Below are 288,358 nucleotides of genomic sequence, written 5' to 3'. Positions count from 1 at the left end.
CCTCTCTCTCCTCACCCTTTTTGGGCTCCAACTCCTCACGCAGGGCTGCCCTCCCAGTAGGGCACATAGACCTGGGCACACTGACTTTCGATTTTTCACTTATTTTTAGGGCCACACCTGCAGCATATGGAGGTTCCCAGGCTAGGGATCAAATTGGAGCTACAGCTGCCTGCCTACACCACAGCTACAGCAACTCAGGATCCAAGCTGTACCTGCAACCTAAACCACAGCTCATGGCAACACTGGATCCTTAACCCACTGAGCAAGGCCAGGGATCGAACCCACATCCTCATGGATACTAGTGAGGTTCCTTAACCACAGAGCCACAGTGGAAACTCCCTCAATTGTCTCTTTGTGTATTTGTCTTTCTACTGGGCTCAGCAACTCTTCGGAGCTTGGAAAGTGTAATTCTATATATACTGTTACTTGGTACATAGAAGGCACTCAATAAATGCTTGCTGGGTGCACGAAGGAAGGACAACATGGGTCGAGGCAGAGGCATGATGGAGGGAGGAAGTGATAGAGCAGAGCCAGGAGCAGGCGGTGGGGAAGGAGGCCAAGGTCAGACCACAGAGAGCTCAGGACTTCGTGGAAAGGAGCCATTTCCGGGCTCTAGGGCATCAGAGAGGTAACGGGCATCTTTGGGCCTGAAGGGGACAGGTCAGCCCCGTGCCCTGGAAGCAGCCCTCCACCTGCCCCATGGAGGACAGGAAAGCAAGGAAAACCCCAGGCCTCAGAGTGGCCTGGCAGTGAGGCCACTGCCACGGTCCACCCCGACTTTCAGTCCTATACTTTTGCGAATGGAAATGCAGCCTCTCTCAGATGTGGTGTTTCTGCTGTTCTCATGTATAAATGCATTAAAAAGAGCTTCTTTTCATACTTCATCTACTTTCTTGTCAGTCTCAACTTCATTTCCAATTCCCTCCGTCAGTGTCCTCATTTCCTCCTTGATGGATCGTTTGATTCCACGCCGGCTCACTCGGCTGCTGAAGGCAGGCTCATCGGGGCTGGGCTTTCTCCTTTCTCAGTTCTAGAAGCAGCCAGGGCATGTGGTAGTGGGCAGTGAAGGTAGGCCCCGGACCCTACGCAGCGTCCTGCCCGGCCTGGGTCGGGTCTGACTGTGGACGCTTGAGGCTCAGAGGCGGGATGGAGGGTGGCCGAGGGCTACATCCTATCGCCAATGTCTCCGTTCTGATAAAGCCGCGTGCTTTCTCCCGCAGAGAAACAGTCACCACGGACCTGGCTGTTTTCCACTTGTGCCTCCATGTGCAGGCGGCTCGGGCTGCCATTCTTTCACATACAGACACTCTCTTCCTTTCACAGCCCAGGACACAACTTAAGGAAGCCACCAAGGACCCGGGTCCTTCCCTTCTTTCTACTCTGACTCCTCAGTGCATCATCAAGTCCTCCAGGTCACAGGACGGCAGACCTCCATAACTAAGCAAAAGCCCAGACTGGAAAGAGACAGGGCTGAGGCTGTGTGTGTCTGTATCTTATCAGAGAGGAACTGTCCCCAGAGATGGCAACAGGCCCACCCTCCCCTCTCATTGGCTAGCATCACTCACGTGACCACTCTTAGCTGCAGGGGAGTCTGAGAACAAGGACCAGCCTTTCCAGCCTCTCATGGGAAGGCAGGGTTTCTTGGTCAAGGAGGCAGGAGGGAAAGTGAGCCAGTAGGGGCAAGCCGTCTGTGTCCCGGTGTTGCTGGCCAGCCCCACTTCCACCCACCTCGGGAAGGGCTCTCCGCAGCAATACACTTGTGGGGCTGGATGACACACTCCTCTCACTGGGCTCCCTCTCCCTGGAGTGTAAGCCCCTGAGTGGCCTCCCAGGTGCTGCAGGCATTCTCTAGCATGCAGTAGGTGCTCAATACGTGTTTAAGACATGAACAAAACTGGGGCTGAAAACGACACCTAAAACCCTCAGCTGCAAACATTGCCAGGAAAGTGCTTTTTTTTTTTTTTTTTTTTTTTTTTGCGCTTTTTAGGGCCCCACCTGCAGCTTATGGAGGCTCCCAGGCTAGGGGTCAAACTGGAGGTGTAGCTGCCAGCCTACGCCACAGCCACATCAGATCCCAGACGCATCCATGACCTGCACCACAGCTCATGGCAATGCCAGATCCTTAACCAACTGATGTGGCCAGGGATTGAACCTGTGTCCTCAAGGATGCTAGTCATATTCGTTTCCTCTGAGCCATGATGGGAACTCCGAAAGTGCCCTTCGTAATGGGCTTCTGGGGAGAAATGTGCCAGAAGGTCCAGTTCAGATACCCAGATCAACCAGATAACTGGGGATTTGGGACTTTATCAAAGCCTCCCCGGAACCCATGGAAGGAGGGGATTGGTGGGGTGCAGCTGGGCAAAGTGGAGGGGCTTCCCACCTGAGAGCGTGAGGGACTCTGGCACCCATGGGAATCTGCGTCTAATGTATGTGACGTGGTGGCCAACAGTCAGGGCTGGGGTCACACTTGGTTCGTTGTCTACCTGTGCAACCCTGGACAAGACACTTACCCTCTCTGATCATATTACTCATCAACAGAAACATGGGAATAACCACAGCCTGCCCTTCTGGGAGATCTCGGAATGGATAGGAGAGCTCTAGAAAGTTCCCAGTACATGGTAATTACTCAATAAATGTTAATGACAGTAATAACAAGGAATAATAATAGCTATTATTCTTGTCCTTAAAAAGCCAACTTGCATTTAATGTGTTCAATACGTTATTCCGGTTTAATTTCCTTTTGACGCGGAAGCGTCAAAGAGAAGGCCTTGGCTGCAGACAAGACGCCTCCCTCAACCAACTCCATGCTCAAGTGTCAGTAAGGGCAGGGAAAACGCATTTCTTTGCCTCATGTTTTTATGATCTCATCATCTGCTGTGGTTTGGAGATGGGAAAATGTGATTGTCAATTAAGAATCTGAAAGAGTTCCCTTTATTAAACACACACAGACAACAGAGGCACCATATTTCATGCGGTATCGGAGCTGCTGCCGGCTCCCTGAAATTTACCGCCTCGTGTCCCAGCAGAGAGGAGTTGTGGCTGGATTAATGCCCTTTTCTCTGGTAGTAAATCAATTTCATACACTGGGCCATATTTTCACCCAAGTGACAGGCAGCGATGGCCGCTATTCTGTAGTCACCCGAGGCAAGCCTGGGTGAGTCCCAAGGCATTGGGAGCCTCCTTCGTGAGGAGCGTAGAATCACAATTTTCTCAGGGGGAGGCATTTTAGAAAGCTCAGTCCCGTCCTTCTGCAGATGGGAAACCTGAAGAGGGGCCTCACTAAGCCCTTAACCTCTCCACCCCTATGTGGCCTCTGAGGATGCAGAGAGCCTCCTGGGACCACCCTCTTCTGCATCCACGTCCTGGGGGCCCTGGACTTCTCAGGGCCTCGTGCACTCGCTCTGGTCTCTGGCCTGTCTTCCTAACATTAGAGGCGTCCTCATCCCCGAGGCCAGAGCCCGTTGTGCACTGTCATCGCCCAGAAGGTCCCCAGCGGGGCACTGACGGTGGAGTCGATCATTGCAGAATCCATCACTTGATGTTTACAAGCACCTGCCCTCCCTTCTAGCATCTTCCTTGAGGAGCCTGGGCTCCATGGGACCAGCACCCCAACCCCCACCCTGGGTCCAGAGCACCTGTGGGTCCTTGTGGATGAGTGAGTGACAGCTGAATGAGTGAACGAAGGCGCATGTATGGGGACGCACCAGCAGCATGGGGTGGGGGGGGTGTAAAGTAGCTCCCCGTGTTGGGTGGAAGGTTCTCGAGGCACGTGGAGGGGTGTTGGACAAGGAGGGAGGTGGGTGGGCTAAGAACACTTTCAGGTCATGGGAAGGGCCTTTGATGGGGTGTGTGGCTTGGTTGGGTTACAACAGAGCTTCTCACACCTTATTGTACGTAGGACTCCCCAGGGGACAGCTTGAAAAATTCAGTGTCCTGCGGGGCCATGGTGGGGCCTGAGGGTCTGTTTCTGACAAGCACCCAGGTACGGCCATTGCCTCCAGGGCCACAGTTTCAGAATCTTCCCCCCTGGCAGCTGGTAGAGCAGGGCCTGGAGGGCAGGAAAGAGGGAGGCAGGGACACCAGGCAGGAGGCAGCGAGATGGTCCAGGGCCAAACGGAGGCAGAGCCCAGGGGGTGGAAGAGGGCTGAGTCCCCAGGCTTGGAGGGCGGGCCGGAGGGACTCGGCGACCATCTGGAGAAGGGAGGGGCCATTCTTGTGTTGCTCAAAAGATCAGTGTGTGTGGCACTAGTCACTTCTCAGTGCTTGTAAGTAGCTTATTTTAAAATGGAAAGAAAACATAAAATGGAAAGAATTCCATTTTGTTGAAGAGAGTAAAGCCATGCTGCTCTCCACACCCTGGCCCCGGTGCCCACGGAGCTGGCCTTGCCCACCCCATGCCGGGCAGACAACAGGAGTCATTCACGGTTCCTTGCACCATTCAGGACCCCAGCTGTGGGGCTGGAACCCTGACCCCAAAGCCAGCACCTCAGATTGGGACCTGGCCTCCCAGACCCCTTTCCTCTTGGTCCCCATTTTTAATGGGATGGGCCAGCCAGCGGCAAGAGAGTCCCACCTCCTCCAGAGCCCGCAGCTCAGACCCCCTGGAGTCCTCACTGGCCATGGGCAGCCCAGAGGCTTGGTCCCTCCTGGCATGATGTTACAGTTGCTGGGGCAGAAGCTGCCTGTGGCAGAGTCTGCGGGTCACCTACCCACGTCTGTCCTGCCCTTCCCTCCCTGCTGACAAAACCTCACTTTGTTAGAGGGAGCCTTGACCTGCTGAGAGGTCATTTCTCACCCTCCCTGCACTTGGTTTGTCTATGGGACTGAGTTCAAGCAATGAGATACAAGCAGAAGTTGCTGGACTGGCTTCTAGATGTGCTCCTCACTTTCCTCCATGCCGCCCGGAATGAGCATGTAGTAGCCGGAACCTGGCAGCCAGGTTGTATATCGAGCAAGTGATTCATGACCGGCTACCAGCTGCAGTGCTGTCCCCTTAATTTTTGGCATCACTAGCTGCCCATGCAGGTTTCTCAGAGTCAGTCTTTTCTGGGGTTTTCCGTGAGAGTGCCTCACTTCTCTCTCCATAGGATCCTTGGTTCTGAACCTGCCTGAGCAACTCTGGCTCCTCAATTCCCTGCCCCGCTTTGCTCTGGGAATACACAGCCCCAGTGCTCCCCACTGCCTAGACGGCTGCCTCCTGTCTCAGCTGGGAGAAGGAGCAGGCCCAGGTGTGCCAGGCCCTGTGCTAAAATTCTCACCTATTTTGGGCCAATCGTTAAACAGCTCCTAGGGGTTAAGAAATAGTTGCGTGTCTTTACTGATGAGAAAGTGCCTCCAAGAGATTATATAACGTCCAACATCCTTCATTTGCTCAATTTGGGGAGCTCCCGTAACATGCCAGACACAACGACATGCCATTTTGAGATGGAGGAGACGGCTGAGGGACGAGCTCGGTCATGCGACATGAGTCACATTAGGACAACCAAGGAGGAGCCTGGTCACCCAGGGGTCGCCCGGCAAAGCCATGACAGCATCAGGAGTGGAGCCCAGCTCTTCTCCCCGTGGTGAGGCCCTGGGGGATCCGACTGGGCTTCTGGGGCAGCCAGAGAGAGAAAAAGACCCCTTCAGGCAGGTCTGGCTCAACTTGAAAATAAACAAGTTTCCTAAGGGGCAAAAGGCAAATGCTTTGCAACCATTTAAAATAAAAGATCTTAATCTAATTCTGTGTTCTCCTGACAGCTGTGGTGACTGTCTCAACAGCGGCCACACTGTCCAAACAGGGCAGTTTTCTCTCTCCGTTCAGAACAAGAAGGTGCCTGGGGCACCGTGAGCTTGGCCGCGGAGCTGGTTTCTATAGCCCGCTCTGGGCTTAATGGCCCGGCATTGATTGGAGCGATCGACCTCTTGGTTTCAAATAACTGACACGGTTTCCAATGGATCCAGATAATTAAGACTTTTCAAATGGTGGCCAATCGTGTGTCATGCGGCACGGGCAACCCACGCGGGTGGGCGTGAGAGCAGAGGCTCGTGGTGGTCATCTGATCCTCGCTAATGGAGCCTCGCAAAAAATCATTTCGCCTTCCTGACCCATCTTCCAATTTATCAAGTGACCTAGGGGAGCGGTTTCCATTTATTGGAACACAGTTGGGACTGGCTCAGAGCATTAGGGAGTGCGGTCTGTTTCTCCCATTCATCCTTGGCTCACTCGCAGGGGTCAGGCCTGGAATTCCCAGAGGCTCTATTCTAAGAGGTCTTTCTGCTTCAAGCCCCTGCCTCCTAAGGCCTCCTTCACTCTGTAACCACTATGACCTTCCTGGGGGCGTCAGTCCTCGGCTTTCACATCTCCACTGTGTTCAGAATGAATTCAAGGCCAGGTCCTGAAATGCGCCCCAATTCTTTGCATCCCCACATTCTCCATCCACGGCCCGCTTAACCTATGGGAGGCAGGGACAGCACATCCCTACACCTGGACTTGGCCTTGGCTGCGTGAATTTCTTTAGCCAATGGGATGCTAGTGCTAGAGCCCTGAATGGAGGCTTGAAACGTGCATGGTTGGACTTGCCTCTCGAGTGTGGCTCTGCCAGGAAGAGCATGGTGACTGCTGGTCCAGCAGGAGGAGACGTGGGGCAGCCAAGCCAAGAGTGGATGAGCTAATCCAACAGCACTGCAGGCCAAGCTGCAGGACTGTGCCGTGAGAACAGATGCTGGTTGCGGTCAGCCCCCGTGTTTAGGGAGTGCTTGTTACGCAGCACTCTCAGGTCCGTAGCTGAGAGGGGGTGACCCCGCCACATCGTGGTTAGTTATGAGTCTGCTTCCCCTCCGAGATGGGGATGTTGATGGCAAGGACCACACTCTCCCTCACCCTCAGTACAGCTCAGGCTCTGCTATAAAACGGAGCTCAGAATCTGTAGACCTGAAATAACCGTGAGGAGCAAAGGAGAGAAATGCCTGGAGCGGGAGTGCATTGTTCCTATCACATGTGTGACAATGACAAGAGTATCTATTGGATGCCAGCTGTGTGTTTGGCGGTGTTCTAATGCTTTCAGATCTATCTTCTCGTTTAACCATCATTATTCCCGTTTGCTTTGTCGGTGAGGAAACGGAGGCTGAGGTTAAGGGGTTTGCCTGCAGCAAGTGACCACCAAGGGGAACGCCTTGCAGCTCCCAGCTGAGTGCGCCTCCGTCCCTGTGGGGTAAGGGCGGCCCCCCCACCCTCTGGGTAAAACCCATTTCCAGTTGATGTGGTAGCCCCCAACTCACACAGGGGGAAACAGGATTTGAGCTGGTTTCTTCTCAAAACCCTGCTGAGGAGCTCCCTGATGGCACAGCAGTTTAAGGATCTGGCATTTTCACTGCACTGCAGCAGCTCGGTCAGTGCTTTGGCATGGGTTCAATCCCTGGCCCAGGAACTTCAAAGCCTTCTAGGAGCAGAATGAGGGTGAGAGGAGGTGCAGAGTGTGGAACAGAGGGTGGGGTGAGGCTGTGCTGGATGGAGCAGCAGCAGCAGGCAGGGGGCAGGGTGCTGGGGAGATGGCAGGGAGAAGCTGGGTTTTATTCCATCTCCTCTGGGTAGGTGAAGTCTCTGCCTCGGAATGTGCTTAGACAGGAGTGAAACTCGAGCCTCATTGTCAGCTCATCCTCTGAACCCACTCCATCCCGAGGACGGGTCCCGGGCTGACCCGATTTTCCGGTCTCTTATCACAGCTCCTGTAACCGGCTGAGATCCATCTTTGTTTATGAGCCGGCCTCCCGGGATTTGTCTGGTTCACTCATGGGTATCCAGAGCCCAGTGCCCGCCCATCGCACAGGAGTGGACAGTTACAAAGCACATGCAAGGTGTCTACAAGCCATTCTTCTCCATTCAGTTCAGCCTTGTGGTGACTCCAGAGGTAGGAGCTATCAATCAACCCCACTTTACAGAGGAGAAACCCAGTCCCAGAGGTCAGCACTTGTCAAAGTCATGGAGATAGGAGGTGGTGGGGCCAGGATTTGGACCCAGGCAGGGTGACCACAGAGCCTAGGTTTTCAACCTGCAAGCCATAATTGTCAAATGAATGCAGGACTCTTCTCCCCACCTTGGGCACCCAGCTACCCATAAGGATGGCTTTTCATGACTCAGGGAAAGGTGCCTGTTTTTTGGTCTTTGTCTTTTTAGGGCCACACCTGTGGGATAAGGAGGTTCTCGGGCTAGGGGTCAAGTTGGAGCTACAGTTGCTGGCCGCAGCCACACCAATGCGGGATCCGAGCTGCGTCTGTGACCTACACCACAGGTCAGAGCAACACCAGATCCTTAACCCACTGAGCGAGGTCAAGGATGGAACCTGCAACTCACAGATGCTAGTCAGATTCATTAACCACTGAGCCAGGATGGAAACTCCAGGTGCCCTTCCTGTTGGGCAGATGGAGCCCCACCACATGGTGCATGTGGCTTGGCGGGTGGAGAGCCGCCTGGTTTCAGCTTCCTTCTAACTCTCCCTCAGGGCACCTTACCCGCCTCTGCCCTGCTATTATCAGCTGATGACCCTCTGGTTTGGGGTCTCAAGCATGACTCTCCTCCAAGCTCCCCCTAAGTGGCTGATACTGACATGCATGTTGTAGCCCCATCCCTGGTTGGGGGGTGGTGGCAGGAGGACCCAGATCTTTCTCCCCAGTCCCAGAAATCCAGGCTGCAGCACAAGGGTGGCCCTACCTGGGGACAGTGGGGAATGGGGCAGGGAAGCCTTTATGTTGAGATTCTACACCAATAGATTTGAGTCAATTTAACTCTTATACAGCCTTTCTGCTAAAACCTTTTAAGAATTAAGAAATGTTGCCTGTTCAAGACTTCACCGCTCTCTGCTGAAAAGGTGTCCCACCCCACCAAACTGTGATTAAAAATGGCATCCCTAGAGCCTAGAGCTGTGCAGTGCACAGCTTGTGCAACTGTATATGGCAGCTCTGACCTGGACAAGTCTATGTCGGTGCCTCATTATCTTCACCCGTAAAATTGGGTATGATGGGCCAGTGAAATCAGTTAATAAGTGCCAAATGTTATTTTCATTATTATTATTAGGTTTCAATTCTGATAAAAATGATTTAAGATGTTACCGATACCGGTATTTAGAGGATTTATGCTTTTCCAATGGGGTTCCAAGTTTTCTAATTGTCTGGTGGCATCACGAAGCAGTCACTATCTCCACTGAGCAGGTCAGAATGTTGACCCACACATTGTTCCAGGACTTAGGATAAGGCAACCGTGAAAATCAAAACATTCCAACTTGCCTGGTTCTCAGCTTCCCATAGCAGCCCTCTGGAAGCAGTGGGGACAGTGGGAGGTGGTGTGTGTTCTTGATCAAAATGTACCTTTGCTGGAAAGTCTCATTAAGTTGCCTTCTGTCATCATTCCAGATTTATTGTTTTAATTTGTTTTGGCTTTTACACACAGGAGCTGCATTTTCCCTCTGTTCCACCTCAGGTTCAACCTGCCTAGAGGGTATTAAAGATATGTTTTTATATTTCACTGCCTGTAGCTTCTTCTGTGCTGACCAGTGTTAAGAAAGTGACTCAGGACGTGTGGGTCAGCAGACTATGAAGTCACCTGCAACTGCAGTGCTAAGTATTTGTGCGTAAAATCACAAGGACCTGAGACCAGACTATGAAAGCCCACTGGAATCCTGATGGATGAGGCAGACTTTCGGGGGAGTCTCTCTTGCCTACGTGACTTTCGTCTCAGTCTAGGTCGCCTCACATGGCAGGGTCCCCCCCTCATGTGCTGCTCCGTCCCCAGGTGGGTCTCGGGGCCCCTGCAGAGCCCTCTGGTTGGGCGAAGTCTGGACACCACCCCCTTCCTCTCCTTTGTGGAGGCTGCCTGGCAACCAACTCTGGAAAAGCAGACACGGTACTCCGCCCAATGGACTCTTGGAAACTTTTATGAAGCAGGCAAGTAATTTTATGGGGGAAAGTCACCAGGGGAAGGAGGGAGGGAGAAAGGCAGGGACCAGAGCCCGAGGATCTGAGCTTTGAGAAACGAATCCGGATTCCTGTTCTTCCCTTTCATCTCTTCTGCAGACGTGTGGACTCTGCCCCTCTGGCTCAGTCTTGCACATCAGGGAGCCAGAGAGGAAGGCGGGATGGTTCAAGGCTGCGGCCAGCAGTCAAGGTCAAGACAATGGCTGGTCACCAGGGCTCTAGCCCGAGGCATGCCTCCTTCCACCTTCCTCTTCCCTCTGCCCCGTAGTCCTCCCACCAGCCAAGGCTACCTTGTCTCCAGGCACCGTGGGATCTCAGTCGGGGTTCTCCGGAGAAACAGAACCAACTGGTGGGACACAAGCGCACACACTTAAGGGGCTGTGCCATGTGATCACAGAGCCTGAGAAGCCCCTTGACCTGCCAGCTGGAAACACAGGAAGCTAGTGGTGTAATTCAGTCGTAGTCTTAAAGGCCTGAGAACCAGGGGAGCCGGCGGTGAAATGAGACTCAGGGCGGGAGGAGCCTCAATGAGACGTCCCAGGTCAGAGAGCAAAGCAGAAGCAAGGGGAGGATCCCTCCTTCCCCCACCTGGTTCTATCCCAGCCTCTGAGGGATTGGAGGAAGTCCGGCCGCAACGGGGTGGAGGAGGCCTACTGCTCTCCCAATTCAAATGCTAAGCGTATCTGGAAACATCCAGACACACCTAGAAATAATGCCCAAACTGGGCACCTGCAGCCGCTCTGGTTGGCCTCCTAAAGTCAACCACCACTCCTGGGGAGCAGCAGGTGATAAGGTCTGAGGGACCAAAAGCCCCTTGGTGCTGGTCCACACCTCTCCAGGGACAGCGGGGCCCAGCTCCCGGCAGCCCTTGGAGACTGATCCCAGCATGCATCTTGGCGTCTTCCCGTGGTGGGGGGGTCTCCAAGCAGGTGGAATAAACCATAACACAGAACAAAACCAACGCCTCGACCCACGGGGAACTGGTATATCCCTTCTGACACTGGAGAGCCTGGGTGGCTCTCGCTTGCCTCTCATCCCCCCACACCACGGCTGGAACACCCTGGAGAACTCAGGGCCTTCCACTGGTCTGGGCCGCATCGGGTTGGAAGCGAAACAGCCCCACCTGGGCTGGAGGGGTGTCTGCTCTTCAACTGGCCCTGCAAAGCCCCTTCTGTGAGGGGCCAGGTGGTAATAACTTCAGACTTGTGAGCTGGGCCATGAGGTCTCCTTTGCAACGACTCAGCTCAGCCATCAGAGCAAGGAAGCAACCACCACCCATGAGCTAATAATGGAAGTGGCTGTGTCCCAATAAAACTTTAAGAGTGAGCAGATCTGGCTCACGGGCTGGAACCTTCAGCCGCCTGTTCTAGAGTCATCGCTGTGCTCCCACCCCTGGCCTTCTGACGGTGGGCAGGGGTTCCCTGTGCCACGGGACGCGGTCACCCACAGCCACGGGAGGGCTGGCCTCTGAGCTGAGCTTGGGCAGCGGATCCTTCTGAAGAGCCCCCGGAACTTGCCTAGATGCCTGGCCCTGCCCCCTCTGCCTCAGACACCAGCCCTGTGAGTGCAGGACCCTGCCCCATGGGCTGCAGGTTCTGGTCCTAGCTCTCCACTTGTGGCTGTGCGCCTTTGGTCAGGGGCCTCAGCCTCCCAGAGCTGGGCCCCTCTGCCAGTGGGCAGTGCGAAGAGGCACCCAGACCGGCAGGGGGTGGGGGGGCGCACTGAGCTCACGCTGAGGGGCTGGTGGATGCGTGTGAACACAGAGGGAGTGCCATGGGCAGAGGTTGGAGGCACAAGCTTTTCCAGAGCCGGTCTCATTGGACATCAAAAAGCAAACAAAAGCACCTCCTGCATGGATACTGGCTCCCTGGGGCTTGCCCACCTCAAGGTACTGGCGAGGCCCCATCAAGGCGAAGCATGTGCCCCTGGGATCTGGGGTGAGTAGGCAGCAGCAGGGAGCCAGCCTCTGTCTGTGTTCCTGAGTCTGAGTTCTGAGCCCTTCAAGAATTTGTTGGAGCCAATTCGCCTGGAGTGGGGGGTTGGTGGAGGTTTCTGCCCCGAGGCCTGGGCTGGGGGCCAAGAAGGCACCAAGGTCTCTGCTCCCAGCAAGGACCAGGCTGGGTCCTGCGACATGGGGGTGGGCCTGGCCTTTCTTCACAGGCTCCAGAAGGGCCTGGGGACGGGGTGCAAGGCTTGCCACCCAGACAGAGGGGGTAGGGGAGGTGGCCTTGCTCTGGGTCCTGCTCTCACACCTGCAGCAGGGCCTGGCCCAGGCCTGGACCCCTGGCCCGCAGAGAACATGACCGAGAGTGTCGGCTCCTGCGTCCCCGGGCGACACCCCTGCAGCCCCCGCCATGGAGGGGAGATGGGGGACAAGGAGCCAGTGAAATTTATCGCGAGAGGCTCAAAGGGCCTCATTCGTCCTCTGACTGCTGCCCAGGGAAACCCGTGAGAAGGCAGCTACACATCAGGGAGCTCCGAGGCTCCGGCCCTTTGGTGGGTTGTAACAAACGACCACAGAGTTGGGGGCTCAGAACAGAAATTCATGCTCAGTCCTGGAAGCCTGTGGTCTGAGATCAAGGTGCCCGCAGCCTTGGTTCCTTCTGGAGGCTCTGAGGTTCACGCCAGGCCTCTACCAGGTGGCTGCTGGTTTCTTTGCTGTCCCTCAGCTTGTAGCTACACCACTTCCACCATGGCCTTGGCCTTCATGTGGATTCTTTGTCTTAGAAGGTATCAGTCACTGGATTTAGGGCCCACCATTTTTCTTCTTTTTGTCTTTTTTTTTTTTTTTTTCCTTTTCTAGGGCCGCTCCCGCGGCATATGGAGGTTCCCAGGCTAGGGGTTGAATCGGAGCTGTAGCCACCGGCCTACGCCAGAGCCACAGCAACGCGGGATCCGAGCCGCGTCTGCAACCTACACCACAGCTCACAGCAACACCGGATCCTTAACCCACTGAGCAAGGCCAGGGATTGAACCCGCAACCTCATGGTTCCTAGTCAGATTCGTTAACCACTGCGCCAACATGGGAACTCCTAGGGCCCACCTTCTAAGCCAGGATCATCTCAGAGTTTCACTTCTACAGAGACCCTATTTTCAAATAAGGTGAACGCACAGTAACCAGGAGTTGGGACTCGGGCTGCTCTTTTGGGGACACAGTTGCACCCACTACTGTAGGTGTGTCATCACGAAGACACCCTCTCCCCCACAGCTCCCCTCCTCCCCTGCACCCCCCTGAGGGCTCCTCAGGGTGTTCCCCCCTCCCAATCAGCACCCCAGGCCTGACGCCAGTCCTCCCCTCAGTACTTCTTTGGGGGCCTTCCTGTTCCCACTGGAAAACACATCCCAGTAGTCTGGAAGCCGCAGCACAGCGTCCCAGCGCTGGCCTGAGTGTTTCCTGAGCTTGGGGACTAGGAGGCTGGCTGTGGGGCCAGCCAGGCAGGCCGATGAGATCAGACTCCATCACCTCCTTGCAATTCTCTTGTTCTAAGGAAAGACTTCTGGGGACTGGGGGGTTTTCCAGAAAAAGATTTAAAAACAAAACAAAAAAACCCAGCCTAAAAGCTCTTCTCAGAAACCACACCTAAAAACAGAAGCCTTTCCTCTAGCCATCCCGACTCCTGGCAAATGGGAAAAAACTAAAGACAAAGGAAAGGAGCATAAACAGAGAAGGAAACACTGAAGCCAGAGGGTTGAGTCTAACTGCTGGATTCAAGAAGCCAGGGAGGCAGGGCGACTTCTCTCCCTTTTCGTCTGAACTGGTTTGATTTTTCTTCTCTACTTCTTTAAAGAGAGGGGGAGTGTTGTTAACATTAGGATCTAGATACCCGCCACTCGGGGCAAGTTTGTAGTCCCCCTGGGCTCAGTCTCCTCTCCCAGAGAATGGGTGTAATAAACACTACTTGCTCTGCAGGATGGTCCAGAGAGTAAATGAGACCGCAAGAGGGCCCAGCAGAGTGCCCGGCACACAAGTGCTCAGCTGTATGTATTTGCAACCTCTCAACGACATGCGAGCCAGAGGAAATGATTCGTTTTTCTAGAGCTGAAGGCCCAGCAAGCATTTCGCCTTCCTAAGCTCGCCCAGCGGGGCAGGAGAGCCCCTTGGTCCACCCCCGTGCTCGCCAAATCTACTTTTCTGTAAAGTCAGGGTTCATACTCGGGATTGGAGCAGGGATGGGACAGAGGTGGTGGGAAGAAGGCACTAAGACTCAGGATTCTGGAGTCGAAGCCCAGACTCTGTGTGGAGGGGGACCTGGGCAATGCCTCCCGGTCTGGCCACCTCTTGGGCTGCAGTGAGGTCATGCAGGGGGTGAAAGACCCTACCCCACGCAGACCACCCTGGGTGAGGCACAGAACCTGTTTGCCTGCCCCATTTCAAGCCCAGCTGTCATCAATACGCCTTGCCTCTCACTAGGAAGCTGGGAACAGCCCCCACCTGCAGACTGTTGTCTAAATGCTCTTCATTCCTGACGCAGCACTCCGGGCTTTCTAGACAAGGTCTAATGCCAGTTTTTCTCCTACGCTTCCCTTCTTTCCCCCCCATGTCAACATCTGAGTTTCTTTGAAGTTACTTAACTTTTCCAAAGGCAAAGATTTCCCCAGCCAAAGTGCATTCATGCCGCTGCTGGGCCTTTGCACGCACGTTCCCGCGGCCTGGAGCACCCCTCCCCCGCATTTCACTTAAGTCCTACCAGACCCTCAACCTCTAGGCTCCAGTCCCTTTCTGCTGCGCCCTGGTGGACTCGGGCCTCTCTGCCTCTCTCACGTGCTGGAGGCTTTTTTTTCCTGGCTGCCCTAGGTCTCTCAACCCATCTGTATCCTTGTGATGGGGAAACTCCCTCCAGGGGGCCCATGACTGTGTTCAGGCCCCACCACCTGGCTAGCCGAGGGACGGAGGCAACGTTGCCCACTCGCCGCTGGCTCCAGACAGCCCGAGAACCAGCCACCAAAGATCAGAAATGCAAATCAAATGTGCCTGCTTTAAATTAAGCCCATATTCTGGTCTAGTGGGGGCAGAGCAGTTTCTTAGCCAATAAATATTAATAAGAAAAATAAACCCATCTTTTAGGCTTCTTCCCCTCCGCTGCCACCCCAGGGTTATAAATTATGTACTGCCTGAGCCTGTTTTGACAGTTGTGATAAAGTGGGCCTCAGACTGAGAGAGCGTTTCTCCTTAAAGATCGCAGCGTTGTGCGTTTCCCACAGAATCCCCCCGCCCGCTTTTCCTCCTCGGAGGAAGATTTGACTACGGCTTCTCTACTCCGGCGCCTTCTCTATCACCTTTGGGCAAAAAAAAATTTTTTCCTTTTAAAGAGTTTTTGGCCTTTATCACCAAAGCCCTGGGAAGATTCTATCGGGTGAAAAAACACCCTGACAGCAGCAGGCCTGGGCTCGCTCCCACCAAGGGACCCTGGTGCAAGTCTTCATTCTCGGAACCAGTTCTCCCGTCCAACCCCCAGCCCCCTTTCCAAGGACCAAGCCTAGTTCTTTCCGCCTTGGTTTGCCCTTTTCCCTCCCCTCTTCTTTCGCCCAGGCAAACGCTTCCAGTTAAGACTAAGAAACTCTTCTCTCTTCCTGCTCGCTTTCTAACTGGCTCCCAGACTCGCTTTTCCCACTGGTAAGAACCAGGTTAACTTTGCCCCGCGCATCAGCGACCAAAAAAACGCCCAGACGCTGAGACCTGCAGCAAAAAGCACCCCGAAACCCGTAGGCAAACGAGAAAGCCGGGCAGCAACGCCAGGGCGAGGCGCGGCGGATATTTATGGGACGAGGAATAAAGCGGCAGCTGGGTCCGTGGGGTGGGGGGCGAGGCAGGCGTGGGCGCGGGCACCTGATTAGAGCGCAGCACGGTGATTGGAGAAAGGTGACCCCCGCCCCCCGTAATCCTTTTCTGCGCAGGCGTGATAAGGCACGCGCCTCTGCAAGTTCAAAAATGGCGTCTCGGACACGAGCTGAGGGTGGGGGTTCCCGCCAGACATTGGCCACTCGCGCATGCCCAGTTGGAGAGTGGGTGGTCCCATCCACTCTTAACCAGCTCAGCTCCAACCAGTGCAGGTGATTCCGAGTTCCTGCGACCAGCTCAGGTAAGCGTCCTCGTGTTTAGGCTACGTGCCTTGGAGGACAGGCATGTCTGTCTTTGGTGGAGGACCTCGATTGGTGAAGGCAGGGGAAGTGTATTTGCTAATGATTCTCCACGTGTCACCATGCCCCTCCCCTCCTTCCCCGCCGCAGCCCACCCCCGTCGCACCCTCAGCCTGGGTTTCTTTCTCCTTCGCTGTGGGGTTACTTGCGTGCAGCAAAGTGCACAGGCTCCAGCCGTTTCCTCCATGAATTTTCACATATGTCTACACCTGTGCAACCACCAGGTCAAGATACAGATCTCCAGCACCCCAGCAGCTCCCTTATGCCGTCCTTTTGGAAACCAGAGGCTCGGTTACCTTTATCATTTTCATCAAGGTTACTTTCACCTGTTCTTGAACTGCTTCTAAATGGAACCATATAAAATGCATTTTTTTGGTGTCTAGCTTTTTTCTCTTCTCACCATTATGTCTGAGAGATAAATCCTGTTTATTGTATTGAGAAGTAGGTCTTTTCTTGAAGTAACTGTCTTTTTCCTTTTCGATTGCTTTAACAAAATACCATAGACCCAGGCGCCTGGGAGACAACAGAAATGGATTTGTCACAGTTCTTGGGAGTGGGAAGTCCAAGATCAAGGTACCAGCAAACTCAGTGCCTGCTGAAGGGCAGCTTCCTGATTCATAGCTGTCTTTTTGCTGTAACCTCACATGGTGGAAGAGGCAAGGGTCACTTTTCAAAAGGGTTCTAATGCTATTTATGGGACCTCACCTTCATTTCCTAATCACCCCTTCAAAAGACCTTACCTGCTACCATCATATTGGGGTTTAGATTTCAACATATGAATTCCAGAGGATACTGTCTGTCGCATCTTCTAAGGAAAGAACAAAACAATCTATGTTGATATCTTTATATCACAAATGATTTATCCTTTCTATTCTTAATGGATATTTTGTAATTTCCAGCTGTGTGTTTTTATGACAAATACTGTGAATATTCTTGCTCTTGTCTTTTGGTGGAAGGAAGTTTTCCTTTCTCTTAGGGACAGAGCCAAGAGAAGAGTTTTCAGGTCATAGGACATCTGTGTTTAATTTTATTCGATTTTGCTAAATTGTTGTCTAAAGTAGTTGAACCAACTTATACTCCCACCAGCAGTGCAGGAAAGTTGAAGTTATTCTGTATCTTCAACACATTGTTGTTGCCTTTTGTTTTTTGTTTTTTCTGTTTTTGCTTTTTAGTGTCACACCTGTGGCAAATAGAAGTTCCCAGGCTAGGCTAGGGGAGTCTAATCAGAGCTACAGCTGCCGGCCCCACGCCACAGCATGGCGGGATCCAGGCTGTGTCTGCATCCTACACCACAGATCATGGCACTGCCAGATCCTTAACCCACTGAGCGAGGCCAGGGATCAAACGCAGATCCTCATGGATATTAGTTGGGTCTGTAACCAGCTGAGCCCCAACGGGAACTTCCTGTTTTTGCCTTTAGAAGTGTGCATGCATATGTAAATTTGGTCCATTTTTAAACATTGAGTTTTCAGTCTCTGTTTTGTAGGAACTATTTATATTTTCTGGATATGAGTCCTTTTTAAGATACATGTGCAGCAAATACCTTTTTGCAGTTCATGGCTTGTTTTTATCAGTCTCTTAATAGTGTCTTTTGACAAACAAGTTCATTTTAATGAAGTCCAGTTTATCACTTTTAAAAATGGCTAGTGCTTTTTTTGGTGGCACATTTAAGAAGTCTTTGCCTACCCAAAGGTCATGAAGAAATTCTCCTATGTTTTCTTCTAGAAGCTTTATTGCTTTACCTTTCACCTTTAAGTTTATGAACCATGTCGGATTAACTTTTATGTACCATGTGAGGTTCGCCTTGACTTTTGAAATAGCCTTTTGCTTGGTACCCACCCCAGCTGCCCATTACGAATTATCCCACTTTTTTGCCGCAGGCCTGTTGTCCCTTCTAAAGCCAGGTCTGATCACATGACTTTTCTGCTTAATCATTTTGTGTTGCTTTGACTATCAAGTCTGAAGTCCTTAGCATGGCATGGCATGGCATGCCTTTCAGAATCAGATACGTACCTTTCTAGCTTTGTCTCCTGTCACTTAATGAATGACGATTATACTCCAGCCACAAAAAATCTGAATATCTACTTGATGTTGGGGGTTGAGTTGGTCCACCCCCACCCTCCAAAATAATGAAGCTCTAACCCTCAGTCCCTCAGAATGTGACCTACTCCAGGGCAGAAGATAAGTAGTTTGTGGGTGTGGTCTTTCTCCAGTTTCAGGTCTCTAATACTGAATAACAAACTACCCCCAAAGTTAGTAACTTGAAATGATACTTTATTACAATCTCTCTAAGTTCTGTGGGTTCTCAGGTCTTGGCAGAGTGGGTCTTGCTTGGTTTTCCACATAGTTGAAGTCAGATAGCAGCCGGGGGTGGAGTCATTTGGAGAGTCTGCTGGGCGGGACAACCACATCTGCACTTTTCCGGTGCCCTCCTGATGGCAGCTCAGGACTTCGAGTATCAGAACTTGGCCATGTTCAGCTGGTACCAGGCTCATCTGGGAGCCTGGGAGGGGAAGTGAATGGATTCAGGACTAGAGGTGGCCCACGGTCAGGAATAAAACTGACCAGATGTTCAAAGAGGTCCAGAGGGCATGGAGACCTCAGCCACCTATGGCTGGGGCTGGCATCTGAGCAGACCCAGGATGGGGATTGGATCAGTTAGCTTGAATGCACAACTAACCCCGCCCGCACTCAGCATGCTAAAGCAGTAAGCACTCATTGCTGATGGGGGACTTAGAGCCCCCCTCTATTTCTCCTCTGGTTTCAGTTGGGCTTGTACACACAACTCTGCCGAGCTCTGCTGGGCTACTTGGGCAGCTGCTGTTGGTTGGTCTCAGATGGCCTTTGTGTAGGGCTCTCCTCCCCACAGTTCCCTCACCTCCCACCAGGCCTGCCTCTTGGGGCCTGGGCACTGGTTATTTTTGCTGCATTCCATTGACCAAAGCAAGGCACAAGGCCAGCCTGAGTTTGAGAGGTGGGATAAAGACTCCACCTCTTGATAGGAAGGATGCCCTGTTGCACAGTAAAGGGGCGGAGACAGGAAGACTGGCAGGACCAGGCCATTCTTGCCATGGGTTGCCCACAGGGCTGGGAGATTCACTCCATTTGGAGCCCGACCCTAATCAGAGGCTGGAAATGTGGGGCTCAAGATTAAGCCCCAGGACCTTCCAGATGCTCCAGCCTCACCCACCGGGGCTGGGATGCAGGACAGGCTAGAGTTCAAGCAGGGCAGGAAGCAAGAGTTCACTTCATCCACGGGTCAGTATGGCTGCAGCCACTGGGTGGCCCAGACCCGCGGCCTGCACGGTGGGCTGCAGCAGCTCGGTGACTCCCCTCCCAGATGGAACTAATGGTGGGATGTCTGGTACCCTTCTCTCCCTGCCTAAAACGGACTCAGGCGGTCTGCTAGGGAGAGGTCACACTTGCACTAAGGGTACCGACTGGCAAGCAGGCCTGGGGGAATAACACCTGTTTCTTAAAGCTGTTTGTGGGTTCAATGCAGGACTTGAGAGACTAGTAGAGTGCCTTGCACTGGGAAGGCTGGCCTGGGCCAGGTCAGCCAGGGCCTGGGATGCAGGCTGATGGGTTTGGGCTATTTTGTCACTGCTGGGGTGCAGTGAAAGGCTTCCTGTCTTGGTTGTTGTAAATTCCCCAGTTTCTGTGACCCATTGGTTGGGGAGAAAGGCCAAGAAGTTGGCCTGTCTCAAAGGGAGAGAAAAGGGAGAATGAAGTTTTAAGAAGGGAAAATTGAAATGAACAGCCAAGATGGTCATGATCCCAAGTTCATTTCCTACACCCTTGTTTTTATTTTTATTTTTATTGTCTTTTTAGGGCCTCACCTGTGGCATATGGAAGTTTCCAGGCAAGGGGTCGAATTGAAGCTGCAGCTTTCAGCCTGCACCACAGCCACCGCAGTGTGGGATCTGAGCCGTGTCTGCGACCTACCCCACGGCTCATGGGAATGCAGGATCCTTAACCCAAGGAGTGGGGCCAGGGATCCAGCCTGCATCCTGATGGATTCTAGTTGGACTTGTTGCTGCTGAGCCATGATGAGAACGCCTACACCCGTCTTGTTTATTAAACATTCTTATTGACTTAAGAGTTTCAGGACTCTGTACCAGATGGTACTAAATCCCAGTGACTGAATATCTTGTCTCATTGCTGGGTGGCAATTTGAGGGCCGATTGTGCTGGAGGAAATCCTTTGCTCAGGCCAGCTCCCTGCACAGCCTGTTTCCAAACACCATGCCATGATTTTTTCAGATAAGCCTCCGTGTTGGGAGGAAATGGGGCAGCAGAGTCCCACTTCCTGTGTATTCCCAGTGCTTTCGATCTGACTTTGTGCATTTGTTGATTATCACGTACCAGGCCCCCGTGCTCAGCGTTGAGAAAAGAAGGATGGCTAACGAGAGATGCCTCGGACCTTCCAGGACATTTAACATATGGTTGAGTGGGAGGGAGATAGAGTATTTTTATACAAAACCCTGTTAAGGAGTTCCCATGCAATGGTTAACAAACCCCACTGGGATCTGTGAAGACGCGGGTTCGATCCCTGGCCTCGCTCAGTGGGTTAAGGATCCGGCGCTGCTGTGAGCTATGGTAGGCCGGCAGCTATAGCTCTGATTTGACCCCTAGCCTGGGAACCTCCATATGCCGCTGGTGTGGCCCTAAAAAGACAAACAACAACAACGAAAACCTTGTTAAGAGTTATCACCACTTATTGAACATCGGCGTGGCGTAGCCATTCTGCTGGGTCCTGCACCTGCATTTTCTCCCAGCATCCCCACAGCGACCTGGAAGGAGTCTCAGTCCCCTTGTGCAAAGGAGGAAATTAAGGTCCCAAAGTGCTGGACTGACTGGTTCAAAATGTTGCAGATGCTTTGTGTTTCCTACTTGATATCTATTCTCTTTGTTCCCCTCATGACAGAAGCCCTGAATATATTACTGGATGTGTCAGTGTGTCAAAATATAAAAGTATGTTTTCCATTCTCTTGCTGACCAGTGAGATGTGGGAGGAAGTTGTTGAGGCTTTGGGAGGAAACTCTTTAAAAGGAGATAATTTGGCTCAAAGCTGCATCCTTTTCTTCTTTTACTTCTTCCTTCTCTCTTGGGACCAGGATGTGATAGCTGGAGCACTTACAGACTTCTTGCACCATGAGGTGAACTTGAATATGGAAATCACAAATGAAGAATGATGGGGAAAATGATAGTTAGAAGTCTGAGCCCTTGGTTACCATGAAGCCACCAGCCTAGCTGGAGAGTGCCTGCCCCAGACTTATTTTAATGAGAAAAAATTGCTGCTGTCATATTTACTTTGCCATTTTGGTTTTCTGTCCTGCGCAGCCAAGATGATTTCCTAAGACCACACTGCTGATGAGTGGTAGAGCTGGGATTTGAAGTGAGGTCTTTCTTAGTTGAAAACTCATTTCATTAACCACTGTGCTGCTTATTCACTCAGAAAACATTACATGCCGGCCATGTGCTGAGTCCTAAAGACACCAAATAAGACCACATGCTGTTGGAGTGACAACATATACTGGAGACACGTGATAGAATGGCCGACTCCCTGAGTCACAAAAGGAAACCGCAGAGTGAGCCATATTAGCAAAGATTTTAAATGTGTGAGTTCATTAGCAAAGAGGAGGAAAAAGGCTTTTAAGTCAGAGGGGCTAGCATATTCGAAACAGCTCGATGACTCAGGATTATGTTCAGAGTTGGTAGAAGGCAGAACTCTAAATATTATAGCTGGGTGTCATTTGGATGGGCTGCTTTGTCAGGGTGTCAGTTAGCCTTTGCTGTGTAACAAACCAGCCCATAATATAATGATTGGAAACAACCAATACGTCCTTTGCTTATATTCCCGCAGGTCAGCAGTTGTGGCTGGGAGCAGCAGGGTGGTTCTTCTGGTCTTGTCAGGTGCTTCAGGGTCCTAAATGATGAGATAAAGATCTTGATATTGTGCCTGTAGTACAGTGTTTTCTGGGGGTCTTTGTATTCAAAAACATAGTTTATTATTGTATTTTCTTGTTAACCAGCTCTGAGAAGTCATTTTGTCTTTTTCTTGTTTGTTTGTTTATTATTTTTTAGTCTTTGTATAGCTGAACACATGGCATATGGAGGTTCCCAGGCTAGGGGTCGAATTGGAGCTGCAGCGGCCAGCCTACACCACAGCCACAGACAGCAATGCCAGATCTGAGCCACATCTGTGACCTCCACTGCAGCTCACAGCAATGGTGGATCCGTAACCCACTGAGGCGGCCAGGGACTGAACCTGCATCCTCATGGGTACTACTCAGGTTCATTGCCACTGAGCCACAATAGAAACTCCCATCTTTTTCTTATTTTTCCATTGACCTACACCTAACATTTGTCATAACATGTGTAGGTTATTGATTGCAAATTATTAGGGAAGGAGGGAGATTCTGAAGAATGGAGAAATGGGAGAGGCATTTTGTAAGGTATTGAAGTTTCCTAATGGCTCAACATTTTTACCCAAAATTCACATCTTCACTAATGCTGCTCACTCAGGCCTTGTTTTGTATATGAGATAGTATTATTGCTCTTAACATTTTGTGAGGCCTGAGGATTACACAACTGTGGGGGCCATTTTTAAGAAACACAACACAGGTTGTGAACAGAAAATCAAATTTAAAATAAATATTTATTTAGAATTAGAAAATAAGCTATACAGATTGTCGGAGTTCCTGTTGTGCCTCAGTGGTGACGAACCTGACTAGTATCCATGAGGATGTGGGTTCGATCTCTGGCCCTGCTCAGTGGGTTAAGGATCTGTCATTGCCATGAGCTGCAGTGTGTGTGTCACAGATGCAGTGTGTGTCGGATTCTGCGTGGCTGTGGCTGTGGCGTAGGCCAGCAACTGCAGCTCTGATTGGATCCCTAGCTGGGGAACTTCCATATGCCATGGGTGTGGCCCTAAAAATAAAAACAGAGTTAGATTGTTTTGAATTTTATAGATTTCCAATCTCACAAAATCTAACCTAAATCTTTTTAAAAAAGTAACTGCCAGGCACACCTCTCTAACAGATTTTTCCAAGACTTTGGATGTACACTCTTTTATTATCTCTTCACAGGGTGACAGTTTCACACTAATTTTTAATGAGAGAATAGAAAGCTTATGCCATCTTTCTTCTAGCCTGGTAAATTAAAATAGTTTTTACTCATAGTTTAGGAAATTTCTTTTCAGTATCCGAATCCACTGCTGGTCATGTCATGTAAGTTTTTAGGATTTTACCAACTCTAGCAAAAACTTTATTCAGCTTCTTCTCTACCTGAGCTATAATATACAAGGGCATTTCAAGGTTCCTTGCGTAGCAACTAAATCATCTTTGAATTACTGCGATTCAGTAGTCAACTTGTCAATGATTTTCTCTTGTCGTAGTATATATTTTGAGTTTGCATTTTGTTTCATATCAGCCAGACATCTGAATATCTTTCCAGTATATTCAGAAGATCTGTTCCTTTAGATCAAAATACCACGGAGTTCCCTTGGGGCACAGCAGGTTAAGGAGCCTGTGTTGTCACTGCTGTGGCTTGGGTTCCATCCCTAGCCTGGGAATTTCCATATTCTGTGGGCACAGCCAAAAAAAAAAACCCAAAAAACAAAAAAACAATCCAAGAGCCTATGCGTTATTTCTATAAGGAAAGTTACTCTCTCCCTTCTAACCAATAACCACATTTAGTGAGATCTAAACATTTTTTTTTTTTTTGTTATAATTCAGGCCAAAATGTCAGGTTAATTTCTATTGCTTTTCCCCTCCCTCATTTTTTTCATTTTGTTTCCATTAATTTTTCATTAAATTTCTTCTCATCTCCTTAACAAATAAATTTAAAGATGATAAAAGAGGGGACTCGTAGAGTTCCTGCTGTGACGCAGTGGGGGACTGGTCCAGCTTCTCTGTTTGATCCCGGGCCCAGCACAGGGGGTTAAGGATCCTCAGCTGTGGCCTCGGTCGCAGCTGTGGCTCAGATTCCATCTCTGGCCTGTGGGTGCGGCTGAAAAAGAAAAAAAAAAAAAAGAGATTCCTCTTAAACATTCAATACAGGAGCCTGTAGTTTCTTATTTGTCTTATTGAAAGATGCCAAAACGCATACTCAAGTTTTAGTGGAAATGCTGCATTGGAGCTTTATCAACTTTTTGAATACATTCTCTTTTTTTTTAATGTTTTCTTTGTGCCCAGGATTCTCTCTGAGCTTTCAAAAATGTACGTCAGGGTCCTTTAAATGCCTTTATGTCCCTGCGCAAGACATGCATAGCTTTGTTATCGGCAGCCCAAGCTATCACCCTTAAAATCTTTAAAGAAAAATCTGGGTTGTTGTGTGTGTGTGTCAAATAACACATCTGCAATTCAAACCTGAAAAGCACACATTTAAGGTGGCAGAATACCAGCGCTCTCAACAGCTTCAGCACCGTGGACACAGCTTTCTCTCCAGTGGCTTTAAGGCCGTGAGATGCTCCCTGCACACCTTGGGCTGTTGCACAATCACGTGGCGGGCTTTGTTCTCCGGAGACTGACCGTGAAGCCCACTCAAGGGCAGGCTGCAGGCGTCCCACACTCGTTTCCCGTGGTTGACTTGAGGGTAGAGATTGATGTCAGCGGGCAAAAAAGGCAACATTTTCTCAGAGTTTTTGTTTAAAGACCAGCACAGGATACTTGCCACAGATCAGCACTGGTTACAGCCCCCCAAGAGTGGAGAGCATTGAGGGGCTGGTTTCTTTGCGGGATCTCCCCCTCCTGTGATTACTGCGTGCATGTCAGTCGAGGTAACACTGATTTCTTACATTCTGTGTTTCACGTGCACAGCCCTGTGTTTCTACCCTGGCACGTGTTCACCACCGCAAATCGAGGCTCCGTCTGTCCCCACACCGCCGACCCCCCATCCTCTGCTGCCCCCCCCAGCCCTTCCCTCGCGGGTACCCACTGCTCCGTTCTCTGTAGCTGCAGGTTCGGTTTGGTTTGTCCCTTTATTTTTGCACTCATGGGGCATGTAACAGATGAATAAACAAACACACAGAAGCAAACCATTTCCCACCTCTCTTACTGGAACGTGGTTCACAAGGGCAAGGGCCCCAGGCCACACAGGCCACACGTGTACGATGTCCGTCCTGTAGGACACCCACGACCTCAGCAGCTGGGCCATTTCTGGAACAGGTGTTTCAGCAGCATCTTTTATGTCCTTTTTTGTTCCGTCGGAGTCTTTGTATCACTTCGTTGTGGGACTCCTCAGGGTACGGTGATCCTGATCCTGAAAAGGAGGCTGTTTTTAGTTAAACGGATGCGAACGGAAGCACCTCTCATTGTGATGGGCCATCCCGAGGCGTCACAGGAGTCACCGAAGCTGAGGAATTCAGCGGAGGGGGCTGCCGTGGACCTTCATGCCGGTTCTGTCCCTTGGACAGCGTCTTAGCTCGCTTTTATTTTCACATCCCTCCTGAGTTTGTTCTTTTTGAGAATGTCCTGATTTTCATGATTTTTGTTCTCTTCAGCTGTCGTTTTATTTTGATCCCTCTGGTTACCAGGATTCTTTTCTGCTTCTTTCTGACTTTGTCCATCCGAATTGTCATTCCTATTGTGAGATAATAATAGAAGGGTTTTTTTTTTTTTTTTTTTTTTGTCCTTTTGTCTTTTAGGGCCACACCCGCAGCATATGGAGGTTCCCAGGCCTACGCCAGAGCCACAGCAACACCAGATCCAAGCCGCGTCTGCAACCTGCACCACAGCTCACGGCGACTTGGGATCCTTAACCCACTGAGAAAGGCCAGGGATCGATCCCGCAACCTCGTGGTTCCTAGTTGGATTTGTTTACCCTGTGCCATGACAGGAACTCCAAATAGAGGTTTCGATGGAAAGATTCTGCTAGGCTTGACTTGTTTAATTTTCTTTCTTCTTTTTTTTTTTTTTTACTTTTCCTAAGATACTTCCCATCAAATTTTAATTTTGCTTTGATCAATAATTCTCAAAATGTATAAAATTAGTCTGAAATTAAAGCATGTGAAAGAGCCATTCAGAGGCTTTTAAAAAGTGCCTCTTACTTTGTACTGAGCTACTTAATAGTGTAACCCAATTATTCTTTCTCCACATCCACTGCTTGCTGATGAATGTGTAGGAGAGATTGCCGCCTGTGTCTTCAGGCTGTTTTGCTGTGTCCCTGACAATTTTGCATGCTCTTTCATCTGGAACCAGCAGACTTCCTCAGGATAGGATGTGCTGGGTGTGCTAAACACAGTCCAGTGTGTTGGGATACAGAAGACACGCAGCCCCTCACACAGACGCATTTGTTCTGATTGTTGCTCGGTTTATTGTTCTGATACCGGTTCCTACTCTGCAAACAGGGATTCTGACAAATTCCATTTTGTACGCTTCCCGTCACAAGAGAAAAACGGGTACAGAGCATTTATAATTGTACCTGCTGAGATTTGGGGCCTATTGCTGACAGAACCTCTATTTTGACTAGACAAGGAGAAACTTAGAATTGTATTAGGAATGTTTTCAGCTCTTGGAAAATTCTGGTTTCCGGCTGTGTACTTTCAACCCTTGCTTCTCTCCCACTGGCCATGTAAGCCTAGTACCAGGGACTGGAGGACACATCCCATCAGGGTCGAACTCTGCCTCTTCAGGTCACTCTGCAGGGTCATTTGGCACAGAGGGAGGTGGAGGCTTCTGGAAGCTATTCCTCGACCAGGGTGGCTAGTAATAACTATAAATGGTGGTGACAGCAACTCACATAAATATATCTCAACAAATCCCCACTAAATATATCTCCAAGTCAGCCGCGCTTTAGCCAGACCTCCAAGCACTTGGGGAAGTTTATCACAGTGAAGTGATATAAGACAGACTCTGCAGAGAAAAAAGGTCCTTGGGAAAAATTCAGAGGGAACCAGGAGCAAGCTTCCAAGAGTCATTTCCCATTAGAACCACACAGGATGTGCTTAAGTCCTCCAGCAATGCATTGCGACAGTACATGATAATAGAAAATCCTAAATGCAGCTTTAGTCAACAATTCAGCACATTTGAAGAAAAAAGCGCAGCACGACTATATGGCATTTATTCCAATAGTCAATCGAGAGTGGTCTGTTACAAGGCAGTGTGTTTAATCCGTCATATTGTTGTACCTAAGCAAATCGGCTTATAGTCATCTGCATAGATGCTGAGTAGGCGTTAGTAACACTTCCATCCATTGCTAACTTTTAAAAGACTCAGTAAAAGAGGAACTCGAGGAGTTCCTGTGGTTGCTCAGTGGAAACGCATATGACTAGCATCCATGAGGATGCAGGTTCGATCCCTGGCCTCACTCAGTGGGTTAAGGATCCAGTGTTGCCATGAGCTGTGGTGTAGGTTGCATTTGCAGCTCAGATCTGGCATCGCTGTGGCTCTGGCGTAGGCCAGCAGGTGTTGCTCCGATTTGACCCCTGGCCTGGGAACTTCCATATGCCTGAGTGTGGCCCTGAAAAGAAAAAAAAAAAAAAAAAAAAAGGAACTCAGCATATCTTCCTGGCTTGGTAAATGGTAAATGATATTTCTTTTGTCCCAAAGGCATTTCCTGGGTGAATGTGAAACATTCCCACTAAATTCAGGACAAAGACATGGATGCCGTCGCTCCCATAATTTCTCATCATACCAGATGTGTTAATAAGATAAAGAAATTATATGTACAAAACTTGGGAGAAGGAGGTGAAACAGTAGTTAAATATGCTACTGTAATATATCTGAAAAAAATTCAAGGCAGTTAACCAAAAATGAATACAAGTCGTAAAATAATTGAAAAAGCTAGCATGCTTCAAAATTAATATGTGGAAATCAATAAAGTGATTGCATATATATATATATACATGCACATATGCTGTAGGTATAATAAGCTACTTATTACATTGTGAGATGTGAAGGAGGAACATTATCCGTGAAAGAAGACGAATAGTCCATTCCATGTTTTTGAGTGCATTGCTTCTGCCAGTGTCTCAGAAACCACGCCATCGGGGAGCCACAGGCCCTGTGCCTCCTGGAGGCTGATGCCCCTTGAATGCAGCCCCATGCATTCATCCTTCCGGGTGGCAGGGCTGTGGACACAGCGGTAGAACTTCTAGAATCAAGAAGAAAGCTGACCTCTGCAGCTCACGGCAACGCTGGATCCTTAACCCAGTGAGCAAGGCCAGGGATGGAGCCCTCATCCTTCTGGATGCGAGTGAGATTGGTAACCCGCTGAGCCACCACGGGAGCTCATCAAGGAGGGTGTGGAACGTCACGTGGAGACCCCGAGCGGAAGGCAGTAAAGCCCCTGAGGGAGCTGGGGGCCAGTGTGGAGGCAGAGACCCGTTCAGAGCCGCCTGCAGAAACAGTCCAGCTGAGCGCTGATGAGGGGCTCAGCTCCAGGGGTCATGGGAGATCAAGAGCAGATGGATTGAAAGAGAGTTAAGAAGTGAAACTGGCCAGTGGGTAGCTGGCTTGGCTCATGTTGGAGGGGAAAATGACACTGGTGCCATGTCTTTAAAATTCATCCTTCTGGAGTTCCCTTGGGGCCGAGTGGTGAAGGATCCAGCGTGGCCACTCTGTGGCTTGGTTCACTGCTGTGGCATGGGTTTGATCCTTGGCTGTGGAACTTCCACATGCCCTGGGTGTGGCCAACAAAGAAATAAAAATTCATCCCTTTAATATGATTATTAGCATTTTAATGATCATTTTGGCGAATTGACAGAAACCAGATGCCAATGTGTATGTCTTTATAAAAGTCCTTCACAGAACCGCCCCCCCCCCCCCGCCCAGTAAATACGCACCGTATTTTGGTAGCTTTTACTGGTATTTGTGATTCATGATAAACATCAGATCCCATCCTGATTCTTTTTCATGGGGGTTTTTTAAGTTTAAAGTCATTGATGGAATGGAAAATGAGAAGACAGAAATAAAGAGTAAATTCCTAGGTAAAAAATGAGATGGCAAGTTTGGAATGAAATGTTTAGAATTGGAGTAATTGCCACAAATTGCTCTGGAGTATTTCTAGCTCAGTTTTATCAGTTCTTTTTTTGCATGGTCTGCTGGGGTGCTTCAGAGATACCGTGCGTTTTATCATGAGCATGGGGCTATGTAAGTTATTTTCAGAAATAAGAAGAAATGGTAGGTGCATTCTCATGCTTTTTTGCACAAAAACATAAGAATGCACTTTACATTTTTCAATGATGTTTTATGAGCAATTGCCTACTCATTGACTTGTGAACTTATTTTTGCCAAATGAACCATTCAAGATGGGCACTACAATTTAGAAGAACATAGACTTTCTTCTTTAAAACCTCTTAGTACATGAGCACATTAAAATATATATATATTTTTTCATTTGGGAAGCTGACTTGCACAAAATTGGAAAATCATAACTTTTCAAAGTCCTTAGTACCCCAATCTTCTCCTTTTTTGACCTGAGTTTCACAGACAATCAACCTCAGGCTGGCAGTGTCGTTTATCACCGCTGAACTTTGCCACCTGGCTTCATTTCCCTTTCAGCTTGGCTTGGTAATAATCTCCGCCTAATGGAACCCGTCTCAGAACTTGGCCTCCTCCCTGCATGGCACAGCGGGTGAAGGTAATCGTATTTTAAAGAGACTGAGTGTTACGGTGACATGAAAAGGTTCAACTAGTCCCGGTTAGGAATACCAACCATCCGTGGCCTGGGAGAGGGGAAGGGCACAGATGCAGCTGAACGTTTGAGGGAGCACTAGGTGATGAACGGCAACGAGGGTGTTCCTGGAGGAAGATCCTGGGCTTTTTAAGGTACCACCCACCTTTCCAAGCCCGCCGCTTCTCTTTCACCGTCTCTCTGGTTGCTCAGTCTCCCGAGAAGGGAAAAGGATACTTGAGGGGATTGGGTGGAAAGTCATTCGGTTTCTTCAGCGGAGGAGGGCTGCTCCCGCTCCGCCCCGTTACCTGGCGGTGTGTGTCTCTGCAGGCCCGTTCCCAAGCATCCGGCCTCCGAACCATCAGAACCGCACCTCTGCTGCTTGATGTCACGAAGGGAGTAGCGTCTGGATGGCCAGGCAGACTGGGCAGTCCATTTATGTCTCCAGTCTCACAGACCAAGCTTGAGGGCTGGAGGAAAGAACAGGTGTCTGAGGAGTTCCCGTCGTGGCTCAGTGGTAATCGAACCCAACTAAGCATCCATGAGGACGCAGGTTTGATGCCTGGCTTCACTTAGTGGGTGAAGGATCCGGCGTTGCCGTGAGCTGTGGCGTAGGTCGAAGACGCAGCTCTGATCTGAGGTTGCTGTGGCTGGGTGTAGGCTGGAGCTCCGTTTCGACCCCTAGCCCGGGAACTTTCATATGCCATGGGTGTGGCCCTAAAAAGACAAAAGACAAAAAAGAAAGAACAGGTGTTGAAAGTCAAGGCTGGTGTCAGTCCTTCTCCACCACTGGTTGTCAGTCTGTTGGTTGTCACCGCTGGCGTCAGTCCTTCTCCACCACTGGTTGTCAGTCTGCTGGTTGTCACCGCTGGCGTCAGTCCTTCTCCACCACTGGTTGTCAGTCTGCTGGTTGTCACCGCTGGCGTCAGTCCTTCTCCACCACTGGTGGTCTGTATGAATTTCCGCGAGTGGCGTAACCTCTTTGAGCCCAGTTCCTCATCTGTAAGGAGGAGGGGTGGCATCAGAGTCTGTGAGATGGAATGAGATCTATGAGCACAGCATCTGGGCTCACGCTCCTGGCAGTGGACCTTGTCCCAGCTCTTTTCCCCCAGCTTTCCCTGTTCCCGTGGAGACCCCTTTCTAGATGAGGCTATTCATTCACTTACTCAGTGGCTATGCACTACTGACCACGGGCCGGGCGCTGGGCTACATGTTGGCGATTCAAAGATCATTGAAATGAGTGTTTTTCTTTAATTAGTACAAGTTAAGTTGATCAGAGAATGGGGAAAATTCATCTGATGATGAATCACTTTATTTTGTTTTATATTCTTGCTTCAAATAACTGTGACTAATCCTTCGGCGAGCACCTGTACTGTTTTGTATGTGATGTGTGCTTTCATTTAAGCGTTATCTTTGATTATATAACTATTCATTACGATTATAGAAGTATAAAAATGAAATTAAGGATATAGTTGAAAACAAAAATAATGGCTTTAAATTTTTCTTGCAAGAGTCACTGCCCAAAAATATCGAGTGTGAACATGTGGGTATTAACTTCCCAGAACTTTCTGAGATTTTCTCTCCGGAATTATACACATAGCTTTGTATTAATTTTGTGTGCGCGTGTGTGTATGTTATAAAATGCAAAATTTTGAAATAAAAAATGGAGTCACATATCACTAAGCTACAACATGCTTCTATCAACAGTATATTATGAATCTCTTTGTGTTCTATAATTCTTAACTGGTTGTATGTTTGTTTCAGATTTTTGTATCACAAGCAGTTCTGAAGTTTCGCACACACATCTTTTCGTAGTCAGTCAGAGGTTCCCTTATGGTTGATTCCTGACACTAGAATTCCTGGGCAACTTTTCAAATGCGGTGTTTGTACAGCTGTAGCCAGAAACAGTGTGCCATAAACACACCCACCAGCTTCCTTGACAATGTGGATTTCTCTTCAGTTTTACCCTCATTTCTATCATTCTTCCTTCATCCCTTCCAATGTCATGGTTAAGGTATTTTCTTATTTTTATTTCTCCATTTACTTGCTGGGTTGATCATTTGTGGGCCATTTATACTAACGCAGCTAATTCTTCTTTTTAAATTGAAGTAGAGCTGATTTAGAGCGTTGTGTTAATTTCTGCTGTACAGCAAAGCGATTCTATACGTATATGTATACATTCTTTTTAAAAATATTCTTTTCCATTATGGTTTCTCACAGGATATGGAATACAGTTCCCTATGCTATATGGTAGGACCTTGTTTTTTATCCTCCTCATATATAATAGTGTGTATCTGCTAACCCACCTCCCTCTCCATCCCACTCCCCTCCGCCTTGGGCACCACAAGTCACTTCTCCACGTCTGTGGCTCTTTCTGTTTCATAGTTAGAACCCAGCAGATTCTTAGTCATGTCCCACTGTTGGCACATCATCATCACTTGTGGGATGAATGATGTTATTTTTAAAGAGCAGTATGATATGGTGGGGTCATTAAGAGAGAGTTCTCTGTTTGGAGGTGGAATTTAGGAGTCCATTGCAACACGTATCAAAGAACCGCCCCCCGCCCCCCTGGGGTTCCCATCATGGCTCAGTAGTTAACGAATCCGACTAGGAACCATGAAGTTGCAGGTTCGATCCCTGGCCTTGCTCAGTGGGTTAAGGATCCGGTGTTGCCGTGAGCTGTGGTGTAGGTTGCAGATGTGGCTTGGATCCCGCATTGCTGTGGCTGTGGTGTAGGCCAGCAACTACAGCTCCAATACGACCCCTAGCCTGGGAACCTCCATATGCTGGGGGCACAGCCCTAGAAAAGACAAAAAAATAAAAAGAAAGAAACTACCCCCCAGGAATATTTTGCTGCTCTCCTTAATCAGATGCAATTTAATTAACTTTTATCAAGGTGATACTTAAACCTAGGACAGTTTATAGTAATGGAATTAGATAGTCTACCTGAGAAAGAACTCAGAGTAATGATCAGAAAGATGCCCCAAGAACTCGGGGAAAAGTATGGATGCACAGAGGGAGAGGTTGTAAGAAGTTTTGAGAGTAAATGGAATTGTACGAAGATTATCACAAAAAACAGCAGACTCATGTCCCTTCTCAAGGCCACTCTCCTTCCTTGCTTGCCAGCGGCAACTGTGTTCTTCTGGTACCATTTTCCCTATTTCTAATCAAAGTTCTTTGGAGTTCCTGTTGTGGCTCAGGGGTAGCGAGCCCGACTAGTATCCATGAGGTTGTGGTCGGATCCCTGGCCTGGCTCACTGGGGTGTTGCTGTGAGCTGGTGTGCTGGCAGCTGCAGCTCCCATTCGACCCCTAGCTTGGAAACTTCCAATGCCTTGGGTGTGGCCCTAAAAAAATAAATAAAAAGTAAACAACGTACTTTTGTTATTGTTTATTAAAGTTTCAATTGTAGGTATTGCTCATTGACTCCAAAACTGTCGCAGATGAAGATATAAACTCTTAGAATTTTTCCACTCAGGTTCCATTTCTCATCCCCCGAAAACAGGTATATCACAGTTGGAACTGAATCATTCAGTGTGGATGACATGACTATGAAAATATGGTTCAGTGCTTATTCGGAAGGATACAACCACCGTATTCCCTGTCTAATTTTTTAAAGTGTTTCCTAGTGTAAATAAATACCTTGTGTGTTGGCTGAGTTTGTTAACGAACCTGCCACTAAGTCTTACCTAAATTTTCTCAAAACATTCGAAACCGCTTCTGCACCTGGCCAGGTGCTTTGGGTAACATATTGTTCGACTTGTCCCCTTGCCCAGGCTCCTCAGAGGCCCCCGGGTCTGGGTTGCTCCTGCCCTCTGCTGTGGTGGCTCTGGGTCGGCTCCACAGTGTTCCTTGGGTGCTTCCTCTTTACCACGACATCCCTTTGCTTCTAAGAGGAGAGGCTCTGCTTCCTCATCTCTGTGAGCCTGCGGGAGCTGCCTTTTACTTCAAGTAACAGAATCTGAGGTTAGTGGCTGAAACCAGCACTCCTTCCCCAGTGCCAAGAAGTCTGAGTCCGTGGTTGTTGTGTAGTCAGTGTATCTGCAATCCTCTCCATCTTTTCCTCGGGGTTGCAGAATGGCTGTCCCAGCTCCAGTCATCACGGCTACATTCCAGGCAGAAAGAAAGGGGTAGAGGAGTATATCTTCATTTATTAAGGAAGCAAAATAATTCTCAGGACCAGCCCCAGAAGACTTCTGCCTCAGCCTCACGGACCAGCATGGGTGACATAGCCTTACTTTTCTAGGAAGGAGGCTGGGGAACCGGAGACCACAGGGCCTGAGGGCTGGGGCCAGTCATGATGTATTCCTGGATTTCTGTGTTTTGCTTTTCCAAGCCACACTGGCTGCTGCCGCCTTTTTTTTTTTTTTTTCCTGTGTCTTTTTTTTTTAAATTAATTGATTTTTTCCCCACTGTACATCATGGGGTCCAAATTACACACACATGTATACATACTTTTTCCTCCCATTGTTGTGTTGCGATATAAGTATCTAGACATAGTTCTCAATGCTACGCAGCAAGATCTCATTGTAAATCCCTTCCAAGAGCAATAGTTTGCATCCGTTAACCCCAAGCTCCCGATCCCTCCCACTCCCCCGCCCCCTGGCAGCCACAAGTCTATTCTCCAGGTCTCTGATTTTCTTTTCTGTGGAAACGTCCATTTGTGCTGTATATTAGTTTCCAGTTATAAGTGATATCATATGGTATTTTTCTTATTTCGGCTTCTTTATCAAGCAAAGAGGGGGCTGGAGTTTGTATCACCCACTAGCACAGCTTGTTTCCTGCCAGCGCCTGGCGCCCATCTGGGTGGGTTTAGGGTTACAGAGCTTGCCTTCCTCTGTTTAAAACGTGCCCCCTCTCATTTGCTGTCCTCTCCTCTCTCACCCTTCTTGTCTTCGTGGGTTTTCGTTTAGTGAATTCCTTCACTGTCATTCTTGCAGGGTTTCAGGAAGTGGCTGCTTTTAGCCACAAGGCCAGAGTATATTCTAGACTTGCCTGGGTCATCAGAGCACTACCCTGCCCTCCGTTTTTCACTGCACATTTTCCCAGAGACTACTTCACCCACCCCCGGGGTGAAGCGCAGGACGCTTCCCGCTTACCCTTCCCTCCCAGAGCCTGATGGGGGCGGGCTCACCTCAGGTGCTGAGAACAGAGCTGCTGAGTCCAGCCACTCTGGGGAAGTGAAACCTTACGTCTTATTCAGCTTCTCCAGGTGACAGCTTCCGCCTCATCGTCTCTTTTTTCTGACCTCTACAGAACCATAAAATGGCACATCCTATTTTTCAAGCGCAAGCAAGGAAATTAATAGAAGCTCCTGGGGGCAGAGTTTCTGAGTCCAGAGCCAGGCTAGGGGTCTTTTTAGTCTGAGGCTTGGGGAGCCATCAGGGAGCCAGATTGGAGCTGTAGCTGCAGGGATGGAGGGGGGGGGGCGGTGGCCCAGTATCCCGGGGCTCCTCGCAGCGTCAAAGCCACCAGAGCTCCGACTCTCCCTAGCGGGAGGGCGCTGAGCATCAGCACCTCAGGGGTGCGACCCGAGTGGGTGGGGTCCCCAGCAGGTTCACATTAAAATTGAGCAAAAGTGTAGAGAGTCCCCATATATCCCCAGCTCCCACAAACACGCATCCGTCCCCATCATCAGCATCCCACCAGGAGGTACACGGTTGAAACCCACAGATCTGCATTACCGTGCTGTCGTCGCCCAGAGTCTGTGGTTTACAAAGTTAGGGTTCACTCTGGGTTCTGGCCATCCTGTGGGTTTTGGCAGATGTAAAATGATCAGCTTCTTTGACTGCAGTATCTCACTGAAGGATCTCACTGCCTTAAAAACGCTCTGGGTTCTGTTCCTCCTCTCGTCCCGAACCCCTGGCAGCCGTTGATCCTTGAATTGTCTCTCTATTTAGCCGATCGCAGAATTTCTTACAGTTGGGCTCCTGGTGTAGGCAGCCTTGTTAGACTGGCTTCTCTCACTTAGTAACAGGCGTTTAATTTTCCTCCATGTCTTTTCATGGTTTGATAGCTCCTTTCTTTGTAGCACAGAACAAGATTCTGTTGCCTGGAACACCAGCTTATGTATCTGCTGACCTGCTGAAGGACATATTGGCTGCTTACAAGTTCTTGGCAATTGAGAATAAAGCTTCTATAAAAGTATGTGTGCAGGTTTTACGTGACGATATGTTTTTCCCCTCCTTTGGCCTAAGGAAGGAGCATGATTGCTGGATTGTATGGCTAGGGTATGTTGAGTCTAGTAAGAAACTGCTCAGCTGCCTTCAGAGTGGCGCCTGCGTTGTGCTTTCCCGCCAGCAGGGAAGGCGCCTTCACCAACATTTGCTGGTGTCGGTGTGCGGGATTTTGCCCGTTCTAATGGGTGCGTAATGGGCATCTTGCTGTTGCTCTAATTTGCAGTTCCCTAATGACATAGGATGTTGGGCATCTTTTCAGATGCTTATTTTCCATGTGTGTATCTGCCCAAATCTTTTTGCCGGTTTTTTTCATTTGGGTTTCTCATTTTTTTGTTAGTGAGTTTTAAGTATTCTTTGTATATTTTGAACAGTGGTCCTTTATCAGTTGTACCTTTGGCACGTATTTCCTCTTAGTCTGTGGCGTGTCTTCTCCTCCTCTTTGACCACTGATAGTTTTTGACAAAGACCCCGGGGATACAGCTTCTCTCATTGCTTGAGCTCGGAATCAGGTCACATAACAGGCTTTTGCAGGGAGTTGCAGACGAGGGAAGTCCTGCAGGGGGAGGGGGGCGGGGTTTTGAAGCGCTCCCCGCCCTCCAGGGCGTCTTGTTTGTCCCCTTATTGAGACTGCAAGGGCCCTGGTTTTCAAAGTCCCTTGGAGCTGAGAAGGAAGGGATGGAAATAGGGCAAGTTAAAACATCACCAAGCTACCTTTTCTTTGTTTTTTGTTTTGTTTTGTTTTTTTGCTTTTTAGGGCTGTACCCACAGCATATGGAGGTTCCCAGGCCAGGGGTCGAATCCGAACTAGAGCTTAACACCATTAACTACAGTCTTAACACCCTTCCTTGTGGGGACCCCTGGAGACCCATCCCCAGGTAACCATAGTGGTAACTGCCTCTGTGACGGAGCATGTATTACCGTTTCCTCCTCCTGCATCTCACCATTCCTTCTGTCCCGATTCTTCATCGCTTTTCTCTTTGTGCATCGGTGTCTCAGGCTCTGTTGGCAGGGAGATCCAGATGAAGACACGTGGTCTTTAGCTTAGGAAAAGCGAAATAGTTCAGCTTTATTACAGTTCTCAGAGAGTTTCATCTGCTGTTTTTTATTTTTATTTATTTATTTATTTATTTTTTTAGGGCCACACCTGCAGCATATGGAAGTTTCCAGGCTAGGGGTTGAATTAGAGCTGCAGCCGCCGGCCTACACCACAGCCACAGCAACGCCAGATCCAAGCCTTGTCTGTAACCTGCACCACAGCTCAGGGCAATGCTGGATCCCCCACCCACTGAGCAAGGTCAGGGATCAAACCCGCAACCTCATGGTTCCTAGTCGGATTCGTTTCCGCTGCGCCACGACAGGAATTCCTCATCTGCTATTTTAGATTATCATTTTCTAAGTGAGTCTTGGGCTTTCAGCCATTGAACCTTTTAAATGTTATCATCTTGAGGGCATGTGCCCCACAGAACACAAACATGCTTTGGGAGGTGTTGGTTTAATATACAATTACCAGAGTTCCCCTTGTGGTGCAGCGGAAGTGAATCTGACTAGGAACCATGAGGTTGTGGGCTCGATCCCTGGCCTCGCTCAGTGGGTTAAGGATCCAATGTTTCCATGAGCTGTGGTGTAGGCCACAGATGCAGCTCGGACCCTGTGTTGCTGTGGCTGTGATGTAGGCCAGCAGCTGTAGCTCCGATTAGACCCTTAGCCTGGGAACGTCCATGTGCCATGGGTGTGGACCTAAAAAGCAAAAAAAAAAAAAAAAAAAAAAAGTATCTGAGCTTAGGATATCCTTTCATTATTTATTGTATTATTTTTTTAGGATATCATTTTAGATGCCAGTTCACAGGCAGTGAGAATCAGCGAGTATTAAAGACACATTGTCTTCTGAGGTCCTTAGGGGTTGGGCAGAAATATCCTATCATTAAGATGTGTCAGTGTTACACACGCTTTATCACATCCAAGCTCACAGAAGCAGCCAAGGCTCACGACTGGCGAGGCTCAGTCTGAGGTAGAGGTGGTGGATCTGCCAGGAGTTAGAGTTAATACTTTGTATTTTATTTGATTTCTCCTTTGGTGAAAAATTTATGATGTCTGCTTTATAACAAAACAATGTGGTTGTGATTTAGCTGATTTTATCCATTGTGCTGTAATAAAATGTTCCACATTTTATCACTTAGAATATTCAATTTGGGGGACATCAGAGGAACGTTGTCATGTGGGCTTGTGTGCATTGGGGATGTAGTGACAACTTCTCAGCATCTCATGGTCTGGGGGACTCTCTTCCCCACGTGACCTTGGTGATGCCTCCTGCTTCTAAGTGATTAGAAGAGCCCAGGGGTTTTCAGCCAGTTGGAGACCCTTCCTGGAATTTTCCATATTGGCGATAGATGAGAAGTGGTCTTTTTCTTTGGCGTCAAGGGCTGTACACATGTAGGGCTGGGGCTGGTGAGGGCTGATTTGCCTGCCATGTGGGGAACACTTGGCTATCGGAAGAAACTACAGCCAGTCGACACAGGGGACCAGAGATGAACAGGAGTGGGCAGAAAGATGGAGTGCTGCTGTCATGATCGAGCCGTGTCCACAGCCGTGCCCGGGGCAGCTTTGTCCCAGGACCTGCTGCTCGCTTGTGTCAATACAGTCTCTTTACTGCACCTTGCTGAGATAGTTGGTCTTAGCATTCCGTCGCTTGTGACCAGAATTCTTGACTTAGTGCAAGTGGTAAATGTCTGTGCTTGGTTCTAACCCCCCACCTCCCACGCCGTCGACCCCACCCCCTGCCCCTTTTAGTGGAGAGAGGATTTGCCGTGGAGTCAGACAGACCTGCGCTTAGAATCTGGCTGTGTTTTTGTCTTTGTAGGGCCACACCCATGGCATGTGGAAGTAATCAGGCTAGGGGGTGAATCCGAGCTGCAGCTGCTGGTCTATACCACAGCCACAGCAACACAGGATCCGAGTCCCATCTGTGATCTTTGCTGCAGCTTGGTGGCAACACCCAATCCTTAACCAGCTGAGCGAGGCCAGGGAGGGAACCTGCATCCTCATGGACACTAGGTCAGTATCTTAACCTGCTGAGCCATGATGGGAACTCCTACAATCTGGTTTTATCAGATGTTTTGTCACTGTGGGAGAAGTGTGACAGTGTCAGTGCAAAAGGTATGTTTTGGGCCAATCACATCTGGGGTTAAAATCCCGGATACGTCACGTTTAATCTTTGTGCTGTTGGGCAAATTTCATAAACCCTTTGAACTATGTTCTCTCAATGTACTGTGTGAATTATACCTCTTAACTTTTGTAGTTCCTTTGATGACCAGAAATGATTTGCTTTGCAGGCTTGATAAATAATTGTTACATATTTTGAATACCTTTTTAGTTTTTCTTATTCCATGAAAGCAGTCTCGATAAAAATAAAGAAACAAATGGAGTAAAAACAAACATTCAGCCTCAGAATGTCTGTCCCTTCCTAGGGACCTTACGCCCTGGGTTCTTGACACTGTTTCTATTTTTACTCTTCCAACAGGACTAAATAGGGAGTGTTTATTCATTGACCTGTAAATTTATGATGTGAACAACTAAAATATTTGTTTTATGGGACAGTGGTATTTTTCCTCCTAAAATAACAGAAGGGAGGAAAAAAAATCTTTCTGTGCCCCTTTCTTCCCCACATTCTATGGTTAATCCTCCACAGTGTCGAAAGCAGATATAATTGCTCATTAAGAAGGGGCACATGCTTACTTGTGCATGAACCATTTGCCAGCTCTTTTACATTTCTGCTTTCTTTTAACGCATCCCTGAAGGACCCTGGGAGGTACCTAGGAGCCACCTGTCTACAGGAGCTTCCCGAGTTTCTTCCTCCAGCAAGATCTCTTCAGCGCCCCCTGTTGGCAAAGTTCTCAATGGCAAAAATATTTAAAGGGCCCATCTCCCTTTTTTTTTTTTTTTTTGGCCAGCACTGGTGCTGAAGGATTGATTTGCATTGGAGAGACAATAAGTTGATAACAGACACACTTATAAACCATCACAGGAGGCACTCAGTAAGGGAGAATAACTGATACTAAGAAAAAGACACCCGAGGAGCATTTACTTTTTGTCACAGTAAGTGGTGTAGAAAAGGGCTTTGAATGATATTTTAATTTACAGACATAAAATTCAAAATTTTGAAAGTAAGTCCATTTTACTTATAGTGAATCGCAGTTATGTTTAAAACTTTTATCAACCTTCCTGTGCCTCAGTTCACTCATCTGAAAATAAATAATGTTCAAGTAATAGAACTTACTTCGCAGGGCTGTTGTGAAAAATTAATGGTGTATTACCCATAATGGATTTAGAACTGGCATATATTAAATGATCAGTAAACAGTGGGCGTTCCCTGGTGGCTCAGTGGGTTGAGGATCCAGCATTGTCAGTGCTCTCCTTGGGTCACTGCTGTGGTGTGGGTTTGATTTCTGGCCCAGGAACTTCCACATGCTGTGGGCACAGCCAAAAAAAAAAAAAAGCTGCTGTTTTTGATTTTTAGAATGCCGCAAATGGTTAAATATTTATTTTGATTTTCAAAATCATATTATTCAGAATACATGAAATAGTTTCATTTTCTAGGTACTTATTGCTCACCTGTGTGCAGTCCTCTATATATTTGGATCAGTGGTAAAAATAGGAAAAATCTCTAATAGAGCTAGGATTCTAGCATGGATTGCATAAACACAAATGACCTGATGAGGTGTGTCTTGTCTTTGTCCTTGCTTTCCTCTCTGCCTCTTGAACAAAGAGAAAAGTGAAGATTGATCTAGAACAGATTTTGGCAGACCACAGCCAGTAAGCCACAACTAGCCCTCTGCCTATTTCTGTAAGGGCCGTGTTGTTGGAATACAGCCAAGTCCATTCATTTGTCGTTGTCCGAGGCTGTTCTCGTGTGGAGTTCAGTAGAGGTAACAGCGACCCGGTGATGCGCAGGCTGGAAAGATTTACTGTCTCGTTTTTATGGGAAAAGATTGCCAGCCCCTGGTCCAGAAGGTGGAAGACCTTTGTGGCTGGAAGGAGTTTGCAGCATTTCCCTTGCACCCCACCCACTCCAGTCCACCCACTTCCGACCGTGTCTTGACTGAGAAACATGCTCGTCTTCATGTTGAGCCTCTGAGAAGTCTCAGGCTGTTTGTTGCAATAGGTAGCTTACCTTTATTGATTTGAATTGTCCAGTTTTCCAAGGGATTCACCAGTTATACCAACAGCTCCTTTTTTTTTTTATTTAACGATTTTTATTTTTTTCCATTATAGCTGGTTTACAGTGTTCTGTCGATTTTCTGCTGTACAGCAAGGTGACCCAGTCACACACACACATTCTTTTTTCTCACCTGATCATGCTCCGTCCTAGGCGACTAGATGTAGTTCCCAGTGCTATACAGCAGGATCTCATTGCTTATCCAACAGCTACTTTTAATCCCACACTATTTATATATCTCTCTTTTGAACTGCCTATTCCGTTGGCAGATTTCGTCTTTTTAAAAAAGTTGAAGCATGGTTGAACTACAGTGTTGTGCTGGTGTCAGGTGTATGGCGCAGTGATTCAGTTATCTGTACACATTCTTTTTCAGATTCTTTTCCATTAGAGGTTTTATTATAAGACATTGACTATAGTTCCCTGCGCTGTAGAGTAAATCCTTGTTGTTTGTGTACAGCGTAGCGTTTATCCTTTTTACTTGACCGCTGTCTCTCTGATTGTCGTCTGTCAAGGGGTGTCCTCTGCCTTGAGGGTAGTTCTCCAACATGACTTCTATGCAGTTCATGGAACTCGGCATCTTTGTAAGAATTCCGGCTTCATTTGACAGATGGTTCCGTAGTATTTGTATAGCGTTTGACATGTTTGCCAGGCACGGCGTAGTCAACGAGAGCACGGAGCTGATGAGCGGTTTTCTTTTAAACACTTTATTCTGGTTATTTTTTTGTGTGAAGATCGTGTGTTTCTCTCTTCAACTTCGAAGCCATGGAGAAACGCTAAGGACTCGGATGACACTTTCTTGGAGGTGGAGAAGGTCACTGGGGGCTTTCAGGGGAGGGGACATCTCATCTCTGCTCACCTCCGGCGAGGTGAGAGGTGGCTGGCAGAGGACAAGGCGTCAGACCGGCTCTTAAGGGCGGACGTGAGCGTCTGGGGAGAGCGGGGTTAGGGTGTCGGGTGGGCGACGCAAGCAGCTGTGACCGACAGGCATCTGGGCAAGTGCTTTTCAGGTCTAGAGTGTGTGTGGGTGTGTTAAGGTCACGGCCACAGGTTGGGTGGGTGGGACATAGGGGCGAGGAGGGTATGATTGTGGGGGTCTTCAGTCAGTTTTGTTGACTTTTTTTTTTTTTTTTTACAGTAGGCTACTGTTTTTGTTTTTTCCTTCTTTTTAGGACTGCCCTGCTGCATATGGAAGTTCCCAGGATAGGCGTCTAATGGGAGCTGCCGCTGCCGGCCTACACCACAGCCACAGCAACGTGGGATCCGAGCTGCATCTGTGACCTGCACCACAGCTCACAGCAATGCCGGATTCCTGACCCACTGAGCGAGGCCAGGGATTGAACCCGTATCTGCATAGATACTAGCCGGGTTCATTACTGCTGAGCCACAATGAGAACTCCAAAAAGCTACTGGTTTTTTTTGTTGGTTGGTTGTTTTTTTGTTTTTTTGTGTGGTTTTTTTTTTTTTTTTTTTTTTTTTTTTTTTTTTGCCACACCCGCTGCATGTACAAGTTCCTGGCTAGGGATCAAACCTGTGCTGTGGTTTTAACCTACGCCACAGCACAGGAAACTTCCTGGGCTACTGGTTTTAAGTGGAAAACCTGCCATTTCAAGGTCCAAACCTCCTGTACTCTCCGTTTTTGTCCCTCAAAAGAGTCATCCGTAGGCTAACTGAGAAATTTCTAAGACCCCGTGGAGCCCATTTTGAAAAGCAGTGCAGCAGAGGCTGGAATGCCATTGAGGGCTTTGAGGCAGAGGGGTGACCTGAGGGGGTCCGTGTATCAGCAGGACTGTGCTGGTGTCGTGTGAGGCTTCATGTCGTGAAGGAGCCGGGAGGGCGTTTAGGAAGATTGTGTCTCTGTTTACTGCAACTGCCTTCAGGACTGAGAAGGATACGGGTCCCTTGTAAAGACACGTGGGTTGAAAAAAATCCATTTTAGGACTAGGTGGGACATCTGTTAGGTGAAGAGCCCTCCATCGCTGGCTGTTAATGATCAAGGCCATCAAGTTCAAGGTGAGTTTTAGAGGTGAGAGCATATGGTTGAAGGGAGGGATGTCTGCCCTCTTGGGGGCCATCTCGGTGGGAGAGTAAAAGTCTGGCTGACTCTTGGCTGGAAAGAGTAGACGATGGCATGAGCAGTGGCCTTGCCAATTCATCACGTTCTAGGAACTAGTGCCAAGTTCAAGGAGGAACAAACCAGGAGCTCAATATCTTTTACGGCACTCTGTGCAAAAGCTTGTTAATGAAATGACCTCCTCATGAGTAAGACGTACCAGTTTCAAACACATCCAGCCGGAGATTCCACTCAGGATAAAAGAAATACAGTGGAAGCACTGACAACCGATACATCTATTTGAGAGTAGCTTGTGTATCATTATCATGATAATTATCAATAATAATTGTTATTAGCTGCTGTTTACTTAGGTCTCACTGTGGACCTGGTGTTTTGCTTATGATGCCTTTAATTCTCACCGGCGCCCTGCTTGCTTTAATTGGTTCGGTCTCCAGACATCCTCCAAGCTTTGGTTCACACGCCACCTCCTCCACGAAGCCTACGCTGACCACACCTCCGTTGCTCCCAGCAGTAGCAACTCACTCTCTCATGTCTGCTTCTAAAGGCTTTCTCTTAGCCTCTTTCATCACATTTATCCCTTTGCTTAAGATTTCTGTTAATACTTGCCTCCCAGACGCTCTGTGAGGCAGAATCTGTGTTCAGCTCACCTTCTCTTCCTTTGCCATGCAGTCTTCAAGAAACACCTCCGCTTCTTCCGTTTTTTTCAAGGACATTGATAGGTATGGGAGGTACAAAGTGCATACGGCCTGGGGCCTTTGTGGAGTCAGTTTCCCGCTATTGTGGAGGAGCAGACATTTGAACATGATTTCAGTGCGGACGCACTACTCTCCAGTGTTTAGGCCGGGCATTGGGGGGCGGGGTGGTGGAAATGCAGGCACAGGTTTGGCTATGTTATGGTCAGTTGTTTGCAGTCTGCCACTGAAATTATGCCATGTTTGCATTTGACTGCAGATTACAGTTTGGATGGCTGGAGTGCAGGGCACCCGGTGGGGAGGGATGGGTGATGAGTCTAGAAAGGTAGTTTGAAAGTCATACATTGTGTCTGTGCAGGTGCAGTGCCTGCAACACAATATAAGTCCTCACATGTTTGTTGACTGTCTTGCTTTCACTTGCAACGTGACATCTCTTATAAGGCCCTTTGATACCTGCTGTGTGATAGTTCAACTCAAAACTTGGTCGAGTGTGGGGATGGAATTCTAAAGTAAGGTTGGGAAGACCTGGGTCTGGGGATTTGATTTCCTAGTCCTCTTCTGGCCTCTTCTGCTTTTGTTCCAACCCAGAAACCTTCCTTGAAGTCAGTAGAAAGTTTGGGTTCTTGGCGTGACATAAGTTCAGGCCCTTAGACATTCTATTTTTAATAGACAGGCATGGTTGAGTTTTTGTAAATGAAAAAAAAAATCAATAAGGCTTTGATATGAGGACTTTGCTTTTCATTTTTTTGGATTTTTTTTTTTTTTTGGTCAGGAGTGAAAGTCACTCTGTACCAAAGAAAAATGATGTCCACAGATGAAATATGTTTTCACTGATGTTTTTTGATCAACTCAATGCATACCAAGTGCTTTCAAGGACTCAGGATCCTGCTGAAGCTGGGGTGGGCTTGTGGAGACTGAATTTGTGCATCTCTTGGCATTTTTGTGGACTCACATCATTTTAAAGAGTCTGTTGGAAGTCGCAGCCTTTCATGGTTTATTAAATTTAGAAATAGAGCCCACCAGGTGAGTGGCAGCTCTCAGCCAGAGAGCAGGAGTTCTTCTCCCCATCCGGTCCTGGCCAATTATTCCACATGTTTGGCGTTAATCCCTGATGCCTGATTTATCACAACACTTCTTCAGAATCTCTGATAAAGTCTCCGTTGCCTGCAGGACACACACCCAGGTCCCTTCGACTGCCCCGTCGTGGAACAGTCCAGTTTGGCAGCCGTCCGAGCTCTTGGCTAGCAGTTGAGAAAGATCTAGTTGACAGGCATCAAGGCTGCGGATGGGTCATTTTGCTTGGGATGGGTCTCTGTGCCCCCTATGGATTCAGTGCCTCCGTAAAGCAGTTCGGTGGGGAAAATGATCTCTAAATTAGTTCTCTTTTAAGTCTTTGTTTTTTCCTGTGGCTGAGTAACATTCCCTTGTGTAGATGCTCCACATCTTATTAATCCACCCATCTGTTGATGGACATCTGCATTGTTTCTGTGTCCTGGCTGCTGTGAATAGTGCTGCAGTGAACGTGTACTGTTACGTTGAGAACAGCTAAGCAATGAGGTCCTTCTCTGCAGCACTTGGGACGACACCCGTCTCTTGGGATAGACCGTGATGGAGGCTAATATGAGAAAAAGAATGCATGTAATATGTTATGACTGGGGCACTGTGCTGTACAGCAGACGTTGACGCAACACTGTAAATCAACTATGCTCTAAGAAAAACAAAAGAAATTCTTCGTTTTTCTTTGAACATCCTTTGTCTGTGTCTGAAATTTTCCACCTTACCTCCTACCAGCATGTACTGGAGGTCTACCATCTACCAGAAAATCACAATACATCATGCCTTTTGCTCTTCGCATGATTATAAGAAATACTTGTGTGTTAGAGTAAAGGAAGCAGAGATGCAAGGTCGCACACCTGGAACAGGTGGAACCATGACAGAGTAGGGTTCAGGTGATCTCGGAGCCCTCTCTTGCTCTGCTCCGTGGTCTTTATTATGTCTTCCTAAGCCGCTGTCACTTCGAGTGGAGGCTAAAAGACCTCCGTGCCATAATGAGGTGAAAATTGACTCTATTGTTCATTAAAGGAGTCCAGGGAATTTGTTGTTTACTTTTTGGTTTTTTTTTTTTTTTTTTTTTTGGTCTTTTTGTCTTTTTAGGGCCACACCTGTGGCATATCGAGGTTCCCACGCTAGGGGTCTAATCGGAGCTGGAGCCGCCAGCCTACACCACAGCCACAGCAACACTGGATCCTTAACCCACTGAGCGGGGCCAGGGATCGAACCTGCATCCTCATGGTTCCTAGTCAGGTTTGTTTCCGCTGCACCACAGTGGGAACTCCTGTTGTTTACTTATTGAAGAGACACACAAATAAATGTGCAAGGAGAGTTTGGTTTGTGGAACCATCTTGTGTTGGCCGCAAAGACAGCAGTTTTGTCTGAGTTTTATGCGGCCAGTGCGTGTTGAACAAGTGAATGGACTGTTTTTAAACTAGAATTCAGAAGCCTGGGGATCATTTTTATTTCCATCGCTAATTTATTACAGTGTTTATTGCCACCTTGTAAGCTCTAGGGTGACAGATTTCTCTTTAGTACAATGAGACGGTCCGACACCAGCTGATCCTGTCTAAGTCGCAGATTCTGTGAACTAGCAGGGCACAGAGTATTAGTAAAACTTACAAATATTGGATCTGAAAGACTTAGAAATCATGCTTGATTATTTAGAGTAACTCCTTCGAGTCGGCTGGGGCTAAAGGAAACTGCCAGTTACTTCAAAGATTACCCAGCCTCCAGCTATTCAGGGAAGAGGGCTTAGGCCTTCTCATTCACTCGGACGGCTCCTAGGCCATCGTTGAAGGGCTGCTCTTATGTTTTCACATTTTCTTTCAGCCTCTTAATGGGCTTAAGTCTCTGCATCTTTGAAATAGGTTGTTTATTGAAGCCTGTGCTTTCTCTAGCGGCCTGTCTTTCCCTTGGCCGCCTCGGTCAGCCGTTCTTTGCTCTTGCTCACCCACCACTCAGCATAAAGCCTGGGATGTGCGGAGTTCAGCCCCAGCGACTTCCCCGAAGCCGCATTTCCCAGCGTCCCCAATGTTGTCTTTCTTGGTGAGTCCAGTGGACTCTCTCTGGACTTCTTCCTGCAATCAGCAATCTTACGATGAAAAGTTTTCTAAAACAGAAGTTTGGAAGACGCACAATTTAAAGATGCGTTTAGCTGGCGAGTCCCGCAGGTGGCGAAGGCCAGAGGACGGGGCGAGAAGAGTCTCAGCCGAAGTACATGGCGGTGTCTTCGTGGGTTAGGTGAAGGGTGTGTGTGCTTCGCCTCTCGGGTGTGATTGCATCACAATCAGAAGAAATGAAAGAAGGCACGGGCCATTGGTGGTTGTCCTCGTGCGCCACGAATTACACCTTTTGTGTGCAGAGTAAGCCACACAAAAGATAAAACTGCGGTGTACATCTCTCTGTAGCCTACACGATAGTGTTTTATTTTCCCCTGATTCACATCAGGATAGTGCTAGGATTTAGAAGGGGATGTAAGGAATCAGAATGATCTGTAGGCTGTTGGCAAGAACTCCTTCCTCCCTCACTCTGTCTTGCTCTGTCTCTCTCTATCCACCCATCCATCAAGCCAAGTCCCATTCTGTCTTTGACTCCTAGGTAACTGACGGATATAAAACTCGTTTTAGGACTACCCGTCGTGGCGCAGTGGAAGCGAATCCAACTAGGAACCATGGGGTTGCGGGATCAATCCCTGGCCTCGCTCAGTGGGTTAAGGATCTGGCGTGGCCGTGAGCTGTGGTGTAGGTTGCAGATGCAGCTTGGATTTGGCATTGCTGTGGCTGTGGTGTAGGCCGGTGGCTGCAGCTCCAATTCGAGCCCTAGCCTAGGAACCTCCATAGGCCTCGGGTGTGGCCCTAAAAAGACAAATATACAATTAGTTTCCTTTTGGCTTATATATCAAATTACTGTGGATTTAGTGACAACATAAAATGTGCTCTTTTCTAGTGGTGGAGGTTAGAAGCCTCTGTGACTGCAGGGCTGTGTTCCTTCTGGAAGCTCTGGCAAATAATCTGCTTGCCACTCTTCCAAGTTCTAGAGGCTGTTTCCCTCGATCGTGGCCCTTGCCTCCATCTTCAACACCAGCAGCGTAAGGTCAAATCTCTCTTTCTCTTCCTCGGTCCTCGTGTTTCCTCCTCTGCTTCCGACCGTTCTTCTTTCCTCGTTCCCTCCTAAGGACTTTTGTGAGCGTATTAGACTCATCTGGATAATCCGGCTTAATCTTTCCATCTCAAGATCCTTAACTTAATCATGCCTGCATCCAGGGAGCTTTTCAAACACACTTAGGCCCGGGCCCTGCTGCCGGGTAGCGTGTTCCGTTGGTCTGGAGCGAGACCTGGGGAATGTGTCTTTAGTGAGCTTCCTGGGTGATTCAGCTGAGGGCAGCTGCTGCCTCTCAAGCCCACATGTCCCTGGGAGGCCTCCTGTGGGGGGATTATCCGCAGAAGGAACTGTCATGTGCAAGGTGGGGCTTGTTTCAGACTCCCATGTGAGTCCCCAGGGTGGGGTCTCCCCAGCTTCCCAGGACAGGGCAGGAACCAGAGAGGTTAGGGTTACGGATGGTGCAGGAGGGAGGGAATGGATCTGGCAGGTCCAGGGAGAGATGCTGGGGTCTCCCCTGCCACGTCATGGTGTTTGGAAGCATGTCACTTGCTCCGGACTGTTGCCTGTGCTCCGGTTCATCTAAAAAGAGAAATTCTTCATAAATCTTCCGAGCTTCAGTTACGTGAACTTCCTGTGATGAGACTCTCTAAAGATTCCCTGCCAGCTTTTCCCCTGCCTCCCTCCCTCCCTGAGATAAAAACAGTGATCCCTGAATAGAGCAGTGGATACAAAGAACTGAAAAAACGCCAAGCTTCTTCCCTCCCAGCTGGAGTACACGGGGGACGCCTCTGCGGGGATGCCTTAGCAGAGGACACGAGGGGGCCCAGCAGCTTGGGTTTGTGTTCAGAGCAGGTCTCGGCTTGTGTGTTCACATCATCACGTGTTTTTGTCAAATGCACAAAATGAAGATTTCTCTGCATTCTTTTCCTTAAAGTAGTGCCCCCAGTTGTGTAAACTTTTGGTTCGGCAAAGGCTAAATTGTGCCTGATCCCACACTACCTGTTTGCCCCATTCTCTTCCTCTAGCGCTTACATACCCCCCCTGCCCCCCATGCTAGAGGTGGCCTGATGCAGCAGGTGATACAGATGCATGGGCTGGCCCCCAGGGCAGGCAGCCTGGGGCTGGGGGCGCAGAGAGGACAGGCTGGGATGTTTTTCCTGGTGTGTCCCCGTCTTGGGAGTCACCACACACCTTAGTATTTTGAGTGCTCTGAGTAGTAAAGATACCTGGACAGTTTTGTTAAAACTTGAGTTTCTGAACTTATTTAATCCAGAGTCACAAACACTTTTTCCGCCTTTGGTTGTAAAACCTGGAGCTGGTGTTTTGCAGAGTACCCAGCGAGGAGCCCCGAGCTAGGAGCGCATCTGCTCTAGCTCACCTGTCCACCTAGTGGCAGAAACGGCAGCGTTTTCATTGCTATTACTAGTGCAGTGATTAGTGTTGAGCCCAGGTATGGGTCAGACCCTAAACTGAATGCTGAGGATTCAGTGGTCAGCAGAAGTGGGTGGGGTTCCTACTTTCCAGGAGCTCATGGAAAAGATAGACGTGGCCAATAGATGCATAGTTATCGATTATGAGAAGCAGTGTAAAATCAAAGCATAGAGCACCAGGGGGGCCCTTATAAAGAGCGGGAAGGATTGGCTCCTGGAAGTCTCGGAAAGCATCCTGGAAAGAATGACAAAGTATCTGCCATCTGGAGAGTAAACAGGAGATGAGCTTAGACGGGGGAGCAGCAAGGGGAGGCCAGCGGGTGCAGTGTCCCCACAGTGGGGAAGGCATGCCCCAGTCAAGAAAATAAAGAAGCAGGTTGGGGGCTATTCTCATTCCACCCTTTGCCTCATTCTAGAGTCTGCTGGGTGTCTCCCTTTTCCAGCACCCTAAGGATTAGGTGTTGTCTCTGAATCGCCTCTGTGGACGGTTGGATAATATTCTCATGTTAATGACCTGAAGGCATCGCAGAACCTTGGAGAGACGTTTCCATGGCATGAGGTTTCCGTGCCCTGGTACCTCAGGGCAGGTACCATAGGCTCCCGCTGCTGCGTGCTTTACTCTTGACGCCTTATCTAAGGGAGAGCCCTAGTTTATTATCTGCATTTCATTGGAAGAGTACAAAATGTTTTTTTTTTTTTTTATTTTTTAAAGTTTTGTTGACATATAGTTGATTTACAACTTACTTAAAAAAATACATTACATTTAAAAAAGAGTTCCTGTTGTGGCGCAGCAGAAATGAATCCGACTAGGAACCGTGCAGTTGTGGGTTTGATCCCTGGCCTCGCTCAGTGGGTTAAGGATCTGGCATGGCTGTGAGCTGTGATGTAGGTCGCAGACACAGCTTGATCTAGTGTTGTTCTGGCGGTGGTGTAGGCCGGCAGCTGCAGCTCTCATTGGACCCCTATCCTGGGAATCCCCATATGCCGTGGGTGCAGCCCTAAAAAGCCAAAAAAAAAAAAAAAAAGAAGGTGGTAAATGAGCACTGTCTTAGGAAGGCATGCTGTGTAGGACAGAGTGTAGCTGGCACCACCCTCGGCCCAGAGAAGATGCTTGTTAAATATTGGTGGGCTGAGGTGCCTGGGGGACATTTGACTTTGAGGTGTCAGTGACCCAGAGGCTGCCAGTGCTTTGGTTACTGCATGTGCCTCATTTGACATGTCCCTGTGTCACTCTTTTTTGGGCTGTCCCCTTCCTCAGCCCTTAACTCTGCACCTGAATGCAAGAGAAACTGTCCCAGGCCAGGCTGAAGTCTTAGGTTGTGGCTGTTGCCGACGACCTCAGATGGCCGGGGCCTTGCCCTCGGGAAGGGAGGTCCCTGGAGCGAAGCTCTGGAGCAAGACCCTCGTCCAGGTCAGGGCAGGGGCCGCCCCTCCTTGGGCTCCTCCAGAAGCTGATCCTGAGATCAGAACTTAGCGCTGTTGATTTACTTACCAGATGATTCCAGAAATGCTAATGACAGAGTGAGGCAGGGAAGGAAGGCAGCCAGCAAGGTGTACGTTGTCATGAAAGTTGCTGCTGTCGCTGCGGCAACGCAGCCCCTCTGAGGGATGCTGGCAGCCCAGGGGAGACACAGGCCTCTGACTCACCCTGCTGGTCTGTGTGTGTGTGTGTGTGTGTGTGTGTGTGTGTGTGTGTGTGTGTACCACATCTTCCTAATCCGGACATTTAGGCTGTTTCCCTGTCTTGGCTATTGTGAATAGTGCCGAAGTGAATATGTGTGTCTTTATCAAGGAAAGTTTTGTCTGGATATATGCCCAAGAGTGGGATTGTTGGGTCATATGGTAATTCTATGTATAGATTTCTAAGGTACCTCCATACTGTTCTCCATAGTGGTTGTGCCAGCTTACATTCCCACCAGCAGTGCGGGGAGGGTTCCCTTTTCTCCACACCCCTCCAGCACTTGTTATTTGTGGACTTATTAATGAGGCCATTCTGACTGGTGTGAGGTGGTATCTCATGGTAATTTTGATTTGCATTTCTCTAATAATCAGGGATGTTGAGCATTTTTTTCATGTGCTTGTTGGCCATCTGTACGTCTTCTTTGGAGAAATGTCTGTTGGATTCGGCTCTTTTGCCCGTTTTTCAATTGGGTTGTTGGCTTTTTTGTTGTTGAGTTGTATAACTTGTTTGTGTATTTTAGAGATTAAGCCCTCATCAGTTGCATCATTTGAAACGATTTTTTCCCATTCTGTAAGTTGTCTTTTTGGTTTTTTATGGTTTCCTTTGCTGTGCAAAAACTTGTCAGTTTGATTAGGTCCCATTGGTTTCCTTTTGCTTTTATTTCTGTTGCCTTGGGAGACTGACCTGAGAAAACATTTGTAAGGTTGGTGTGCGAGAATGTTCTGCCTGCGTCTCTTCCAGGAGTTTGATGGTGTCTTGTCTTACGTTTAGGTCTTTAAGCCATTTTGAGTTTATTTCTGTGCATGGTGTGAGGGTGTGTTCCAGTTTCATTGATTTACACGTGGTTGTCCAGTTTTCCCAGCACCACTTGCTGAAAAGACTGCCTCATGACCATTGTTCCTGCTTTGCAAATGGGTAAACTGAGGCCTAGAAAAGTTAGTGACTCATTCTGAGTTGCAGCTAGTAAGTGGGAAATTGGAGCCTCATCGGGTTAGGGGGCTCCGGGCTCCCCATAATTGTGTTCCCTGTCCTTTCTTGCTTCTTTCTTGCCCAATGAAGGAAAGCATTTTTCCAGGCTCCTGCCCTCATGTGAAAGGTGGGGAGGATGGGGAGATTTGGGGGCCTGGAGGGGTCCCTGCAGAATAGGCCTTGGCCCGGGCTTCTATGAGAACATGGCCTTGATGGTGCTGGCAGCTGCCCTTTCCCAGTCTTGGGTGGGGCACCTTCCTCACCTTAACCCACTGAGCGGGGCCAGGGGTTGAACCCGAGTCCTCATGGATACTGGTTGGGTTTGTTACCGCTGAGCCACGATGAGAATTCCTCTGCTTCTGTCTTTGATGAGAGCTGCATTCAGGGCTGTCCAGCCTGCCTGTGTGCAGGCAGGGTCACAGGTGGCCAGGGAGAGCCTTGCCCCTGTGGAGGTGTGTAGAGGGTCCCCAAATAGTGTCTGCCACATAGATGCTTGCACATGAGCCTGGAGTTGCCAGGGGTCCTTGGAAACACAAGAGCATCCTTTGAAGTGGCAGATGTGATTGGCAGACTAGCTGTTCAAAAAAATGAAATAATAAGAAAAGGCGTTCCCTCGTGGCTTAGTGGGTAGGGGATCCGTCGTTGTCACTGCTGTGGCTCTCTGGTTACAACGGTGGTGCAGGTTCCATCCCTGACCCAGGCAGTTTTGTGTGTTGTGGGTGTGGCCAAAAAAACCCCAGCTGTGCAAGTTGGGCAGACGTCCTCCTTGGGAAGAGGGAGGCCCTTCCTGGAATAAGGCCATGACGTTCAAATGCAAGACACATCTCCACATTCCAATGCCTGGGGTGCCAGGTCACATGCCAGTGTGTGAGTTCCTTTTTATTTTTCAGGGTGATGCTACATCATTGTTTTTTTTCTTCTTCTTCTTCTTTTTTTTTATGCTAAAAACCATCAAGAAGCTATCAGAGTTCTTTTTCTTTTTTTAAAATCATATCAACCTTCTTCGACTTATTCTTGCCACTCAACAAGACCTGCAATAAGTGGGTTGGAGATGGGACAGTTGGAGAAGGGCGAATGGGGCAAGTTTCCGACAGGAGAGGCAATTTATAGCTTAATCAGAGAGGGGAACAGGCACTTTTTCCCCTAAAAACAGAAAAAAAAAAATTAAACCAGACACAGCACAGCCATGGTTGAGCTGGAGATGGAGCATGAGGTCTTCCAGATGCTGCTTTTTAGGAACGGGGTTTATTTGTTCTCATGCAGCTTTGCTGCAGATAGATTTTGGAAACTCTGGCTATTATTGTACTGGCCTTTGCCTGGACAGATACTCTGGGGTTTTCATCTAAGACGCTTGGCCACTGGTTGCTTGAGATCACTTAGAACACTGGAAGTTAGAAAAAACAGAAGCAGGGTAGAAGTGTGAGCAGGTCAACATTATTTTTCACTCCATAATATTAATAATATCTAATCTCACTTTTCTGCCAGCTTTTCCTCTGCCACCACTGATATAAGTTATTTCTGGACCAGAGGGAGCAAAAAAACAGGACACAAAAGTTGGATCAATCCGTTTTCAATGTAACCAACCCCGTCCAGAGACTTCTTTACTTTAAGGTCTGTGTAGAGACAAATGAGATGCAGAGAAGCAGATTTCCTCTGGAAACTTCCAGCCCAGTGGCGGAGATGATAAGGGATGGGGGCACTTACAAGAAAGCTGGTCACCACTGTGGGTGATGGATGGTAGGGGGAGGAGGCGGTCTGGAAGAGTCTAGACGGGAATTGCTGAAGATGTGACCCAGGCAAGAATGTGACAAGGGGCACTTGGAGCTTCAGTAGCTCGGCTCCTGGTCACTCAGCCTGGATGGATCTGATTCCTGCGTGGGCTGCTGAGAGGAAGCACACTTTGGGGTCTGGTTGGCAGGGCATGATGGGTCTGTTCCATGTTCTTTTTGCCCCCGCCCCCCAGCAGCATCCTCGCAGAGATCCGAGTTGGGAGGAGACAAGGATTTGACTGTCGGCACCATCAATTTCCATCTGTGGCAACTGGGTGGGAAGTGGTTCTTCTAATGAAGAGAGGTTTCTGTGTCCCTCCCTATAAAATGGGACTGATACCGCCTGCCATCCAAGTATTGTGGGGAATAAATGAAACAGCCTGTGAAAACCACGGCACCAAAGACAGGGTTAGGACTTCCCCCGCCTTAACCTTAGAAAAAATACTGATTATCAGATCCTGCGACGTTCTCACGCTGGTTTTCTCCATCTCATGCCAGCCCCAGCTTAACCAACTCCCTTGGCATTCTGACCTGATGCATCCTGCCTAAGTCACAGGAGAGGATGGTGTCAGTCAGACACTTACTGAGCATCTGCCGTGTGCTGTGGAGGTGCAGTGCTGGATAAATGCAGCCTGTGACAGGAACGGAGGGAGTGCCCTGGCCCCACACCGGGGAGGCTTCTTGGAGGAGTGGATAACTGAGCTTTAAGGGGTGGTTCATAGTTATCTAGGCAAAGAGGGAACATGGACCTTCCAGAGAGGAGGAAGGACACAGACAGCGTGCCAGAGGTGCTCTCAAGTGCTGGGCATTCTAGAGATTCCAGGAAGTCCGATGTGACGGGCACAGAATGCAGAGGGGGGCATCAATGAGGCTGGCATGGGGGACGGGGTGGGGACACTGGGGATATGGTTCCTGCTCGTGTCATGGGTGGCATTCTGTGCCATGCTCGGAGGCCTGGGATTTATCTTAAAGGAGCTGACCTTCTGATACTGACTCCTTGCCTGATTTGCAGATGGCTCCTGGCGTGACCCTAAACCTCAGATGAAATATTATGGTCCCTGTCTGTACTTCTGCCCCATGTGCCAGCCTGCACTCGCAGCCTGCCCCCTCTGTGCCCCCTCCCCCCATCTTTGGGTAGCTTCATAATGCCCATCTTTCTGGATTGAGTGCTTCTTTCCAGATTTCCAAACATGATATAGCCTCTCCCTTTTCTCGAAGCAAAGAGCCATTCTGGATCACTGATATTTTGTGTGGATGGTTAGAGCACATGTTAGAGCACCCTTTGGTCTCCTTATGTATACATGATATACAGGATAAATATATCGCAACAAAAACAGAACTCCCCTCCCCCTCCTTTTGATGGCCATTCTAATGCAAAGCAGATTTGACGGGGACCCACCACTTGTTAATAAAGAAACCAAACCGCGCAAGTCCAAGTACTTGTGTTGAAGATGAAGTCATGCAGGACCCCTTCCCCCAGTTTCCAGAGAAGGGAACCCATTTGCGGGAGGGACAGGGCTGGGCCCAGAGACAGCGTCTCCTCTTGCCTGGACTGGGCGCCGTCCGCAGCCTGGAAGGTGGGAGCGTGGCACCTGCGGGAGAGACACCTGCTGTCAGGGGCGTGTCCTCCACGGTGAAGTGTATGGTATCGCGAGACTTCCTGCAGCCTCGGTCGTGCTGCCCTGAATCATGTCTAATTATCTATTTCCATGGTTACGTCCAGAGGTAGTAACGAGTCCCACAGCCCTCTGAAGCTCACAAGGACTTTAGGAAGCACGTCGAAGAGAGAGCAAAACAAAACCACACAATTACCATATTCAAGTAAATAATCAGAGGCGAAATTGGCTTCGGAGGCACATTATCTCTCACTAATTACCGTGGTAAATGATGAGAAACTCAAAAGGAAGGGGCCTGTCCCCACCCCGGTGCTGCACAGAGTGCTTCTCCTTCGTCCAGCTCCAGGAACTAAGGGCCTAATTATTTCCACTTAGTAATTCAACTCCCATTTCCTTGGCTCAGATTCCCTTTGTTGCGGTCAGTGGGGGCCACGCCTCTTGCAAAAAGTGCAGTTGTGAAACACAACCCTCGCCGCCCCCCTCCCCCCCATCTCTGGCATTGAGAATGACTGTCACGAAGACCAGCCCCGTTAGCGGCCGGAGCTCGCATCCTTTCCTCTCCGGAGCCTGGCAAGAGTACCCACTCCGCCTGGAAGGGGCCGTTGCTCCAGAGGCGCCAGTCGCTGCGCGCGGGCGTCAAGGCAGGCCTGTGGGACTTCATTGGCACACCCCCTGCCCTGTGTTTCCAAAGGGAGAAACCCTGAGAACCAGGCGGCTTCTGCTGTGGCCCAGATGAGGGCAACGCTCGAGCACACCGCAGAGTGAGTTGGCTTTGTTAGGGCCACCTCTGGAAATTGGGTCTGGCTTGATAGGGAAAAGACCGAATCGTTCTGGTTGAATACTCGCGAGGGATGGGACCACGAGGACGATGCAGAGGACCTGCAAGGCTTTCAGTTCCATCCCGAATCTCTCGGCCACCTTTCTGGTGTCCTCTCTGCCTTGGCCGTGCAGGCGTTCCCTGGTGCAGTGCACCTTTGCGCCTCCACCACCACCCCGCCTTCCTGGTCTGTGTCTGTGGGATTCTGAACCATCTTTCTTTTTCTTTTTTTTTTTTTCTTTCTTTTTTGGTCTTTTTGTCTTTTAGGGCCTCACCTCACCCGCAGCATGTGGAGATTCCCAGGCTAGGGGTCCAACTGGAACTGGAGCCCCCTGCCTAGGCCACAGCCAGAGCAGTGCAGGATCCAAGCTATGTCTGAGACCTACACCATAGCTCACACCAACCAACGCTGGAGTCTTAACCCGCTGAGCAAGGCCAGGGATCGAACTCGCATCCTTAGGGATACTGGTTGGGTTCGTTAACTGCTGAGCCACGGCAGGATCTCCTGAACCATCCTTCGAGGCCTGTCAGAGGCAGCCCGCTTCAGTGGAAGGGCTGTGGACCTTGGAGAGAAATGCCGTCTTCAACATCAGCTCTGCCAGTGACCAGCCGGGGCACGTTGTTTATTCCCCCAGCGCAGTTTTTCTCGGGGACAAAGACAGGAGTCGTGACCCCAGCTTCAGAGAGCTGTTGTGAGGATTGCACACAGGGGTTCCCAAGGGGAGGCACAGGGCGGGTCCTCCTGGTTGCTAGTCCCCCCCTTTCCTGGGATCCAACTGCCTAAATTAGATTAAAGAAACATACCGGGCGCTCAGCGTCTAGCGTCTACAAGATAAGAGATTAGGTTCTAAGCCCCAAGCCAGCGGCTACGGGGAGGAATGGTGAGACCTGGAGAGTCCATTAAGATGCTGAGTGTCCACTATGGAGATAAGACCCATCATGCAGGAACCAGCCCAGAATTGGGTCCGAGTGTCTGCTTGAGCGCTGGGGGCAGAGGCGTTCACCTCTGAGCGTCCTGGGACTAGTGAGGTGCGTCTTACTGAACAAAGGTGCAGACAACGTTGTCAAATGAGTAAATGAGGACAGGATGCCTCGGCAGCGTCCACAGCACCCAGGCCACAATGTGCGCTCACTGAGTGATTGTTGTGTATCTGCACTAGTGAAGGAATGGTTTATATTCCATGCCGTAGGGCATTTCCAATTTAAAGAGGTGTGCGGGTTATTTGGGACCAGAGAGCATGGGGTTTTATCTTAAGTAGGACTCCCACTTAACTCCCCGTGTGACCTTCAGCAAGACAAACATTGACAACCCCAGGACCTGGAATAGCAGAGGCCACTAAAAGGACAGCTCGCTCGCTCTCCCTCTCCGTCTTCTCTCTTGCTCTCGGTAGCTCAGAATGGGTTTCTGATGTGCCACAGTCCCCTCTGCTCCCTGTTATGTGCCCTCCACCTGCAGATTAGATGCTTAAGTAAATTCACACAGGGCCTTTGTAGAGGAGGCCATGCTTGGGTGGGTTTCCGAGGATGAGTAGGAGTTCACCAGAAGGTGTGGGGGAGCGGGAGCCATGGTACGGAGATCACGGTTCACTCGGGAAGCAGGGAGATGTGTGCTGATAAAATGGAGAGGGTCAAGTTGGCGTTGGAAGTGCGAGTTGGAGATGCAAGGACAGTGGGCGAGGAGGGCAGAAATGAGAGGCTGAGCAGAGACGGTCTCCGAGGCACTCTCAGGGGCCTTGGTTCAAATCCGGCAAAATAAAATTACTCAGTGACGCTGTCTTGTGTTCCAGGCAGTATCCTTGTCACCAGATGGTGATGGATGAGGAAGACGTGGTCCCCATGTTTGGAGCACACTGTCCCACTGGGGACAGGCAGACAGGAACAGAAGATTGCAGTGTAACGCGGTGGATGCGGCCAGGGAGGTAAGCTCGGGAAAATTCTCACCGCTGTACGGTGATGGAGCTACCGTTATAATCACCCCATTACAGATGGAGAAACCGGGCTTTGCTGGACTCCCAGGCTTGTTCCACTGCGCAGGAGATGGCAGACAAAGCCAGTGACGTGGCTGTGTTCCAGGGTGTGCTCGGAGTGTGGAATCTATCTTATTGGCCTCAGGGCCCCAGAGCTGCAAACTCAACCCCTCCAGTCATCCTAGCCATCAGGGGAGGGGCAGAGGGTGTCCCAGGCAGGTCTCTCTGTGTCCTGCAGTGCCCAGGCCTTGGTGCCTTTTTACCTGCCAGCTCCCTTTGCCCCCTGACATGCTGCCAGGTGGTTGCTTAGCAACCTCTCCAGCCAGCTTGAGCATCCTGGCATAAATTGCTGTTAGGCACCGGGAGAGAGTTTTTTTTCCCTCCTCTCTCTCTTGTGTTTTAAGCAAAGAGACATCCTAAAATAGGGCATTTTTTTTTTCCTGTTCCTTTTTTCTGTGTGTGTGTGACAGACAACTCCTGTGTAAATGTTGAAATCTGTGTTGTCTGTCAGGAGCAGTCAATCTGAAAACTTTGCTGAAGAGAATGTATATTTAGTAACGGGTGACAAAGAGAGGAAGACATTGAGATGTCAATTATTCTGGTGAGTTAATGCAAAAGCTGGGTGTTTAAATCAAGTGGTTTAGGGAAATGAAAAGGAGGAAGAGGGCTGGGCCCTGCACAGATCCCAGTATTTTCAGCCGCGCCGGCTCTGTGTTGGTGAACCCTGTCTGTCGCCAAGGACGTCCGTGCTGTCAGCCCAACCCCGCGAGTGTCGGTGAGAGCGGCTAGGCTGCTCAGGCAGGGCTCGCTCTGTATTTCTGCAGGAAGAAGGTGCTGGATTTTAGGCAGAGAGGCTGGATTTGAGCCCCAAGCCTGTGGATTAGCACCTGGGGACCCTGATATGCTTGAGCCCATTTTTAAAATGTCTGAGTGAGATTGTCCTCTCTTACCTCCTTCCTGAGTCCCCTCCAGACCTCGTTCCCTGAGGCTCCAGGGGCCGAGGCCACCTCCCCTGCCGGGCAAGCCTCTGGGGCCAGGCCATCGCCATGGCTCTTTCACATGGTGGGAGCCCGAGCGTCCTGCTGAGGCAGTTCTGTTCAGCCCCGGCCTGGGGCCCTGGGGGAGGCGTTCTCAACCCTGGGGAGTTTGTTCCCGTCTGAGATAGCTCTGGTTGTCGCAGCCGAGGGGAGGGGGTGCCCCTGGCTTGGATGTGTGCTGCGAAATGTCCCGCAGTGCGCACAGGACCTCTCCACAACAAGAAAGATCTGGATCCAAGTAACAGGGGTTCCAAGGCTGAGGAACCCGCTCCACAGCCATCACCTGGGGCGGGGGGCGCGGGGTTGGGGGGCTGGCCGAGTCACTGAGTGTCTTAGCTAACCTCCGGGGCGTGGTTCTGCGGTCCATCCATGGTCTTGATGCCCATACGATTTTGTCTGTATCTTTCAGGTGGGTTTTCTAATTCCCAGAGTCCTCCGTTTCAACCTCAGCTCACCTTGATCTTGAGTGACCTCTGCACAGTCTGTTCTTTGTCTCATGTCTTTAAGATGCGGCAGGCTAGGGGAGTTCCCGTCGTGGCACAGAGGAAACAAATCCGACCAGGAACCATGAGGTCGAGGGTTCCATTCCTGGCTTCCCTCAGTGGGTGAAAGATCCTACGTTGCTGTGGCTGTGGTGCAGGCCGGCAGCTGTCGATTAGACAGACCCCCAGCCGGGGAACCTCCATGTGCTGTGGGTGCGGCTCTAGAAAAGGAAAAAAAAGATGTGGCAGACTAGGCCTACGAGCGTCAGCATTTCCACATCTGTACTGACTTGAAGAGCGGCCCCCCTGCCCCCTAGGATATGTCCAAGTTCTAATCCCCCAGTAGCTGTGACTGTGAGCCTATTTGATAAAAGAGTCTTTGCAGACATAATCACGTGCGGAATCTCAAGGTCTTCCTGGAGTTAGCTGGGGCCCTAAGTCCAATGACACACGGGGCCTGATAAGAGCAAGGCAGAGGGAGCTTTGGGACAGAGACACAGCAGAGAGGGATGATGGGAAGGTAGAGGCAGAGATGGGAGAGGTGTGTCTGCGAGGCACGGGGTGCCCAGGATCGCCAGGAGCCGCCAGGAACCGGGAGAGCCGGCCGTGTGGCCCAGGCTCTCCCCGTGTTATGGTTGATTTCATGTGTCGCGTTGACTGGGCTGTAGGGTTCCCAGGTAGCTGGTTAAACCTTATTTCTGGGTGTGTCTGTGAGAGGGTTTGTGAAGCGTTGACTCGGGAAAGCGGCTGGTGGGGCACCACCCACTCCATCCGGGGTCTGGGTGGAAGCGGGGGTGGCGGAGAGGAAGCCGTAGCCTTCCTCCTGACGGTCTGAGCCCTTGGACTCGCCCGCCCTGGCTCTCAGGCCTTTGGACCAGGATTGACCTACACCGCCGGCTTTCTTGGGTCTCCAGCTTTCAGACGCGAGATCATGGGCCTCTCAGCTTCCATAATTATGTGAGCGATTTTTCATAATCTGTCTCTGTCATGGACTGTATTACGGTTGACCCTTGAATGACATAGGGGTTAAGAGTGTCCAGCCCTGTGCAGTCGAACATCTGTGAATCGTGTTACAGTCAGCCCTCTGTATCGGAGATTCTGAATCAGTGGATTCAACCAACCCCTAAGAGGGTAGCACCAGAGTGCACATTTATGGGAAAAGCCTGCGTATACGGGGACCTACGCCATTCAAACCCCTGTTGTTCGATAGTCAACTGGATAGAGATATATCCTAAATAGATCGGTATTTATTTTTATGTGTAATCTCCTCTCCCCCCACTCCTTTTTTTTTTTTTTTTTTTTTTTTTTTTTTTGCTTTACAGCTGAACCCGTGGCATATGGACATTCCCAGGCTAGGGGGTGAATTGAACCTGCAGCTGCCGGCCTACACCACAGCCACAGCCACATGGGATCCGAGCCACATCTGTGACCTACACCACAGCTCACAGCAGTGCTGGATCCGTAACCCACCAAGTGAGGCCTGGGATGGAACCTGCGTCCTTATGGATGTTAGTCGGGTTCGTAACGGCTGAGCCACAACGGGAACTCTCTCCTCTCCTCTTCCCTCCCCTCTCCTCCATCCAGTTGGATGTTTCTCTGGAACACCCTAATAATCCCCCTCGAGCCTTCAGAAAGAACCAGCCCCAATGACACCTGGATTTCACCCTTCCGACCTCCAGAATTATTCGAGAATACATTTCTGTTGCTTAAAGCCACTCAGGTTGGGTAATTTGTTACCGCAGCTCTAGTGAACTAATACGTGTGCGTCCTTCCTGTTGCCCCCGGTCCCTTCTCCTCCGATGGCATCATCCACCTGCCAGTCATGCAAGCCCCAGTCTTGTCCTGACTCTTTCACTCCTGTCAGGCTGGCAGCATCAACCACCACGAGTGCGTTCTGCCAAACACCCCCCTTGGTAGCACCTTGCTCTTTCCCCTCCCCCGCTCCACTCTGCCCCCCCCCCAAGGTTGAGGTCCCGGGGTGACTGCTGATGGAGTGCGGCCCCCTCCTCTCTCCGCGCCTGGCCAGGCTGCCCTCCATCCTGCTCCCCTGAACTGCAGAGCTGACCAGATCCTGCCTAAAGCCCTGCACCGCTTCCTCCTCGCAGTCATGCTTTAGTGTACCTGTCTTGCTCCATCGGCCTCTTACTCATTTCATTTTCTGTTCCTGTTTGTGATGGATAAAGAATGTTGAGTTCATGCCTGCAGTGGACGGGGCCGTGTGTGTAGCCCTGGGCATAGGTGAATGAACACAACCAAGCGTGCGCCTGAGCTGGGGGAAAACACAGGTAGTGGTTTCATTCCAGGGGAGAGGAGTGAAGGGCACGATGTGATCTGAGTTGGGAGAGTGACTGACTGAGGGGTGGGGGTAGGGGGGGCGACTCACTTGCTAACCTCTTTTAGGGGCAGAGACGGCTTGGGGGAGGAGCTAACCTGGGAGAGGGAGAGGGGATGGACCAGGAACCCCGAGACTTGGGATGTGGGGAGCCTGGGGGAGGGGAGTGAGCCACTGGGACAGAGGCCTTGCTGGGCGAGGCAGGTGAGAAAGGCAGGAAGGGCCAGGGCACAGACTCCTGGGGGTCACAGGAGGGGACCCGGGTTTTCTTTTCAATGAAAAGAGAAGCTATGGAAGGTTTATGTGGGGAGTGAATTGGTCAGATCTGTCTTTAAAATAGCACAGGGAGTTCCTATCATGGCTCAGTGGTTAATGAACCCAACTAGGATCCATGAGGACGCAGGTTCGGTCCCTGGCCTGGCTCAGTGGGTTAAGGATCCAGTGGTGCTGTGGCTGTGGTGTAGGCCGGCAGTTACAGCTCCAGTTCGACCCCTAGCCTGGGAACTTCCGCATGCTACCAGTGCGGCCCTACAAATCAAAAAAACAAAAACAAAAACAAAAATAGTATGCAGGCTGCTCTGTGGAAGCAGAGACTGGAAAGGGGCCAGGGTTGGCTTCTGGGTACCCTGCAGGCGGCCTCTGAAGTCATGGGAGATGAAGGCACCTGGACCCAGAGTGGGCTCAGAAGTGGGACTGACCCGACCTGGTGGCAGTTGGGGGGAGGGGCTAAGGAAGCTGGCAGGGTGACTCCCGGGCTTCTGATTGAGGAACTGGGTGCTTGGCCGCATCTACTGAGACAGAGAAGACAGGAGAGGGGGCAGGTGCAGGCAGGAGGAATATGTCGTGTGTCCTTTATCTCCTGGGCCTTCCCTCCAGCTTTTTCTCATTTTCTCCAACTCTGGCTCTGGAAGCCCCCAGGCTGTCCTGCCTATAAGCCACCCCCACTGCCGGCTGCCCCTTCTGTGCGGAATCCTAGGCCCTCCTTCCCTGAAGGGCATCCTCAGAGAAGCCTCGTCTGACTGCTCCCCCCTCCGTCTGCTGTCTGCCAAGAACCCCCGCCCCCCACGCAGCATCCTCTCCCTCATCACCGCCCCCCACTCCTTGTAGAGGCCCTTCTCCAGGGTGAGCCCCCCTGCTGTCAGCCCAGGGAGCTAGGTGAGAGGAGGGGGGCCCGTCTGTGCCCAGCCCAGAGCCAGCCTGGACCCCAAGGACCTGTTAACGAGCAGGAGTGACAGGTTCTACCTCCCAGCTCGTGGCTGCACCCAGTGAAACAGTGGATGTGAAAATGGCTTATGAGCCCAAGGCACGAGTGACTTGGGAGATGTTTCATCCAGCAGCATCACATCCTAACAGTCTGGACTCTCCTCACTCCTGGAGTGCGGAGTTCGGTTCTGGAGGCTTGAGAGACCTCCTTTTATTCAGTGCGTTACCTAACTGTATCCTCGAAATCACGGAAACCAGAAACGGCGATATGGTGTGACGCCAGCAGACACGTGTTTTTAGGGCAAAGCTTCCCAAGCACTGGTCTGTAGACTGAGACTGGTCTGTAGTGAGGTTTTCACCTGTTCACGGTCAGTCTGCCAGTGTACTATGGCCAACCGACCTATTTTGGAAAGAATAATCCTTTCTTTGACATTGATGCTAGTTTTTTTTTTCTTTTTTCTCATGATCTATACTGGCAAAATAAATTGCTCTATTTTGATCATTCAGTGATTATATGTTTTAGAAATCTGAAATACACAGAGGTAGTATCCATTGTTTAGGGTGTTCCTTATTTTGGGGTTTATTTTTTTTACCTATTGATTTTTTTTTTTTTTGTCAGTACTGAAGAAACCCTAGGGAAATCAATTGAACTGAAGTTTTGGTGTGTTTGCTCAACCTCTTTATGGGGCTGGGAGAAGAGAAAGAAGCTACGAGTCGGGCTCTGATTCCACATCCTGTCTGAGAGATGCTCTGATGCCCTCAGTCATGTCCCTAAAAACTGTGGTCCACTTCCAGGGGCCACATGCTCCCTGATGCCTGAGAGGGCCGAGCCGTCTTTGAACTGTTAGAGTGATCTTCCCTAAACTGAGCCCCGGTCCATCTTTGCCTCCTTCCACACACGGATCTGGACTCCCCTCTGGAATCCCAGAGAGCATTTCAGATTTCTTCTTCCTGGGTGCTAGGCAAGTGTCAGAAGTCAGTTGTGTTACTTCTTTTCTTTTCTGCAGTCATCAGCTTGGATTCCCGGACGCACGCTTGACCGAGTCAAGTTGGTCACTGTCTCCATTTCAGTGGTTCTTTTTGTCACTGCCTGTTTCCTTCCATGTGGTCCTGGTGGCCCTGCATGCATAGATTTTCTGTGACAACAAAGCCTTAGCTCCTTGGGCCATAGATCCTTAGTGAAGGACCCACCTGGTCTGCCATGGGTCCGTTCTTCCTGTCTGGCCTGATTTCTGCCCCATCCGCCTGCCTCAGCTCAACTGGTGGTTCCTCGGGCTGACCTGGGCTCTAGTGCACTTGGACCAGACGAGGGCCGGGTGCAATAACTCCCCATCCTCGCCATCTCTGCGTGCACCTGAAATGGAACTATGGGCTTTTCATTTGGGAAGAGATATTCTGATCGGCTCCTTGTCGCACCACTGGGGAGAGAGGGATTTCCTGCCCTGAAAAGAAATGACGGTTGAACACAGGACACTGGACAGCACTTTATGCGTCATGTACACTCAGAGCCCGGGGGAGGAGGACACCTCGAGCCACTCAGGCCCACACGCAGGTTGTCCTTGGAAACAAGGCAAACCAGCTGGGGCGGTGGGAGACAGGCTTTGTAGAGACGAGAGGGTAGGGTGGCCCTGGTTCCTGTGGGAGGGTGTGGCTGGCTTGCTGGACGGATTCTGTGGGCTGGCAGGGAGGGCAAAGCTCTCAGGTTGAGGACTGGGTGGGAGCAGCTGGTCTGGCTGATGGGGTTAGCTGGGTGGAGAACCTTTCTGCGTGGAGGGGCACATGGGGGCGGGGGGGATGCAGGGGAGCTCGTGGTTACCTCTTGGGGGCTCCGTGATGCTCAACGATGTTAAGGCAGCAGGACATGGAATTTTGGACCTTAGAACTTTCCCATTGGCCGAAACAGCTGAAAGTTTGACCACACAGGCTGTGGCTGTACCATCTCCCACCTTCCCCCGGGGCTGCCGTGTGCCTGCAGTGGGGGCATCTTGGCAGCTGCTCACCCACTGCTGGCTTCAGGGAGGCCCCACACAGAGCACCACTGAATGGGTGTCTGGTGGAACACGAGGAAAGGGACAGGCAGGAGGAAGAGAGAAGAAGGGTGTGGCTGGCGTCGGATGAATTTCTCCCTGGAGTGGACAGCGTCACCAGCTGCCTGGCCTCTCCTGCCATCACGGTCAGTTAGGGAGGCCCACAGCTGGCCTTTTGCAGGGACGCAGGAAGAGAGCGAGAGGCAGTCCCCAGCCCCACCCCGCCCCCCACCACGGCAGAGGAACCATCGGCTCAGTCATTTGGGCACCAACGTCCATTTATATCAATAAAACAGTCCTGTAAGCACAATGCAAATTTCATCACGGGTACACCAAGCTGACGACCACGCTTGGACGGAGGCATCCTTAAGGAGAACGCTGTTATCAGCCTGATTTGTGGTTTCACAGCCGTGGAGGAGCGGGGCGGGGAGTCAGATTGGTTTTCTCAACAGTAGCCCAATTGGGGAAAAAAAAAAAAAGTCTCACAAAACACATCATCGTCTTGTGTATTTCTTAAAATGCAAAATATAGTATGTAAAGAAAGCTCCAATCTGCAGGAGACAAGAGACCGAAGTGAAATAAATTACACCCCGTGCCAGGAGAGCTCGTCCGGCCCCTGGTTAACGAGCTCTGCCCTGCAGATGTGTTAGGGATGCGGAATTGCTGACACAGAGGGAAAATGTGGCCTCCCAGCAGTTGACTTCGGTTTTTTTCCCCTCTGCTCCTGTTCTCCAAGATTTGCTTGGTTCTTTTTTTTTTTTTTTCCATCAATTTTATTGAGGTATATAATTGACAAATGAAATTGGAAGGTGTTTAAAGTGTATGCCATGATGATTTGATATGTGTATCCATTGTGAAAGGATTCCCTCCATCTAGTTAATTTTCCTTTTTTTTTTTTTTTTATTTTTTTAAGGGCTGCACCTGCAGCATATGGAGGTGCCCAGGCTAAGGGTAGAATTGGAGCTACAGCTGCTGGCCTACACCACAGCACAGCAATGCGGTATCTGAGCCGTGTCTGGGACCTACACCACAGCTCACAGCAACGCCAGATCCTTAACCTGCTGATCGAGCCAGGGATCGAACCCACATCCTCATGGATATTAGTTGGATTTGTTTTCCCTGTGCCACAGCGGGAACTCCCATGTAGTTAATTTTCACACCAAGCACCCCACACATGGATTTATTTACTTTATGTATTTTTTAGTGAGAACATTTCAGTTTGGCTTTCGTGGCAAATCTCAGTTATGCGATAGAGTGTTCTCGACCATAGCTCCCAGCCGCTAGATCCTCGGATTGTAGTCATCTTAGAGCTGGAAGCTGTACCCCTTTACCACCCTCTCCCTGCTCCCCCCCGCCCCTCAGTTTCCGGCAACCAACCACTCATCTACTCTCTGTTTCTATGCGTTTGATTTTTTTTTTTTTTCCTGCTTGTCTGTTTTTCATTCAGTGATTCCCATACAGTCTCCTTAGGACAATGTTGTGTGATGAGAGATTAACCTGATTTATAGACACCAAAGAACCTGGTGTGTCTGTCTGCTCTCGAAGTGGTTTACAATATAAAGAGGAGGATGGGCATAGAGATAAATTAACCCCAGTGGGGAGTGGAGACCGAGGGCCAGAGCGGAGGTGCAGATGCAGAGAGAAGGCACCTGTCTCAAGGTCCCACATGGAATCAGTCCTCAAGCTTTTGGCCTCAGCATCTCAGATTGGTATATGGGGGTTTTGGAGATCCAGTTTTTAAATTCCCTCTGGGTGGCATTGTGAGATACAGGCCTTACGCAGCAGGAGAGAAAGGTACAGACTTTTTGATCTCCTTCTAGCAGTGGAATCCTAGGGGCCATGCTTGCTCAACCTCCCGGCTCTGAGGGCAGGTTCGATGTCTTATTCTGAGTCAAAGAACCAGGAAGTACGTTAGCGCTGAGCAGATGGGTGCTTGGGGATGTAGAAGCCCTGGGGTTGAGAGTGCTTTTCGTACTATGATTCTGTCTTCCAAAACCGTTTACCTCCTCTGTGTCATCTAATAGAAGGTTCCCGATCTTGACTGTGCCCCAGAATTAGACACTCTCCAGGCTGTGCCTTTGACCAGTTGAGTCAGAACCTTTAGGGGTGGGACCAGAGTATCAGCATCCTTAAAACTCCCAGGTGCTTCCAGCATGCATCCAGGGTTTAGAACCCCTGGCCTGAGACCTCGTCTCAGCCGCAGCTCTCCTCCACGTTGCTTAGGCACCCCATCTCCATCTGGAAGGCTCAACCCTTCTGATTCCTGACTCAGGGTGACTAAAGCAGGGAGTGCAGCCCAGAGAGGGTCTCGCGGCCCCAGTCCAGTACCTGGGGCCCTCCCCGCCCCCCTCTGACGTCATCTCCCGTGACCGTCATCTCCCGCGACAGGCTCAGTGTCTTTGGTCCAGCTGGCCTTCCTTTGATTCATCCAACACACCAAGCCCATTCCCGCCTCCGGTCCTTGGCTGCTGCTTCCCTCTGCCTGGACGTTTCTTCCCTTTGACAGCTGGACGAAGGCTCCCTTCCGCTCTTCAGATCACGTTCTGACCCTTTCTCCACTGGCCTCTCTGCCCACGTCCCCTCAGTGGGCACCCGACTCATTTTCCCCACAGCACGGTTCCCCACGGAGTTGATTCGCTTGCATGGAAGGCCCCTCTCGTTCCCCAGAGTGAGTGGGGACTTGTTCTCTGGGTCCCACGCGCACTTCGGATGAGGTCACTGCCCCTTACGGCTCTTCAAAATACTGCTGGCGGGCTGATTTCTTCTGCCCGACACCCAGGCTGTCAGCCTGGCGGTATCACTCCCCCGCCTTCTTTATCCACTCCCGTCTTTCCAGGCATTCCTCTCCCCGCCCCCGTAAGGCTGTCCACACAGCAGGTGGACGTCTGCTGCTTGGGGGCATCTACAGAATCTTCAAGCACCAGCAGATGAGCCCTGAGAGTGTTAAACATGTAGAATCTTCCACTCACAGAAGCCGTGTCCCCGCAAACACATCTTCTTTCTCTCCTGCTGCATTTTCTCCAAGTTTGGGGGAAAAACGAACTTCTGGAAGAAAATGTTTCAGCTGTGAGCTGTTTGCATGCTCTGTTACATTTCCTTCCTTGAGGGGATTTATGAACTTAAAATGGAAATTCTCTCCTGGTGAAAAGCATTTAAAAGTGTTTTGAAAACATGTGGATGGCAGCATATGCAGGTCAGCTCTCTCCAGCCCCTGCCCTCGTTTCCTGGGTCCTGGGCCCTTTTGCACGGGCAGGGGGTCGGGGAAGGCACTCCCTGGAGCCCCCTGCCTGGGTTTAAAGCTCGAGTCACTTTGGTCACAGAATAGAAAGGGATCTGAGTAAAAGGAACCGGAAAAAAACTCTCAAGTCCTAAACCTGGATGGGGCCGCAGGGAACAAAGCCCGAGCCCCTTCAGCGCTGGACCAGAGAGCAGGAAATGAGATAACCACGTGTAGGATCCAGGCTCTCCCCTTCTCACACGTGCTCCACTCTGCAGAAGCAGCCCCGCACCAAACCTTTTATTTTCTGTCTCTTTTTTTTTTTTTTTTCTCTTTTAACCGCCCCGCGGCATGTGGACTTCCCAGGACAGAGATCAGATCCAAGTCACAGCTGTGACCCAAGCCGCACCAGACCCTTAACCCACTGTGCCGGGCTGGGGATTGAACCTGCGTCCCAGTGCTCCCAAGATGCCGCCGATCCCTTTGCACCGCAGCGGGAACTCCTGTTTTCCACCTTTTAGTGCCTTGGGTCATGTCCTCTCATGGCTGTTCCCTCCCATGAGAATTTGGAAGCAGGTGGATCTGATATTCTGATGGTTTCTTGCTGAGGCTTAAGAAACGAGACCTGGAGAGTCTAGGTGACCTGCCTAAAGCCCATTGGCTGTGGCTCAGATCACATCCTTGTGCGATTGAGTGCACCGGGTCCACGGGTCCCTAAGTCCTGGCAAGGACGCTGGTGAGGAACAAAGCCTGGCTTCACAGCCACGAGGTTCAGCTCCCACCTCGGAGACTCACCAGCTGGGTGGTCCCGAGCAGACACTTTGCCTTTCTCCCTGGCAGGTCTCTGGTCTGTACAGTGATGGGGTCTGAGCGGCGGGCATCACGGTTCTTGCCTCTCCTCGCCTCCTGTGTCTGTCTGACACTTTTGCATGCCGTTCCCCATTAAATCATAGAACCCTGGTGGGGTCTTATGGTTGGGGTGCCTTTTAGGAGTGGAGAGGCACTTAATATCCATACAGATGCCTAAGTTCTGACTAGTTGCTGGTAAGATTTTCCCAAAGTAAAAGACTGCTCTTTGCTGGGACTTAGGCATTGAAAACAAAACCAAGAAACAGGAGTTCCTGTTGTGGCGCAGTGGATATGAACCCGACTAGGAGCCAGGAGGTTGTGGGTTCGATCCCTGGCCTTGCTCAGTGGGTTAAGGATCTGGTGTTGCCGTGAGCTGTGGTGTAAGTCACAGATGCAGCTCGGATCCCAAGTTGCTGTGGTTGTGGTGTAGGCCAGCGGCTACAGCTCCGATTCAACCCCCAGCTTGGGAACCTCCATGTGTTGCGGGTGTGGCCCTAAAAATCCAAAAAATAAAAAATTTTAAAAAGAAAGAAAATAAACAACAACAACAAAAACAGAGAAAGTGGAATCAGAAGCAGAAGTCTTCGGTAGAGCTCCCGCCTGTCTCCACTGGCTGTGACCTCTCTGTGCTTCAGCCTTCTCGCTGTGAGTTGTGTGTGTGGCCAGTACCTGCCTCCCAGGTAAAAGGACCCAGTGTGATAGTGGACATGAAGGTGTTGGACAGCCCTTGGCCTCAGGAGGTGGAGAGAGCCAGGAAGTGACTGGTGCCAGTGAGCGGTTCCCCTGCTCTCCACAGCCGTGGGGCCCCCTCCTTGGTGGGGAGCCCTCTGCACGGGATCCCTTTGCTTCTTCCTTCCTCCATCCCAGGCACAGGAGTGACCTCTGCGACTGGAGGAGGGACAGGGTCACACTGGGCTGTCCTTTACAGAGCAGCGTGCATGTGGACGTGAGGCTGAGGCCCGGGGGGCACAGCCAGGGCCTCCACTGGCTGGTTTCCTCCTGCCTTTCATGGCACAGGCCACTTTGGCTCTTACTCCCAGGGGACATTTTTCTCTTTTCTTCTTTTTGTTTTATTAAAGTATAGTTGATTTACAGTGTTGTGCCGATTTCTGCTGCACAGCCTAGTGACCCGGTCGTACGTATATGTACATTCTTTTTCTCCTATTATCTTCCATCATGTTCTGTCCCAAGAGAGTAGGTACAGTTCCCTCCTGGCCTACTGGATTTCAACCTCCACCTGCCTGGCCATTCATCCAGTGTCTCGGTTCGTTGAGAAACTGGGTAGGAAAGCAGAGAGCCGCCATTTATCATTGCCTCTCCCCCATGGTCCCCATCCCCCTGAGACACCCCCCCAACCCCCACTGCCCTGCACCTGGCCTTGTTCTTCAGCATCGGACGTTAGGAGGCCCTTCCGCCTCCTTCCCAGGGATCTTGGAGGAGAGCAGGTGACACTTCTTCGGGGGTTTCATAACTAACCGTCGCCGACACGCTCTCCTTCGGGGGCTAACCCACATTCTGCCGCTGCCATTTATTAAGCTGCTCCCTCCAGGCCGGTGGCACTGGCCTCATTCAAGGAAAGATGAATAACTCACCCAGGTCACTCCCTCTGTCATTACAAAGTCACCTCTCTGCCTGGTGGTGTTTGTTATTTGGAGAGCTCCAGACCTGCGGCTTTTGTTACATTGTCTTTTCCAGGCACCACTGGATCTCAGCTTCATAGACCGTCAGCCTTAGAAAACTAGGATCCAGGCCCCCAATCCAGGTCTTGGTCCCCCTCTAAGGCAGCAAGGGTTTAAAGCTGCCCCTGGTCACCTCTGTTTGTCCCTTTGCCTGCCATGGCCTGGAGCACGTACAGCTGCCCCATATTTTTTTTTTTTTTCCCTTTTGACAGGCGCACCCCCAGAATATGAACGTTCTCAGGCTAGGGGTTGAATCGGAGCTGCTAGTGGCGGCTTCGGTGGCAGATGTGGCTTGGATTCAGTGTTGCCATGGCTGTGGGTAGGCTGGCACACCTGCTGAGCTAGGCCAGTGCTCGAACCCGCGTCTTCACGGAGACGTACACGGGGTCCTTAATCCACTGAGTCACAGTGGGAACTCCTGAGCTGCCCCGTATGTTAGAGACGCCCATCCCCCATCCTTCAACCCTTCCCAGATCGAACCCCAACACTGTCCGCATCACAGAATATTCTGGGTCTGGGAACTCCCAGGGAGAGAGGGTCTGTGTGGGCCCTGGAGGTATTCCACAGACCCTTGGCAGTTCTCGGGTCACTGCTTGGAGAGGTGGCCCCGCATGCAGTTCGAGGACCGTTTCGGCTCTTGGTCTGGTTCATGTCTCTTCTGACCAGAGTCCTTGGCTTCAGAATCCATGGTCCTTCCTTCCCTTGTTGCAGCTCCTCTGTCCGTCAGGACGGATGGGGTCGTGCCGCAGTAACGACAGCTCCACGACCTCAGTGCCTTAGCACGTCCATCGGCAGGGAAGGTTCTGCTCGCTGCGGTCATTCAGGGGCCAGGCTGATGGAACAGCCCGCAGCTCAGATATTGCCAGTTGCTGTGTCAGAGGGAAAAAGAGATTGGGGTGAATTGTGTGAGTCCCTGAAGCTTGTGACTAGTGGCGACACATATCATCTCTGCTCATGTCTCCTGGACCAAAGCAAGTTACATGGACAAATCTAAGTTCAGCAGGGGTGGGACTAGCAACCCCACCCCACGTCTGCAAAGGAAGAGGCGGGAACGCTTGGTAGACACACTGGTGTCCTTTTATTTATTTATTTATTTGCTGCATCTACAGCATATGCCAGTTCCCAGGCCAGGGATCAAATCCAAGCTGCAGCTGCGACCTGTGCCGCAGCTTCAGCCATGACGGTTCCTCAACGCCTTGCACCACAGTGGCAGCTCTGACACACTAGTCATTCTTCCCTTGCCAGCTTACTCTCTTTTTTCCAGAGGAGAAAAATTCTATAAACCATCTGTTAAAAAGAAGACCCTATCCAAGCCTAATTTTAATTTGCCTGATTTAAAACAAGCAAACTTTGGAGTTCTCACTGTGGTGCAGTGGAAACAAATCCGACTACTATCCATGAGGACTCAGGTTCGATCCCTGGCCTTGCTCAGTGGGTGAGATCCCCCATTGCCATGGCTGTAGTGTAGGCTGGCCCGCTGTAGCTCTGTTTTGACCCCTAGCCTGGGAACGGCCATATGCCTCAGGTGTGGGCCAAAAAAAAAAAAAAAAAAAAAAAGCAAAATAAATAGATAGATAAAAAAATAAAAGGAGCAATCTTTGACTCAATTAGGGAAAATGATTTTTCTCAAAATCATGCAGTGAGCCAATGGCATATTGTTATATAAACCTGGCCTGCTGACCTGTGTTTTGTTTTTTCTCTTTGGACCCCAGTGTCATGTGTACATGTTTGGTTGATTTATCTGTATACCCATTTGGTTTCTGAATCGATACGTCTCTTACTAATTTTAGCATGACTGGTTGGGGGTAGTGGTGCTATGGTTGACTCTCAAAAAGGGAACGATTTAATTTCATAACGCCCTCCCCACCCCAGGCTTGTAAGATAAACATTACAGTGGTTTTCTTCGTGGGAACACGCCCCTGCATCTGGACAGCAGTGCTGCCTGCATCCTCTGGCAAAATGCCCACCCTCAGAGCTCAACCCACGTAAAGAGAGCACCTCCGAATAGGCCGGCAGAACGGTAGCACTTCAGTTGGAAGTGCAGTTGGGCAGTTACCTTGGATGGTAATAGCAGTAGCATTAAACGTCTTCTCACTGCCACGTCCTGTGCTTCCCGTTTACATGCCCATTAACTGACCTAACCTCCGCCCTAACGTGGCGGGTGGGATGGAGAGTCTCAGCCTGCAGAGGAAAACACTTATGCTCACGAGGACTACAGATCTAGCCGAGCTAGAAGAACTAGCGGTTGGAGAGAACTGCCTTCATCATTATCACCGTATCCGTTTCTGGGGCAGAAAAGCCCAAGTGAGATTGCTGTGGTCCTTTACTTGCTGACTGTTTCTGATGAGTCTTCTCCAGGGGCGGCTTGTACACCTGTGCATAAGGGACCCGGTGTGTCTTCACACCACTGTATGCTTAGCTCCTAGCACAGAGCCTGCCCTGGTACAGGATTCCATAAACAGGACGTTTTAAGTAGTATTATAGGTGTGGACACCCTGGATCCCTGGCAGAGAGCTGAGTTTAAGCTTCTGCGGGGTTCAGCCCCTTGGCCTTAGAAGCTGGGTCTCACCCTCTGCCATCTCCTTTTCTCCGGGAGCCCATCCATTTCTGCAGAGTGTCTTGGGCTTTTGCACACTAAGTGTCTTAATTCTAACATTTTCCACCTCTCTTCTTGTTCTTGCCCTCTCTTCCTCTCTCCCGCCCCATCCCCTCTTTACTCTCGTGTTTGCTCTTTCTCTGTTTTAATGATCATGATGCAGAAGGGCCGACTCCAGGACTCACATCTGAGGAGTGGCTCATTGCTGGGTTGTTTAATTCTGCAACGAGAACACTCACCTCAAGCGTGTCCCTGTACCAGTCTTTGATGTGGCATCATGAGATCCCGTTTAGTGTCTCTGCTCATTAGTGCTCTGAAATCTCCTTTAATTATTTCATTCATCCAATGTCAATTTTGTAATTTAACGGTGGAAGGTAATAACCGGGCTTGGCATATCGAGGCTTGACTGGAAACAGATGCAGCCTAGAATATACGTTTGGTCTAAGTTGTCCAGAGACATCTCAATTCAGCAGCAACGCCACCAATGAGTGAGTTTGTTAAGTGTGTACTGAGTATCCGCTGAGTACCGGGCATTTTGCTGCCTATGATGAGGTAAGACACAGTGCCTTCCAGCAAAAAGCTCATAAGTTACTGGGGGAGGGGAGACCAGAAACAGACAATCATCCCGCTTTGTAGCAGAGTTAAAGGTAAAGGCATGCCTGAGGCAGTGGGCGTGCAGAGCGGATCCATAATTCAGTGTCCTTGGCTACAGCCAAGGTCGCAGACGCGGCTCGGATCCCACTTTGCTGTGACTGTGGCATAGGCCAGCAGCTACAGCTCCAGTTCGACCCCTAGCCTGGGAACCTCCATATGCCGTGGGTGTAGCCCTAGAAAATACAAACACACACACACACGCACGCACCACTCACACACGCACGCACACACAAGAATATAGCATTTATCTTGCTACCTGACTACTTTGCTGTCTTTTTTTTTTAATGGATATACTGTAGTTTATTTTGTAATTTTTTTATTAAAGTATAGTGATTTATTATGTTGTGTCAATTTCTTGTGTACAGCAAGGTGAGCCAGTTGTCCATATATATAAAGATAATATGAGAAAAAGAATATATATATATATATGTATTTGTATGCAGATGCATATATATGTATGTATATATACACATTATTTTTCTATTATCTGTATATTTATATATATATATTCTTATTTATACATATATACACACACATTCTTTTTCTTATATTATCTCCCATCATGGTCTATCCCAGAGCTTGGATACAGTTCCCTGTGCTGTTCGGTGGGACCCTTTGCTGGCTTTGATGCAGGAAGTGGCCGGTGAATTGCGCTACGGAGAGACCTGCACAGGAAGGGATCTGCCAGCAGCTGTGTCAGGGCTGGGAGGAGACCCAGCCCTGGGAGGTGCTTCCGTTGCAGCCCTTATAGGAAACACAGCCCGCTACGCCTGGGCTCCTGAGCCACAGTAGCTGTGAGACGACACCTGTGTATTGGCTTAACCCCCCAAGTTTGTGGTGGCGCCGTTACTTAGCGATGTGTAGCTAACATAGTGCTTGAGGAAAGCTTCCTGCAGGAAGGGATGCCCAAACTGTGCCTTGAGGGATGAGTAGGAGTTTAGCTGGGGGTGCAGCTCTTCCTTGATTTATGATGGGGTCACATTGCGATAAACACACTGGACGTTCCAAGTGTCACAAGTGAACATGCATTTAATAGCCTCACCTCCCCGACGGCAGAGCTCAGCCCAGCCTTCCTTAAACGTGCTTGGAAGGAACCCTTACCTTAGCCTACAGTTGGGAAAGTCGTTTAACACAAAATCCATTCCATAACACGATGTTGACTGTCTCGTGTGATGGAAGACTGAACTGGAGAGAAGAGCAGAATGGCTGTGTGGGTGCAGCGCGGTGGTCGCCCCTTGGCCATTTTCCCTCGTGACCTCAGGCGGACTGGGAGCCGTGGCTCGCAGTGCTTTGGGGAGAAGGGCCCTGGGCCCTGAACACTGGGACCCAGACAGCATTGACGGTTCGGGGCAAGAAAAGGCCTGGGTTGTAAAGGGGCGCATATGAAGTTGCTGCTGCTTGACATGTTTCGACTTGCAAAAATGCCGGTTTCCTTAGGTCTGGCCTATTCGGAGCAGCCCAGCGTTTAACTTTGAAGTAAAGGAGTTCCTGTTACCACTCGTTGACGCATCTCCTGTGGTTTTTAACTTTAAAAAATGAAGAAGGTCTGTCTTCATGCAGTCGCTCCATTTCCTGGCGTTAATGTAACATGTCAGCATTTCCCCGGGCAAGTTGGAGCTTCCCAGGGGAGTGGTTTATATCATCCGCAAGGGGAGCCTGGAAGGACCCCGGGGCGCTCCTCCACCCGGAGCCCACGGCAGGTGGGGATGTGAACATCTCCGCTTAGGGAGGCTAGTGGGCAGGGCTCGAGGTGGGACTGGAAGACCCCCGTCCCTGCCTGGGAAGGTACCTCCGTCCACCCCCGGCGCTTCCGCCCCCTGACTCGAGCCGCCTTTCCTCCTGCGCAGGCCAGCCTTTCCCCGCCACCCCGCGCCTTCTCAGCATCGCCCACCCTCACCGCCTCCCCTTCTCCCTGTCATTTTGCCTCCTCCTCACCCTTCCCTCTTAGCCTGCGAGGACGGCGAAGCAGTTCCAGTTCTGGAGCAGTGTTCTCTCCTGCCCTCCTTTCTGGCCTCTGCTTTTCATCCCCCCTCCCCGCCAACCCCGGCCTCTGGAAGGAGTGGCGAATTCTCTCTGGTTCTGTTTCCTCATCTCCCGTCTTCTCTTTGGTGCACGGAGGTCCCACAGGCTGACGACTGAGCTCCGTTCACCTCCACGGTTCTCTGGTGGCTGGAGAACTGGCCATGCCCACTGCTTCCAGCAACCTCTTTTGCCCTTTTTGCTTTCCATCAGCATCCTCCCTGGCTCTGCTCCTCTGATTGGCTCTTCCCTCTCTCTCCTCTGTCTGTCCCCTTGTTCTTCTCTTCCTGTTCTGCCCCTAAGTAAATGTTGATGCTCCTCCGAGCCTGCCCTTCCTGCCGTCTGGCCTGGGTGAAGACTCTCCTGATTGAGTCTTCCTCATAAGCGACTGAGCGTCAGATCTGTGTTTCTAGCCCTGATCTCTGTGGACCAGCTGCTGCAGCCTCATCGCCTGACACCCCCCATGCACACGAAGCTCTGCTCGTGTAGAATTGGTTTCCCACAAAAGTAGGGCACTGGCGTTCCTCCGGCCTTCGATTCATGGCGAGGCCTGGGCTGCCCTTTCCCAACCGTGCTCATCCCTCTCATTACCCTCAGGACTCAGGTCAGGTGTCGGCTCCTTGTGGAAGCCCCCGAGCCCCTGGCAGGGACCAGATAAATACCCCCTTCTCACCTGCATTCCCACCAGCAGCATTGCCTACTTGTGGCTGCCTCTTGTAGCTTCCCATGTGCCTGTAGGCTTCTGGAAGGCTCTAACCCTGTATCCCCAGAGGCTATCACTGTGCCACTCATTCAAAACTTGGTGACATGTACTGCTCTTTGCTCGGCACCCTCCTGGGCACCGGGGATCCGTGGTGAGCAGGTAGGGGGGCTACACATGAAGTTACAGCATCCTAGGATGTGAGTTTGGTCAAGCGTCTGCGCCTTTGGTTCTGATTCAGATGGTGAAAAACAGAAAGTTTCCCCAAACTGAGACGTGATGGAGGGATAAGGGGCTGCCTGTCAGTGCCCTCAGGGTAGGCAGTGAGGAGTAGGGACGTTCCAGGTAGAAGGAACAGGACTCACAGGAAAAGGGAGAGTTGCTCCAAGGCTTGGCCTGATGTTTGAAGTGGGGTCCGCAGAGAGGAAGCAGGAGAGAGGACTGCTGGCTGTGTGGGGACACAGGAACAGATTCGGGGGTGGTGGGGGGAAGGCCTAGCAAGCCTGCGAGACAGCTCTGTGGCAATTCAGGTGAGAGGTGATGTGCAGAGTGCTTCCATGTGCGCGTGTGTGTGTGCGCGTGCACATGTGCGCTTCCTAATTCGAACTGTTGATTTGTACTTGTCAGAGGTGTGGGGAGATGACAGGTGGCACAGACAGACATTGAACTCAGACCTCTAAGGCCCGGTGTCCTTCTCCTTCATAAGGTCGTGACGGAGGGCCAGCCAGCGCTCCTCCTGGCCCACTTGCATGACTAAGACACAGACACCACGTTCTGACTCAAGGCAGCCTGTGCTTTCCTTCTGCTTGGACGACGGAGCAAAGTTTGAATCCTCGATGCTGCTCTCAGGCTTCTTGTGTTTGGAATTCGCTCCTGCGCTGGTTTTGAGGGACCACACTAACTGCAGGTTTTTGCCAGCTTCAAGCGGCAGAAAGAGAACAGATGTCCCTGCTTCGTTTTTCTTGGTTTGCCTTGATCAGAAGCAATCAAGGTGATGGGGCCGCTGCTGGGATCTGTGGGGAAATCAAGCTTCCGCTGGCCTTCGTGCTGTCTAAGCCTAGAAGCATGAGCGTCACTGAAGGCAGCCCGCATCCCAGCTGGCCCAGATGCAGCCTTCCTGAGGTGGGTAATAAAGGCAGAGTCAGCAGGACAATTTAGAAGTAAATTTGTCTGTTTCTGGAAGCACAGGAAAGGACCATGAGAAATTATATTTGCGTTAGATGTTACCTTTCCCTGTGTTTTCTTTCAAAAGTCCTGAGGATTTCTTTTTGTGTGGCCGCCTGGGGATGTTATTTCCAGCCCACCTCCCGCGGCAGAATGTGGCTTTGTGGGTTGGTTGCTTGATGCAGTGGAGTGTGGAGGAGGAGACCACACGTGGAAACTGGCTTTGCTCCTTCTCTAGAAAAAATATCCTTCCAGCAGCCTCTTGCCTGTGCATATCTCTGACATAACCGCTTATCTCCCTCAATCCCCAGCCGGCTTTGCACACTTTGCCTCCCTGAGGCCTTTGCACTTGCTGTTCCTTCTGCTTGGCATGCTTTTCCTCTAGGATTTTGCAGGGAGGGCTCCCACTCCTTCTCATAGCATAGCCAGAATTGACTGTTCCTTAATTTCCTGTGTTAGCTTGGTGGGGTGTCGTACCCAGATAATGTGATAGATGTTGTCCTGGATGTTTCTGTGATGGTGTTTTTGTGGATGAGATTAACATTTAAATGGGAACTTTGAGTAAAGCCGATTGCCCTCTGTAATGGGTGGGCCTCGTCTAATCAGTTGAAGGTCTTGCTAGAATAAGGACTGACCTCCCCATGCAAGGGTGTTTTGTCAGTAGATAACCTTCGGACCTAAGCTGCAACATAGGACCTTCCTTGGCTCTTCAGCCTGCTGGCCCTCCCAGTGGATTTTGGGACTTGCCAACCATGATAGTTTCATGAAGCACCTTCTTAGAATAAATTGTCTATACACACATCGTCCTGGTCCTCTTTCTCTGGAGAACCCTGACTGATGCACTGATTCTCCTGGCTAAGATCTCACTTCTTCCTCCACCAGCTGCTCTCCTCTGTCACTGCCCTGTTTCCTCTCCAGAAGACGGGTCACCAGCTGCAGTTACCTTGTTATTTATTGCCTCTTCATTTGCTGCTTCTCTCCCCAATACAATGTACACGCCCAAAGGTCAGCACCTTACCTGCCTGTGGAAGGTTCTAACCCCCAGAACGTAGCACACGCTCTGGCACATGAACAGTTCTGAGTGAACAATTCAATGAAGTGAATGAATATCTTTTAGCTTAAAAAGAGGCATTGAAACAAAACCTTGTACACAGGTGTTCAGGGCACCGTTATTCCGAATGGCCCCAAAGTGGAAACCACCCGGAAGGTCCATCAGCTGCTGAAGGGATCAACAGCGTGTAGACTGCATACGAAGGCGTGTTGTTTAGACGTAGAAAGGGGTGAAGTCGTGCTCCGGGGTGAAGTCGTGATACATGCTACAATATGAAGGACCTTGAAAACATTCTGCTGAGTGAAAGAAGCCAGACATGAAAGGCCACGTGTTGTGTGATTACGTTTCAATGAAATATCCAGAATAGGCAAATTCATGGAGGCAGAAAGTAGATTAGCAGTTGCAGAGGGCTGGGGTGGAGGCGGGTGAAGAAAGGAGACGTGGCTGGTGAGAGGTACAAACTTTCACCCGGGATGATGAGCATGTTCTGGGATCAGCTGGTGCCAGTGGCTGCACAGCAGCGGGAACACACAGCCATGCAGAGTGTGTCCTTTAAATGGTAATTTTGGAGTTCCTGTCGTGGCACAGTGGAAACGAATCCGACCAGGAACCATGAGGCTGTGGGTTCGATCCCTGGCCTCGCTCAGTGGGTTAAGTATCTGGCGTTGCTGTGAGCTGTGGTGTAGGTCGCAGATGCGGCTCGGATCTGGCGTGGCTGTGGCTGTGGTGTAGACCAGCAGCAACAGCTCTGAATGGACCCCTAGCCTGGGAACCTCCGTATGCTGCGGGTGAGGCCCTTAAAAAAAAAAAGAGGACAAAAGACAAAACAAACAAACAAACAACAAACAAAAAACTAAAATGGTGAATTTTAACTCAATTCAGATAAAGCATGTGGGTGTCCACTCTGTCCTCTAGTCCTGACCTCACCCTGGGAGTAGATCCAGCAGTTAACAGTGAGCACAGTTGAAATGACTGGCCCTGAACCCCACAGCTGGCAAGGGGCAGAATCACAGATGCCATCCACACATCCTTGGCCATGATGGGTTTTGAGTCCACAGGCGTTTGTCCACTTCCTCTGTGCTGTCGCTCGTCTTTGGATGGTGCCGAAAGCTCCTGCTGGCTGGGTCTTCTTGGCTCCAATCTCTCAGCCTTCATCCCATCCCCCTCCTCCATCACAGCGATCTTTATGGAGAAAGCATGTACCTTTTGCTATGTTCCATCTGAAAACTCCCTTAACGGATCCCGGGTGCCTCCTGAGCAGTTAATGCCTTTCTGCCTCTGTCAGCAAGGGCCCCTTATGTTTCAAATGGCATCACTCGCTCCTGTGTTCAGGGCAGCACTGCTCACAATAACAAGGAGACGGCAGCAGTCTGAAAGTCGGTCAACAGGTGAACCGACCGATGGATGAGTAAGATGTGGGCCAGACAGACACACACAGTGAACCGTGCTGTGACTCAGGCCTGAGAAAGCAGGAGATCCTGCCACATGTGACCATGGGGACGGACCTTGAGGACGTCATGCTAGGTGAGATAAGCAGAGAAGGACAGGAGCTGTGTGTTATCACTTATGTGCGGAACCGAGCAAAGCCGGTCTCAGAGAAACAGAGGGTAGGATGGTGGCTGGCTGGGGCCGGAGGGGAGCTGGGCAGGTGTTGGTGCAATTGGAAGAAAAGTAAGTTCTGCAGATGGAGCGCGTGGAATTGTGCATGGTGTCAGCAGTTCTGTCCTTGACACTCCAGGCGGCGCAGCAATTAGACCTGAAGTTCTCGCCACGTAAAAAGAAATTGTAATTATTGGACACAACGGAGGTGTTGGGGACGCTGCAGCAGCAAGCCTGTCGAAATCTGTAAATGTATCAAATCAACGCAGTGTGCCCCTTGAACTTGGACCATGTCTCACGCCAGTTGGATCTCCATAAAAATTACATCGCCCTCTCTTCTCCACGTTGAAATCTGGGTTTATACACAATTAGCTTTGCTCTGCTCTGTGAATATTATTTTCTGCTGTCTCACCTCTGGGACTAACCTCAAGGCCACCCCCTCGCTGGAATTTCCTTCTCCCTGTTCTCTCGTGAAAATCCTCAGCTCGGATGTCACCGCCGTGGGGGTTTCCTCTTGGAATCAAGCTTTTCATTTTCTGTCCTGCCTCCCCTTCTGCAGGCACCTCAGTTAAAGCCCTTCCCACCTGCCGTTTCGAGGGAGTTGCTGGGGGCGTGGAGAGGCCCAGTGAACAGCTCTGTGCTTGACATCCCGGGTTTGGCACCAGTTGAGGTCCTGTGAGGAGTAAGGCAGTCGGACACCAATATATCTTTTCTGTCTGATTTGGATGGGGGAGAAAGTGGCTCAACTCAATACATATGGGTCGGGAGCCTCCCTGATTTTGAATCCTGGGTTAGGCAGACACACCTGGATTGGAGGAAGCCTTTGCACCTCTTCCTAAGACCAGAGCCTGGTCCTTGGAGCAGGAGCACAGAACTCAGCCTTCCCACGTGTGTCTCGCTCCTTTCAGAGGAAGCACCAGCAGGCTGGGCTGCTCGGACCGAAGCACCACTCTGAACTCACCGCATGTGCGCTGGGATGGGGTGGGAGGGGGTGTGGGGGGCAGCGGGGGTGGGGTCAAGCCTGGGTTCTCACCCCCGCACATCCCGCCAGTGGAAGAGGCATCGCCAGGAGCCCTGGTGTCCATAGGTCGCTTCTGAGGTCAGTGCAGGGGCTTTCGAATGACACAGGCCGCGTTCAGCTTTTACAAACGGTGCTGAGAGGAACATGCTTGTCGAGGCCTCTGTGCGTATGTGTAAGTATTTCGCTAGGACCACACGGAGGGGAATTGCTGGGCTAAAGAGCAAATTAACAAAGCGAAATTGCCATCCCCCCACTGCGGAGTAACATTGGAAATAACATAAATATCCAATAATAGGCGTGCAGTTTTATGTCTTTGCTGTACAACATTATACAGAATTTTAAAAGAGATAGACCTCTGTACATAGAAAGACATAATACTGTTAAATGAAAAGGGGGAAATTAAAAATTAATTTATACTGATAAATCGTGCGGAAGATAAATACTATTGCCAATTCATTTATTCTCTACGTACATGTGCCTGGAACAAGGGCCGGCAGGCTGACCCCTGACACTGGGTTTGCCTTTGATGGATGCGTAATATGGGAGGAAGGACTTGTGGTTGGAATTTTGTAACTGTCACCCTCTATTTATATACCATAAAATGTAATTTAAACGACTAAGCAAGACTTTAATAGAACAAGTCATTAGACACTGGCGGATTGGCGTCTGATCCTGCCACTTCTGTGTCTGCAGGCCGTTGACCTGTCTTCAGTGGCTCTCGGAGCATCTGTGGCTCTGAAGTAATAATACCTCCCTTCTGAGCTCGGTAGGTTAAGCAAGGTCGTGGTTCACGTTTGCTGCGTCTCGGCTTTGTCACTGTTTTCCCCTGCTCGCCCCTCCCCCTCTCCCATCACGGACTCGTTAGGGAAGGAGGCAAAAATAATAAAGGTACAAGGAGTGCATTTTTTTTTAAAGATCTTTAATGTTCTCACCACAAATGATAATTCTATGACACGTCCAGTGTTTTTAATTTTGATGAGATATACTTTATTTTCCTTTGGTTTCTTTGGCACTTGGTGTCATATCTAAGAAACTGTTGCCTAATCTAAGGTTATGAAGACACACATCCATGCTTTCTTCTAAAATGTATATGGTTTTAGCTGGTACATTTAATCCATTTTGAGTTAACTTTAAAATTATTTTTATTTATTTATTTATTTATTTATTTTCCACTGTACTGCATGGGGACCCAGTTACACACACATATACATACATTTTCCTCCCATCGTTGTGTTGCGATGTAAGTATCTAGACATAGTTCTCAGTGCTATGCAGCAGGATCTCATTGTAAATCCCTTCCAAGAGCAATAGTTTGCATCCGTTAACCCCAAGCTCCCGATCCCTCCCACTCCCTCCCTCTCCCCCTGGGGAAGCCACAAGTCTGTTCTCCAAGTCTGTGTTTTTCTTTTCTGTGGAAACGTTCATTTGTGTTGTAGATTAGATTCCAGTTATAAGTGATACAATATGGTATTTGTCTTTCTTTTTCTGACTCACTTCACTTAGTATGGGAGTCTCTGGTTCCATCCATGTTCCTGCAAATGGCATTATTTCGTTCTTTTTTATGGCTGAGTAGTATTCCATTGTGTATATATACATCACATCTTCCTAATCCAGTCATCTGTCAATGGACATTTGGGTTGTTTCCATGTCTTGGCTATTGTGAATAGAGCTGCAGTGAACATGCGGGTGCATGTGTCTTTTTCAAGGAATGTTTTGTCCGGATATATGCCCAAGAGTGGGATTGTTGGGTTATGGTAGTTCTATGTATAGATTTCTAAGGTACCCCCATAGTGGTTGTGCCAGCTTATATTCCCACCAGCAGTGTGGGAGGGTTGCCTTTTCTCCACACCCTCTCCAGCACTTGTTATTTGTGGACTTATTAATGAGGGCCATTCTGACTGGTGTGAGGTGGTATCTCATGGTGGTTTTGATTTGCATTTCTCTAATAATCAGGGATGTTGAGCATTTTTTCATGTGCTTGTTGGCCATCTGTACATCTTCCTTGGACCAAGGAGGTAAAGGACTTAGATGCCAAAAACTATAAAACATTAATCAAGGAAATTAAAGAAGACGTAAAGAAATGGAAAGATATTCCATGTTCCTGGATTGGAAAAATTAATGTAAAAATGGCCATACTACCCAAAGAATTATTTTCTAATTGAAGTTTAAGTTTTAATTGACATTGCTGTGCAATACAATATGTTACAGGTGTACCGTACGGTGATTCACAATTTTGAAAGGTTATATTCCACTTATAGTTGTGCTGTGCAGTATATCCTTGCAGCTTATTCTATACACGGTAGTTTGTACCTCTTAATCCTCTCGCCCTGTCCTGCCCCTTCTCCCTCCCTCTCCCCACTGGTAACCACTAGTTTGTTCTCTGTATCCATGACTCTGCCTCTTTTTTGGTTCTTTTCACTAGTTGTATTTTTTGGATTATACCTATAAATATCACACAGTATTTGTCTTTCTCTGACTTGTTTCACTTACTGTAATGCCCTGCGTGTCTATCCATGTTGCTGCAAATGACGAACCATTTTGTGTACACACACCCCCCCCCACATCTTCTTTATCCATCATCTGTTGAGGGACACTTAGGTTGCTTCCATATCTTAGCAAGCAATAAATAGTGCTGCTGTGAACACTGGGGTGAATGTAGCTTTTCAAACGATTGTTTTGGTTTTCTGGGCTGTATACCCAGGGGTGGAATCACTGGGTCTTCTGGTAGTTGAGTTACTTTCTTTTTTTTTTTTTTTTTTTGTTGTTGTTGTCATTGTTGTTTGCTATTTCTTGGGCCGCTCCCCGGCATGTGGAGGTTCCAGGCTAGGGGTCGAATCGGAGCTGTAGCCGCCGGCCTACGCCAGAGCCACAGCAACGTGGATCCGAGCCGCGTCTGCAACCTACACCACAGCTCACGGCACGCCGGATCGTTAACCACTGAGCAGGCCAGGACCGAACCCGCACCCATGGTTCCTAGTCGGATTCGTTAACCACTGTGCCACGATGGGAACTCCTGAGTTACTTTCTGTATGTGGTGTGAGGTAAGAGTCTGCCTTCGTCCTTTTGCTTGTCAGTATCCAGCTGTCTCCACATCATTTGTTGAACAGTCTGTTCTTTCTCTATGGAATGACCTTGGCACTCTTCACCTGGGTTGAAGAGTACTAAAAAATTGACTAAGCTATCTTTCTCTAGTTCTTACCAAAAGCATCCAAGTTATTACCATCGTCCTTATTTTATAGTTGAAGAAAATGTAGATAAGAGAGGTTAAGAAACTCACCCCAAAGCTACATGGCTGGTTAGAGACAGAATTGGGTTGAAAACCCAGCTCGCCTCACTCCTACTTTGTTATTCTGTTATATGAGTTCCATCCATCCAGATCAATGACTATTTTATTATAAACCATCCTGCATTATTTAAAATGTAGAGAAATTACATTAAATGGATGGAGAAAACTCTATCAAATTTTCCACAGCCCTTGAGAGTTGAGACTGCTCTTTCAATTTCTAAATAATAATAAAGGTAGACGTATTTCTAAGGCTGTTTCGTACATTCACTCATCTCGTCCTCACAGCAGCCCTGTGAGGGTGAAACTTTTAGTGCCCCCATTCCATCCATCAGGAAAAGGAGGCGTGTTGAGGTGGATAACCCGCTTCAGCTCACACAGCTGCCAAGGGTGGCCAAGCTGAGTAGTCTCACCTCCGAGTCTGGGTCCCCACCTACCCTTTGGGGCCCCCTTGATGAATCTCTCTTAAAGCCTGAAGCCTCTACAGGGCTCAGCAGCGGGTTCTCTATCTCCTTAGATTTGGGTCACCTCTCAGCTCACCCCCACCCCCCGCACTCCCTCCACCAAAGAAAAAGCAACCACAACTGAAACCAGTGAGAAGAAAAAGAGCTGAAGTGAGTCCCCCACCCCCCTGGAAGCCGCCAGAGGGCATCCGAGATCATGGATGAGTTCATTAGGTAGGAATTAATTTGGTCCCTGGGCCGTAGTGGGGAGGAGCAGGGCGCTGAGGCTGACCGGACACCACCTGTTTGTGCCCGTGTGCCCTGGCTCTAGCTCCGGAACCAACCTGTGCCCTGGCTTCCTTGTCTGTGAAATGGGTGCACTCGTTGCATCCCTGTCAGAGGTGAAGAAAGATAACGCATAGGAGGCCCTTAGAGAGGGGCTGGGCGGCGGTCCACGCTCACAAGTGCCCCTTTCCCTCCCCGCTCGCGGTGCTCAGAGCTCCGTCTGGCCAGCAGAGGGGTTTTATGCACGTTTTCTTGGAAGAAAGGGATGGAGTTGGGGTCTTCCACCGGGCAGGCCAGGAAGCAAAGGTGGACCGTGTCCAGGAGACGGATGTCGCCTCTGTCTTCCTGCCCAGTAGTGGAACCAGCGTGCGGCTGACAGCTCCGATTGCTGTTTGGTCCCCCCCCTTCCCTGAGAGCCTGTCACCTACCTGCCTTCCCTCCTTTGCTCTCAGACCACGGCGTCCTTGGTTTTCTCCTGGCCTGGGAGTTTCCAGCCGGGGCTTATGGTGGAGAGAAAGATGCCCCGCATGGTGTGTGGTCATTCGGGGCTCACGGGTGGCAGCCCCAGGCACAGAGCAGGATGTCACCGCCAGCCCGCCTGCCCGGGGGCGTGGGCGGGGTCTGCAGTGAGCCTCTTTCTTGTGTCTTAGGTCAGAGCCACCAGCCTCTGGTCAGGGTGCCTGTTGGCTCTGAAGGAGAAGGCGGCCAGGACGTTCAGCATCAGCCTTGAACCAGGATGGCCCACAGCTGCCCTGAGATCAGACCGTCGCTCAGCCTGTCAGCTGAGTGGGCAGGGAGCATGTGGATCTGGAGCCAGTGCTGGGTTTGAATCCCCGCTTTACCGCTTACCAGCTGCGTGGCTTTAATTAAGTTATTTACCTCGGAGTTGCTGTCGTGGCGCAGCAGAAATGAATCCACCTAGTCTCCATGAGGATGCGGGTTCAATCCCTGGCCTCGCCCCGTGGGTCCAGAATCCCACGTTGCTGTGGCTGTGGTGTAGGCTGGAAGCTGTAGCTCCGATTTGACCCCTAGTCTGAGAACTTCCATATGCCACGGGTGCGGCCCTAAAAAAAAGTTATTTAACCTTTCTGTTCCTCCAAAGACTCCTGTGTGAAATGGAGGGTAATTAGTTCCTGGGATTGGTGCAAGAAATAGAGACATAGGAGATGCTTTAGCGTAGCACTTGGCCCGCAGTGAGTATCCAGCACCCACGCACTGTTGGTGGTATTGTTATTACCGTTGTGAGTATTTGCCAGGATGGAAAGCAGTCATCAGTGAAGGCATCTTGGGCTGTGACGTAAGCCCTGGATTGGGAGCTGGGCCCCTTGGTTTCAGCTGTAGTTCTGCCATCCAGAGTGGTGTGACTGGGCTTTCTGTATTCACAGGAGCTGAGTTCTTTTAGGACTCAAGCTTGACCTCCAGGCCGTCTGTGCCGTGGTCCAGCCATGTCCCCCACGTTTTCTCCCCTTGGGAGCAGTGTCCATCCCCCCAGGGACTTGTGGTCCCTCAGCCTGTCTCTTAGCCCCACACCTGCTCTCTTTCAGTTGCTGTGGGTTCACATCTTCACCTCTCCTTGAGATCACAGGACTTGGTATACAGTAGGGGCTCCATAAATGTCTCCTGACTTGCCAACTGCTACTGCTCACAAGCAAGTATGGACACCTCTTCTAGGAAGCCTGCCATGAACACGACAGGCTGGTCAGTGCCCCCGGAGTCGCTGCCTTTGACCTGATTGGTGCTTAGTCCTACGCCAGCTTCCACTCAGGCACCTCCTGCCCCCAAGGAAGTCCCCGCCCTCTGGGGGCCTTCTGCACAGTGGTCCTGGCTAAGCTTCGAATCGTCACCTCGGTGTCATAGGCAGGAAGCCGATGGCAGCTCCAGTAAGGGCACCTCTTGGGGGAAGCGGTGATTAAGGCAAATCTGGAGGGAAAGAGATTTGGGGTGAGTGAGGCATGGAACAAAGACCCAGGGATGAAAAGAAGGAAATGAGAAAAAAAGGTTTTGTTTGGCTGATTTTTTCCCTAAACCTAAGAAGCAAAGCGACAGTGGGAATTGGAGCCACTGAAGTGAGTATGTTTTCTTGCTTGGCTGGCTTTTATTCTGCATCCAGGGCTGTGGCGCTGTCTTAAAAGTCTTTTGATTTCTGTTATGAGCCCGTGAGCCACTTCAAAAAGCCCTAGCCTGTCTCCCTTGGCACACCCTCTCGTCTCATCCTCACAGAGAGTGAGGTACAAGCCTCCTGCAACAAAATTAAAGCGCCTGCTGCACACCAGTGCCTGTTTTAATTTTTTTCTGAATTATCGATCGTATTCCTTATGGCCATTTTTTAATTAATTTAATGATTTCAATTTTTTTCCTTTATAGCTGGTTTACAATGTTCTGTCAGTTTTCTCTTGCACAGTAAGGTGGCCCAGTCACCATACATTCCTTTTTCTCACATTCTCATGCTCCATCATAAGTGACTAGATAGAGTTCCCAGTGCGATACAGCAGGACCTCATTGCTTATCCGTTCCACAGGCAAGAGTTTGCATGTATTATCCCCAAATTCCCAGTCCATCCCACTCCCTCCCCCTCCCCCTTGGCAACCATAAGTCTGTTCTCCATGTCCATGATTTTCTTTTCTGTGGAAAGTTTCATTTGTGCCGTATATCAAATTCCAATATAAGTGATATCATATGGTATTTGGCTTTCTCTTTCTGACCGACTTCACTTAGTATGAGAGTCTCTTGTTCCATCCATGTTCCTGCAAATGGCATTGTTTCGTTCTTTTTTATGGCTGAGTAGTATTCCATTGTGTGTGTGTGTGTGTGTGTGTGTGTGTGTGTGTGTGTACCACATCTGCCTAATCCAATCATCTGTCAATGGACATTTAGGCTGTTTCCATGTCTTGGCTATTGTGAATAGAGCTGCAGTGAACATGCGGGTGCATGTGTCTTTTTCAAGGAATGTTTTGTCCGGATATATGCCCAAGAGTGGGATTGTTGGGTCATATGGTAGTTCTATGTATAGATTTCTAAGGTACCTCCATACTGTTCTCCATAGTGGTTGTGCCAGCTTACATTCCCACCAGCAGTGTGGGAGGGTTCCCTTTTCTCCACACCCTCTCCAGCACTTGTTATTTGTGGACTTATTAATGATGGCCATTCTGACTGGTGTGAGGTGGTATATCTCATGGTGGTTTTGATTTGCATTTCTCTAATAATCAGGGATGTTGAGCATTTTTTCATGTGCTTGTTGGCCATCTGTACGTCTTCTTTGGAGAAATGTCTGTTTGGATTCGGCTCTTTTGCCCATTTTTTCAGTTGGGTTGTTGGCTTTTTTGCTGTTGAGTTGTATAACTTGTTTGTGTGTTTTAGAGATTAAGCCCTCATCAGTTGCATCATTTGAAACTATTTTTTCCTATTCTGTAAGTTGTCTTTTTGGTTTTTTTATGGTTTCCTTTGCTGTGCAAAAGCTTGTCAGTTTGATTAGGTCCCATTGGTTTCCTTTTGCTTTTATTTCTGTTGCCTTGGGAGACTGACCTGAGAAAACATTTGTAAGGTTGGTGTGCGAGAATGTTCTGCCTGTGCTCTCTTCCAGGAGTTTGATGGTGTCTTGTCTTACGTTTAGGTCTTTAAGCCATTTAGAGTTTATTTCTGTGCATGGTGTGAGGGTGTGTTCCAGTTTCATTGATTTACATGTGGTTGTCCAGTTTTCCCAGCACCACTTGCTGAAAGACTGCCTCATGACCATTGTTCCTGCTTTGCAAATGGGTAAACTGAGGCCTAGAAAAGTTAGTGACTCATTCTAAGTTGCAGCTCGTAAGTGCGAAGTTGGAGCCTCATCAGGTTAGGGTGGCTCTGGGCTCCCCATAACTATGTTCCCTGTCCTTTCTTGCTTCTTTCTTGCCCAATGAAGGAAAGCATTTTTCCAGGCTCCTGCCCTCATATGAAAGGTGGGGAGGATGGGGAGATTCGGGGGGCCTGGAGGGGTCCCTGCAGAATAGGCCTTGGCCCGGGCTTCTATGAGAACATGGCCTTGATGGTGCTGGCAGCTGCCCTTTCCCAGTCTTGGGTGGGGGCACTTTCCTCACCTTTTGTTCAGCAAAAAAACGAATAGTAAGTTTTTTTTTTAATTTTTTATTTATTTCATTTTTGCTTTTTGCTTTTTAGGGCAACATCTGCAGTATATGAAAGTTCCCAGGCTAGGGGTCAAATAGGAGCTATAGCTGCTGGCCTGCACCACAGCCATAGCAACATGAGATCTCTGACTCACTGAGGGAGGCCTGGGATCGAACCTGTGTCCTCATGGATACTAGTTGGATTTATCTCCGCTGCACCGCAACAGGAACTCCCTGTTTGTTTGTTTTTTTAAATGGTAGTTCCTGCCTCACATGCCCCTAAAACACAGAAAAGAGAAAGGCAGCTTAAGGGAGGACGAGCAGCTTTAGGTAAAAGGTAAGACGGATGCAGAGGGCAGGACAGACCCGGAGGGGACTCAGCAGCGTTGTGGGTATGGACCCTGAGCAGAGTGAGCAGAGAGGCCTTTTGGGGCCTGGGGCCAGGGGCGGGAACACTCCACTGCCAGAGCCCCCAGCACTTTCCCCCAAGAAACTGCTTCATTTCTCCGACCCCCTGTACCCTGATGGCTCCAAGGCAGGACCTGGGTGCTGGATCTTTCTCGTCCCCTCTTGTACTTCCAAGGCTTACAGCGTGCGCGTGACGTGCATTCGTTACCACACACTGGCTTGTGTCAAGTGCAGATAGTGCCAAGGGCAGGACCGGGGAGGTCGAGTCCTGGGGGATGGGAGTTGCGGAGAGGTGGGAAATGTGCTGTTTATCAAGGGCTCTTTGTCTTGCAACCGAAAGAAGCCCAGTCAAAGAGGCAAAAGCCGGAACTTTCCAAGCCCAGACTTCAGGATTAGGCGGTCCGCTTGCTCCCAGATGCAGCCATTGTCTGCTATGAGCTTTTGCTCATCATAGACTTCTGTCCACTGTATTGTTTCTTCATCTCTTAATTTGTCCTTAAATTGAGGGCAGAGTTGAAGAGCTATTTATTGGCTCTTTAAACATTGGCATCAACTTGCTTTATAATAATAATAATGCTAGTAGATACTGTCGCTGCTGCTATTATATTATTTCGCATCTCAGTGTTTCTCAAAGGCCGATACCTCTGAACACCTGCACTAGCATCATGCATGGGGGTGAGAGATGGTCACAGATTCCTGAGCATTTTTCTAGCCCCAGTCAGAATTTCTAGGGGGCAGGGAGAGTGGGCCAGGCGTTTTCATTTTTAACAGCCACTCTGGTAATTGTTCGACAAAGTAGAGCTTGAGAACCACGGCCTTTTCTTATTTAATTCCCACTAGAGTCATGCGAGGGAGACTTATATATCCTTTTACAGGTCAGGGGCCTCAGGCTTAGAGAAGAAAATGAATAATTAACTGCCCAAGGCCACACAGATGCTAAGTGGCCAAATGATGACATCTGCACATCCTCCTAAAGCAGCTGCCCTGCTCTTCCCAAATTCCAGCCCTTCTGTGTCCTTCAGACTGCGCCCAGCTCTGAGGCTTGGGAGAAGAAAAATGGTTTCTGACCTCACACTAGTTATAATTTATTTGACTGGGGACATGAGAGGCACCTGGATGAATGAGGCGCGAATAATTTGAAGCATGGGCACAGACGCAAAGATAAGGGGCAAATACCGGGAGTTACAGGAGTTGGGAGGAGGGAAAGCTGATCTTGGCTAAATGGGAGAAAATTCCAGATGGAGAAAATTCCAAGGAAAAAAAAAAAAAAGGCCAGATGTTGGACTGATTCTCTAGGACGGCAGAGGTGAGGGGAGTGGAGCCAACTGTCCGGTGGGAGGACCAGCCTGGAGCCTGGACAGAGGCAAGGAGGGAGGAAGTTAGAGGCCTGTTGAGAGTGCCTTCCAGCCACATCAGTCACGCAGCTGGCAGGCGGTAATGACTTGGGCCTGGCTTATTAAGCACATTTGAAAATTGGGCGAATTGCTTGATTTGGTAAAAAATTACATGGTACATTTAATCAGGCCTCCTTTAAGGAACAAATGTCATTAAACACCACTTAATTAGCTGCCCCTGCAGCCTGACTGGGTGAAAATTATATCCTTGACAAACTACAAAACATTTTTAAGGTCAAATATGGAGAATAAAAATACCACTGGATGGCCTCGGGTAATAGGCCCATAAAAGCTTGCCTCATTTTCATTCATTGAAAAGATTCATTCCGGATTGCAGCTAATCAGAACTTGATGGGCTTTCTTGGGAGCAGAATCTTAAGACCCAGGGTGTGTTGGTCTTTATGAAAGGAGTGAAAAATAAAAGAGCCAGAGAAATAGACACATACACGTTCAATAATACACTTGTTTATCAGCCTGCTGATTTGTTATGGGAATAAAAATGTCTCCTTGCTCTATTAACCCAGCCTACTGTGGTATATTATAGCAGTCTGAGCTCTGGCTATGCCCAGGACAAAGAAAGCAAATCAGAGAATATTAAAGAGATGGAGTGCATGGGCTGTCATTTCCTTTACTGCATTTCTACAAAAGAGAACCAAAACCAAACCCAAAACTTCTAAGTAATGCACCCCACAGAAAAGCAGGCGTATCAGAAGGGCATGGCTTAATACATTTACGTAGGCTAAAATCACCCTTGTCACCAGCATCTGATGAGATCAGAAACCAAGCATCATCACCTGCTCAGAATCCTCCAGATGCTTCTTTCCATCCTGCTCTCCCCTCTCCTCTCTCAGGGTGATTGCTGTCCCCACTTCTCCCTGTGGAGGGAATTTTCCTGCTTCCCTGCTTCCTCTGAACGGCTTCGTGCAGCCTGCACACGTCTGTGCTTGGCTTCTTTCACGCCCCATGATCTGAGAGCTTCACCCTGTTGCTGTGTGTGTTGTACTGTGATCACTCGTATTGCCGTTTTGTGTTCTGTTGGGCGAATATGCTATAATTTATTTTCATGTTTTTGGTTCCTGGGTATTTGGGCTGTTTCATATTTGGAGCTGCTGGGAACATGCCTTTGGTTGAGTATATGCTGGAGTACGAGGGTCTGCCTAGGCTTAGCATACGCACACATGTAGTTGAATGTATATGACCTCAGCCTTACACTAGTGGAAAAAGCATTGGTGTATTATATATAATATACATTAATATACATGGCATAATGCTAACATATTATATATATGTATGTGATACTGCGTGTATATGTTTTGGCCGTCTTTCTTTTTTTCTTTTTTTTCTTTTTAGGGCTGTGCTTGTGGCGTATGGAGGTTCCCAGGCTAGGGGTCCAATTGGGGCTGCAGCAGCTGGCCTGCATCGCAGCCATAGCAATGCCCACATCTGCAACTTACGCCACAGCTTATGGCAACGCTGGATCAGTAACCTACTGAGTGAGCTGGGGATTGAACCCGCATCCTCATGGACACTGTGTCTGGTTCTTAACCTGCTGAGCCACAGTGGGAACTCCAGACCATCTATTTGTTCGATGGTCTCTTTCTTGGGACCATCAGCTCCTTGAGTGCAGAGACTTCTGGCTTGTTTATCTCTGTCCTAGAGACAAGTGAGCTGCTTGGCACAGATACGTCCCACCGTGTTCTTGTTTAATGAAGGAATTCACGTTGCCTTCCCACCTGGCTTCTAGTTGTTTAGACTCTCTGGGTGTCCGTTTCGTCATCTGTCTAGTGGGAAAGATTTGTTCCTTGTAGGTGCTGACGGAGAGGGTTTCCCTTCCTCCTCAAGGAGGTTTTACAGCACTGCCCCCCCTTACCTTTGTCATGCGGGGGTGGGCAGTTCTTATTTTTCATCAGACTTCTTATTAAAGACAGTATCTACCTAACCTGGACTGGGATATTTACATGCTATTCCCCACACAGAGAGAGTGGTTTAATGGCAATCACCCACATCAAGCCACGGGTAAATGCTTGCACATTGCTATTTTAGCGGCAAAAGCATTTTCCCTTTCTTCTTGTCAACACCTTTCCCATCCTGGCTCCCCCCCGCCCCCCTACAGAGGTCCCTATGGGGCGTTCTCCCATGTTTTACTTTGCTTTTAAGAGTTAAGTGTATTCTTCGAGATGTCGAAGATAAACCTGTAATGCAAATGATGCTAACTAGCACGCAATTCGAACAGGGTCTCATTTTGTAAATATTGAGTAGATTTCAAATAATCGGTGCATGAGTTGATTCCCATGCCCTGTGTGGAACGTGGGGAAGTGAGACTGAGGCGGCCAGGTTGTTCTGTCACTCAGCTCACACGACGTCTGACACCAACGGGCTTGGAGACTTCTTGGCGTGGTTTCAGCCATCCCGCCCCTTCTGAGGCAAGCCTTTTCACAGATGAGAGCTGGGCTTTTTGTCCAGGGACGGCTGTGCATGACCGAGTGGGTCAGCGCCTTCTCTGGGCCTTTAACGACTCATCTATAAAATGTGTTTTTAGGTAACACTATTTCCAGCTTTTGCATTATTTCCTGAATTGGGGAAAGATCTTTACAGGGAACCTGGGTGAAGTAGATGATAGAATGTGGTGGAAGGTGATGGATAATGTGCAAGTCCATTCTTTTTTTTTTCTTGTCTTTTTGCCTTTTCTAGGGCACATGGAGGTTCCCAGGCTAGGGGTCTAATCAGAGCTGTAGCCACCAGCCTACGCCAGAGCCACAGCAACACGGGGTCTGAGCCGCGTCTGCAACCTACACCACAGCTCATAGCAACGCCAGATCCTTAACCCACTGAGCGAGGCCAGGGATTGAACCTGCAACCTCATGGTTCCTAGTCGGGTTAGTTAACCACTGAGCCACGACAGGAACTCGAACTCCTCCTTTTTTTTTTTCAGGGCTGCATGTGCAGAATCTGGAAGGTCCCAGGCTAGGGGTGGAATCAAAGCTGCAGCTGCAGGCCTCCACTGCAGCCGCAGCAATGTGGGATCCGAGCAGCGTCTGGGACCTACAGCACAGCTCACACAATGCCGGATCCTTAACCCACTGAGTGAGGCCAGGGATCCAACCTGCATCCTCACGGATACCAGTCAGATTCGTTTCCAGTGAGCCACGACGGGAACTTCAGCCACTCTGTTCTGTCCCCTTGCAGAGATGTGATGTGACTCACAGAGCTGGCTGTGCCCCAGGGTCTGCTCTCAGAAGTCTATGCAAGTAGAGCTCCCACTGAGGATGCTGAGGGGTGGGGGGTCACTGCTATAAAAGTCAGAGTACGGGCCAAGGTTCGGGTCAGACTCCTGGACCACGGGTGTGGCAAGACACGTGGTGTTGAGGGCATGCCCACGAGCTTGTCTCAGTTTCCCAGCCATTGATGGTTTTGTTGGGGCAGGGCATCTGGCTGCCTAGATGGGGCAGGTGTCTTATAAGCTACTTCACAGGTTGGCTATTAACATCATTCTATGGAATCAGCGCTGCTCCAATAAAATTTTTAAAAAAGTAAAAGTGATGAAAGAAGGAAAAAAAAACCCCATGATTTAAAAAAAAATCGTTCTGGGGCTCCTTCAGCCCTCGCCTTCCTGTCTGCCGTCTCCTTGGCAGACGTGTGTCTCCGGGGCTAGAGGCACAGGCGGAAGCAGCCTGGTCACGGTGGAGAGCAGTGTCACTCACAGCTCCACGGCCCTCTCAGGACTTGAGCTTGGGAGTGAGAAACGACTCGCATTGTGTTAACACAGTGAGATTTGGGGGTCTGTTTGTTGCTTCGGTCTCGCCTGTTCCATCCTCACTAAAAATGCGATTTGCTCTGCCGCGCGGCGCGGGGACCTCTCGGGGCTCCCGTCTAGAGCGGACCCGCACGATCGTCCAGTGACTTTCAGCGACCATTTAAGCTGTGTGAGCGCCACCATGTCTTGTCTCCTGTCCCTCCCTGGTCGCCCCTGCAGGGCCATAGCTGTGCCCTCTTAACACTGACTGTACCCTTCAGCCCCCAGTGAACATGCATCACATGAAATAATGGGCTAGCTGGAGGAATGACATGACGGAGGAAGAGTCACCGAGTTGTGTTGGAGAAGATAATCAGGGGGAGTGAAACGGAAGAGGGAAGGGGCCCGAGTTGTTTCTTGCCACAGCGAGGAGCACGGCACCCTCGGTCTCGTGCCCGCGCTCCGATGTCGCTACCTGTCGCTGTTGTCTCGCTGGGTGATGGCGGTGGCGGCGAGGCCCCCTTGTTTGATCCTCAGCCGCTGTGTCCAGACAGACAGCCCATCAGCTCGAGGGACTCACCCCGCTCCCCGGTCCTGGGGGAGCCGCCTCTGGGCGTCGGTCTGCATCTTTCCAGGGACTGCAGAGCTTCTCAGCAAAAAAGTTCCATCTGATATAAGCTTTTTTTTTTTCTTCCCTAAAATTTATTTTAAAAATCCTCCCCGCACCTCCCCCTTCTGGAAAGGCAAGCCATAGAGTGTTTATAATTAATTGCTCACTGTGCGTGGCCTCTTGTTCGCTAACATTTATTGAGGAAATTTTGAGGAGAGCTTTTTTCTTTTGTTCTTGTCCACTGGGAAGAATCATAGGATCTAAAACTGAAGCCGACTTGGTCATGGCAGTGGGGGGAGTGGGCAGTGAGCTGGGCTGTGGGATCTGAACAGGCCCCGGGGCCACGAATACCCCCCCCTCAGAAGAATCAGGAACATACACTCAGGAAGTTCTGCTTTGAAGAGTTATAGGCAGAAGCTGTCCGTTTCTAGGCAAATGTGGGTGAGATAAACAAGCACATAGCTCCTTTGTGACTCTGGCGTGTAGATCTGTCGTGGTGAAATGTGTATGCAGTCTTTTATTCAAGCTCTGTGGCAGACGTGAGCTCCCTTCTTGTGCAAAACAAGCCCTATGAGTTAGGGCTCATTATGCCCATTTTATGTTTTTTTTTTTTTTTTTCCTCCTTCTTTTTACGGCCACACCTATGGCATCTGGAAGTTCCCAGCCTAGTTGTAGAACTGGAGCTGCAGCTGTGATCCACGCCACAGCCACAGCCACGCTGGATCTGAGCCTCATCTGTGACCTGCGCTGCAGCTTGTGGCAATGCCGGATCCTTAACCCACCGAGTGCCGCCAGGGATTGAACCTGCGTCCTCATGGACACTGTGTTGGGTTCTTAACCCACTGAGGCACAGCGGGGACTCAGTTTTTCCCATTTTATGGATGCATTTGGCTGAATGGAGATCTGAACCTGGTTCTTGTCAGGGCTGTGGAAGGATGGTTCAGAGGCTTTCTCTTTCAAACCATTGCTGTAAATAAATACCACAGGCGTTCCCTTCGTGGCTCAGTGGTTAATGAACCCGACCAGGATCCATGAGGACGGGGTTCAATCCCTGGCCTCACTCACTGGGTGAAGAATCCGGTGTTGCCATGAGCTGTGGTGTAGGCGGGCAGCGCACCACACCACACGATTCGACCCCTAGCCTGGGAACCTTCATGTGCCCCGGGTGTGCCCCTACAAAGCAAAAATAAATAAATAAAGGATTAAATACCATAAGTACCACCCCCCCCATCGTCTCTCAGAGCTGCTTCTCCCTAGATTCCATTTTCCACCAACTTCACTTGCTTCTCAATTGTCTGTTTTTTCCCCCAACCCCACTGGGGGAGGGATTGTCTTCTCCGTTAGGGTGGAGGATGGGAAAACTTGCTCCTTAGGAGTTTAAACCCGACGGGAAGAGATTGTTTTCGTTTTTCCGTCCCCCTTTGTCCTCTGTTCCCTCCTCCCGGCCAAGAAGCAATGCACGTGGAGAGGAGTCTGGCTCCTTCTCCTTCAAGGTTTGATTGTTGGAGTAACAGATTATCATCATTCAAAGGCGTGTTAGAAGCCATCTCAGACCCCGTCCCACACCTTCTGAATCAGAAGCTGCATTTTACCATATTCCCTGCTGAATCTTAAACACAAAATCTGAGAAGCACGTCCCTAGCGACCTGTTTAGGGGGTGATAGAAAGTGAGACCGCAACTGAAAAAATCTATAAACCTGGGGTTTCAAAAATATCTGCTCCATAGACCAGAGAACTGAGGCTCAGAGGAGCGATGGCGTGCTCGTTTCCTGCTGTTTGGAGGCTGGAGGAGCAAAATGAGACCTTAAACTTCGCCCCACCACACCTTGCCGCCCGTCACGGTCCAGGTCAGAACCCTGCTCTCCGCCCAGAGCCCAGGGGGTACATAGGCGGTGGGTGTGGGCAGAGGACACCCACACAGCATCAGGAGCCAAGTCCAAGGAGCTCCTGGAAGGGACGGCGCCAGGGACCGGATGTTAGCCCCCGAAGGCGACGCTCCTCTCTCACACCATCCCGGCGGCAAGTTTGTTCTCAGCGTGACTCACGGTCCCGCGTGATTTTGACAATTTATGTATCGGTGGCTTCTCCCACGAGAAGGTCATTTCATGAGACCACGAACCTTCTCCACCGGCCTGTCACTGTATTCCCAGCGTTGTCACGTAGACGATGCTTAATGATAATCTGCAGAATAAATAAATGTACGAAAATGGAGGTTCTGAAATGAACCTAATTTATTAACATCATTTGTTCAAGCCCAGAAGACAGAACCTTGTCGGCCCCAGGCACTCTCTACACGTACAGTCCTGTATGAGAGGAATTTCCATTCCTCTTTTTTTTTTTTTTTTTTTCCCATGAAGATGGATGTCCCCAGGGACAGAGATTCTTAAGAACCGAGATCTTTCCCCAGTAACATGTTTCTTTCCCTTCTCGACCTAATAATCGAATCTGAGTTTGTCGACACTTCTGTGATTTTTTTCAGATGCAGGGAAATAAAAAGAAGAAGGGCAGGAATAATTTGTTCATCTAGCCTAAGCATCAACCCGAGAGGGAAACTTTCTCCGTGTATTACCTCTTTCCATCTCCGTCACAGCATTCCACAGAGCACGCATCATCTACTCAAAGGTTTCCTGAGAAGCCACTGAGACAAATAGCTCTTGTCTGGAACGTAATTGACACATATTTTGAAATCAAAATAGTTTTATTCCAAAGGCTGTGTGCTTTTTCCTATATGCTTTTGTCTCATCATTCCTGCGTATTTAAAGGAATGTATGAAAATACATGTATATTATGATATAGAATACTCAGACTGCATTCATTTTGGCTGAAGTTTTACCGTAAGGAAGAGAAGTTCAAACACAGGAAGCTGATTTCAGGGATTTATTGTAAAGCAGTCATGTCCAGCTTTTTTTCTTGAAGCCAGCCTGCATCTTCCCAATCTCCTGTACCTCCTCCTTCTCCTGCTCCAGGTAGTCGTCCTTCACACGAACGGGCACCTCAGCCAGAAAGTGGACCACCTGTGTTCTCCATCCCTCCCAGGACAGGGGTTGTGTGATGTATTGCAGTAAGGTTTCCAGTGAGGACTGGACAATTCTAGTTCAATATTGGATTTCCGAGGGACACCCAGGGAGTTAAGTCTCTCTCTCCTGCGGGGGCGGGGGGTTTAGATTCGGATGGACTTGGGTCTGAATCTCAACTCAATCAAGTATTAACTGTGACATCTTGCGTCATTGGGTCATTGCGGAGCTTCTCAATTACTCATCTGCCCGGGGCGGAAGTACCTGGCTCAGACGCTTGTTTTGAGGCATAAGTGCTGATGCGCTGGGTCCCCTCCTGTGCCCATCCTACATACATGCCAGTTCCTTGAGATTCGGCCGATTGTTGGGTTGAGGGTTGCACGATCTTGACGGCGGGGACCAGGTGGTCTCCGGATACCCCGGTTGTGTTTTGCCTGGAAATGCTGCCTCCCACGTGCGTGAAAGTCGAGGATTGATGGGAGAGCTGGAGAGTAAGGACCTCTCCCTGCTGCCTTGTAACACATGATGTGTTTGGATGACGGATGCTGAAGGAAAAGGCAATAAGCAGCAGCCGCTGTAGCCACTTAGAAAGAGTAAGCACAAGTGGGACAGAAGAAGGGGGAACTTTTTGGGTGGACAGGCAATAAATATGTTTTAACAGCTCCTTAGAGGAAGCGTCTGTGGCACATCCTACACGGCTTCATCAGATGAGTTACATGGACTAGGTCCAGTGCCAGAGAGAGACGGCAGATACAGGAGGAGGAGGTGTTATGGGATCTTGTCGATTTTAGTGTACCCATAGAGTAAGAACTAATTTGGAAAAATACTGGCGTAGAGGTTGCTCAAGACACAGAGTATTAAACAGATTATATAATGTTCAAAGACTTTAGAAGTGAAGCAGAAAAGACATATTTAAGAAGTTTTTTTAAAAAACTTGTCCGATTATTTGTCGTGCCATTTGTAAATAATGGCTCTGCTAATTATAAACAAAAACCTTTTTCTTAAAACAGCTCTAAGAAACTCTATAGAAAAGTGATTTTTAGATACAAATAAATGTTTTTTTCCTTTTGCTTTCAAATATACACAGTGATGCAAATAAAACTTTTGCTAATCTACTTCCAGTTGCTCTGTGTTCTCAGAATCACAGGCAACACATTTCCTTGATTATAAATGTGAAATTTGCACTGTTCACTAACTCAGACTCTGGTCCCCTGGGCAGTCTCAATTAATGAAGTTTTACTCCACTTGTCGCCTAGTAGCAAATTTATCCACTGGAAAATTAACGGAAAGACAACCTGGGGCCTTTTAGGAGTAATTGATGTGTTTGGAATTGCTGTGGTACTCTAATTGCTGGTTATAAAAATCTACAGGCTTGTTACTTTCCTTGCTAGGCCGTCCTGGTTTGGGCCTGGGTGCCGGGGGGAAGGGCAAGGTGGCGGATTATCACCTATTAATAATTCCGTTTTGCAGACAGACTCTTTCACGCCGGGCCCCCTTGATTTATCTCCCCGAGGCCACGTTGAAGTCAGCTGTGGATTTACAGCTGATTTATTTGGGCTGAGTTAATATGAGCAACGTCACTGGGCCTGATGATTAAGTATTCACGGTGGGCTATAAATTACTCCTTCTTTGCTCTCGATAATAACGGATTATTTTTCAGCACTTCTGAGTGTGAATTATGAAGGACAGTTACCTCTTGAATCTCCTGTACATCTAGCCATGAGACGGTCCGGGTGTCCAGTTCTCCCGTTTCAGAAGAAGGCAAGCTGCTCCTGCCGCTGCTTTTTTAAAAAAACCCAAAACTTGAATGAGTGCATTGCCGCTCCTGAAAATTAGTCTATGCACTGTTGTCTGCTGGGAAGAAACAACTGCATCGTGGATCAGGAAATTGGGACGTTTGCCAGAGTCCTGCTGCCAACCAGCTGTGGAAATAGCTAGAAATTCAGGTTTTTTAAATTTAAATTAAGTATAGTTGATTTACGGTGTTATGCCAATTTCTGCAATACAGCATAGTGACCCAGTCATACATATAGATATACCATATATATATATCTACACATTCTTTTTCTTATGCTATCTTCCATCATGTTCTTTTTTAAAGGGATTGTCATTCCCTATGTTTTATTTTTTTAAATCTTTTAAATTAAAAGTATGGTTGAGTTCCAATGTTCCGTCAGTTTCTGCTGCACAGCAGAGTGCCCCAGTCCTACATATACATACAACACCTTTCTTGTCTTATCTTTTATTGTGTTCTATCCCAAGGGACTCGACAACGTTCCCCAGGCTGTACAGTAGGACTTCATTGCTTACCTGTTCTAATAGAAATTCCGTTTTGTCAGCCTCGGTTTCCTAATCTGTCAGTCAAGAAGGAGAGTGTGATTGCCTCTTAAAGTTAGGACTACCTCATACAAGGAAAACTGGAGTATCACTATACACGTATGAACGTGTGGATTTTGTTTATTTATCATTATTATTATTTTATTATTTTTTTGTGCCACACCTGTGACATCTGGAACGTCCCAGGCTAAGGGTCAAATCGGGTCTACAGCCAGAGCAATGCCAGATCTGAGCCGTGTCTGTGATCTATACCATAGCTCACAGCAATGTCAGCTTCTTAACCCACCGAGCGAGGCCAGGGATGGAACACGCATCCTCCCGGGTACTAGTCGGATTCATAACCCGCTGAGCCACAGTGGGAACTCCCATATACGGAATACATGTGTGCTCGCGTATGTATATAGTATGCATATGTATATGTAGTAGATAGCATATATGCACATGTGTTTTTTTCTTGCTCTGAAGTATAGCAAGGGTTTTTTTTTTTTTTCTGGAATCTCTACATTAGGAAAGCATACAGTAGTTTTGGAATCTGTGTTGCGCATTCACTGGGAGTAACTACCCTAAGGCGCACTAACTGTATACCGAGTACTGCGTGATGTGCTTTTCAAACCCTTGTTCACGTCACCCTTAGAATGCCCATGTAAGTTGCTATTTTTATCATTTCTATTTTACACGTGAGGAAAATGATGCTCAGATACATCAGGAACTTATTTAAGGTCACATAGCTAGATTGTGACATGCTGAGTTGAAAACCTGGCTACTGGGCTGTCATGAGCCCTCACCCCAAGTGTTAGAGGCCCCCTCTCATGTGGGTGCCAAGAGCACCCAGAGCTGCTTGTCAGTCCCCTATTAACCTAGGTTTCTAATGACCATCGGCCCTTTGTACAGATGAGAAATGAATCCTGAGAGAAATGAATGTGAACTGTTTAAGCAAATGCGTGAGGAACCAGAACATTTGAGATCTGGGCAGGATGGCGCATCGCCCGTGTGAGGGGGCAAGGGGACGTTAGTGATACGGGGGTCTTGGAGAGCTCAGTGGGGAAAACGTGCATCGATGACTTCACTGGAACGTTCAGGCCTGTGTCTCTCTCAGGCCTGGCTGCATCTGCGGATGCCAGTCTCATCACAGGGACACTCCATCGTCCGTCTCTGGCTGGGCCTCACCTTCTCATGCTCTTAGAGCTGGTGGTCCCAGACCCGGGAGCCACATGCTCTCCCCACCAAGCCTGCATCCCCTCCCCGAAGACCTAGGCCCATCCTGCCTTGTCTTCCTTCCCATTTCTCAAACAATCCGAATGACGTCCTCTCCGGTTGAGGGGAGTGGCCTATGGACTCAAGGCTTGAAGGCATTAAGGTCCAAGGTGAAATAACAATAGGTGAAAATGCTTCTCTAACAAGTAAAGCGAGCATCACTTCTAAAAGGCTGAGAATAAAAAGGAGAGAAGACCGTGGGCAAGAAAAAGGTCATTTTGAAGGGTTCTCTAAGGTCTAATGTCATGCCTCGATGATGTAGTTCTGCAGGAGAGTTTTTTGCTTGTTGGTTTGATTTTCGTGAACGTCTGTGTTAACAGTGTCCATTCATCTAATGGATGAGCACAGCCGAAGGTATCAGCTCAAGAAGAAGAACTTTATCTAAACCAGAATATATTTTTTTTTCCTTGTGCAAAAGGAAGTGAAATGTTAAGTGGATGCGACTCCATTCCTTATGTCTGATGATTAGATAAAGGTATCGTTGATGGGCCCGAAACAGACTTGGGGCATAAGACAAGACCATAAACAAAAGACAAGTCTGAAAGCTTTTTTTCTTTTTTTTAAATTTTAAAGCACTTTGCACATCGGAGGGATTCTGTTGGCTGAGGTTGGTGGCTGGGGTCTCTGACAGTTCTGGAGAGTCAGCCTTCAGAGCTGGTGGGACTGGTAACCAGGGAGCCCTTGAAGCCTGGGGACTCGAGTGACTGCATGACCTGCGGGAGCTGGGACTGACCTTGAGCAGACGGTCCATGCCCTTGTCACACGCACAGCCTACGTGCCCCTTGGGATTCTTGGGCTCACTCTGTATGTGGAAGTTTGCGTATCGTACCTTTCCTTCCACTTTTGCAGCCATTACCTTACACGCAGGTATATGAGATAATGTACGTACATTATCTAATATATACAGGGACTCCTGCCTGGTCTCACAAAGGGCGGCATTAAGCTGGGAGGACAGCAGAGGAAAGAGACTGGGAGGATGTCTCAGAAGCTGATTCAGGGCAGGTGAAATGCAGATTTGCATGCAGGACATGCAAATGGATCCTTCTGGCAGCCAGGATAAGCCATGCTAGCTAGAGGTGTGCAGCACAAGGGAGAGGGAGAGACCGAAGGGGGCCATTTAAAATCGATGAGCATTTATGGAGTTCCTGTTGTGGCTCAGTGGGTTAAGAACATGACATGGTGTCCCTGAGGACGCGGATTCAATCCCTGGACGCGCTCGGTGGGTTAAGGATCTGGCATTGCCGCAAGCTGTAGCATAGGTTGCAGGTGCAGCTCAGATCTGGTGTTGCTGTGGTTGTGGCGATTCGACCCCCAGCCCGGGAACTTCCATATGCCCCACGTGTGGCCCTAAAAACGTAAAGCGATGGATGTTTAGAAGGCACCGAAGCAGCTAGGGAGTCCCTGTAAAGTGTAAAAGAAGGCACAGAATGGACTGGCCAAGGACCAGTTATTGAGGTAGCCGTGCCAAGGGCCAAGAGGGAGCAGCTGGGGACTAGGGATGGGAAGGGAAGCAGCTGCAGGAGCGAGAGCCATCCCAGAAGGCAAGAGGGAAATGGATTCTGGAAGGAGGGGGGAGCCTGGTGTCCAGTGCTGCAGAAGCTCTGGCCGGGACCCAGCACCTGGGAGCACTGGGCATCCCCTGATGCTGTGGGGAACTGCTTTCACGGAAAGTGCTATGTCTCCCTGATGGACCAAGACTTGCTGGAACCCTGTCCTCTGCCCGTGGTGGTGGGGGCCCAGGTGGAGAGAGTGACATGGTGGGCAGGGCCTGGGGTGACCGGTCCTTTCTAAAAGCACAACCTCACTGGGGTCTGTGGCACATCCTGCCCAGGACTCTGTGGCTAGAAACTCGTCTCATGGCCACACCTGGGTGTGAGTGAAGGCAGGAGAGGACATATTTTCTCCAGGTATTTGTGGATCTGGCTGCAGTCAGGGATTCTTCTACAAGGGGAAGATTTGAGAATGCAAACTGAGGTACCACCCCCGCTCAGCCGCAAGCAACATCCCATCATCACACCCACCTAAGAACCTTCAGACTAATGTCGCCAGGTTGTCAGCCTGCCTGGATCTAAATACCTGCTCCATCGTGTACGAGCTGGGAGATCGGGTGCAAATTACCTAATCACTCTTTGTGCCACTATTTTTATTTGTATAATAAGGACAATAATTCTTTTTTCACCCACCTCATTTGGATTTGGTAACAAGGTTGCAATGACAAAATCCCTTAGCCCAAGCTAGCATGGAGTTGCTTATTATTCCTTTTTTAAAAAATCTTTTTAGGGCTGCACCCATGGCATATGGAGTTTCCCAGGCAAGGGGTCGAATCAGAGCTACAGCACAGCCACAGCCATATCACAGCAACGCTGGATCCTTAACCCACTGGGCGAGGCCAGGGATGGAACCTGCGTCCTCGTGGATCCTCGTGGGGTTCATTAACCACTGTGCCACGGCGGGAACTCCAGGTTGTTTATTATTAATGTCATTTCCCTTGTCAGTCAATGTTACCACGAATAAACATTTACCTTATCATTTTATGAAGACATTAACAACTGCTGGTCAAGCTCGCTCTCTGTTGGACTTTGTGTGAGCCCCTGAAGACATAGTTTTGCCTCTGCCGAGTCCCCCACTTTCCAACAGGATACAATATACCAGCAGAGGGGAAATGTAAGCTGCTCAACATCACGACATGTTGTAGAGATTCTGCCCAAATGAACAGACCGTTTTTCTTCATGGGTGAGTCAGCAAGAAATAGGGTTCTTTTCACTTTTTATGTAGTCATAACAATTAATCTTGTTAGCCGTGGTTACCTCTATTACGATGACAATTATAGTTTGTTCATGCTCTTATGGGGAAGGAGAGAGAGAGAGGGAGAGAGAAGAGAAGAAAAAGCCAGTGCATTAACGGGACATTGAGGAAATGGTTACTTCCTCCTGGAAGAATTGCTTTTCCGGTCACCTCTCACCGGAAGCACATTTTCCTTCCACGCTAGAATGTTGATTTCCATTTTAATTAGAAGGAAGGAATTTGCAAATGATGGTTCATTGGAATTTCAGCTACCATCCCCTGGGTATTTGTCTTTGTCCTCAGATCCATTCCAGTCATGGAGGAGGATGTAAGTGCCATAAACGTAACTTTTGTTTTAGCTTTTTCCATCTTCATGTTTTAAAATAGTTGAACACTTAGTGAATTGGAATCAGCATAAGCAGAAAACACTTTGTTAATTATTAACGCAGAATTCCTAGTTTGGGTGTCCTTCTGTTGTGATATGCAGCTCACCAAGTTTATAAACCATGGATTAGATTCTTTTTTTGTCAGTCAGATGTTCAGGCAAATATCAAAAGTGTCAGTTACAGCAAAAGGCTTAGCACCAAGAAAAAAATAAAAGGGTTTTGCAGGCAGTTAAGATGTTTCGAGCTCAGAGCCTTCTGGCCTCTGGATTCTGTATGAGCATATTCCACGGCGCTGTCTCCTGCCTTCCTGATCTCCTGGCTGGAGGCCTTTCCTGTCACTAGTGTGACCCCTCTGGCCTCTTTGGGCCGAGTCTGACTTCTTGAGAGCACAGCCGTATTTTTGCACTGGCTTTTATCTCCTGGCCACATGGTACGATTAAGTTGATGAGTTCATTTGAAGTTTGCAGCCAGCCTTAGTCCAAGGGATTTCCTGCAAAAGGGTAACTGTAGCCCTCGCTGAAAAAGCTCCCAGGTCTTTGGGTGGTGAGAGAACCAAGTTGGGAAACACAATCTTGGAACTTTAAAAATAAATTCTTGTCTGCCAACTAGAAACAGCCTCCTAATGTGCCACATCCCACATGCATTTGGATTTAATATGTTTGCTTTTTCTCAGTGATTGCTCTTTAATTATTGCAATGTTGAAACAACTTGTTCAGGCTCCAAAAATATGCTCCAGTAGGTTGTGGAAGGATGAGGAGGTAAATGAGCTTGGAAGCCTTGGGTACAGCTGCCCAAGGAGTGTTCCAGTGCTGGTGGGGCAGGAGGTGGCATTTGCTCTGGGCCTTTTGCTCTCATGGCTTCACCTTCCAAAGGACAGGATGACTGTCTAAAGGTGATTTCCTGGCAGTCTATTTATAGTCTTTTGAAAAGTTGCAAAATCATTTTTATGAAGCTGTGATGGACTCGTTTGCGATACATTATACCAGTTAGAATGTGGCCACAGCAGCAGGAAGATAAAAATTCCATTTCATCAAAAATCCAAACAACGAAGCTCAAGGCATGGCGGCTCCCACCCCTGCTTTACCCTCCACGTCTACTCTCTTGAGATGCAGTGGTCCCATGGGACTTTGAGGTTCTTTGTTAACATTCCAAGAGCATCTCCTGGGATCCATCCAAGGACCATGAAAGGCATAGTAGTCTTTGACAACAGGACGAATGGCAAGAATAGGAGCTGACAATGTGATTACACAGCCATTCGAATGACTTATTCCCACCTATTTTTCTTGAGGGACCGGAGGTTCAGAATAGTTCAGTAATGTCTCCAAAGTTAGAAAACTTGGAGCTGCTTCTAAAGCCTGACTCTTTTTCAGGTGTTATAGATATTAGAGTTTGGGTTTCAGGCTCTGTGTGAGTTGTGTGTAGAGGCGAGTTGGGAAGTGCCCTTGAAAATCACTTCTCTAAGGGGGCGAGGGAAGAGGACTGAGCAGAGGACAGGCTGAACCATGAAGCATCTGCAGCACCAGTCCTATGGGGCTTTCTGGAGATTGGATGACCCTTTGACCTGTCCAGAATTGAAGCAGAAGGATAGGACCAGTTTTTGGTTGTGAGGTGCCATTGGGCAGCAGATCCTTAGAGAGGTCCTGCTGTAAGAACTCAGCAGACAATACTTCCTGCAGCTGGGAGAGTGAACGATTTGGTGCTGACGGGGGTAGGATTTGTGCCACACCAGCCACTATAGCCCATCTTTCACAGCACTTGGGTCCATTTTCTTTGTATGATAACCTTGATCTCATCTGGAAAGAGCTCCTCCAAGTTTCTTGTTGGTCTCTTTACCTTGGGGAAGTTATAGTGGGAATGTACACAGCACGCACTGTGGTCGTCTAACACCCACTGCATTTGACCTTGAGGACGCAGCTGATATTCACTGCCTCCTTTCACTATTGCTGACCCTAGATTCCTTCACTCTTAGCATATTTGCAGGTCTAAGGGGCTTACCTGGTGGTATGCCCCAGTCTCTCATCCCTAATGCCCTTGGCTACCAACCTTTTGGGGGGATGTGAATGCTGAACTTGTCCATTTACTGTCAGAATTTAGCATGGGAAGACCAAAAGGCACCTGAGTGGACTATATACGAGCCAAACCTTTTTCCCCTCCTCCCATGTGTTGGACAAGTCCTGTGTCTTCTGGACGATCAGGGTCACTTGCCCCTGGCAGAATGGTGATTCTTTTCCTTGCCTGCTGGACTCTTGGCAGAGGCAAACCAAAGTGATTGGTCTGTAGCCATAGCTTAAGATTGAATGGGTTCTAACAATTTTCCGGTGCTGTCTTAGGGTTTTTTAATTATAGTATCATGTCATCTGCAAATGGTGATGGTTTTACTTCTTCTTTTCCACTTTAGATTCCTTTTATTTCTTTTTCTTCTGTAATTGCTGTGGCTAGGACTTCCAAAACTATGTTGAATAATAGTGGTACAAGTGGACATCCTTGTTTTGTTCCTGCTCTTAGTGGGAATGTTTTCAGTTTTCACCATTGAGAAAGATGTTAGCTGTGGGTTTTTCATGTATGTTTTTTATTATGTTGAGGTAGGGTCTCTCTATCCCCACTCTCTGGAGAGTTTTTATCAGAGAATGGAGTTGAATTTTGTCAAGACTTTTTATGCATCTATTCAGTTGATCATATGGTTTTTATGCTTCAGTTTGTTGACGTGGTGTGTCACATTGATAGATTTGCAGATATTGAAGAATCCTTGCATCCTAGGATAAATCTTACTTGATCATAGTGTATGATCCTTTTAATATATATTTGAATTTGGTTTGCTAGTATTTTGTTGACGGTTTTTGCATCTATGTTCATCAGTGATATTGGTCTGTATTTTTCTTTTTTTGTTGTATCTTTGGTTTTGGTATGAGGGTGATGGTGGTCTCATAGAATGAGCTTGGAAGTGTTCCTTCCTCTGCTGTTTTTTGAAAGAATTTCAGAAGAATAGGTGCTAAATCTTCTTTGGATGTTTGATAGGATTCACCTGTGTAGCCATTGGGTCCTGGACTTTTGTTTTTTGGAAGTTTTTTTTTTTTTTTTTTGTCTTCTGTCCTTTTAGGGCCACACCCACAGCATATGGAGGTTCCCAGGCTAGGGGTCTAATTGGAGCTGTTGCTGGCCATGTCTGTGACCCACACCACAGCTCAAGGCAACGCAGGATCCTTAACCCACTGAGCAAGGCCAGGGATCGAACCCGAAACCTCATGGTTCCTAGTCGGATTTGATTCTGCTGTGCCACGGCGGGAACTCCTTTTGGAAAGTTTTTAATTACATTTTCAATCTTGGTGATTGGTCTGTTCATATTTTCAATTTCTTCCTAGTTCAGTCTTGGTAGGTTGTACCTTTGTAAGAATCCATTTCTTCTAGGTTGTCCATTTTATTGGGATATAGTTGCTTATAGTAGTCTCTAATGATCCTTTGTGTTTCTGTGGAGTCAGTTGTAATTTCTCCTTTTTTGTTTCTAATTTTATTGATTTGAGATTTCTCCCTTTTTTCTTGATGAGTATGGCTAAAGGTTAATCAATTTTGTGGATCTTTTCAAAGAAACAGCTTTTGGTTTCATTGATCTCAAAACTTTCATTGAAAAAGATACACACACCCCTACATTCGTAGCAGCACTACTCGCAATAGCCAAGACATGGAAACAACTTAAATGTTCATCAACAGATGAATGGATTAGGAAGGTGTGGCACATATGTAAAATGGACTATTACTCTGCCAGAAACAAGGACAAAGCTAATGCCATTTGCAGAGACAAGGATGGATCTAGAGACTCTCTTACTAAGTGAAGTAAGCCTAGAAAGGAAAAGACAAATACCGCATGACATCACTTATTTGTGGAATCTAAAATATGCAACAGATGATCCTGTCTAATAATAACAAACAAAAAACAGAAACAGATCATGGCCAAGAAGAGCAGCCTCAGGGTTCCCAAGGGGGAAAGGGGAGGGAGTGGGATGGGTGGGCATTTTGGGGGTTTTAGGGATGCAGACTATTATATCTGGAGTGGATGGGCAATGGGATCCTACTGTACAGCACAGGGAAATGTGTGTGATTGGGTCACTTTGTTGTACAACAGAACTTGATGAAACATTGTAAATCAACTATACTTTAATAATAATAATAGATTTTTTAAAAAAATTAAAAAAAGAATGAATGGGAAGCTCGCTGTCTTCTTGATGCGAGCATTTCTCCTGTGTGAACCTGGCCTGTGGGCTGCAGAGCCCTGTGCTATGGAGACATGAGACAGTGCATCACAGAGAGTTATGGTCGGGAAGGTTATCCTGTTTCTACCCTTTTGTTCCTAGACGCTCTATTCTGCAAATTGGGGAGATTGCACTGTAGGATAGTTGCATTCATTTTCTTTTGCTGCTTACCAGCTTATCACGTATCTGGTGGTGTAAGACAACCCTCATAAATTATCTCACAGTGCCATGGTTCAGAAGTCTGGACGGACTCAGCTAGGTTCGCCTTAGGGCCTCACAGGCTGGAATCCAGGTACGTGCAGGCTGGGCTCTGATCTGGAAGTTCTGGGGAGGAATCTGCTTCCAAATTCCTTCCCGTTGTTGACAGAATTCAGTTCCTTATAGTCGTGGGACTGTGCTCTTCTTTAACTGTCTCCATAACTCTGCAAGTGGGGCTACTCTGGCTGCTCCTCTGACATCGCCTCGCCTTATAGTAATTGTGCCCATCGTATTTCAAAGGGTCAAGTGTCTCCATTTGGCATCTGTTATGTTAGGACCTTGATGTATCCATTGCTGTTATTTGTATGTCAGGACCCGGATGTGCCCATTTGCTGTCAGTTGTATTGGCACGTCCTATTGTCAGGCCTGGGATCGACACAGAGGGTGGCCATGGCTGAGCGTTGTGATGATCTGGTGCCTCTCTCATCTCTGTCTTCATTCTCACCTTGATAAATGGTGAATCTCCATTGGAACGTGGACCAAAGAGCTAGCCGGTGGGCTACTGGTGCCCTTATGCGGTGTATTAATTCTTGTGGCCTCACTCCACGGAGTGTCTTCATCCTTCTCTTCATCACCAGCCACAGCAGTTCTGGCACTTCTACCTCATTTAGTTTTGTTACCAAACCCAACTTGGGTCCCTTTGCCCGAGTGCAGCAAAGCCATCTACTGATGCCGGGCTGTGGAGAAGGAAAGGGCAGTGCTCACTGCAGGTGCCCAGCAAGCATGCAGGTAGCTAGTGCTTAAAAGGGCCCAACTCCCCCTGCTGGCTTGCAGGGAAAGGTTTCTAAAGACAGGGTGAGGGCAGGGGTTCATGGGTGAGTGAACAACTCGTGGACATGTCTGATTGACCGGTGATGACGTCTTTGGAAGTCAGCATCATCAACCTTCTCGTTCCAGCCAGTCTGGGGTCTCCTGTGCCCCTGGGCAGCGTAGAGTTGACTGCTTCCAGCTGGTGGGGGTTTCAGTATCTGCACAGCAGCTCAAAGGACGTGGCTCCGAACATTATCTGTAGTCCTCGAGGAGGAGCTCCGTGTCTTCACTTTGTTCAATGGTTAACCTAGTTTGTCTTGTTTGTCTGTTTTCCTTTCTTTCTGCATTTTCTCACTTCTCCAATTAAGTTTGTTCTTTGGAACTCAGGGACTAGGAGACTAAAGTTCTTCTAGAGACGAGAGGCAGGTGGAGGACATGGGTGGGAGTCTGTTCTGGGAAGGACCTGCAGGGCCATGGGGTCCTGCCCAGTTACACTATTAACCGTTTATTTCCACGCTTCTAAAGGCCATTTTATCATTGTGTGAGTGTTATTTCCTTGCCGGTTTATGTCTATGTTAGATCACATGATTTAACCTATTCTGGACTTTCCCTTACCCAGCTTTATGGTGGCCCCCTCCTGTGGTGATCCGTCCTGTTCAGCATCCAGCCCCCGGATATGCACGTATCCTCCCAAATGTTGGCCAGTCTTGCTTGTCCTTTACCATATGGTGCCTTTGTCCCTGCAGCACGCACACTTCCCCAGCCAGGTGACATTGTTACCTGACTCCTTATTGATCGGGCGACCAAGAGAAGAGGTGGGGCAGATGCTGAGTGGGCTCATAGTCTTTGAAAATCAAAACCCTTTCCATCTCGGCCAAGAAAGAGGAAGGTGCTAGCCTCTAGCGGGTGAAGTGAGTTGCTTTTGCAGACCTTAGAATTCAGCAGAATCTAGGAATTGAAGCCTTTCATGGTCATTGACTGAGATTCCAATTCCAGATCTCAAAATCCCATGACTGCTCAGTTAGGGACCTGCCTGGGGCATAGCAGGCTCTCTGGGTTTAAGAATCCAGCCTCTCTGGAGCTCCTGGGCCTCCCTAATTAAGTCCTCTGTCTGGAGGAGGCAGAAGTCCCTGGATGTGCTGCCAAGATGATGCTCTAACTTCCCCACTTCAAAAAAGTGCTGCTCCGTCCGCCTCTCGCTGTCTTGTTTCAGTGCATCAATAACTATCCCCCAGCAGCAGCCATCACGCGCCCCGCTCCTTGCAGTTGCTGCCTCCCTGAATCTCAAACACCTGAGCGAGTGCCAGCCAGCACACTCCCTTCCACAGCTACCCCATCCCAGTTCCCCTGGAGCAATGGGAACAATTAGACTGTTAACAGAATGCAAACAGCTATCGGCACTTCACCCCCCTCCAGCAACGCGCTCCTCCTCATTAACAGCCAGCCAGTGAATGTGCTCCCAAACCCATCTGAGGGTTGACTTCCTAGCACCACTTCAGGCATCATCTGTCTTCGATCAGATTCGCTGGAAACAGAGTCTGAGACAGTGATCTGTGTGCAGGAAGTTTCTTGAGATATGTTCCCGCTTTCAGGAATAAAACCTGGGGAGGTCCCGTTGTGGCTCAGTGTTAACGAACCCGACTAGTATCCATGAGGACTTGGGTTCCATCCCCCAATGGGTTAAGGATCCGGTGTTGCCGTGAGCTGTGGGGTAGGTTGCAGATGCAGCATGGATTCCCTGTTGCTGTGGCTCTGGTGTAGGCTGGCAGTTACAGCTTCAATTCAACCCCTAGCCTGGGAACTTCCATATGCGGTAAATGTGCCCCCCCCAAAAAAAGAGGGAAAACAAGAAGAATAAAACCTGGTGGGGAGTGGGAATTAGATGGAGGAGGAGGTCAGACAGTGATGCTGTTTTCCCAGGATTCAGCAGGTCCTGCAGGGGCTTCAGAGCTGGGGTTTGAGGCAATGGGACCAGGACTGTGACCCCTCACTGAGCAGTCACTGGATGCTGGTCGCTTCCAGAAGAGCACTTGACCTTGCGCAAGGAGGCTTCTCTCAGTCATCAGCCTTTAGAGGCTAATGTTTCTCACTCCTAAGGTAGGACCCACGGGCCTTGGTCCTGGAAACAGGTCCGGGCAGCACATCACAGTAACTGCTACATGCTGTGAATCCTGTCCTCAGATTTGCCATGGACCAAGACCTCACCAGATCACGTTGCTTCCCCGGATCTCAGTTTTTTCAGCCGTAAAGGAGAAGCTGTACATTTGTGGAAGTTAGACCACATCATATCTAAGGAATCCCTTTTCCCTCAAAATATGATTGTTGTCTTTTTGTAAATGAGATTCTCTGGATGAACATGATGACGTGGAAGACAGGTGTCAGTGCAGCCTATCTTAAGACCCTTTTCTGTCGCTGAAAATCTTTGGGACTTTGACCAAGTTTCAAAAACTTCTGTGTGCCTCGGTTTTTCCAGCAGGAAAATGGGGACACCAAGATGGGGCTCATGGGGTTATTACTGCGAAGATGAAGTGAAATTCATCATTTCTCTTGCTGTTTCATCTCCCTCCCTTTGAACTGACCCTAAGTGAAGACTTTGGTTTGAAAGACTCTGCTTCTTCTTGAATTTGTACCATATTTGAATTTGTACCATATTCATCAGACTCCACGGCCAACTCAGAGGAAGTATCTAGCCATGTTTCTGCATGGGATGAGCTGAGGACAGCCACCTGACCCTGCAGAGGGGACTTTATCAATAGAAACCCTAGGTGTTAGGACGGCTCCAGGAGATTGCAGCCCAGGTCACACGTACAGGTACGGGGAGGTTACCCTGCCCTTGTGCCTGCCTCCTGGTGATGGATTGCTCTGGCACATCGGGAACATTTCCCAGAGAGCGGATGCCTTTATTCTGCTTGGATGACTTTGTTTGATGAAACGCAGTCTGGTGGCGTGTCTTCAGAGAGAAGCACTCAGGTGAGACCAGGACTTGCCTCCCCCTGAAGGGGAGGGTGGAAGGTCAAGGGGAGAGGGGAGAGAGCCTGAAGGACAAGGTTGTGCTCTTCGTGGGGATAAGGGAAGCACCTTTGCAGTGACATGTACACGGTTAATTTTGTTCAAGGGAAGCAGCCAATGCAGGGGCAGGAAGGGAGGGGGGAACGAAAGAAGGAAGGAAGGAAAGATCTCAGAAAGGAATTCCAGATCCCAAAGCTCTGGATTTCAGCTCTTTCTCATGGCTGTGACCTTTCAGCCCCCACATGAGGTCATAGATCTGCCCCCTGACTCTCTAGATTAAGCAATGAGGCTCTGAATACCTTGAATATAATTTATAAAGTCAGTGAAGCCACAGGAAGAGCACTTACTTTGGCAAAGAATAGAGCTGACTTTGAATTTCTAGCTCAACTTGCCCACAGATAGGTTGTATATACTCTAGGAGAAACTGTTTACCTCCTCTGAACCTAATTATTTTTGCCTGTTGGCAATGATCACACCTAGTGTAAAGCAGCGACGTCAGAAATAGATGCGACTGTAAGATACCCGGAGAGTAACGGCTGGCCAGTAAAATACATCTTTCCTCATTAAGTCACTTGAGACTCCTCATCCATCCTTGGAGAGCCTTTGTCTTTGTCACAGAGCCATGGCCTTGGCCTCCATCCCCGAGTTCCTGGCTGCGATGCCTGTCGATGCAGTCCCAACTTCCTCTTGCCTCTCCTATCAGACGCAGAGGCGTGTCTCTGAGCGTCGAAGCCTGTGGACATCTCTCGTGGACATGGCCTGTCCACCTGGACTTGAGGAAAACCCAGTACAGATGCTCACGACACATTAGAAACCTTGCTTAATTTGGTTCCCCGTTTTCCATTGCCTACTTTTATCGCAGATACACCTTTGGGGTTGGACCGTGCCTTTCCTGTGGCCTGGGGCTGCTTTTTACGTGGTTGGGTTGGTTTCTTCCAGCTCTTTTCTGCCTGTCTCAGGGGCAAGGGCCATTCCAGGCACTTCTCTGTTTCCTCTTCCAGTTTGGGAAGATGGATCAACATGGGCTGTGGAATCAGTAGATCTCCGTATCCAGATTTAGATTTTTCCTTTTCTTTTTCTCTTTCTTTCTCTCTTTCTCTCTTTCTTTCTTTGTTTCTTTCTTTCTTTCTTTCTTTCTCTCTCTCTCTCTCTCTCCTTCCTTCCTTCCTTCCTTCTTTCTTTCCTTCTTTCCTTCTTTCTTTCGTCTTTTTGTCTATTTTTAGGGCCACACCCACGCCATGTCGAGGTTCCCAGGCTAGGGGTTCAGTCGGAGCTGTAGCCGCCGGCCTATGCCAGAGCCAGCGCAACACGGGATCCAAGCCACGTCTGTGACCTACGCCACAGCTCACAGCCATGCTGGATCCTTAACCCGCTGAGCAAGGCCCAGGATGGAACCCACGTCTTCATGGATGCTAGTCAGGTTCGCTAACCGCTGAGCCATGACGGGAACTCCGCAGATCTAGATTTTTCTAATTGGCCCTGGGGAGTCACCTCTCCCCTGTTCGAAGTTCTTGGCAAGGTTAAATGTGGTGGAAATAATGACAGATCATTTCCCAAGCTCTTACTTATTATATGCCAATCATCACAGCAAGCTCATCACCCAAATTATTTAATTTAATCCTCCTAAAATCCTGGTATTCTCAATGGGCAAAAATCTCAGTGATTCCCATTGTACAGATAAGAATGGGAGTCGGAGTGAGGACAGGAAGAAGGTAGGGCAGATGCGAGAGAAGGAAGAGGTGAGGACGGGGAGGGCAGAAAAGGAAACAGTAAGAAGAGGTTCTTGGGGAGGGGGGCACAGTGGTGCGTTGAAGCAGGTAGAGCTTTTTATATGAGCTCTCTGTGCTCTCTGCCTTGTAGGCAATGACAACCCTTCCTAAAATAAGAAGGTCGAAAAAAGAAATGAAATGGAGTCACAGAGTCAGAGTTTGAACAGGACAAAGTATTTATTGTGTTTTGTCTGAATTTCCAGGAGGCAGGACTCAAGTGTAGGTCTTGGAAATTCTTGGTCATTAGTAAGTCTCTCATGAAAATATTGTGAACCACGCTAGGAAAAAAAAAAAAACAAAAAACTTGTGATTTTTTTTGTTTTTTACAAGTATTGGAAGAAAGGGTGAAAGAAGCCAGCATAATTGGGCACCTTCCTTCAGCCACGCATCACTTGACTTAACCCTACATCTCTGTGAAACAAAGGTGGTAGTCTCTGTATTACCGATGATAACCTGGAGCCTCGTGGATTTCTTTCTAGCCCAAGTCCTAGAGCTGGTCCTTTAGGGTGTGACTGAACCTCATGCACACATGCGCACTTTAGCAACGTGACTCCCTCCTTCGCAGCTCCCAGCGGGTCTGCAGTGAAACACCATCCTCGTCTCTGAACTCTTCGCATGATGCTCTGCATCTTCTGATCCAAAATGCCCAGTGGGAATAGACGCTTGGAGGCAATTTAGCCAAATATCCTTTTTAACAAATGTTTTATTTACTGCTGCCAGGACAGCATTTTTTTCCTGTTCTTTCTCCGGCCCTCTTTGTCTTTCTCCAGTCGTCTTTGTCTGTTTCTCGCCAAGAAGCCTCTTATCCTTTGCTGATTTGGGGCCAGTGCATCTTCTCCCCACAGGAAATCTGAGGCTAATGGGCACCCAGAAGAAAAGCAAAGCTTAGAGCCACTCAGAGCCTAACTGCTTTCTCTTGGAAAAAGCAAGTAATTTTTTCTTTAAATTCCTAAGTGGGATGCTTCCTAATGACTTCTCTTCCCCTCATGCTACCCACCCACTTTTTCTCACATCTTTCTCCAACCAAGTCTAACAGAATGAACCCGGATAACTTTGGGCATAGGAAGTAGTTTTGTTAAAAATGAGTGTGTCTTTCATCTTTGCATAATTTGTGGTATGTGAGAAGATGCCATCTGAGAGAAGGAAGGCTATATTAGATGCTCATGAAAAGGGGGGAAAGATATAAAATGGCCTTGTGCTCTGAGCTCATATGCTGCATATTTCATTTTATTCATTCAGAGGACCACATGGAAGCCAGAACCAAAATTCACTGAAAGTCTTCCTGCCAGACAAGATAAAAAGTGTGACCTGCTTGTCACGTTTCTGAGGGCTGCCAAGGTGAACAAGATGATGTCCGGTAGAACAAGACCAATCTTGCTCAACCTGGAACACGTTTTTCCTCTCCTTCCTTCCTTCCTTCCTTCCTCCCTCTCCCTCCATCCCTTCCTTTCTACAGCTGCACCTGCGGCATATAGAAGTTCCTGGGCCAGGAGTCAGATTGGAGCTGCAGCTGTGGCATGGCAACCTGGATCTGAGCTGCATCTGCAACCCATGCTGCAGTTTACAGCAATGCCAATCTTTAACCCATTGCTCAAGCAAGGCCAGGGATCGAACTCACATCCTCCCAGACACTGTGTTGGGTTCTTAACCCCCTGAGTCACAACGGGAACTCCCTGGAACACATTTCGTTACATGTCACCATGGTTTGCTCTTAGCACACTCTTCACATCTTTGTGCAAGTGTCACATTTCATGTGAACCCATCCCTACCCACCCTATTTTTGTTGGTTTGTTGGTTTGTTTGTCTTTTTAGAGCTGCACCCACAGCATATGGAAGTTCCTAGGCTAGAGGTCAAATCAGAGCTGTCGCCACAGGCCTATACCACAACCTTAGCAATGTAGGATCCAAGTCGCATCTGCGACCTACACAACAGCTCACAGCAATGCCAGATCCTTAACCCACTGAGCAAGGCCAGGGATTGAACCTGCATTCTTGTGAGTACTAGTCGGGTTCGTTACCACTGAGCCATGATGGGAACTCCCTTGCCCACCCTAATTAAATTGTCCCTTCAACACTCTCTGTCTCCCTATCCTGCCTTGCATTTATTTGTAATGTTTATCACTGTCTGACACACTATATAGCATATTTATTTGCTTGCTGGAGCGTAAGTTCCTTGAGGCAGAGATTTTCAAGTGTTTTTGTTCACTGTTGCATTCCCAGTGCCTGGAACAGTGCCTGACACATAGTAGGTGTTCACTGAATGTATGATAAATGAATAAATGAATGAGTGGGGAAAGGAGGGCTGGACAGTGAAAGCACCAGGAAAAGGGATGAAGATTCTGAAGTGGAGGTGGGTGTAAAAGGCAAAATGGTCTGGTGTTCTGAGGTCAGAATCCAGATACGAAACAAAAGAAAGGAGCCTTGCAAAACAATCAACACATTAAGACTAGAAGGAAACACCCTAGAATGACTAAAACAGCATCTATTAAAAACCCTCAGCTAGCACCATACTTGACGAAAAAAGACTGGATGCTTCCTCCCTGTGATCAGGACAAAGACAACAGGCACGTCTGCTCTCATGGCTTGTCTTCAACATCTACCGGACGTTCTATCCAGAGAAGTCAGGCAAGACAAAGAAGTAAAAGTCATCCGGAGTGGAAAGGAAGAAGTACATCTCTATTCATAGCTGACATGATCTTCTATTTAGAAAGTTCTGATGGATTAACTAAAAACTATTAGAATTAAGGAGTTCAGCAAGACTGCAGGCTTTTATAACACTCGAAATGGATGATACAAAAACAAAACAAAGGAAACCATTTCATCCATCATAACAAATGACAAAAACAAAAGTGAAAAGTCTATACCATCAAAACTATAAAAATTGCTGCAAGTGATTAGAGACGATCTAAATAAATGAAAAAAGTCCCACCTTCATGGATTGAAAGACAAAATTGTTAAGATGGGAATTTCCCCAAAACGAAACTGTAGATTCAGTGTAGTCCCTATCAGAATGTTAGGTGCCTTCTTTGTAGAAATCAACGAGCGGGTTAAAAATTTTTATATGGAACAGCAAAGGACTCAGGATAATCAAAACTATCCTGATAAAGAAGAATAAACGAAGAGGTTCCACATTTTCTGATTTCAGAACTTATGCAAAGCAGTGGTAGTCCAGACACAGTGTTACAGGCACAAGGATAGATGTATAGATCAATGGAGGGAGAAATGAGAGGTCAGAAAGAAACCTATACTTCTTTGGTCACTAATTTTCAGCAAGGATGCCAGACCATTCAGTGAGGAAGAAATAAACTTCAATGCATAGTTCACAACATGTATAAAAATTAACTCAATGGAGTTCTGGTCGTGGCTCAGGGGTTAACGAATCTGACTAGGAACTATGAGGTTGGCTTGGATCCTGCGTTGTTGTGGCTCTGGCATAGGCTGGTTAGACCCCTAACCTGGGAACCTCCATATGCCACAGGTGCAGCCCCAGAAAAGACAAAAAGATAAAAAAAAAATTAACTCAAAAGTGGATCAAAGACCTAAACATAAGAGCTAAAACTATGAAATTGCAAAAGAAAAAAATTGGGTTTATTTACATATATACATATTTCAGATGTTCTTTATTCGTTTGAAAGATCTCAGGTTCCAGCTGGTATCATTTCTCTTTAGCCTAAATAACTTCCTGCAATATTTCTTGCAGTGTAGGTCAGCTGTCCACAATTTTTTTTTCTTTCAGATTTTGTTTCTCTGTAAAGGTCTTATTTTTACCCTTATTTTTAAAGAATATTTCAACTCTCATACAATTTTGAATTTGGGGGTGAATTTTGTCTTAACTAGCTTTTTAAAAATGCTACTCTGTTGTTGACTCACTTCTCTGTTTCTGCTAAATAATCTCCCTGCCTCTGTTCTGCTCAATGTATAGATTTTGTTTTTGTGGTTTTTAAGGTTTTCTCTTCACCTTAGGGTTTTCGAAATTTAATTATAATATGTTTGTGTTTCATTTTACTTACTTTATGCAGCACATTTACTTGGTAAATCATTGTATCTGTAAGTTAAAAGTTATTATTAATCAGATTTGGGGAAATTTTGGCTATGGTTTAATTTTTGTATGTTTCCTATGCCTCGCTCATTTCTTCTATGTTCTAGGAGTCTGATTTCACTTATGGTAGACTGATTGAAATTATCCTAAATCCCACCAAAGCCCTGATCATTACAAAGATATTTTCCGCTTTGTTCATCTTGTTCAACATTGTATTGATTTGCCTTCGAGTCCACGGATTCTTCTGTTCTCTCCAAACTGCTGCTAAGCTCATCCAGTGAAATTTCTATTTCTGAAATATTTTATTTTTATTTACAGGCTTTACATTTTTCGTTGTTGAGTTTCCCTATCCATTCAGTCATTATAGGCATACTTTCTTTTATGTCCTTATGCATAGTTTACAGCGCTTCTAAAATTCTTCTCTGCTCTTGTCTTCATGGCTGTTCCTATTAACTTATTTTTCTTAAATGATTTGTCGCATTTTCCTGCTTCCTCACTCAAAATGGACAATACGAAGGCTTTTTATTGTATGCCGGCTCGTGTGGTGATGTGTTGTAGGAATTACAGATGATGTGGTCTTCTTTTAAGTGAAGATGGTTAAATTATTGGCTGTATACTCTCCTGTCATATTTGTCTGTATATTTTTCATGGAGAAGTGCCTGTTATTTTTCCCTTATTAACGTAGAGAAATGATTCTTACTAAAGAAGATCATGTTCTTTCTTTCTTTTTTTTTTGGCTGCACCTGCAGCATGTGGAAGTTCTCAGGCCAGGGATCAAACCCTCATTGCAGTTGCAGCCTGTGCCAAAGCTGTGGCACCCCTGGATCCTTAACCCACTGTGCCACATGGGAACTTTCAAGAAGCTTCTTCTTAACGTGAGGTCTTTATGGGGTCTCAACTAAATGAAATCTCTCCATTCGCTGACCTGGAACTCCAAGATCTCCTGGAACTGGGTAATCTCTAGATTGCCCTTCAGCCCTGCAGCAGCCACTGTTTATTAAGCATGCCGAGTTTCTTCCTGTGAATGTCCATTCTAACTTTTCTAAGAGCTGCCGTGATTCTCACACAGACTTCTGGAACCACCTCTACGCACAGTTCCTTCGTTTCTGGTTGCCTTCCTCACAAACTCCAGCATGTACAAACATCATTATATACCCCTCAGTTCAGCTAAACCCTGACATTCTGTTTGGGCTCAGCTCTGGGGTTAGAAACATGCCATTATATACAGCCTCACATTCGATGATTCTCTTCTTAAGACCACAGCCTTCCTCTGGCTCTTCTCAAGTTCCTAAAAACAGGCAACATTGTTGATTATGATAAGGAGAGGTTGAGAGAATGCATTTTATTGTTGCTTAGGGTAGAAGGATGAGTCTGGTAACAGTATCTCTCACATGTCCACTGTGAAGTCACTATCCATTGCATTTTTATTTTCTATAAATATATTGAATCTCTAGAAGTTGGAGTATATTCTGTATCTGCCACTTAATTCCTGATAATGTCTCATTTTGCACATCTTTGTGGTGGTGCCTTTGCTTCTTTAAACATTTTATATATGGTGATTTAATATTCTGTATCTCACTGTTCTAATAACTGCAATCCTCAGAGACTTAACTGTGTTCTTTCTGCTGATTCTCCTCCATTGTGGTTTGGTATCCAGGGTACTTTCTGATCTTCGATTTTGAGATCCCTGCCTGATCTTAAGTTGTCAGGGTCTGTAAGAACAACATTGGGAAAACGTTCCTCTAAGTGCAGATGTTCCTTCTGGCTTTCAGAGTTTGCTTCCCGCCAGAGACCACTCTAATGCCCTTCTAGAATCTAGGCTCAGTACTGGAGCGCAAGGCAACGGTTGCATCTCCCATCTCAACTTTGTTCCTCAGCTCCCATGTAGTCAGCCTGCAGTTATCAGCATCAGCCTTTGGGAAACCCCTAAATTTCTGCCAAAATACTGACCTCATCTGCACTGTTCTTTAGCTTTGATTCTTTTTTCCCCTTTCCTACTTAGGGTGGGGAATTGATTGAAAATATCAGTTCCCTTTTCTGAGAAGGATAATATGCTTTAAGAGGTGGATCCTCTTCAGGATGGTTTATGTTGTGGGTGGCATGTGAGGGTCTGTTAAAGCACTTATTCAGTGAAATTAATGAAAAAATGGACATTGATTTTTTTATTCAAGTATAGTTGATTTACAATATTTCTTCAATTTCTATTGTACAGCAAAGTGACCCTAGCACACAGTTCCCTGTAGGGCCCCATGGCCCCTCCATTCCAAATATAATAGTTGTATCCAAATATCCCAAACTGCACGTCCATCCCACCCACCCCCCAGTACTCCCTCCTGGGAGCCACAAGTCTGCTGTCCGTGGCCGTGGTCTGTTTCTGTTTTATGGATGGGATCATCTGTACCATATTTTAGGTTCCACAAATAAGTGAGATCACATGGTATTTGTCTTTTTCTTTCTGGCTTCCTTCACTCATGAAGAATTCTTCATGAGAATTTCTAGTTCCATCCATGTTGCTGCAGATGACATTATTTTGTCTTTTTTATGGCTGAGTAGTATCCCATTGTATACACGTACAACATGTTCTTAATCCATTCATCTGTCAATGGACATTTAGGTTGTTTCCATGTTTTGGCTATTGTGAAGAGTGCTGCGATAAACATAGGAGTTCATGTAATTTTTGAATGAATGTTTTGATTTATTGTCCACAATCATCTGCTTTTTGGTGGGATGAGGGCTTCACATGTTATAGTACTCCAATTAGTATCCATTTTGCAATTATATCAAGAGTGGCATCCAAGACTATTTTTGATATTTAGCTACATTGTGAATTCATATAATAAGAAAGAGAAAAAGAAACACAATTTGGTAATCTTAGAGGGAATGAGAGCTGCAGCTAGAAGAATGAGAATGGAAAAAGCACATAGTAAGTCTCTCTTAGGAAGAGCAAGAAAGATACCTGGAAACGGAGCTACTTCTTCACCAGTTTGGATTTCGCATTTAGTGCAGCGGTCAGTATATGTTTACTTGATCCAGAGTAATGTCCTTGTGTAAAATGGATCTAGAAGTAAATACACATGTACTAAATGTACTTCTTTTAGGCCCAGTTGGGAGAGATTAATCTAGTTAAATTAGACTGGGTCTTGAATAAAAGCAGTGACGAATAAATGCCTGGTTAAGAAAAGACGTATAGTAAATGGATGCTTTTTCAAAAATGAACGACTGAATGGCTGCAGCCAAATTCAGATAATTACCAAACCTAAGCCTCTAGAGTTTAAATTCCTCCTAAGTCACCTTGAGTTCTACATGGTTTTGTCACGAATAGTTGCTTCCCTTTGTTATGTGGAGTGAAGGAGCAGATGAGTCTGACTCAATGCAGTGACCCACCTCAGAGAATCTGTGTCCACATTGCCCTCACGCCCCAGGAAGGCCACAACTGCCAAGAAGAGATGGGGTTTCCAGGGCTCGAACTGGAGAGGAAGTTTCACGCAGAAGCAGAAAGAGCACAGGACTTGGGATCAGACCGCGGGGTGGCCTCTGGGAGCTTGGGGAGTTTCCTCAATCACACAGGACTTTGGTTTCCTTGTCTCTGGGCTGTGGTGAGGAGCAGCTCCAGCAGTAGCGAGCGTGGCGGTGACAAATGAGAAAATACCCATGAACGTGCTGGGAAACCATATTCAGACTTTACAAAGAACGTGCCAATAGAAGAGGCTGCTGAACACATTTTGAGCACAGACGGAGCAGCATTAAGACATAGTCAGTCTTCTGGGGATTCCTTGTTACCAGGAAAATAGGGGAGAACAATTTGGAGTTTAACTTCCAAAATAACTTAGCAGTGAGTCTGAGTGAGAAAATCTTTCAAGTGGTTAAGGGAATTCATTCTCTATAAATTAGGTTAAACACTCAAAAAAAAGTAATTTTCCATTTTGCTACTTTCTGGAGGATATTTAACTGTTGGGAGTGATGATTCTGAAAAACCCTCAGGCTCATGAAAAATGTGGCCATTTGCATATTGGACCTCAGAGATTTTTCTCTCCGTAGCTGCTGTTTGCTCATACCCTCAGGGTTGGAAAAGCCAAGTTGTTCTGGGCCAAGCAAGTTGTGTTTGGTTAAAAACAAAGAAATAAATAAAAATCAGACCAAGCAATGCAGCAGCCTTGGGGTGGAAATCAGATGATGTAGATGCTTGTCTCAGCTCTGCCAAAGCCGTGCAGCCTTGTGCCCGAGCTGGGGGACCGTCCTCCAGCTGCTGGGACCTTTCTTGGCTCTCTCCTGTCTCACCCTGGAGCCTGCAACACCTGATGGAAAAGGCATTTGGAGCTGCTTCCTGTGGGGCAAGCGGTTTTTCCACGCATGAGCTTCCACCTCCCACTCTGCGTGTCCCCTTTTCCCTGTGGCCTGGATTCTGTCCCACTTTGACCTGCATGTAGATGGTTCTTCTGTCTGTACCCCAACTTAGCTAGACAATGTTCCTCACTTTGGGGCAGTCATTTTAGCCCCAAATGTCCTTCCTCGCTTCATACCCTGCGGTCCCCCAACTCATGTTCTTTCCTGATGCCCACCCTGAACTTGTGGTGGGGTGGCCCAGTCTCATGCCACCCCGGTTCAGCATTGATCTGGGAGCTGGACTGGCATCTTTATGTTCATATTCTGTGTGCTTCTGGGAATTTTCCCAGCACCCTACAGGGGTTCTCTCCCTCCCTCTCCCTCTCTCCATACCTCCCTCCTGCCCACTCCCTTCCTCCTTCCCTCCCTCTCTCTCTCCCTCCTTTCCGCAGTCTCTTTTCCTCCCTCCCTCTCCCCACTCTCTCCCTCTCTCTTTCTCCTTTATCTCTGAATCTAATCAGATTTTTGTCTCGCCTGTGGAACTGCACACGTGATCGGCCTTGTCTAATCTCCGTCCTGGACTATGAGAACAGTAGGACGGGTATCCAGATGTAATTCATCCTGCATCTCCTCGCTGCCAGGTCATTGACAGCAGCCCTTCTCAGATGCCTTTGCTGGCACAGCCTCCTCTGATGGAATCAGGTCCTGGACCTCCTCTCATTTCTCCCCACAACAGGGCTCTTGTGCATGCCGTTGCATCTCTCAGGAATGTTCTTCTCTTCCTGTGTTTGGTTGCCTCCTACTCATCCTTCAGTCCTAGGCCCATCATCATACTCAGAGATACCATCTCCCACATCCACGAATTCTGGCCCCATCACTCTCCTGGGTCTGTCACGCACCTGTCTCTCTTGTGTTCTGCACATTATTGCAAGACACTTAGGTCCATGGTGGCAGGAAGAGTAATTGATTTTTCTCACCATATTATCCTCAGCGTTTCCACCCTGCTTGGCCCATATTTTTTTTTAAAGAATAAAATAAATGGTCCCTAAGTGAAGAGCGAGCTTCTATTTGGTACATGAATGAATGGTTATGTGGGTTCGATGTTTTCATCAGGGGCTGTGGCAGTGTCTTTCCATCTTGGTCATGCAGAGAGCTTCTGTTCACGTTGGGACATACAGCCGAGGCTGGTGGAGTTTCCAGGGTCCCACGAGCCTCCCGATGTCAGGAAATTGCCCTCTTTGCAATGGAAACAGCAGGCATCAAGTCCACAAGTCTGTGCATAAAAAGATCCATTATCCTGAGAGCCAAATGTCACTGCTGGAATGGCTTCCAAATGCTGCCAGAAAGACCATTATTAATAACAGTAATGATGATAATAGCAGTCGTAACAACGCATATTAAATGTTAATTTATATGGCACCCAAGCTCCACGGCTCTGGGAGGGAATCACTCTCACAGCAGAGGGGACAGGAAAAAGCAAAACTCCAAACGAAAGGAGCTATGATACAATCTGGGCCCAGAGATTGGGCTGCAAGCTTCTACGTGGAGACAGGAAAAGAAAAACCCTCACCAGGCTTCAGACTACGTCAGACTTGATGCGAAGGTTCTGAATTTCAGGGTGGCAGCAGGGAGAGATGAAAACATATAAAGTACCCTTTATCATTTCAACTCAAAGCGTAGAACGTGGTACCCAGAGAGCCCCTAACAGGTGTAGGGAGGAACCAGTTGAGTCTGTGTCTACACTGCATGCGCATTGCAACCCGATTGGATGGGTGGAGATCAGTGGGCCACACAGTCTCTGTGGGTAATGGTCAGATATTTAAGGAGTGAAAAGAAAATGAAGTAGTGATTTCAGTGGTTGGTGGGACACTTAAAACACGTGTCACACACAGGAGAGAGTTCAGTGACTCTACAGATGGTTAAGAGCTGAAAACAGGAGTGAGTTTTATTTATCGTGGCAGCATGGGGTCACATCTCCGAACCCTGGAAATGGGATTGGGTTTGGGCTCTTGCCACCTCTGCTCACTGTGTGACCTTGAGTGTGTCACCGTCACCTTTCAGTTCATGTCGCTAGATTGAGAGCAATAATAGGATTTAACCTCATAGATTAGAAAATGCCCAGTACATATTAGTACCTCTTATTCAATAAAAATTTACGGATAGAACCCACACCTTCTGGAGTTTACTTCTGTCCTTTTCGTGTGTGGATGGGAAGAATGCTGAATGTGAGAGCCATCCTCTTAACCTCTTAATCAGCTTTCAGGTACAAAATACCATATATTTTGTTTTGCCTTTTTTGTTTTTTCAGGGCTGCAGCAGTGGCATATGGAGGTTCCCAGTCTAGGGGTCGAATTGGAGCTGTAAGTGTCGGCCTACACCACAGCCACAGCAATGCAGGATTCAAGCCGCATTTGTGACCTACACTACAGCTCACGGTAACGCCGAATCCTTAACCCACTGAGCGAGGCAAGGGATCAAACCCGAGTCCTCATGGATACTAGTCAGGTTTGTTACCACTCACTAAGCCCTGACGGGAACTCCCAAAATACCATATTTTTAACTGTAGGCACTCTTTCTATTACTCTGATTGTGGTGGTGGTACCATGGGTATTTGCCTGTGTCTAAACTCATCAAATTGTACATTTTTAATATGCGCTGTTCACTGTATATCAATTAAGCCTCCATAAATCTCTTAAAATGTGGAACATAAAACATAAATAAAAGTTTATTGAGTATGATGAAGTAGTTCATATCTGAAGCAAAATAAGAAAGTCGTTCAGCCAAACTTCTTATGTTTAAGACTAAGATTTAATGAACACTTGCCGAGCCGAAGTTCGGTGTAATCTTTTTTTTTTTTTTAACTGGAATAGATCTGGGGGTATATTTATTTTGACACTGAGAACTTTGAAACCAGGATTCCTGCCTGCCTGATATTGGGGTGTAGTGTGGGGTTTGGGGAAACAGATGGAAACAGGTGATTAATTACTTTAATCTTTGCGTGACCTTCTTTCTCAGGCCACAGCCTCCCCCAGCCTAACTTATAATTCACTGTGTCACCCTTTTCTGTGCAGACCATTAGAGCTAAAACTTGAATCTCTATTGGGATCTTTATAGCAGATAAAGATAATTACAGGTTTTTTTTTAAATAAAAATACACAGGAATATAAGAAATTCAAACTCTCAGAAGGATATGTAATTGACTCAAGTCGTCCCCACCAAACCTCTAATACCTTTCCTCACTAGCAGTTTCTTGCTTATCTTTCCATATTTTTCCCTCTTCTTATTTTGAAACTTGACTTAGCTGACATGCTGTGTTTATTATATACACCTTATTAACTGACAAGGTGTGCCACAATGTTGTAATGTACAATATTAATATCCACTATTATTGAATGCATGCTATGTGCTAGTCATTTTTCTAAGCACTTTATATGCATTAGCACTTCTAATTTCCACAAAAGTAACTGGTTCACAAGCTGTGTGGTTTGAGTCAAGTTTCCTAACTTCTCTAAAAACTAATATCCTTCTTGGTGAAATAGGCATCTCACAGCCATCTGGTAGGGTCAGTCCATGTACACTGGTGTTGTGTGGTGCCTTGTACCTGGGGGCCTGGCCACAGTGACTGCAGTCTCTTACCCAGATCTGTTTCTCCACCTTGATAATACGTAAGACGAGGTCTGATTCTGGTTCGCTTAGGTTGTGTTGTATGTGTAGGAAGATCCATGTTAATTGACTCTTTTGGATTGGTTTACTCTAGGTAAACAAGACTGGTGTGTATTAGACAAGAACAATTATTTTGTCTTTTCTGAACATGCATCAGTTCAAGTTCATTATTATCCCCAGAACCAAGTACAGAGCTTAATTTTTATTTTCATTATTTTCTTTTCTCTTCTCTTCTTTTCTTTCTTTTTTCTTTTCTTGTCTTTTCTTTTTTCTTTTTTGCTTTTTAGGGCCAAACTTGCAGCATATGGAAGTTCCCAGGCTAGGGGTTGAATAGGACCTGCAGCTGCCGGCCTACACCACAGCCACAGAAACTTGGAATCTGAGCCAAGTCTGTGACCTACACCACAGCTCATGGCAACACCAGATCCTTAACCCCCTGAGCAAGGCCAGGGATCGAACCCACACCCTCATGGATACTAGTTGGATTTGTAACCCACTGAGCCACCGTGGAAACTCCCTATTTTCTATTTAAAAGAAAAAAAAAATCTCTGGAGTTTCCACAGTGGCTCAGAAGTAATGAACCTGACTAGTAGAATGCATTGAGGATGCATGTTCAATCCCTGGCCTCATTTAGTGGGCTAAGGATCTGGCATTGCCATGAGCTGTGGTATAGGTCATAGACATGGCTGGGATCCCGAATTGCTGTGGCTGTGGGGTTTAGGCCAGCAGCTACAGCTCTGATTCGACCCCTAGCCTAGGCACTTCCACATGCCACGGATCTGGCCCTAAAAAGACAACAACAACAAAAAATCTCTTGAGTGTTTTCAGACCTGTGGTACTAATAGGGAAAGGTAATCCAGATTTTTTTTAATGGATAAAAATTGTATATTGCTCTTTTTTTGTTGTTGTTCATTTATAATGATTTTTATTTTTTCCATTAGAGCTGATTTACAGGGTTCTGTCAATTTTCTACTGTGCAGCAAGGCAGTAATCCAGATTTTTGATTTGTTCTTTCACTCTCCAAATTTGGTTTGAGAAAAAACTGATTGGATAATTCTTTCCTACAGGCGAAGGCATTAAATGATGTGGTCAAAGACAAAACTCAGATCGCAAAAACAGGTCCTTGGGGTACGGATTTGAGACAGATAATCCAGAACTCCTTGCCTGTCCCTGTGGAACTTAAACAGTTCCCCGTTCCTCTCAGAAAGATCTCGAAATCACCATTCACAGGCTGTGCTAACCCGCATTGAGACATGGGATCTGCCAACAAATTCTTTTCTGATTTGTGGACCCTTGTATAATAAAAGTCACAAAAATATAAACTTATGAGACATTTAATTATACCTTTTATAAACCATGTTGATTGAATACTGCGCAATAAGAAAGACGCAAATCAGTAGGAAAAGTGTACTGAAAACTACTGTATTTGTATTGTGCTTTTGGTCATTTTAGGTGGGTGTTCTCCTGACAGATAAGAGAGGGAAGAGCATTTTGGGCAGAGTGAGAAATACTGCAAAGGCATAGAAACAGGAAGCAGCAAGCCCACTTTAATAACTCAGAGTCATTCTCTTTGGCTCCTGCGATGCTGTTGGGAGGCAGTGTACACACACCATTGCAAGAGGCTTGGGTTTATTCTGTGGCAGTGGGCACTGTTTGATGTATTTGAAATAAGAGAAATGACGTGACTAAATTTACATTCTACCAAGAATAGTCCTTCTCGACATATTGAAGAGGTAAACTAGATAAATCTCATTGAATGTAAATTATGAAAAATATCAAATGGACTACTGTTGTCATGGAAATTTTGATAATTATTTGGAAAATTAAACTGAATTCATGGTGGATTGGAAAGACACTGGTGGAGGGCATAAAGAATTTTTTTAAAAACGGTGTCAAAATAGTTCATGTGAAGAATAATGGATGATTCAGAGGTCAGCCGCAGTGAGGGCAAAGCAGAGGGGGACAGACTAGTAAATGTCTTGGTGTGAGGCCCTTGACCCCAGTCATTAAAACGATCCCGAATGGAGAGACAGTTTCAGGAAATGGGATGGTCAGGACCGGAGGTCATCAGGAGTGAATGGTGAGGTTGTGGCAAAACTTTCTGGTCCAGCGTATGGTCCTCGGGGGGGATGATGAGCTTCATCCGTATAGAGTCACTGAAAGGAGTGAAACTAGCATATCATTGCAAATCAACTACTTCAATAAAACTTTTTTAAATTGCCTAGAGTAGCGTGTAGTGGAAATAAAGTGGATTGTGGTACTCTGGGGGCATGGGCATTTATCATCATCAATTCTAACACCTAGTAATTATCGCGGGTCCCAACATGGTTTAAATGTATTACGTGCATTAAGTCATTGAACTTTCACAGTAAACCTTTGAAGCAGATACTGTTATTTGACACAGGTTACAGGTGAGCGAACTAACTTAAAGGAAGTTAACTCATTTGATGTTGGTAAGAAAAGATAAACTACATTTTTTGGTCTTTGTTCCCAGTTTCTGCTGTACAGTAAAGTGACCCAGTCATACATACATATATATATATATATATATATGTATTCTTTTTCTCATACTCTCTTCCATCATGTTCTGTCTTGAGAAATTGGATATAGTTTCCTGTGCTGAAAGTAGGACCTCATTGCTTATCCATTCTAAATGTAATAGTTTGCATCTACCAACCCCAAACTCCCCGTCCATCCCATCCCCCCCCTGCCGGCCACTACAAGTCTGTGCTCTGTCTGTGAGTCTGTTCCTGTTTTGTAGACAGGCTCATTTGTGCCATATGTTAGAGTCCATGTATAAATGGTATCATGTGATGTTTATCTTTCTCTTTCTGACGTACTTCACTTAGTGTGAGAATCGCTAGTTTTATCCATATTGCTGTGAATGGTATCATAAAATATTCTGTTTTATGGCTGAGCAGTATTCCATGGTATATATGTACCACATCTTCTTAATCCATTCATCTGTCGCAGATTTATTTATGTTTGATATGAATTATTTTACTGTTTCTTCATCCTACTAAAATACTGATTCTGTAAAGGTAAAGACATTATCTGTTCTGTTCATTGGTGTATCCACAGTGTCTTGGGGATGGGTAATCAATTCCTGTTGAACAAGAATTTCTGTTTTAGGAGTTCCCATCGTGGCTCAGTGGAAACGAATCTGACTAGTCTTCATGAGGATGTGGATTTGATCCCTGGCCTCGCTCAGTAGGTTTAGGATCTGGCATTGCGTGATCTCTGGTGAAGGTCTCAGACACGGCTCGTATCCCGCACTGCTTTGTCTGAGCAGAGTCCAGCAGCTACCGCTCTGATTCGACTCCTAGCCTGGGAACCTCCATATGCTATAGGTGCAGCCCTAAAAAGACAAAAAAAAAAAAAAAAAAAAAAAAAAAAAAGAAAAAGAATTTCTGTTTTAGTTAGGCACAAGTATAAACATATTTTTAAAATAAAATCTGAGAGTCTAATATTGATTGTGATTAGGCAGATATTTGGACTTGTTTCTGTAGCTTATTTTATATTTAACTCTTTTAATTTTGTTTCCGTCTTTTTTCCACCTTCTGCTAAAAGATTGAGTTCTTTCTAAACCTATTTCACTTTTCTTGTTTGGAAGTTGAACATAATCATTGCAGTTATTGCATGGCTTTCTTCCGTTGTCTTAGGCTTTCTTACAAAGTCTAAAGCTAATCACTTATCCTCCCTCGTAACACAGTCAGCTGCGTAAGTTCCACCTTGTTTTAAAATCCTTCCACATGATCATCCTCATAGTTTTTATTCTTACAGAACTGACTCTTATGTACATTTACTTTATCTGAAATGGGACCCTGGGGCTTTAGAAGAATATACCTGCCTGGAAAACAAATCACTGCTAAGCCATCAAATTCAAACTGAGGCTCAGATACTTTCCCCAGATTAATGATAAGTCTGGAGTGTATCCCATTAAAGTGGGGAAGAATGTGTGATGGCCTAGTACAAAGCAATTCCTTTAAGCCCACAAACTTACAAATTTAATCTGTTCACCTGTGCTTACTGAACTTCATGCTTTTCCCCCTTGCCCTCAAATTCCTTTGTTCTGAAACACATTTTTAATGTGGCATTTTTGAGTAATTAAGAGCGTCTGAGAGCTGATCGAAACATGTCTTTATGTTGTCCTCACCTTTGGCTGGTAATTTACCAGGCTCTGCCATTCTGAGCTGACAGCTTTTCCCCTCCATTCTTTGAAGATGTTATTCCATTGTTTTCTGGCATCTGTTGTTGCTGATGAAAAGTCTGTTGACAGTCTCTTGTCCCTGGAGTGAATCTATATTTTTTCCACTTGTTTTTCTTTGATGCGCTGCAGTTTTTTTCATAGTAAACCTAGAATTTCTTTGTGTTTATCTTTCTGCAAACGTATTGATCAAACTAGAGATTCATCTCTCTTCAATGCTGAGAAACTCTCATTGTGTTTCTTCAAATATGAGCCCTTCTTATTTTCTCTATACTTTTAACTCCTCTTAGATGTATGTTGGACTTTCTGTTTAAAAAATTTTTTATTAGGAGACCCTGTTGTGGCGCAGCAGAAACGAATCCGACTAGGAACCATGAGGTTGTGGGTTTGATCCCTGGCCTCACTCAGTGGGTTAAGGATCCAGTGTTGCCCTGAGCTGTGGTGTAGGTCGCAGATGCGGCTTGGATCTGGTGTTGCTGTGGCTCTGGTGTAGGCTGGCAGCTGTAGCTCCGATTAGACCCCTAGACTGGGAACCTCCATAAGCTGCAGATGTGGCCCTAAAAAGACAAAAGACAAAAAAAAAAAAAAAAAAAAACTTTTATTAAAGTATATTTTATTTATAATGTGCCTTCAATTTCTGCTGTACAGAAAAGTGACCCAGTCATATATATATATATATGTATAAATATAACATTATATATATCTAAACATCATATATATTAAACATTATATATATAAAACATTATGTGTATATATATATATATATATTCTTTTTTTTCATTCTGTCTTCCATCGTGTTCTAACCCAAGAGGCTGGACATAGTTCCCTGGGCTGTCCAGTGGCATCCCATTGCTTATCCATTCTAAATGTCCTAGTTTGCATCTAGCAACCCCAAACTCCCCGTCCATTTCTCTCCCTCCCCTTCTCCCCCTGGCAACCACAAAATCCATGATCTGTTTCTGTTTTGTAGATAGGATCGTTTGTGCCATATTTTAGATTCCAATATAAGCGATATCATATGGTATTTGTCTTTCTCTTTCTGACTTACTTCACTTCGTATGAAAATCTTTGGTTGCATCCATGTTGCTGCAAATGACATTATTTTGTCCTGGATTTTCTCGATCTTCACCTCAATCTCTCTTTGCTACTGATTTTCCATTTCTCTCTCTCCTACATTCATGACACTTGCATCAGATCTTTCCATTGACTAAACATTATTTCAATCATAATCTAATTTCAGTTGAAGTTACTCTACTTAAATATTTATCAGTGAAAGTTTTATTTTGGGGATTTTCAAATTTGCTTGCTATTTTCACACTGTATCGCTATTTAACTTTTTTTTTTTTTTTTTTGTCTTTTTAGGGCTGCACCCACGGCATAGGGAGGTTCCCAGGCTAGGGGTTGAATTGGAGCTGTAGTCAGATTCATTTCTGAGCCATGATAGAAATTCCCTGATTTATTTTTATATCTGTACTTTAATCTCCTTTATGTCTTTAATATAGTTATTTAATCTTCCTTTTTCTCATTGTTTTTGCTTAGAATAGTCAGTTCTTGAAACTGTTAATTCTTTGATTCATTACACCCGATAATCCATCATGGTAGCCTTGCTTCTTTATGTGGTTGTTAATTTTCCTGAGTCTTTTTTCACTTTTTTTCTCTGTGCAAGTACTAGGTGGAGTTTTCTAATTGATTTTGGATGGTCCTTGGGTTTTTTAATGGACCAGTCTAGGGTTTTTGTTTGTTTTGTTTTAAGAATTTATTCTTTTTTATTTTTTTATTTTTTTGCTTTTTAGGGCCATACCTGTGGCATATGGAGGTTCCCAGGCTAGGGGTCGCATTGGAGTTATAGCTGCTGCTGATCTACACAGCAACACAATCCCAAGCCACATCTGCGGCATACACCATAGCTCACCGCAACGCTGGATCCTTAACCCACTGAGCGAGGCCAGGGATGGAACCTGCGTCCTCATGGATACTAGTCAGATTTGCTTCCGTTGCACCACATCGGGAACTCCCAAGAATTTATTTTATGGAACACTTTTAGTTTCACAGCAAAATTGAGAGGAAGGTCTGGGAATTTCCTTAATGCTCCCCCCTCCAAACATGCACAACCTCCCCCACGATCAACATGCCGCCAGAGCTGGCACATTTGTTACAGTGGATGAACCTGCGCCGACAGATCATCATCATTTAAATTCCATAGTTTACGTGAAGGTGCGCCTCGGTGTTGTACCCTCTGAGTCTAGATGAATGTTTAACGGCATGTATCCGTCCTCATCAGGCTAGTTTTCAGTGTTAATTTATGATCTTTATGATATAGGCCTGTGTTGTGTTTTCTCATTGGTGCCTTGAAACCCTGTCTAATACCCTTGACAGAGTCACGTGTCTTCGTTCTTTCCCAGAACAGGAAACAGCGTTTTCTCGAAAGGGGAACACTCCTTAGGTATCTGGAGTTTGTGCAAGGACTTAGTTCCAGCTCTTTGCTTTCATGGACCTAAAACCTTATCTTTTCTGTCTTCCTGGGCAGAAGAACACGAGTTCTCACTATGTATGACACACATCTTGCTCCAGAGCCCCAAGGGCTCTGCTAGCATCCGTCCAGGCTCATCACGCTGGTTTTAACCTCTCCTTTAGTGCTGAAACCTAGTAGTGTCCTTTCTTTCTTCTGAGTTCACGTCTGCATCCAACAGTTTGTTATAATTTTTCAGTATATATGTGGCTTTATAACAGGAGGGGGCTTATCTCTCTCGCCTTAGACTGCCTAGGTTTCTGGAAGTATCTTTTATCTTTAGTGCAGTGCCCGGGGGGCTACACTCATGTAGACCATGGAATACTCTGCTTAAGAACAGTGGGGAATGATGACAATCTGCAAATCCCCCCCGAAAAGCAATGGAAAACTTTACTTGGTGGTCAGAGAGGCCCCGTAGAGGGTAGTTTAATGAGAACCTCCCGTAACAGTGGGAATTTTGGTGTTTTGGAGTGTTTTATGTTCCACACTATCTGAAATGAACGAGGGCTGGTTTTGAAATGCTATACACTGAGTTCGTAGAATAAACATCAACACCGAGCAAGGAGTGTGCGATCCCGTGAGACTGGGGGATGGAGCGTCTCCATCCTTCTTTCTGATTCTGACGCCACCCCGCCCGCGCTTGGGTTTTTATCTTTGAACCAAGCCACCCTCGACCCTAACGTCCCCCCTGATTTCCATCCCATGAATCTGCGATGAGACCTGACATTTCCCTGCCTGGCTTTGTTCCTTCTCTCGAGAATACGTATTTGGAAGAATCCATAAGAACAGAAGATGAAATTTCTGCAAAGAGAGGGGGAGATTCCTCCTCGGAACAGTGGGGATGAATGACTGCCCGTTCTGGGTGCCTTCCCAGAAGCTGGATTTCTGTCAGGCTTGAATTTCCCATGCTGGCAAAGGCCTGGTGTCTTACCATCAATGGCAACTTTTTTTTTTTTTTTTCTTCTCACCTGCCCACAGCCTGCCAATGTCATTTGAAGGAGCATGAAAAACTGCATTAGGCATGTCTCTTAGTCAGATCAAAGTGAATATATGTATGTGAAAATTCCATCTGAAATGTGAAATGATTTAAACTCTCTTTTAAACAAGGGACAATTTTACCAGCTAGTGTGGAGGAGGAAGGCGACAAAATCTCCTTTGTGGATGTGCAAACGGTGTTTGCACACCTCTTCTTTTTCTGCAAGGGGGATGGGAAAGACATTAGAGAGCTCCGTGACTTCCCAGAAAGCAGGGAGTCGGTTCCAGAAGTACCAGGGCATTCTTCGCCTAGCCAGTGCTCAAGCTAGTTTGCCTTCAGTCCTTGGGATGGGTGCCCCTCTTGGCTAAGAAGTCGTACCCCACTCCCTGTCCCCAGCAGAGACTGATGTTCAACTCCAAATCCTTATTTTTTATTCTTTATTTGTAAACATCTCCAACCTGCAAATTCTATTTTATTTTGTTTGCTTTTTAGGGTTGCATGTATGGCATATGGAAGTTCCCAGGCTAGGGGTTCTCACTGGACCTGCAGCTGCCGGCCTATGCCACAGCCACCTGGGATCTGAGCCACATCCGTGGCCTACACCACAGCTCACAGCAACATGGGATCCTTAACCCAGAGGCCAGAGGTTGAACCCGCATCCTCATGAACACTAGTCAGATTTGTTTCTGCTGCACCACAGTAGGAACTCCCTCTAATCAGCAAATTTTAGCTGAATGTGTGCTTGCCCTGAATAGAACTGCATTTTCTATTTCCCCTGCAGTTCAATGTATGGAAATGACCATATTCTTCAAGCACCATGTATGATTTAGAGAAAATGTTTCCCAAGGGAGTGTCAGTTTGTTTACCTTCTTCCTTTCTGCTGGGAGATGCGATGGCTGGTACTTGAGCAGCCATCTTGGACTCTGAGGTAGAATCTGTGTGCTGAGGATGCCAAAGCTGCAGGATAGATGGACTTTGGTCCTGACAGATTCTAGAAGCTACTCTGCCTGTATTGCCGATCTTTATACCTCTTTTAAGGGGGAGAGAAATACATTTGTATCTTACTTAAGTGTTAGTTTGGATACTCCCATTGGTCTCAGGTGGACTTTATCTTAACTGACACAACTTCTTTCAAGTGCAGTTTTCATCTTGCTCTATTTCACCGTTTAACAGCATTCAGACAAAATTTACAATCCTACCACCTGCTTCCCTTCTGAGAAAGCCAGGATGCTGTTCTATAGGCTGAATCTCCAGTAGAGAAAAACCGGTGCTCTTGGATTTTGGAGTGCGGAGTTGTTTGGATATGAAAGTTCCCAAGTGACCATTACACAGTTGTTGAACATAGATGTTGTGTATTTTCCATCTCTTGCCTTCCCAGTTACTATTTTTTTTTTTGGAGTAGCAAATAGCTAATTAAGCCAGAGTAACACAAACTTAAAATATACACTCTTAATGGGGAGCCTATTGCCGTATAAATTTTACAAGTAATTTAGAAAGAATGCCATTTTGAGAACAATTTGCCGAAGTTTTTCCCTCTTACTTGACTTGAGACTGGGGAAAACTAGTGCTTTAATTACAAGCTAGACAAATACAGTCTGTGAAGTCTCGTTCAGTGAGTTCAGATATAATGAGCTTTCAGGAAGCGGTGAGAAGGAAAACGATTATTTATTTATGTGGGTTTTGCTTCTTGGCATCTGTGATTGCATTTGTTTGGTGTACTTCACTACGAAGATTTAAAAACGCAGTTTCCAGTATGAGGCAGAAAGGTGCCAAAGTCAATCCTTAGGAACAGGATCCCTGCTCCTGGCCGGGAGCGAGTCCCTACTGCCAGCACCAGGGAGCCAGAGGGATGTGGAAAGTGGAGTCCAGTTTTCTTTCCTGCTACTGAAGACCAGTGGACCACAGCCAGTATATTGGCTGTTGAACTTGCAGCCAGAAATGGGACTTGTCTCTGTCCCATAACCTCTTATGTCCTCAGTCTGACCTGCCTGTGTCATCAGTGTCTCTGATTCCCCAGGAATAGAAGGCAGGGCCAAGACCCCGGGAGAGTTACTTGTGGCATTAAGGGACGACCTTTGGGTGTCTTCGTGGTGGCCAACTTAGGGTCTCTCAGCCAGCCAGGACAGTGCTAGACACTCACTCTGATGTGCTGTCTGTTGTCCCTTTCTGCTCTAGACTGTAAGATCTAAGAAGACAGAACTGCCTCTGTCTTATCATTGTCCTGTTTTCAGTTCCTGACGCAATGACCCACATATAGCAGATGTTCAACACATATTTTTCAAAATAAACAGTGGTGGAATTCCTGCCATGGTGCAATGGGATTGATGGATGGTATCTCTGTAGCACCAGGATGCTGGTTCAGTCCCCAGTCCGGCACAGTGGGTTAATGATCTGCTGTCGTTGCAGCTGTGGCTCAGATCTGATCCCTGACCTGGGAACTTCATATGATGCAGGCGCAGCTCCAAAAAAGAAAAACAAAGTAGCCCCTTTATCTTCAGAATAAAACTTAGGTTACTTCAAAATTCGGCCCTAGGGAGTTGCCTGAGGACTAGTGGTTAAGGATCCAGTGTGGTCACTGTAGTGGCTCAGGTCACGGCTGTGGCATGGGTTCAGTCCCTGGCCTGGGAACTTCCACATGCCATGTGTGCGACCAAAAAAAATCTGGCTGTAACCTTTTTTTTTTTTTTTTAATCAGCCTCATATCCTGCTTTCTCCTGACAATTACTGAGCCCCCATATTGTAGCCATCACAGTTTCTCACACAGGTTTGGATTCTTATGCCCTGTGTGTTTTTTGAGAGTACCCTTGGCAAACTGTTAAGATCCAGCTTAAACATCTCTCTGGCCGGCATGGCACTTTCGGAATGACTAACGTTTGCGGATTGGTTATCCTGTTCCGTGACCAGTCCTCAGTGCCTGCGAGGGCAGTGGACTGCAGGCTGGAACAAAGGGAGTGAGGGCTGAGAATGATGGCCAAGGTAGTCACGTCCCTGGCAGAAGTCCTGCCCACTGTCTTCGAGGCAAAAGATGAGCTTCTGGAACGGAGACCCAGCAGATCTAAGAACTAGCTTCTTTGTTCAGTAACGTTGCCTGGCCAGCTTTTTTTTTTTAAATTATGTATTTATTTATTGCTCTTTTTTTTTTAAGGGCCGTACCTGTGGTATTTGGAAGTTCCCAGGTTAGGGGCTAGTCAGAACTGTAGCTGCTGGCCTACACCACGGCTCATGGTAACACCGGATCCTTAACCCATCGAGCGAGGCTAGGGATCGAATGCATGACCTCATGGATACTAGTCAGGTTCCTAACCCTCCGAGCCACAACAGGAACTCCCAATTATTTATTTATTTATTTATTTATTTATTTATTTATTGTCTTTTTAGGGCTGTACCCGTGGCATATGGAGGTTCCCAGGCTAGGGGTTGAATCAGAGCAGTAGCCACTGACCCACACCACAGCTCACAGCAGCAGCAGAGGCCAGGGATCAAACCCGCATCCACATGGATACTAGTCAGGTTCTTAACCTGCTGAGCCACAATGAGAACTCCAATTTTTATTTATTTATTTATTTATTTATTTTATTTTATTTTATTTTATGCCTGGCTAACTTTCCCTATCTCTAATCGCTTTGGCTTCTAGCCACACCAAATGGTAATTATTCCTGTGTCACCCACCTTGTCTGTGTGCCATTACCATCCTGCGCTCGGGCCGCTCTGCTCCCCCACCTCATTCCTATCTGTCCAGTGCCTATTTCACTTTGATGAATGCGAGCAGGAATCTTTCTCCAGGAATCCTTGCCGGTCGCCCCTTCAGCTTGCCTCATGTCTGTCTCCGTTCTTCCTGCTTATGTGTCAAACCTGTCTCTGGAGCGCCACCTGGAAACCTTGCTGCAAACGCCGGTGGTACAGAATCAGACCTTTCAAGGGTGAGGTCTGAGAGTTTGCATTTCAGTGTCTTCCCCGGATGATGTCATGTGCCTTCCAAACCCCTTCTCTGGATTGGGAGTTCCTTGAGGCCGGGCATCTCTCATAAACGTTGTATGCTTGGCAGTGACTCATACCCCAAGGCAGGCGACGTCCAACCATCCGCTGAATGAGTGACAGGACGGAGGACCACGCCCTGCGGGGCCTGGGAACAAACCACCCACTTGTGCCTTCCCCAGTCGGTCTCCTCAGCTCCCTGCCCTGGTCCATCTGGTCTCGCCTCTGAATTCTTACCTTTCGTAGCTGCACCTGCCTTTGCCTCTTATTCTGTCTTGGGACAAAGCCCTTCCTTTGGATTTCGCTCTTGTGTCGATGGTAACTTGCCGTGTAATTTATTTACCTCTCTCACGTGTCTTCCCCCAACAGGGTGCAACCTGCATGAGGACAGGGGTGCGTGTCAATTTTGTTCAGTGACAGACTTTAGTGGCCCAGAACAGCATTTCAGTAAATATTTGGTAAACTAATGCATAAATGAGTGAAAGACTGAATGTCTTGAGATGGATCCATTTTTCCCTTGCTCGTTTTTTAACTTTTGGCCGTGGTGCGCAGCAGCTTGATGTGGGATCTTAGCTCCCAGACCAGGGACTGAACCCAGGCCACAGCAGTGAAAGCACCGAGGCCTAACCACTGGACCATCAGGGAACTCCCTTTGCTCTTGAGCTTAATTTGTGTGACTGTGCTTTCTTGCCTGCTGGCTCCTTTCTGCCCGACAGGCCTCTCACTGCTTTGTCTGCCCGCCAAGCTCCTTGCTGGACACCCCAGTTCTCAGGCTCTGTCCCTGACCATCATTCCAGCCAGACTTGGGACTAGCTCCTCCTAAGAACTTCAAAATGCCACTGGCCATTCCTAATCCCGTGCTTTAAAACAGCATCATTTCCATGAAAGCCAAGGTCTCAGCGGCTGCCTTTGATTTATTCCAAGGCTGGGTAAGGAAACCTCCGCTTCCTACTTGGAATGCACAGAGCTCCCCCCGGGAAATAAAAATGACACCAGTTAGATTCATCACCACAGATGGCACCCATCACCGCGTCCTCCTAAATAATTCCGCATTTGGGCAAGCCAGTTGGGGCAGAATGGCTGGCTTCAAAGGCTTTGTGGCTTCCTAATGACCTGCTTGGCTGAATCTCTTTACCTGGAGGTCACTGGTTTGAAAACGGCCCAGGTTCCTGGTGATAAAAAGTGCTTCTGTTTGACAGCTGGGACGCAGTGTGTCTGAGACACGATATGCTTTCAGGCCAGAGCCTCATGAATAATTGTTTCTTGTTCGTGTGGCGGGGACAGATTCCATACCGAGCCTGTTCCTTTCTTCTGTGTGGGCCCTGAGGCAGATGGCCGGAGCTAGCCATTTGGAGAGGAGGTCTGAGAGCTTTGATTGGTGGATCTGAGCCTGTCCATATGTGACTGCAGACCTTGGGGAACTACAGAACTGGGGGAGCATCAGCGGAAGGGAAAAGGAGGCGTTCCCGTTGTGCCTCAGCAGGAACAAGCCCGAAGTGTATCCATGAGGATATGGGTTGGATCCCTGGCCTCGCTCAGTGGATTAAGGATCTGGCATTGCCATGAGCTGTGGTGTAGGTCACAGACGTCGCTTGGATCTGGCGCTGCTGTGGCTGTGGCCGTGGCCGGCAGCTGCAGCTCCAATTCGACCCCTGGACTGGGAACTTCCATATGCTGCACATGCGGCCCTTAAAAAAAAAAAAAGAGAAGAAGAAGAAGGGAAAAGGAGGAGGAGGCAGGTGGCAGGGTCAGTAGGAAGGCGCAGTAGGGGCGAGAAAACCAGGCGGGGTCTCAGGCAGACGTGGCTGCCGATTCAGATGTGGCCACTGACGCCCTGTGTCATTTTGAGTTGGTTGAGACAATGAATTTCAGACTCTGTTTTCCTAATCTGCAAAATGGAAATGATAAGATATCTCTTAGTTAGGAGGTTATCATATGACCCGTGTATGTACCAGTCGTATGTAAGCTGTCAGGGGCCGGAGAAATGAAAATCAGATTGTTCATTTAGCTGTTAATTAGCTGAGCCCCTACCCCCAGCTAAGAAGCATTAGAGTCCTTTCTCTTTTTAAATCCAGATCCTACCTTCAAAGACACACCAATTAGCCTCTTATGAACTCAGATGAAGTTAAGAGTATTTTACTCAGAGATCATCTAACCTAACTAGCTGTGGTGATGAAGGGTTGCCACCAAGATGACAACCAACCTGTCTGCTCAAGCTTGTAACTGCACAACACGCTTGTATACGCACAACACGCTTGTATACGCACAACACACGTGTACGCACAACACGCTTGTATACGCTCAACACACATGTATATGCACAACACGCTTGTGTGCACTTTTGTGTGTACACACAGAGCTGGCACATGCACAACTAGTACACGAACGTGGGCTTACATTCCACGTCGTTCGGAATCTAAAGCCCGTGGTCCTCCCGTGTGTCCTGGGACCACTGTGGGGACAGGAACTCAGGAGAAAACAGGGACACAAAGCATCCTCGGGACAAACGCTTGGAGTGAACTTAGCTGCACTTGTCTCATACATAGTTATTCACGTCCTAGGAACCTCAGGGACTTCGAGGCCCTTCCCCAAAGGAGGTTCAATGACGCCGCTTTCATTTCAGTCATTCATTTAGTGCTTCACCAAACAGGTATTGAGTGCCTGGTGTATGCCAGATGTTCCTCTAAGCCCTGGGCTACCAGGCCTAATGAGTCAGTCCGGGCTGCTGCCCTCATAGATTTATTTGGGGAAAGGTAAAGAATTTCCTGGGCACAATTTTTTTCATCTTAGTGCAGCAGTACCCCTATTGGGATTGTGCTCCAAATAATTTTAAGAGAATTCTGATCCCAAGGATTTATTTTTAACAATTTCATGTTGCACAAATATCTATTGATAGGAATGGTTCTCATAACATTATTTATGTTAGCAACCAGTAGAGATCTACCTGAATGTCCATCTACAGGGGAAAGTTTAAATACGTGGGCAGGAGTTCCCACTGCGGCTCATTGGGGATGTGTGGGTGTGGGTTTGATCCCTGGCCTTTCTCAGTGAGTTAAGGATCTGGCGTTGCCTGGAGCTGCAGTGTAGGTTGCAGATGCAGCTCAGATCTGTGCTGTGGCTGTGGGGTAGGCCCGCAGCTACAGCTCTGATTTGACCCTTAGCCCGGGAACCTCTCCATGCCATAGGTGCAGCCATTAAAAAGAAAGTGAATAGTACATCCATAGCAGCATACCCACAGAATGGTACTTTATAGCCACCCTGGCCAGCACATACAATGTGTTTCCAGTTTGAAGGAAGATGAAACAGAACAAAGTAGTGGCGCCCTCTGAGTGGAAGGACTGGAGTGAAGATACTTTTAAATGTGCTGGCATAATTCCTCCAGGGTATGAGTGGTTGTCATCTCCTTTATTCAGCCGTGGCAGTGACTTGGGTTTAAATCCTCTTCTCATGGGTGTGACCTTGAGAGAATGACCTATACCCTAAACTTTCTTTCCAAAATGGGAATAAAGATGACCTTGCAGGGCTGTTGTGAATTTGTAATGAGATAAGGCAGGTTAACGTGTAATCGCCTGGTGCCTGGTTCAGAAGTAGCACTTAACAATGATCTGTTTATCCATGTTTTTTTTCTTTCCTAAGGTGTCAACAATTAATATGTATTACTTTGTTAATCAGAGAAGAACCAACCCAATCAACGTCATATGGAGAAAGTGAGGAAGGGGGAACCGGAGGGACAGGTCCTCTGACAAACATGACATCCAGGGTCCTTGCTGTGTGTCTACCGTGTGGCGGGGGTGAATGCTAGCTTAATCATGCAGTGACTGTGTCACGGAGGAATTGCCATAAGAAGTGATATTTTTATGAATAGGAGGCTTCAAGAGAGATGTGAGCCTAGCTCTTAAGGTCTTATGTCCAACAGAGATCACGATTAAAAGGCAGAGCTCCCCGGGCATACCTGGGTATCAGTTCCGCCTGGGAAAGGATGCCTGCTGGGGATGATGCCGGGGGAGGCGGGAGCCCCTGGCTGCCAAGCTGGGGCTTGGAGCCCACTTGTCTGTGGGGTTGTAGGGAGAATTCTTGCTCGAGTGGGAGTTGGAGTAGTTCCCTTTCATCCCGGGGGTGCTGTGAGTTCACGAACTGTCAGAATGGACTTTCGTTCTTCTCTTTGTACCTTCCTGGAAACTGCCATGAGCACACACCTGCCTCATTCCACTATTTCACACATGATAACTTTGCTTTTTGCACTCTCACAGTTGCCCAGCCCTGCCCCCAGGAGCTGGATAACCTTTCATGCCCCGGGGGACTCTGGAGGTCACACCCGAGATGTCACCCGGGGATGCTTCATGGCTACAGCGTGGAGGGGATGCCTGGGCTCTGGAGCCTGCCTTTCGAGGTCCATCACTCCACCTCCAAGAGAGGCATCTGGCACAGGTTTTACAAACCCTTTGAGCCTGGTTTTCCTCATCTGCAAAATAAGAAGTACAGCTTTTGAAAATTAAGTGAAAATATGGGAAAATGTAAAAGAATGTGGCCTTGCCCGTAGACAGTTCTTTGAAAACAAAAAATCAGTTGGAGCATCATTGACTTAAGATGTTGTGTTAGTTTCAGGGGTACCGCAACGAGTGAAAATATGGGAAAATGTAAAAGAATGTGGCCTTGCCCGTAGACAGTTCTTTGAAAACAAAAAATCAGTTGGAGCATCATTGACTTAAGATGTTGTGTTAGTTTCAGGGGTACCGCAACGAGTGAAAATATGGGAAAATGTAAAAGAATGTGGCCTTGCCCGTAGACAGTTCTTTGAAAACAAAAAATCAGTTGGAGCATCATTGACTTAAGATGTTGTGTTAGTTTCGGGGTACCGCAACGAGAATCAGCCATCCATATGCACGTACCCGTGCGTCTTTCCCATGTAGGTTATTCCAGAACATCCAGTAGCTTTGCCCTGTTGCATCCTGATGATCCTTATCCCTCCTTTTCCTCCTCCGTCTTCCCTTCCTTCTCGTCCCTCTCTCCCTCCTTTTCTTTCCCACGTCCCCCCTTGCGTCTCTCTCTTTTTTCCCCCTGTCCTTTCCCTCATCATAATAGAAATCTCTTCATTATGCCTGGTTCTTTTAAATGTGTAAATACATGTTCTGGATGTTTTCGTGGTTCGTCCTCACCAAAAAGTGAATGAGTCTGTAGGGTGAAGGCTAGAAAGACAAAAAATAGAGATGAAAGAAGCATGAAAGCCAAAAGCACTCACGATAGGCAGCAGCATCTCAGCTTGACAGGTGGGGAGGCCCAGATCAAGAGAAATTAAGCCATGTGTCTGAAAACAGCGCAGGAGTGAAACCTGGACCAGCCCAGCCCACTACCTCAGGAATTAAGGAGGTCTTGGCTTCCACTGACTTTGCAGAGAGACGTATAAAACTACAATGAAATATTGGCTTCTCCTTATTATGAATAATTGCTTTAAAAACCCACCAGAAAGCCAAGTAATGATTTGTATAATATCATGTGGAGAAAAAAAAAAAATCTAAATTGGAGGATCTTCTTAAACGTCAGGCTGAAGCCAAACAGCCCTTTTCAGCTCGCCCGCTCTCCTTCACTGGCCTGTTTAATCATCGCCGACCAGCGGGGGGGGTTCTGGTAGGAAATCAAACAGGAGAGGGCCAGATGCTTTGGCAAAAGGTGACCAGTGCAGTTTTCAATTAAAATAAATCACAGTGATTGAGTCGTCGAATGAGCAGAGGTTTTGATGGCAGCAGAAAGGACAGTGCTGATGTGTTTCGAAAGCTTGGTGTCTCATTGTGTGGTGCAGGAGGGATGGTGTGACAAGGGGCCCGTCCCCCACCGGGCTTCAGAAGCCCCTGGAAAACCGCCATCGCCATCATCGAGCAGGGCCGAGCCACGGACACAGTGTTGCTCATCGGGCTTCCGACCAGGCAGCCAATTGGATTACGATTTGGCAGACGCTTGGTCTCTGAAGTAATTTTAAACCTGCCCCAATCGTGAGTGAATATCAAGTCATAAAGTGAAAGCGCTGGAAAGGCCATCATTCCAGCGCCTTCATTTTACAGATGAATAAACTGAGGCTCACGGGAGCCCGGGAAGAGCAGGGGGTCGGAGGGAGCTGACCCTCTTCGGGGCTTCATCTGTCCCCTTGCTGAACCTGTGGCCTTGGCTGTGACCCTCAGGGGCCCTGGACCCCTCTCTTCTCGTGTGGAAAATGATAAAGAACCACCACCTTTGCAGAGCAGAGGGATCTAAAAGCACTAGACACAAAACCTGGAGCAGAGGGCCTGGCCCGGGGGAGACTGGGATATAGACACTTAAAGCAACCTGTCCAGGAGGTCCTGCCATTGCTCAGTGGTAATGAACCTGACTTGTATCCATCGTGGCTCGGATCCAGTGTGGTTGTGTCTGTGGTGTAGGCCGGCACCTGCAGCTCTGATTGGACCCCTAGCCTGGCAACTTCCATATGCTGCAGGTGTGGCCCTGAAAAGACCTGAAAAAAAAAAAAAAAAGAGAGGCACCTTGTACAGCTTGGGGCACATGCACAGCTTGGAGGCGGCAGAAGCAGGGCTTGTGTGCCGTCTTTGACTCCAGATCGGCGGGTCTTCTTTCCACCACCTCCCTTAGCCTCACAAAGTGAAAACGAAACAAAAAAACAAAACAGAGTGACTCTGTTGGCATGATCTAGGTGGCCTGGGGACAGAGAGTCGGGGACGGACGTGTCTGTGACAGACGAGACATCGAAAATCCTCGCGTGTCAGCCTGGGGCCGTTGTGTCCAGCTGTTGCTCGGACACCTCTGGCTCGTCCGGTGCTCCTGCCCCCGCCTCTGCCCCCTTCTCTTGGGAAGTGCTGACCCCTTCCTGTGTCAGTCAAATGACCATAACTTTGGGGTAACCTCTCTGAGGGGGACTTGCTACTGAGGTTGGTTATGACCTTAAGCCAAAGGAGTCACCTGCTCATGCCGGGGTCATAGGCTTTAGTTGTCTGTGTCCGTATCCAGGAATGAGGGCGTCCCTGCCCCTATGAGTCTTGGGCATCTTCTGGAGTCTCTTAACAGTCTCTCTGTTTCAGTAAACCCTAATAACTCACTCACCCAGTCCCTCAGATGACTGAGTCGGTAAATGGCCCTGTCTGCACCATCCTGAGCAGCTGTAGACGTAGGAGAGGAGGAAGTCCACAGAGAGTCTCCACTTCAGCTGGGCTGTTCCGTGATGGGCCCCAGCCTCTCGGGGCCCACGGGGCTGCGCCTGGGGCCCGGGGGTCTCAGAGGAGGAGAGAAGATGGGTGGAGCCTGGGGCGAAGGACATTGCAGATGGAGTGAGGTGCCTGGTGAAGGACGTGAGGTTAGAATCGGTGTGACATGTCTGGGGGTTTTAAGTCACCTCACGAGGATGGTATATGCCATCTGCAGGACTTCCACTTACTCATGAGAATTCAAGAGGCTGGCAAGGCGCCCTAGGCTGTGAGGGACACGAGGGGCAGCCCAGAGGCAATGCCATGAAGGCCTGTGTGCTGAGGAGTGTGGGTTTTTCCTGACGGCCAAGGGCAGTGCGCTGTGTACCGAGGTGAAGAACGCCCCCCGGGCGCTCTGCTCGGGGCTTGTGTCCTTGTCCCGTCGCTGTGTGTGTTGGGACGAGTTACTTAGAGCCACTTTCTGCCCGGACTCCCTCACCTGCAAAGTGGGATCACTGAAAGAACCCTGTCATAGGGTTGTTGGGAGAATTTCATGAGTCGAATTATGTGAAACATTTAAAATTGTGCTTTTTCTGACCCAGGGTGACTCTATTATTATTAGCCATGGATTTTTAGAAGGAAAAAAAAAAAAAAAAGTCAGGCAGATGGTCTTCTCGGCAAGTGAATTCCATAATGATGAGGAAGATGGTTTTGAAAAGGCTGGGGAAGGAGGTAGCGAGGGATCCTTCTTAGTAAGTAGCTGCGATAATCCAGGGTGAGAAGATGGAGCTCTAAAGTTTGGTGGAGGTGGTTGGACGGAGGAGGGGAGGAAGGCATCAGTGAATGACGGCCTCATTAACCAGCGTCAGGCTGCACCGTTGCCTTGCGAAGTGAGGTATTGTCCGAGTGTGGGGTCTCCGGAGAATCAGCAGACTCAATGGTAGGGGGAGGGAGAGGGAGGGAGAGAGACATGGAGACAGAAAAAGAGACAGAGGGGCTTCTCTGAGGAGCTGGCCGATGTGATTCTGGAGGCATCTCTCTGCTCGACTAGATGCTCTGACATAAGGGAAATACGACCTAACTGAGGTGTTCGCTGTGCTGACTGCTGAGGTGAGTTGAAATACGTACTCATATCTTCACAAGATGGGCCTGTTTCTGAGATGTCCAGCACTTTAACCAGCCAGTGCCGTGCAGGGCTACGCTGAATCAGCCCCGACTGTCCTTGATGCGTAACCGCGACCCAGTCCCATAGACGCTTGCAGTCTTATTTTTCTCAGTGTGGAAAGTTAGGCAGGTGGGCCTAATGTTATGTCAGATCTTTCCTGACTTGCCTGGTTTTTGAAATCTACAGCCCGGTTTCTGCGGTTGGGCTTTATTTCATCTGCATACCTTGTCATTGGCTTTCCTCTAGTCTTGGCAGGAGGATGGGAGCTTGGCACTGCCCAGGAGCCCCAGTGCACTCCCTGAGGGGTGGGACTGACGGGCACTGTTGCGACCGTGAGCGGGTGGATCCCGAGCCAAGAGGGAGAAAGATGAGACGCCAAGAGGGAGAAAGATGAGCTGCCAAGAAAGAGAGAAGTTTGAGATGCAGAATTGTCATATCAGCTCAGTGCCTAGCACTGAGGGGGTGGGCTGATGCCTTTTCACTGCTCCTGGGGCTCTGAGTCCCCTGAGACTTGGAATTTATTTCAGAGAAGCACAAAAAGCAGAGGGCAGGGGCTGAGGGCACATCCCAAGTTGCAAAGACATTGCAAACAATTATTCACTGAGAACTTCCTGTTGCCAAGAGCTGACCCTGACTGGAGGGGCAGAGGCTGTGGGAGAAACACCATTTGAGTTAGACCCGCTACCAGCCTTGAAAGGATGTGATGGTAGGGCCAGCCGTGAGGTGTGCACACCTGGAGCCCTGGGGATCCGTGGTAAGGACAGGATGCATTGTACGACACTCTAAAGTCAGGGTTCCAAGTCAGAATGGGAAAATCACAGTACTTACGTGGCTCTTTCAAATTCCCCCATCACTCCCTTGCTTACGATCAATGTCCTGCACTGCCCAGGCCTGTGTGGAATGGGTTCACATTATTCGCCACCGAATATATTTTCATAGCAAGAAGGGAACTTTTACTCCTCTTCCCAAAAGAAGAAAATACAAAATGAACAATTCAAGACTGAAGCAGATATAACTTGACTGATGAGCTAATTTGGAAGAAAAAACTGAAGGTGTCCAACTCTGTCTCTCCTCTCCCCTCTTTCAAATCTGTCTGTGTTGACAAAGGGTGGATTTTCCATGTGTCTGTAGAGCAAACTCACCTGAGTGGATGTGAGGGAGCAGGGTGGGCTTTAAGTCAGGGTGGCTGGGGCACGCCCCAATAACAAATGGCCCCAAAGCTTCAATGGCTTGCAGGTGCCAAGGTAGTTGCCCATCACGAGTCAACTGTGTCTACGTCCCACGGGGTCTTCCCTTAGAGAAAGCCTGTTTCTGGACCACTGTTGGTTGCAATGGACTGAGTTCTGTCTGCCCCCCTCCCCAAATTCATATACTGAAGCCCTAAGCCCCAGTGCGGTGGTGTTTAGGAGATAATGAGGTTTAGATGAGGTTGTGTGGGTGGGGATTAAAATGTGACTGGATTAGTGCCCTTATGAGAAGAGACACCAGAGAGCTTTTTCTTGCTCTTTTTCTGCCACGTGGGAACCCAAGGAGAAGGGGTCACTCTGCAAGCCAGGAAGAGAGCTCTCAACAGAACTCAGCCATGCTGGCCCCCTGACCTTGGACTTCCAGCCTCTAGAAGTGTGAGAAAACACATCTCTGTTGTTAAGTCACCTAGTAGTTCTTGGTACCTTGTGATACCAAGCGACTTAATTCTCTGGTCTTGTGGCACCTCCCCTCTGGCATTAGCAATTCTGCTCAGAAGTCATACCTATTCCTCTGCTTACATTTTCATTTCTCCCAAAAATCACATGGCCAAACCTGAGGTCAAAGGGATGGGAAATTATAATTCTCTCTCAGGGTCAGAAACATTTCTGAAAATTTACGCAATGCTGGATTGGAATGGGAGGTCTTGCGACGGTTCAGCTGTACCAACGGCAGGCAAACAGATCTGATGAATTAGCAAGCCTTACGTGGCCACACACTGAAGTCACTGCCTCTGATGACAGGTTGGTCAATGATTAAACTGGTATTTTGGTCTTTGTTTCTCTAGTTTCTAGCGCTTAATAGAGTCTGAACTCAGGAAAGGAAGAACAGAGCACGAGGTTGATGTCTGAAATCCGCAACTGGGTTTCCTGGTCTGGCGACCTGTCTCAGCCTTGGCAGCTCGTTAGCATCTGGGGAGCTTTGAAGAAACACTCATTTCCAGGCGCCACCTCTAGCAACTCTGACTGAAACAGTGTGGGGTAGCCCCTGGGCACCATGAATTCCAAAAAGCTGCCCAAGGGACCCTCCAGTGCTTCCAGCGTCAGAACCCGCTTTGCACCTTGTATTGCAAAGTCCTGCTCACCTACCCCATGGACCATATAGTCCCTGCGAAGGGATCAAACGTCACACTCATCTTGGACTGACAGATGCTGGTGCATGATGAGTGGCCAGTAAATATCTGTTGACAAGAAGATGAATGAAGAAGCATGACCCAGTTCTCTAAGGCCCACAGTGGAGCTTCCATCCAGATTTTCCATATTGAAGGCGTTGGGGTTTTCCTTGCCGTCTCCTGCCTTCGTCTTATACTTGATCCCATCACTAGGCACCATCTGTGCTTTTGGTTTGGCTTTAACTACCCAAGGCTTCCAATCAAGGAGCTCTATCTGCTGCTCCAGAATCCTGCCTCCCACTAGATTCCATCTTGTACAAAAGCTGATGAGCTCATTCGCATCCAGCTTAAAGCAGTTGGCAGAGTCTTTAAGAGTAGATTGGGAGATCTATCTAGCTATCTAGGTGTCTTTCTACCTGTCTATCCATCCATCCAACCAACCATCCATCCTTCTAGCTATTCAGTCTTACCTTACCTACTCAATCCATTTATCTGTCTGCCTATCTATCCATCCACCCACCCATCCATCCATCCTTCCAACCAATTATCCATCCATTTATGTCTGTTCACCCTATCTATCTATCATCTATCTATCTATATTTTTGGAAGGTGAGGGCTAACATTTTGACTAAAATCATAACATCTCTGTTCATGAATGAGATGCCTCTAATTTCTTTACTGATACTATCTTTGGGGTCTGGATCACGTTAAGCTAGCCTTAGAATAAGTTAGGTATGCCACCTCTCTCACTATTCTTTAAAATTTCTCTCTATATTGATTATATATAGATATCATTATATCTTTATCATATCATCATCTATATTATAGACATTAGATAGATATCAGAGCATCAGGCCTGAGTAGGGAAATCCGTGTTTGAGTTCTGGCTCTGCCACTTACTAAAGGGACTTCGGCATTGAAGGAGAGAATTTAAAAATGTAAGGAACCAACAGGAGCCGAGGAACTTCCCTTACGATGTGTTTCCATGTCCATTCTCTCATTTAATTTCTGCTGCTCTCCAAAAACGTGGAAATGGACATACAGTCTCAGGACGAAGGGTCCGGGAAAGACTCCTGACTCTGCAGGTGTGCGGGGCCCCTTCACTAACCACGGAAATGGTACCCTGTTTATCAGCAAGTCACTTCCACCCTCCCAGCCTCAGTATCCTTGCCTACAAAACACTCCTATGAAAACCCTGCCTTATAGCCCCTGCCGGTGGTTGCGAATAAGCCTAGAGGTACGTGGACCCTGGAGTCAGGCTGTGGAGTCGGCTCCTCCACTTACTGTTTGTCCAACATCAGACAAGTGATTTAACCTCTCTGATGTCTTGGTTTCCTCACTGGTAAAACACGGAGAGTATTAATCCTGCCGGCAGAAGGTTGCTATAAAATGCAGAGGCGTTCATTCAGGTAAAGTTCTTAGTACAGGGCCAGGCCCAGAGTAACTCTGCCAAAATGTTACCTCCTGTTATTATTACTGCTATTAAATTAATGACTCTTACTACCATTATTATTGTTATTATCATGATCATAGCATGTGCAGTTGACTTTATTGGCTACCAGGCAGCAAGAGCAGAGGTTTCTGAGCCGTCTTTGGATCAGGGAGTCAGTCTCACACCCAGGTTGGCCCAGAAGATGTGCGAACGCTGAATGTAGTAATCGTTTGACACAAACTTCTGGAAACAGTGCTAGATTGGGATGGGGAAGTCTGGACTTTTGTCCCCTTGCTCTACCACTGATTCTCTGAGAGACGGTGCCCGTCGCCCGCTTGGCTGGAGCCCCTTCTGGCCTGGGTGTAGCTCTCTGGCTCCTTCCACAGCAGGGAACTCTTGATCCGAGAGCTCTTGCAGGGGTTACGTGAGGCGACAGAACAGGTGCTGAATAAATGCTCGTTCCTCCTCTGCACAAGGTGTGTGCACAGCTCATCGTTTGTGAACTGAGGAAGCGCCAGATGCGATGAATCCCGAAATCACTTTCCCATAGAATATGCTTGGCTTCTCGAGAAATCGTCAAGCTCAGACAGTGGAGACAGCTGTGGTTTTCTGAATGGTGGGAAATTTGGCCACGGAGGCCGTGGCAGGACAGATGGGAGAAGGGAGCCATGAATTAACAAAGGCATGAATGAGCCATTCAGCTGGAGGGCGTTGGGCACCCGAGGATCCGGGCTCACTTGTTAACTTTGCCCAATTCGCCGGTTCCTGTTGGGGTCTTTATAGGCCAAGCGGAAGACCCAGGGCCTGAGTAACAGCCAGGGGCATTTTTAAAGTCCATTGACAAAGATGAATGAAACGACACTGGAGGCGTGGCCACAGGGATGACCAGTGTTCTCATGGGACTCAGAGATCATCAGGGCAGATGCTCCGTCCAGAAAAACAACACAGAACACCACGCAAAACCACTAGACCTGAAAGGGTGTGTGACTCACCCAGTCACCCTGAGCCCTCACTCATTCTTCATCTACAGTTTGCTGAGCCCGTGCTGCACCCCGGCGTGGGCCTGAGGGCTGCTGGTAGAAAGAGGCGCAAAAACGCTCTTCGTGCCTCAGGCGCTGCCAGAAACCAAGAAGCTAAACCAGTGATTCCAAGTGCATTTACTGATCTTCAGCTGTCTCCTCCCGCAGATCGGATCCATGTCAAGTTGGCCACGAGCCACCTCTTTTCTTCCTCAGTGATTTGCGTGAGGACCAAATCTGCGGGGTGACATCATCGGTCCCCAGTCTTGCCCACTGCCTGCTGGCCTGGGAAGCTGGCCTGCAGGGATTAGGTCAAAGAAGACATACGGGGCTCAGCCAGTGGGAGCCCCAGTAGGACTGGGGGAGAGAAAGTCAGATCCAGGTATGTCTTCAAGCCCCGGGGGTTCATATCTCATGTGAGTTGTATCTTTAGAAGGAAGGCCAAGGGGTCGTTTTCCAGAAGACTCTCTCCTTCTGGATTTTGATAAGCCTTCCTTTCCTTAATCCCTGCAGGCCTGGGTGGTTACAAGCCCAGAGCAATGAGCTAGGCTTGCAGTCTCTCCATGCGCTGCTTTCCCTCTGCAAACTATTTCCCTATTATTCAACTCCTAAAATTCTCCTCCTTTGAAAGGTTGGTGTGTTACTTGCTGGGACCCTGGAAATACAGCATGGGAACAGCATGACGGGATACCTGGGCCATTGCGTGAGTGGGAAGATGGCAGAGAGAGAAGAGCAGGAAAGACGGAAACTCGTTTTGAACACAGTTGAAGAGAATAAATCATGGGAGGAGGATGTCATTAGCAGGGTTACCAAGACCATAAGCCCTTCTGCTTTCTCACCTCCCTCCCTCAGGCCCGTTGAAGTCAGAGTCTCATGTCTAGACCTGCGAGAAGCAGCAGTGGATGCTCTCGTGGGTGGTAACCCCTCAGCCCTGGGAGTTGGGAGAGGGGGGTGGAGGACTAGAAGCCGGAAGCTAGTCAGTTTGCACCTCCCTCCATCAACCCCTCAGCCCAGCAGGCTGGGGACGCTGGCCTTGTTTTTCTGCAGTCTCTTTTCGGTATCCTTCGAGGAGGATGTATTTACGAACTCCATTTTCTGGATTTTAGAGAGGCGATGTGTGCACGTATATTTGGTGGTGTGTATCACCGAGTGGGGTCTGAGGCAGCATCCTCTCATCAAAGCTATTTATGTCTTGCAGTGAACCTTGTGAGTATTCAGCGAAAGTCAGATTAGGAAGGCCAGCGGGTTCAAATCATAACTGGTCCATAGGGCAGCAGATGAGACCTGATCTTAGCAGCTGAGCCAAAAGGCCACGGGGGATCTGAATGGGACCCAAGTCTAAGACCCACACTCTCCAGACACCCCTGCTGCTGGCTGGAGGCTGCTGACTCACTTCCGGTGCTGTCTTAGCTTTGGGAACCTGGGTCTGCCAGTGGCGCCTGTTGGTGTCGGTGGCTGGTTCGCTCTCCGGGACTGCAGAAGGCATTTTAGGGTTCCCTAGTGGATGTGCACGATTTTCTATGAACTTAGTTCCTGATAAATACAAGTCTCCCCCACCGGCTAGGGTCATCTCAGATCCCTCATTTGAAAAGTGTGAAGAGGGGTTCCCTCTGTGGCACCGTGGGTTGAGGATCCCAGCATTGTCTCTGCGGTGGTGCAGGTTTGATCCCCAGCCCGGAGCGGCAGGTTAAGTATTCAGTGTTGCCGCCACAGCTCTGGTGTAGGTTGCAGCAGTTGCAGCTTGGTTTCAGTCCCTGGCCTGGGAACTTCTATATGCTGTGGATGTGGCCTTAAAAAAAATATGGAGGCTTCTTTGATAACCTCTGTGGGAACAGAAATGGGTATGTGTCTGACCGAATCACTTTGCTGTATAGTGGAAATTAACATGACATTGTAAATTAACTCAACTTCAATAGCATATTTTTTTTCAATGTGGAGAATGCCTCCTGGCGGGGTTGTGAAGTCCCTTGCACTGGCCTGGCACATAGTAGGTGCTCAGTAAACACTCATTGTCTCTCCTTCCCCTGGAGGTGTCCACAGGAATTAAATTTAGTATAACTTTCTCATCTGCTTTCCTTTCTTCTCATGAATTGCCTGCTGCCTGCATGTGTTTGCTTCTATTTGGGGTTTTCAATTCAACTGAATAAAAATTGTGGGGAAGACGCTGCCTGGAGGAACGTCCAGGAGAAGTCACGGCCGAGGTGCCACTCGCCCTCCAAACCTGCTCGAGAAGATGAGGTGGTGGAGAAAGAAAACATCTCTATTTTCTGAAAGGTACACTGAAGAAAAATAAAGTAGCGTGCAGCCTCTTTGTAATAATTTTCAATTCGAAAGGGGTGCTGACCTGAAGCCAGCAGGGGGAAATTTTGATTGTGCTGAGTCTGGAGAAGGAAGTGGCCGAACGAAGGAAGTTGTAAGTGGGAGGAGGCAGGGGTGCTGCTTGGAGGGGTGGAAGTCGCTGTTACCCAGCCGCACGCCTGAATGAGTGACTGGCTTTGGAAGTGGGGGGCTCAAAACGTGGTCACTGCAAATCCGCAGCGTCAGAGGGACGGGGCTCCCCGGGCAGGACGGAATCGCAGAGCATGGCGGGAAAGGCAGCAGGGCTGGAGCCGCGAGCAGCACCGTGGTGAGGAGTCGGGCAGACCAGCCTCCACCTCCCAGCCTCTCACTCTCTGGGTGACCTTGAGCCAAGCCTCTTACCTCTCTGAACCGCAGTTCCTCAGTTAGGGGAAAAAATATGCTGAAATCTACCTTGCAGAATTAGTGTGAGGTTACCTGTGATGAAGCCAGTGAAAGAGCTTGTTTGCCTGGAGCTTAAGAAATGCTCAAGCAATTGTTCATTTTAGAGTTCCTGTATCAGGGGAGCCTGGACTCTGCCTGTAGACACCGGGAGAGAATAGCAGTAAGGTGCCAATTATGCTGAGTGAGGTGTGTCTTGAGAAAGAGCCTCTGGTTGCCTGGCAATTAAAGACCAGATCGGTTTCCAGGAGGATGGTCATTCCGTGGAGAACACAGCGTTTCTTGCTGGACTTTTGTCTACCTGGGGAAAGGTGAGGCAGGCTTTATTGTTCAGGCAGGGTGTATGATCACATTCTGGGCCAAGGAGAGGGATCTTGGCTCGTCTTCCTGGGAGGCTCCATCTCCAAGCCTATCAAGCTAGACTTCAATAAATTCAGCAAGGCTGCATTCTAGATTGGAAAGAACCTGGATTTTGAGGTCAGAAAAAGGCAGAGATTGGGATCTGGCTCACCATCTTTCAGTCTTCAATTTAACACACATTCATGGAGGCCGCCCCCGTCTGGGGGTGGCGGGGGGAGCAGAAGATGGTGGCGGGCATACGGAGATTAATTGAGGCAGTCCGTATTTTCATGATAATCACAGCCTCTTAGGAGAGGAAGATCTGTAGACAAATGAAATGCTGTGCCAGTTCAGAGATGGAGAGATGGGGAGGAGATTATCGGGTGTGCCAAGCCCAGCTTTAGATGCTATATGCTAGGAGGCTTCCTGAAAGAGATAATACCTGGAAATAGTCTTAAGAGCTGAAGGGGATTTGGGATTGGGGATGGACAGTTTAAACCGTCAGAGGCTTTATCTTCTTGGAGCCTCATTTCCCTGTGTGTGAAATAGAAATCGCATCTGTCTCACGGGGTCATTGTGGGCACTGGCGTCTTTAGTGCTTTGGAGATTGTGTTTGGCTGAACCTCAGCAGCTGGGACCAGTCGCCTAAAAGGACTTTGATCATTGATGGATCAAATGACATTTGAGCGTTACTGAAGGAGTGCTTCCTTGGTAATCAGTGCAGTTAAATGTTCTTGGTATGATCATTATCCATTCGTGTTTTTGCTTTGGGAACTTGGGGCCCTCGCTCTTGCCACCTCAGAGCTCCAGCTTTGGAAGTCATTGCTGTGCCTAGGAGGGTGAGACGTCATATGAAGTAAAGGGGACAGAAGGACGGAAGCATCGAGGGTCACAGCTTTAGGTGAAAAGGAGGCTTCAACCCACAGGTCCAGGGTGTAGAACTGCTGAATTTTCTGTGCAATGTCCCGATCTCCTAAACGGACGACTTTTGCTCCTTCCGCCTTCCTACAAAGACAGTCTTTTAACTCTAATTATCACACGTTCACACTTTAATGATCTGCTGAGGCTCCAAGCGCCAGTCCTGCCGTGACCCTGGGGACACCGAGATGCACAAGGCATTGCCTTTGCCTCGAGGGTCATATTTGGGTGGAGGAGATACATGCACAGGCAGATATTTCAGACACAGTGTCATCTCTGCAAAGACAGGGCTGGGCCAGGGGCTGCGGGAGGAGGACTTGGGGCCCGCCGTGGGGGTCCAGGGAGGCGTTTTGGAGAAGAGGTCAGCCTAGTCTTGCCAGAGATGTGTGCTTGCCTGGGCCTCTTTCTTGGATTGAGTCTGAATGATGCCCTGCTTTCCATGTAAGATTCCTTATTTTCTGATCAGAATGGGAAATAACACAGTCGCCAGGGCTTGTCCATCAGGTCTGGACACCCCCAGTGTAGCTCGTGCCCCAGCATGACATTTGTGCTGATGAGAAAATCCCCCTGGGCCCTGGTGCTCTGTGTGTCCCAGAGACCGCCTGCTGCCCAGAGCCAGGGGCACAGAGACCGGGATTTTCAGTTACTACCAATCTCCTGTGCTGGGGAAGATAAAGTCCTTGACCCCTCTCCTGTTGGATCAGCCCTCGTTCACTCATTTAACCAGTATTTACCCACCACATACTGCGTGGAGGGCTTTATTCTAGAATAGGAATCAGCAGAGAGTTTATATAAAGGGCCAGAAAGTACATATTTTAGGCTTTGTAGGTCAAGAGGCAAAAATAAAAACTTGACATGTAGGTTCTACGTAACAAGAGAGAGAACACATTGCTGAACGTTTTCAATTGATGAAATAAAAAAAAATTAATACTTGACTATGTTTAAAATGAATCTCAGGCCTATGAATGAGAAGAATGGAATTCTTTTTTCTGGGTCTGTGATCGTTAATTTTCTGTGTCACATCGACTGGGCTGAGGGCTGCTCAGCTAACAAAAGCTTGTTTTCATGAGGGTGTTTCTGAGAGAGAAGCCAGTGGGGTCGTTGGAGGTCAAAACCTGCGGATGTGGGGGTGGGGGTGGGGTCTCCCTGAGACACTGAGGTCACTTCCCCCCTCAGCCTCCACCAATTTGTCAGAATTATCATTTAAGGGTTCCCTCCAGTTGATGGCTTTACAGGCTTCTGTTCTCAAATGGGAATGCATTTACCCGTCTCTCCAGATTCTGGGGCAATAGTTTCCCGGTAGCCTCAGTTCTCTGATGGGCCTAAGAGAAATCACGGATTTTTGTGGTTTAGCTTTTTCTGGTTGTAAAGGTGGGCGTGACAACTTCCAGTTCTTTACAAGTTGAGCTGAAACCCAATTGTATATTTGCACAATGGAAACGACCCAGTGGTCAAAACCAATGAACTCCTAACACACTCAGCAACACAGGGTGAATCTTAAAAACTTGGTGCTCAGCGAAAGAAGGCGGACAGGAAGGAGACTTAACTGTAGGATTCCACGTGTATGACGAGTCTAGGCAGGTGGGAGTCAGAGCAGGGAGAGTCAGGAATTGACTGCAAGACAAAAGGAGTCTCTGGTGTGGTGGAAGTATTTTATATCTTGTTTGGGGTTGGGATGCTGGTGATACAAGTATATATGTTTTTCAAGCATCATCTAACAGCACACTTAAGATACATGCATTTCACTTGATGTCCTTTTTACTTTAATTTTTAAAAATCTTGAAAAATGGGTGTCATTTAGAGCTCCCGTTGTGGCTCACCGGGTTAAGAAAATGACTAGTGTCCATGAGGAGGTGGGTTCGATCCCTCGCCTCGCTCAGTGGGTTAAGGATCTGGTGTTGCCACAAGCTGCAGCATAGGTCACGGATGTGGCTTGGATCTGGCATGGCTGTGGCTGTGGTGTAGCCTGGCAGCTGCCGCTCCAATTCGACCCCTAGCCTGGGAACCTCCCTATGCCGTGGGTGCGGCCCTAAAAAGACTAAAATAAAGAAAAACAGATGTCGTTCAAAGTCATGGGAGGAGATGAGGTCTGCTGAAGCGTGAGCTCAGTGACAGGTGGAAGGGTCAGAGGCCAGGACCCACGGGCACCCCAAGGTCGGGCGGAAAGGGGCCCAAGAAGATGCAGCTCTGTCCCATCCTGTCACTTCCTCTGTAAAGTGAAGCCCGTGAGTGAGACCCTCTTCTCAGGTCCAGTGAATCATCCACAGTAAAACACGGAGTCGGTCCTGGTCTGATGGAGGCTGGTTTCTAGCCTCCGCAGGAACCTCAGACTCGGTGAACTGAGGATGGTGAGGCTCCTTGGTGGTGTCTCAGCGAACGTCTCCCAGGGTGGGTTCCGGGGGCGGGGAGGCCCTGGTCCACGCTCGGCTGGAGTTAGGCGAGGAGGGAGAAACTGAGTTCCAGCCCACTGCCCAGGAGGACTCAGGAGGAGGAATGAGAATGCGCCTTCCTTAGGGCCAACTCTGAGTTAGTAATCGGAGCAAGTTCAGCCCCTGCCCCAGTGCAAGAGTCTGCTGCCTAATACACAGGGAGGGTGTGCAGGTGACTCTGTTGAGTCAGTAGTGACAATGATGAATCTATATTATGCTATCTACATAGATTATATAAATCTCTGTAACTCATAAGTTATAGGTAGATATCTAGATAGGTGATAGATATTGAGGGTGAGGGAACATGCTGGAATTTTCTTTCTTTCTTTCTTTTTTTTTTTTTTTTTGCTGTTGGAGTGCAATCAGATATAATCAGCCAAGTTCGGGGACCGTTGCTAACATGAATGGCTTGGAGAGAGTTTAAGCCTTGCGTGAGGTGAGGGGCTGTTGGGGTCATCCAGCTGAAGCCCTTCCAGGGGGAATGGGCGTGATGGTGAAGGTTCAGAAAGTGTTAATGTGGCTGCCTCATGGGAGTGGACTTCAGGATTATGGGACAAATGGCAGCCACTTTGTAGATACCCAGCTGTGCGTCTAGACAGCAGGTACTGACAAAGGCAGATTCCTCATCTGTGAGCAGAGCCAGGGCTGGCTGATCACAGGTACAACCTCTGTGTTCAGATTGGTGAGCTAGGATCCTGTGGGCGTTCCAGTTGAGATTCATGGACCAAGAGATTCTGCGGAGGGAAGGGGGGAGTTGAGTGGTCGCTCTGGGCCACACGGAGAGAACTTTTTCAGAGCATCACAGGCTTCCTGGTGACAGCGCCGATGAGGCTTCTGTCGCTTCCTCTGATTAGCTTCCGGGGGAAGTGAAGATGACAGAGGGCAGGTGTTTATTTTGTAGACGGGGAAACAAACCCAGGCCTCAACATGAGGAGCCTGCCACAGGTCAGAGAAGAAGTCGGATTAACTTTTAGTGATGCTTGAAAAAAATGAGAGAAAATCAAAGTGTAGGAGAGGTACAAGCAAAGTAAGGAGCAGAATCCGCCTTGTACGTGTTTCAAGGGTAGGAATTAGTGGAGCCTGCAGAGGGGCCAGTTCCCGGAGGAAAGATGAAAGCAAGTGCAGAGGCAGATGAGCCCAAGATGCAGGGGTGCCACAGATAGGATCATATATTGCATTGTGTACCCCTCTCTACACAGGGTCCAAGGATGAACCTCGGCTGCTGTCTGGAAACAAGGATTGTCTAGGAATACAATTCAATTTAGCAGCTATCTATTGATTGCCTACTAGACATAGTGCATTGTACTTGGGGCTGTGGGGACCGAGGAGATGAATAAAGCATGCATTCCGCTCCCTTAGAGCCTGCAGCGGAGCTGCGGGACACGTGTAAACCACTGGCTATAACAGGAACAGAACGCAGAAATGACAGCTCCACGGGGCGCCCAGCAGCTCGTTGTGAGCCATCCCGTGGGAAGCAACCTCTGATTCTGGCTGGGCGGGTGAGGGAGAGCTCCCGGAAGGAGATGTGCTTGGACCCACATTAGGAAGGTGGTGTCGGGAAGGAGGGGAGGAGGTGGAATCTGGGCAGAGGGAACACTGTGAACAGAGGCAGGGAGGCAGGACATGGCGAGTGCTCAGAACACATCCATCCCTTATTGGGCTTTATCCTCAAGGTCTTCCCCTTGGCAGTGTCAGGGGGTGTCTTTGCTCCCTCTGCCTCCATAGCACTTTCTTCCCTAAGGCATCTCTCCTGGGGAGGGGGCATGTCCAGCCCACTGCAGATGTGCTCTGCAGACTTGCCTTCTGCAACTCCCTACTCAGAAATTTTGCTCCTGGGAGCAGGGACCAGGCTCCACTCACCCCTTTATCCTCTAGCTGACATAGTCCCCAGCACAGCACCGGGCTGGTGCTCAGGGATCCCAAGGAAAACGCTGAAGGCAGCAGAGTTCTCCTTGCATCCAGCGGGCAGTAATGAACCATCGAACGCTCTGCGTTTTTTCCAAAGGTATCATGAACAGCAGGACTTGGTACCATCTCAGTGAGGGAGGAGGTGGACGAGGCATGTGACCGGCTGTCCAGAGGACAGAGGACTGATCGTGTTGGCAGAGCAGGCAGGCTAGCATCAGGGCGCCTGCCCTAGGTGAGCCAGGGCTTCGGGGCTGAGGATGGTGAAGCAGCTGTGTCACTCATCATGAGGGTTAAGCAAAGAGAAGTCACTTGACAGTGAGCCAGGTGGAATTTCGTTTGAATTTATTGATTAGGGTAAGCCTAAATGAGTTTGCCTTAGTAACCGGTGGTCTTTCTTTCCAACACGGTTGGGCACAGCCTCGTGGAGAATGAATCTGCCTGCGTGTGTTCCCCTGTCACTTATTGTCAGCAGAGCTTGGCTATTGCAGTCAGCTCTGTTATTTTCTGGGTTAGTTTCCACCTGGTGATACCCAAACACTCACCCCCAACCGGAAGCATCCCACCTCCCCTGGCCCACATCTTCCTCTCGTCAGAACTCCCTGTTGCGCTTTTGCCTGTAACTCGCCCTTGGAGATGGTCTGGAAGGGAAAGGAAGGATCGCTGGGCTAAATGTGTACCTCACGGCAGCAAAACGAGGCTTTGGTTTTTTAACTAACTTGCCTGAAAACTCACAGGGGGTTAATGGCAGAACTGAGTGCAAAGATGCAAGCGAACAGACCCAGTTGTTCAGAACGCAGTCCCCTCAACGGGTCTTCACTAAAAGCTTGTGACAGTAGTGTTCATGAAATCAAGATGTGACTTGAGCCGCTGTTCCGTGGGTATTGCACCATCGGAAAGGCGGCTCCGCGCAGATGATTTTTTTTTCCCTGTGATAGATCGTATATGCATGTATTCATCACACAGTCTGCAAGAAGGAGAAAAAGGGAGAGGGACATTTTTTACCACCTGTTTTATATCGGACGTTATGTGAGGAAAGTCACAGGGGTCATTTTATTCTTGCGTCCACCCTGTGAATTAGACATTATTCCTCTTTCCAGATGAAGTAAATGCTTAGACACAGTAACTCACTTCCCCTGGGTCGTCCACTAGCAAGGAATGGGGGCAGAGTCAGGTTTGCCAGATCCCCAAAGCCTCTGCCTCTCAGATCACAGCTGCTTTGAGGTGTCATTCAGGTGTTAAATAATAATCCTGCCTCACAAGGGTCCTAAAGGCATCTTGAGAAAGGAGACACTGGCTCTGGCAGGTTCAGGTTTTGTTTTGAGGCTTGGCCGCGTCTCCTGCCGTCTCGCATCCTCCCTTTGGGGATGGAACATCGTGTTGCTTCTGTCTGTCTTCCTGGGGGTTTTCCTCTCACCAGACTGATGCCCCAGAACGTAAAATTCCTCCTCTTGCTTGCAGCAGTGGAAAGTGCAAACTGCACGTTTTATGGCCGTATCCATCTCCTTGCTGTCTTTCCAAGGTTCTATGCCTGTTTTTATTTGTTAGTTTTTTGTTTCTGTTTTGGGGTTTTTTTGGTGTTTTTTTTTTGTTTTTTTTTTTTTTTTTTTTTTTTTTTTGGTTTTTTTTTGCCTTTTAGAGCTGAACCTGCAACACATGAAGGTCCCAGGCTAGGGGTCAAATCGGAGCTGTGGCTGCCGGCCTATACCACAGTCACAGCAACGCGGGATCCAAGCCATGTCTGCAATCTGCACCACAGCTCATGGCAATGCCGGATCCTTAACCCACTGGATGAGGCCAGGGCTCGAACCCACATCCTCATGGATACTAGTTCGATATGTTACCCCTGAGCCACAGCAAGAATTCCCTGCCTGTTCCTGTTTGGGACAACACAGATCTACATACATGGTGGAGAAGTGGGATTTTAAAAATTTTTGTCACAGTGCCTTCAGCAGCTGCCTCTGTAGAAGCCACAATATACCTCCTCCTTCGAACTGATGCAGTGGGACGCATTTTTCAATGTCCTTGGCTTTCCAGGTCAAAGAATGACTCTCAGCCAGGGCACCCATTACTGTCCCGGTACCCAGTGTTATTCCCTGTGATGTCCATTCTGGTCACTTTCTCCATTTCTGCCACATGCCAGTATGAGTTTTGAAGTATATATATGGGTTTTCCAAGAACCCCAGGCATATATATTTCTGTCGGAAAATAGGAATGATTTACTGAGTGTGAAATTCGTTTATAGATTGGGGAGGAGTTCCAAGTTGAGGACAAAGTGTCTGGTCGTACACGGTTCTCTCCAAATCTTGTCCTAGAGTGCACTGCTGGGTTACAGTACTTTTCCTCAAGAGTTTCAGTGTAGTTTTGGGAGAGGGCTGGTCAGCGAAATGAGGGGTGGTGAGTTCTTACTCACAGAAAGGTAGGCTTGTCCCCAGAAAGAGGCACTTGCCACTTTCGAATTCCGACTGTAAATGCCAGTGGGCCTGTGATTGCCAAGGCTTGTGGGCGCATTTGGACCGTGATGCATGAGCTCCCAAACTGCCATAAAAGGAAGGATGCTTGTCCCCTGCTTGGTCCCTTGAAGTTGATGGTGGGGCAGGGGCAGCCAGGGGTCTGGGGATGGTGCCAAGAATGGAAGCAGCAGTCCCCTGCTGAAATTGGAAGGAACGGGAGCCGGTTCTGGAACATGGAAACTGACCTAAGAACTGCGTCACAGCCTTCAGAGTCGAATCAAAAGGCGTCACAGAAAACCTCTCAATTTGCTTGTTTGCTGATAGGAATTCACTGAGTCTTCCTGTCCTCAGGAGGTGACTTGAGGATTTTTGGGGGGGTAAAGGGAACACAGACAGGAGGGGCTTTAAGCCCCACCATGTGTCCACTGAGCAAGGGGCTTGTGTCTGTTTTCTATACTGTGTTTCCAAGGAAGTTTTTGCTTCATCTAAAAAATGGTTTCTCCTTCCCAGGACAGCTTGGAGCTCCCAGTTTTGTCCAGAATATCCAGAGTAGCTGAGAAACTCTGCAGACACTCCCTGAACCTATAGCACATTATAAGATATCTGTTAGAGGGGTTGTTAGAGTGATAGGTCTGTCTTAGGTCCGTTTCTTCCAAGAAATAGACTCCACACCAAGGATTTAAGCACAAGGGATTTTCTAAAAAAAGCCTCCAACCAAAAGGATTTTTGGGGCATGGAGGGGGTGCAAGATATGGGAGCAAGGCTGAAGTTTGAGGAGGAATCATAGCCTCAGCCTGATCCCACAGGGAACTCAGGAGCACAACAGGAGGGTCTTAGGATGACCTTACCTGTTGTGTCACTCTGGGAATTGTCCTTAGCCACTCAGGACAGGTTTCCTCACCTGCAGAGAGCCTCACTTCCTTTGACCTTGGTGTAATGGGTGCCGTTCACCTCTTCCTCAAACTCCAGCTCTAAATTCATCACTTACTGTATAGAACTGTCTAAGGCTTTCCAGTGTATCAGGTGCCGTTCTGGGCACCATAGAAATAAGAAAGGGGCTGGGGGTAGAACAGGATTTCACATCTGTTATTTTGTTTAATCCTCACAACAGCTTGCCACTCCCCTCATGCTCCTGGTGTGGCTGGTGGCACCAGCTTGAGGAAAAACCGTATTGATATTTCTTAAATATTTTGAGTTATTGCTTTAAGGTCTCTCTGCCTGGCTCTGAAGGAGAATCGGTTTCTTTTTCTTGACATCTCCCTGCGCCCTAATTTTCTAAATGTTCTAAAATTCACAAAGCACATTTCACTTTGTCTTTGCCACGTGTCTATTGATGAGTTGCCCAAGGAAGAGGGCTTTTTACATTTTTTTTTCTTTCACTGCAGTATGGACATTTTGGGGTCACTGATAACATTTGCTTCCTGCATTTGGGGAAACATTAATTATCTTTTGGAAAATTACTACTGAGTCCCTTTAGCTGCATATCAGGGAAACACAGCACCTACTGCTCTGCTGAATGGAACGCTTGGCTTTTTTTTTTTTTTTTTGAGGGAAAAATATGTTTTTGAATGATTATAAACGCTAAAGGTTTTAATGATTAGGAAAGCTAAAGACAAAGGTCTTTTTTAAAAAAATATCTTGTATTAGGGCGGCATAATCAATTTCTGCTGTAAAACAAAATGACCCAGTCATACATACATATACAATCATTTTCTCATATTTTCTTCCATCACGTTCTAGCCCAAAGACTGGCTGTAGTTCCCTGTGCAGTACAGCAGGACCTCATTGCTTATCCATTTTAAATCTGGCTTTTTGGTATAAGTTGAGCATGTCTTTCTCCTGACCCAGTCCGTGAAAAATTTCTCCTTCTAAATGTGAGTTTACACCGAACTCTCCGTGCTCGCGACAAGGCAGAGATGCCAGCAACAGCGGATGCCCTGTCCGGGCAGTCAGACTCCATCCTGCGGTGGAAGAAAGGGCAGAGTGTGTCCTGAAGAAAGCAGTGCTCCCTGCTTCCTCACTTTCTGGGCCGGCAAAGACGCCAGCATGAGCTGGATGTGGGCCGTGAGCCAAAGTGACCATCTTTCTATGCTGGCTGGTCTTGAAGGAGGGAGGGGCCAGGGGCTCTCCTCTGCTCGCTCAGGTTGGATGCCTCTTCCTCCAGGAAGCCTGCCAGCTAGGAAATGAAATCTTAAGGTTGAGTGAACAGTTTATTAGGCCCGGGAACAACGTTGGAAGCACCTCAAGCCATTCTTTGTTTTATTCTTTCTGATTCCTCTAGCACGGAGGAAGGGTTCCCAAACCCCATGCAGTGCTGAGATATTGGGGGGGGGCAAGGTGAGGATGGGGCCCACGCTTAGAGCAAACCATGCTGCTTTCTGTACGAGAACTGGAGCCGGGATGGCTGGAGAAAGAAGAAAACTCTGCACTGAGAGTGGACTCGCAGAGCCAGTGAACGGTGTTTGGAGAGTCACAGAAACTTGGGGGGAGGGAAGCCCCGGGAGAACGACTGGATGTTTGGTGGATCTGTAGTCATTGGGGGGGGGGGATTTTTCTGCTTTGAATATCAAAGGAAATACATCTTGAATCTCTTCCCAGGATAGTGAGGTGGAACAAACCAGTCGTGTTTTCGAGTGAGGGATAGCAACAACGCTTGTCATACGCCATAGAATTTGGTTTACACGTATTAGCGCATTTAATCACCGTCATACTCCTGTGGGGAAACTGCGGCACAGAGAAGTTCAACGACTCGCCAAGAGCTGCGAGGATGAAGGCGGAATCAGTTCCTTGTTAGCTGTTTCCTCTTTTACCGTTGAGCAGCCTGTGTCAAACCTGGCTAATTACGGGAGGGGCTGGGGTTCCAGGGCTGGTTGTGCCTTCCGACCTGCGCTCCTTTCTCCCCTTCTTCGTGGCAGGGGTCAGGTCCTTTGATTCCGATCTCCAGTGTAGGAGAGCCTTCTGTCCTGTCTACACATCCCAGTCCCTGTGGCGTCTCAATCCACAGGGTTTAAACTACACACATGCACACACACAGGTACACACGTGTGCTTCCACATCCACACAACTCACACACACAGATGCACACACGTGCACAATGCGTTCACGCACACACGTGCCTGCGTATGCGTAGCCACACACATACACACATAGGCAGGTGCATATATTCACATACATATACATACATGCACTCACAGCGTGTGTGCACACGTGCATACACACAGCGTCAGGTGCACACATATATAGACACCTGCACATACATGCATACACACAGACATGTGCATATACACTGATACACACGAGAGACAGGTGTACATGTACACGCACGCATACATTATACACACACGAACACACATCTCCTTTCGTTGCCGAAATAGCACAGCTCAGAGAGTAACAGGACAAATAGGCTGATTCACATTGTGGCTGATTTGGTCTGTTTTAGAAGATTTTGAAAAGTTTGAAAGGATACTGTTGGTGACAACTAGGCATTTTCAAAATGTCAAGTCACTCTCACAATGGACGCTCCGCCCTTCATAGACTTCGGCTGATGACTTAAATGCTACCCCGCCTCCCGCAGACAGGCGCCTGCTGCTGCTGCTGCTGCTGCGCTGGACTTGGCAAAAGGCTGAAGGGCTGCTGTTCCCTGCAGAGACAACGCTCTGGGGACAGCTCTCCCATAAATTGTATGGAATTAGGTGATGGGCAGGGGGAGAGACTTCATTACTCAGAGATAAAACAATCACTGAATCCATTGCAGGGCTGGTGTGGCCTGGGGATAGGACAGATATGGACCGGGACCTCTGTCTTGTGCTGGCCCTGCAGCCTTCTAGTCTTTGCCCTTGAGTGTCCTTAACTGAGATGCACGGGGTCAGACTTCTCCTCTACATTGGGTCTAACCCAGTGTGGAGGACGATGGAGTTCAAAAAACGGCAGCCAAAGTCTTGCCATTTCTGCTTTTAAAAGTGAAAAAAAAAATGACAGACATGCTCTTGATAGTTATTTGTCGAATATCTTAGGACTGAAAGACTCCTGTGATCTCATAAAAGCCTTCCTGACTTCCCAGAGCTGAGTCCAGCCCGCAGGCAGCACTCACCGAGTACTTAGCCACGTGCATGGACTCATGTGAGCCGAGGCTACCAGGCGACACGGGGCTGAGGATGACTCGATTTTGCAGGAGGACCCTCCCTCTTGCTCCCTTGCTGGTATGTGGTGAAAAGAGACGTGGCCCTGTGGTCTTCTGAGGGTCCACCAGATGCCAGTGGCCGGTGTGGCCCCTCCAAGAACGTCAGAACTTGGCTGGACTTCCGCGTGTCCCTTTGGCAGAGGAGGAGGAAGGTTGAAGGCGTGGGAGTCACACGTAGTTTGAGTTTTGGGCAGAGGTTCTCGACTCTGGCTGCATATGAGGATCACTTGTGGGGGGGGGTCCTTAAAGCCTTCCTACCCCCCTGAAATGAACCCCATTCTGATGCAGTCCAGATTTCTGGAGATGGCATCAGTGTGGCAGGAACGGTGAAGCTCCTGGCTGTTTCCTACATACTCAAGCTTGAGAACCGAGGGTCTGGAACCTGCAGATGCCACCAGCCACCCTCAAGGCCACATTCCTCTCCCAGGGCCTCCCAACTTGTGTGGTCATGGGACGCCTAAGGTGTTTGTTAGGGCTCCCCAGTCCTCTTCCTGGAGATTATAGTTTCCATGTTTTTTTCCATCTGGGGGTAGTGCCTGAAACTTTTGGATTTTAACTTTCTCAATTCAGATAATTCTCCCTGTGTTAAACTGAGAAACTCAACCTTTAACTGAGGGCTTTGGCTCCAATCATGGTATCATAGGTTGTCTTTCTAGAAGGGGGTTTAGGGATCCTAGTCCTACACTCTTTTTTCTTTTTACGGCCATGCCTGCAGCATATGGAAGTTCCCAGGCTAGGTGCAGCTGCTGTTAGGGTTAGGGGTTAGGGTTAGGGTTAGGTCAGGGCCACAGCAACACCAAATCTGAGCCGCTTCTGTGACCTACACTGCAGCTTGTGGCAATGCCAGATAATTAACCCACTGAGCAAGGCCAGGGATCACACCTGCAGCCTCACAGACACTATATTGTGTTCTTACCTTGCTGAGCCACAGTGGGAACTCCCTACATGCTTATTTCATAGGCAGGGAAACTGAGGCTCAGAGGGAGGTGATTTTTCCAAGTCATGTACCCAGAAAGCTCCTGAGGAAGCCAAGCAGAGAAGCCAGGCTTCTGTCTGCCCTCTGTTCTCCCTCCTCTGGGGCAGGATGCAGAATTCAGACAGCCAGAGCCTTCAGTGTTATGGAGCAGGTGGCCAAAATTGCTTTCCCTTTCATAGATCCTTATGACAAGGTGGTTGGCACTGAACAAGGTCCCAGAGGAGCATAAAGCAGGGTCCCCTCAGGGCCACACAGCTGGATGAGCGAATCCATTTTGGTGGACAGCTACCCTCTGCTCAGGAACCCAGATCCCTTCATCTTCATTATTAACTCATTAATCACCGTAACCAGTGGCAGTACCATGAATCCCCAGGGAAGGCCAGGCGTAGGGCAAATGCTGTTGTTGGTTTCCATGGCCTTTAATAAATCGGGCTTTCGGGCAGTCTCACGGCCAATCGTTAGGGCAGGAACTTCGTGACTGTCCTCCAGGATGCCACGCGGAATGCTTACAGGTGTTCTCTGAGGAAGGAACGTTCATGGTGTTTGTACCTTTTGAGGAAGGAAGAAAGAAGCAGGGCAAGGTGGCATGGGAGGGGCTGTGGGGGAGGAATGGGAGGGTACTCTGGCTGAAGTGCTCAAGCGTTAGGGCTGATGCTTCTAGCTTTGTGGCCATGGGGAAGTTCCTTCCTGTCTCTGGACCTCAGCTTCCTCATTTTGGATGTGTGCCTCGCACACACATGTCCATTATAAGACTATATCGCTTTGCACAGACTATGTGCAGGTGCTGTTTTATGCACCTTTCAGTAGTGACTCATGAGGATGGATCAGCCAGTGAGGTGGAAGCCGGGAACCTTTGTCTGACACAGAAGCGCTGTCACCAGACCAGACCGAGACAGGTCCACTTCTGTGCAGACTTTCAACTTGGGACCCGCTCCAAGCTGATACTTACTGAATAGATGCCTCACCATCATTAAGCAATAGCATTACTTAATAATAATAATTATTAAGCCATAGCAGGACAAGGCTGAGTCTTGCATCCTGGAAAGGTGGAGAAAGAGGCCAGCCTTCCAGGTGCCATACTTGTTGTTTGGCTTGGCCACTGAAAATCCAGCACAACCCAGCCTGCTCTCTGACTCTGCAAGACAAGTTCTATGGGGAGCCTGTTTTATTCTCCCAGGAAGACTATCGGGGCCCATCTAGGGTTTCGAGATTTCTGGGGAAGGTTCACTCTCTGTTCATCCCCTACATGCCTTATCAAATACTCCTTCCCATGGCGTTTTGATAAATGACATGTTTGCAGTGATTGTTGCTACCCTGATAGACTGTTACCAGGCTCAGCCTTTCATAAGTGCCCCGACATTGAGTGTGTATCACTTTCTGTCCTCTTCACTCGCATTCCATAAATTGAGGTGATCAGGTAACACAGAGTCCATCCCCACCCCACGGCCATGGCATTACTCCATTTCACACGCTTACACCTACCCTGCCCCCTCCCTCCCACTTCTCTGGCTAAGACTTGGGATTGACCTTGAAAACCCAACCCAGACAGCTTTTTCTCTGAAAATGTCTCAAACCCTTCCCTCCCCAAGCCCTCAGAAGCTGTTGCCTCCCTGTCTGAACTCTGGGGTACCCTAACACAGTTCTAGGGCGGTTCTTCTCATATTGGTGACAAGTAGCCCCGAGGCACGCTGTCCTCATGACCCCGTATGTACTGTTTGTATTACACACCACCTGCATGTGGTGTGTGCAAAGTGATGTATTTCTAGAATGGATACGTGTGTGTGACCTGCCCCTGATCAAGCCATACCTGACCATCTTTTGGAAGAATCCCTTACGTGACACGGTCACGCAGGTCATTTCGGCAGGATTTCTGCTCACTTGCAACTGGAAGAGTGTTGAGACACTCATAACTCTGTGTGTGATTAGAGCGGCTTGCCTTGTATCTCGAGAATGTCTTGGATAAGAACAGAAAGTTTCTGTTTGATGAAATGAAATCTTTATTGGGAACGAATATGTTATTCCCCTGCAAAACAATTACACATAAACACATGAACACACACATGAGTGTGTGTGCACTTGGTCTTCCGCGCTCGATGCACTAGAATCATTATTTCACATTTAACTTTACTATGTAAGCATGGCTTATATTTGTATGAACGCTTTATGGACAGTGTTCGTAAAGTCTGAGTTCAAGTTCATAAGGTCTTGTGCTTTGGCCTCTCCGGCTTGGCCCTGGAAGGTGTGTCCCTGGGCAACCTTATGAGTTCAGCTTCTGGGACTCATGACTGCCACCCCTTTGGGCCACGCTGGCAGGTCACACGGTGCTCTACTGGACCTGGATGGCTTTACATCTTGTGGGAAAAAGGCACAGGGAGATTGAAAGTCTCAGAGACGTTTTTTCAGTCGCCTTTACACTCGAGGAATGTGGTTTATGTTTTCTTCCTTCTGAGTGGCCAGCGAATAGCCGTATTGGCAGAAATATCTTCCACAAGTTCAGTCTGCTTGATACTAAGCCATCTGTATAAAAGATGAACAATTACCTGAGCTTGCAAATGATGGTCTTTCTGATGCCAAAGGCCCAGATGTATTATTTGCGAATCTGGAGCAGGATGACTGGATTTTCTCCCTTTTAACCTGACTGTTTGGCACTTTAAAAACCGTCCCAGAAGCACAGAAGGACATGGTCAAGCCCTCCCACTTTTCTTTTTGCTCCAAGAGACCTTGTGGGTGGGTTTTATTTATTATTTAAATTCCTTCATGGGCTCAACTGAGCCCAGAAACTGTCAAGCTGACATACTAAAGGCAGAACGGGTCTCCTGCTTTCCTCTTGTTTAATGAAAAGCTTCAGAAGTTGAAGATTTGTAACGATCTCCCAACCTAGAAGGTGCAAATGTGTTCTTGCCTTTGGATTTTCATTGTTGGTGGTGCTACTGAGCTCACACAGAAACATTTTAAACTGGTTAAAATGGTACTGCTGGTACTTAGACCATTTTAAAAAACCACGTAGCTGACAACCCTCGTGACCAGGCACTGTGCTGGGTTCCTCCAAGAGGAACAGGTAAAGGTCCTTTCTCTCAAAGAACTCAAGACTGGGGCTATCCAATGAGTAGTTTCACAGGAGGTGGAATGAAATTAGTGCTTAAAAGAGGCACACGCCCAGGGTGTGGGAGCTCATGGGAAGAGGCACAGATGCTGCCTGGTAAAATTGAGAGGGACTTCTCAAAGAGAGGACATTTCTCTGTGAAGTCCTAAGGGATTTCAGAAACTAGGAAAAGTAAGGACAATTGAAAATCTAGGGGATGCCATGCACAAGGCTTCAGGATGTAAAAACAGATGCTGGACGCAAGGATGAGAGGACACATCACCCAAATGATGCTGAAGTTCCTATCAAATCAGAACAGCCTAGACCACACATAGCCCCAGTCCAGGTATGTGTGAGTTTTGGGAGACGTGCACACAGAAGAAGGGGGAGGCATCTCTGGCCCTTTCCTAAGGCTCCATCGTCCCCTGGCCACCAACCTCCAGCTGTGTGCCCTTGCCCAGAGATACTCATGTGGTCTGTCGTGTTAAAATACGTGTGGCTCCCTGCACATCCTCTGTTCTTTCACGCCTTCCCGTTCTGTCCATCCCCCCTTGCCCACAGCGCTGTCTCCTTCCCCTTTCCGTTGATGCACTCCTGTCTTTCTTACCAGCTCAAGATTGAGTTCTAGGAAGCATATTATTATTATTATTATTATTTACAAGCAATTGTACATCCCCCTCTTGCTCTGTATTCTCATGGGTTTTTTTACATGAGGATCCTTCTGTAAGTGACGGAAACCCGACTCAAACTTGTATAGCCAGAGGAAGGAAGTCGTTGGCCTGGGTACGTAGGGTAAGGAGATGACGGAGGTGATTTGAAGGTGTCCGTGTTATAACCAGGGCCTTGGTGTGCATTCTCCCTCTCTACCTTTGGGCTCGGCTTACCCCAGCTTCCCTCTCAGCAGATCTTTGAGGAGGAGGCACGGTGGCCCCTGGCAACACAGAGTCTTCATTGTCTTTACAAGTCACATTCCTAAAGAAGCGACTCCCTCGCTCTTTGAGGGCGTGTAGCTAAATCCTGGCGGGCGGGGACTTGGTTGTCCCCAGTGAGTTTACATGCCCACAGTTAAATAACCTGTGCAGTCAGCGGAACCGATTTGCTTGTGTGTCTTCACCCAAACCGTGTGGAATGGGTTTCCCACAGGAAGGAGAGCCTCTGTTCTCTGGAGAAAGGGGAAGACAGACTAGATAAGCGAACACAGACAAACCGGCAAACAAACGTTTTCGTCACCACTCTGCTGTCCACCTTCACCGCACGACCTTCCTGGCTGGTTTGCCAGTGCGTCTCCTCCCCTAAGTGATGACCCTTGATGCAGAGATGGGAGCCGCTCCATCCCCGGAGTAGGGAGTTTGGTGCCTTTGAGGAGAGAGTCGGTAAATGACGGTTGAGTGAGGAGCTAGTCGGCGAGTGAGAATGAATGAACAAACGTGCACGTGAAATTGAAGGGTCCATTTATACCTTTCCGTATTCTAGGTTTGCTCCGTCATTGCCACCCGGGACAAGTTTAACAGCCTTTTAGTTAATCTTCATATCACCTGTCTTGGCCTCCTCTAGTCCATTCCTTACACGGCAACCAAACGGGTGGTTTAAAAAATGAAGACTATGGTCATTTCATTCCTCTGCTGAAGGCCCTTTCTTGCAGGTGGGATACTGAACAAACGTTTTGACAGGGCTTCTCAAGACCTAAGGATCTGGTTCTTGTCTGCTTCTCTAGTTCCTTGTCTTGCTCTTCTCAACGCTCCTAACACCCCACCACATTCTCAACCCTCAGTGCGTGTACACTTTTTATTCGGGTCATTTTGAATTACGCTTACTTCTGCAAAGGCGTTACGTTCTCCTTTGCCCACAAGTCTTTGTTCCATCCCCTGGGAGGTTCTTTCTCTCCCCTTCGTCTTTACCTGGCCAACTTGCAGCTCAGGCCTCAGACCCCAGCCTGTGTATCCTGTCGTAAGTGAGGATTTCTTTTTTTTTCTTTCTTTTTTTTTTTTTTTTTTTTGTCTTTTTGCTATTTCTTTGGGCCGCTCCCGCGGCCTATGGAGGTTCCCAGGCTAGGGGTCGAATCGGAGCTGTAGCCACCGGCCTACACCAGAGCCACAGCAACGCAGGATCCGAGCCGCGTCTGCAACCTACACCACAGCTCACGGCAACGCCGGATCCTTAACCCACTGAGCAAGGGCATGGACCGAACCCGCAACCTCATGGTTCCTAGTCGGATTCGTTAACCACTGCGCCACGACGGGAACTCCTTAAGTGAGGATTTCTTGAACCTTTAACTTCTCTCCCTCCTCTGTGCTCCTGCAGCATCCCTCCTCTCACAGAGACATCTCTAGTACCCCGTTATAACTGTATTTCCTTATCTGGGTCCCTGCTACCTATCCTGTACACTCCGTGGACATGGGGTATATCTGTCTTATTCACTCTTATATCTGGGCCACCTAGATAGGACCTAACACTGATGAGTGGATGGATGGCATCTATTGACCACCAACTGTATACACTAGGCATTTGGTATAGACTAAAGCTCTGAGTGATCATCACACAGCCTCTGCCCTAAGGAGCTCCCTGTCTTTATGCAAAACCACTGCAGTTCAGAGAGGTTGTACGTGGCAGAGCCTGGCCTTGACCCAGTCGGAACTTCAGATTCAGGCTCTTCAGGTGTCCTTCTGTTGATCCTCTGCTTGGATCTGTTTGGAAAGGACAGCTTGCATTTGGGTGTGGCTGGCCTGGTTTGAAATGTGAGGGAGGCTCCCATGAAATGGCACTGATGCTGAGAGCCTAGTTCCAAACCATTGTTTTTCCTTCACCTGGAACAAGGATGTGTTGATAGTGTTTTTCTTTGGAAAGCACATTAAGGTGAACACTTTACTCCTATTTGTACATTGAAAGATGGGCCTCAAAAATTTGAGTGCGTAATGAAAGCTGCCATCAGAGTTGCTTTGCTCAATAGTATTTATGGTCAGACTGGGATTACTGGAGCTGATGCTCTGGTCATTGCTTCCAGGACTCAAGAGACCCGAGTTCTACTCTCAGCCCAACTGGCGGGATTTGGGCAGTCATTTTTAGGAAAGGAAGCCCCACCTTAGCCCCTTGAGAATCAGTCTTCATGGCTCTAAGGCTACTGTAGAAATCTCATTTGCTCTGCCAGTGTTTGGTCCCCTGTATAACCCAATTCTGCCCAGTAAGACTTATGAGGGCATCTGCTAAGGGCTTCATTTCCCAATAAAAAGCCAGAGCCTTAAGAGAGAAAGCATTTAGCAGTTCCTCACTTTTTGCCGAGAGAAATAGCGTTGCAAGGACATTAATTCTGGAGTTGTGAAAGTTTTCTTGTGCCCCTAAGGCAATAAAGCAAAAAAAATAAAGGTCCGGGCCTTGAGGAGAGCTGACCAGGAAGGTTAGAGAGAGTCTGAGTCTTTGCTAACCCAGTTAAGTCCCAGAACAAAAGCTCTGGTCTTCTGGTTCCATGAGATAATTTAATGTCTTTATTGCTTAGAGCCATTCGACGTTGAATTTCCTATCACCTGCAGACGAAAGCATTCCTAATGGATACATATGGAATCTATTAGGTCACAGCTGTTATGTTATACCAAAGGCAAAAACAAACAAAAATGATCTGCTGATTGGAACAAATCAATGATCACTCTAGGCTTGTCTGGACATGCTTATCTGTTAAAAGGAAAAAAAAAATATGTCTTGAGAAAAGCCAGTGAGGAGCAGAACGATGGTGCTACCTTTTCAGATGCAGGGGGAGTCCTTGAAAGCTCTGTGGTGGTTCTCTGGTCTACCACTGCTCCGTCTGCTCCACATGGACCCTACTTGAAATTGGGATTTCCAGACATTATGCCCTGCAGGGAAAACAGCAAGGCTATTGGAATCATCCCTGGATACCTGGGTTTGTATCTTAGGTCCTCTGCTTAACCTGTTTCACCTGTTTGTGTGGCCTTCACATAGTTAATTTCAGTGTGTTCCGCACAGAGTGGCTACTTAGTTTATGAAATATCACATCTCATATCACATTTCCAGGGTGATGTGTTGTTCTCTTCGTGTAACTTTCTTGCCCAAGAGCAGTGTTGTTGGCTAGTGATTAATACTCGCTCAGCCTCATCTTCCGGCATTGAGGTTATTCTCCTGTCCCCTAAATCGCTGACCTCGGGTCAGCTGCAGAACACAACCTTCTTTCGTGTGTTTGTTCTCAGAAAGGGCATTGGCTGGAGCCTGGGGGCAGTCCTGTGAGGCAAGGCTGACAAAGTTAAGTAGAGGTTGGAGGGCACGGGGCCTTTAATGCAAATTAGAGCTGTGGTTTTAAGTCGTGGGTCCAGGGAGACTTGGAGGAGCCTCCGCAGCAGACAAGGAGACCGAGCCTGCACAGGAGGAAGGCGGTAGGGAGGCTGCTGTGAACCATTCCACCACCCGGCTTCTCTCTGCCTCATGGATACCACCAGTCAGCACGGCGACTTTCAGAGTGGTCTGAGGTTATAGAACTGGTCAAAGAGCCAGTACCCTAAGGAAAATTCCAATGTTTCATTTGTGTTTTTTTCTTCTATTTTTGGCTTTTCAGGGCTGCACCTGCAGCACATGGAAGTTCCCAGGCTAGGGGTCTAATCGCAGCTGAAGCTACCAGCCTATACCACAGCCGCAGCCACAGCCACGTCAGATCTGAGCCACGTCTGTGACCTACCCCACAGCTCATGGCAACACTGAATCCTTAACCCACTGAGTGAGGCCAGGGATCGAACCCCCATCCTCATGGACACTAGTTGGGTTCGTAACCTGCTGAGCCATGACGCTCACTCCTCATTTACATTTTGAAAATATAAACATTTGGGGAGGGGTGTAAAAGGTCAGCCAGAGGGCAAAACAGGGTTTTTGGAGAGTTTTCCCTTCTTCCGATTCCCATCCCTCCTCACGCTGGGATACATGATAATGTTTCCTAGTGGGTCATAGATGAAGGGACATAGGCCTGTTGAGTTTTGTTACTGGAGAGAACAACCAGGGGTCAGAAATCTAGCAAATTGAACCACACAGATCCACTAAAAAAATAAGAATAGGAGTTCCCATCATGGCTCAGCAGTAACGGACCCAACTGGTATCCATAAGGATGTGAGTTCAATCCCTGGCCCTGCTCTTTGGGTTAAGGATCCAAGGTTGCCGTGAGCTGTGATGTAGGCTGCAGATGCAGCTCTTGGATCTGGCTTTGCTGTAGCTGTGGTGTAGGCTGACAGCTAGCTCGGGTTTAACCCCTAGTCTTGGGAACTTCCATATGCTATGGGTGTGGACCTGAAAAAAAAGAAAAGAAATAGGATATTAGGAGTAATATAGATCATGCCCTATTTTTTTTTATAGATGGGAAAATGGAAACCCAGAAGGGAACGTGAGTTGTCCAGTGTTAAACAGATTCATGTTTTGTGTGTTAATTTTTCCACATAAAACAGCAGAAAGAAAAGATTCAGGCAAAAATACCAGTGAGGGTTGATTTATTGATTATTATGAAACTTTTCCTCTCCTCTCTTTCTTGCAACTTTATGGCATAGCCATTATTTGCAGGGGCACCGCAACAGACTCTAGAGGCAGAGATCTAGATGTGGGGGGGGTGCTTCGGGACCCCCTTCACTGGTCCAGCCCTTTGTGCATGCTGAGTTTGTTTAGTTTCCTGGAAGTGTGGAGCAATATGTTCAAACAGTGTCAAACTCCTGCCTCTCCCCGCAGCTGCCAGCTGACAAAAAGTATCATATGAGAAACAGGTAGGCGGGACTTCCTGCAAAAAAACAGAAAATGATTTTTTTTTCTGTAGGGAATGACAGTGCTCAGAGCTGGATTGGGTTCAAAGGCATCCCTGAAAATTGCATGTGGTCCACCTCAGATCTCAAGGGGAAGAGAGCGTTTCTCCCTTAGCCGACAGAAAGCCCTGTAGAAGGGCTGCTTGCTGCCCCTGGGCTACTTCCTGCTGAGCATCGCGAGGGATGCGTGCGGGTCCTTCTTTTTCTGGCCCCTTAAGCTGCAGCAGATCCCAGTGTGGAAACAGAGAAAAACAAAAACAAACAACAAAAAACAAACAAACAAACAAAATCCTTAAAGGAACAGAAGACTTCCCGGAAGGCAGACCTTACCACACACAGAAGAGCCTTCACTTAAGTCATGTCCCTTGTACCAAAGTCCCTCCTCCCGTCCCAGCCCCACCCACCCAGCCACGCCCACTCCCCAGCTGGTGCCTAAATAGCATCCTTGGCTTCAAGCCATGTCTCAGACTCCTTCTCTGGCAGCTCTTCAGTGAGGGGGGTTGAAACTTCCCTAGAAACCAGCGTCACAAACTGTATCAACGAGACCTCCTCTGGTCACAGAGTAACTGCTGCATGGCTGCTAAATGATTTTAGACTTTTCTGTGGTTGGCATTTCAGGAGAGGAGTCCTCTGGATAGTTCATTTTGTTGCATTTGCTTGTAGAAGTTATTAATTCAGTTGTTGTTCATTCAACAGTAATTTCTTAAACCCGACTGTGCCAGGTGCATCCAGAAAGGGCAGCTGGCCCTTCTTTCACCCATCTTGGAGCACTGGGTGCTCTCATGGAGCGTGGCTTCCAGTGGCACAGATGCACAATAAATAATAAGAAAACTACCATCTTTCACCACGTCGAAGACATTATTGATTGTAATCTGCATACTGTTTATGGGTCACTAAGAAAGAGGTCGCGTCAAAGAAACTGATGTGCTGTGGTTGACACTTGCGGTCCCAGCTGCCACCTGATTTCTGTGCAGCCGAGGTGGGTCACAGCTGCCTCGGTCAGAGGCCTGCGTCCTAGGGCACTGTGGTGATTTTTAGGATGCTCCGAAAGGCTGCTCAGATTAGATTGCAGACGTTCCCCTGAATGTGGAGGAGTTAATGGCTCGGGGCTTTGAGCGTCGGCATTCAGTGCCTCAAGCACCACCCTGCTCCTCATGGGAACCCAAGCCAAGACTCACCTTCAGTTGATCTCAAAGATGTTAAAACAACAACAAGTCAGGGAGTTCCTGTTGTGGCTCAGCAGGTTAAGAACCTGACTAGTATCCATGAAGGTGCAGGTTCGATCCCTGGCTTTGCTCAGTGAGTTAAAGGATCTGGTGTTGCTGTGGCTGTGCTGTAGGCCAGCAGCTACAACTCTGATTCCACCTCTAGCCTGGGAACTTACACATGTAGCAGGCACGGCCCTAAAAAAACCAAAAGTAAATAAATAAATTTAAAACATTAAACACAGGGAGTTCCCGTCATGGTGCAGTGGAAAAGAATCCCACTAGGAACCATGGCATTTTGGGTTCAATCCCTGGCTTCCCTCAGTGGGTTAAGGATCTGGTGTTGCCGTGAGCTGTGGTGTAGGTCACAGATGGGGCTTGGATCCTGTGTTGCTGTGGCTGTGGCGGCAGCTTAGCTTCGATTTGACTTCTAGCTTGGGAACCTCCATATGCCGTGGTGTGGCCCTAAAAAGCAAACAAACAAACAAACCAAAAAACAAACAAAAAAACCCCACACACGCAAAAATTACCTTAGAAATGACGGAGCGTGGTTAGTGCTAGTCCTTGGTGCTAAGGAGGAGAATGAACGGGAACTTTGGGCCGGGTGTTCAGAGGAAGCCTCGCTGACAGCTGACCTCCAAGGAGAGACTGGCAGGCGGTGAGCCTGAGGGGTATGGGGCGGGAGCACCGGGCAGTGGGGCAGGCCGCGCAGAGGCGCTGAGGACGGGGTGTGCCCGGCCTCCTCGGGGGGAGCCCGGGGACAAGGCCCTCTGGAATGTGGCAAAGGGACGGCAGAACAATAGAAGACAGCGTCGGAGAGGAGACTCGAGGTCAGGTTGTGTCGGACGAGCTCTGGCCGCTCTGAGGATTTTGCGCTTGCTCCGGGTGGCACAGGAAACCATGCGCGTCCTGCCCCCAAGGAGGTGTGGACCGCTCCCATCCTAACGGGCTGCCTCGGCCTGCGGTCCGGGGAGCGGGCTGCAGAGGGGCCGGCGGGGAAGCAGGGACACCCGTCAGGGGCCGCTGCAGAGCCGCACAGAGAGGAGGAGGCCCTGGACCAGAGCCGCAGCAGGAAGGTCGTGAGAGGAGGTCAGAACACGGACATGTGTGCAGGGTGGACCGGAATGTCTTCTCTCCCAGATCGTGTGCGGGAAACGAGCGAGCAGGAGTGACGCCATGGTCACTCTTCTTACGCTATTTCTGTGTCCCCTTTAAATTGGGGCCCACGACCCTCTGCCCACCCATACACACAGACACACACCTTGGTGAGCTTCTAGAACATTCTGTATGTCTCTGAATCACAGACTAGAGAGCATCCCTGTGTCAAGTTTCCTGACCTGACAAACACATCTGATACGAATAACCCAGACCTCATGGAGTTTTTGTAAGGATTAAAACACGTAACAGATGCAAAATAGATAGGATATGCTAGCGATTTTCCAGTGCATGCCTCTTGTTGCTCCAATAAATGTTAGCTATTATTTCTGTTATTTTGTTTTATGATGTCTGTGGGCAGAATTGTCTCCTGTTGCCTGCCTCTGGATGCCAAGCCTGGGGGAGGTGGGCTCTCAGCCATCTGCTCCTGCCAGCTGCCCACCCACTTCCTGGCAACCGTGCTGGGCAGTGGAGGAGGATGAATCGGATTGGTCAGAGCCCAGGGCAAACACTGGGTGGCCTTGCGCCAGGGGGAAGGTCTCCTTTGCTGTAATTTCCTTTGCCGAGAGGGCAGGAGCCCGTGTGTTCCTCTTCCTGGTTCTTCTTCCGTGGGGTGAGCAGGTGGGAGGCCAGCAGACCCAGGCAGGCCTGCTTCCCAGGGCAGGTGCTCGCTCTTCCTGGTCCCTTGTGCCTCAAGGAGAGCAGGAGCAATAGAATCCTCTTGTTACCCAGCCGTCTCTCCTGGGCGCTCCGGCTCCATTCCACAGTTCTGAGAAGGCGCCTAGAGCACCCCGTCTTGGAACCTAGCAGAATTTGTTTTTTGTCTTTTTTTAGGGCTACAGTGACATATGGAGGTTCCCAGGCTAGGGGTCACATTGGAGCTGTAGCTGCCAGTCTATACCACAGCCACAGCAACAACAGATCCGAGCCACGTCTGTGACCTATACCATAGCTCACGGCAACGCCGGGTCCTTAACTCACCGAGTGAGGCCAGGGATCGAACCCACATCCTCATGGATACTTGTTGGGTTCTTAATCTGCTGAACCACAGTGGGAACTCCTCAAAAGGCCTCTCTGCCCACAGACTTCTCACTCTCCCCTGCCTTCCTTTGCTTCCACTCACGGCTCTCTCTTCGCCTTTCCCAGGTCGCTCTTCTCAGCGAGGATCACAGAAGGTCTGCGGGGTAAAGACCCACTTTCCTGGGACAGCAGATAGGCTGGCAAAGGCCTTGGGATGCCTCAGTGTTCAGGTCCCTCCCCCAGTGGACTACTCATGAAGCAAAGCCACCCTCTCATCCATTCTTCACGTCTCCAGGCCTGCTGACATCTATACATTTTTTTTTCTTTTTAATTTTTTTTATTGTTATTTCCCCAATACAGTTTTTTTTTCCTACTGTACAGCATGGTGACCCAGTTACACATACATGTACACATTCTATTTTCGCACATTCTCATGCTCCATCATAAGTGACTGGACACAGTTCCCAGTGCTACCCATCAGGATCTCATGGCTCATCCATTCCAAAGGCAATAGTCTGCATCTACTAACCCCCAAGCTCCCCAACCACCCCACTCCCTCCCCCTCCCCCTTGGCAACCACAAGTCTATTCTCCAAGTCCATGATTTTCTTTTCTGTGGAAAGGTTCATTTGTGCCTTATATTAGATTCCAAATATAGGTGATATCATACGGTATTTGTCTTTCTCTTTCTGACTTACTTCACTCAGTATGAGTGTCTCTAGTTCCGTCCATGTTGCTGCAAATGGCATTATCTTTTGTTCTTTCTTATGGCTGAGTAGTTTTTCATTGTGTATATATACCACCTCTTCCTAATCCAGTCCTCTGTCGATGGACATTTGGGTTGTGTCCATGTCTTCGCTATTGTGAATAGAGCTGCAATGAACATGCGGGTGCATGCGTCTTTTTTAAAGAACGTTTTGTCCAGATATATGCCCAAGAGTGGGACTGCTGGGTCATATGGTAGTTCTATGTATAGATTTCTAAGGTGCTTCCATACTGTTCTCCATAGTGGTTGTACCAGCTTACATTCCCACCAACGGTGCAGGAGGGGTCCCTTACACGTTTTTTTAAAGTATAGAAGGTTGACAGCGTTGTGCCCATTTCTGCTGTACAGCAAAGTGACCCAGTTATACTGACATCGACGTCCTCTCTTATGTTATCCTCCCGCCTGGTCCGTCCCGAGCGATTGGCTAGCGGTCCCCACGCGAAACAGCAGGATCTACATTTTCTGTGTTCTGGCTCAAGTGGACTGGACCCAGCTGCCACCCTTCTCAGAAGCCCTTTCTAGAGGTCTGCTTGCCTCCCTGCCCCCGAGACAATCAAGACGTTCTTCCCTGGGTTTAATTAAGATCTGATCTCTCCTCTTGTAGGCAATTTCCTCCGAAGCATCCTTCATAAACGTAGAGAACAATAACTAAATGCCTTTTGCATACAGAGCGTTCACGTGCTCACACGTACACGATCACTGTCTATTGCAACCCTATATTTAGCCCCGCTGGGGCCTCATTTCCATGCATTTGCATGTTGATATTCATACTTATGTAGATATATTCCTGGATTCAGTGGGAAACACTATTCCACACAGAAGGTTGGAAATGACAATTTATTCCCAGAACTTGATCCTAAGATTCAGGAGACGTTCATTGGGCAGGATTGCCAAATTAAATACCAAGCTGCTTTTTCTGTACAGTAAGAAAACGGTTCTGAGTTCTGTTTTCTCACTTGGCTTCTGCCAAAAGAAGAGCAGAGGTGGAAGCCACACGTGGAAGACATCCGCTGGCCAGGCAGTTCTGATGGATGACAGAAGGTCTCAAAGATGTGACAGGCATCTGGGAGGAAATGGGCCACCTGGGTGCCAGAAATGTCAGTCTCTTTCCATGTGGCTGCCATTCTGAAAATGTATTGTCCCTGGCAGCCGCCGCTGGTCTCTTCTGATATATGGCTTCTCTGTGTAGAACTTCAACAGGACGAAGATGCATAGAGAGCTCTGGTTTTAGGGTATTGACGGTCGTCACAATACGTAGAAGTTAGGACCCCAAACTAGGCAAGCTCGTATGCATTGACTGCCTCTCGTGTGCTGAATGATGTACTGGTTCTTTGTGTGTTGCCTTGCTGTCTTCTAAACACATGTCATTGTTTCTGGGTTCTAGATAAAGATCCTGAGGTTCAGGTGAAGTAGATGGATGGCAGAACCAAGGGTTGAAATCAGATCTGTCTGATCTCAAAGCTCATATTTATTTCTGCTTAGTAAGACCCTAGGAGTTGGGATTGAAGAATATTTTGGAATTCTTCAAACTGAAAAGCTTTATTTTATTTTATTTTTTTGTTTGTTTGTTTCTGCAACATGGAAGTTCCCAGGTAGGGGTCAAATCGGAGCTGCAGCTGCCAGCCTACACCACAGCCACAGCAACCCCAGACCAGAGCTGCTCCTGTGACCTACACCACAGCTCAAGGCAGTGCTGGATCCTTAACCCACTGACTGAGGCCAGGGATTGAACCCGCATCCTCATGGATAGTAGTCGGGTCCGTTACTGCTGAACCACAACAGGAACTCTAAGAAGTAACTATTTGAATAATATTCACCCAGCAGATTGGTTTTGTGTATTAAATTAGATAATACATGGAATGTGCCTAGCTGAATGCTTGACACATGGCAGGAACTCTGTTTCCAGTATTACTTACTAGCACCATCATTTTAGAAAATTTCTGAAAAGGATTGTTGAAAAGGCCATGCTTTCCATTTCATAGAGGTCTTTGCTAAGGCTTCATACTGGCTAAGAGAGAACTGGATCTTTGCACAGCTAACAAAATCTTCTGGACACCAAACTGTAGAATATCCTTTGGATGCTATTCCCCCTGTTGTGTTATGTCCTATTACTCACTCATGTGCAGATTCTGGATTTTGCATTATCTTCTCTCCCCTTTGCAAAGTGTTCCTCATTTTTTAAACCCAAGGCTGAATCTTAGTTCCTCTCTGAAGAATTTCCTACCTACCCTAAGGAGACTGAGGTTGGCTTTTCTCTTTGGCTCTCTTGAATCTTATCCATCACTCCATCATACTCTATTAGATTTATCTAAATTCTGTCCCCTCTAATTGGTGGACTTCATAGGCACAGGCATATATATTAATCCCCCTCAGTCCTCAAGGAATATCGGAAGGCTTGACATAACGTGGGTGCTCATTAAACATTTGTTGAATAAGGAGCTCCCATCGTGGCTCAGCGGTTCGACCCCTGGCCTTGCTCAGTGGGTTAAGGATCCAGTGTTGCCGTGAGCTATGGTGTAGGTTGCAGACATGGCTCGGATCCCGCGTTGCTGTGGCTGTTATGTAGGCCGGTGGCTACAGCTCCGATTGGACCCCTAGCCCGGGAACCTCCATATGCCATGAGTGCGGCCCTAGAAAAGACCAAAAAATAAATAAATAAATAAACATTTGTTGAATAAAATCAATGAATGAATTTATATTGTTTTACCTGAGTTTATGACTTTCAGGCTATTGTATTTTCTGGTAAAAAATAGACATGAAAAAGGACTTTGTTATAATTTAGGATATTCCTTCTCTATCTCAATAGAGTACTGACTAAATTAAAATGACAAGCCAAGCAGTTCAGGTCCGGGGTGTCATTTGACTACAGGACATAGAAGGGGAGGGAAAGAGGTGCTATTTTTTTTCTAAAATTACAGTAATTGAAACAGTATGGGGCTGGCATAAAGACAGACCTACAGACCAATGGAACAGAGTAGAGCGCTCAGAAACAAATCCATGCATGTATGTTCAGCTGGTCTTTGGCAAGGGTGCCAAGAATACATAATGGGAAAAGGACAATTTCTTTAACAAATAGTGTTGGGAAAATTGGATATCCACATGCAAAACTATAAAACTGGAGTCACACAAAAATCAACTCAAAATGGATTAAAGACTTAGATGTAAGACCTAAAACTGTAAAACTTCTAGAAGAAAACATAAGGGAAAAAGCTTTATGACATTGGCCTTGAAAATGTATTGAATGGATATGATGCCAAAAACGTATGCAGAAAAACTCAAGTAGAACCACAGCAAACTGAAAGCTTCTGTTCAGCCAAGGAAACAATCAACGGGTTGAAAAGGCAACCTATGGAATAAGATAAAATAGCTGCAAATATAGCTGATATATGGTTGATTTCCAAAATATATAAGCAGCTCCTATGACTCAATAGCGAAAATCCCCGAATAACCTGAATAGAAATGGGCTAAAGACTTGAATAGACATTTCTCCAAGAAGACATACAAGTGAGAAGATGCGTAACATCAGTAATTATTAGAGAAATACAAATCAGAGTCACAGTGAGATATCATCTCACCCCTATAAGGATGGCTTTTATCAAAAAAATCAAAAGACAACAAGTCTTGGCAAGGATGCAGAGAAACTGGAGCCCTTGTATACTATTATAGGTGGGAGTGCAAAATGGTGCAGCTGCTATCAAAAACATTATTAAAAATTTATGCAAATATTAAAAGTAAAACTACTTTATGATCCAGCAATCCCATTTCTGGGTTTTTATCCAAAAGAATTAACATCAGCATTTCAAAGACGTATATGCACTCATGTGTTTATTGTAACATTATTTGCAATAGTCAAGCTATGGAAACAACCCAAATCCCCATCTATAGATGAATGGATAAAGACCACGTGGTAAATACATGCAATGGAATATTCGATTCAGCTTTATAAAAGAAGAAAATCTTGCCATTTGAGACCATATGGATGAACCTGGGGGAACTTGCACTAGGTGAAATCAGCCAGTCGCAGAAGAACAAATACTGCATGATTGCATGAGGTATTCAAAGTAGACACACTCCCAGAAGCAAAGCATAGAATGGCGGTTGGCAGGGACTGCGGCAGGCAGAAGTGGGGAGTTGCTCTTCAGTACTTATAAAATTTCAGTTATGCAATATGTGTAAGTTCTACAGATCACTTCAAAACCTGTTAAGCGGGGAGATGTTCTTACCACAATTAAAAAACACTGAAGGTTTCATGAAACACAGAAACTGAAAGAATTTTAAATCACTCGTAAGTGACCGTTGTTTCCTTGAACCTCACCGAAATCATAGCTAATCAAGTCCTTTGGAATCTGGTCTTCTCATTGACACGTAGCCTTGTAGCATATCCTGGAAGGAAGGGTAGGAATTGGCCAAGCAGCAAATTATGTGAAAGCGGAGATGGAGAAGGGAAGGTGTGAGTTCAGAATCCAAGCACAGGGATAGTTCTTTTTTTTTTTTTTTTTAGAGAGAGAGTTCTGAGATGCACACAACTGCAGTATTCTGAGGGAACATGCAATGGCTTTGTGTAACTGACATTTCGGCTGAAAAGATGGGAATTATGAGAGAGATTGGTAAATAGGTAAAGAAGGGCCATTTAAGAAAAGCCTTTTATCATTATTCTAAACAGTTTTTTTTAAGTATAGTTGGTTTACAGTGTTGTACCAATTTCTGCTGTACAGTGTAGTGACTCAGTCATAAATATACACTTTCTTGTTCTCATACTATCTTCCATTGTGTTCTAAGATTATGCCAAGTATAGGCCTTGGGGACATTTTGATGGATTTTAACCAGCCAGAGATATCTTGAGTATCAGTAGGGAAGAAAAATTAGGAAGACTTTGTGTTGAAGTTTTGTGGATGCTGACCACTCACCTCTCTTTCCCACTGGTTTCTAATCTCTTAAGAAATGAACTTGGAAGTCCAAGTGCAATATCACTTATTGGGTGAGATGGTTTCCCAGTGTCCCCCGTGTTTAGGGTTGATGGACCTAAACTCATCAAAGCAGTTTGACCCCAAGTCAAAATGAGGTTTCCTTAGAGTTCCTCTTGTGGCTCAGCAGTAACAAACTCGACTAGTATCTGTGAGGATGCAGGTTTGATCCCTGGCCTCACTCAGTGGGTTAAGGATCCGGCATTGCCATGAGTTGCAGTGCAGGTTGCAGACACAGCTTGGATCTGGCCTTGCTGTGGCTGTGGTGTAGACCGGTAGCTGTAGCTCTGTTTAACCCCTAGCTAGGGAACTTCCATATGCCGTGGGTTCAGTCCTAAAAAAGAAAAAGAAAAAAAAAAAAAGAGGCGTCCTCCTTCCTCCCCATCACTGACAAAGACAGAGAACACGTGGTAAGAACAGATCTGCAAAGAAGATGCTTGTCCAGCCCTTGGAATGCAGATCATGCTGTTGTCCAGTGTCTCGTAGAGCAGAGGGGCCGAGACAGTGTCCAGGTCTGCATTGGCTTTCGGGCAGGAGCTCTGCTCTTAGCCCACGTAGTACAGTGTGTGTCACGCCTCTAAGGTGCATTAGTGGGTGGGTCACACCTTTTCCCACGGGAGGACTAGGGAGTAGGTGGGGCCAGATGAACCGAGGTGCTCTAGCCAACTTTGCTCCCTCCCAGAAGTGAAATAAACAGGTCCTCATCCTTCTAATGAAAACTGAGCTGTGGGGAGGGGGCGAAAGAGGAAGGATGGGGGATGGATAAGAGTTCCCCCCTCGCCTAGAATCGGGGAAGGCCAATCAAAAGATTATGACATCAGGAGTTGCCCTTGTGGCTCATCCAGTTAAGAACCTGACTGGTATCCGTGAGGATGCATGTTTGATCCCTGGCCTTGCTCAGTGGGTTAAGGATCTGGTGTTGCCACAAGCTGTGGTCTAGAGCACAGACGCGGTTCAGATCCCACGTTGCTGTGGCTGCGGTGTAGGCTGGCGGCTACAGCTCCGATTTGACCCCTCACCTGGGGACTTCCAATGCCTCAGCCCTAAAAAGAAAAAAAAGAGAAAGAAAAACAATCTTATGGCATCAATAGCCTGCCTACCTAAAAGATGATGAGACCATTGTCAGAAGATGTCACCGAATGGAGAAGAGGTTATTGTGCAAAATGGCAGCTGTAGAGACTCAGAAAGCATTGCCCTTAGCATCTGCTTGCCCCCATTACAGCCCCGTCCTTGCTCTTCATTCCCCATGGGACACGGCATCTCAGGTCACCATGCTGAGCCTCCGTTTCTTCATTGACATGACAGGCAGGTTGGAGCTGATGATCTGTCAAGCCCCTTTTCCCGGATGCTTGGGCTTGTTGGTACTTTGAGTCAAACTTTTCAGATTTTTTTCTGCTATCAACAACTGCACGGCCTGAAGCTTAAATGACCAAAAACCTATTAAAAATTAGTAGTTGTAGGACATGAAAAGGACATGAAAAGTTTAGCAAGAGTGCAGCCAGAGTTGGTGTTTAAATGGGGACGAAGCACACGCAAGAACCCTTAATGGGTAACTGGGGTGGCCGGAGTGAGGCAGCTAACAAGCTAAACAATTTTGATGACATAAAATTAACACCAGGACATAGGAAAAGCCTGTTTTATTTGCTATTTTATGTGCGATGTGACAATTTAATTAAACTTTGAAGGAATCCAAGCAGTTAATTCCCCAGAGAAATAAACCAAGAATGCCATCCAGGCCTGTCTTTAAGGAGTTCAGCAAGGGAGTACTTTTGCGTTTTATAATGCTATAAACCCAACTTTTACCTCGACGTTAATGAGTGTGATGAAATAGTCTTGGCCTTGCCGACTCCCTTCTCTCTTCTCCTCCGGGGCTTGACCTGAGGCCCCTTGGGGTCTGCGAATGGGATATGGTGAAGGCGATTTGAATCACACTGCATGGTCTCTGTAATGAACCCCGCTATGTGCACAGCTGCGGGCTTGCACTGGGCATTTCTGCGGTTTCCTCTCAAACACGAGGGGGACAGCATAGTGCAATGATAATAGTGACACTCCTAGGATCACAACTACTGCTGGTCACACCAGAGGGAGCAGGAACATCGACCAGGTGAGGCTAGGCTACAGGGCAGCAGCCAATGGCCCTGATGTCTCAGCACATCAGATAGCGCAGGGCTGTTCCCCACGCAGACTGCTTGTCCACACAGAGATCTCTAGGGATTCCGACTCCGTCCTGCTGCCATCTCTCTCGTACCCGGCAGATGGAGCAGCCACTGTCTGGCTTGTTTTTGTTGTCAGTGGCATAAGGAGAGCAAGCACCCTGGAGGGGGTCCTGACTATCAAAGCTTTCATCCGAAACGGCCCTGTCAATTTCACGCACATTTCATTGACCAAAGCCTGTCATGTGGTCACCCCTGTGGGAAATGCAACACCTCCATGTGCCCAAAGGAGGGAGAACTGCAAATATCTGGTGGGCAGTGCTTCCTATGTGCCAGTCTTTGTCCTGAGCAACATACAGATACACATGTAGATGTGTGTGTATGTATACATCTTGTTTATGTGTGTACAGTATATATAGATGCATACGTGGATATGCATGTTGTATTTATTTAAATATTAAAATACCTGGGTGGCAGAGTCAAAAGATCTTGAAGTCTGGCATCTCTGTAGGGCCAGCATTATGCTTTTTCAGTTGTGTGTCTTGGGCAAGAAATTAGCTCTTAGTTTCTTCATTTCACATTTGTGAAGGATCAAACTGCTACCTTCCAGGGCTGGGCAAATATGTAACGCATATGGCATCGTTTCAAGATGCTCAACAGGCATTAGTCATTTTTATCTGCAGAGAAGGTTCACCATATTATTGTACCAAAAAAAAATGAGTGGAGACTGATTAAAATGAAAATCTTTCTACTCTGGTTTTATTTTATTTTATTTATTTTATTTTTAGGGCTGCACCTGTGGCATGTGGAAGTTCCCAGACTAGTGGTCGAATAGGAGCTGCAGCTGACAGCCTATACCACAGACACAGCCACAGTCACGCCAGATCCAAGCCATGTCTGAGACCTACACTGCTCCTTATGGCAACGCTGGATCCTTAACCCACTGAGTGAGGCCAGGGATCGAACCCAAATCCTCATGGATACTAGTTGGGTTCTTAACCTGCTGAGTCACAATGGGAACTCCCTCTACTGTGGTTTTAAAGGAAGCTATGTTTTATTTGGAATATATAAAGCCTTTAAGCTTTATGTATGCTTTCCTTCCACTGCAATCTGTATGTTTGTCACCCCAGTTCTAAAGTCTTTCTTTGCTAAGTTGTGTTTTTCTCTGCAATTCTATAGCATTTGCTCTCTGTTCCATTCACTCTGATTTCAACAGTGTATTGCTTGATATTGCAGTAACCTAATAAACACTTGAATCAAGGTATGGGTCTCTCGTTTGGTTTTAAAGCCGATGGAGAGGTGCTGCCAGGCCCAGGTTCACAGGGGTGGAAAGGAAACGGATGTCACTGGAGTATCACTGTGCACTTTGCAAATCATCTGTCAGGCTTTATAAATGTATTATCTAGTTTTACCTTCATGATAAGTCACTTCGTAAAGCTGAGGAGAAGAGTCCTAATGAGAAAGTCCAGATTCAGGTGAGGGAGGGATTGACATGGCAGGTGCACGAATCAGAAATACCCAGACTGGCATCGAGGTGCAGGCGGGAATAATCCCAATAGGCTTTGGTGACAAAGAGGCGGAAGAGACAGGGTGTTGAGCAGAAACACTTGCCTGGGAGCGGGTGGAAGGCTGAGTCTCTCAAGCGTCCGTCTTCATCTCCTCGGTGAAGGAAGGGCCGAGCGCTTTTTTCAAGAGTAATAGCCTTGGGTTAACATGTGGTTAACTTGACGGTGACACAATAAAGCTTTATCTCTTTTTCAGTTTCCGTGCGGTTAGGGCTGAATACATAGAACTCGTGTTGAATCCAGGATCAAGGCGAACACGTGGCCGTGCTCGATAAATGCGCCATCGACGAATGCCTGCTTCTAACAGTATTTGGATTTGACTTATCTTCTCTCTAATCTTCCTCTCTTTCCTAACTTGCAAGTAGATGCTAAAATGAGAAAGGAAACTCCTTTCTTTCTCTCGCTCTTTCTTTCTTTTTTTCTTTTTTTTTCTCTCTCTCTCTCTCTCTTTTGTCTTTTTAGGGCTGCACCTGTGACTTTTGGAAGTTCCCAGGCCAGGGGTCAAAACCAAGCTGCAGCTTACTGCCTACACCCCAGCCACAGCAACGCAGGCTCTGAGCCACATCTGTGACCTACACCACAGCCCACGGTGGATCCATAACCCACTGAGAGAGGCCAGGGATTGAGCCCTCATCCTCATGGATACTAGTCGGGTTCATTACCACTGAGCCACAATGGGAATTCCTATTTCCTTTTTTAAATTTATTTTTTATTGGGATATAGATGATTTATAGTGTTGAGTCAACTTCTGCTGTACAGCATAGTGACCCAGTCATACCTATACATACATTTATCTTCATATTAGCTTCCATTATTGTCTATCCCAAGAAACTGGATTACTGAAACGCACGCTTTTTGCTACAGTCTTGTTTACAGTATCTTAGACGCCAGATGTCCCAAATTCTCCTCATAGGCACATGGTGAGGACATGGCATGCCCATGGTTCCACCTGTTATTCACGTGACTCCAGAAACCACGTATGTTCCTTCCAGAGGACGGAGAGTTCTCCCGTGGAGACCTGTATTGTGAGTTTTCCTGGCATGTGCCCTGTCTCCTGCACAGTTAATACACAGACAAGCTCTCCATCCTTCTCGGAGCTCTTTTTCTCTTTTTCAGGTTTCTTCTTGCTCTCTCTCCCTTCCCCACCCCACCTCTAATTTCCTGCATTTCCAGGAAGAGCTGACCGTGAATTTGCTACTGGTGTTAAAAATCATACTGTGTCAGCATGTGACTCTCTCTCTCGGCTTATCGAAAGAAAACAGGTTTTATTTCTAATGCCGAGGAAAGATTGGGGTGGTGGAAAGAGAAGTGGGGAAAAGTGTGGAGGGAGGGAAGAGATAAGAATAACAGCGGCTCGTGCGGGAGCTTGGGGAGGACGGAGGCAGCATGCAGGGTAGACACGGGCAGAGACCGTTGGTGGGTGGGGGGCGAGGGAGGGGGCCAGGTGAACAGGTGAGCAAAGGCCTGCAGACAGATGTCAAGGGCGAGGGGGACGGGATAGAGGAGTCCCGCTTTCCACGGGGTGAGGCTGCCTCGTTCCCATCCCTGTGCATTTCTGCTCCTTAGGAACCCCAGCAGACCAAGTCTGTGAAGCTAGGAGACAGTCCGTTGGACACTTAATGATTTATAACAAGTACATGAGAATGCCATTAAAAACTAATTCATCACCGACAGGCTAAGTGATTTGCAAACATCTGCTCTGCAACAGGACCCTCTTGGGAAGAGAATTTCTGAGGGTTGTAAAGTTCCCCTAATGTAGCTACTGCAGATGGGAGTTAAGATACAGACACACCGACATTTAGGTCACCAGCTTTCCATCCAAAGTGATTAATTGTGGGGATGCTTAAGTGTTGTTGTTTTGACCTGCCAAGTTCATGTGCTAAAACATTCTCTCAAACTGGGTACCCTCCAGAGTGGTATCCACATGCAGACCTGGCTGTCTTCCACCCTGGAAAGTCAGTTTTCTGAGATGGCTAAGTTTCTAGAAACAGTAGCTCGCCTCCATTAAATCTGCTACCCTGACCCTTCCACCAGACAGCACATCCTGCTGTGAATGAGCTCTCAAGCTAAATATGTCCACTTCTGACTGCTGAAGACAGGACAGTGGATCATATTCTTCTGGAACTGGCCCCATCCTTTAGGCAATCCTGAAACTTACCACTCTGGGTAATAGCCTGTAGCCGTTGGTACCTCGCCCTGCATACTCTCTGCTTACCCTTTAGTTATCCTATAGCTATGGTCGATAGTTCTTCACACGCTTAAGTCCTAACCCCCAGGACTCAGTTGGGGTGGTTGAAGGTGAGGTGTGGAGAAAGTGGCTGGATTTTGAATGAATTTTGAAAGTAGAACCAATTGGATTTCTTGATGTCTTCTCTGAGGACTGGGAGAGAAAGAGCTCATGGATGTCTCCAAGGATTTGGCTTGAGCAACTGGCAAGATGGTGTTGCCATCAACTAAGATGAAAGAGTCTGAGGGGAGTAGGTGCTGCTTCTCTTTCCGGGTTTAGCTCATTTGAACTGGGTCACTTGATCTATTTCCATAGTGTCAGAGTTGAAAAATGTGCACAAGCTTTTCATACCACGTATAGATGAAGTCTGACCTTCAAAAATTGAGAATCGCTATGGTGGTCAAATGCTCAAGTTGGAATCCTGGCTCCTTCAGGAACTATGCAACCTTGAACAAGTTACTTAAATTCCCTAGACTTCAATTTCTTAAGTTTTAAAATGATACAAGAACAGGTATCTTTATTATAGGGTTGTTACGCTCTCTTAAGATAATGCCCTCATGACATGTATCACAATGCCTGGTAGATGGTTAGTTCTCAAAAAATATAAATTAAACATGTAATGAGTACCAGATATTAGGCGAGGTGCTGGGAGGACAAGGAGGACAGACAAAGCCATTGGCTCCATGGAGCTCGCATTGCAGTAGGAGATGGACATAAATAAATGAGAAAAGGAGATATATGCAGGATCTAATGTTAGTGCTAATAACTGTATCAATAAATAAGGTAGGATAGGGAGTAAGAGAGCGGAAACCTACCTGGATAGGCTGGTTGGAGGAGGTCTCTTTGGCGAGGTCACACTTGATGAGGGTCATAAATGTTAGCATCCCCTTCCACCTCCTCCTCCTCCTCGTCGCCATCGCTTCATCACAGCCGGGATTGAACACAGGCTCTTGAAGACCAGGGCGATGGTCTTTTGCAACATCCTGCTGCCTCCCAGTGACTGGGAAGAGGAAGAGAATTTATAAACAGCAAACACACAAACAAATAATACAGGCTAAAGTACAAAGCTAGGGTCTCTCGGCTCATCCCAAAGTCAAAAAAAGCTACACAAGGAAGGTCAGTGAAGAGAAATCCTCTTTTCAGAATCTCTCAGCTATTTTTCGGACAAGGGACCATTTCTGATTCCTGCAGTCATTCGGCATAATTGTAACTTCCACGTGTCACTCTGGATTTTTTTCTGTGTCCTGGGTGAATATGTGTGTGGAGATACGAAGGGAAAGACCCTCTGGTTGTGCTGTGTCGTCACTGAGAACAATTAGCCGTAAGGCGCAGAGGTTAGGAGCACAGAATTTGGAACCAGAGAGAACTAAACTTTAGTCCTCGTTCTACCGCCGTCCAGTGTGCATTTGGGCAAGTGTGTAAACTGCTGAAATGTGAGCTCCATGGGGACAGGTCCCGCTTCCCTGCAGGACATGGCGCTGACACAGTGCAGGTGCTCAGAGGATGGATGAATGTGTGACCTAGGGTTCCCCTCATCTCTAAGACCCGGTGTTCACATATTTTAAATGGACATGACAACACACACATCAAGTTTGTGTAAATTAAATGAGATAGTGATTATATAGCACTTAGCACCATCCCTGGCACATAGCAGGTGATTGATACATGGGAAATTCCTCATTCAGTGTTTTTAGCATCAACACAACCACAAATGAACAAAGTCTGTCCTTGCTGATGAGAGCATATGATAAGCATCCCCTCATGAACAGGAGGGCGAGAGCCAGGACTGTCTTTGGAAATAAGTGTAAAATGCAGACCATGTTCAAGGATCCTCAGCCCAGGGTATCTGGGAAAGATCCTGGGAATCTTTACGTGGAGATGAGTTCAGATTCAGATGACATTGAAGGTTGTCGCCTGCATGTGCCCAGAACTGAGCTGCATGTGCCTCTGTGTAATTTCATTAAAACTCTCCTAACCATCAGGTCAGGTGGGCAGGAGCAGAGGTAGGTTTTGAGTCAGTTCCTCCACCTGGAAGATAGCAGGGTTGTGTTGGCTTCTAGAGTGGATCCGTTTTCATGCTGATCTCTCTGGGCGGACCTCATATCATGGGTTTATCCAGGACCTCAGCCATCTGCGTGCATCCTGACTTCCCTTAACAGCCTGTGCTTGGATTGTCTAATCCATCAAATGGGAAGAAAGAACAGGGAGGCACCATGAGAAGACAAGCTCTTAAGGCGTGATGCTGTTATTATGAAGTTGAGATGATGATGTATGCACACTCCCCATCATTTGTAAAGAAATGCTGCAAGATAATTTTCATCATGACCTTTTCTCCCTCCCAAGCATTTCCGGGACACAAGTTCCAGACTTCCCCAAACCTGCCAATCAGTCGCAAGAAGGTCTCTTGCCCACCAGCCATCCATAGATCCTCATAGAGACTTTACAGTATCTACAGGGCACTGATATATATATACACGTATATGTGTATATATATGTACGTGTATATATATGTGTGTGTGTGTGTGTGTGTGTATATGTGTATATATATATACACGTGTATATATATGTGTGTGTATATATATGTGTGTGTGTATATATATGTTTGTATGTATATAGTTTCTTGTTTGTAATTCACAACAACACACAAAAGAAGGTGATTATTTCTACAAGCCGTAAAGTGACTGGCCCAAGGTCACAGGCTCCTCAGTGACAGGGGTGTCACACACATGCTCTTCCCCCTCTTGGCTCCGTGACTGCTGCTTCATCTGCCTCTCTTAGGCTTAAGGGGCTCAATTAAGCTAATTATTAGTAATGTCTTTTTACATGATTTCCTTGTCCGTATTATCCTGAAGTGTAGAGTCTGAGTGCTGATATGAGGGACTGCAGCCTCCTTTCCTTTGTTCTGCCATACTTGCCTTTTTGTTTTTGAGAAAAAAACAGAGGAGATAAATCCATGAACCCTTTAAGGGCATATTGATCTGAACATATGGTGGAATTATAGGGCTTTCCAAAGATGTGACCATGTTAATTGGACTATGAAGGATTTGGGAGTGGGCTTTATCAACTGGATTAATAACTTTGCCGCCCCGATAATCCTTTACTTATTGGAGATGCGGAACGGTTGCTTTGCACAGAGGGCAGGAAGTGCCTGCTGGATTTTCTCCTTTAGCTCCTCCCAGCTTTGTGTCCTGGGAAGTTAACCCCTAAAGGACGCTTCAGCCTCACTTCTTTGCCCTCCCATCTTAGGTTGAATCCAGCCAGCGGGAAGCAGCGGCGGGAGATGGGGTGCTGGAGTGGGGATAGAAATTGGGGGTGTTTACATACCTGGGCCGCACTTGGTTGAGGTTACAGCACCTAGGGGTCTGTGTGGGGCAGCTACCGCACCACTAAGTCCCAGAGCTGTTGCTCACCCTGGCCCCCAGGCCTAGGTGGCAGCCCTTCCTGTCTCTGCTGCTCTCTCCGTTGTCATTAGACCAGAATGTTCCATCACCCTTCGCTGGTTGTCCTTTCCACGTGTCTGCAGCAGTTCTGGCTCCGTTCTCCTCCCTTCCTCCTGGGAATAAGTAGCAGTGGTCGGTGACAGTGACAAGGTGATCGTGCCTCGGTCGTGTGGGCTGTGACCCAGGAGAGGAAGGTCCCTCCCCTCCCGCACCCCACTGAAGGTGGTCAGGCGGGGGAATCGGGGGTGCGTGACTAGGCCCAGAGCTTGGCCTGCCTCCGTGATGGACGGGAGGATCCACGCGAGGCAGCACGTCCAGTGGCAGGGCTCCGTGGCGGGGGCGGCAGGAAGAACGTCCACGAGGGGTCCAGGCCGCTCAGATCTGTCGGTGACCACCAGTGAGCTTTTAGAGCACCTCCATCTAAGAGCACGGGCGGTGAGGAAATCCCAGACACTCCCTGCAGGGAGGAAGGCAGCCAAAACTCTGGTTAGGTAGGGATTGAAATCGAGTAAGGGACAGAGTTCATGGCTACTCCAGTTGTTTGATGGTACTTATGTGTATATCCTTGACTATTATTATGCTGTCTATTAGGAAAATTGTTTCCATGGTGATTTTAATAAAAAGTGTATCTGAAGAGAGGAAAGATGACCCCTGGTGAGCTACTCTGGTGGCTTTGTAGTGAGTCATCTGGGGCCTCTTGCACCACATTGTCCAGAATCCTCTTGCTGGTATGTTTCAGGTGAAGGTGCTCCACAGACAGATTCTTGGGCAGCATCAGGAGGCAGGGAGATTGACCAGCTCAGTTTACTCTGGACCGAGGTCTTCCCTTGTCTTTCAGAGTGAAAACCTGGACGGTCCTGGACAGACAGGGAGCTACTGGAGGATGCAGAGGGGGCCGTGTCACTTACCTGCCGGCTCCTCTTGGTGCTGTGGGGCCGTGGCAGGACCTGGGGCTGTTCCGTTGTCCCACCTCTTCCTCCAGCTGCTCCGATGGGCCAGGTGTGCCCTGTGCTCTGTGAGGAAGGGTGTCATTTCTCTGGACACTTACAGCCCCTCGATCTGCCAGCTCACTCATTGCACGTCTGCCGTCTCGCCCTGACTGTCTGGTCTCTGCTGAACTCAAGTTTCCAAATCAGGTGCTAAACAATAGCATAGCCAGCACCTGCAATGGCATAAATTCAGATTCCTGCCGTAAATTCCGTGTGTGTGTGTTTGTGTATTGTCACATATATGTATCTTATATACAGAGATCCCTGAATAATGTATCTCTAGGTCCTACCATTCATATTTAACTTTGATGGAGATAATTTCATATCCTAGGTTTGGGGCATTAAACACTCCTTAGGGAAGAGGCTTATAGTTGGGCCCCTATAACCACAAACACCATTTCTTACCTGTTGGCAACTGCCAGATTCACCCCCTTTGGCTAGAAGGCAGTCACCTGCTAGATGCTGAGGGTAACAGTAGAAGATGAGTCTAGGAGAGCAAAGAGAGGCTACATTCATGGTCGCTCTGCTGCTCAAAAAGCAGCATTTCCTAAATATCTACAGACTCTAATTCTTTAAGAAAGTTAGGGGAATTCCCACTGGGGCACTGAATCTGACTGCGGGTTTGAATCCCAGCCCGGCAGAGTGTGTTAAGGATGCGGTGTAGCTGCAGCTGTGGTGTAGGCACAGCTCAGGCTCAGATTCAATCCTTGGCCCAGAAACTTACATATGTCGTGGGTGTGCCCATAAAAAAAGAGAGAGAGAGGGAACGTAAGGCCCGGAGATGGGGCCCTCCCCCACCTTTGTTTTCACTTTACTTTTCAACAACAGAGGATGATTTGCTGTTTTGTGTCCACAACTGATTTTCTTTCTTTCTTTCCTTTTTTTTTTTTTTTTTGTCTTTTTATCTTTTTCTAGGGCCTCTCCTGCAGTGTATGGAGATTCTGAGGCTAGGGGTCTAATCAGAGCTGTAGCCACTGGCCCACGCCAAAGCCACAGCAATGTGGGATCTGAGCCACGTCTGCGACCTACACCACACCTCCCAGCAATACCACACCTCCCAGCAATACCAGATCTTTAACCCACTGAGCAAGGCCAGGGATTGAACCCGCAACCTCATGGTTCCTAGTCGGATTCGTTAACCACTGCGCCATGAAGGGAACTCCCACAACTGATTTTCTGAGTGATCTTTGGCAATAACAAAACAAAACAAGACAAGGAAACCAAACCCACAAACTCTCTGACCCTTAGTTGCAGTGTCTGTTATACATGATAATAATCGCATAGTCGGGGCTGCTCTTTCTTCTTGCTTTGCTGTGTTCCCGTCTGTACAACTGCTGAAATCCCTCAATGTCTGTGAATTAGCCTCCTCGGTTAAGTTCCCTTGACTCCCTCGGGTGCACCTAAGGGCTGCGTCCTCTGTCACCTCCTACTTCCTCTGCCGCTGCCGCTGCTAATGACGATGATAACAATGCCGATGATGATGATAAAACAGGATACGTCACTCCATTGACTCCCAGGATCTGGGATAAACTCCACCTGTATCCTTTCATCCATCCCCACAAAAGCCCTGAGAATGTAGTGGGACCATCAGCATGTGATGGTTGGGGACCACAGGCTCAGCGAGGCCAAGTGACGGGCCTCGGGGCACAGCGTCTAGGGAGTACGTTCTTGGGGTTTGAATTCAGTCTGACTGCAGAGCCCCGGGGGTGACCGTCACTCTGGTCTGGGTCATGCCGATCACACCATGTGGTCACTGTCAACTTGTGTGTCTGTTCCTCCCCTAGTTGGTAAGTTCTCAGAAAGCAAGGAGGGGCCCTGACTGTTGACTTTTGTTTTTTCCCAGTCTTCCACACTGTGTCTGGCGCCATAAAAACTTTGCAGAGGGATGCGTGAAAGGAGAGATGGATGGATGGATGTGGGGAAGTGACCTGAGATCATCCTGTCCCACCGGATGTGCCCAAGGGGATGCCACTTGGCAGAGCTGGCCTGAGAAACTGCAGTGCTGGGCTTCAGGTCCTGTGGCTTTGCTGGAGGAGGTCATCGAGAGGACATGACAGCCGGTTGACCTTCAACCTGAACCAAGGCAACTGGAGGCCCCTGCCCCCCCCCCCTTGGAATGTCTTTGAATTGTCTGCTCTGCCCACCGTTCCACAGTGGCAGCTGCTTTTGAGGATGCAGCCTTGAGAGAGTATGATGTATGCGACTGAACCCGTTCAGGCCTCTCTGTCAACTTTTGGAGACTGTGCTGGGTGGAAGCAGAGGTCCACCCATCTTGAAGCAGGAGACAAGCCTCTCTGGGAGCTCTCTACTTACACGGCCTGTCATCTACCCGTCCGGAGTGGCTGCCTCTTTCTTCCTTCTTTCCTTACCCTCCAGGCACGAGGGCCAGTTTGAGAACCAACAGGCTTTGCCACTGTAGCTCAGCCTGACATCTTTTAGCAAAAGACGGAACACAGCAAGTTTGTATACAATGCCATCTCTGAATATGGCAAATACCAACAGAAAGGGGTGAGTATGTGGGTACTTTTCCCCTCCTAGTTAATAATTTATGGCCCCAAACAACATTCTGTTCTTACACGTAATGCAAAAATAGAGGCTGACTTTGATAATTAACCTATTGCTTTTAGCTATGGTCGTGCAAAAATATCAGAAGGAAAAACATGCTGGGATCTTCAGTCTTCTCTCCTTGTTTGCCTTCCTCTCATTGAAACCTGGGTGTCAAATTATCTGCCTTTTCTTTCTGTCAAAAAACAAAACATTTGCCCGGTTAATCTCTGCCCTGAATTTTGTTGTTCTGAGCTTAAATCCATGTCATTATGCATCATTCACATCCTGAAAATGCAATAGAAGCGGAGGCTAAACTGTATTTCAGCCTCCATTGATCAGCACAATGGTTCCAAGTGTATTGGCTATGAAATAATGTACTAATTTTGCTTACTCTTCCTTTTTGCCTCACAAACAGAGAAAAACTACAGTGCCTCGGGGGACCTGAAACTCCGCAGTCCCTGCGCTTGAAACGCATAATGATTTTCAGCAGTGATTCCACGCATCCTGGTGGGTAAGCGCTGGTTCTCTTTCCTCTGTATCAGGTTTTGCCAATGACCATGTTGGAGCCAGGGACCAGGGGCCAGCCAGGCAGGAGCCGGTGATAATGGGGTTGTGTTTATTGGTTTACCCTCCAGATATATCATCTGTGCCACTTAACTTGATGCCACAGACAACACTGCATTAACCAACTGTTGGGCAAATTGCTGGTCATTCGGTTTGTTGGAAAAGAGCACTGTGCCAGGAGCCCTAACACCTGCCCTCTAGAATTTGCTCTGCCATTAAATGACTCTGGGAAAGTCATTCACTTTTAGGGTCTCTTCCTCTGGAAGCCAAGGGAGCTGGTAGCCAAGTGTTTCATCCTCTGTGTTTCATGAACCTGCTGGGATTGGGAAACATATTTTTGGAGTTGTTGGGTGTTCTGTGAGAATTTTCAAATTCTGTGTTTTTATTTAGATGAAGGTTGATGAAAAGCTGAAAGTGATTCCTCAGCCGTGTATATGAATAATTCAGGGCCAATATCTTCTTATAATTTGCCCAGCATTTGCTTTTGTATTAACTATCTCAAGTGAAAGCCTTCGGTATCAAAGTTTGGCTTCCCTTGTCCCATTTTTCTTAGCAGTGCGTTTCAGATTTCAGGTTTGATAATCACTGGACTGGATACACATCGCTTGCTAAGATTTGGTGATTTATTTTTTTGAAATAACTGGGAGAGGTTGGTTCCACTTATTCCCTTATATTTTATTCACTCGTATGTTTGTCACATGTTGTCTTGTGTGCCCATGGTGAACCAGAGACACTACTCTTCCAGCCACTGAGGTTAGTCTCCATGTGTTTCCGGAATGTCACAGCTGGCCGGGGACGCACCCAAGGAGTTCCTAGACGTGGGACTATAAATTGAAACTGTCTTTAGGCAACCATACAGTAAATCCGTCTGGATAGTTAGTGTCACATAAACTCTGGCCCACGGATTCGGAAGCAGCGGAGATCCGTCTGGGTCTGGGTGATGGAAGGATTGCCTCACCGGCCTTCAGAGGTGTCATGAGGATGGAGGAGACATTCTGGGTAAAACGGTGTCGAAAACAAAGATTTTTTGCTTCCTTGAAGGCAGGGACGACCGCTCCCAACGTTTGTTTTTGCTTCTTAGGGCCGTACCTGCGGCGTATAGAAGTTGCTAGGCTAGGGGTCCCATTGGAGCTGCAGCTGCTGACCTGCGCCACAGCCACACCAGACTGAACCCCATCCTCACAGACACTATGTTGGGTTCTTAACCCGCTGAGCCACAAAGGGAACTCCTGTTAACTGTTTTGGTGTATTGAGTTGCATCTTTCCCCAAAGCCATCTACTGAAATCGAACTGATCAAACCTACAAAGGAGAGGAAAAGGAAGAGCATTCGGTTTGTTCAGGCCGCTGGCGATGTGGCCTTGGGACAGACCGACTGTCAGGGGCCTCGGCCTTGGGGTCCTGCAACCTGGGTCTTGGCCCAGCTCAGTTCTCTCACTGCTGTGACTTGGGACCTGCTTCCTCGCTCGCTAAGCCTGTCTTCTCATCTGTAACTTGGTCCATAACCATTTCTACTGCACGGGGCCTGTGTGGATTCAGTGAGGAGCAAATGTAAGACCTTGGTAAATAACTTTCACGGATCCTAGCGTTTGCCTTTATCTTTTCTTCTTCCTACACTCAGAGGGCAGACTTCTCTGGGCTGACCCTGTGTGCTGTCTCATGACTCACTCTGGTCCGCAGACCCCTGCCAGCCCGGTGCCCTGCGGGGGCTTGCTCTGACCCCTGCGAGACAGGATGAACCGCTCAGAATTAGTATGAGGTGAAAATGAACGTCTTCCTTTTATATGTGGGAAACCTCTGCGTCTTTGGTGCTTTCTGCCCGTCGGGGATTGGACGGCGATTAGATCCAAAGGCTTCATACCCTCTCCCCGGTCCCTCTCCCTCCTCTCCAACCTTTGTGGGTCCTGTAGAAGTTCTCTGCCTGGGGACCGAGTCTCTGTCCCTTCCTGACGCCGCCTCCATCCTCCACCCTCTGCTGCTCACACCGGCTTTGGAATGAATGTGATTCCCAAGTGTTCCGCTTCCTCCTTCTTCCGGCTCTTTTCAAAGCGAAGAGTCTACTTTTGTTTCAAGGTTCCGGCTAGTGATCTAAATGGGTCAAGAGACAAGATCACTGGGAAAGAATCAAAGGCAAGCTTCCCTACCTCCCTGGGAGCGGAGGTGACGAAGGTCCCGAAATCCCACAGGACTCTCGCCACTGCTGTCCCTACACGTACATTCTAGGAGCCTGGAGCCTGGAATTTCCACCCAGAGTTTCCTCTCTTATTCTTCACACGCCTCCTTGCGTCTCTAAGTCAGAGCGAACATTTTTACCATGAAATCCACTCAGATAGCTACTTTCTATGTGTTAAGCCATTTCTGACATAATTCATGTATTCTTTACAAAATCTCACAAGGCTGTTAAGTCTTGATTTAAAGGCAATCAATTATAACTGATTTATTTCTTTTAACTGACATTTTCATTTTTTTTTTTTTTCTCATGAGGCAGAATTTGTTGGGTAGAAGAAAAAAAAGTGTTTGGACAGTTCTGTTGGCAAATCCCATCTGAGCCCAGTGCAGAGAAACGGCTTCTTTAGCCCGGATGATGGAAGGGCTCACGGGTGGCACCTACCCTTTCTTCCAGTTTAGAGAGGATTTGGCTGTAGGAAGGGGTGTGTGGCTGAGGTGACCTTGTGGTATTTAGGAAACGGGCCCCTGATGTCTTCTGTGGTTTTCAGCACCCCCCAAATATTACCTATGCTCTTGTCCCCAAATCCTGAGAATTCGTCATTTACATGGCAGAACAGAGACTTTGCTGATGTCACGAAGGGTATGGACCTTATGGTCAGGAGAGCATCCTGGATTGTCATTTGAACAACATGAACCCTTAAAAGCAGAGGCCTTTCTCTGGCTGGAGTGAACGAAATGTAGCAGAAGAAAGAGTCGGAGAGATTCAAAGTGTGAGTGGTCTTGACCCACCGTTGTCAGAGGAGGTCACATGGGAAGTGTGGGGGGGGGAGGGGGCTGTGGGCAGCTTCCAGGAGCGAAAAAATGACTGCTGACCGTCAGCAAGGACAGGGCAAGGAACTGAATTTGGCCAATGGCCTGAATGCAGTTGGAAGGAGGCTGACCATCAGAGCCTCTAGGAGGGCAACCCTGCTGACCCCTTGGTTTTGACCTTGTGTGACCCTAAACAGAGGACCCTGCTGAGTCACCCCATCTCCAGGCTTCTGACCTTAAGTTAAGAATTATGCAGTCATATGGAAGTAGAGACATTCATACTGAGTGAAGTAAGTCAGAAAGAGGTAGACAAATACCATATGATATCACCTATATCTGGAATCTAATATATAGCACAAATGAACCTTTCCACAGAAAAGAAAATCATGGACTTGGAGAATAGACTTGTGGTTGCCAAGGGGGAGGGGGAGGGAGTGGGGTGGTTGGGGAGCTTGGGGGTTAGTAGATGCAGACTGTTGCCTTTGGAATGGATGAGCCGTGAGATCCTGCTGGGTAGCACTGGGAACTGTGTCCAGTCACTTATGATGGAGCATGAGAATGTGTGAAAATAGAATGTGTACATGTATGTGTAACTGGGTCACCATGCTGTACAGTAGAAAAAAACTGTATTGGGGAAATAACAATTAAAAAGTAATAATTAAAAACATTTTTTTAAAGACTTAGGAATTAGGCAATCACAAATGCATATTGTTTTAGGAGCTGACCCTATGGCAGTTTGTTCTGGCAGCACTGGCAGCTCAGTGTAGCACCCCCCACTTAGTCTTTCCCACAGCCCGGGGGCCACCCTGTTATGCTTAGTTCCATGTGCCCTTTTGGGAGGGACCCACAGCAGACGCCCAAGATCACAACAATTTCCTCCTGGAATTGCTGGCCGACCTAAACTTCATCACAGACAAGGAGGCCTCCGATTCACTAGGTACGAAATTATTTCCAGAAAATACCAAAGAGAAGAAAGTGCCTTTATGTTCAGGAAATGTCATCCTTCTACTCAGCTAATTGTCACATGTAAATTAGATGCCATGAAAACGGCAGCAGCAGGTGCCTGTGGAAGGACATGTGTGTGGGTTCATGTGTGTGTTTGTGCTTCTGTGTTGGTGTTGGGCAAGGGTGGCCCTGCTGCAACGTCAGGAAAAGCCCCCCAGTGGGATTCACTTCTAAGACGGGACCTCCGAGATCGCGGAGAGAATTCCAGGCAGAAGGCGTGGTGGGCAAAGGTGGGAGGCGAGAGCTCCAGCCCGGCCGCCGGGAACCAGGGGAGTGGGTTGCGGGCGGGGCCGAGTGCCGCCCTGGAGCATCTGGACTGAACCACAAGGATGTGACACCAGCCAAGTGCTTGGGGCCCGAGCGTGAGTGATCAGACCTATGCTTTAGAAGGATTGCTTTGGTGACAAAAATGGCCTGGAGGCGACAGAGAGAGAGAGTGAGGGAGGACCATTATCCATAGAGGATTGTTGTGTCTTGTTTAAAGAAAGAGTCTGTCTCAAAAAAAGGTGTTATTACCGCTGGAATTTCCGATTACCGTAATTATCCGTTGGCACTCAAGCCCGTCTTCCTGCCAGAGAAGCCAAGGTGGCTGGGGCGCTGTAGCTAAAGCCGAGGTCACCACTTGAGTAGTGGAGGGCGCTTATTTTTGTCTCCCGTTCTCCGTGGTAAAGATGGTGTCGCAGCAGAGGAGAAAGAAGAGAAAATAGACCTCCAATCACCCTCCATCTCATCACCCTAAAATGACGACTTTCATGCCTGCAGGTTCATTTCTTGGCTTGTCCAAATGCCTGTGTAATTTTACACTATTGCAGTCAGCCTGTATGCAATTTTCCATCTCACTTGGGGAACCCAACATGGTAATTTTTTCATGGGTCTGTAGCATCTTTATATGAACATTTCCTAATGCTTACCTACCATTCTGCTGGCTTGCATGAACTGTCCTTTTTCTTTTAGTCAGAATTCCCTCCGAGAATTTTTGCATTTATGTAACACCTCCAGCATAGAGCATGTCTTATTTGGGTTGTGGGGGTGGGGGTGGAGCACTTCCTAGGATAGATTTCTTGCAGTGTTATTGCCAGGTTATTGATTAGGAATTTTGGGGATATCGATTGCTAAATTGCCGAGGAGGTACTTATTGGAAAAGTACACTCTCTCCTCCACCCCTGCCAAGAAGAGATCACTGGGGCGTCCGGAAGAGGAATTAGCTTCTGCTCAGCCCCCACCACGTCCCAGGTATTTTGTGTTTCCTTGACCAAGAAACCGTTACAACCCCACATGTTGTCTTAGTTATGGAGGTTTTGCTTTATGCAGGAAGCTCTGTTGAGTGCTTTTATTTCTTTACCTCATTTAGTCATCAAGAGAGCTCCATGAGGGAAAGGAGCTCCTGCACTATTAGTGGGAATGTCAGTTGGTGCAGCCACTATGGAAAACAGTGTGAAGCTTCTTCAAAAAATTAAAAATGGAGTTGCCATAAGATCCTGTGATACTACTCCTGGGCATACGTCTGGAGAGAATTCTGATTTGAAAAGCTGCATGTGGGAATTCCCATTGTGGCACAATGGAAATGAATCCAACTAGTATCCATGAGGATGCAGGTTCGATCCCTGGCCTCACTTGGTGGGTTAAGGCTCCGGCATTGCAGTGAGCTGTAGTGTAGATTGCAGACGTGGCTCAGATCCTCCATTGCTATGGCTATGGCGTAGGCCAGAAGCTTCAGCTCCGATTCAGCCCCTAGCCTGGGAACTTCCACATGCCTCTGGTGCAGCCTGAAAAACAAAAACAAAAAAAGAAGCATGCACCCCTATGTTCATAGCAGCCCTATTCACAATAACCAAGACATGGAAGCAATCTAAATATTCACCAGCAGATGAATGGATAAAGAAGATAGGGATAAGTGGAATATTACTCAGCCATAAAAAGAATGAAATAACACCATTTGCAGCAACATAGATGGACCTAGAAATTATCATGCTAAGTGAAGTAAGTCATAAAGAGAAAGACTTACGATGTCATATGGTGCCATATGATGTTGCTTCTATGTGGAATCTAAACTATAGCACAAATGAGCTCTTACCTGCAAAGCAGAAACCCTCACAAACACGGAGAACAGACTTGTGGTTGCCGTGGGGGAGGGATAGATTGGGGGTTTGAGATTAGCAGATGCAAACTGTTATATATACAGATCCCACCGCATAGCACAGGGAATTCTATTCAATATCATGTGACAAACCATAATCAAAAGCGTATGAAAAATAATGTATCATATATGCACAACCGAATCACTCCGCTATACAGCAGAAATTAACACAATAGTATAAATTAACTATACTTTACTAAAATATTGTTTTAAAAAAATATGCTCTGTCTCCACTTGACAGATGAGGAAAACTGAGTTTCAGAGAAGTGAAATAACTTCTGAAATCAAGTGCTGAGAGAACCGCCGTCTTGGAACTGAACCCTGCTCTAGCCGACTTCATGGTCTTTGCATCTGCTAACCCCAAACGCCCCATCCATCCCACTCCTTCCTCCCATCCCCATGGCAACCACAACTCTGTTCTCCATGTCCATGATCTGTTTCTGTTTTGTAGACAGGTTCGTTTATGCCATATTTTAGATTCCACATAGAAGTGATATTATATGGATTTGTCTTTCTCTTTCTGACTTACTTCACTTAGTATGAGAATCTCTGGTTGCTTGCATGTAAAACTCTTTTTGACGAGTCATATTTACTATCCGTTGTCCAGCCTGGATCAAGTGGTGTCAGGGCTGTTGTCTGTTGTTTATAAGTTGTGCTCAGAGAGTCAGTTCCTGTGAGTCACACACCTGGGCTCTGGACAATTTCACTTGCATCTGTGCAAAAGGGTCAGGTGTCCTGGGAAGCCCTGGTGGCCTGGCTCCCCGGGGTTAGTGCAGATAACAGGGTCCTGGGAACCTCGGGCCTCACGGGCTGGTGGGGGGCCGTGATGATTCCATGGAGGAAGAGGAACAGAGGCATTTTTAGCTCGAGGTGGGCAGGGTGTGAAAACAGCAAGTGCATGTAATTTCACTGTGACTGGAGCTCACACTGGATTCAGACTTGGGGGGAGCAAAGAATGCGATCCACTCCATCTGCTCTGTTCAGCTTGCCAGGGACGAGAGCTGGCACAGAAGGCGGGAGCGGGGAGACCGCGGGGACGGGGGATAAATAACCCCCGTTGCTGTTTCGCTGATGTCGTAACACTTTGAAAAAGACAAAGTTGTCGCCTTTGGGGAAAAAGATCCTAATTTTGTGGTGATCCAAACTCACGTGCTTGTTTGTCTCGCGGATTTTAAGGCCTGTCTCCCACTGTGTTTGAGGACGGAACCTGCTCTCCTGCTTTCCTGCAGTGCCCTGCCACAAAGTGATCGAACGCAAATTCTTTGCCACTCACGCCTCGCGGTGGCAGGGACCCAAGGATAGATACAGCAGAGTGACAGGTGCTGTGGTCCCAGGTGCTGAGACTTGGGACGGTCAACCTTCCCAGGGCAGGAAAGGGTGGAAGAGAGAAGACGAGTTTTCCAGGTGGCAGAGCCAGGCCCGGATGCTTTGTAGGAATTTGCCAGGGGAACAAGGAGGCCATACTGTTTCGGAAGAAACCACCTAGATACAGGCAGGGTTTGTGCGGCGGCATCGCAAGCCCTTTGAGTTGTGAAATCTAGAGCGAACGGTAGTGATGGTAGAACATGAGGGGCCTTGTAGGTGGGGCTCTGGATTGATTTAAGGCCAGATGGTAAAAGGGGGGTATTTATCTCCCAAGTCACCTTGGGTTTCCTTCTCTCACCTTCTGTGTACACTTGGAAGCGATTTGACCCTGCAGTGCCAACCACCCAGCACTCTGACCTGGTACCACGACCAAGGAGAAGCTTGCCCTAGGAACTCAGGGTGAAGCCCAGCGGGGCTGTCCACTAGCCATTTTTGTGATGCTAAGCAAAGTATTTCATCTTTTTGAGCCTTGGCCTTCTTATCTTTTAAACAAGAACATGAGCATTTATCATACGGGGTTGTTCTATCAGATTAAAAAAAAGCAAAAAACCATTCCAGTGGCATAAAAGCAGCCAGCCCCATTCCTGGCACATAAATATTCCTTTCTTCCCCAGGCATTCAGCGGTTGCCTAGGAAATCTGGACTGGATGTAAACTCATGAAACAAATATAAACAAATGAAAGGTGATCACGGTCATTCACAAACAAAAGAAGGTGGAGCACCTGGTTGTCACGGCGGGGAATCTGGCCGGCGGGATGGAAGGGGGGGAAGACGATTCCCGGCGGAGGGACGGGGGACGGGAGAGGACGAAGTGAAAGGCACGGAGTCCAGCAGGAAGTGCCCATTCAGAACCAGGACGGGCTGTAGCTGGACTCTAGGCCCAGAGACCTAGTTAAAGAGACCCAGTCAGCAGGTGCCCTCTGTGACGCGACCCTCCTGGACACCGAGGAGCCAGTCACAGCCTCTGTCACAGGCGCCCGTGTTCATTCCTTTTCTCTGTTCCCCTGAGTCAGGGAGCAATAATTCTTCCTAAGCTGGCTCCCGAACATGCAGTTAATTTAGATCTATTGAGTTTACAGGGATTACCTTGCTTCCTTTGTAGTAAATAAAGCTGTAAACAGCTGGTGAAATTGATTAACGGCTCCAGGCGAGCTGCAGCATTTAATCAATGGCAAAAGCTGTTCATGGGGTACAATCTAGAGAAGAGAGGCGCTCAGGGCCAGGACCCCAGCCTTGGGGCCGGCCGGCCGGGTGAGCGGAGGGAGGAGCTGCAGGCCTGTGGACAGGAGCGTGCTTCAGCTCCTTCAGCAAAACAAGGTTCTCTCGATGGTACTCGTCCAGAATCCAGATGATGGTCTCACACATCGTCTTTTGTCTTTTGTGTGGCTAATTATTGGAATTATTATGATTATTATGACTTGGAGTTTTCTTTTTGATTTCTTGAATTCAGTGAATTTTCTTGTATTTATCATTGTACAAGCACCGTGGTTGGAAATGCTATTTTTTAGCAACTATAATTACATAGAAAACAGGGAGAGGATTTCAGCGAGAGAAATCTTAAAGAACCACGTCGAGGGGAAAATAAATCAAAGTGGTTTCATCTTCTTATGTGCACATCTCATGACGGACGGCACATGTGTGACATGCGTGCCGTTTTTGCATTTTTATTTTGCTCCCCTGTGACCCATCCTCCCCAGGCAATCAGAGCCATTGTCCTCACATGTACCTCTGGTCATGCCATGACTGAAGATGATGCTCTCTCTGACTTTCTCTCCCACCAACCTCCTCCTTGTTCGCTGGATTCCCACCACCCCCATCTCCTTCCCGTTTCTCACGGCCCCTGGGTTTCCTCTCAAGCTAGAGCTCTGTCCTGCTTTATCTTTTCCCTGGAACCGTCTCCCCCTCTTCTTGGCTTGATGATTCCATGGCATCCTACATGTGTCCGAGGACTGTGTCTTGCTCCAGTCTAAATTAGATGCTTCCACGGAAGCTCCGAGTACCCCGTATGTTGCTCCCTTTGCTTCACTCCAGTTAATATAGGTTGGATGCTTTTGCATCATGTCCTTTCCCCGCCTTGGCTGTGAGCTCCCTGAAGGTGGAGAACGTCCGTTTATTCATCCCTGCAGATGACATTCCTGGCGGAAGACCTGGATGGATCGTCGTCGAATGCGGTCTTAGCCGATGACTGAATTTCATTGTAATGACTCCCTTTTACATCCTGCCCTTTTCACTAAGCATCGCATCCTAAACTTGACACGGCCAGGAGGCATTTGACTGGTCGCTTTCCGTTCCATCAAATAGACCTGACTTACTTATATGTAGTCAGGCGGTCGAGTTTTGTCCATTATTTCATGCTCCTCAATAATGCTTACCTTTTAATATCCAGTGATGGATACGCGTAAGAGGTATTCCTAGGGAAAATGGGTTAAATTGAACAGAGTATTATCTTTGTTCCATAGTTTTAGTCAGAAACACCAGCATGCTTGTCTCAGAGCATGCTGAGAACCCCTGCCTAGAGGGAGGAGAAGAGGGGCCCGACGGGCAGATTTGGGGAAGTGGTGGGGGCATGGCAGGTACAAGAGCTCTCTGTGTGCTCTCCCAAATGCAGTGGGTTGGGACAAACGCCAATCCTGAGTCCGTGGTGAAGTTCACCCTAGACCCTATGCCAGTAAAAGGCCATGGCTGTGTTCTCATAAAACTTATTTACAAAAACAGGGCAGACTGGATTTGGCCCTTGGGCTGTAGTTTGCCAAGCTTTGTTCAAGGTCATTGAATCAGCTGCTATTTGTAAAATGCTGGGCTCAAGGTCTGGAATCTAGAAGATACCTAATAACGTAGAAGCTCTTACAGAGATCATGACGGTCCTTGCTGTGATGGACATCTGTCAGTCTTCCGGACCTGACCACCTGCCACGATCCCGAGGCTTCCTGGATTCTGACGTCTGTGATAACAAACCCTTCCCGCCAGCACAGCTTGGTAGAGCCTAATAGTCCCTCCACAAAACTCAGTACTTGCCCCTCTCTTGGTATACTCCATGATCACGCAAGAATTCCTTGAGCCTTTGGCCAATTCCAGCTCTTTAGATTGGACCCGTGAGTTTAAAGGATGTGATTACTCCTACTGGATTCAGGGTCAGGGTGCCGCAGCGCTGCTAGTGGAGCTCTTCTAGCTCAATGCCGTCTCCTGCCCAAGCCTCCTGACGCGTTGAGACTGGACCATGTTAGGTAACACCCAACAAATGAAGCGATTTCGCCTGCGACGCCTGCTGTATTTTTCATCTGTTTCAGTGGAAAATTTTTGGCCACAAGCACAGGGAGAAGCCCTTCTCGGCAAAGTGTAGAAACAAGAGAGCCAATACTCCCCCTTCTGTGTCCTCATGGCTCCAGAGACAGAGACCAACGTGGTGCCCGAGAGCAGAAAAGGCCACAGTTACTTTTTAATTATGGATTTAGCTCAGCAGACCTCAGGCAGGTACTTGAAGCTACATCTGGGCTAATTCTAACCCCGCTCAGAAGCACGAGGATATACAGCCCTTTCCTCACTCAGAAAATTGTCCGGGAAGAGAGGCCGTGGCTCCATCAGCTGGGCTGCCCATGTTCCAGGACCTTCTGACAAGAAGGGGTAAGGATGTAGGCCCTTAACCTTAGCCTTGGCTACTCTAGCTCTGCCATTCTCTTTTTTTTCTCCAATGATCATTGTTTCAGCACTCCCCCGCAGGGGACTGGAGCTAAAGGCAGAGCACATTGAGACCCTGACCCCTGCACTCACAAGAACTGTGGCCTGGGTCACCCACTATCAGCCTCTCTTTGGGGGGAGGGTCCGATTAATGCCAAGGTCCCTCCAGCTCCAGCCAGCTGGGTTAATGCATGGTGCCTGCTCCCCTGGGTTTGAATCTTCCTTGCATACATTAAGGGGTGATGTCTCTCCTTAATGAACTATCTCATCTGGAGTCCAGGCTCAGGATTACCAAGTGTCACTGCAGATAATCAATGTTTAGGACAATTGGAGGTAGCAGTGGTTTTATTAAATAAAAATTCTTAGATAAATAATATTAAGCTGGGAATTCCCATTGTGGTGCAGCAGTAACAAACCCAACTAGTGTCCATGAGGATGTGGGTTCGATCCCTGGCCTCACTCAGTGGGTTGAGTAGCTGTGGCCGGCTGTTGCAGCTCCAGTTCCACACCTAGCCTGGAAACTTCCATGTGCTGCAGGTACAGCCCTAAAAAGCATATAATAATAATAATAATAATCATCTAAATGGAGCCAGAAAAGTAAATTGAGTGGATGAAGTGATATGTTATTTCTGAAGCTCTGAATGTAAGCATCATTGCAGTAAGTCATGGAGGAGACGGGAGTGAGTGAGGCACTAAGCCTTAGCCTCGGCTCAGTGCTGGGCGTAGAACTATTGCTCACATGAGTGATACGTGGTCCAGTCTTGGAAGGGGTTCTCATCAAAGCGGGAACCACCTCAATATTGCTGACCATACGGCAGGTACCATGTTAAGCTCTCTGAACACATCCGCTCACTTTGTCATAGTTCACTTCCCATCACGGGATTGGTTCCGTCCTTCTAATTTTACAGATAAGAGAACCAGAACTCAGACACATTAAGACACACATCAGCAGAAGACTCCAGATTAACCCAGAACTGTCTGATCCCAAGGACTGGGGTCTGAACTAATGTCCTGCCATCTGGAAGCTTGACCACTTCTGACTCTGTGGGCCTGGTGGCCTACTTGCCCCAAAGGAATCTGGACACTTGTTCTGAAGCCCTGCCATATGGTCTGGCTCCTTCATTGAGTTTCTCTAGTCCTCTAATGGGTCTGAAATGTTCACTGAATTCGCTTCATTGTCTGGAGTCTTGAACAAGTGCCTGCTGCTTGCCGATCATGTTTCTCTAGTGCCAGCTTCCGGTCCTTGTACCACCAAGCCTTGTGCGAGGTCAGCGACATAGAGACTGGCCAGCAGAACTGATGGGCTTGAGGGAGAGCCCGTGTCCTCCGACCTTGCTTCTCTATCTGCCTGCTGAGCTGGAGTCACCCTTTTTGTGGTCAAGGCCGCCCGTGGGTGGTCAGGCCTGAGTCCCAGGCGCCTTGCTGGACACCTGATACTAGACCGCCGTCCATCCAACTCTCAGGCCATCTCTCTAGAAACATCTCACTAAGATGGAAAACCCTCTTGGAGTCCCTTCTTAGCTCTGGGATCCAGAACAGACCACTGACCTCCTCTGGGGCTAATTGTCCGTCACCGAAGTGGGCATGACGGAGGGGTGAGAAAGGGCATGGCCAAGAGGAGAAATAAGGGACATGATAGTGGCTTGGTACATGGTGGCGACTTTGTTTTAGGGGCTGTTGCTGTTCATTTCTTTTCTTGGGGTTTACGCAGCTGTGGTGATGGTGGTGGCCATGACCCTTCTGACCCCTTCTGCTGTAAAGTCAGCCTCTCTCATACTTTCAAACCGCCTCAGTTCCCACCGACCCGAGGAAATAAGTCTGGCAGGCACATGAGTTAATTAAGAAAATGAACCAAATCAAAGGAAGCAGAGGTAGTTAGGAAGGAAAAAAAAGAGAATTGGGTTCAAAGTGTGGTTGTTAATTACTTGCTCTGGATTTATGATATGCCAAGAGGGTCCATCAGCCGGAATGCGGAATGAGGGACGGAATAAATTAACAGAGGGACTCCACCCTGCGTTGCTGCTCTGTAATAGGCCAGAGTCCTTGCGAGTAATTAATAGCAAGGTAGGAAGCCAGTTTCCTCAGCAATGGAAGGAGTCTTTGTGGAAACGTGTCTGAGGATAAAAGCAGCGCCCATGGGGAAGCCGGGCTCTGTGTCGCAGGAACGCGGCAGCATTACTCATTCCCCGGGGAGCTCACGCTCTAAAGTAGGGGTTCATTGACAGGCGGGGTGACTGGGGACTTGAGAGCAGCAAGTCCCGAGTGGGGATCTTAAGGCCAGAGGTGGAATCTGAGCTCATCTGACATCTGCTCTGTGACGTTGGGCGGTGACCTAACCTCTCTGAGCCTCAAAGTTTTACTCCAGTTGAAGGACCATACAGACCTCGGTTGACGCTCAGGGCTCTTGTGAGGATCAAGCAGGAGAAAGGACTTGTGGGTTTGGGGAGCCTTGAGGTGGGAGCAACCGTGATGATGAACATACGGCCATCGGGGAGAGATGGTGGTGACGAGGACTCAGGCTCAGGCTCAGCGAGGTTGAACTTGACCGCGAGGCGTTTCAACCCAAGGAAGATGCCAGAGCCCATTACCTACCCTCAAGGCCTTCCCTCTGGCTCCCTGCTGCCTCGACTGGGTGCTTTGTTCCAGGACACCTCTGACCCCTGGGGAGCAGGTGTTTTCTTTTCACTGCGTCGCCCTTGTGTTTTCTCTCCGTCCACAGCCTCTCCTTGTACTGTTCACTAGAATCCACCCCGGTTTCCCCGGTGTCGGGGAATTAGGGCCCTAAATCTGCTCTGTGTCGTGCTCTGCGCGATGCCAGGAGCTGCCCATTCCTCCTGCCCCTGCACCCTTTGAGCAAAACCCTGAGATAGGCCTCTTAATCCAGTGTTCTTGAGAGAAAGAAGCATGTCCAGTGTGATACAAACATTAAGGAACAGTCCAGAGGTAAGACTAGATCTGTTGAATTCTTTTCAATAAATAAGCTCTCAATGTATTTAACCTTGTTTGCTCAGTGAAGCCATGGTCTAAGCTTTTCATAGGAAAGTACTCATGGCGTCTGCAAAAAGACCCTTCTTCGGAGCTCCCACTGTGACATAGTGGGTTAAGAATACAACTGCAGCATCTCAGATCGCTGTGGAGGTGTGGGTTTGATCCCCAGCCTGGTGCAGTGAGAAAGGATCTTGTGTTGCCACAGCTGTGCTGCAGGTCGCTGCTGCAGCTTGGAATCAGGCCCTGACCTGGGAACTTCCGTATGTCATGGGTGTGTCCATTAAAAAAAAGATCCCAGTTAAAGGCTACAGCTTGAGTCCTCAGGGGAAGACGTTTTAGTCTACGCTAAAAGTGTCTTCATTGCAGGGGAGGCTTAGCCCTCACCCCACAATAGCTACTAGCGCAGTAGGAAGCCCCCAGGTTAACTGAAAAAGGCGTTACTCTGATAGGTGCCAGGGGTGTAGTTCATACTCACTCTGTCTCCACCACCCCACCGGTCACCTGGGGTGAGGGTGCTGTTTGCCGAGTCAGCCGTCATATTTGAATTGTGCTCTCTGCCGAAAGAAGTGGTGGCTCTTGGGAACAGCTTCATCTGGCTGTGATGTGTCAGGACACAGCTGACGCCACTCTCTGATAAAGGCACGAGGCAACTTCCAATGCCAGCCATACAAGCCTCTTGGGAAAGCCAGGACTTTAATGTGATTTTCAGTTTCTGAAATAAAGCCACACTTTCCAGAGAGAAGAAGGAATAGGAAAAAAAAAATAAGTCTTTTTTTCTTGAATGGCCCTTCTCAGGGCATATGGAAGTTCCTGGGCCAGGAATGGAATCTGAGCCGTAGCAGTGGTGGATCCTTTAACCCACTGCATGGGGCCAGGATCCCACCTGCACTGTTGCAGTTGGATTTTTTTTTTTCCTTTTTAAGGCCGCTGCAGTTGGATTCTTGTTTGTGTGTTTGTTTTGCTTTTTAGGGCTACACCCGCAGCATATGGACGTTCCCAGGCTAGGGGTCGAATTGCAGCTGAAGCTACCCTCCTACGCCACAGCCACGGCAATGCCAGATCTCAGCCATGTCAGAGCTGAGGGCAACGCCAGATCCCCAACCCACTGAGTGAGGCCAGGGATCAAACCCACATCCTCATGGATACTAGTTGAATTTGTTTCTGCTTCACCACAATGGGAACTCCTGCAGTTGGATTCCTGCGCCATGGCGGGAACTCCTAGAAAGATTTGTGAACGTACTGATGGATAACAAAGGCTGAAAGTAGTATTTCCCCAGCACGCAGACATTCTGTTAGAGGATTAATAGGTGTTATACATACAGTGAAGGTTCTGTGTGGATGTGATGAGATTTGTGTTTAAATAGTGTTAAACACTTTTGGTACTGCAGGACTTCAAGTATCTCTCAGTGTCTTGATCACCCCTCTCCCCACTGTCCCTCTGCTCTGTCCCTGCTCTAGTGCTCACGGGACCAGGATGTAGTTAAGATGGAAAGAGCTGGAAGGAGCTTGGCAGGTCCTGCAGAGGTGTTTTCTATACCTAAAATCTCTCCAGAGAGGAGAGTTAGCTGACCCAGTTGTTGTTTTACATAAAACATGGATTCGAAAAGAAAACATGTTTATGTGCCTGGGATATGTGTTTTCTCAGCCCTTTTATTTAGGCATTCCTAGAGTCAGCCTTAAACCCCTTACCCCGTAACCTTTAGTTAATGGAGGACATGCAAAAAACAAAAAACCAAAAAAAAACGAAAACAAAACAGCCATATCCCCTGGGCATGTACTTTAATTTTCTTCCTGAGAACATTTTCTAAGCAACTGGAGTCTTGAATGTGTGGGGGCAGAAGAGAAACAAAGGAACAAGTAAAAAACAGTCATTGATAAAACACAGTGAATGCAGGAAGGATGTACACGCTGCCGTAGGTGAGGGTAGCCTAGAAACAAGAAACTGGCTTCATTCAAAAAGCAAAAAGCAATAATAATAATAATAGTAGCATTGAAGACTCTTCTAGAACAATATAAGTATGTTACTGTGGGCTTTGTGAAACTGTGAGGTCTTCCCGATGGAATTCTAAAGATTCTGTGCTCACTGTCAAGCCTCCCTGGCTTTCGTCTCTGATTGAGGACTTAGAGGTTAGGGCGCACAATTAAAGTACTCCTAGGTGTAAGGAACTGAGTCGAAATAAACCAAATGTAGGCAGTTACTGATTTTTTCCATAAAACGTAAGTATTTTAATTGCTGTGTAAGTTGTTAATAATCTATAAAGCCTTCAGTTTGTGTAAAGAGTGAGTCAAGAAGAGTAAGATTTAGACAACTGCCATATTTAAGTAGAAATACGTATTCCTTCCTCAGTATCACTGCTGTCAATCATTGATGTTATTACAGGCTTATCACAGGCTTCTGTCTATCCCCTTATCCTAATGATGATCTTCTGAGCTATGCCTCTGCTGGTATTTCCAGTGCTGACTCTTTCTATAAATACTAAACTAGTATAGTATAGAGTGGAATATTACTCAGCCGTAAAAAGGGGTGTTCTACCATTCGCAACAACATGGGTAGACCTAGAGGGTGTTATGCTCAGTGAGTTCAGTCAGACAAAGACAGATACTCCATGTTACCGATGATTCGTGGAATCTAAAAAATAAAGCTAAGGAATGAATACTACGAAATGGAAACAGACTCGCCGACACAGAGAACACACTGGTGGTTACCAGTGGGGAGAGGAGAGGGGGCAAGACAGGACTAGGAGGTTAAGAGGCGCAAACAACTAAGTATAAAATAAATACGCCACAATGATATATTGTACAGCAGCGGAGCATAGAGCCATTATTTTGCAGTAACTTTAAATGCAGGATCATCTATAAAAATATCGAATTATACACCTGAAACTAATATAAGATTGTAAATCAGCTATATCTCAAAAAAAAACCCTAAATTAGTGCTGAGTCATTCGAATTGACGATGCCCTGGTGATGGCAGAGATGTGGATCAGTCCCATTTAGAGGAACATAAAAGGAAAATTTCTTCCCATATTTTGTTTCCCAACCAGAAAATGATTCTCGGGGGGGGGGGTGGAGCTGTGTCGGTATATTGGGGAATAATGAATCCTGCTACAATAAGAGCGTTATAGAAGGAATGCATAACCCTCCTGAAAGCTAACATTCTCCTGCCTAGCAGGCATGGCACATTTACCACGCGTGGTATACAGTAGGTGCTCAGTAATCATTTTAAATGAGTGCGGATGGATTGAATTTACAGTTCACTGATGATTGCAAGAGACTCTAGAGCACCTTGGGTATTCGTTAGGGACTCTTCCAGAGACTAAGCCCTCTGCTTCCTTGGTACTTTGCAGTTTTGGAGAGTGCCATTGGGAGACCCAGCTGCCTCCTTCTCCGGGTATTTCAGTGGGTATCATTTTAATATAACTCCTGTGCACATGCTCAGGACTAGATCAGAGCTGCACTCAGACTGCCCGTCCTTCCCGCCAGCTTTCATTACCTGACCAGGGCTACAAGGAGTCCCACCTGCTCTTCCCCTCTCACCATGGGGGGCTTGATTCCCTGGCTGGAATCCCAAGTCTCTTTTTGTCCATACCCTGGCCCTCTGCCTCTTTCCAACTCCAGACTCCCGGGCTGTGCCCTGAACTCTTCCGCCTGGGGCTGCATTCCCTGTCACTTCTCAGCCCTTTCCAGACCTTTTCTCATTCATTCTGCCTTTTTGGAGTATCTCTCCACTCCTAAGACCTGATATTTGAGACAGTGAAGCCGCTTCTGAACTCACTCTGCTCCTCTGGTGGATCATTGCTGACCCCTGATTTGATTTGTTTACTCTTCTCTGTGTCCACACTGCCACTGAGGTTGGCCGTTCAACTTTTAAGCCAGTGGGTTAAGAGCAAACACAGTGGCTCCCAGTTTGTAGTCTTTCTTTGGGAGTTCTCTTGTGGTGCAGTGGATTAGGGATCTGACGTTGTGTCATTGCAACGGCTTGGGTTCCTCCTGTGGTGGGAGTTCGATCCCTGGCCTGGGAGTTTCTGCATGCTGCATATGGAGCAAAAAAAAAAAAAAAAAAAAATCTGCCTTTGGACTCACCTTCCTCCGTCCACACCTCTGATCAGCTGATTTTGCTGCAGCCTCCCTTGTGCCCCGTCTGGGGTAACTGTTGGGACCCTCGTTTCCCAGTGTCGTGGGGCATGGCCCATCTACATCCCATCATGTGCTGCCAGGGGTTGGGGGGGGTGGGTGCCTCCAGGAAAGGATCCATCCACTGATTAGGGAGAAAGACCCTGAGGGGCAGAGACACCTCTGCAGGACACCGAGAGGATGTCCTGGCAATGAGCAATTTCAGGGATCAAGAGAAGAAGAAGGTGTGGGGAGGTCTCAGAGCCAGAATAGCCAGCCCACAGCTGCATGCAGCCCTGAACACTGCTGAAGGGCTCACAGATCCAGAAAGGGCAGGCTTGCGGGAGGTGTAGCCATCACTGGAGACAGACTTCGGCAACCAGCGTCACTCAGCGGTAAGGCTGCTTGCATAGTCAAGCAGCATAAATTGGGTTAAACCCTCACCGGGGCTGAAATGTTGTAGCACAACGAGGGCGGGAGGGAGAGTTTTCCCAGTTTCAAACACCAGCTCCCAAGTTAACACTGCTTAATGTTAATTAAGGGTATTAATATAGTTCAACTCCGAGAGAATCTGGACAGCTTTTCAGATATCCCTCCGAAGGGCTGAGAGAGGAGAAATCACCAACTCAGAGAATTTTCGAGAAGGTAATTACATACTGGCAGACATCAGGCAAGATGTACAGACACGTGTGTTTCAGAAGCACCTTTTTGATAGAAATTTGCATTCACTGCATTTCATTTTATTTAGTGTCACGCCCACATTGTAGGTGACACAGAGACAAACACCAATCAAATTTGTGGAGTAAATGGATTTCAATTTGAGTGTCACATTGCCATTTTAACAGTGTGTGGCACTGAAGAAGCTACTTCAGCATCTGAAGCTCAGTTTTCCCAGAAAATGAGAAGCAGTTATCTCACAGAGGAAGTTTGAGGAATTGAAGTCAATTAAAACAAAAAACAAAAAACAAAAAAAAACACCTAAAAAAGCAGCAAGTACAGAGCCTGGTACAATAGGAGACCCCCCTGAAACATGGGACTGCTGTTTCCCTGTGCATTTAAAACTACCTGGTCACTCCCCCATAATTTGCAGGAGAAGATCATACAAGGAGAGCAGAATTCCGACCCACCTGCCAGCCATGGACCCGGCCTCATCCGGCTGTCTGTTTGTAGGCCCACCGCATGGGTTCATTCTTCCTCGTTTCTCTTGAGGGTGGGTCGCCTTGGTCTATGACAAGAGCTGAGCGGAGGCGGCTCGGTGGTGGATGGTTGAAGAGCACAAAGAATAATGACATTAACATACATGGATCCGAGGAGCACTTTCAGAAGAAAGGAGAGGGAGCGGGGACAGGCCGTCCTGTGGAAAGTTGTCAAACATGCGGACTCTTTTGTAGCAGAATCAGACCCCAGGTTGGCGCTATTCATAATGAATTATACGGTGGTGATTTATTTATACCGAGCGTTTAAGGAACTTGCCAGATTGATGAAAAATGCATAGGTGTGCACTTTAGTCTGACGCCAGACCTAAGATGGGGAAGAAAGAACACATCTGAAAACAGAGGGAGGTGGAGGGACTGGGAAGAGGCTTAAGGGGGTGGTGAGGTGAGGAAGGAAAAAAGATTTTATTGTTAAAACCACACATGTAACCCCAGCAAGATGTTCGTTTGACTCTCCCTGATCCCCCATTCCTAAGAGCGTGTGTGGTGAGCTGTAAGTTCCCGATGGATCCAGGGATGCACCGAAAGTGGCAGGGCCTGAGTGCAAAAGGACCCGGGGTTTGGACCGTCCCGTTTCAAGTCCCAGCTCTGTTGTGTCTGGTGATACGACCCTGAGGGGCTACCTGCCTTCCCGGGCCCCGAGTTCCTTGTCTTGGTTATATCAGCCCGAATTATGTTAGTGAAACCAAATGAAAATGGTGTCGGAATTGTCAAAACAAGCCTGGGCTTGGAATTGTTGGGGCTCCACGAGTTAAGACCCCGACGTAGTGTCCACGAGGTTGCGGGTTTAATCCCTGGCCTCCTCCAGTGGGTTATGCAAGCTGTGGCGTAGGTTGCAGAGGTGACTTGGATCTGGCGTTGCGGTAGTTGTGGTATAGACCTGCAGCTGCAGCTCCCATTCAACCCCAGTCCAGGAACTCCATGAGCTGTAGGTGCAGCCCTAAAAAGGCAGGTGGGAAGGTTTGGGGTAGAAACTTAAACAGCAGAAGTAAAATCCAAACAGATGCCTTTAGGAACCCAGGAATCCATAAAGAATTTTGAAGTCCAATCCAACCAAGGATTGGAAACTGCAAAAAGTGTGTGTGTGGGGGGGGAACGTGTGCTTAAATGACTTGCACTTCACAGCCTGCCTACCTCTTGCGCTCTCTCTCAGAGCTTATGTAAGCGTGTATATTGTGAAACATCAGGACATGGAATAGCGAGCTCTTTAAACTGCACAAAATAGTGAACAAAACTCTCCTTCTGGCCTTGTCTGCTCCCAGACTCCTGGTTCACTGCTTGATCAGTCACTATCAGCAGTTTCTTCTGTACTTTTCCAGAGATTTAAAATCATATACAAGAAAGGCACACACATCTGTAGAGGATACAGATATAGATGCAGGTGTGGACAGAAACGGGTGCAGGTGTGGACGTGGGTGAGCGGTAGTTATCTAGTTATCGGTGTAGAGATGGGCATAGATGTAGCTGGGGGTGTAGATGAGACCTAGACGTCTGTGCAGCTGTGCATGTAGGTGTAGGTGGAGGTGAGAGATGCAGGTGTTAATGGAGATTAATTGGATGTGTAGATATAGACGGATGCGGAGGTGAGATGTAATTGGAAATAGAGATGTAGGTACAGAAGGAGCTGCAGGTTGAAGTGCAGGTGTAGATGTAATTGCAGGTATATGGGTAGGTACAGGTGTAGACCTAGCTGCAAATGGAGGTGTAGGCGTTTACCCAGACCCCCTCCTCTGCAAACAGTGGCTAGTACGCGCTTCTGACTTTTCCACAGCTCTGTCTTTCCCTTTCTACCTTGGGGGTGATTCCGGACCGGTCCAAAGAGATGGATTTATACTTTCTAAGCACTCACAGTTCTCCACTGTATACATGAACTATGGCTTTTTTTTTTTCCAGTCCCCTATTGTAGTACGTTTCAGTTGTATCTCATTTTTGCTTTTACAAACAGGGTCACAATATTTTTTTTTTGTATTTGCATTTTTGGAATAAGTGTCTGTCAACAAATTCCGTAAAGTGGAATTTTCGTGTCCAATAGTGTGAGCATTTAAAACTTTTATAGATATTACCAAAATGGAAGGCCCTGGTCCTAGATGAAGGACTGAATTAGCTTGGAAAGCACAATACTCCAACCCCAGCACCTGACCATTGCAAATAAGTTGAGATCATCTTTTAAAAAAAATAATAATTGGAATATAGTTGACTTATAATGTCATATTAGTTTCAGATTGACAGTAAAGTAAATTTTATATATATATATATATATATCCATTCACTTTTCCCATGTAGATTAGTACAAACTATAGCACATTATTGTATAAAATAGATAATTAACGAGAACCTACTGAAGTTCCCACCGTGGCACAGTGGGTTAAGAATCTGACTGCAGTGGCTTGGGTCATCGTGGAGACGTGGGTTCAATCCCCAGCCTGGTGGTGCAGTGGGTTAAAGGATTTGGTGTTGCCATGGATTCCATCCTTGGCCTGGGAACTTCCATCTGCTGTGGGTGTGGCCACACACACACACACACACACACACACACACACACCCTACTGTCAGATCATCTTTTTGTGTCAGGCTTTGTCTGTTTCCACAATGAGTTAATGCTTACTTATCAGAAAGAGCCATCTGACCACAACTCTCATTTAGCTGTGTATCATTTCTCTCTATTTTAGAAGGAGCTCTTCCATTATCCTCAGTCTTTTAATATATTAGCTCTGTCTGCGTCATATGCTAGAGATTTAGAATTGAAAAATAATGTTAGTTTAATCGCAAATGCAACTCTCTTTGAACAGTGCAAATATTAAATAACAGAAGTGTTAATTATATGTGGTAAACCTTGACAGAAATAACTACCTAGGTAAATAGACATTTTTCATTAGTTCTTAAAATATGTCAATGATACTGGGATTGAATATGCAACTCATACAAAATAAAACTCCTTTCTAAATATTATTGTAGATCCAATTGCCTTTCACTACTAGGATATAGCTCATGGATTTTAGGCCAAATTAAATAAAAAATAAGGCAATAGAAAGCTCTTTAGAGAATGCTGCTGTCTATCTCCTTTCTTCTTCTTTTTCTTTTTGTTCTTTTTAGGAGGCATATGGAACTTCCTGGGCTAGGGGTCCAATCAGAACTGCAGGTGCAGGCCTGTGCCACAGCCACAGCAATACTGGATCCAAGCGGCATCTGCGACCTATGCCACAGCTTGGGGCAATGCCGGATCCTTAACCCACTGAGTGAGGCCAGGGATTGAAACCGTATCCTTGTGGTTCTTAACCCGCTGAGCCACAGCAGGAATGGCATCGTCCACTTCCTTGATCTAAGGAAGCTGGGGTGACCACGACTTGTTTAAACTCGTGCGGTGGAACTTCACATCCCCCTGGTTGAATGCCTGTTTACCTTGGGAGAACTTTTGCAAATGTGTTTTTACATGTGTCTCACTTTGAGATATTAATTGTAAGGCGCTTGGCAAGACGAAGACTTCTGTAGTTCTCACTGTGGTCCCATGGGGAGAAGCATCAGTAACAGCATCACCTGGGAACTTGTTAAAGATGCAGATTCTCAGTCTCTGCTCCGGACTTAATGCATCTGAACTTCTGGGGTGGGACCTAGCAATCTGGGGTCTAAACAGCCCTCCAGGTGAGTCTCTTCGTATTACAGGTTGAGAGCCATTGTTCTAAAGCCTCCACGGCAGGGTCAGGGCAGAGGCTGGTCCCTTGCCTCTAAACTCAGAGCTCCTCTGATAAAAGGCCTTGGAGATGCCAAGAGTGACCGGAGACGGGTGGATGGGTCTTTGCACTCAGGGAGTCTGGCCACCTCGTGTGCTTTCCCATCTTGCAAAGATGCTGTTGCTCATCCATGGATCTTCAGTTTTCTCTTTTCCATCCTCCAAATTTGACAAGATGGAGCAGAAAAAGAAATATGCCTGTACTGCAAGAACATACCATGATTGTTTTTTATTCAATCAGAGCTCCGCTTTTTCAGTCTGTTATAAAAAAAAAAACCCACAGATGTATTTTATCCCCTACACATTTTTACACAGAAAGTTTGATGTTGGCCAAAAGTCAGAAATGACTTCCTAGCAACGGCGGCAACTTTCTCGCTATATTTACAAGCTGCCTTTGCCACCAGTGTTCCCAGACACCGTGAATGCTCTAAAATATAAATTCAAGCAAGTTATTTGTCCATAGATCAGAACCGGCTTACCCACAAAGGCAAATGACACAGAAACAAATGATGTCGGGGGATTTATTCGGCTCACTCGGACACTCTGGGCAGAAGAGGACTATGAATGGTGACAGCTTCTGCCTCAGACAGGGATTCCTTTCATACTTCCCGACATAGGAATTCGGAGGTGGGAAAAAGCAAATAGAATCATGCACAGCTGGTCATGCCATTTCTTGGCACCAGCTCCCCAGGGACGCCCTTCAGCCTGTAAAAGGCTAGTGCCTCTCCTGACCCAAGAGCCTTGACTGGTGCTGCTTGCTCTGTCCACACCCACATTTCCGAGTTGTTTGTCAGTTAGTGGGAGGATCTACCCTCATGCCCTTCCCTTTGGCATTGCCCTCTGGCCTTGTCAGTGGAATGAACTGTGTTGCTTAGCGCAGGATGAAACCGAGCAAGCTTATCCAAGCCCAGTGGCCCCATCATCAGCCTCTTGTGGCACCCCTTCCAAATGGAAATCCGTCTTTTATTGTCTATTTTTCTCTAATTTAATGTGAAGGCTTTTGCCATGTCTTGCTTATCATCGAGCTCCCAGAACCTCCAGCAGGTGTATCACAGAGCAAGACCCCAAACCGTGCCTCCTGTGTGAGGCGTCTTGAGGATGGGATGTGGAAAACAGAATCAGGAGTCAGAGTTAACACTCAAGATGATGTCGCCATTTGTTTCCCCACAAGAGCCTACACTACGTCATCGACGGAATAGGGAGTAGGGCCAACAAGTTAATCAGAAAAAAAAAAAAAAGCACATTTTTTTCTCATAACTCACCCAGCCCATTTGGAAACTTCAATAGCAAAATTGGGAGACACGATCCCAATACTCACTGCACAAAACTCAGTTTGGTTAGTTCACTAGGGTTTTTCATGGGGGTGGGGGTGAGAAAACCATTTGGGGGGCCATGCACCATTAAAGAAGCACCTTTGGGATGGACTGGGGGACAATTCATGAAATAGCCCTGGGATCAGTAGGACCAGGGCGTCATTTTATTTTTATTCCAGTTCAGTAAATTCCACAAAGATACGTTGAGATTTAAAAACTTAAAGGATTGAGGGAAGATCTCATCATGGCTCAGCAGGAATGAATCTGACTAGTATCCATGAGGATGCAGATTCGACCCCTGGCCTCGCTCAGTGGGTTAAGGATCCGGCCGTTACTGTGAGCAGTGGTGTAGGTCCAGACACGGCTCGGATCTGGCGTTGCTGTGGCTGTGGCTGTGGCTGTGGCATAGGCTAGTGGCTACGGCTCCAATTCGACCCCTAGCCTGGGAACCTCCCAATGCAGCGGTGCTGCCCTAAAAAGACAAAAGAGCAAATAAATATATAAATAAATACATGCATAAAGGATTGATAAGTGCACACACACACATATGCACACACGCATGTTCTCTACAAGTCCACACCCATCATGCCTCACTGCATGGGGCGGAGTGCCCGTGGTTTATGAAAACAACGTGATGAACAAATGACAGATATCCTGCCTACTGTGGCCACATCTCCTACGTGCCTCCCAGAACCCACATCCCCACCTCACACACACTTGCACGTAGGCACACCCCAAAGTAGGCACACGCATCACACCAGCGTTCCTGCTTGTACCCAACACAGCACTTTCCCACATTAACTTGTATCGTATGGTATCATATGTACATACCCGCGTCGACTGAAAAACATGTACAACCTAAAAGACCAGAATTTTGGTTTTTTTGGTGGACAAAGCCGAGGACTTAAACCTGCTCCCCAAAAGGAAGATGAAATACAGACGGGCCTTTCCAGACTCCTGAGATCATTGGCTCTGTGATCGAATCCAAGTGTTTTCGCTTCCCCGAGACCCAGTTATTTCACCTGTGAATGGGTGTACGTACTACTTAGCATCATCACTTTGCTTTGAGGTTGAAATTAGTTCCTATATGGAAACTATGTAATTTGGAGCATATTCAGTATTTGCTATTCTTCTGGTGATGATTATTACCATTCTTAGTAGCACTGGTGTTGTGATACTGTGATAGGGCATCTCACGCCGAGCAGGGTGGAAATCGTGGGGTGTGGAGGGGAGACCTCTGAGCTCTCTGGTCTTGGGCCAGGACGGTGGCCCGGTTCTATCACTGGCTTTTTGGGGACTGGAAGGTGACACTGGGCTAGCCTCTCAACTAGCTATAAGGGACTGCTCTAAAGAGGTGAGGGAGGAGCCAGGTTATATAGGAGTTTTTGCAACAAAGACCAGGTAGTCAGAACCCAGGAAGGTTACTGTTATGTAAAGGAAACCAGACACCTCAGCGCTTTTCTCTGTAGAGGAAGATGCAGGAGTCCGGGCTCCCTGGAAGCGTTCCTTTGCCGTGCACCTCAGCCCTCTGCGGTCAGGTTCCTGGGCTTTTCCATCCTGAGTCCCCTCAGGGGGCACCGTTGCGTGACTGCAGCGGCCTCCTCTTTCTCTCCTGCGTTCCCTCAGGGCTTACTGTCAGGAGTGGCTGTAATGTGATGACTTGATGGCTACCTGGCTACAACATCCTTCATTTACTGGTGTGGCCAGTGGCGTTTTTTCTTTAACACATATTCAAAAATGCAGTAAAGGAACATTTATATACCACAAATAGAGGGAGCCTCAGACTTTCATCCTCACCCCGTATCTCACACACATCCTATCCCATTCACCCCCATGTTCCACGCCCCACACGGCCGGTGCCTCATCCTTCACACGCTGTGCAAATGCAAAGTCTGTGCCCCATGTCCTGTTTTTCACTTGTGATACACACACGTGTGTGCACGCGCACGCACACACACACTCACGGTCATACATGTTTACATTAGTGAACACACACACACACTCGCTCACCCACAAGGATGCTGCTGGCACGTTCACTCCATTCAAGAGAAGCCCTCTGACACTATAGCAAGTAAGACTTACAAACAATGACTTTGAATAGCCACCTGCTTGAAACCAGGTATACACGTCTGACTGAAGCGTTTCTAGAAGCTCCTAGAAACACAAAGAGAACCTGAGGCAGGAGGCATCTCTGTTGCCATCGTGACGGACACTGCCCCTTTGTCCTGTGTTGTAATTCACTAAACATGTTCGATCACATTATTACGTTCAGTCTTTGTGACATAATCATTCAAGAGGGAACTGAGTGTCTGAGGAAGAAGGTGACTTGCAGGACACCATCTGGAGTGGCCAGAGTCAGGAGCCGGGTAACTTGTTCCGGAGACCAGTGATTGCCCGTTGAGGAGTGAAAGCTGTTTGCCACCCCACCCCCAGGTGACATTCGGCCATCCTTGGAGACCTTTTTGGTTGTCATTGTTTTGAGGGGACTGCTCCTGGCATTGAGTGAGGAGGTGTCAGGGGTTCTCTTGAGATGTGACAATGCCCAGAACGGCTCCATCCTGCAGAGAAGGATTAGACCCCAGATGTCAATTGCGCAGAGGCTGAGAACTCTGGGCTTGACCCAGATGCTTCCTGACAGCCGTGTGCAGGAGCTTGGAGGGAGCTGGCTGGCCTGGCATGGGCAGGCCCTTCAGAGGGATGCTGGGAAGGGAGACGGTTCGCTTCTGACCGTGGGTCCCCTGGGCATACACCCTGGCTGAGGTTAAAGGTCATTGGTATGGCTTCCCTCTTCTTGACATTACTTCTACCCCAACTCTCCAGAGCCTTCCCTCTAAGAAACAGGAATTTTATTAAAACAGAAAGACTGAAGCTTCCTGAGCACGGGCTGTTGCTGAGCTGATGCATGACCGTGCTTCCTCTTAAAGTTACACACCTTGCTTCCAGGAGCAGTGGCAGGAGAAACGGGAGGAGCAAATACAGGTTTCTCCCGGCAGGACATAAATCAGCAGGACAGGCCCCTATGGAGCTAAAATGCATCCATCAGGGTCTCCCATTAAATCAGCATGAGAGAGGACGGGGTTGGCCTGCAGAGTTCCAGGCCTTCGGAAACAAAAGAGCTTGCCATTCTCGGGTCTGGATCCTCCCTCTGTCCTTGTTTCTTTGGGCACTGAAACTCCTGGGAGTCAGGGAGAATGTAGAGAAAAAACCAGAAGCCTGCTGTCCTTTGACTCATTAGAAAGTCTCTGAAGAGCGGGGGAATGGACTGAGAATCTGGGGTTAATAGATGCAGACTATTGCCTTTGGAGTGGATGAGCAATGAGATCCTGCTGTACAGCACAGGAAATTATATCAGTCACTTGTGACGGAGCGTGATGGAGGGTAATGTGAGAAAAAGAATGTATATATGTGTGTGTGACTGGGTCACTTTGCTGTACATAGAAACATGACAGAACACTGTAAACTAACAGTAATGGAAAGAATAAAAACATAAAAAAATTGCATGCCAAAAATGGTACATATAATACCTAGGAAAAGAAAAGAAAGTCTCCCAACAATGCAGGTTCTTCTCAGGCTCCTCCTTGAGCCCGGATGCTTCTCTGGTTTGCTGTGAAGATGGTGGGAGCTCTGCTTGTCAGAGAAGAGGAGTTTGCATTTATTTATGGAGGCGGGAATTATATTTGCTTCAAACCATCCACATTCTTTCCCCTGGGCTGCTGCTCCTTGAGGCCTCTCCGCAGGCAGGGTTTAGTATCCCCTTTCCATCCACGGGGCGGCCTGTGGCTCCGAGACACCATCCAGGCTGACCCCCCAGCCGTCGATAAGGTGGGAGATGTGGTTACTGTTATGCCTACTTGATAGATGATGAAATGCACTGAGCCTGTGAGCTGCCCAGGGACTTGGTCTCAGCTACTCAAAGTGACAGAAGAGGGATTAGAAAGCCAGGATGCTTTCCAAAAGGCTCATGCCCGGGTCCTCCTCCAGACAGTCTGATAAAACCGATGGGGTTAGAACATGAGCATGGGGGCTGATGGAATCTCGCTGGATGATTCTAACGTTCAGCCAAGTGTGAGATCTGCTGAGGTAGAGGTTTAGTCCATTGCAGGCTGGGCGAAGGGGCTCCATGCTTCCAGGGATCACAGCAGTAGAACGGTCAAGAACTGAGGCCAGAGAAGTCTTGCTTCAAGCTCACGTTCTCTGCAGTCTGATCACACACAGTCTCCAGCACCTGCTGGTTGCCCAGTGATTTACACAGGACTTCCGTGGCAAGCATCCCTCTGATTCTCACGAGTGCCGTGAATTCTAAGTAAGGTGAGCGTCAGTTTTTTCATGTTACCAATAATGAAGTTTCAGCACCTTTTTTTTTTTTTTTTTTTTGCTTTTGGGGCCTTACCCATGGCATATGGAATTTCCCAGGCCAGGGGTTGAATCAGAGCTGCAGCTGCCAGCCTACACCACAGTCACAGCAACACAGGATCCAAGCTGCACCTGCAACCTACACCACAGCTCATGGCAACGCCAGATCCTTAACCCACTGAGCAGGGCCAGGGATCGAACCTACGGATACTAGTTGGGTTTGTTACTGCTGCGCCGCAATGGGAGCTCCAAGTTTCAGCATTTTTCAGGAAGAGGTACTGCCTTTAAATCCTATTCTTTGCATTTTTTGCTTATGAACTTTACACCCAGGCTGCTAACCACACAGTGCTCTGAGGTCTGGCCAGGAGCACAATAAAACTGCAGTGTGACCCTCATGGCCTTGGGAAGAGGTGGGAGAAGATGCAGCTGTTTTTGTTGTCACAGCTGCTGCTGTTGTTGCCTGGGGGGGCCCTGGGGCTGGTGATAATCCAGTGAAGCAATGAGGAATGACCAGGGTCCAGCACCTCTGCCCTGTTCCTCCTCCACCGCTCTATTCTAAGGTGGCCCAACAAGGATATTGATCTGATTTGAGAAGGCAGGGGATGAAGGCACAAGTCTGTGATCAGCCAAAATGATGAGCTTCTAAAGAGAAAATGATGTGTAAGGAAGAGAAGCAGACAAGCTGGTTATAATTTACGGTAGGAATGACAGCTAGAACTTGAGTGATGGAGTGACCTTGCAGGTTCCAATGTCTCCGCTTTCCAGATCCAGAGGGAGCCGTGCAGGACAGAAGTTACGTGGGGGTGAAATCAGGTGGTACTATGGACCAGCACATCCTAGTGATGGATTGACGTCTTGCTTCCATCTTTCTTTCTTAGAAACCTGGTCCTCATTTGAGCTTGGATGGAACAAGGACACTCGGAGTTAGCCTGGCAGTCATTGACGCCTTCTGAATCCTTTGGCTGCTCTTTCATGTTTGTCCCCTCAGAGCCTGCAGAAGTCCTGACAATAACAGGGGCTCTCTACAAGCTTCTGAAGAAATGAATTGCAAGGCAGTCTCAGCCCACACTGGGCCATGTCCTTAAGAAAAAAAAGTCGGGATAAACTTTCTACTGTTCTCTTTCATTGACCCACATTGAGCTGTAGCAATCCCATACATTGTAGAGTGTGTTTTACTTTTTAAGGAACTAAGAACAGTTCCTGGGATTCTGAAGAAAAGCCATCCCTGTTGTCATAGCACGGGGGCCTTGGGCAATTGTGACCCGTCTGTCTCCAGTCAGAGAGACTGTGCCTCGGTGGGGCCGTCTGAGAAGGAAGGATCAAAGGGTCGGGAGAGATGTCACTGTCTATTTCATAAAAGCTAAAGACTCCAAAAGGGAGTGGGGGTGATTCAACAGCTATAGTTAAAATGTATGTCTGGCTCAATGCAAGACCCAGCGCCGCAGTCACTTCACTGATACGGCATTAGGTCGTTTCTACTCATTGGGTTGGAAAAGATCAGAGTGACTTCTTCTTTCAAAAAATCTCATGTTACTGCATTGTCCCCGATCCTTCCGTGATTCCTAAATGATCTCAATTACATTCAGGGATCCTCCGGATCTCGTGAAACACCCACCAGCTTCTCCGGTTTTAGCCTCCTTGGACCTGGAGTGCCTTCACGCGCAGTTCCTTGCGGGATTGAGCATGTGTTTGCCTCTGCAGTTCCAGCACTTCCCACCCGGTCCTATGTTCTCGAGGTGAAATAACACCAGCATGTGTTCATTCCTACTTAACAGGCACCATTCCCTCTTGTCAACCCTTCACGTGCAGGTGTTCGTTTCGTCGTCGCAGTGCGTATCATTGCACACACTTCAGAGCAGAGAACATGGAACCAAAAAATGGATAAAGTAGCATTTTCAGGATATGAACCCTCCAGGCCAGCCCCAGAACCTGCATTTAACTAACAGACTTGGCTGCTTCTCGAAGAAGCAAGAAAGGGGCAGCTTGAGTTTCCTCTCCTGCTTGTATTTGGTGATTACACGTGATTCAGAAGCAGCGAACATTTTCCCGGGATCCACTCTGCACTATGGGAAACACAAACATGTTCTCGTGTGTTCTCATCCACATGCTGGGAGATCTGCTTTATCTCCATTTCCCCCACTGTCCCCGTCGGCAAACCAGGGCTCAGGGAAGCTGGTGACTTTCAGGTGCTGTGGGGGCCACAGAACCATGATTCCTGGTCTCAGCGATCCTGAAAAAAGTGCTTGTCACGAGTGGTTACCCTAGAAATACATCCTAGATTTAGTTTAGTTTGTGCAAACGAATTCTGTTTACTTATGTCCTCAACCCTAAAACAAATGCCTGTATTGAGCACCTGCTGCAGGAGAGCCTTGCGAATCACAGGGCGCAAGTCCCAGGTCGTACATGTGGGTAACATTCTTTCAGATGATGCCCAGGGCTTCATACGAGCATCAGGGAGAAGAGCCCAGGCCAGCCTGTGGCATCAGGGATCTTCCTGGAGAAGATAATACTTGAGCTGGGTTTCAAAGAAACAGTAGGAGAGGCCAAGTAGTCCAATAGCCTACTAAGAATATCTTACTTCTTTTCTTTAAAGTTTTGCTTAGTACTGACCGATCCTGTAGAAATTGAATTGGATCTAAAACTGTACCAGATCTCATTCTGTACAAATTGCCACAGGAGGTAATGTGTGGGCTGGATTAGACTAAAAATCTCTCTTCTTCTGTAAAAGGAATTGTTCTGCCATGCCACTGAATAATTAGTCTCATGAACTTTGAAACAATGAGTATAATTTGCTTTTGGTTTTAAGAAAAATCAGTGTTTAAACCCTTTATCACTCCACATATAGCAGGCTTCTTCTTTCACGCTTATAGCCCGAGCTTCTCTCTGCAGTTTGTTCTTTTTTTTTTTTTTTTTTTGAACCGAGGATAATGCTTTATTTTGAATATACTTTTGCAGACTTAGAATTGTCAATTCTTTTTGAAATTTTTAACTTAATTTTTCATGCCATTGTTTTGTTTGCTATACACACAATAATTGTCATACTTTCTCTAGAAAGTATTGTGTTTTTTGTCTTATTTTTGGGGTTTTTTTTGTGCAGTCTGTTCTTTCAGGTTCAATTTTTTTTTCTAATTGAAAACATTATTAAGTGCTCAGTAGTTTTGAAAAGATGGAAGGTGAAGAATTGAAAACTGAGGCCTCTGTTTAAACATGGGAGAAGTAACTCACACACCCATTTACAGTCCCTCCCCCGAATGCACTAAAATTATAGAAAAAGGGCAAATGCACTAAAATTATAGAAAAAGGGATACTTCAAAAGACGTCAACCCACACGAACAGAATATCAGGAGACAAGACAACAATATTTCGTAGGCTAGAGGAAAGTGGATCAGTGGCAAATTTTTAATAGAACTGAGAAAATGCAATCCTAAGCCAGAAGTTGGGAGAGCCGGGAACTCTCCAACTGATGTAAAATCTTCCCCCTAAAACTTCAGCATACACGGCGTCAGGCACCAATGAAGACATCGAATCCCCAGATCTCACACAGCTCCAGTGGGAAACTGCCTCTCCTACATCCTGACAATACAGACTGAAGCATATCTCCTGGGAAGGTTATCCTCTGACCCTAGCAAGGAAGGTCCCAGGACTAAGGGCAAACCTGGGAGGACATGAAAATTAAGGAACCGTTTGCACACCAGTGGCTGAAACTGGGCCCTTTCCCATCCTCAGTCCTTGAAATTGTGGCAGCCAGGACCTCAGCCTCCAGGCTGCACATCACAAGATTCTTTTTATTGAAATCTGACTGCTAAAGGCAGAAAGACCTACAATTAGTGCTATTGGGCAAATGCCCCTGTGAGCCTCTTAAAGAGGTGGAAGTCATTGCCTCTGAGAGCATGAAAAATGGGGTACATTGGACACCTCTTTGTTGCTCTTTGTTCTTTCTGAGGAGTAAGGTTGGAGGCAGGAAGGACAATCAGAAAGTGTTTGCAGTGGTCCAGGAGAGGAATGACGGGAGTCCAAACCAGCGCAGAGGATGAGTGACGGAGGGGAAGAGGCTGACTCAAGGAACGTCTAGATGAGACACCGCCAGTGACTGTCAGGGACAGAGGAGCAGGAGGAAACAAGGATGACCCCCAAGTGGCTGACAGGAGAGACCGAGTGTTCCCACCAGCGGAGTCGGGGATCCAAATAGACTCAAGAAAACAGTGGGGCGGGGAGGGGATGATGAGTTCAATGTTGCATCGCTTCTGGAAAGAAGCGTTGACTTTCCAGGGCAGGACGCAAAGTCATCTCTTGATCCCGTAGCACCGATCAAGGAAGCACAGAGGTGACACGGACAACCTCGACCCGAGTTCCTGAGTGGAACCAAAAGTCCAGCCAACCCAAGTCATGTGTTTCATGAATGAGACTTGACCTTCAGTGTGTCAAGTTGCAGAGGCTGGGGCACGACACCTCAGCCTATGCTAACTGCTCACCAAAGGGAAGGTGAAATACAAGCAGGCCTTTCCAGACTCCTGAGATCATTGGCTCTGTGATCGAATCCAAGTGTTTTCGCTTCCCCGAGACTCAGTTATTTTACCTGTAAATGGGTGTACTACTTAGCGTCATCACTTTGCTTTGAGGTTGAAATTAGTTCCTATATAGAAACTATGTAATTTGGAGCATATTTAGTATTTGCTATTCTTCTGGTGATGATTATTACCATTCTTAATAGCACTGGTGTTGTGACACTGTGATAGGGCATCTTCTGCCGAGCAGGGTGGAAATCGTGGGGTGTGGAGGGGAGACCTCTGAGCTCTCTGGTCTTGGGCCAGGACGGTGGCCCGGTTCTATCACTGGCTTTTTGGGGACTGGAAGGCGACACTGGGCAAGAAGTTAACCTCTCCCTCTACCTGAAAGTGAGGAGTTCAGACTGATGACTTAGGCAAGGTCACGGTGAACAGCTCCCTCTGGCTGGCGTGGGATGCTATAGAGGTGCCAGGTGAAAGGTGCAGGATGGAGAGTAATATCCCCAAGGGCCGTCCTAGGCTGGGCTTGTGGTGGGGGCACGGGCCTCACGTGGGGACAGAATACGAGGTAGAGTCCCCATCAGCGTTTGGGGACAAGACTGGGGTGTCTCTATCCATGCTAAGGTGCCACTTTGGGGGGATGCTATGAACTGCTTTGGTTAGAGCCCTTCTCTCCCATACACAAAGGCGAGGGTGTAGGGAGTGAGCAGAGTGAGAGAAGGATTTGAAATTTCTTGAAATTTGAGTAACAGTCCTTCTAAGTATATCTTTTTTTTTTTTTGCTTTCTTTCACTCTTTATTTTTTTTAAAAAAAAGATGAGGCTAAAGATATTTTGCATCCCGTGTCTCTTACACGATCTGGGGGCCTTTCCAAGCCATAATGAACAACTGGGAGCAACAGAGGAAGCAATTATGGTTCTCGCCCTGTCGGATGCATTTACTTTGTGATTTATTGTTGTCAGCCGGCTCAAAATCTGCTTCTCCTCATCTTCTGCCCACAGAAAAAGGTGCCATAAGTAGTTCTGAGCCTCTCCTCCTCCTGCTCGTTTTTATGTCCGTGCATCATTCATGCTTCCTTCTTAGCTGGCAGTGGTCCTAGAAGGATTGAGGTTGGGCAGCCACAAAGCGACCCAACAGCAGCCCTGACAGTAGCATCCCAGACAGCCCCAGTACCAGTACAACTTGACAGAACCATGCTGAACGTGTCCTCTGTGCTGGGCGCTGTGCTCAGCGGGCTCGGAAGACCATGACATTCGTTCCGCGGACATCAGGGGACATAGATACCGTCCGTCCTGCTTTAGGTACAAAGAAACTGAGGCTCAAAGAGATATGCTGACTGAGTCAACTTTGCCCGTCCTGGATTCAGCGCTGCATCCACTCACTGCCCTTGACCTCTGTTCTGTCCCCATTGGGTCACGTGCTAGGGATGCCTGCTAGACTTTGGACCACTTAACAGGCCGATTCTACGCCTCCGTTTCTTTGTCTTACAAGAGACCTCCCAAAGTGTATAATGAGGACCCAATAAGTGATAATAAAGTGTAAGATTCTTGACCCCAGTCAATACTCAATAACTGGCTTTCATCTCTGTCCTGTCTTGCCTCCCCCCTCCCTGTCTTCCTCTTTTCATCCATGTATATGGAGCCCTTATCCATGGATGTTCAATTCCCCACCCTACAAAGGCATCTTTTTTCCCAGCATTTGCCCTAGGACAAAGAAGCTCCTCTTAGCCAGAGGTCTGAGCAGTGCAGCCTATTCTGCTGAGAAAAAGCAGAACTGACTGCATCAGTGCTAACACATGGAACTAGATTTTAAAAATAGTAATAGCCTATCATGACGTTTGTCCAATCAGCCCTGTTGCAAAGCACACTGCAGAATCAGGTGATTGCCTGTCTGTATTTCCTGCAAACAAATCTGTTGCATACCTTGGGTAATTTTAGCAGCAGAATGAACTTTCAATGTGTTGACACTTTATTGAGGAGGAAAAGTAGAGAAAAATGAGACATCGAAATTAAATGAGCTCCCAATGCTGATATTCTAACCCAATATCAGGCACACAGTGTCCACACACCCACGGAGCCAAGAGTTAATCAAATCCCTAATAATAAAATAGTTTTCTTCAGGTTGAACTGATTACTCATCAGCAGATGAAACCGGGTGGGAGAAATATATCCAGGCTCCTAAATACACATGTGAAAATAGACAGAGACCGTCTGGATTCAGCGCTGCTGAATCCACTGGCTTTAGGGAATGCCTATCTGGGGCAGCGTGTCCTCTGCAGGCCAAATCCTTGGTAGATCTTGGACCTGTGAAGATGCAGCTTGATCCCAGCCCTCAAGGTCTACACAGTATGTTCCAGAAACTGACACAGGAGAAATGCCATGACTGAGTGTGCAAGCTGGGGGAGAGAGGACGCGTGTGTGTCCTGGGCTGACAGGAAGTCTTCTTGGTGGAGGGGACGATGCTGTCAGGAAGCAGAAAAGAGACCCTTTCAGGCAGGGAGCAGCATTCCCTGTCTTTGCTAAGAACGAGGAGGGCAGAACCCACAGGGTTCCCACACGGGGAGACAAGCTTTCTGGGCTGCCTCCACGCTCAGCACCAGGGCAAGGAACAGTTTCTGTCTTCTCATTGCTTAGAACTTCCCATCTCAGGATTCAAATGTCTACTTGCCTTTCCACCGTCTAATTGCCTTGATTCCTTAGAACCTACCTTTTGCTCTGTGATGTTGCTGTCACTTTAAAACCTTGCGTTTCCAGTGGGACCATCCTAGACCTGGTTATTTATGTGCCAGCAGACTTTTCCTCCCAAACTACCTCCTGATCATCTTGGCCTAAGTGGCTGCTATTTCCCTCCTTCAGGAATTAGGGCAAGAATGATGGCTAAGCGTTGAGGTCCTAAGCACGACAGATCTGGGAGTCACTGTCAGCCATCTGAACATTATGCTTTCCCTCCAGAAAAGTCCTACTTCATGGACTTCCTGGTCATCCAGACTCCAACCATGTTCATGTTCATTCGAGTAAAGACTTTCACTTTCTGAGCTTACTTAACACAAAGCTTTTTTTTTTTTTTCTTTTGGCTGCACCTGCAACATATGGAAGTTCCTGGGCCAGGGATTGAACCTGCGCCACAGCAGAGACTCAAGACCAAAGCCCCCACCGGATCCTTAACCTTCTGTGCCACCAGGGAACTCCCACATAGTCTTGTCTTTCATGAGCGTGTCTTCCCTGCCTGTCCCACGCCAGCTGTGGTGTTCTTTTATATTGCAAATTAAGTATCAGTGCTTCTATGAGACAAGGGAACTCACCTACTGAGTCTTTTTGATAGTTTTCGCCATTAGTCTGATTTCGTCTCCCTCTCTGAGTCCTGCATTCTTGATCTTTGGAGGACAAATCCATTCTTGCATTTGGATGTATAAGATGATGATTGATGAGCAAAAGATCTGGTCCCATGGAAGGACTGATTCCATAAGAAGACTTTAATAAAATAACTAACTTCCACCAAAATTGTGAAGATTGTCCATGAAATCCAGTTACTCATCCTCTAGTTTATGTCCCAATTCACTGGTCAGACTTCTTAGGTTAAATCTTCTCTGCTGAAACCATCACTGCGTTCCCATACTTTCAGAAGTAGACATTCTCAGGTTGCTCTTCCAGAGCAGGGCCACGGTCAGTAAATCATATCCAGTAATATGGACATCGTCAATCAAATATTGATACACACATTGTAGAACCAAGAAAGGTGTGCTGCTCAGCACATCACCCCAATGATGTCAAATTCTGAACCTCATAATATCCTGTTTATTTCAGTTACCTGTTCGTAAACATACAGGTTCAAAGTCACGTATTTAAGCTCCTTGGAGTCAGATATGTATGGAAATTCTTCTTTTAATTGTTATTTTGGAAGTGATGAATGGGTATACTTTACCGTACATCTTCCGAAGAGTCTGGAAGAGCACTCTGCCATTAAACACAGCCGTATTCTTGACACAAACTCGGGAATGTTGACAGCTAGTAGGATGAATAAAGATGATAAACAGCCTCTTACTAGTCCAGATTAGGTATTGCAACTCAGTGGGTTCATGTTAAATTGTTCCATTAAGTAGTTTTACTGAAAGCTTCAGATGTTGGAAATGTGGCTCTGGGATTTTGGACTGTCTCATCATCATTGTTGCTACTAAAACAACTTCTATTTCACTGAGCTCTTTCTAGTTAACCTGTGTTGTTCCACTGATTCCTCCTGAGGTGTTGGCGTTGCCATAGTACTGATAAGGATGCTAAAATTTAGAGAGTGTAAATTTCTTTATGCACATCATAATAAGCAGAGCCAAGAACTGAAGTCTGGACTACTTGACGTCAAAGTCAGTAGCCTACTCATTGTACCACAGGACATAACCTACACTCTGGGAATCTCAGGGTTTTTTGTTTTGTTTTGTTTTGTTTTGTTTTGTTTTTGTCTTTTTAGGGCTGCACCTGTGGCATATGGAGGTTCCCAGGCCAGGGGTCCAATTGGAGCTGTAGCTGTTGGCCTGCACCACAGCCACAGCAAGGGGGGATCCGAGCCGCATCTGCGGCCTACACCACAGCTCACGGCAGCAACGCTAGATCCTAACCCACTGAGCGAGGGCCAGGGATCAAATCTGCATCCTCATGGATGCTAGTCAGATTCATTTCTGCTGAGGCACGGCAGGAACTCCTGGAAACATCAATATTGAGTGGCTCTCATTTCAGACGATCTTATGTTCTAGGCTAGAGCTATTTCCTTAAGGGAAAGGGTCGGTCCTGGTTTTTCCTTAGGACTAAAAAAATGCAAGTAGAAGTTTCTCTAACTACTCACTGTCCAACAACATTTACAAATATGTCATTCATAACTCAAAATCTGACCACCCAAATCTCATTTAACTGGTTCCTTATCTGTCCACCCTCTAGGATCTGCCAGAATATTCTTTAATATTTCACTAGCCTCTCTTGGCTGCTCTTTTGTTCATTCATTCATTCAACTGTAATTTATTAAGAACCTAATATATGCCAGACATCACTTGAGTTGCTGGGAACACAACAGCGAACAAAACAGGCAAAATCCCTGCCTGCATGGAATTTATAGTGGGAAGAGGGACAATCATTAAAATTAAATAAATATGTGTATGCCTATGTGTGGTTATTAGATGTTGACATGTTGTAAAAACCTAAGGCAGGGAGGAAAGTAGGGGACGGAGCAGGGTTGCAGTTGTAAGGAATGGATTCTTGAACAGCCTCGTTGAAAAGCTAACATTTGAAAGAGAAGCAGGTGCTGAGCTCCTCAGGGGAAGTGTGCTCATAGCATCTGAGAAATAGTCAGCCAGCCCTGGTGGCTGAAGGAGATGCCAGGAAAGGTAAGAGATACGGCCAGAGCGCTGAGGAGGGGAGCCCGGATTCTGTAGGACCTGGTCAAATGTTATGTTTTCACTCTGAGTGAAATGGGAGCCTTTCAGTGGTTTGGAGTAGACGGGTTATCAGCTGTGTTAAGAAGAAACTAGAGGAGAATGGGCATCGAATCCGAAAGACAGTGGACTGGACCTGCCCTGGATCCACCAGCTGACTCTTCATCCTGCAGGTGGAGCATAGAGGGAGCTGGCTGCAGGTCTGGATCGATCTAAAGTAAATTTATTAATATATTTATTTTTGTCTTTTGAGGGCTGCACCCATAGCATAAGGAAGTTCCCAGGCTAGGGGTTGAACTGGAGCTGTAGCTGCCGGCCTACGCCACAGCCATAGCCACACAGGATCCGAGTTGCGTTTGCGACTTACACCACAGCTCATAGCAACGCCAGATCCTTAACCCACCGAGCGACATCAGGGATCAAACCTGCGTCCTGATGGATACTAGCTGGGTCCATTATCACGGAGCCATGATGGGAACTCCAATTTTTTAAAAAATTCTATTGAAATATGATTGACTCACAATGTTATATTAGTTTGAGGTGTACAAAGTCAATCAGTCATACATATAAATATATCCATTCTTTTTTTCCCATGTAGGTCATTACAAACGATTGAGTAGATTTCCCTGTGCTATAGAGTAGGTTCTCATTAATCGTCTATTCTATACTGTAGAGTGAATGTTTCCTACTCAAATATCCAGAGTTGGCTTCCCCAGATATCCAGACATCCAGAGTGGGGGAGATCAGATAAATCAAAGCAACCAAGGAAGAGTTAGGATTTAAATCTCAACGAAATCATTCATCATAGGAAAATATCTCAGAAACCCCATGTCCCATGTCTTGGTCTGTAAGCAGAACCAACTCTGGATTTCCAGGCCCGCATTCTGAGTCAAGTTTGGATGAAATGAGAAGAGGTTTTATGAAGACTTTGCCTTGTCCAAACAAACAAACAAACAAAATAAGAAAGAAAAAAGAAAAAGAATTAGAAACTAAGGGAAAAAACCTTGAATCCATTTTGTAAAAGAAAGTATCCTTAATAGCAAACGATATGAAGAGCGAGTTCACAAAACAATTCTTGAACATGTGAAAAGATGCTTTAGCATAACTTACAATGAGACTCATGGAAGTTAAAACTATACGGAGGCGTTCCCGTCGTGGCGCAGTGGTTAACGAATCCGACTTGAAACCATAAGGTTGCGGGTTCGATCCCTGCCCTTGCTCAGTGGGTTAACGATCCAGTGTTGCCGTGAGCTGTGGTGTAGGTTGCAGACACGGCTCGGATCCCATGTTGCTGTGACTCTGGCATAGGCCGGTGGCTACGGCTCCGATTCGACCCCTAGCCTGGGAACTTCCATATGCCGCAGGAGCGGCCCAGGAAATGGCAGGGAGACAAACAAACAAACAAACAAACAAACAAAAAAACTATACTGAGTTACTGTTTTTACCTACCACGTTGTCAAATATTGAAAGCTGAGGGAGAGCAGACTCTTTCGTGTACTGCTTGTAGAAATGCAGAATCCCATATGAAATTATAATCAGAATTATAAGTTCATATGCTTTTTGTTCCAGAAATCTGACTTCTGACATTCATCTTACTGTGTTAACTGCTCACTTGTAAGATGATTGAAGCACAGGATTATTGGCTGCGCTGTTGTTACGTTGTACAACAATTAATCATGATGCTTCCATGTAACCAAATTCGAAATTGCTACAAAAGAGAATGAAAATGTCTTTGTGGAACTCTCTCTAAAATGCAGTAGTACCTCTAAGAAAGTAAGTTACAGAGTATGATCTCTTTTGTATAAAGATGAAGAAAAGCAAGACTATGTATTTGCTTTTTTATGTGTAGGAAAACTGGAAATATACATAAGAAACTATTGATTGGTGTTCATTGGGGGGAGGGGAGACAGAAAGGAGAGAATCTTTTCACTGTAATACTTTTTATAGTTTTGATTTTGAACAAACTTAATGGATTACTTACTGGAAACTAATTACCTGTATGATTAAGTTTAAAATGCAGCACTCAATTTATATCTGCTAATATAATTATTAATATTAAAATTGACTTTAATATTAGATATCCTGAGTTCTAGTCAGACTCTGAAAGCAGCTAACTGTTGGACTCTGGCCAGTTCTCCTAATTACTCTAAACTTTTCTAATTTATAAAATGTTAATTTTTGAAGATATTTCCCCTCTTAACATCATGGTGACAAGAAATAAATGGACATTTGAAGAGCAATGTGGTATGCGGCGAGGCTTTTAAAATTAGCCCTACAGTCATGTGAAGCATTCCCTTGTCTTCATTTTAGAGATGAGAAAATTGCAATACAGAGAAATCGAATAACTTGCATGGAGTCCCACATCCCATGAGTGTCGGAACGAGGCCCCACACCCTCTGCGATTCCAAAGCTCCTAGTGTTAGCACTACCTGAGGGATACTTACGACCCTAAAAGAGTCTGATCAAGTCCATCAACAAGTGGATTAAGAAGATGTGGTACATATACACAGGGGAATACTATGCAGCTGTAAAGAGAACAAAATCATGCCATTTGCAGCCACATGGATGCAACTAGAGATTCTCATACTAGGTGAAGTAAGTCAGAAAGATAACGACAAATACCATATGATATCATTTTTATGTGGAAGCTAAAATATGGCACAAATAAACCTATCTACAAAAGAGAAACAGACTCATCGACTTGTGAGTTGCCAAGGGGATGGGGAAAGGAGTGGGATGGACTGGGACTGTGGGGTTAGTAGATGCAGACGCTCACATGGAGAATGGATAAGCAGTGAGGTCCTACCGTACAGCGCAGGGAACTGCATCCAGGCTCTTCAGATGGAAGGTGATGGAAGATGGTAGGAGAAGGTGAATGTGTACGTGTGACTGGGCCACGTTGCTGTAGCGCAGAAGTTGACACAACACTGTAACTCCATTTTACTTTAATTAAAACAAAAGCGTCAAAGGCCAGCACCAAGGACAGAATAGGCGCCGCAGTTCCAGGCTTCCATCCTGCCTGGGTCCTGCTCGAATCGGAAGACTGACACCAGCCCTTGTCAGGCCTGGCCCTGGCAAGCTTCTCTGTCTTCCTGCCGGTCATGCCAGTTTATCGAGTGTCGTCGAGGGCAGTCGTGTCCACGCTGTCCGTTGAATAGCATACATTTAGTTGTTTTTCTTCCCCTCTTGAATTGAATACCTGCGTTTGAAGCAGCTCCCTGTCTCAGAATCAGACAAAACATTCCTAGAACATAAATGACGCCTTAACCATCCTGAGCAATTTAGGTCCACTTAGAAGTGACAACACCTGTGTGTCCTGCCCTTGTTGAAAGCCTTGTATCATTTATCAAAATGGCTTCCAAACTGCTCTGTTTGGGGTAAGCACAGCCCTCAGGTACTCATCAGTGTCTGGGCTGAGTGGCCTGGTGGGTGGTTCTGAGAGGGGCCGCAGAGAAAAGGGGCTGCTCCGCTTCCCCTGGAAACTCCGGCGTCATTTTCTGGTGGTGAGTGGAGGCCCTTATATGCTGTGATTTTATGAGGGGGATTGTGGATGCTTTTTCATCTCAGCCTCCAGCATGTTTTAGAAACCAGTGTAGGATTAATTTCTCGATCGCTGCAGGGTTGTTTTAGGACTTTTTCCCCCCATTTTAATTTTATTTTAAAGCTGGGACACTGCAAGCCTCTGTAAACAAAGTAATCGATCAATTGCTATCAGCAGTTCTTGTGAGAGGGCAGAATAATTTGATGGATTCCAGACAATAGGAAAAGAACAGTGCAAGCAAGCTGAGTAAATTAATGGGCATTATTTTCCCTGGGAGGGGAGATCCCCACAGGTGTTCTCGAAGGAGCACATTCATCCTTGCTCTGAGGCTACCACCTTTCTCGGGCCACATACAGTTGGTCACGTGTAGGAGGGTCTCATTTTGGTGCAGTTTTGAGTCTTCTTGAATCTGCAATGAGACGCTTCCCCTGGACTGCAGGTGGTAGAGATTTAACAAGAGTCCCTGTTTATTTTTAATTTTCATCAAGCCACTCAATGTGTGTGCTGAGAGAAGATGCTTCTGTTTTCTTGTACCCAGACTCCCTTCTGTGAGAAGCAAAGACTGGATCCTGGAAAGAAGTGATTTTTCTCAAGGTTACAGCTGCTTCTTATCAGAACCAAGCCTTAAGTCTGCTCTCTGCCTTCATGTTCAATGCTCTTTCCTCCATGGCCTCATGTCCCTCCCGTTGTTGCTTAGGTAACTGTCATTTTTTTAAAATTCAAGAATAGTTGATTTGCAATGTTGTGCCAGTTTCTGCTCTACTGCAAAAATTCTGCTCCCAGAATTCGTCCATCCCAGAACCGGAGGGAGGAGAACGTAGGTCATGGTCATGTGAACGCCGCCATGGTTATGACCTCTTACTGCACTGCCTTCTCACCCCCTTTTCCCTTTCTCATCCACCTTTAATATCCTCTCTTGTTTAAATTCCTCCAAATACTTTTTTTTTTTTGACCTGAACAGGACCAGAGAGTCTTGAACCAGAATTCAGAATTCTTTAATATTTATGTATGGTTGACTACAGTAAATACTGTCTATGCTGGTGACTTTTAAATACTACATATGTTCTTTCTTGGTTGTTCCAGCATCCAAGTACTCGTCATGGTCTCTGTACTCCAGCCAGAACCTTCTGACTGTGCAGAGCGCTAGTTTGGCTAATGCTCTTACCGTAGCTGTTAACACCCTCTCCCCACAACTTTCCTAAAATCACACCTGGTTTTCAAGTCTCTTGATAAATGAAGTTTCCTTCATGAAGCTGTGACTATTCTCCACACCCCCAGCCTGTGCAGTCTCTAGTTCTGTGGCTGAGATGACATGGAACCCACACGTTGAAGATGGTAGAGCCACAATATGGAAAGAACCTGGGTGCCTGAATAGCCACCGCTTGAAAAAGGTCTGCTCTTAGAACAACCATTTAGGACTTTATACGTGTAAGGAAGAAGTTTCTACTTTGATAGCCAAGGAAGTTTAGGGTTCACCTGAACTAATATAAAACAATAATAAACAGTAGAGCCATGCAGTCAGAGTTGAACAAGAACTGAACTTCAGAAGGCAGGGTAGGAAGTTGTCTGATTGAAGACTGTGTGATTTGCTGAAGATATGGTGAAATAATTCTCTTTATTTCTTTATCTACATACTGTGGTACATGGTCCCCGTTTACCATCTTTTTTTTGCAAATAAAGCTTTATTGGAAGACAACTACACTCATTTGTTTGTCTGTTACCTAGGGCTGTTTTCCTATTACAACAGCAGAGTAGAGCAGTTGTGATGCAACTTATAGTCCATCATGCTGAAAGTATTTATTTGTCCTTTTACGGAAAGGTTAGCCACCTCCTCTTCTAGAGTTCTGTGCCTGTGCAGGCAAAGAGAAAAGAAAGAAGACAGGAAATAAGACTCTTGATGCCACTATGGCGTTTGGGCTTTACCTTTCTGTGCCCTGCCCCCACTCCATCCATAAATGAGCATAGTGGTAGTACCACCTCTGGGGGTTCTCTAGGACGATGTGAGTTAATGCATAGAAGGTGGTTGGGACTGTGAGTTGGATGTCATGGACACTCAAGGAAAATTAACTCTCCATATTACCTTGAAGCAAAAGAAGAAAACTTAAATAATTTATAGCAAGTGTATTCCAAATTATATATCCACTGTACTTTTTTATTATGTTGACTTACATTGTTCTGTCAATTTCTGCTGTACAGCACAGTGACCCAGTCATACTTATATATACATTCTTTTTCTTGAATTGTCTTCCATCATGTTCTGTCACAAGTGACTTGATATAGTTCCCTGTGCTGTACAGCAGGACCTCACTGCTTATCCATTCTAGATATAATAGTTTGCATCTGCGAACACCAGACTTCACCCACGCCCTCTCTCTCCCTCTTGGTGACCACAGGTCTGCTCTCTCTGTCTATGAGTCTGTTTCTGTTTTGAAGGTAGGTTCATTTGTGCCATATTTTGGATTTCTCATATAGGTGATATCATACAATATTTATCTTTCTCCTTCTGATTTACTTCACTTAGTATGAGAATCTCTAGTTGCATCCATGTGGCTGCAAATAGCATGATTTTGTTCTTTTTATGGCTGAATAGTATTTCCCTGTATCTATGTACCATATCTTCTTAATCCGTTTATCTGTTTTGTCAGATGTCAAATGTTAAATATTGGACATTAGGTTGTTTCCATGTCTTGGCTCTTGTGAATTGTGCTGCATGAACATAGGGATGCATGTATCTTTTTGAATTATAGTTTTGTCTGGATATTTGCCCAGGGGGATAATTTGGTAGTTTTATATTTAGTTTTCTGAGGAATCGCCATACTGTTATCCATAGCGATTGTACCAATTTACACTCCCACCAACACTGCAGGAGGGTTCCCTTTTCTCCACACCCTCTCCAGCGTTTGTTATTTGTAGACCTATTAATGGTAGCCATTCTGACTGGTCTGAGGTGGTACCTCATTGTAGATTTGATTTTCCTTTATCTCATATATTCACTTTAAATTCATCACTTTCGCTGCAGCCAAAAGTGGCGTTAGAAATTCAGGTGGATGGAGCTGATTTTAGAACCTTTTCAGTGTTTTCCTTCTTTCCCAATTTGTCTCTAAAGTAGGTTTTACTTAATTATTGCTGGTTAAATAGCACCTAGGTCTTCTTATTAAAAGATACTGATGATGGATATGGCAGGCTCGATAGCTCTCGGCTCATAATTTGCTCTCTATACACCTGCATACTCCTGCCAGCAAGGGGGGAATTTGCTTCTTAAAGAGCCCTTACATTTGCATCAGTTGTACCTGTTATTGTATTTATAGTTTGAATTAATTACAGTGTAAATGACAAAATGTGAGTGCAAAGAAGAGAGTTATTTCTATAAAAACAAATGTAAATGCTTTGGGATGAATTTAATGAAAGCGAGTAGTTTAAACATTATGGCTAAGGCCATAAAAGATTGGGGATAAAAAATTTAAAAAAAATCCAGGAGTCTGTATTCATTTTGCTCTCCAAGTATCTTTACACTTTTTACTTTCAAGAAACTTAGATTGGCAATCAAGACCATACATGATGAGTATGATTTATGCAAAGAAGATTTGGGGGGTACTGCCATCAACGGGGTACCTGTCTTCAGCTCAAGGCCTTGACCCTCCACCTGAACTTTGGTGAAGGAGGCACATGCTTATGTTCTAAGTTACTACAGAATGTTTACAGTAGGTATGCACCATTTCTGTGATTCTCTTTTAAACTGATTCGTTTGATTCATTAGCCCACTATGATGGAGCTATGTTATTGGCTCCAGGGCTTCCGATGAATTTGCAGACTCTTTTAAGCCACTGCTTCTCTAGGAATTCTGCCCCCAGCAGATGCTCCTTCCCTGTGGCCCAGGACCCGCAAGGCAGGCACACCTTGTTAGAGCCGCTTCAATACCTCCTGTCCACGGTGAGGTATGTGGAGGCAGGACTCTGCCTTTTAGCTTTAGTTTGCTAGTTCCCACTCCAATGTCTGGTTCTTTTTAATTCCCCTCCAAGGTAGGTCGTTCTCCTGGTGATCTCACGTGGTCATCCAGGAAGCAGTTTAAGCATAACTTACCTGACCTGCCCTTCACAGTCTCCCCAGCCCCGCCAGTGATGACACTAGCCTCCTGGTTGCTCAGACTGATATCCCTGAGTCACCCTTGGCTCTTCTCTCTCTCTCTCATCCCCGACATTTGAGCTCTCCGCTAACCCTGCCAGCTCCTCTCCCTTCATAATACAGCCAGTTCTGACCTCTTCTCACCACCTCTGTGGGCCCCACAATGGCCCGAGACCCCCTCCTTTCTCACCTGGGCTGTCGCAATAGCCTCTTACCTGGTCTCGTTCTGCTTTGACTTGGGCGTCTCACGCTCTGCCCCTCAAGACAGCCGTCAGAATCATGTCTTTGAGATTTAAGTCAGGACTTGTCACCCCATCCTGCTGTGGCACAACAGGATTGGCTCTCCGGAGCACTGGGACACAGGTTCAATCCCCAGCCTGGCACAGTGGGTTAAGGATCCTGTGTTGTTGCAGCTGTAGCATAGGTTGCAGCTGCGGCTCTGATCTGATCCCTGGCCTGGGAACTCCAGATACCGTGGGGAGGCCAAAAAACAAAAAGGAAAAAAAAAAAAAGTAAAGCTGTCTGCTGAATATTCTGTGATCATCTATGTGGGAAATGAATCTGAAAGAGAATAGACATGTGTACATGTATAACTGAATCACTTTGTTGTACAGCAGAAATTATTACAACACTGTAATCAGCTGTACTTCAATAACACTTTAAAAATTAAAATAGGAGTTCCCATTGTGGTGCAGTGGAAACGAATCCAACTAGCATCCATGGGGACGTGGGTTCGACCCCTGGCCTCACTCGATGGGTTAAAGAATCCGGCATTGCTGTGACCTGTGGTGTAGGCCACAGATGTAGCTAGGATCTGGCATTGTTGTGGCTATGGCTCTGGCTGTGGCTGTGGTGGAGGCCGGCAGCTACAGCTCTGATTCAGCCCCTAGCCTGGGAACCTCCATATGCCACGAGTGCAGCCCTAACAAGACAAAAGTAAAATAAAAATAAAATAATTATGAATCAAAAAAGAAAAAGAAAAATTGGGGGAAAAAAAGAAATGTAAAGTCGTTCCCACAGAACCTTCTGGTTCCTCTTGAGTTATCCTTTAATCTCTCTCAGGATAAAAAAAAAAAAATCCAACACTGTTATAAAGGCCAAAGAGATGCTATGTGACCCGCCCTCTGCCCCTTTCTGGGGTCACCCCCACCATTGTGTTCTTACTCCTTCTTACCCCACCTGATGGGCAGCTGTTCTTCAAAGACCCCCGACAGGTTCTAACATGGGTGGGGTGGGGGGGGGTGCTTCCCCTGCTTTCTCTCTGAACTGCGCTTCCCTGAGCTTCCCGTGGCTTGGCTTGCTTTTCGAGGTCATTACGTTTAAACTCGAATACCACCTCTGCAGAGAAGCCTTTCCTGATCGTCCCCTATCTTAGGAAGCACCCACCTCCCAGCCGTCCCGGCCGTCGGCTTTTGTAAGAATAGCCTTAAGTATTCGCTGGAATAGTATTGCTTATGCGTTTGCATGTGCTCCCCCCCTGCTCAAGGAGGAGCACCATGAGAGCAGAAGCTTTCTAACAAGCATCTGTGTTTGCCGAGTGCCAAGAGCATGCCCGCACACAGTAGGCAGACAGTGGTTACTTGCTGAATGAATAGACTGAAGAAACAGTGTTTGTGAGATTTGGATGCTTTGATTTGAGTGGCTGTCTATTTTTCCCCCTCTTTAAATAATATTCAACATATTCTTGGCAAGAGAACACAGGAGAGTGAATGTGAGTCAGGAAAATGAGAAAATAAGAAGGGAAAACTGCTGAGCTACTGAATAGCAAATCTTAAGGGGAACTTTCTTATTTTCAATATCTTTATTTCCTGGAATAGAAATAGAATATCTTCGTTTGGAAAGGGAATCCCAGTGGAACTTGCAAAACATGAAAGAGAATTGCTTTGCCTTTTTGGGTTTTGTTTTGCTTTGCATCGCTTCCGTGTATGAAAAGAGGTTTCTGTGCATCTTTGTTATTAGGTCAGTGTTTGCAATAACGTTATCCTCAGGGCACTAGGGGAGGGATGGGAAGCATGAGCTAACAGCGTGGGGCAAGGAAAAGCTACTCGATGGTTCAGGCCTACTCTGTGCTGTACAGTAATTATAATAGTGGCTGGAATTGATTGAAGAATTCGTCATTGTCCTGTGTTACATGCGTGATCTGATTTGGTCCTGCTTGATCTTTGTGGCATCTGGATAAATTAGTACCATTGCCACAATTTTGTTGATGATGGAACTGAGACTCAAAACCATTTTACTCTCAGGAGTTCCTGTTGTGGCTCAGCAGGTTAAGAACCCAACATTGTTGCTGTGAGGACGCAGGTTCGATCCCTGGCCTTGCTCAGTGGGTTAAGGATGTGGCATTGCCGTGAGCTGTGGTGTAGGTCGCAGATGCAGCTCGGATCCTGTGTTGCTGTGGATGTCGTGTAGGCCAGCAGCCCCTGGCCTGGGAATATCCATATGCTGCAGGTGAGGCCATAAAAAGAAAAAAAAAAAAAAAGAAAGAAAAAAGAAAAGATTTTACTTCCCAAGTCACAGAGGTTGTAAGATCCTGCACTTGGTATTCCCATGGTCCGTGCCTGACTGAGGTGACAGCTTCCTTAGGTGACCTCCTTTCTCTCAAACTCCCTTTTTGTCCAACCCTTTCTCAAGACTGGACCTTCTGCATTTGCTTGGCGGGCAGGTGCGTCCCCTGATTCCTCTGACCCATCAGCTCCAGGACACACAATCCTGGTAGTGTCTAAGCCCCCAGAGGACCCTACAGCCAGCAGAGGGGGCTTGTGCCCCTAATTACAGAGGTTGGAGAGAAATTTGAGGAGCTCAGGGACAGGGAGTAGCCCCCTTTATCTCTGGGTCCCCAGCCCTTGACATGATGCCAAGAATGGAGAAGATTTTCTATGATTTTTTAACCTTTCCATTGACCTGTTCTTTTACTTCATCTCTCAGAAATCCTCTTACTGCTCTTGTGGATTCATCTGTCAGGCAAGCAATGGCCATTTGAATAAGCTAGTAGTGGTTCCTATTGTGGTTAAAAATAGTGTCTTCTCTACAAAGCACTTTACAGACCATCAACCAGAGGGCTAAACTCTCTCACTTTTCTCCTGTATAATTACATGGTGATAAAGAATCATACTTACTGCATGAGATTTCTGTGGCTTTCAGTGAATTAACATGCAAAAACCCATAAAATAATACCAAGATTATACGGAGCACTTCATGCATGTTAGCGAAAAGCATTGCAGTTCTTACAAAAACCTTGGGAGGAAATGATTATGCATGTGCCCATTTTAAAGATGCTCTCACTGAGCCTGGCTGGGTTAAGTGACTTCTCCAAATGCTCACAGTTGGGAAGCAGAGGTCCCTGGGTTTACACCACTGTCAGTTTGCCTCCGACCCTGTAGGACTCGACTGGAAACCGTTGAGTCCCCTAGAGGACATTCGACAGCACCTGGGGACATTTCTGATGGTCACAACTGGAGGGCGCTGCTATTGGCATGCATCATGTAGAGGTGTGGGGTGTCCTGAACACCCTCTAATGCCTGGGACACTCTCTATGACAAAGAATTATCCTGCCAATGTGCCACTAGACCCAAGGTTGAGAAATTGTGCTTTGACCAATGGTCAGTTAAATTGACTAACCACCACACGGTAATCATAGTCTAGCAACCGCAGAACAAACACCCATAGGCAGCACCGCAGACTGTTATGCCCAAGGGATCTTGTCCACCTGAGTTGGCTGGAAGCCAGTATTGTTAGCAAGGATGATTCAATCAGGCCAGCTAAGGGACATCAGCTCCTCTTTCGGGGTAATAATGAAACTCCCAGTAACAGTGTCATCATTTGAGGAGAACCATTCTATTTAGATCACAACCTCAAGATTATGCTTTGTGATATTTGTCACACCTGTAATTCATCAACCCAAGGTATTGGTCTCTTTAAATGCTGCTCTCCTTTCTACTGTGTAAACTCTCTGATGACAGGGATGGAGGCTGGGCTTGTCTGCTGCTTCTCCTTAGCTCCTGGCAGAGTGTCTGGGTGACAGTAAGTCTGAAATAGATCCAAGATGGAGATATACTTGTATAAATAAATAAATGATCCAGGTCAGTGATTCGAAATATAAAAATAGGGTCTAGAGCCCAGGACAGAAGTTTGTGCTGTTGAAGCTGTGTTAGCCAGTGTAGAATGTTTAAAGGACTTGAAATCCAATGTTCATTCATTCACTCATGGACATGGGATGCATTGAGAACCCACCTTGCACAAGGCATCCAAGGCTCTGGAGATGGGCCTGGTTTGACCACGTCCAGCTCTGAAGTTATCTAACCACTCAGCACCTCCATTTTCCTCTGTAAAATGGGTACACAGTCATTGCAGTGAGATTGCTAAGAGGATAAAAAAGATCAGTATGTGCACTTATGGAGTTCCCATCATGGCTCGGTGGAAATGAATCTGACTAGCATCCATGAGGTTTGATCCCTGGCCTTGCTCAGTGGGTTAAGGATCCAGCATTGCTATGAGCTGTGGTGTAGGTCGCAGATGTGGCTCGGATCTGGTATTGCTGTGGCTATGGTGTAGGCTGGCAGCTGCAGCTCTGATTGGACCCCTAGCCTGGGAACCTTCATTAAAAAAAAAAGATTAGTATAAGGTTAAGTGTCACTTCTGGGCATGGAAGATATTTAGTCAATGGGCCACATATGGCATCTGTAACATGACAACACATTCTTTGACTCACCTTCCATTATGAGGGAGCATGTCTGCCCTCCCCTTAAACCCAGACAGGCTTGGGACTTCCCTTGGCTAACAGAATATGGCAGAAGCGACGCCACGTGATGTCTGAGGCTGGGTTGGGAAAAGCCACACAATAAGCGTCACAACCTTGTGCAGAGACTGGAGAGTCAGACAGAGAGAGCGAGAGCGAGTGAAAGAGAGCAGAGGAGCCCTAGGTGTTCCAGTCCAGGTGTATGAATGAAGGCACCTGAGAGCCAGCCACTGCCTGGCCGCAAGGGGCCTGCTCTGGGGACGTTAAGTTAAGAAAAGAGGGAGTTCCCGTCGTGGCGCAGTGGTTAACGAATCCAACTAGGAACCATGAGGTTGCGGGTTCGGTCCCTGCCCTTGCTCAGTGGGTTAACGATCCGGCATTGCCGTGAGCTGTGGTGTAGGTTGCAGACGCGGCTCGGATCCCGCGTTGCTGTGACTCTGGCGTAGGCTGGTGGCTACAGCTCCGATTGGACCCCTAGCCTGGGAACCTCCATATGCCGCGGGAGCGGCCCAAGAAATAGCAACAACAACAACAAAAAGACAAAAAAAAAAAAAAAAAGAAAAAAAAGAAAAGAAAAGAGACGAGGATGGGGAGGCACTTTGGAAGCTGAGCCCAGATGTCAGAGTGTTGAAAAGTCCTGTATGTTGTATTCCGAATCTAGTTCAGGAACAGATTATTGGAAGTTTTGCCTAGGATGGTGGAAACACAATAAAAACTCGAGAAGATTTGAGACGTTGGGGACCGTGACTTCGGTATTTTATCCTGTAGAACGGAGACTAATTACAGGTTGTATAGGATAAAGCATCATGACATGGTCTGTACTGAAGAAAGGCAGTTGGATGGCGGTCAAAATCATGTACCTGCAGTTGATTTATTTTTATTACTCTAGAAATAGACTCTCATTATAACCCTAATCTTTTGTCTTATTTGAAGCATCACGGGTGTCCACTCTTCTGTAAGTTACAGGTGTACCACGGAGTGATTCATAATTTTTAAAGGTTAAACTCCATTTAGAGTTATTATAAAATGTAGCCTCTATCCCCATGTTGTCCAGTGTATCCTCGCAGCATATTTTATATATAGTCCTCTGTACCTCTTAATCCTACCCTATATTCTTTTACCTCACTTTATTCTTCCAGTAAAAATGTGCACAATGCAATCACACATTTCTGACATCCATTTCTCATCAATGATAAAAGCAGCTATTTTAACCAATACCCACAAATGAGTTTCATTTAAAAAAAAAAAATGGAACCTACTTCCTGTTTCTTCTGTCGAGCACAAGAAAAAAAACATCCAGAGATGAAGTCAAAGATGATTTTCCTGAGGCCCGAACTCTAAGGCAATCAGGCGTAGGTAGCGTGGAGACATCGGCGGAGTCCGCAGATGTCCACATCCAAAAAGCAGTCTTTCCTCCCAGTATTTTGACATTTGGCTCCACCTTCCGACCTTTGGATAATGTCACAGGATGATCTGAGGTCAGCTGTCACTGACAGTGTTTATTTTTACTTCTTTCGCGTAGGAGAGAAAATGCCCTTCTGGGTTAGGCTGCCTGCTTCCCACCCGACAAAGAAGCAATTGCCTCAGTAAGACCGCAGAGGGTTGACGTGCTGTGAGCCGCAGAACGAGGCAGTGTTTTTGCAAAACAGCAGACGCTCAGCTTCCCTGGCTCCTTGAATTATTGATAGCAGCCTCTGCACTGGGCTAGCGGTGCCTGGAGCTATTATGGCTCTTGGCTAGAGGAGCCGGCAGAGCTGGGTTTCAGAGCCAGGCACATGGCTTTTTGGAGCCACCCCTGGAGGTGCCCCTGCCTTGCAGAAAACCCTTGGAGATGAGTAGGCGGGTTCTAGATCTGGGAAACCCTTACAAAGTGGGTGCTTTGTGGCGGGCACCAACGGGGCTCTGTTAAGCCAAGAATTCTATGTGCGTTCATTCATTCATTGATTTTTTTAAATCCCTGGGGCACAGAGGACAGACAAATGTGAGCTCGAATGTCAACGATCACTGGTGAGTCGTGTGACTCGATAGGGGTCCTTGAGCCTCTCTGAAAAAGAGAAGTGACCCGCACATTACCAAGTCACTACTATATGCCTAATGTTGCCATCGGAGGTCAGCGGATGCCATGCCTCGTCCCCCGTCTGAGCGCGAAACCAGCTGAGGAGTGAAAAAAGGAAACCTAGGCGGGGATGGGAAAGTCGCCATATCCCTCTTACAGGCATCAGCAGGGAGAGACTGCAGAACTCAGCTTGTAGAACCTGAGTTAGGCTTCAGATCCAGGGAATGAGCCAGGCTCGTTCCCCTGGGCACCAGACTCCTGGATGGAGCAGCCTTCTCTCAGTCTCTGCTGCCCAGGTTTCCCAAGTCCAAGAGCAAGCAGAGCCTCCAGCTGCCTATTGACAGCGGCTCTCAAGAGGAGAAAGTGGGTGAGCTAGGAAGGCTTGCGTTTCTCCTGTATTTATGCTGATAAGAAGTCTCTAGATGTCCCCAGAGCAGCAATGCAGAGAGAAACCAGGGCTGTGGCCCTAGTGACCTGCCTGCCCAGGTGGGAGGTGCCAGATGCGGAAAGAGGCTTTTTATCCTGCCCACTTGCATCTGGCACCAAGAGTCCCTTCATGTCTGCTGTTTCATAGGGATGTCGAGAGGGTTAGACACAGTCAAGGTCATGACACTGTCACAGGCTTTGAAAAACTTAAGGTTACCCAACGGGACAAGTGAGGGGGGCGGGATGGACTGGGGGCTTGGGTTGGCATATGCACACTGAGGTATGTAGAATGACTGGCCTACAGGGACCTGCCGTAGAGCACAGAGACCTCTGCGCAATATTCTGTGCTCATCATCTGGGAAAAGAATCTGAAGAGAATGGATGTGTGCACACGTATAACTGAATCGCTTTGTTGTACAGTGGAAATTGTCACAGCCTTGGAAATCCACTATACTTCAGTAAAAATTTAGAAAACAGAAAAGAAAGACGCTGTGCTCAGTAAAAAATATTTTACAGCTATAAGATGGTATTCAGTCTTTATTGTCTGGAAAGCCCCGTGCAATAAGTCTTTGCAAAATACGCAAATGAAAAACTGCATCCAAACAGATTGGTACCCAAGTATTGCATCGACGTTATGTCTTCCCTTTATGTCTGGTTACTGGAGTCAGATTGCAAAGGTTGGGATCTTACTTCTACTACTTATAAGCTGTGTGACCTTGGGCAGCTTACTTTACGTCTCTGAGTCTCGGACAGTAGTAGATTCTGAGGAGTGCTACAATAACGAAGACATTGCTATGAGCTTAAACCAATACCTGAAGATAGTAAATGTACAGTAAACGTCAGGGAGGAGGGTGATGGTTAGTAGTAACAGTGTTACAGAGTCAGAGTGGTAAATGTTAATCAGATCGCAGCGTCTGATGCTCGAAACCCATGCTTCCTGTTGCTCTGAGCGTAAAATCCTCAATAGCATCCCTGCGTGACTCAGCACCTGCCTGCCTCTTCGTCCTCAGCGCACACTCCTGATCTCCTTGCTCAAGATGAGTGGCTGTCACACGTGTTCCTGGGTGAGGCCAAGCTTGTTTCCCTCCTAGAGGCGTGCGTACGGCCCCTTCTGTCTGGAAGGCGCCGTCTCTGATTCCACTCCTGCCTGGCTTTTCCTCGTCCTTTGATCATCTGCTCAAGGTCATGCCCTTGAAGAGGCCTGTCCTGTGTGGAGAGGTTCTGCTCACCAGGGACCAGAGCCCAACATATTTTCTGCATAAAACACATCACAATCTGTAGTGTGTTTGGCCAGTTTTCAACGTCTCCCTCCCTGGAATAGAAACATGAAAAGGCGAAGCCTGGGTTTGTTTTACTCACTTCTCTGTCCCCAGCATCCCAGGCACGGGAAGTAACCAGAAAACAAATTGGTTGGTGGTATGGGAAGAACATGGCTTTGGACTTCAGCAACTTGGAACAGAGCCCAAGTCCTGCCGCCTGTGGCCATTTGAACCAGCGAGTCATTTCCTGCTTCCTGGGGAGTCCCTGTCTCCCCATGTGAAAACACGAGGGACTGGGTACCTGTGTTCACAGCAGCAGTGTTCACAGTGGCCAAAAGGTGGAAGCTACCCAGGTGCGCCTTGACAGATGAACGGAGAAACAAAACGCAGTATATCCTCGCTATGGAATATTACTCAGCCTTAAAAAGGAAGGGAATTCTGGAGTTCCCATCATGGCTCAGTGTGGACAAACTTGACTAGTATCCATGAGGACGCGGGTTCGATCCTTGGCCTCGCTCAATGGGTTAAGGATCCGGTGTTGCTGTGAGCTGTGGTATGGGTCACAAATGCGGCTCGAATCTGGGGTTGCTGTGGCTGTGGTGTAGGCTGGCAGCTGCAGCTTCAATTCTAACCCTAGCCTGGGAACTCTCATATCCCCGTGGATGTAGCCCTGAAAAGCAAAAAAATAAAAATAAAAATAGAAAAGGAAGGGGATTCTGATACATGCTAGACATGCATGAACTTTTAGGATGTTCTGCAGGGTGAGAGAAGTCAGTTACAAAAAGCCGATACTGTATGACATGATTCTGTTTGTATGGGGGTGTCTAGAATAGTCTAATTCATGGATGCAAGAAGTAAAGCGGTGGTTTCCAGTCCGGAGGGGAAGGAAATGGGATGTTATTCGTCGGCGGGTCAGAGTTTCTGTTTTGTGAAATGAAAAGTCTCTGTGGATGGAGGTGGGTGGTCGCTGCGCAGCCCTGTGCGTGGACTTAACAGCACTCAACTGTGCACTTAGGAATGGTGACAACGGTCAGTCTTATGTGTTTATTTTTTACCCCAGTTATACATAGAAAATAAAAAAAAAATAGAAAAACTAGAAAAGTGGGATAAATATTTTCTCTTACCCAAAAATAAAAAAAAATAGAATTTAGAGAATTAAAATCCTCATGGTAGCCTTTGAGTCCAGACAGGTGAGTATAAAATCCCTCCCAGGTAGGGAGCGATTGAGTTTAGGATTTGAAATCAGCTCAGCTCGGTGTTGAGAGTTGGGTTATGAAGGCATTATTAAAAACAATACTATGGCATAAACCTGCAATTAAATACGTAATATGAAAACAAACATAGTGAAGAAAACAATGTGGAACCTGGATTTATTGATTCTTTTTAGTTTTCTGTGTGTGTGTGTGTGTGTGTGTGTGTGTGTGTGTGTGTACATACAAAGCACCTTTTGTTTAGCTTATTCAACACTTCAGATACTCTTCACATAGGAAACTAGAGAGGTCCTTTGATGTAGCTGCAAAAAAGGAGTATACTGTATTTTTTTTTGCCACACCCTCAGCATAAGGAATCTGAAGTGCAGCTACGACCTATGCCACAGGTGCGGCGTGGACACATCCTTAACCCACAGCGCCAGGGTGGGAACTCCCCACACTGCATATTTCTTGAAAAGCTTCAGGGAAGAAGTCCAAAACCTGTTCCAGTGAGCTGTCATGTCCCCCAATTTAATCGTCGTTCTTCACCCCTCCATCTTCATGCTGACGTTTTCTTTTGCATGTTTTGGTGTTTTAGTGATGGCATTTCTGTTGCCACTGTGATGAGGCTAATCTTGACTGAAGTTTTTTGTTATCGTAAACGCACGTCTCCTCTTTTATTTGTAGCAGCTGTTGCTGTCTGATCCCCATGCCTTTCTCACTCACCATCTCCTTACCCTGAGGCCGTTTTTCTATAAGTACTTGGGGCTCTTTAGCTGAGTCCTTTGCTGGCCAGAACATGGTCTGCCCACAAGCAGGACAGAGGCAGCCAGAAGGCTGGGAAGCAACTTCCCAGAGAAAAACCCCCAACCAATGACAGACAGGAGTGGTGGGTACACACCCCAGATTCCTTCCTTTGAGTGAGATAACTCAGCGATGGGTTCCGTCCAGTCTTCCTACATCCTCAGTGGTAGGGGACCCCCCCGCCTCCGCAACCTGCTTGCAGCAGGTGCTTGCTCACTAATGAAAGATACACTGTTTTCCTTCCAGCCTCGCCTCAGTTCTGGTCATTTATGGTGCTTCCTGAGACCCCTTTCTACTTAAATGCACTCACCTCTGTGTCTAGGATGTGCTTCTGGGACCACCCAGCTGCAGACATGTGTCCCATTCACAGCCCTTCTGACTTTTGCATTAGTTTTGGAAGGTTGCCTTTAAACAACAAGTGCTGTTGGGAACTTTAACTTGACTGCGGTGAGGTTGGTGAACGTGGGTGGTCAGACAGACCCACTCCTCCGAGAGCATCACTTCCCCGAGAATCCCTGCCTGACTCAAATCAAGGGCTTGTGGGAACAATGGATATGTGCCCTTCATTTCTCCTCTTCTCCTCTCATGCATCATTCTACGTAATTTTCTTTTGCGTTGGAGGGTTGTGCTGATGATAGTGGCATCAACTGTGAAAGCCTGATTCCTCAGCAGAGGGAGAGAAAGGAATGAATATTTCCTGAGGACGTATTGTGAGCCAGAGACATTGCTTGGTGTTGTAGACTTAGCTATTGTATTATTTCATCCGTCTTTGGAAGATATTGTTGCCCCGCGTGACGGTTAATTTTATGTATTCACTTGATGGGGCTGAGGGATGCCCAAGTAGCTATTAGAACGTTATTTCTCGGTGTGTCTGTGTCCAGAAGAGAGAAGCATGTGAATCTGAGGGCGACTGAGCAAAGGTCACCCTCCCCAACGTGGATGGAGGATGTGGGTTTGATCCCTGGCCTCGCTCAGTGGGTTGGAGATCCAGCATGACTGTGGCTGTGGTGTAGGTCGCAGACTCGGCTCAGATCCTGCATTTCTGTGTCTGTGGTGTACGCCACCATCAGCTGCAGCTCTGATGAGACCCCCTAGCCTTGCAACTTCCATATGCCGCAGGTGCGGCCCTAAAAAAAAAATTAAAAAAAAAAAGAATTTATTTTTTTGTCATTTTCCCTGTTTTTAAATTTTTTGAGAAGGAGCAGTTATTTTTGTAGTAATATAAGTATTAAAAGTGCTCGCAATGTGACGTTTGCAGTGGAGACATAATAAAATATTTATGGGCTTCTATGTTTGAGGCATGCTGGCAGTGAGACCCTCTCTTTAAGTCCATCTGCAAATGGATGCTATAAAGGGAAGATCCAAGTCACTGTGGAATTTCATATTTCTATTAACACTGAGAAATATGCACCCTCCATAGGAGCCATTTTCATAAGCCTAAGTAGAGCCATGGTGATGCTTAAGAAGATGTTGCAGTCCCCCAATAAATAATGCATTTGAGCTCGGTGGCTTATTTCTAGAGTCCATCAAATAATTGGCTTCAGGCCACAAACTACATCCCATCCTGATCAGGGTTGGCCTTGGGCCTGGAACAGGCCCGGACAGGTGCATGGGATTCATCCGTGTGTCCACGTTGTGAGGAGGTCTGACGGCCAGTGAACAGAGGACCTGGCACGTGCGTGCAGCCTCTCTCTACATGCATCCGTTCCACGGAGCTGATGGTCAGTGAACAAGGTGGTGGTTCTGAGAGTCCAGAAAAAATGGTGAGCCAAGAACATGTGGTGTTAAAATGACAATCTGATGCCATTCATAACCACAAAATTAGCAAAGAGAAAGAGAGGCATCTGTGCATATTAACTCTTGACAAGGATTCAAGGAAATTAGTTTTCTCAGTCGGCTCTTGGAAGGATAAAGTGGTGTAGATAGTAAGGAAAACAAGTTGTCTTTACCTAGTAAGGTTGACAAGGTGGGTGAGTACTATTTCAGCACATACACACATACCAATTGATACGTGGAAGAGTGTTCATTCTTCATGTGGTCAGTTACCTCCTCTTTACCCAATTTGATTACATTGACTAACACGATACTCATTCCCTTCCAGATACCCTCAACTCTTTAGACTTGGGGACTGGTCATGTGTTCTGCAAATAAAGTTTTATTGGAACACAAAGCCACGCTATGTGTTTCCATATTGCCCGTGCCTGCAGCGGCAGAGTTCAGTAGTCACTGCAGAGACTCTGTGGCACAGGAGGCTTAAAATATTTACTGTATCTCCTTTTACAGAAAATGTTTGCTAACTCCTGACACCATTGCCTCCTTTTTCCAAAACAAAACTGAAATAAGCCTGGTTAAATTCAAGTCTCTGCCTTCTATCTCATGGTTTTTTTCCCCGAAGAAAAACACACAGGCATGTTGCCCTGTGTCTCTTCATATTTTAAGGCATTAATCCTAATTGGGATCTTAGTCTAAGTTATTCTACCCAATTCTACTGTTTATTTTCGTTCTCATTCTCCTAGATGAATATTTTATACCTTCTTCTCACTCAAAAACCTCCTCCTCGAGAGTCTGATACCTCTTCTCTGATCCTCATTCTCAATCATTGTTCTTTTTAAATTTATTTTTATTTTATTTTACTTTTTGTCTTTTGTCTTTTTAGGGCTGCACCTGTGGCATATGGAGGTTCCCAGGTTAGAGGTCTAATCAGAGCTGTAGCTGCTGGCCTACACCACAGCCACAGCAACACGGGATCTGAGCTGTGTCTGCAGCCTACAGCACAGTTCACGGCAACTGAGTTGAGGCCAGGGATCGAACCTGCAACCTCATGGTTCCTAGTTGGATTCGTTTCCACCCACGATGGAAACTCCACAATCATTGTTCGTATTTCCTATCGCTATGAACAAATAGAAGTAAACAGAAAAGACTACCATCAACACATCTGCTCTGTCTTCATATGTGTATCAGTTAGCATGCTGCATAACAGACTCCTCCAGACCTTAGCACATCATGGCTTCCTGTGTTTCATAAGCCTGCGGGTCAAAAGAGCAGTTTTAATTATTTGGACCTGGCTTGGCTTACTTTGTTTTACATGTTTGTGGCCAGCCTGTGATGAGCTTTGGTGGCTTTAGCTTCCCTGACTCAGTTCTACTCCGCATCTCTCACATTCCTCAAACAGGCTCATCCAGGCCTGCTGGTATTAAGGTGACCAGAAAGTAGCAACACATAAGCAGTTTTTCAGTCTCTCGTGTATCTCAATTTGATACCATCCTTTTGGTCAATATAAGTCAAATGTCAAGTCCAAAGTCAGTGTCAGCCTGGACACAGGGAGGTGTGAAAACTCAAACCCACTAGTATATTAGTATACTACTCTATTTATACAATGGGGTTACTTCTCACTGCAGAGGTACAAGGCACCATCATCCATGAACTTGACTTTCACAGTACCTCCCACAGAGACTCCTTGATTCATCCCTGGATTTTTAAATGTTCACCTTCAGGAGTTCCCGTCGTGGCGCAGTGGTTAACGAATCCGACTAGGAACCATGAGGTTGCGGGTTCAGTCCCTGCCCTTGCTCAGTGGGTTAACGATCCGGCGTGGCCATGAGCTGTGGTGTAGGTTGCAGACGCGGCTCGGATCCCGCGTTGCTGTGGCTCTGGCGTAGGCCGGTGGCTACAGCTCCGATTCGACCCCTAGCCTGGGAACCTCCATGTGCCGTGGGAGCGGCCCAAGAAATAGCAACAACAATAACAACAAAAAGACAAAAACAAAAAGACAAAAACAAAACAAAACAAAACAAAATAAATGTTCACCTTCAAAGCAGCAGCCAGAATGATTCTATCAAGCGGAAATCACACCATGCCACTCTTTTCATCAGTCCTCCCCAAGGACTTCCCATCCCACTTAGAGCAAAAGCAAAGATCCTTGGCCTGGCCACACTGTCCTACAGGTCTCACCTTCCCTGTAACATTTGATTTCATTTTCTCCGCTCTCCCTCAGTCACCTGGTTCCAGGCACTATGGCCCATTCACCTTGCTTCAAATGGTCCAAAGTCCTGCTTACTTAAGCCCTTTGCATTCTGTTTGAAACACTTCTTTTTTTCAAGTTTTATTGAAGTCTTGTTGATTTCCAATGTTACGATAATTTCTGCTGTGCAACAAAGTGGCTCAGTTATGCATCGACACACAGCCGTTCTTTTTCAGAGTCTTCTCCCATATGGATGATCTCAGAATATTGAGTGGAATTCCCTGTGCTCTACAGCAGGTCCCTGTTGATCAGTCATTCCACAGACCTCCGTGTGCGATTAATTGCGGGACGCTTTGATGGTGACACTCCATGCAGCAGTGAATCAGCCTCAGTCGCCACGACACAAATCAACAAAGATTATATATAAACATTACGTCCTGTTGAGCAAAAAACAAATAAATAAACTGCAAGAGAACTGTGGAAAAATCGGGTTGGACTAACAGAAACCAGATTCCCTCGCTTGCCTATATCCTGGAGGATCAACAGTAGGTTCACTATAATTGTGTTGCAGCAACAGAGGTGCGGACTTGGGGAGATGCCAGCCGCTGACTGGTGGAGTCTGGGGCCTTACTTTCCACTGACTCTCATGGTAGCCAGTCATAAAGTTATCCTTCAAATTAAAAATAATGCATTCTCTTGTGTTTAAGCAGCTTTAATTTTAGGCTGTATCTTTCCTTCTGGAACATGCCCCAAAAGGAAAAGTCAATGAACAGGTCTGTGCGGGAAACACTGGGTCAAAGTCTAAGACCAGGGCGTAACTCCTTCAGCAGGCAGGTAGGTGGGCGATCTCTGTTCTTCTGAGTCATCTAATGGCAGAAACAAACAATAGGTCTAACTACCTATTTAAAAACCACTTCAGTAAGCGCCGCAGCCTGACCGAAAGAAAGCACAAGGACAGCATGTCCCCCAAGCACCGTGCAGCCTCTGCACACTGCGGATGGTCAGGTCAGAAAGACCTGGGTTAAAAACCCTAACTCGACAACGTCCAAGCCACATGTCCTTAGAAAAGCTGTCCCGACTCTCTGAGCCTCCGTTTTCAGGTTTTCTTCTGGGAAAATGGAGGCGTTAGTAAGTGTGTGAAAGGTTTCGGCAATGATTATTCAAAGAATAAAATGATAGACGTACCTGCTCTAAGGCCTGGCATTGAATAACACTTCAGTAATATCCTGAATAAATGAAAGAATGAATGAATGAGTAAACTCTGCAGTCAAGTAGGAGAGACGTGCAGGTAATGCCAAGTCAGAGTTTGAGTGTGGTCAAGGTTCCTGCCTGGCTCTCCTGGACAGACGTGGAGATGACCATGCCAGGGAGATAAGGAAGGCCTCATAGAGGAGTGAATTCAGGGTTTGCAATATGACGAGACGGAGAGGCTTTTGTTTTGTTTTATTTTGTTTTGTTTTTGGTTATGGAGAAGAGAGGAGGCTATGTTGACAGGGAAGGGAGGAGGGGTTGCCTAGAAACCGAAGATAAGCTTTGAGTTTTTACCAACTTGGCAGTCGGTCATCAGTCTACCAGTTGAACTCAGGGTTGAATACTGATGAAGATTTCATTTATATCCTTACAATGTCATCAGCAGGGAAAGAGTGTCTCAGTCAAGCTGTAGGGCTTGCGCTTGAGAATTCTTTCTTCCCGAGGGGGAGGGAATGGGATGGATGCGGAGTTTGGGGTTAGTAGATACAAACTACTACATTTGGGATGGATGGGCATGGGGTCCTGCTGTACAGCACAGGGGACTATGTCCAGTCTTTTGGGATAGAATATGATGGGAGATGATATGAGAAAAAGAGTGTGTGTGTGTATATATATATATATATATATATATATATATATATATGTGTGTGTGTGTGTGTGTGTGTGTGTATGTATGTATATATGTGTGTGTATGTATATATATGTATGTGTATATATATATGTGTATATATGTGTGTGTATATGTGTGTGTGTATATATATGTATAACTGGCTCCTTTGCTGTACAGCAGAATTCACTGTACTTTAATAAAACAAAACAAAACAAAAAGTAAACATTAGAATTCGTCTTCCATCCCCCATTTCTTCTTCCATTTCTCCCTCCTTCCTTCCTTGCTTTCTCTCTCAGTCTCTCCTTCTCTCTCTCTCTTTCTTCCTTTCTTTCCTTTAATTTTAGGAAAGTCATGTCCCCAGTAGGGCCAGGGACAACAAATACATGGATAGTTATGCAATTAACAACAAACACATACACACTAAAGGGAGAGAGGCTATAAAAAGCCTCATGTCAAGTCAGGTAATGTTTTACTGCCAGATACTTACAAAAAATCATCAGCCTTCAGAATTTCGGATTTCAAAATTGCAGATAAGAGACCGTCTCTATGAGCCTTGGAAAGGGAGCCTGACCACATGAAAACATACTTGGCTGTAACTGAAATAAACATCTTCTAAAACCACCCAGGGCGAAAGGGTTGTGCCGAAGAAATGTTAGGCCTGTAATGATTTCTGCCCAGTAGATTTGGTTCTCCTTGCTTTAAATAAGCCACAAGCATTGGGAGGCCCTCTGGAGAAATCCAAGCTGTCACATACTAATTAACACAAATAGCAATCCTCACATGGCTGGATTATGTCTGAAAAATCATCCTTGACAGTGCACAGCTAAGCATCCTAGGAAAGTGATGACAAATAAGTGTTTTCTCTCTCTAATGGCTTGAAATGCAAGATATTTCAAAAACAAGATCAACAGAATACCAATTTGTCTGACAAGGGAGAGAAAATGTAAGGCGTGTTTTTCTGATGATTTTTTTTTTTTTCCTCTTGAGATGTCAAAGATTTAACTCAAATCTGCAGCTCTTCAGCTTCTTATTAGTGTAATTCCAAAAGCAAGGCTTAATGCACTGGGCTCTAATGTGGTTAACATAATGAGAGCAAAAAGCGTCATCCCATCACGTGCGTTTCAAGAAGATCTCTTAATTTCTATTAGGAAGTCTTTGCAAGGGAATTGGCAAGCAGGAGTCTTGCCAGTCTCTGGCTCTGATGGATGTGCCCATCAAGACACTGGATTGTCTGGCGTCAATCTTTCACATGAAAATGAAGACGGCCAGCACTTAGCTAAGACAACGGAAGACCACATGTGGACCCCGAGAGCCCATCAGTGGATGTGTCTTAATGACTTGATCTCGCCAACCCAGCTCTGCACACATGTTCTCATATTTCCCACTTGGAACGAGAACTGGGGTGGACCTGGTTTCAGGGCTTCATGATAAAGAGTCAGGAGGGGGGCTGAGAGCACAGGAACCAGACGTCAGTTCCAAGGCACTGTCTTTGCAGAAGGAAAGAGTGGGATGAAATGAGCTTAAAAACCCCGAAGGGTGAGGAGGAGCTAGAGTCCTGGAAATCCAGACAGTGGTCATGAAATGAGCTAACCTGGAATAAAGTGGGAGCGCAGGGTTGCCTTGCGGAAAGCACTGCCTCTGGGTTCAAGCAGACCGAGGCTTGAAACCCATTCCCCTGCCTCTTAACTCTGTGATTTTGAACAATTCATTTGAGTTTTCTGAGCTCTGCGCTGAGTCTCTCCCACCGAAAAACAAAGAAAGTGGTGTCAACTTGCTCTCATTGTGAAGATTAAATAAGAAAGTGGCAGAATGTCTGGCACATGACATGTGTTGGCTAGAGGCAGCTGTTATTATAAGATGGTGTTGTTGAATGTGCCGATAAAAAACGGGTGGTGGGAGTTCCTGTTGTGGCTCAAGGGGTTAAGAACCTGGCTCGTATCCATGAGGATGCGGGTTCGATCCCTGGCCTCGCTCAGTGGGTTAAGGATACGGCATTGCCTTGAGCTGTGGTGTAGACTGCAGATGTGGCTCGAATCCTGCATTGCTGTGGCTATGGTGTAGGCTGACAGCTACAGCTCTGATTCAACCCTCAGCCTGGGAACTTCCATATGCTCTAAGTACAGCCCTTAAAAAGCCAAAAAGCAAAAAAAGGCAAAAAGAAAGATGGGTGGTGGTGATGATGAGGGTGATGGTGGTGACAGTGATTAGAAGTGGTGGTATACATGTAACCCCATGCTGTACGGCAGGAAAAAAATTTAAAAAAAATTAAAAAAAAAAAAGTCTGCATATAAGTAGAACCTGCATAGTTCAAACCTGTGTTGTTTCGGGGTCAACTGCAGTGAAAAATTAAATCAGTCAATTTAGATCAACGTAATAGCATCTGTGTGATTATGTAATTAGATCAGGTCAACATTTTATCACCTGAAGGTGGCTGTTTAAAATCCAAGTTCCGGAGTTCCCGTCGTGGCGCAGTGGTTGGCGAATCCGACTGGGAACCATGAGGTTGCGGGTTCGGTCCCTGCCCTTGCTCAGTGGGTTGGCGATCCGGCGTTGCCGTGAGCTGTGGTGTAGGTTGCAGGCATGGCTTGGATCCCGCGTTGCTATGGCTCTGGCGTAGGCCGGTGGCTACAGCTCCGATTCAACCCCTAGCCTGGGAACCTCCATGTGCCGCGGGAGCGGCCCAAGAAATGGCAAAAAGACAAAAAAAAAAAAAATAAAATAAAATAAAATAAAATCCAAGTTCCCCTGGGAGTTCGGAGGTTAACAGATGCAAACTGTTACGTTGAGAATGGACAGATAATAAGGTCCTGCTGTATGGCACAGGGAACTATGTCCGATCACTTGCGTGATAGAATGTGATGAAAGATAATAGGAGAAAGAGGGTGTGTATAGATGTATGACTGGGCCACTTTGCTGTACAGCAGAAATTGAGAGAACAATGTAAATCAACTATAATAAATTTTTTTTTAAAAAAAAAAGAAGTAGTGGTGATAACAGGTACTTCAGACCCAAAAGGGTCTGGGACTTAGACTGATGATCACGGCTTCACTGTCTCCCAGTCCCCTCTAATTTGCGCCATAACTTCTTCCGGGTGTTTAAGATTAGACAGAATTCCCACCCATCAGAATTTATCTTCCAGAGAAGGAAAAACAAATACATGCCTGCAGACAGATGAATGCAGGAGCTTGATCCGGAGGCTGATAAAGTCGCTTAAAATTGTACCAGCAGTTGGGCGTGGAGAGCCATGCCTTTGGCTCTGTGGAGGGGCAGATGCAGAGCTCTCCGACCCGGAGTTCTCTGACAAAGTCTGCCTATGAAGCAGGTTTTCAAATGGAAACTGAAATGGTTAAAAAGAAGGGGGGAGTCTAGTTTATGTAGGACTGTATGGAGCGTGGTAAGGATTTTGGATTTTTTTTTTTTTTTTCCTACATAAAAAGCAAAATGATGAGATGGTTTTAAGCGGGGAGCCGTAATCTGATCAGGCCTTGGAGAGATTACAGCGGTGGCCGAGCACAGCTGTTGGGGCCGTTGTGTGAGGGAAAGTGGCTCAGGAGGTGGGTGCAGAAATCCAGAAAAGAGACTGTGTTAGGTTCACGGTCACGGAGAAAGGGGATCTGGTCGAATTTTGGAGATACATGGCATGACTCTCTAAAGGAAAGCCTGAGTGACAAAACTCTTGAAACCGGGAATCAGTAGCCTCTCGGCCTTGGAAAAATCTAGTAGCAGCTGCCCAGGAGGTAAAGCAAGTCCACAGCCTTTCAGGGACTCATCTTGTGCCCGGGGCACATTCTGAAGTATAACCAAGCTTCAGATTCCTCGTAACTTGAGCCCACCTACCGCTGCGTCTTTATTTTATTTTTTTACTTTTTGGCTTTTTAGGGCCGCACCCGCGGCATATGGAGGTTCCCAGGCTAGGGGTCTAATCGGAGCTGTAACTGCCGGCCTACACCAGAGCCACGTTAATGCTGGATCCGAGCCGAGTCTTCGACCTACACCACAGCTCACGCAATACCGGATCCTTAAGCCACTGAACGGGGCCAGGTATCGAACCTGCAACCTCATGGTTCCTAGTCGGATTCATTTCCACTGCACCACAACGGGAACTCCTACCTCTGCGTCTTTAATTTGCACCTGTATTTTGCCTAAAGTTCACATTCGTGCCCTTGCTGCCACTTGGAGCACCAGGAAGCACGTGTAGAAGTCTCCTGGGCTAATCACCCTTCTTCCTCCAGCTCTTACTCGAACTGCCATCTCCTTGGAAGCTTTCCTGACGGCGCATACTGGACTGGGATGTCCCCTGGTACACACTGGCGTGGCATCCTGGACCTCTGGGTCATACACAGCATGATTAATAGGTAACTGTCCCTCAGGGCTTACTATGTAGATGTCCCTTTGTCAGGGTTCACCTGAAACAGCTTCCTTAATTCTCACCTCCGCGTCGGCGTCGTAAAGGAAGTCGTCAAGTTAATTTCATTTCACATAAACAGTAGCTGAGTTTGTACAGATAATAGGGGTTGCGATGGGGGCTTGTGCGAGGCGGGCTGATTCACAAACACTGAGTATTTTTTTGTATTTAGAGGGCTGCTCCAGTGGCATATGGAGGTTCCCAGGCTAGGGGTCACATCGGAGCTGTAGTTGCTGGCCTATGCCACAGCCACGGCGATGCAGGATTGCAGCCAAGTCTGCCACCTATAGTCTGCACAGCTCCAGGCAATGCTGGATCCTTTACCCACTGGGCGAGGGCCAGGGATCAAACCCACATCCTCATGGATACTGGTCGGGTTCGCTCCTGCTGAGCCAGGACGGGAACTCCCACACATACCGTAATTCTCTATGACTAATTCTCTCTGTCCCTTTCCCAGGAAAAGCTAAGTTATGATCTTCCTGCTGAGCAACTGGGGTGTTTTGGTCTAGAAATTCTCTCCCTATGTGAGCTTTCCTTCCCGTGCACAAAACTGGCACTCCTGGTGACCCAAAGCGATGTCAGCGGGGCAAAAGCTTTCTCTCTCTCTCTCTCTCTCTTTTTTTTCCTTGGCAGAATAGTTGAGAGTTGGTCAGGCCTTCACATTGAAGGATGGTGGGGAATCTGGATGCCACCCCATAACTAGTTGTGCATGAATAGCTTTGAATGAGACGCGTAAACTCTAAAGCACGGAGTCCTCACCTGCCCAGGAAGGGGGCATCCCCTGCATGGCTGTGACCATTAAAATAGATGGTGTATAAACGTCAGCCATTGCCTTCACAACAGAAAAGCTCCTCACTTTTGCGCATGACTTTGAGCTTAGAAAGCTCCCGCATAACCATTTCCTCGTCTGACTTCAGCAGGGCAATTGATATTCGAAAATTGTAGGATTCAAGCAGTTATTTAGAAAACACTTATTCTGACCTACGGGATTAGCAAAGACGAGCTAGATGGTGGCCTGGTAACAACTACACAACAAGAGTAGGAAGAAACAGGAACCCCCATGACTTAACACTGGTCGGTCCTGTGCAGGTTGGATGTGGTGAAGCAGAGACCCAGACCCTTCTACCGTAACTCCACCACCCTGGGCCCTTCATTTCCAGTCTCGAGAATGGGGGCGTGGAAAGGCTCACTCACGGGGAACCGCCTCTCACCTCTGCTTGGGTTGCGTCGGAGGATGATGGTCACATGACAGCCCCTGATGGTGTGGACACTGGGAGGGGAGGCTGGGCCAGGGACTTCTGTGGGGCCTTGACACCTCTGCTGTCCCCACTGCATGCTGGGTGCTAAGAGGACAGAGTTTCCTAAGCCGTATTTTCTCAATACAATGTGGCGCATTATTTTGGCTTGATATTGTGAAATTGGAGTGTGTTTTATAATCACTGTTTATATATCTTAAAGAAGGATTTTTTTGAATCAACAAAACGTTATTAAACTGATGTGTGTTACTGTCATGACCTATTAAAATTTACTTTTTTCTTTTTATGGCCACATCCATGGCATGTGGAAGTTCCCAGGCCAAGGGCCGAATCTGAGCTGCAGCTGTGGCAACACTGGATCCTTTAACTTGCTGCGCCAGGCCAGGGACAAACCCACTCTTCCTCAGTGACCAGAACCGCTGCAGTTGGATTCTCAACCCAGTGTGGCACAGCAGGAAATCCATGACATATTAAAATTACAAACAAAACACTCCTTTAAGAAGCTTATGTTCCAGTGGCAGGAACAGAAATGTGTAAGATTTTTGCAACAGAGTTGCCTGGAGTTTGCGATACAGGAAAGCAAGGTGTTCTCAAGGTGACGCATCACCCGTGAGCTCTGCTACTTACCAAGGACGTCTCACAAACTAGAGCAGATCAGACCGAGGCTGAAGCCTTATGCTTTCAAATGCAGAATTGGAAGTGCACAGGGCTGGTGATGCCTGGTCAGCGGCAGGCATTTGGGGCAGCTGCTGAACAGGACCCAAGAGCTGCCACTGGCCGGGGGCCCATGTGCCATGGGTGAGATGCCCACTAGGAACTGTTGCCCCTTTGGGGTCCAAGTTTACCAGACCAAACTATGGTCCACCTGCCCACACACGGTAAAGCCAATCCATTGATACTGGGTTGTGGTGAAAGTGAAGCATTTAGTGCTGGCGCCCAGCAAGGAGTCCAGGTGGCCAGTGCTTAAATGACCTGAACTCCCCGCTGGCTTTCAGGGAAAGGTTTTTAAAGACAGCATGAGGGCGGGGAGCTGGGGAGTGTGTGATTGGCTGGTGGACATTCTTCTGATTGGCTGGTGGTGAGGTCATCCAGAGTCAGCATCATTACCTATGTGCTTGTGGGCAGCGTACAATTAACTTGTTCCCCCTGATGGGGTTTTCAGCATCTGCAAAACAGCTCAAAGGACAAGGCGCAGAATCTTATCTACAGCCCTCGAGGAGGAACTGAATGAAGGGCCTTGACTTTGTTTAATGGGTAAACTACTCTTATTTTGTCTTGCTTGACTCTTTTCCCTTGTTTCTGCATTTTCTCACTTCTCTGATGAAATTCATTCTTTGGCACTGGGGGAAGGCCTAGGAGGCTCAAGTTTTTCTGCAGGCATGAGACTAGCAGGGGACATGGAGGGGGTCCCATAGGGACCGTCTCTCCCTCACACCCACTGAGCTCACGCTCAGGGAGCCTCAAGCAGGGCTCATAAAAGAAAATGAGAAAAGTTCGGCCTCAGTCAGCTTGTACAGAACTGTCCATTTCAGAAAAAAAAAAAAAAAAGCAAAAACCTAGAAAGTCATTTTAATCTCACCATAGATGTGGGCGTTTCCATTTTATGTCCTAATACTGTATTTATATCTACCTTTGGACTCTCTGTAAGGGCACGGGAGGGATACGGAACATTTTCAGGGCAGAGGGCGTCTATGGGAAGTTACCCTGCCCTGGTCCATCCATCCTCATTGCCTTGCACACATTCCAGTGTCTACAGGACCCTGCTCCTGTTTCACCCGATTCCAGTGCACCGTCTACACTGACACCACAGTCGTTTTCCCGTAAGTCTTGCCTGATGGCGCTGCTCTTCTCCATAAAGCCCCCAGCTCAAGGCTGACGTCTCGGGTCTTTTACCTGGTGCCTGGGACACCTTGCGTGCATTCCGCCTTCCTCTGTGCTCACTCGCACACCTGCACCGTCTAAACCGGATGCTTTGCCTTCCTCCATTTCTGCTGCTCTCCCCGCCAAGAGCCGAGACTGTGTTCTGAGCTGCCACATAAACATGCTGGCACAGCCCTGTCATCAGGCTGCCACCATGCATCATGAGTTTGGAGGGACCTGTCTTCCCCAGTTAACTGTTGGGGACTCAGAGAAAAGAGGTAAGTCCCAACTTCCCTTTATGCTCTAGCACCTGATGGGGTGCGTGGGATAGAGTTACATTCCCTAAAGAAAAGCAGGTAAAAAGCGATTGTGAATCGTGTTGCCGTGATGCAGACTTTGGGGCTAGTAGATGCAAACTGTTCCATTTCGAGCGGAGAAGCAGTGAGGTCCTGCTCTGCAGCACAGGGAACTCCATCCAGCCTCTTGGGACAGAGCATGAGGGAAATGGTGTGAGGAAGAGGATGTGTCCATACGTCTGTCACTGTGCGGTACAGCAGAAATTCAACGCTATACGCTAATGAAAATAAATGAATAAATCATGCAAAAAAAAAGAAGAAGCACGAAAGGGAGGATGGGAGAGGGGAAGGAGGGGAGAAATACAACATCATGGCCCGAGCATATTTAGAAAAAACACCCCATGGCCGTCGTCTCTTCCATTAGGAAACCCAGGTGACTATTCTTTGGCTGAGGGATCCTGAAAGAAAAAGTCCCCTACACCAAAATGGGAGTTTCTGGCTGTGGCTGACACAGGTGGCCCTGACCCCAGCATGAGATTCCTTTCTGATGCCAAATGGAAACCAGACAGAATGCGAAGACAGAAGTGTGGGCAGTGGAGCCCCACCCTGCCAGGGGCTCACCACTGGGGCCCCAGGAAGGTCTCTGATGGCACCTGTCAAGAGCTGATGTTGTCAGCCACAGCACCCCCTGTTGGCTCCCCAGACCTCAGGGCGCAGAATGAGAGGTTGATTCTACAAAGGCTGAGGAAGACGTAGGGTGTCCTGCAAGCCCAACTCTCACCGAGCCTGAAACATCCTCCCCAGGCCCTCCTCCAGGCCCTCGGCACCTGCTGTTTGTTCCTGACTCATCCCAGGATTTCTAATCACAAACTCGAATGGCACAACAGATAAACTGTAATTTCTGATTGGCTTGCGTGGATTGGATTTTTATCTGAGAATCATGGCATCAATTTAGACCCTGGCTCTGCCACTTTAAAATTTGGTAGTCTTGGGAAATACCCTGCTGCTCTCTGAGCCCCTGAAAATAATAATAAAAACCATATATCCTATTTACAAATCTCGTAAGGCTGTGATGAGAATCAAGGTGGCGGAGGGGTGGGGTTGTTCTGTGAACTGTAGAGGACTCTTCGAGACTACACTGGTATCACTTGCTTTCCCTTCCTGCACTGACTTTGCATATTTAAATTCAAACACACACCCATCAATTCTGACTTCTCCCAACCATCCTAAGACGTATGCTCCTGGAGCCTTTCTGCTTAACTACCATTTATTGCCCACCAGCTCTGGCGGAGCCCAATGCTCATTCTCTGATGCATATTATTATAGATGATCACATGTGCCATGCTTTGTGTAAAATGCTGTAGGTGCTCAGAAAATGCTCAAAAAATGGAATTGACCCCTCCCCTGGAAATTGTAGTCATGGGTCTTCAGAGAAGCAAAAAATCTTGCAATGATCACACCGTCTCACAGAGAGGTTTATAAGAGTCTGGAGTTGAAAGTTTCACCTTTCTTCTTCCCAGTTTCCTGCCTCTCTGCTGGCCAGCGTATCCCCTCATGTGTTTGTGAATCCTGCTTCATTAATCACTATCGGTGCATCACCTTTCTCCTCCACCCATCGAACCTTAGAACCCAGAGAAATGTCTCAGTCAAGTGGAACTTCTCATTAGCCACTTTGTAGTGCTGTTGTGAGCCTCCTGTGTGGCTAGCACTTAGCCCAATTCCTGGTGCTTAATAAACACTCGATAAGTTGAAGGTGATGGCAGGTACTGACCCACTCTGCTGTCTTCAGGGCTGCCTTCTGCATGGCAGTGATGTAAAAATATGCAGCCCAAACATTACAGTGCCGCAGAATAATTCATTTGGTTTTACTGGCTCAGACTAAAGTTACAGACAGAAGCAGAACTCCAGAAAGAGGAAGAGGGAAATGTTGGAAGGCAAACCTTTAGTCCTGTGCTTGGAGGGGTGGACGTGGCAGGTGAGAGAATACACGCTCTGTTCATTGGCCCACACGGCAAAAGAGTGAGAGAGACCTACGTGGTGGGATTTGTCTTATTTTTTTAGGCAGTCGGTGGTACCTTGGTCCAGTGGACTAAATGCTCTTTGTCATCTTGGAGCCTGAGGAGAACGGGGGTGGAGAGAAAGTGGGAGCATCCCTCCCAGGACTTCAGCATCCTTTCTGGTACCTGATTGGCTTCCTCAGTATCTCTGCCAGTGTGCCAGGGGCCAGGGAAGACCCCTGTTGTATTGGAGAAGGCAGGGACTATGGGGAAGGGAAAATAGTTCCTCTTAGGAATAAAAAAGTTTGATTTCTGAAACAGAAATGCCAAATGAAAAATACTAGCTGCATTGATAACCAATAGATTGTGGCTATTATGTATTTCAACCTTACATTCCAGTAATTTATGGCTCTTGTCTCCCCTGCTTGAATGTAAGTGCCTGACAACCAGATGCGTATCTGCTTTATCTTTGTCTTGCCCATAGGTCTTTGTGCAGAGAAGGAGCAAAGTAAACATTTGTGTAACATATGATCGTGTGTGTGTGTGTGTGTGTGTGTGTGTGTGTAATCATAGGGAACCACTCACTGCTTTGTTACTCATCACTATGAATGAGAAACCATGAACTAAGACTTGACATGCTGGGGTGCTGAGGGTAGGCATGACAAATTCAGAGTGATGGGCTTCGAGGCAAAATTTTAAATGATCAGAAATCCTTCGCCTTAAGATTTGCCACCAAAAGTTTGTCTCAAAGATAATATTTACCAAACTCTATGTGTTAAATGTTATGTTAAGAGATTCGATGTGGTATTTACAGTTAAAAAAAAAAACAACAACTCTGAAAAAAAGATGTCATTACCTCCATCCTATCGAAAAGAAAACTGAGGTTTAGAGAGGTGAAATGATTTGCCCAGGGTCATGTGCCTAGGACCAAGTTGTGCTGAGATACTGAATTCAGGCACATAGGTTTCTTAGGAAAGACCATACATTTGAAAACAATAAGGAATCATTTTTTTGATCTTTTTTTTTTAAATCAGGAAAAAAAGTGAAAATGAAAATATTATGCGTTCTCGTCTAGGAAAGCAGAGTTTCTTAATTTTATTGAAATGATTTTTATGGCTGTAGAAGTGCTTCAGTGATTAATAGTATGAATTAGGGCCAGCATAGAACATTAAAAGAATCGTATTGATTGAAATAAAGGGATTCATTGACTTAGGCTGAGAAAACTTTTGAAAAAAACAACTATATTGCAACAAGATTTCCTATAACACGAGCGACTTGAAGACAAAGTTCCCTAGAAGATCCTGTTAATGACAGTTGGTTCATGGTCTAGATTTCATGGTAGCAGCATTTTCTTGTCCAATACAGAAAACCGTCTTCTCAAATCAGTTCCTGATGAAGTTTCTCCGCTCCTCACTCTCTCGCACTTTGTACCTCCATGGTAACCTCCATTGCTTCCTGGGTAACGGTATTCAATAAAACAGGATGTTTTCTAGTTTCTTTAGGCATATAAAGGCAATACACGTGAAGTAGAGGCAAATTACATAGTTGAGATTAAATGCCAAATTGCAGAAAGCAGGGAGTTCCCGTTGTGGCTCAGTGGAAACAAATCTGACTAGCATCCATGAGGATGCAGGTTCGATCCCTGGGCTCCCTCTGTTATGGATCTGGTGTTGCCGTGACCTGTGGTTTAGGTCGAAGATATGGCTCAGATCCCGCCTTGCTGTGGCTGTGGTGTAGACCGGCAGCGGCAGCTCCAATTCAACCCCTAGTCTGGGAACCTTCATATGCCATGGGTGTGGCCCTAAAAAGACAAAAAAAATATAAATAAATTGCAGAAAGCAAGCATAAGTGACCCTTCAGGGCTGTGTCCTGAGAATCAAGGTTGTAGGTTTTGCTGCTAAGCAGACCCGGTACCCTGCATCTTGCGCTCCCTGGGGAATCTGCTAAAGCAGTGTCCTCCCCGTCTGCACGACTGGCATAATGGCTCCCAAGGAGCAGATGCTTGGTGTGATGACACGAGAGCCTTATGAAAGCCTCCAGCGCAGAGTTTGGTTCAAAATAGACTCTTAACAACACAAGGTTTCCTCACTGCTCTGTCCCCTCTGGTCACATGTGGGTAGAAAACTAGTTGATAGTTGAAGAGGTATCTGGAGGGGCATCTTGCTGAAGACAGTTGGAACAGGTAGGCGAGATGCAAGATTAAATTGTGAGAAATTGGGTATTTTGAGCCCCCAGCCAACTTACGGACACTAGTGGTTTATTCATAGCTACCCGTAATCCATTTTAGAAGCAATCAGGAAGAGTTTGACCCATATCATATTCGACTCAGCTCAAGTATGCCATGAAGTGGAGCGTCTGCCTCGTCATTCTAATCACTAGTCTCACCGTGCCAGGCCTGGTAAACGTTTGATCACGTGGTCCATCCAGGTCTGGTTCCTAGAAGTGTAAGAAGGGGAGGATGAGGGAAGCGTTTCCTCCATCAGTTGACTCTTAGAGACGGCAAGCCCACATCCCTGTATGAAACACACAGGCATATGTAATGTATGGCTCCCCCCCCGCCGCCCCCCGTGCTCCCCGTTCGCATAGCTGGTTGCCCTACAGCAGGTCCCCTGGCAAACATGCCCTCACTCCCACTACAACAGCGCTGCCCTACAGGAGCTTCCCCCATGACCAGGATTAGGTAAGAAAGACTCCTGAACTACAGTTACACGGCCGGCTCCACTGTATGATACCAGAATCATTTTCCCAACTCAGTGGGGATTCCTTGCAAGTTCCTGTCTCTGCATTCTGCGCATTCCTGAACCTGGATGTAGAGCACAGGACATATTTCATTGGCCTATGAATGAACGAATGAGTAAAACACATACAGCTAAAAACCATGTGCTAAAGAAAAGAAATTCATGGACTTGGAGAACAGACTTGTGGTTGCCAAGGGGGAAGGACTGGGAGGGACTGGGAGTCTGGGGTTAATAGATGCAAACTGTTGCACTTGGAATGGATAAGCAATGAGGTCCTGCTGTGTTGCACAGGGAACTATATCTAGTCACTTGTGATGGAACATGACGGGGCATAATATGAGAAAAAGAATATATATATATATATATATATATATATATATATATATGACCAGGTCACTTTGCTATACAGTAGAAATTGAACACTGTAAACCAACTATAATTGAAAAAAATAAAAATCATTAAAAAACCACGTGCTAACTAGTTTCACTTAGTTAAGGCTTTAATAATTCATCCAAAACTGATTTACGATTTTTCTTGTCAAATCTGATCATGTTTTATTATAATTAACCTTTTTAGTTTAATAATGAGTAAACTTTAAGTTTTAATAAAATTTAATAAACCTAATCCTTTAAACTTGATTAGTATCTGCCATTCAGTTTGCTAATTGAATTAAAAAATCAATGTCTCTGGCTTTCCTTTTTTTTTCCTTTTTATGGTGCACCTGTGGCATATGGACATTCTCAGGATGGGGTCAAACTGGAGCTGTAGCTGGGGTCTACACCACAGCCATGGCAATGCCAGATCTGAGCCACATCTGTGATCTACACTGCAGCTTGTGGCAACGTGAGACCCCTAACCTACTGAGCAAGGCCAGGGATCGAACCCACATCTTCACAAACATTATGTCAGGTTCATAACCCACTGAGCCACAATAAGAATTCCATGGTTTTTCTACAATATGATGTCTGGAAGCAATACTTAGTCCATAGGAATTTGTTTCTTCTGCAAGTGCTTGTTACAAATAACAAAAGGTTGATCAGAATAAACACAAATTTAGGGAGTTTCCATTGTGGTGCAGCGGAAATGAATCCAACTACTATCCATGAGGATGTGAGTTCAATCCCTGGCCTCGCTCAGTGGGTCAGGGATCTGGTGTTGCCACCATCAGCTGTGGTGTAGGTCACAAATGTGCCCCGGATCCCGAGTTGCTGTGGCTGTTCTTTGACCTCTATCCTGGGAACCTCCATATGCCACGGGCGCGGCCCTAACAAAAACAAAACAAAACAAAAAAAGAATAAATACAAATTTAGAATTTATATTGAATCTTAAACTAAACATGGACTTGTTAATATTGTTTTCCTATGGTTGATAGTTGCTTGGATTCTACTTTAGAAAAATATATTTCAGCTTTGAATGGCCCAACGTCAGTGAAATTGATTTAGTCAAGACTTTAGGCAGTTGTGATTGGAGATAACTTCACGGGATTCATTTCTCAGAATGTATGGGCATTTTGGTTGACATTTGTCAGCATGAATGAATCAACAGAGCCGTGTGAAAGAGATGGGCTGATTCTGCAGCCTTTAGAAAAGGAGTTTCTTGAGACCAAGGTGTCTGTCTTAGAAGGAAAGATGGTGAACGGATTCTCAGCTACTGGTTTTCCGTCTATCTCCTATTCTCTCTTTGAAAGAAAGAAAGAAAGCTAGATAGATAGACAGCCAGGAAAAAAAAAAAAAAAAAAGAACTACCTAAACAAACTGGCTACTTAAACTAAGACCTGTGAGGTTTTGGTGGAACTGAACAATGAAAGAATCCCAGCCAGCCTTGGATAAGAGCGCTTGTATTGGCATCTGTTTCTAAGGCAAGCTCACAGGAGAGAAATCTGCAAGAGGCCAATGAAAGCAGGTGCATGTGATACCCCTTCTATCTTTGAATACCAAAATTAGTGTTTTAGTCATCACAATTCCTAGAGCCTAGCCCTGAGCTCCTTGAATATTTTATTTTTTTATTTTTTTTAAGTGCATTTGGGGTGATTCTCCTTCCAGAGAGTGAACCCCAGGATGTCAAGCCCTGGGATAGGATAGAGCCCAGAATAGCCACAGACACGGCGGGAGGTTAGCACCAAGGAGAGAACTTGAGGCTGGGCAAAGGAGGGGTACAACGTCTGTCTTAGGTGCTTGGGGCCTGTGGGAGGCAGGGAACCAGAGCCAAGGGCAAGGAGTTCCCTTGGTGGTGCAGCAGTAATGAACCTAATATCCATGAGGTTGTGGGTTTGGTCCCTGGCCTCGCTTAGTGGGTTAAGGACCAGGTGTTGCCGTGAGCTGTGGTATAGGTCACAGATGAGGCTCGGATCCCACATGGCTGTGGCTGTGGTGTGGGTCGGCAGCTACAGCTCCAATTTGACCCCTAGCCTGGGAACGTCCATATGCCACGGGTGCAGCCCTAAAAAGCAAAAAAACAAAAAAACAAACAAAGCAAAAAACACCCTAAAGTCAAGAGCAAGCCTCAGAGACCAGAGGTGAACAGCAATGTGCCAGGGAGCAAACCAGGTGTTCTTTTTCCTTGGGGTTAATGGCTTGAACCGATATAAAAGCCAAATCCTAACCTGGTCATTCATCTGATGTAATGCGCCCCCCAGTGTTTGCCGAGTGGAATTGAACTTCAGGAGGCAAGGAGGAAAGTAATAATAGCTCAATTTGCAAACTAGCCACTTGACTCTCACAGTACTTTGGTTGAGATATTATTTGCCCAATTTAATGCACGAGGAAGATAAGGATGAGAGAGCTCATCCTTCCCAACATCCCACGAGGAACCAGCCTTTCAGCTGTGACTCCAAATCCTAAGTCTGTAGCCTGTGCTGTGCTGCCTTCATAGACTAGCAAGGAAGGGGCCGAGGGTCCGGGGCCATGGATAATCAAAGGAAAATGGAGGCGTGGGGAGGGAAAGATCAGGATTACAGCTACCGGAAATTGGAGGGCCTGTGCTTCAGGGCAGGTGTGGGAAGCATTTCTTTCCAGTTTCTGGGAAATGGTTCTACCACGAGTCTAAATTCTCGACCTGAAAGTAGGGAGGCAGGTGGAAATTAGTCTCAGATTGTATTTTTCTCAGAGCCAGGGATAGGCAGTCTATGCTCTGGGACTAAGTTATCAGAGCCCAGGGTACTGATTGAAGCTGTGTGAGTGGACCCCACAGTACGCAGGTGGTGGAGCCCAAAGTAAGAAGCTGGGATTTGGAGTCAGGCAGATTTGAGCTCCGGTCTTGGCTCCGCAGCTTATTGCTTAAGGGAAACTGGACACATGTAAGCATTCCATGAACCTTCGTTGCAACATAAATACAAAACGTATATAATTTGTTCCTCTGAGAGTTACTGTGACAGTTCATTTAGGTCATGCATGGCAATGGACCAAGTACAGTGGTGCCTGGCACACTGCAAGATCTGAATATATTAACCCTCCACTCTTTTTAGCAAAGTGATGTAACTCCAGCTTCAGTGCCTGTTCCCTCCCCTCGCAAGCATTCACATCACCTAACGCAATGCTCAGGCCAACTGTTTGGCTCACAGGATAATAAGAAAGGTTTCCCAGATCATGATCTTGGTGAAATTGGAGAAGGCACAAAGATTGATTTCGGTTTAGTGTAATGCTTTTCATGAATTATTTTTTTCTTTCAAAGACACTGCCTCCACTCACCTCATGTGAAGAATCTGTTTCTGCCAGTCTCTGCCTAAATGTCCCGTAACCAAAACTTCTGGAAAGACCTACTTTCCTAGTACCCCTCGCCTCGTAATTTTTTATTGTTGGTGTAAACAGTGGTTGTTCCTGGCATTGTTTTCTCCTTTGTTCTTATTATCTCACTGTCCATTATTAACTATTTAAAAATATCTGGAGTTCCCGTTGTGGCTCAGTGGGTTATGAACCCAACTAGCGTCCATGAGGATGCAGGTTTGATCCCTGGCCTCACTCGGGTTAAGGGTCTGGCATTGCTGCAAGCTGCGGTATAGGTCACAGATGCAGATCAGATCTGGTGTTGCTGTGACCGGGGCTTAAGACCCCTAGCCTGGGAATGTCCACAGGCTCGGCCCTACAAAGGAAAAAAAAAGAAATGTCTTCTTTAAAAATTAGGGAGACTTTAGATCGCTGAGGTGGGGTGGGCAGAATAGTTTCTAGTGTTACAGTCATGACACAACACTCGGGGCTGCTCACCCTGTGACACTAGATGCTGACCCCACTTGGAGCGAGGGATTTTCTTTCTGCGCTGCTCACTGCACCATTTCTTGGCCGTACAGGCTGAGCAAGCTTGAGGATCAGCATTGAGGGTGGCAGCGATGATGCTCCCAAATGGTCCACTCCAGTAAAAAGAACGCGTTTCCTCCTGTTTCAAATGAGGACAGTGACTGCTTCCTTATGCTGCTTTTACAAACTGATAATGAACAGTGGCCCTTAGTCCAGTCGGATCCCTTACAAAACCAATGAGAAAATGGGTTCTTTCTTTTTTTTATTTTTTATTTTTATTTTTTTGCTTTTTATCACTGAACCGGCAGCATATGGAGGTTCCCAGGCTAGGGGTCCAATCAGAGCTGTAGTAGCAGGCCTACACCACAGCCACAGCCATGCCGGATCCAAGCCGAACCTGCAACCTACACCATAGCTCATAGCAATGCCAGATCCTTAACCCACTGAGCGAGGCCAGGGATCGAACCCATATCCTCATGGATCCTAGTTGGGTTCGTTACCACTGAGCTACAACAGGAGCTCCACCCCCTTGTTTTAATGGGGTCTTTCTTGATGGTGCTATTATTCTCTCCTCTCATGACTTCTAGTTCTTGGACTTGTGGTCAACAATGGCCTTCTTGGAGTTCCTGTTATGGCGCAGCATAAGCAAATCCAGCTAGTAATAATGAGGTTGTGGGTTCGATCCCTGGCCTCACTCAGTAGGTTAAGGATCCGGCATTGCTGTGAGCTGTGGTGTAGGTCGCAGACACAGCTTGGATCCTGTGTTGCTGTGGCTCTGGTGTAGGCTAGAAGCTACAGCTCCAATTTGATCCCTAGCCTGGGAACCTCCATGTGCCTCAGGTGCAGCCCTAAAAGGAAAAAAAAAAAGTAGCAAGTAGAGGTTCGGTCTCACTGTCTCTAGGGTCAATCTTATCATTATTTGATTAACTAGCTGTCTGACTTCTCATGAGGCCCCTCTGCAATAAAACTGCCCTGATATGGAGAGGGTAGAAGATCATTGATGGGAATTTTCAAACCCTGCAGGGCCAAGATAACTCAATGGTAAAATCATATTAAATATACATTTTATTTTTAATTTTCTTTTTTTTTTTAATGGCTGCACACATGATCTGTGGAAGTTCCCGGGCCAGGGATTGAGTCTGAGCTGCAGCTGTGGCAACACTGGATCCTGGCCAGGGATGGAAGCCGCACCTCTGCAGTGACCCAAACCACTGCAGAAGGATTCTTAACCCACTGCGCCATAGCGGGAACTCCTATACACTTTATTTTCATAAAGCAACTAGAATATAGTGAGACTTCGCAAAATCCCTCTGAGACAAGGTTCTGTGCAGCTTCTAGAGGGCTAGCGCATTATTGAAGGAGTGGGTTTTAAAAGGTTTAAATGCTGCTATTGCAGTCATTTTATTTTATTTTCTAAGGTAAAAACCATTGCATTCAGTGCTTCTCGAAATCCAAGACAGCTTTCATTCATGTATTCACTCATTTAACAAATAATTACTGAGCTTCTGCTACATTCCAGTGGCTGAAGACCAGTATTTTATGGGCCTATTTCAAATTCATCGGTTTAGTTTAACTGCTTTCTTCCCCTTGACATTCTAGAGCTTATTTGGACAAATTATGTCTTTTGTGCAGAGCTGACTAGTTCTCAGGAAGACTGTGGCCTCTGGGGCTTCACCTGAGCCAGTCAGATGCACTCAGAGTGGCCGAGTGATTGATGTGTTGTATAAATAGAATGTTGAAAACACAGTATGGGAATAGGAAGCGCCAAATGTCAAAAGGGTGGGGGGGTGGGGCTGAAAATAACCATTCAAATGTATGCAAATTGCCTAATTAATTGACCTCATTTGTGCATGCAGCTCTCCTTTGCCTTTCCCTTTGTGAATTGGTTATTTTTCCTTGTGCTCCAAAACAATATTCTGAGGCTAATTAAACGCTTTCAAGCTATAGGTTAATATTCAATTCCTATGTAAACACACTTATAAACATTCATCAAATTCAAATTACCCCTTTCATAAATACTATTTTATTCATTTTCCGCTAATAGATGTGTTCTCTGCGTTTATTCAGTGTTGGTCTTGAGCAGTTCATGTGTGGGGAGATGATGGTTATTTAAATGGCAACCTAGTGTTTACTTTCGAGTTGATTAAGACTTTTCCTAGTTCCCAACTGTTTGTTGCTATAAAGATTAAGCACCAAGGCTTCATTTGGAGTGTCAGTGGGGTGTGCAAAATATGATAATGATTATCAGAGAACTGTTTATCCCAGGGCGTTTGCTTTAAGTGGGTCAGGGCGAAGGCTCACGGCTTAGGCTGTAGCCTCGGGAAAAGGGAGAATGAATGGTAGTGGGGTTAACTCACCTCACCCCAACATAGAAATATATTTATTTGTCCGTTCATTCATTTTGTTAAAGTGGTCTTGTCAAGTCCTCGCTCTGTTTTTTAATTTTTTGGGCCACACCTACGGCATACAGAAGTTCCTGGGCTAAGGATCAAACCCATGCCCCGGCGGTGACCCAAGCCACATCAGTGATCATGCCAGCTCTTTAACCCACTAAGCTGCCAGGGAACTCCTACCCATTCATAGTTAAATGGCTAAGTGATGTAGTTATTCATTGTTATCAATTGACCTATCCATCCACTTAGACATTAACTCACTCAATAAACATGCAAACCATCTTTCAGCTTCAAAACCTGAAAAATGATCTAGTGCAGATTTCAGGGTCCCATCTCAGGTCCACTGAATCTGACACATCTACACTTTTAATAAACTTCCAGAGTAATTATTATATGCATCAACATATAATACTCCTGTCTTGTGTAAATATATATTAGGCATATTCTTAGTGCCAGGCGCTGAAATGGGGGTGCAGTTGTGAATGAGGCAGACACTCGCTTCTTTAAGACATTGGTATTTACAGTGAAGTACAACGAGTACCATGGCAGAGGACATACAGAGTTGTGGGACTGTATAACCAGAGATCCTCAAGGAAGCTAAGGGTCAGGAAGGGGCTTCCTGAGAATGTCCTGTTTAATAAGCCTGAAGGTTAAATGGGATTTAGCCACATGGAAAAGGATTAACCATATTGCATCGTCCGTGCTGGTGTTTTGGGTGTGCGATGGGTAAGTTGAACCAAAAGATGACATAGACTGTGTATTGTCTGTCCTGGAAGACTGACAGAGTGAGAAAGAATTACATTTTGGTTGCAAGCACTAAGTTGTGTTTAATTAAACAGGTTCTGGGGTCAAAGTTGGAAGCCAAGTCACCACTGTGTGACTCTAGAAAAGTCAGTCTCTTTGCACCTCAGTTTTCCTTTTTTTTTTCTTCACTGTTTAGGGCCACACTTGTGGCACATGGAAGCTCCCAGGCTAGGGGTTGAATCAGAGCTGCAGCTGCCAGCCTATGCCACAGCCATAGCAACGAAGGATTGAGCCGTGTCTGTGACCTAGACCACAGCTCAAGGCTATGCCAGATCCTTAACCCACTGAGCAATGCAAGGGATCGAACCTGCTGGCCTCATGGATACTAGTTGGGTTTGTAATCTGCTGAGCCACAAAGGGAACTCCCAGTTGTCCTATTTTTACAAGAAAGTAAGGTATCCTTCATCAGCAGGATGCTCTGATGGTTAAATGATATCATCGTATGAAACAGACACCAAAGGAGCACAGAGAAGGCTGGTGGTCTTGGGGAAGGCTCCTCGGAGACCAATACAGATTACACAGTAGTGCCTGATTCCCCGGGGTCCTGCTGGGATTGGCCACAATCCCCCCCACCTTTCGAGTCATCTCACCCTTTAAATGCCATGGGGACCAAACCTAGAGGCAGTGGAACCCTGGGTGCAGCAGGAAGTGGTTCCACAGGGATTTGGCTTCTGGCTCTTTGAAGATGGACTTGGAACTGTCAGAGTCTGGCTGGAGATCCAGGCAAGCAGCGAAGGCAGGCATGGGAGGAAAAGAGTGGGTACCACAGGATCTCCGAGAGGATCAGGCCTGAAAGTACAGGTGAAGCGTCTCCAGGGAAACCCCAGCGATGCAGGAGAGGTGAGAGACCCCCCAGGTAAGGGCAGATCCGCAAGCTTTCCACTGCGGTTCATCATCATCGTCGCCCTGATCTGACGTTACGTCGATGTGCTCTGGCAACACAGCCTGGGGGTTCTGTGCTGCAGCCGTCGTGGCCTTGGCAGTGGTTCAGAAGGTTAACGGGATTGTTCCCAATTTTGTGCGCTCTGCCACTGCCCTTTGCGAGAACATCAAAAAGTAAGGCCATCTCACATTGGTCAGAATGGCCACCATCAATAAGTCAACGAATAACAAATGCTGGAGAGGGTGTGGGGAAAGGGAACCCTCCTCTGCTGTTGGTGGGAATGTAAATTGGTGCAACCACTATGGAAAACAGGATGGAGATTTTTCAGAAAACTAAATGTAGAACTACCATATGATCCAGCAATCCCACTCAGATATCCAGGCAAAACTATAATTTGAAAAGATACATCCAGCCCTATGTTCATTGCGGCACTGTTACAATATCTAAGCCATGGAAACAACCTAAATGTCCATTGAGAGATGAGTGGATTAAGAAGATGTGGTACATCTACACAGTGGAATACTACTCAGCCATAAAAAAGAACGAAATGGTGCCAAGTAGCAGCAACATAAATAGAACTAGAGATTCTCATACTAAGAGAAGTCAGTCAGAAAGAGACAAATACTGTATGATAGCACTTGTGTGTGGAATCTAATATATGGCACAAATGAACCTATCTGCAAAACAGAAACAGACTCATAGACATAGAGAACAGTCTTGTGGTTTCCAGGGGGGAGGGTGGAAGAAGTGGGATGGACTTGGAGTTTGGGATTAGTAGATATAAACTATTACACTTAGAATGGATAAGCAAAGAGATCCTGCTTTACAGCACAGGGAACTATAGCCAGTCTCTTGGGATCGACCACGATGGAAGATATTACGAGGAAAAGAATATATATCTATGTGTGACTAGGTCACTTTGCTGTGCAGCAGAAATTGGCACAACATTGTAAATCAACTAAAATAAAAATAGAAAATAAAAAGACAAATTACAAAAGTAATGCAACTCATCACTGAACATAAAGTTTTAAAAGTGTGTACTTGGTCATGATTTTATCCCAAAGTTATTTTACGCAACTAAATGTTTAAACCTTTGCTTCTCTCCTTTGACTCCCTCCTCTTTTGCTCCCTTTTCCCCTCTTCCTTCATCCGCTTTCTGTTTTCTTCTTTCTCCACCCAGAGATCTGACGTGAGACCTTTCTTCAGCTCATTGCCATCTGTGCATGAGTAGATTCCTCAGCAAATCCACATAAAGTGTGAAGAAAGAAGGCATGTCTGCTACCAAGACAGACTTCTATCTGTCCTGGAGCATTTTTCATTGTATTTATGTTTCTTCTAAGCTGTGCAGAGACCAGAACATGGTCATGCACGAGTTCCGGGCGAAGCCACCTGCTATAATTTCTAGGGTCGAGATTTCTAAGAGCCAAAGCTTTTTAACTCTGTGCGCCTCAGTGTGTCAGCAGTAAACACTTAACTCTGCACGCCTCGGTGTGTCAGCAGTTAACACGTAATTATTTGTTTGTGTGTCAAAGAGGCAGACCCAGCAGGGGACAAGCAAGAAGAAGGTGCAGAATTCCTGTGTGACCAGAGCCTAGCAGCCAAGGCTGGGCAGAGGGTGAAGGCTGGGATGACAGACGTGTCCTGACACACAGGAGAAAACCCAGATGTATGTGTGTCTCCATGGATGCTTGTGTATGTGTGTCTGTGCATGTGTGTACCCGCGTGTGAATGAATAGTTGTCAGGCACACGAATGTGGGAGTTTGTGCTTGTGTGTGTGCGTGCATTTGCAGAGTGTCTCCAGAAATTGCTAAGTGTGTACTGAAAACTTAGAAGCAGGAAAAGATACTTCCTTTTTTTTTCTTTTTCTTTTGTCTTTTTAGGGCCACACCCACAGCATATGGAAGTTCCCAGGCTAAGTGTAGAATCGGAACTACAGCTACTGGTCTACACCACAGCCATAGCAGTGCGGGATCTGACCTACATCACAGCTCACAGCAATGCCGGATCCTTAACCCACTGAGCGAGGCCAGGGATCAAGCCCGCATCCTCATGGGTCTCAGTCAGATTCGTTTCAGCTGTGCCACGATGGGAACTCCCCCCTCCCACACCTTTTGCTTCCCCAGGGGTGAAATACAACATATGTCAAAAACAGTGCACAGATAATTAGGGTGAATTTTCACAGATTAAATACATGTGCGTAACCAACCCCAGGATCCAGAAACACAGCATCACCAGAATGAAAGCAGGTCCTCCTACCCCCCATACAATCACACCTCTTCCAAGGGTAACCATGAACCCTGGTTTGTAAGAGTATGTATGTGTTTTACTTATTTTTTAGCTTGATATAATAACGTATATACATATATCTTATATATTTCATGCCAGGCATCTTCCACTCAATATACTTTTTGTGCGATTCATCAATGGTTTGAGGGAATTTATGTGTTTTCTAAAAAGTTCTTGTCATTGTCTAATACTCTATTGTGTGACATTCCACCGTTTATCCATCAGCCTGTAGATGAACTTGTGGGCAGTGTAAAGGTTTCATTTGGGGTTCCCGCTGTGGCACCAGTGGGTTAAGGATACAGCATGGCCACAGCTGCAGCCCAGAGTTGACCCTTGGCCTGGGAACTTCCATATGCCTTGGGTGTGGCCAAAAAAAAAAAAAAATGCTTTTTGTTGGCCTTGCTCCCACGGATGTTCTTGGCCATCGTCTCTGGTGAGTGAAAGTGTGTGTGTGTTGAGGTACGTGTGGGAGTGGAATTGCTGGCTCGTGGTGTGTGTATATCCCACCCTTGATATATAGACAGCTGACCAAAGCTGTTGGACCAGTTCGTGTTTCCACCAAGAACGTGTGAGTGTTCCGGCTGCAGGATACACTCAGGCACTTCAGAGTCTAGTCTCAGTGAAATAGTGATTGCCAGGTGAATCCTGAGCCCTGGCTTAAAATCATGCTTCCAGCACTAACTCATAATGTCACCTTGGACTAGTCACTTCGCATCTGTGCCTCGGTTTCCTCATCTGTCAAACGGAGTTAATATCTACCTCATAGGATTATGTGAGAATCAAAAGGTGGTAAATATATATGTCTCCCAGAACAGTGCTTGGAGAGTAGGAACTCAATAGAAACTTGAGAGGTGTTCCCTGGCGGCTTACTGGGTTGAGGATCTGGCATTGTCACGGCTGTGGCACGGGTTCAGTCCCTGGATTGGGAACGTCCACATGCCACAGAGGTGGCAAAACAAAACAAAACAAAACTCGAGGGCACTAGTAAGTAATTATTACCTCCTTTGTTTTATAAATGAAGAATCTGCATCTCAGAGAGCTTGTGGAATTGTCAAAACATTGCTTTAAGAAAATAAAATTCCAAACCAGATCATATCATATCTTTATACACACTTTGGATTGGTATATTTGGAAGGTCTGTATTAGTTATTTCTTTTCTCTTGACACAAGGATTATAATTCCAACCAATGTGTTTCCTTGAGAGTGCATAATTTATTTCTAGATTTGTAATTCATACTAAAATCTAGCTATTAAACCTATTCATTTTTTGATTTTATATATAATAAAATTCGCATCTACATATGTGCATTTTAAAGCATTTTCAATATGGTTATAAGGCATATACATTGATAAATAATAATTGGTGTGTTCATGTGGTATATTTATGTGCATATATGTGCATATGTGTGTGTTTATCATTTCAGAAACCTTCTAAGTCATAATTATTGAGATTATTTCATGCAGGGTTATGCTGGGTGGAAACATAGTTGAATATATTCGGAGGTTCTGTAAAGCATAACATGCTTAGTTTTTTTTACCGCTTATTTTATTTTCTGGTTTATGATTTAAAGTGCCACGTTAGAGGTGAGACTTGCATTCACAGATGAACGTATGGGATTATAAGTGGACTGCATTGACTCTACAGATGATTTTGGGGGTTCCAAAATGGAGTTTTATAATCTACAAAACAGCGTCTCTTTCTGTTTATTTTGATCATATTTAGTTTATTTCATTAGGGACTTATAGTTTTCAGCCTATGGATCCTGCACATATTTTGTTCAGGACACATCTAAGTAATTCCTTTTTGGATGCTATAGTAAATAGGACTTTAACATTTTTTGATCTCCAATTGTTTGTTTTTAGTTTATAGACATAAAGCTGGCATTTATGTTACCTTTGCAAAATGTGACCTTGCAGAACTCAGTCATTAGTTTCGGAGCCTTTTTTGTAGATTCCTTCACATTTTTCTACATAAGCATCATACCATCTGTGAACAAAGACAGTTTGATTTCTTTTTATTTTTCTCAATGTGTATGCTTTTAATTTCTTTTTCTTGCCTAAAAATACTTGGTAGATTACACATTATAATATTGAATAAGACATCCCTGCCTTATTCTTAAGTATACAAAAAAATCATTCAGTCTTTCACCGTTAGGCAAATGTCAGCGGCAGGTTTTTATAGTTACTCTTTATCTGATTAAGACAGTTCCCTTCTTTTCATGAATGCTATTAAGTTTTGTCAAATGTTTTTTATATGTCTGTTGGTATACTGCTTTTCTTTATTCTGTTAAGATCGTGAATC

At 47.4% G+C, this 288,358-nt stretch overlaps 2 long non-coding RNA genes across 3 annotated transcripts; both read left to right on the top strand.

Moving 5' to 3' along the window:
- LOC110260446 lies at positions 15,848-30,265 on the top strand. Its single transcript, XR_002343756.1, has 3 exons — positions 15,848-16,028; positions 29,591-29,669; positions 30,033-30,265. It is a non-coding gene; the product is annotated as an uncharacterized LOC110260446 (long non-coding RNA).
- LOC110260214 lies at positions 58,082-201,248 on the top strand. Of its 2 annotated transcripts, none has more exons than XR_002343062.1 (3): positions 58,082-58,210; positions 198,901-199,565; positions 200,020-201,248. It is a non-coding gene; the product is annotated as an uncharacterized LOC110260214 (long non-coding RNA). The 2 variants fall into 2 exon arrangements; XR_002343063.1 differs by lacking the exon at positions 58,082-58,210 and adding an exon at positions 151,234-153,161.

Source organism: Sus scrofa, chromosome 4, assembly GCF_000003025.6.
Source record: "Sus scrofa isolate TJ Tabasco breed Duroc chromosome 4, Sscrofa11.1, whole genome shotgun sequence".
NCBI lineage: Eukaryota > Metazoa > Chordata > Mammalia > Artiodactyla > Suidae > Sus > Sus scrofa.
This window is presented reverse-complemented; position numbering and strand designations above follow the sequence as displayed.